This window comes from Lissotriton vulgaris, chromosome 2_1, assembly GCF_964263255.1.
Source record: "Lissotriton vulgaris chromosome 2_1, aLisVul1.2, whole genome shotgun sequence".
In the NCBI taxonomy this organism is placed as follows: Eukaryota; Metazoa; Chordata; class Amphibia; order Caudata; family Salamandridae; genus Lissotriton; species Lissotriton vulgaris.
Genome location: NC_141687.1, coordinates 1,195,006,596 through 1,195,294,953, shown reverse-complemented (window position 1 = coordinate 1,195,294,953; position 288,358 = coordinate 1,195,006,596).

The window sequence follows — 288,358 nt, the reverse complement described above, 5'->3', positions numbered from 1 at the left end:
CCCCCGGTACACTGCTGTTTGCTATGAGAAGGCAGAAGTCTTGCAGCTCCCGCCCTCCAATAGCAAACTTAGTTTGCATTTTGAAAGACAGAGCAGTGAAATCTGTTATCACTTTTAAAATCCTAACAAGATAGCATTTCCACATACAAGTTAGCATATCCCCATGTGTAAAAGCAATGCCGGCTCCCGAACAACGCTGGAAGCCGGACGGACCCTGGGGGCATAGTGGCTCCCCTCACGGTCCCCGACATTTTTTCTAAGACCCGGAGGATACAATTCTCAGGAATATTAGAAACTTCTGTGGGGCAAATTTTTTTATTGAAAAAGTAAAATGTGCGCACCCAGCTCACTGCAGACCCCTGTTGTGCACGCCCTGGATGCACGACTCATAATCCCGCGATTTCTTATTAAAAAAAGTTTGGGTTTTGTTTGGCCTTGGGGGTCCTTATTGGACCCCCTGAACATGCCCACGGGGTCAGAGTGTTTCTACCCTGCCCCCTTTGCATCTTTTGCACACTTCTTTTTCAGTTTTTTTCTGCCTCGATTCTACCGACACACAAGATGCCTGCCAACACTTCCTGGTTTGGAGTGTTGATACAAAGTTGACAGCTAATTAGCATGCAGCTCGTGCTCGTAATGGTACGTGTATAATCCTCGGACAGTACTTCGTCTATAGCTATATCTATGATTTTACTTTTGATTTCCTCAGGAACTACTGCACGGATTTACACCATTTAACAAAAAGCGTCATCTGCGAACCAAACTCTACCCTTTTGCCCAATTTGGTGTAATTCCGTTCAGCAGTTCGGGCTGTAGCCCGTCCTAAAGGTCCCTATGGAAAATTGCATGGGGAAAACACGTTTTGGGACCCCCTTTTTTCTCGGCCCCCACTTGACGAATCACCCCCAAACTTTCAGGAAAGGAGCGGAGCGGAGCAAACCATCTTTTTGAAGAAGTTCGCAAAGATTCATTGACCAGTGCCAAAGTTATTCCAAATAGAATGTTGCGGATTTCCTATGGAAACTAGGTCCTAACTATAACTACCTGCTGGCGACCGCCAGTAGGTGATACATATATATATATATATATATATATATATATACATACATACATGCACAAGGTCCATGAAAAGCCTCTGCACACTTTACATAACGGGTGACTCCATACGCAAGCATGGTCTTGTGTCTTTAAATCCACCAACAAACCTCTCACCACAGAGAAGAGGAGCACTCAGGGGTTTCTGGACACAGGTTTTATTCACCCAACAGACGTGCTTCAGCATTTGCCTTTTTCGATGTTGGTTGACTATTGACATGTTACAAATAGAGAGTTTAAATATATCTCAAAACACTACGATTGGTGGATGCCTGATAAACAGCAAAGAAGGGCTGCTCTCAGTTCATATTTTTTCTGCTAATGTCACTCGTAATGATGTTTTACCTTGAGAAGGTGTCATCTCTCAGTAGATATGAGGTATGTATTGCAGCTTAAATCTGCTGCAGTTAACAAATGCAGTCCAGTCACTTATGCTGGACAGTAACAGCACACAAATTAAAAGTCAGGCTGCCTCCCTCGTTCGCCGCCATCACTCCTTACGATGCAATACACCCGCAGGCAAAGGTTTAGTAACCAATATCCTTCCTTTGGGTAATGTTCCAACACAAGGTTGGCTGGTGTGCATCTCTGATGCTGCGGCGGTTCTGGCAGCATATTTTAATAGAAACATAAGGTCCATGAAAAGCTGTCGGACACTATTACAGAACGGGTACCTTCTCCTACGCGAGCATGGTCTCACGTCTCTAAACCTATAAATCTGAAGCCCAACTGCTACATACACTGCTGAACTCCTTGTAGAGGGTGTCTCTATACGTGGAGTGGCCCCATGTATTTACAACATTCACCAACATCCAAAAGGACAACTGAGCATTCACAGGTGGCTTTCACTTTAGTCAACAGGCATTATCAGACGAGTTTCGACAGAGATTGCCTTTCTCAATGCTATTATTGCATGTAACCTCACCTGCTGGATTTGACCCCATCCCCGGGGTCCAGCTTTTTTAGATTTTTTTTAACTAAAAGGGAGGAGGGCCAAGCAACCCCCCCTCCCGGGCCAATCTCAGCCCCGAGGACCTCATCATCAAGGGTCCTGTGTCTTTTTCTTTTAGATAAATGGATAATGGGAGGGAGGTCACTGAGGCCCCCTTACCCTGAGGCCTGGCTTTTGTTGTTGGTGCCCTGGTACCACCCGGGGCACCCACTTTCTAGTGTTGGGACTGCTGGCTCCCCACCTCTTACGGTAGCTGGCATTGCTTTGTAACAGAGGGAGCAGCTAACATGACATTCCACCAGATACTTCAACAGTGTATTGGAATGATCCTCTGGCCACAATAGGGAGTACTGACATTATTTTCATTATTGGTGTAATAGATGCAGGTTTCCTATTGTGAGGCAGAAGATCTGGCTCCAGCTGGTGACATATGTCAAGAAGAGTTTGCCTATTTAATCTGATTTACAAAAAAAATATTATCTCCCGTTCTTCCATGCTGGCAAGGTCTGGACCTGTAAATAAAAATATTACATGACATTTTTGGAATATGCATGGGTTATAATGTATCAGGAAAATATAAGAAACATTTATTTATTCAAATCAAAACATATACTAGTTTTTGATTTGTGGTTTTTGATCTTTTTAGTCGTCTTTAAAAAAAATTGAAAAACATTCCCTAGATGGAATTTATTTATGAATGAACAATCATTTGTAATTTACATTTTGATGGAAATAAAAACAGTGTACAAATTGAGAAAAGAAATACAACACCGGTCAATTCAATTCAATTCCAATCTTTATTTGATCAAGTTTAAATGATCATAAAAGCACAGATAAATAAAGAAAAACATAATTTCATAAAAAGAAGAGAAAGAATCGTCCCTCTAATTCATCCTAAATTCTCGTATAAAAAAGACAAAACCTAATGTCGTAAAATTATTTCATACATAAAAAGAATACTATACAGCTGAATAAATCACAAGGTAAGTTCACAAAACTTGACTTGGCAAACCACCTTTCCTGTTTCCTATGCAGGCCCATAGGAATGTCGCTACCAAATAACAGATCAACGAATCGGATAATCATTTAAAAAATATAGTGCCACTCTGCACTGTTTAAAATTTATTTATTTTAAAATTGGGATGAGGTATTGATTCCTTTCTTTCTTGTAGAGCCTGCAGAAAAAACTAAGAGCAACTCTGTCTGTGATGAAAGGTTATCACATGGGCATACGCTTAAGTCTGAGTGATTGTATATTTTTTCGGGGTAATAAATATAAAAACCCCTCTTCTAATTTTGGGGGATTTTGGCGATAGGAACCGAGCGCTTGTTTCTCTTTATGGTGCTCCTTTAGTGTGTACTCAGACCTTAATGAAAACTTGTTTGTAACCTTTTGTTTAGAGACCTTTTGGAAAGCCAGTGGATTATGAAACAAGTCAGGGAGGCCAATCTCCTTTAAGGCAGATTCCATGCAACTTAACCATCTGGAGGTTTTCCACTTATCCATGCTTGAACAACTCTTTATTATTTTTGTTTGGGTGAGTGTCACTGTATCTCTCCGCCAGATTGAGTGCCAGAGGAGAATCAAGGCTAGCTGTATAGAGTCTGAAATATAAGATGTAGCCAATTCTGAGAGGAGAATGTAATTTGAAGTTGAGGGAGGGTGTCAGTGTTGATGTACCCCAGACACCCCGCCCGTATGTCGCTGCTGCCTTTACCTTGGCCTGGTAGATGTTTTTCATAGGTAGGATAGGTTTAACGCCCAGTTTCCGGGTGAAGGATTTAACAGCAGCGATGCCTCTATCCATTGGCATCTTCGTTCCTTCTATCAATTTAGACCATGAGAGGTCTTTGTCAAAGAGGACCCCCAGATAGGGGGACGAATCCACCACCTCTATTCTCTTGGCATCCGCATGGAGGTAGGGTGTTTTATCTCTGTTTTTTGCCCCCGCTAGTATTACAAAGGACTTAGTTTGATTTACCTTCAACTTAAGTGAATCCATGAAGGAGACATTTGCATTTATCAAACGTTGTTGACAAAGTCCTGTTCGGTCGATTAACACCGCATCATCTGCGTAGGCCAATATTTGTAGCGATTATGAGTCAAAAAGAGGGACATCTTGGGAGGCCATAGTAAGTGCTTTCTCGACTCCATTAGTGTATAAGGAGAAGAGGAGTGGGGCAAGGGCACAGCCCTGCCTGACCCCTCTTGCAATTTTTAAGGGGCATGTACAGTCTCCGTCCTTGGTATAGCAGACTGTTGCCTCAGCATTTATATACAATTGTCTAATGAAGTCTAGTATTGATTGTTTGACCCCCATCGCCTCCCTTACAGTCCAAAGCTTAGCATGGACCACACAGTCGAATGCGGCCGTCAGATCCATGAAAGCCATATACATATTTTCACCCTTCATTCTAGTGTATTTTTTGATGGTCAGTGCTAAGTTTAAGCACTGGTCCACTGTGCCCCTTCCCTGCTGAAACCCATACTGGGCCTGAATCAAGATGCTATTTTCCTTTGCCCAACCCTCTAACCTGGAGAGGAGGAGGCGTCCCATAATTTTAGATGTTATGTCAATAAGGAGATTGGTCTATAATTCTTTTGATTGTCCCTGTTTTCTTTTTTGTGAATTGGAACAATCACGCCTGTTGACCATGATGGTGGGGGTCCTACCTGAGCTATGATGTTCATTACGTTTGTCAGGAGGGTGCCTTTAGGTCCAGGTTTTCCTGGAAAAAATCAATTGGGACAATGTCTGGGCCTGGGGCCTTTCCCTTGCTACAGGATTCTAATCCGACTTTAACTTCGTTAAGTGAAAATGCAAAGGGGGCATAAGACTTTTGCTCTACAGTCGGGGGGCGGGTTGGGGAATTAGATTTTAAAGCAAAGATGTTTTCAGAATGTGAGACCCACATTTCCTCATCCACATTTGTATCTGTTGTGGGGTCACTATGGGGCATATTAGCAAAAACCTTGTTAAAATTCTCGCTGTTTTAGCGGCAGGAAACTGCCGCTAAAACGGCGATAATGGGCTTGCTAATATGAGTTATAGAATTCCAATAGAAGCCCAGGTTAGATGTGCAGGACATCTAACCTGGGCTTCTATTGGAATTCTATAACACATATTAGCAAGCCCTTTATCGCCGTTTTAGCGGCAGTTTCCTGCCACTAAAATTGAGATAATTTTAACGAGGCTCTTGCTAATATGCACCCATGATTTTAAAATATAGTGCATTTATCAATTCCAAAAATCTTGTCTGTTTCCTGTGCTAGCTGCCTTATCAAGATCTGTCCATAAATCCTCCTTGATGGTCCTTTCTCGATTTTTCTGTGCCAGTGTGTAGGAGGTGGGTAATGTTTTTATGTCTTCTGGAGCTCTGGGCCTGGTTTTCAAAGCTAGGGTTAATGCCTTCCTTTCTTTAGAGCATGGTGAATCAAACCAGCCCCTAACCTTTGCTTTGTTTGACTTTCTTTGTCGTGTAAGGGCTGATTTTACCTTCTCTAAAATATCACCAAAAGCCCGCACCACTCCCCCTGCATCAGCCTCTGGGCCTAGGCAATATAATATATTATCTTGTGTTTTTGTTATGACATCTGAGGACGTCTTTAATCCATCTATATGTGCCCATTTTTATTGAACTCCGTTTTTCCTTGCCACTATTGGGGTTCCGGCTTGCTTGTGATTAAGTGAGTCCCATATAGATACTTTCATCTCCATAGGTACAATAGAGTGATCACTAAAGGTTGAAAAGCAGTTTCCTACCCTGGAAACCCTTAATATGAGAGGGGTCATTAAAAGTATATGATAAATTGTTGACTGCCCGTTTGGGTGGAAAGTTCCCCCTAAGTTTTCAACGCAGGATCAATATCACAGACTATTTCCATATTCAGCTAGGCCAATAATCTGTTTAGGGAATTACCATATTCATTATGAGTGAAATTATATATCGGGTTACCCCCCATGTCCTCTAATGTGCAAACCATGAGTGCATTGTAACAACATGGGTGAATATTAAAATCACCCATCCAAATAATATTTACATTCACATCCTTAAGGTTATGGGTAATGTTTTCTACTGCTTTGAGGAGCTCGCCAACGATTAAATGCATGTTTTGGCCAAATCTATTATTATAGAAATTTACTAGTATCCATATACCTTCCTGTTGTATCTCTAACGTCAGGGTGTGGAAATTTAGATTTGTACAATCATACTTTTTCACATTGATATTTAGATCGTTTTTGATTAGGATAAGAATGCCTCCCTTTGCCCTCCCGGAAATTGATGGTATGGCTTTAGTCTGGAAGGAGTGGTGGCCATTGATATGCACTGGCCTCACAGCCCACGTTTCCTGAAAACATACTATTTCATGCTCTTGCCATACACTTAGCCAATTATTATCACTCAGTTTGGAAACAATACTGGCTACATTCCAGGAAGCTAATTTTAAGGCCACTTTTTGTTTCCCCTGTAATCTTGTTGGTATTTGTTGTGTATCACCAATTGCAGGGGCCGACATGGGGTGGCTTTCATTATTCTCACTGCTCTCTAAATAACTCAATTCCACTGACTGTAGTCAGTTGCAGTCTTCTAAGTCGGAAAGGGAGGCAAATCTATTTTCAAGTCTCAAGTCTGTCAGCCTGGGGATCCCCCACAAGGCCCCCTGTGCCTGTCTCTCCATCTGTTGGGGGCGGGTCCCTGTTGGTTGTCGGGGGTGTGGTCTATAAAAATAACCCAGTAGTAACACTGTAATATTGGAGTTTCTATCCATGGCACTGCCCAAGGTGTCCAAAACCAATCTGACAATAAAAACATTATTAAAGTTTAAAACCAAACAGTCTCCCCACATTTCTTTCCAAGTAGGCCCTACCAAGGTAACTCGACTAGCCATAATTATTTGACTTTGTAGGTTCCCGCCCGGCACCCCTCCCCCTCCAGTTTTTGGACCACCCAATGCATGGCTTTAGACATTAGTTGAGATGTTGATTCTGCCTGAACCTCCCGCAGAGGAGGCACATTCCCAAGACCATCACCAGGGGGACCGCCACTGGGGGCAAATGTAAAGACTGGGTTTCAGCTGTCAATAATCCATGGGCCAATCTTTCATTCTTCTTGTTGGCTCCTGGACTGCCCTTCCCTGGAGATGCTACACTTTGCCCAGTTTTTGCACCATTAAGATTATCCGGTGGTGAATTGGTTTTATCAGCCGCTTTATCCAATTCATTTGTACAGGGTGGGCTTGGTTTTGCAGCTGGGGCTATTTTGCTGGCCTCTGGGGTGACTTGGGTAGTTTGGGTTTCTCCATCTGAAGTTGGCCTGTTCCTTACTAGTAATGCCTCCAAAGCATGAAAGTTGTTTTTAGCCTGTAATTCCAGACCACTTATTTTTCCTTCAATCTGGCTCAATCTCAATGTAATGGGATCTGGCCTTGTGGAGACCAGGGTTTTTAATCCCTGCCACATGGCCTCCTTCGACGCCGGACATGGGGCAGGGGTCGTCGTTTCCAGGTTGCTTAGGTCTCCTGGGTCTGTATCTGGTGCACCCCAACGCCATTTTTGTTTGGCCTTGAGTTCTTCGCAGGTTTCAGTCTCTGTGGGACCCCCTCTTTCTCTTTACAACAGGGTCAGGCGTGGATCCTGTAGGTGTTGACAGTACTGCTGCCCTGGTGGCTCTTTGGTTAATCTGAGTTGGTTCAGGAGCAGGAGATATCGGACCCGTAGATATTTCTAGGTCTGGCTCTGGGTCTAATTCAATAGCTCTGTCTGGGCTCAAAGGTTGACCGGGAGTAGAATGGAGTGCCAAGCCCCCTACAGAGGATCTTTTGTGGGCAAAAGGCTCCAGAGATAGGTGTTGCTCCGCTATATCAATCTTGTGCGCGAGTACAGAGGTTGCCCTAGATAAAAACTGATTGAGTGTCCCAACCATGCTTCCTCCTAGTTGCACACCATTTCCCTTTCCCTCTCACTTACAGTCCCAAACAGCGGGGTCCCAAAATGCAGGTACGAGGGGCCGCAGGCCAGCATGTTGGTTAAATAGCGCTACCGCCCGCTCGTGCCCCTGGGACTTGTGGTCCATCTGGCGACAAACAGCAGAGTGCCAAACAGCAGAGTCCCAAAATGCGGCTACCAACACCAGTCTTTATTTTATTTTTTAATAAGTCAATAATGGTGAATGAAACTAATATTAAAGAGCCAAAATTGTTTAAAATCAAATGTACACAATATAACTGGCATAAAAAGGTAAATGTATCCAGAAAATAGTCCACAAAGTGAATGATAGTCACACACTGGAGGAAATTAGGTTATGGGTCACTTGCTGGTGGTGGTGGAGGTCTTCCCATCCTGGTCTGGAGTAGAGGTTTTGTCAGTGGCAGATGGTCACCCACATACTCTGGGTGTTGGACCTATTATAAATTAAAACAATTCAATTAAATTAAAAATCTGGATGGTACATCAAATGAGTTTGTAGTAAACAATTAAGCAACCTAAACGGCAAAAGTGATTTACTATGATGAATATACATTTCAGCAGTATCATAATAATTTTCAAAAACAGTTTCAATTACAACCAAAACTACTTCTAAAAAGCAGGTAAAATGTTCTGAAATGGGAAAAAATAGGAAGTATGCATAAAATATGAACATATTCAACAGAACACAATAGACAGGAGAAATGCAAAATAAACAATTCCAAGGCCTAGTAGGGTACAAATCTGTATATTAAACACTTAGAAGGATGAGTAGCATTACTCATCATATAAACATTACAAAAAACATTAATTATCAAAACAACTTATATTCAGCATACAACACAGTGTACATTACAATGTTTGAGCCAACATACTGTGATTTGTGAAACAAATACCATCAATTCAATACAATTACAAGAAAGTGACAACATACACAATTAAAAACAAAAAGGCGTTTAAAACATAGCATGAAATAGGGATTGATAAATGCATAACACTTTACCATATGTGAACATAAGAAAGCAAAGAGAGGACCTCAATACCACTGCAATATTATTTCCACAAAACACAAGTAAAGATGAAGTAGTAGTTATAGTTATATCAATCAAATATTAACAACAGTTGCAAAATTGTAAGTTGAATATACCTAGTAAAATATATGCAGTGAAAATTAACAAACATTTAAAATATAAAACACATATATAAGAAATATATTATTGAAAAAACACTTGCACCATAACATCATGTAAATTTAAATGGAGATTAAAATATTTAATATTAAGTGCAAACTACATTCAGACAAACAAAGAAACAAGACAAAAAAGAAAAATAAAAATTTCAAGATAAACACACACATTGACAACACATTAACAATTAGTAAAACGATAGAAACAATTATAATGCTTACATTTCCTAAAAAATGTGAGATAAAAATATTTACATAACAGTTTTCATGGTTGCAAAAGGTGCAAAACGCATAAGCAACAGCTAAACTAAAAGCAAAATCAACATTATGTGTAGTTACACATTTTACCAGTTTCCACTCCACCAGAGATTACTGACAAACCTTCAGGATGTAGGATCTGCAAGACCTTCTCCTCCTAGGGAAAAAGTTGTAAGGAGGGCTGGGAGAACCACAACCAGTCCTCCAGGTGATTCTTGAAGGCCAGGGAACGCACTCTCCTCCGTAGATCATTCCACCTCTTCTCTGTTTCCTCCTGTGTGTCAAGGATGTTTGCTACATTGTGGGCCACATTTGCATTTTTTGAGCTATAGCTGTATTTTGTACTTGGCTCTAAACAATTTTGGCTCTACTCTAATAATTTCATCCACCATGACTACTAATTCTCCTCCAGTAAAATGTGGAATTCTCCTCCCTGTCATTATGAGATGGTAAAATGTAATGAATGTATTAACCCACAAGATAATAAAAAAGAGAAAACGAACAAGAAAAAGAGAGAGCAAAAAAAACACCTGACCACTGAAAAAAGTGCTTGGAACAATGTTGTGCTGCAGTGGAATGGCAAAGGATCATGGTCTGAAATGCAGTGTGTTTTATAGTGTGGTATGCAGGTGAAAACAATTAGCCAAAACACATCAGGTGTGGGATGCTAGCTTCCATCCAAGATTAGGAATAGTACAATGTTGAACAAGTCCTTCAACAGAATCACTCGATCAGCAATCCGCTGCTAGGACAATGCCAGTACAATGGTGAAATCTAAATAGGCTTGGTGCAATCCTGTGACCCTGACGGGGATGGAGTAATGTTAGCAAGCGGAGGAGTCTGCTGCGTCAACAGCATTGAGCCATTTACGCAACGAAAAACACTGCCAATACAGACGGCGGATCATCCAGCCCACATCTAAATACGGCAGGCTGGAATCCGTCAGCTCAATTGAGTACTTGTAAACTCTGCCATAGAGGGATGACAGGAGTCCTGCCAAGATCTAAATCAGGCCCTTAGTTTTAGAATAGCTGGAGGTGCCATGGTTAAGTACTGTGGTGCGTTGACAGGGCTATTTGCTGTATCAGTCCAGAAAGGGCTGATGCTGGTGCCCAAGTTTATTATAGTTATTATTTTCTTGAATGTTGTATGCCATATTCAGTTTACTTAAATGTTATTGTTTATAAATTCCCTACATCTACAAGCAATTTCCTAAAATATGCATTTGAAACAATTTTGTTATTTTGTGCTAAAACATATTTTTGGGATTATTTTAAACTATGCCCCATATCAGTTTTTGATTCCATTTTAAAGAAAGATGGTGCTCTCTCCCTCACTGCTCATTAACCCTCCCTTCCTGGTTCTCCTGTGCTTTTCTCCCACCAGGCTGTCCACAGAAAACTGTCACCAGGTTGCTTTATGTTGTTTCAGGTAACTGTTTCCAAGGTACTTTCCGCTAGAATACTGGGCCTATTCATTGATTATAAGATACTGTTGTTAAAGTATCAAACATTCCCTGCTGGTGTCAGATGGCATGGCAGGTCATAACATGTACAATTATTATTAAATTAGGGAGATAGTGTTTAGGTGTCAAGGGCGATGTGATGTGTAGTCATGTAGTTTTCTGATTTGCTGAGAAAATGAAACATGCTATTGTGCTATCAAGAGCTCACCGCTGTGCTAATTTGTTATGGAAAATGTGTGTATAGTAACCCCTTGATTAAGGGCGGGATAACATTTTGCAGGCAGATTTTGCAGGGAGGCTTTTTGCAAGAGTGTTGAATGCTGTTAAGGACTCTGGCCATTTTACTGCTGAATTGAAACTAGGAAAATGTTCTAATTCTGTAGTTTTCCTGCAATGCTGAATTGCCCTTATGGCGTATGACTTTTGATGCCTTGCAACCTGCGTTTTGAATTGTTCTAACACATTTTAAAATCTTCATGAACTAGAACTTCGTTTTTGAGTGGGCCCCATTATTTTAATGACTGACTATTATTTTGGTTAAACTCTGCTAGAAGGTGGGGCTATCTTGCCTCAAGGACACTGTTACCTCGAGTATATTTGGGGTTAACTTCGCCTCTGATGCATTAACTCGTAGACATTCGGATGAGGGGTTCAGAATTTTAGGATGTCCAGATTTTGGGGATCCCTCGCCCACACTGGTGTGGAGTGGACGGAGTCTTCACACAACTGTAAACATGTCTGCTCTGCTGCAGAGGGAGTAGGATGGATACATTTAATGGGCTGGAAATGGTTTTGCTGGCTGACAGTATGTGGCTTTAAAGGGAAATACACCGTGATCATAAATAAAGGAAACATATCACTTCTCTCCTCTTTTGAGGTGTGGCACATGGCTCATTTCAGCTACACGGCTCCCTGGAAATAAACAGGCTACAACATGAAATCGTGGCTCCTTTCCTTGGTATTTTTGAAAGGAAGCCTCTGGCCAAGGTGTGTAAAGTATGTGTGCAGGCGGGAAAAGGGTGTGTGTCTTTGACTGTTCATTTGTGCATTTGAATACGGGAGGGAAGAAGTCAGATGGGTTCAGGTCAGGCTGGGAGTTTGGATAATAGCTTAACTCCCACACTGGCAGCCTCCTGGAGGGAATTCCTACAGCCATCCCGTGTTTATTCTCCTAACAATCAAAATTGTGAGTTCTTAGAAACTGGGACATTCGCGATGTTAAACGCTATACAAAAACCGGACGAACGTGCAAACAGGCAAGTTATGGTGAAGACCATCGCATTTTATTGGAGACAGATGCATTTGTTTTGCGATCCTACATTTTGCAACAACCAGCAGTGGCGCCATATGATCCCAGTCTTATGATGCAATTGAAAAGCCTGTGGGGCTGCTTGCACAGCATGGGATATAACATAAGAAGCAGATTGTTCCTTACTGGTCTTTTAAAAGAGGTATATTTTTAGCGTTCATAGTTCAGGCATTGGCTGTGTGCCTCTGATCAGCAAATGCTTATTGGCACCTGTGTGGAATCCTGATATTGGCTCAGCCATTTAAAATCTGGGTATTCACTACTGGTGTTTGCTTTTATTGAAAACTCAGTAAGAGAAGCTAAGGAAAGAACAGTAGGTTTCCCCACGGTTTGTTTTGTTGAGGGTTGGGGGGTAGCTTCTTTTGGACGGGAATAGTGGAAAAGAAGCAAATAGATTCCTACCCACATGATCCTGAGCATTCACCCCTTTAGGTTGTCCTTCAACCTCATTATGTGTCTCCCCTTTGTCCATAATTGCAGAGTGGATTATTATTTTTTTTAAATTCTTTTTATTATACAAAAACAAACAAAGAAAAACATCAGGTGATACGTTACAAAATAATAAAGAGCCGTTGATGACATTCCATACCCACCCAATACACTGCAGTTATCTCAGTTGGCGGATCAAGGAGACGTGCGCTCCTTAGTCTCTTCAAGACCCTTTGGGGGGGGTACATATGCCCTCCCTATAGTGATTCCAAGCCTCCCAGATCTTGCCCCACTACCCCGGATATCCCCTGGCAGAATATACTGATCTTTCCCGAAACATGCACCAGTCTAGGTCCTCCTTGCATCTCTCCACCGAGGCAGCTGCCTGGCTCCCCACAACTGGGCGACATTGCGCTTCACTATCATGAGAGCCAATGTTACCCACTGCTTTCTGTACGCATTAAGGTCGGTTGGCTCCCAGATATTCAGTATACACCTACAGGCTTCCAGCCGCAGTTCCGTACCTAGGACCACATGCAACGTGTTATGAACCTTTCCCCAAAACCCCTGCACCCTTGCACAATGCCACAAAATGTGTGTGAATGTCCCCAGCTCCCCGCATCCCCTCCTGCATTACCCGCTCTCCATGTGGACCAAACGGGGCCCATTACATATGACCTGTGCAAGATCTTTAGCTGCACCAATCTGAGGCTCATCAGGATTGCCAAGACCCGCGGGGATGACACCGCTTCCTCACAGTCTTCATCGTCAAGCTCGAGCCCATCCTCCTGCCACTGCCATCTAAGGAGTTCTAACGGGTCAGCCATATTGTTTATGAGCTTTTTAAACAATAACAAAATAGTTTTCTCAAGAAGATGGCCGTCTAGCACTCTATCTTCTAGCGGAGAAGCGTCAGGGAGTGTCGTGTCTCTGGGGATATATGTTAGCAATGCATGTCGTATCTGGAGATACCGGAAATATTCACCATCACCCAGGTGATATTGTAGCTTGAGGGAGTCGAACGACAGAATCGTACCATCCCCCCAAATGTCCTTTATGCATGAGATACCAACTAGATCCCATATGTCAAAGCCCTTCAATTTCCAGAAACTGCCCAGCTTTTCCGAACTCCATAATGGGGTTGCCAGCAAAAGAGTCCCTTCCCACCTAAGGTGCCTGTTGGCCGCATGTCACACCTGAACAGCAGACATTGTAGGGCCTGTGAGGTGGAACCTGCGGGGTCCGGAATACAAAGCTCTGGTGTAGTCTCCCCCTGGCATCTGCCAGCGATCCATAGCGTAGCCGGGGTCATTAGGGGCCCCGTAAATCCCTTGGTTCACAGCTGCAAGCTGAGAGGCTCAATATTATTTCTTAAGATCCGACAGCCCGCACATGCGCATTTGGCTGGAAGAAGTCGGCGTGAAACAGAAGAGGGAGCCCCGGGACGCCGCATATCAGCTAAGTGATTTTACTTTATTCTTACAGTATTTTAAATCAAAATTAGGTATCGGGAGGAGAGCTGGAGGGAGGGGCGGCGCGTATTGGGGCTACGCGAAGCGCGTGGGTGGGCGTAGCTTCCTGTCCACTTCACGAAGCTTCGAGTAGCCCCACTACGCACACTACACCCACCCTTACTCTGGAACCCATAAAGGATTAGGGGAAAATTAGTATAGTGAAATATGAAATTTATTTGAGCGGTTGACATGTAAGTCTGTTATTTGGATTGAAAAGGATAGTGGAGGGATGGAAGAGGGAAGGATTTGCATTTATATAGTGCTTGCTATCCCTGATCGGGTGTTGGAGCGCTTTTTAGCGGGTAGCACGCTACTCCGGAAACTAAACAGGATTAGTGAGGAATTAATATAGGGAAATATGAACTTACTTTGAGTGGTGGACATGTTAATCTCTTATTTGGATCGAAAAGGAATGTGTCACTTTCGTCAGTGTGGTGGTTTTGGTGATATAACTCAAATGAAGGCAGGATATTGGTCAAAGACCAGTGAACCACTCAAATACAAAGCCAGTGAAAATGTCCATAACTCTTGTTTCCAATATCCTGTTTATCCAGGATATATATGTTCCTCTGAACTGGATTGCCTCCAGCCTATGTTTTAATATCATCTTCTCACAAATTCGTCATGATATATCTCATTCACCACCCACGTGCTGCCGTTTTAAGTTCTTACTTAAACTCTTAAAACACTGCACTTTCGGACATCCATAAACTCTTACACCATAAATTCACAAAACTGTCCTTATTCCCCCTCACTTACACCTAGATATACATATATTGGCACTAGGTCTCAGTGGCTACTGATTTGAACCAGTTGTTTTTCTGTTTTGTTTTTAGGTTTTTTTGTTGTTCACTGATTGCTATGTGAATATATAGGCACCCAATTGTTGAAAATGTAACACATAGTGGTACGGTACCGGTATTTAGGATGTATGAAATTCAATAAAGAGAAAATGGTAAAAAACAGAAATAAATGCTACTGAAAAGAAGCTCTCCCCCCCAAGTGCCTTCAAAAGGCACTTAGAAAGAAGTATCCCAAGAGGAATCCCTACTGTTGAGATACACATTTTTTAATGAGTTTAAACATAGCAGTCAATACTAAGTCATCAAACTTGGATTATGCTAATGGTATTTTACTATAAAGGCAATTTAACAATAATGAATGAAATTTAGTGAAAAAAATTTGGTTCTAACCTTATGTCTTGCAGCATGCATGTAGCTCCTTGATTCCGGCTCGTAACTCAACCAACCAAATGTAAATGATACTAGTCTGTGACCTGCAAGTAACACAACGATATCTGTAACAAAATCAGTAACCCACAGAGATATCTACATTATATATAGATCTGTGGCCTGCCTGTTCACTCTGTGCTTAGCAACGATACACAAATCTTACCATGCACATACATTCTGCACAGATAGCTCTCCTCCAAAATTTACAAGTGAGAACAAGCCTTTAAAGATTTCAGAAAGGAACTCCACAGAAGAAGTTGCTTTGACCAAGTCTGGCATGGAAGATGGAATGATTTTAAGAGTCAACCAAAACAGTTCCAATAGCCCAGCCAAAGTAAGAACGTTTGTTTATCTACTCTTTAGCTTAACTGGCTCAGTGCCTCAATTTTGTCCACAAAACAAATACATACTGATCACTTTGAGACAGAATTTCATACCTTCTTTGAACCTTAAACTTTCACCTGTGTGGCATTTCTGCTTGTGTATTCCCGTCATTCAAATCCAATGGTGTCTATCTCCCTAGATATAAGACCAAGCGTAAAGAGATTTGCTCAAGGCACTTCCAATAATTAACATGCAAAAACTGCTTGTCTACACACAGGAGTGTCCCCCAGGGAGAGAATGGATACTGCCGGAGCACCCTGCCATGATCACTCAATTCCAACTGTGACTGGCAGAGTGAGCTACTACCTAGGAAGCCTACCAGGGCAACCTAGAACCAAGGTGCAAGTTAGGGGTTAATGTGCTAGGAGGGCACATTACAGTGCCCCAATATACTTTTGTTGGGACACCTAAAACTTGCTAGTGTTGCCTTTGACTGTGCGCTGGTAGAGTGTCCGAGACACATTTGTTGTGCTACTACTAACCCGCCGACATCGGCAGACGCCCAGAAAGTGGGGGGTCCATGTGCCCATAGCTTCAGAGCTTCTCAATGGAGCTACAAATTATGTCTGAGTTTAATCCATCTGAATATGGATTACCACCTTTCACTGAGACTAGGGAGAAACTAAACCCTCACCAACACTGGGGGTAGCCCGAATGAACCCAGGACCAAAAGAACTGTGAGGTTAGTTGCTATGGTTCCCAAGATACTCTCAAGATACTGACAACCCAAAGGACACACATCCCTAATCCAAAACAAAAGATATCCAGGTTTGATTGTAGGCCAGTGTGTGTGAATCTTCTGACTGCTGTGGTAAATATTTGATTTACCGTCCTAATTTCTATGCAGGTAAGTACTTAATCAATAATAACTCAATCGGAAAGAAAGAGGCAGAGTCCGTGGTGTTAGAGTTCTTTGGGGTTTTATTCCTTAAAAAGGAATGGTTCTAGAACTGGATATCATGTTCCTGCAACCACAGGGGTTCAGGAAGGGATAGAGCAATATTTTATTGACAATACATAGCTTATATACTTAAATCGTACAGTAGAAACCAATACAGTAGGCGTAACAGCTGAGAGAAGCAAGATAACAGCATCCACGTGGTAGTGATACGTAATTAGAAGGCGTGAACTGGGCGTGAACATAGAGGTGTGTGCTAGAAACGTCACAGGTAGGTGTCAGGTAGGTGTCACAAATGGGTGGCACAAAGCAGAAATGTTGCAATGTCAGCAGAAATCTGAGGCCTGGATGCGCGCGCAGCTGCATGACGTGAGATTGACGTGAAACCAGAGGGTGCAGGGGACTTGACATTTACCCTGACGGAAAGAGACAGAAGTCTGGCATGTCAGATCAACTCGTACTCTATCATATCTGATATCTGATGTTTGGGAACCATATTATCTAAACAGAAAGGTCTCTGGGGCAGAAGCTATTCTATACTGACTGTGAGTGCGTGTATAAGCGCCTAAGTGTCTACATGAGAATGCGAGGGGCATGGGCCTACCATGGTAACAGAGGCTATGAATTACTTGCACGGAGACAGCGAGGCCGGGCCCTTTGCTCTGCAGCTGGGGGGATGTTTACTTAAACTAGTAGGCAGGAATGTATTTTCGAGGAGCGGAACAGATAATTCGAAGGTTGAAGTCAGTCTTGGCAGGCAGCAGGCTGAGCTAAGCGCCATGAGCCGCACAGGGAGTAAGGCAGAGGTCACGGGTACAGAGACAGCCTGGGCTGAGGCTTTCGGAGTCGGACAGCAGGAAAAGGCTCGATGGTAGAATTCAGGGCCTACTTTGCCAGAGCTGAAAAACGTGTAAAGTACACCACAAAAAGACGTTGGCATAGCATACTTAGGAACGGAGCATTCAACCCATTCAGGGTGGGTCTGAAAGAGGACATGTTAACGGTGGACGCAAATGTATTTGCGTCTTCATAGCTGGCACAGGAGGGAAGTTACATGCACTTTAAGCTGGTACATGGAGACGGTGGGGTACACGCTAGGGAACACAACTTGACCATAAAATTTATATTTCCTCATTCCCTCCTTGTTCCCTACGGACCCTTCATGATATATCGATCCTCATGAATCGATCAGTCTGTTCTTGTAACATCATTTGCTCTTCTTTCTTCCTCTCACGTTTTGAGAGAAAACTGGAATGTTCAATACATGATGTGGCACACAGTCCACAAATCGCTGGCCCACACTGCAGGCACAGGCAGCAACTGAATACTATGACTAGGCCAATGCCTAGGAAGGATAGGATCTTCCATCCCCAAGCGGTTAACGTTGTCCAGAACCAACCGGACCAAGTCCAGGTGCCTGGATTCTGATGTATCTGATTTGCAATTTTATGAAGACGTGTAATAGCTTGGTATACCGTTGGCGCGTTTTCTGGAATGAAAACACAGCAACTTGACCCGATGACCTTACAAGCTCCGCCTCTATCTGCCAAGATGACGTCAATAACAAGACGATTCTGAAGAACAACAACCCGCATGGCGGACTGCTCCTCTGTTAAGTTACCTAAGGCGGAGGCAGTTTCATTCACTACTGCTTCAAGTGTTCTAGTTAATCTGCGTATTAGTTTACTATTTTGGACGGGGCCTGTGAAGAAAAAGAATCCTTTATTGAAATCTGTGTACTGCTCCCATGCCGTTTCAGTATAGTCGACAATCGGGAGATCTCTTCGGAGCCTATTCTTTACTAGATTTGTATTTCTGTGATAATCAGGAGGGGCTAGAAAAACAGGTGGCAGAAGGAATGCAATTTAACAGGTACCATCCCAATCTGGAGGTAAGCGTATGTATGCGGTATGACCACAAACAAAGTAGGAATGACGGGTAGCTCTAAAGGAAGACTTGCCTTGGTCACTGAATTCGACCACAGTAGTACATTTGCTATGACCTAAGTGTACTGAACCTTTCTTACTGACACATAAATCACCAGTGACTGGTAATACTGACATAGCGGGGAGAACTGGTGCAGCTTCGGATTCAACAGTAAGAATCATAAGGTTAATTGTATAATTACCTAATCCATATACTTCATTTTCTAGATCAGTTCCTATTCTAGTGGGAAGTCCCTTCTTGTCAGGGTAACAGGCATTAAGCAGAACTAAGTTCAAGTTTCCCCAAACCCAGCTCCCTTTGAAAACAGCAATATCGGGGTCTAAGGAATTAATTATTCTAAACCATGCACCACAGGCGCCATTGTGAGTGAACGGGTACGGAAAGAGGGGCAGAACTCCCTTGTATTTCTGGTAGGGAGGGAGTCGGCCACATATCCAGCAGTTGGTAGCGTTGTTGGTCTGATGGGAGTGATGTAACATACTAATGAATGTGTTGTTGCGCAGCGCGAGTCTGTAAGAAAGTTCGGGGGGAGGTAATTCACTAAAAGAATGTTCAGCAGTGACATTGTAATCAGATTGTTCACGCTTGAAAATAGGGTAGTATATAGGAAGCAATATACTAGCAACAATAATCAAAAGACTTAAGAAAAAACATAATCAATAATGTCACTATACAGTGACTGCGGAGTGATTTACAATATGTACGTTTCTTGAGTTGTCTCTCTGTCTCTCTATCTCGATCTAGGGGATACATGTCAGAAACTATTTAACCGATTCACCTAGGGGAGGACTTAAACAATTAAACTGTCTGACTTGCTAGATCGGAGTTTCATGTGGTACTCTTCTTGGGGAGTTTTCTCTTGTTTCGGAACTTTAAAGTCACTAGGTTCGATACAGTCTTTGGAGGGGGTGGACGAGTCTTTTTCTGGCATCAGTTCGTTGCACTTTTTTATATGGCTTGTATGGATCCACCCCTTTCTGCCTTCAACTTTGATGGCGGTCCTCGTTGTAAGAAGGACGGTCTTCGGCTCTTTCCAGCGGGGCTCCAGCGGACTTTTCCTGTCGAAGTTCCTAATTAGGACCGTGTCCCCGGGACGGACATCATGTGGCTTTACATCAGTGTTGTCAGGGAAGGCTGCGGCAACCTGTGAACGACATGATTGGAGTGCAGACATCAAGGAGGCAAGGTAATCTGTCAACATATTACAATCAACATCGGTAATTTTCTTAGGTATGGGCGTCCCCCACATATTCGGTGGTCTGTCAAAGACCACTTCATACGGGGATAGTCCTGATCTCGAGTGGGCAACCATTCTCATGTAGAACAATGCAACTGGCAGGGCGACTATCCAGTCGACCCCTTTCTCTTTACATATTTTACCGAGGCGGGTCTTTAGTGTCTGGTTATGCCTTTCTACAAGGCCAGCGGCTTCGGGATGTCGGACACAATGGAATTTCCACTGATATCCTAGCAGCAGGGAAACCTGTCTCATAAGTTCGGAAGAGAATGGCTGTCCGTTATCTGAGTACACGACACGAGGCAAGCCGTACCGTGGGAAGAATTCTCGAACCAGCTGCCTGGCAGTGGTCGGAGCAGTGTAATCTGGGACTGGATATGCTTCGGTCCAATGGGAAAGTGCACACACAATTACGAGGACATATTTGAATCCTCGACAACGGTCCATCTGGATATAATCCATCTGGAGTACTTCAAAAGGGTGATCGGGAGGATGAAATCCACCTTGCTCTACGGGGACACTTTTTCCTGGATTGAACTGACAACAGATCATGCAAGTACGCACTTTCTGTTTTGCTGCTGCTCGTAAGTGTTTGTTGTACCAGAGATTCTGTAAACTGTCTAACATCGCTTTCTCTCCTAGATGTGCAGGACTATGTGCTGTATTTATTATGACTTGAACCATAGAGTCGGGGAGAAACCATGTAGATTTTCCCTTCATCATCCAACCTTGATCTGTCTGGATCCCTCCTAGTTCGGTCCATTTCTTTATTTCATCTGTAGTAGCATGTGTCTGAATATCGATTACATCTAGTGTGGGATCCCTGACTGTCATACAATGTGTCGGTACTATTGTCTTTGTCACGTCAGTTGTCTGGGTGTGAGTCAGTGCTGTATGTTTTGCTGTCTGGTCTGCCAGGTCGTTACCCTGGGAAACAGAATCTGTAACTTTAGTATGTGCTTTACACTTCATGACGGAAATGCCTGAAGGCAGATGTATTGCTTCTAACAGTGCTTGAATGAGGGGACCGTGTTGAATCTTGGCACCATGAGAGGTCAAGAAACCTCGTTCTTGCCATAACATTCCGAAGTCGTGTACAACTCCGAACGCATAACGGGAATCAGTGTATATATTAACATTTCTGTTCTTGGCTAGTATACAGGCTCGGGTCAGAGCGATGAGCTCCGCCGCTTGAGCGGACAGTGTGTCAATACAATGTGTTTCTTTGACTTCAGTTTCAGTGGTCACTGCATACGCGGCCACTAATTCTCCTGTACTTGTTCTCATACATGAACCATCCACGTAAAGTGTCAGGTCTGGATTTGTCAGTGGGACATCTGTTAAGTCTCGTCGAGGCTTTGTTACTGCATTAATGATCTCTATACAATCATGCGGGGCTGGATCTGTCATAATCGAAGGTAACAATGTTGCGGGGTTTAGAATGCTGCAGCGTCTGATTTCTATGTGTGGCTGGAATAGCGTCAATTCATAACCTGTCAGTCGTGCTATAGTCAAGTGTTGAGTCTGAGTTCTGTTTAAAAGAACCTCTACAGAATCTGGAACTTGTACTGTTAATTGATGTCCTAAAACAATTGAGTCGCTCTGTCTGATTGCTAGTGCTGTTGCTGCTACTGACTTCAAGCACGCAGGGAGTGCCTGGGCTACAGAATCCAATGTACTTGAAAAATAAGCGCAAGGCTTATGTGAACCTGCTTGGTCTTGAGTGAGGACAGACAATGCTGTACCATCACGTTCTGTAACAAAAAGTGTAAAAGGTTTGCTGTAACATGGTGTCGCTAAAACTGGTGCTTGGCATAAAGCTTTCTTTAATTCTTCAAAGGCTTGTGTATGTTCCTGAGTCCAAGGAAGGACAGTCGAAGTCGCTGCCTCCTGTGTCGTTTACTGGATGAGTGGTTTAGCTAGAAATGCATATTGAGGAATCCATTGTCTGCAGTACGAGGTGAGGCCTATAAAGGCCCGCACTTCCTTTTGTGTCTGGGGTTGTGACATATTTACAATTAACTGAATGCGATCAGGAGTGAGCTGTCTCCCCACTTTGGACAGCAAGTGACCCAAGTACACAACTTGCTGAACACAGAATTGTAGCTTCAAAGGAGACACCTTGTGTCCCTTGTCGGCCAGAAAATGTAAAACTGTCAGTGATGCTTGTTCACATTCGGGCTCACTTCGTGCGGTGATCAGCAGATCATCGACGTATTGCAGTAAAGCGGTGTTAACTGGCATTTGAATACAATCTAGTTGTCTTTTCAGTGCTTGACTATAGATGCTGGGGCTTTCTGTGAATCCTTGAGGTGCGCGTGAAAATTTGAAACTTCGTCCATTTAAACTGAATCCGAAAAGGTATTGGCTCTCTGGGTCAATAGGCACACTAAAGAAGGCGTTCTTGAGGTCAATTACAGTAAAGAACGTTGCTTCTGAATCAATAGCAGTCAATAGGGAAGAGATGTCGGGGACCACAGGGTACTGTGGTACAATGCATTTATTCAGTTCTCGTAAATCAATCACCAGCCGATAAACTGGCGGTGCATTGGGATCAGTACGTTTAAGAATCGGAATGATAGGGGAATTACAGATATTGGAGTCGGTCTCTACGACCACTCCCTGGGCAATGAGCTCTTCAATGATTTCCAGTAAAGCCACTACAGCATCGGGTGGTAACTTGTATTGTCTGATTCGGGGTAAAACAACTCCTGGCTTGAGTGTCAACTTTCTGATGTGCCATGACCTCCTTAATACTGTCAGGGTCTTCCCCAGTCTGGACAAAATGATATATTCTATCTAGGTGCTCTTTCATTCCAGAGAAAAACAGTAGGTAATCTGTAGCATGTCGTAAGCGTAGTGATGCTATCATCATTCTATCGTCTTTGCCGGGTACTGGATCATATCTGCAAACTGAAAGCGGTTCTTTGAGTATGTCGAGACGGGGTGATTGGAGCGTAAAAGGGTTCTGCATATCCCTAAGGTGTAATCTGTGTGTTGGTGGCGGGGTCCGGTAACCCCCGGTCGCACCTCCTGAGGCGGAAGCTTGGACATTATCTCTCTGTGGAGTCTGTATGTGTACTTGAACTTGTCTTTTAGTAGGATCAGGTAGAAGCGGTTTTGGTATATCAATTTTAGGTGCGGGAAGTGGTGGAGGTGGAGGAACGATGGGCTGTCGAACGGGGAAACCTGGTTGCGGTAATGGCGGGATATGGTCTGGAGGCGGGTTGCCACCCCCGTCACCGTCAGTAGGCGGGACGCGGACAGGCAGATTGGTGTAAGCGGGTGCTACATCCTCTAGATAGGAATTCAGGAATATGTCTTTAGTGGTACTGTGAGTTACTTTAGTTGGAACCAATGGTGGCGGCAGATCTTTCGGTATTTCTGAAGTTTCTTCAGGCGAACCCTCGGCCACGAGATACATGCCATTTACGAGATTGTTTCGTGCGCGGTCTATTTGTTCTGATTTTACTCGGATCCCTTCAGTAACTAATTCGTTTTCTTGAGCTTTATCTGATTCTTTAAGTCTGTCTTCTCTACGGAGTGCTTTTTCAGCACGCTTATGTGATTCCTTACGCCAAAATTCTATGGCGTCTTTCTGAGATTGTCTGGCTTTCTTTTTCCACAGTGCTTCTTCTACCTTCATGATGCACTCAGCATCCCATGTTCCGGTAACAGGCCATCTGTGTCTCTCGTCTAGATGCTTAGTATAATTGGCCCATAAATCTAGATACAATATGGCATCTAAGCCATGCTTGTGGTACATGAAATTTCCAGGAGTGTCCCTAGGGGGAATAGGAATTTCTTCCTCTAGTATCCCTTTCCTAGTTCCTATCTGCTTTAACTTATTGAAAAACGGCATCTTGTTTACTTAATACTGAATGCTCAATCCTTGCTACTTAATACTGAATACAGCTAGTTACACAAGAACACAATAATGCACATTAAAAACAGTCACACTCATACCACGACATTAATCACATGAAAGACATTTGAGACATATATGACTACCCCCTATACCGGATGTACTGCTAAACAGCACAGATACACTGTCTGAGACAATGCAAGAACTTGAAATAACTGATATACTGCTAAACAGTACAGATACACTGTCTAAAACAGTGCAGACCGAATTTGTGTACCCAAACCCGTCTTGATACGTCCCAGCAATGGTACTCACCGGGAAGCACGGAAACAGAAGGCCTCGGAAAACTCGACTGGACCGGACTGGACTCGACTCGACTCGACACGTGGATACTTCGGAAACTGGTGGGCCTCTTGACACCTCGGACCTTGCTTCTTTCGGCTAGGCTCTGGTCGGGATCCTCCGCACTCCTCACCGCCTCGTCTGGGTGCTGATCGCAGTCTTCGTCACCTCCGTGGGCCAGAGGGAGATACAGGAAATCCTGCCAGTACGCGTAGTTTCCGTCTAACTGATGGCAGGGGACAGAGCTTGCAACGCACCAACCGGCGCGTGGGGTGGGGGAGGGGTCCCTATTCGGGCGCCAGAATAATGTGGTAAATATTTGATTTACCGTCCTAATTTCTATGCAGGTAAGTACTTAATCAATAATAACTCAATCGGAAAGAAAGAGGCAGAGTCCGTGGTGTTAGAGTTCTTTGGGGTTTTATTCCTTAAAAAGGAATGGTTCTAGAACTGGATATCATGTTCCTGCAACCACAGGGGTTCAGGAAGGGATAGAGCAATATTTTATTGACAATACATAGCTTATATACTTAAATCGTACAGTAGAAACCAATACAGTAGGCGTAACAGCTGAGAGAAGCAAGATAACAGCATCCACGTGGTAGTGATACGTAATTAGAAGGCGTGAACTGGGCGTGAACATAGAGGTGTGTGCTAGAAACGTCACAGGTAGGTGTCAGGTAGGTGTCACAAATGGGTGGCACAAAGCAGAAATGTTGCAATGTCAGCAGAAATCTGAGGCCTGGATGCGCGTGCAGCTGCATGACGTGAGATTGACGTGAAACCAGAGGGTGCAGGGGACTTGACATTTACCCTGACGGAAAGAGACAGAAGTCTGGCATGTCAGATCAACTCGTACTCTATCATATCTGATATCTGATGTTTGGGAACCATATTATCTAAACGGAAAGGTCTCTGGGGCAGAAGCTATTCTATACTGACTGTGAGTGCGTGTATAAGCGCCTAAGTGTCTACATGAGAATGCGAGGGGCATGGGCCTACCATGGTAACAGAGGCTATGAATTACTTGCACGGAGACAGTGAGGCCGGGCCCTTTGCTCTGCAGCTGGGGGGATGTTTACTTAAACTAGTAGGCAGGAATGTATTTTCGAGGAGCGGAACAGATAATTCGAAGGTTGAAGTCAGTCTTGGCAGGCAGCAGGCTGAGCTAAGCGCCATGAGCCGCACAGGGAGTAAGGCAGAGGTCACGGGTACAGAGACAGCCTGGGCTGAGGCTTTCGGAGTCGGACAGCAGGAAAAGGCTCGATGGCAGAATTCAGGGCCTACTTTGCCAGAGCTGAAAAACGTGTAAAGTACACCACAAAAAGACGTTGGCATAGCATACTTAGGAACGGAGCATTCAACCCATTCAGGGTAGGTCTGAAAGAGGACATGTTAACGGTGGACGCAAATGTATTTGCGTCTTCATAGCTGGCACAGGAGGGAAGTTACATGCACTTTAAGCTGGTACATGGAGACGGTGGGGTACACGCTAGGGAACACAACTTGACCATAAAATTTATATTTCCTCACTGCAATAAGCAGTCCTGACTGACCCTAACCCTACCCCAGTAACCCATCAGTGTTGGAAATTTTCAATAGTGACTGAGAGATGGGACTACATCATCCATGTGAGCCAGCAGTGAATCATGACACCATGTGCAATGTGACCCTAATAACCCAGGGAGGCATTCTTTTTGATTCTTTGACCTGAGTTAACATCATGCCTGGGACTGTAGATCATTTTACAAAATACAAATGAAAAGAATCCTGAAGGCCCAGTGGATAATAATAAGCAAACCTTGGCTTTGCTGTGATAATCTGCTTCCATGTGACAATGAGCTGCTGTAGTTCAACCACCATCAAAGAGTCATAATGTAAATACTTCTGCACCATAAACTTTCAGCACCAAAGCTATCCGTAGAGCTGAATTCTAATCGGCAACATTGGCTCACCATAGAATATCAGAACTGAAGTGCAGGGCCCTATCCTCAAAATCGTTTTTCTTAAATATTTCTTCAGCAGACGAAGCTAGAGAGATGTCAACTTTTCTTTGTTATTTTCCTTTTGTTTCATTTAAGTCTTTATTTAACGGCTATAAATCTGGCTATGCACTGACAGTTAACTTGTATGCCAAACTCTAATGCATCTTACTATATCCACCTCAAATTTAACAACATCTCTTTTGAAGCAGACTTCGAAAGGCCGACAAAAGAAGGCTGTGGGGTCTGAAGATTCTATATTGTACCAAGAGCACAGCATCCCGTGGGGGTACACTTGCAGTTTCACTATAATATATACAAACATACACAAATTAAATAGCAACCACATTTAAATACTTATTGTAGGAAATATTTCACCTCAAGGAGGATGCCAAGAGAAATTAGAAGTGTCTGGGGAAAGGGTCCTCCAAAGTGTTTTACAGCTATATGATAGACCAAACTGGGCAATGCAGCACAAATGATCATATGAAGTGACATAGCCAGGCGCTCCAGTGCAGTGTGTATTCACACAAGTAGATCCTGGGTGCGCCACATGTGCACACCCAGGGTCTACTGGGGTGGGGCACATCTGAAGGCACAGGATGTTTTGTGATGTCCTTGCAGCCCCATTTATGCTGCCCCAGGCTCACCCCACTGCACGGATGGTCCTTCAAACAACTTGACCAACCTTCTTCTCTCAGCTGGTGGCTTATGAGCAGTAGAAAAGTGGTATCTTTTCACCTATGGATTTTACACTTTATCGTGTCATATTTCATATGTCCATAATGTCTGTATTATTTGTTTATTTCTAAAATGTTTAGTTGCCAGAATGCTGTCAATGTAACTAATGTTAGTATTTTTCAATTTATCAACAATAAATGTATCAAGGGACGAAAATTAAATTTTGCAATTCTTAAATAGCGACTCCATAGGAATCGCTATATAGGAAAGGCAAAATGATATGTTTGAAATTACAGATTCCTATTAGCAATTTCTACAGAGTAGGAATTGCTATTAGGAGATCACAATTAGGAAATCCCATGCCATTCATATCAATGCTCCGGTTTGGCATTTCCTAAATAGCTATTTTGGAAATGCTAAACCAAGGATGCCTATGGCCGTAAGCCCACCTGTAATGCACCCTAAAAATAGTGGTGCACATTTAGAGCACACATATGACCTAGGGGAATGTGTGTGCTCTATTGCAGTTTTAAAAAATATCTTTCTTTTTTTTTGTATATCACATGGTTACCATCGACTTTGACTCAATGGTAATTGCATTTCCTAAATGTTCATTTTGCATTTAGGAATTGCTTTGTACATGTGCTAAGAAATCGCAAATAGGAAATCCCTAGTTGCGATTTCCTAGTTAGGGAATCGGAAAATGTGATGTCAACTGCGTACAAATCGCATTTTGCAATTCCTTAAAGGTCTTTGGACCTTGGAAAAGGCTGGGTTGCATTTTTTAAAGGGCCTAAATTTCAATTAGGCCCATTAAGGAATGCAAAAGGCCTTTTTCCATCTGTCCCCTAAATACTGTCTTATCGTGTTGGCACACAAGAACTTGAGGCCTGATTATGAGTTTGGCGGGGAACCGCCGCACATGGGGTCCGACCGCCGCATTACAAGTATGGCGCCCCCACCGCCTCCAGGTCCACCGCAACCGCATGGAATCTGTGTGGTGTGGTGGTCTGGCCCAGCAATATGCTGGCAGTGCTGCTGTCATTACATAGAGGGATAGACCCAAAAGTACTGGGGCCTTGGTATTCAATGTGACAGGGAAAGTGGTCCCAGTAAGTACATTACAGAAAACGCAAACAATTTGTTAAAAATATTCCAGACGAAAGTAATTACACATTTAGTGAGTGAGAGATGTTATTTATTCACATCCTCACCAAAGCACATATATGCAAAAGCACTTCATTGAATATATACAATGTGCCCGGAGAAAAAGGGAAGAAGTGGGGTAGGTACGTGGTTTTGTGAGGATTAGAGGTGAGTGGACAGTTTCAAAGGTTCAGTGTGGTCACAAAATAAATGGTTGACATCACAGAGGCATATTATTAAGCCACATGAACAGTAGTTGTAGACCTAACCCATATAATAAAACACATATAAATAAAACCCATATAAAGAATAATCTTTTGTTCCTGAGTAGGTGAAAGTACAGAAAGTCGACGTTTCACTGCCAAGCATATTATGAGTTTCCTCACCGGCATAGTTTTCATGGTGGTGAGCCCGCCATGAAAACTGTGTCGTTGAGGAAATTAAGTGGGCCCTACAGGGCTCCCTGTGTCCTCTGGGCCAGGGGAGGGAGGGAGGAAGGAAGGAAGGAAGGAAGGAAGGAAGGAAGGAAGGAAGGAAGGAAGGAAGGAAGGAAGGAAGGAAGGAAGGAAGGAAGGAAGGAAGGAAGGAAGGAAGGAAGGAAGGAAGGAAGGAAGGAAGGAAGGAAGATTTGTACAGCGCGTGGTTACCCAGGGGCATCCCAGCGCTAAGACGCCAAGCAAGCTAAGAGGAAGTTAATGAAAAAGAAAGGTTTTCAGCAATTTTCTGAACTTGAGGTAGTCAGGTTCGGAGCGTATGTGGAGGGGTATACTGTTCCAGAGTCTAGATGCATTGTATGTGAATAGTGGGCCTCTACTACGTACCCGTTTAATCTTAGGAATACAAATTAAACCTTTATTCCCAGACCTGAGGGCTCTGTTAGGTACATAAGGTTGACTCCAGGGACGAATCAAAGGCTGGCCCTTTCCTTACAATGACTTATGGGTGATTCAAAGGGCCTTAAATTTAATTTTTTCCTGGACGGGGAGCCAATGCAGGGTAGTGAGGGCAGGCCTTGCAGAGGAACGTTTGGAAATGTTCAGCAGCATATGGGCCTTTCAGACGGGCATGAGAGCCATCAGTCAATGGATGGACAGTAATTGTTTAAAACTAAACACAGATAAGACCGAGGTAATGGGGTTTGGAGACCTAAAACCATCTTGGTCTCCGATCTGGTGGCCACCGTAAATGGGCAATCCACCCACCCCAGTCTCAAAGGTCAGAAACCTAGGAGTGTTGTTTGACAACAAACTAAGTTTCACCAATCATGCCAATGCAGTAGTCTCCTCTTCCTTTTTTACGCTACGGAAAGTGAAAAAGCTACTACCTTACCTTCCCCTGTCTGCAGGGAAAACCCTGATGTCCTCCTTGGTGTTATCCAAGGTGGACTACTGTAATGGGCTTCTGCTGAATGCTCAGGAGCAGGTCTTCAAAAAGTTACAAATGGTGCAGAACGCCGCTGCACGAATTTTGACCAAAACTCCCAAGTTCGCGCCTATCTCATCCGTCGTTTACCAACTGCACTGGCTCCCAGTAAAAAAAAGAACAAAATTCAAGGCTTTGTGTATTACATACAAGGCACTGAATAGCCAAGGACCCGACTTTTTTAGGGAATCACTGCAGCTGTATGTTCCCAAGAGAGCGTTAAGATCTGCCTCATCCGCATCCCTATGCATTCAACGAGTGAGAACAGTCACTTGGGGAGACAGACGCTTCTTGGTGGCTGCCTCGAAGCTCTGGAACTCCTTACCCCATCATATAAAAAACAGCTCTTCACTGCTGCTTTTCAGAAAGCAAGTGAAGACCTGGTTATTCACTCAATAATGCACAGGAAGTGCCTCTCTGTCTGCCCAGCGCCGAGACACCATTCGTGGTATTTGTTCGCGCTCTAGAAGTTTATAAAATAAATAAATTAAATAAATAAATAAATGTGGAATATGTACCTAGTGTGATGGGGAGATGTGCAATGCTTGAGGACAGTTTGAGATGAGTGGAGAGTTATAATGCTGTCGAAGGGTAGTGATCTTTTGTTCTTAACTGGCCTGACTTTAGGATTCTCCAGAACAGGCAGCACATAACATGTCTGGGTGAATGGATGAAGAGGATACATTCATCGAGATGGCTGACATGAAGGCGAGATCAAGGTCCAGGTCCACCTGCAGGAACAGCCTTTACCAGCTCTATCTTGGAAAATATCTTGGCCTGCCCCTCTCTCTTTACTAATGTTTACTTAATTGCCCAGTGGTGCAAACCTCCACCCCAATGCATTTTCAGAGTTTTGAGCTCCTTCCATAATGCCACTCTACAGAGCGTGTGTGGAGTCAGACCATCTAGTTCCCTGTAGCAAGGCACTAAACAGTTAAATACAAGTTCTGTCTGCTTTTCAGTTAAGGTCCACAAGGTCACACAGTGTAAGGGGAAGAAGGTGGAGCCCAGGGTGTGGGCTGTGCTTATGTGATTCCAGGTTTTATGTTTGTCAGGTACATGTGATTTTGCTTATCCGCTATATGAATGGGACTTCTCTTCGCTCATCATAGTAAGTAAGTAAGTAAGTAAATTCTTTATTGCTTAATTAATAAAAATCTTTGCAATTGTTCATAAAAAGTACTTGGTGAGCACCATTCAAAGTACATCAAAGTTAGATATAAAAATTAGACATTTCATACCATCACTTCACTCATCATGAATATCATTCCATGATAGGACTGACCACACATGATGTCAGGACAGTAAACTGATACTGAGAGGTATAAAATATAAATAACTAACATGTTGTAACCATGTAAGCACAGACTGACCTGTCCTGCTAAATTAGATATGGGATTGTGAAATGTTGTTTTATTATCCACTTTCCAGAAATATGTTTCTGTTACTTAAAGTGTCCCACAGCACACCGTACAAATTCAACAGGTCTATTACTTGTAGGAAAGTTTAAATTGCAATGAAGATAACTTTTACTGTGCACAGGTAGATGTTACTGAAACTTTACTGTCGCAACCCTTGACACAGAGAAGCTTGAGGTGCATGATTTCCTCAGATAAAGATTAATTACTGAGGTAGTTACATCTCCACACATGGGAATAAATTAACTTGCCATATTGTAAAAAAATGCTACTATGGTTACTAGATTTCAAGTGTTTTCTAGCACAAGGGACAGTTTGTGAGATTTGAAATGTGAGGGATTACCATGACTCTGAAAAGAGATGATTAATTTCCCTTCACTAGTTTCTTTTTGGAGAGGCAGTTCTGCTTGTAGACTCACAAAGGAGATAGAATTGTGTATATTCTCTTGAAGGGTTTGCCTGAATTCTAGAGTAACACTGAGGAGCGAGTCCAGGCTTTGCAATAGCTCTTTCCCAGGAAAGATGCCCTCTGCTACCTTTATTCTCCCTGAAGTTCTCAATGCCTAACTTTAAGTAAATCAAAATAGATTTCAGTGCAGTATGGCAAGTATGAGAGCCAGTTCAAGATAGGGTAAAATGGTCCAACCAAAATATAATGCAAGCATTTTCCTGGTAGAAAATCTGTACAGCCCGTTTTTACAGAATTCAAAACCTGAAGAAGAGAAGCACAAAAGGAACGAGATTCTCTTTATCCTGTGGAGAAAAAAGTACACGTGCAGTTGCCTACAACTTCCATGAGGATTCTTCCTCGGGAAAGACCTGGTCCAAGCTTTTAACTGATCAGTCTTTGTTAACTCAGGTAGTGAGGCCGGTGACTATTATTGAAATTAGGCTTTCCCGTTGGTGGAAACGTGTCTGCAGGCGAAAAACAAGATTCCTCCTAAAAAAAACAAATATCTGTAATCAGAGAGAGGTACTTGACAGTGAACAATTTCCAGGAAACTGGTAGTACTGGGGACAAAGGGTGGAATTTAACCAACTGTGTGGGACAATGTCAGTTTTGGACTACTAACTTCAGCAGCAGAACATATTTTATGCAGTCTCTGGTACATGAAAACTAATACATTCCTCCAGCAGAGAATGTCTGCTGTGGCTTGAAAGGATTCCAAGTTCACCGATATGCAAGAAGAAATTTTGCGGTTGACATCACTTGCAGGTCAAAGGAATTCTTCAGGAGCGATAGCCTTTGGTGTTCATTCCCCTTCTTATTTTGCTAACTCTGTTAGAGTGTAAATAAGGGGAAAACAGCCACTCACGGATCCTGGTGCTAGTAACTGGAAGCAAAATGTTATGTTAACAATTTTTTAAGTACGATGGTTGCTTCCGACGGAATGTCGCGTCGCTAGAATTGCCTGACCTAGAAACAGAGGTCACAAAAAGAAAAGAGAGAAGATTGCCGGGAAGAGAAAGGAATATGAATATATAGCCCTATTTTGTCAAAATTCAAACAACATGGACATGGTTAATGCTTAATACAATTCTTCTGCTAAATGCATGCAGTTCAAAATGTGTCTCAACTCTCACATTTGTTGCACTTTTGTGGCACTGCTGGCACTGCAGTCACCATAGAGGCACAGCACACTTCTCACCTTCAAATATGAAGTGCACACCTTTGCATGTAATGCTGAGTGGTTTACAGACAAATCCTGGACTAAGCCTTGTTTACATTACTGCACTGAAGTGATCACCGCTGGTGATGCATTGGGTGGACCTAATGTAATCTTGTCTCATGTATACAACACTAACAATGTTAGTAGCTCGGAATGATATTCATTAAAATAAGTAGCTCTTGGTAGTGAGTAGGTTAGAGACCTCTAATATAGAGTATTACATATCTTTTTATTAATAATGCAATTAACATACGTAAAAGGAAAGCTGTTTCATTAGAGGGACGAATGACCCAAGTTTTTAAATGGAGATTGTACCCCTTTTTAATTAACATTTCTAAGTGTTTTAAGACATGACCGACTTTGTTTCCTTGTTGAATATTGAGTATTACTTTGTACTATCTTTTATAACTTTTATGCTACCTATGTGTAATGCATCTAGCTTTTATCTATGTATACTTTTATGGTTGTTTTAAACACACTGATTAAAGTTTTCAAAATCGAGTATGAAATATATTGCTACCAAAACAATGTAGCCAGAATATTGATACCCAAAAATCATGAGGGTAAGTATATATCGGTAAGTATAGATTTACAATACTTAAATCCAAATATATGTACCTTGAACATTTTAGATTTTTAAGCTACGTAAATGTGGAATATAGTATATCTGTGCTCACGCATTTATACTTCCCCTCACAATATTTTAGTAGTAGACATTTAGCCTGTGATTTTTTGGTAGCACATATTTTTGTGCTTGTTTTATATGACATACGACCAACACACACTGGAATCTATCCTGCACTTGAGATCTAGACAATAAAGTGTGTAGAAAAAAGACCCTTGTGATCTCACAACGAAACTCTCTTCAGTAAAAACTATCACTATTTTTAAGCAGAAGTATTTGTTTTTTAGTGCAGAGAACAATATATTAAAAATTACCGTGAATAAAGGTGAAGGAGCTATGAAGTCAATTTCCTTGCTTACTTCCCCCACTGGAGAGCCAGTTTCATCTACAAAGTTTCCCCATTTTCTCTACTACTGCCATTAACTTCTATTTAGCAATCCAATGTGTTACCCAACCCTCGAGTGAACCTCCGCTGCCTAGAATTCTGTCAAGGGTTTATACCCAGGATGCCCTTTGGGTGACAGATGCGCTATATAAGTATGCCTACATACATACATACCTCTCTTTTGGAAATGAATCCTGCAGCGGTGAACACAGACCTCGAGGTCGGATCTCATCAGCAATCTATCTGCAGTCTTGTTTTCGTTTCTCTCCTTCAAATGCATTGTGAATCCTTGTATTTCTCTATCTCTCTCTCTCTCTCTCGTCAGGCCATCCAATGTTAGTCCAGGAGGGCTGAAACCTTAACAGAATCTCAGGAGAAGTGTAATGTAAATTATTGTCATTTGTCGTATGAAAATGTCACTAATGCGGATGCACAGAAAATGTTGAAAATGCAGAGGCTATAGTGGGCAACTGCTGGTCACTCCAGCTCTAACTTCCAATCAGATTGAACATTAAAGGGCAATGGAAGCAGTTGCACACAACTGAGTTATATTGAGGTCAGCCATTACCTGAAACAGGAATGTGCTAAAATATTCACATGAAAACTTGCCAAACAGCATGAAGAACTGGTTGCAAAACATGTCCTGATGATTGACAGCAGTGTCAAAGAAAGAAAATCCCATTTCTTTCCAGGGTTAGACGCTTTTCTGAAACCCTTAGGTTGATTCATGCATCAAAAAGTGAAGGCGTGTGAATGACTAACAGAGCTGACATCCACATCTCCAAGCCGTTCAGTGGTATTTTATCAATTGCATCCTTTGCTAATTTTGAACAAGACATTAGTATTATGTACGACGTATGTTGACATTTACTCGGGTAAAGCCAAAGAGTTAAGGAGTTTGATACCCAACAGTCAGTGGTCCTACTTTGGAAAGGTCCTCAGTCTTGCCTTGCGTGTACAGCATTTCAAATAGATTCCTCAGACTTCTAAAGATCAACATTTCTTAACCCTTAAATGAATCTTACAGTATACTAACCTCTGTAACATATAACATTGGTAAGGCCCATCAGTGGTAGTCATAGATATGAAAATGTTATTGAGAAAATGTGTATCTCTTTAAGTCACCTCACCTGAACCCTCCGCTACCTTAATACTATCCTCTCCACCGAGTCCATCTTCCAGCCCCATCCACGCCCAAATCCCCTCCACCTCCCAGAGAATCACTCACCACCTTGACACTACTTCCCTCTTTGACTCACCCTTCCCATTAACTCCTTGCCCACCCTCCACTCTGACATCATCCCCACTAAACACCTCTAAGACCATTCACCATACTCCCATACGACCGTCCTCCTCCAACACCGGACCACCTCCCCAGTACCCCTCCCCCCCTTCTAAAACGTCCCATAACGACTAAAAACCCCACGTACATGCCCTGGCCCCTTCCCCCACAAATAGCATCTCTATGTCACCCTCACCCGAACCCTCCCCTGCCACAATCCTGTCCCCTCAACCCACTCTAGCTTCCTTTCACGCCAACTCACAACTCTCCTCCACCCCCCAGAGACTAACACCACACCCCCACAACACTCCCCCCTGTAATGACAATCCCCCCTCTGCAGCACTTCTCTGGAAATATCCCCCCCTTCTCTGCTAACCCACTCCTTCAAATTCCCATATCCCCAAAATACCATCCACTTACAACACCCTATCACCTCCCTAACACCCCCCTCACCTTTTAAACCATCCCCTTATGACCGTTTCCCCCAGGTCCTGACCCCGCCTTCCTCTTACTTCTCACCCACCCACTACGCCTATACTACTTCCCCTTTCACACCTCACATGCTCCCCTCGCCTCCCCCTTCCCCACCACCTCCCTCCAAGCCATTGCATGTCATTCCCATCCCTCCCCTCCAACACCAGGCCGTACTACCCTTCCCTCCCCTGGCCTCCCACACTCCTTATTTAAACACAGACCTACCCACACCACTCCCCCCGGATGAACCGCTCAAACCTAGATGCCAACCTCATCTCTCTAGTCACTCTACCACTAACACCCCCTCCACTCCAACTACCACCACCTCCCTCCTCCTTAACCTCAGCCAGACACTTCGTAACTTGGACGAAAATTTCGTTACCCTAGCTACCGAACGCACCCTAATCCGAAAAGATTTCAACCAATTCCAATCCTACAAACCCATTGCCCGCACCTCCTTCCCCGCCCCCCCTTTATGATAACTCCCGAAAACACTTAGAGCCCAAACATGGGTTCACAACGCCACTCCTCTCCCACTCTCACAGACCCCTTTGAACCTCTAACACCTACTCCGCCCCTGACCTCTCTGCCTCTCCTACCTTAACAACCCCCACTTAAAGAATCTCCCGCCTCTCACTCCAAAATCCCTGTTATTCTGGGGACCAGCAGAATCCCAGACTGCATGCTCGTAAACTGCCATTCAGCTGTCCGACATGTGACAGAAATCTCTGAAACTATTCTTAATGAAGATACAGATATCGCCTTCCTCACTGAAACCTGGCTCAAATACCATTCAACACCCATCATTGACCTTCTGACCCCACCTGGCTACTCTATCCTCAGGAGAGATAGACCTGAAAAAATAGGGGGTGGGCTAGCAATCATCTTTAAAGAAGAACTTCAACTCTCCCTTATTAATAACACTGACTACTCAACGTTTGAATACTTGTGTGTCCAACTCAAAATGAAATGCTCCCCCCAATGCGAATGCATAACATCTATCATCCCCCTGGGGAACCCCTTCCCTTTGCAGAAGAATTCTCTGACCTCCTAACTAAATCTTTACTCTCCAGCTCCAAAAACCTTTTCCTTAGAGATCTCAACCTCCACTGGAACGAACCTATTGACCCGACAATCAACCTCATCAATAATCTCCTTGAGATTACCGACCTCAAGCAACTTTGCCTCTCCCCTACCCACGTCAAAGGAGCTATCCTAGACGCAATTATTTCCAACCCAGATCTTACATCCCTATCCAACATCATCCCCATTGACTGGTCTGACCACCATCTCATTTTGTTCACAATATCCCCCGCAGCGCCCCCTGCCCCCATAAAAATAAATAAAGCTACAATTGTTATTTGAAATTTTAAACAAATCCCTCCTGGTGCACTTGAACATAAACTCCAATCCCAACTTAGTCTCTCCCCCCCTCTTCAAATGCTAATGATCTCACGGAGCATTTCAACAAAACTGTAACAGAGGTGTTAGACCAACTTGCCCTTCTGAAAACTAAGACATTAAAAAATGCCCCCCTCTAAATCATGGTTCACCCTAGACCTTAATAAAGAAAGACGCTCACTGAGACAGGCGGAAAGAACATGGAGACAACACCCCTCCCCATCCCATCTTGCCCTCCTTAGAACTGCGAGATCCTCTTACAAAAAACACATCTTTTCAGAGAAAGCATCATTCTTTCGTCTTCAACTCTCTCGTGCCAAAAATAGACCAAGAGAACTGTTCAACATTATTAGAAACCAAACCAACACTGCACCCCTTAACCCGGTGGCCTCCACTAACAAATGCAAAGAAATTGCCAACTTTTGCTGTGAAAAAATCACAAAAATAGACTGCGCTTTCCTCGATACTCTACCTTTGCTCACCCCTCAACCACCCCTGATTACCACACCTCTTCCCCCTCTCCCCTTGAACACTTCCCCAACACCCTCTCACCCCCACCCTACTCTTACCCCACTGGAACCCATTTCCCTTCCGCTTAAAAATAACGACTCAAAGCTTAATTTCCACCCTGTATCTGAACAGGAGGTCTTCAACATTTTAGCCAAAATCAAACCTTCCTCCCACATCAAAGACCCACTCCCTTCCGCACTCATCCAAGATCTCAAACATGTCATCGTACCCTACTGGACCAACATCATCAACATCTCCCTCTCAACAGGGAGTGTGCCCATCTCCCTTCAACTTTGGCAAATCAACCCCATCCCCAAAAATCCCAAAGTTGACCCCAACGACCCTAATAATCTCCGTCCTATCTCCAACCTCCCCCTCCTCTCCAAAGCCCTGGAAAAATGCGCCCTCCTCCAACAGGACAAACACATTGACACGTTCAACCTGCTTGACCCCCTTCAATCTGGCTTCCGCAAAGGATGCAGCACGGAAACCGCGCTTCTCAATATAGTCGATGATATTCACCTAGCCCTGGACAAGGGCGAGACCTACCTTCTCATCCTTCTCGACCTTTCCGCAGCATTTGATACAGTTTAAAAAGTCACTTCGGCCTCAGTGGCACTGTCCTTAATTGGTTCACCTCCTACTTTCAACATAGAACCCAGCAAATTAAAATACAATACTGCCTCTCTAACCCAACCCCTGTCTCCCTTGGAGTCCCTCAAGGATCCATCCTCTCTCCCGCTCTCTTTAACCTCTTTATGGAACCCCCTACCCGGATACTCAAACAAGAAAAAACCAACTACCACCTATATGCTGATGATACCCAATTGTACTACAAAATAAAATCCCATGTTGATATCCTGCACCTTAACACAGCCTTAACAAAGATCCAAACCTGGTTCCACAACAATCATCTGAAACTCAACCCGAACAAAACTGAGATCATCCTCTTCTCTCCCAAAAACAACCCTCTCCCCATCCAATCGTGGATCACCAACCTTAATGCGCTAAACTGCTCTCTCTCCCTTGCCGATTTGGTTAAATCACTCGGCAGCACCATCAACAATACACTCACACTAAATTCCCATGTCAAGAACTCAGCAAAAAGTGCACTTTTCACTCTCCAACTTCTCAAAAAAGTCAAACTTTTTATCCCAGCTGAAGACCTTAAATTAACTATCCAGTCTCTTGTTCTATCCAAAATTGACTATGGTAATGCCCTTCTCTCTGGCACCCCCAAAATCTACCTAGCCCCCATCAAATCTGTTCTCACCTCGCCGCCAGGCTAACAACAAACTGTCGACGCTTCGACCACATCTCCCCTGCCCTCAAGTCCCTCAAGTGGCTCCCTATTGAAGGCAGATCCTCCCATAAAATTGCCTGTATTACTCACAAAGCCCTTTACCAGAAGACCCCATCCTACCTCTCAACTAAACTTAAAAAAGCTGGCTGTGTCCGAACACTGAGAAGCACCAACACTCTTCTTCTCATACCCCACCTACTCAAAAAAGCTGCTTCGAAATCCCGCTCTTTCTCTGGTAAGGCCCCAACCATTTGGAATGCCCTACCCAAAGACCTTCGTTGCAACCCCTCCTACTCTAGATTCAAAAAAGACCTTAAAAGTCATTTGCTCACTAAATTTTGGGGAAATTAAATCCCGGATCTCCTTTATGACTACCTCTCCCTCTTCCTACTTAGAATTCTCCCCCTTCCCAAATTCACCCCCTTCTTTTTCTCTTGCCACATCACTCTCTCCCCTCCCCCTCTCTTCGCCCCGCAATACCTACTTTGTCCTTTGAACCCTCCTTGACATTCTGTTAAATATACTATTTTCAGTAATCATCCTGGTTCCGGGAACTTTCTTCTCTTTCTCTATCACCGTCTATATGTACCTCTAATCACTATGTTCCATAAATTACCCCCTGTATTTTTTATTGGTTTGAGCACCTGTATAACCCGTTTTGGTTCAACTGCCATGATTGTTTTTATTATGCACTTTCATTGCTGATGTAAAGCGCTCTGATACCCTCGGGTGGAGCTAGCGCTATATAAAACCTTCAAAATAAATAAATAAGTATTGTAAGACCATTGTAGTGAACTCATGATGGAGGAAGTCCTCTTGTTTGACTATGCTGATTCACAGATACTAGTACTGGTTGTGTAGTATCTCTGTACTACACTGAACCACAGATCAATTATCACACTCAAGACCAGGGTCGAAACATTGGTGCATATTTGTCTATACCATCTGGTTAAGTTGGCTGCCAACCAAAGGGCTTTATAAAGTACCCAGTCAAAACAGATGTACGTATGTATTTATGCACACACACTCAGGGTTAGCAGGAGAACATTTGAATGTGCTTGAAGCACCCCATAATGTTACATTGCTTGCGTAGGGAATCTAACTAAAGTGAAACAAGATATCTACTTCAAAAGAAAATATAAGTTGGTTGTATTTGTGTGTGACAAAATTATTTTCTGTTAAGAGTAATACTCTCATGGGCGGATTAGTTTCGTACTTTCTCCCTTCCAGTTGGCTATACACTGCAAGTATTTCCGATGGAACCACTATTTGATTTAAATTTATAAAACACACAAGCAAATAGACATATATACTTAGACGTACACACACCCTCTCTCACAGAAACACCATCTGAACAGCAAGCACGTTCACAACAGATATTTAAAAGGAGGGAGCATCTGTTAATGGTGCTCCATTTAATAATATACTAATAGTGAATATTAATCTATTATTCACTATTAATGCAATTGGAAATTGGCAGAAAACAAGGAATGTAGAGCTCCAATTTTCATAAGGACGAGCCACCACAGTGTTCCTGGCACTGTGATCTTGCCATCTCTGAAACCAGAGGCGGCAAAGGGACTGCCATGGTCACAAGTGGCAAGCCGGGATTCCTGGCAACCACTAATCAGACCCTCCAGTAATTCTTGATTTTATGGCTTGCAACAGGAAATTGGCTAAGGAGCGCAATGAATATTTACCATTATGACCTCAAAAATCGGAGGCCCCCCACACACCTAGGGGCGGGGTGCCTTTAGTGGCATTTTGGGCGTGAGACGGAAGCGTGCCCAGTGTAAGGGGAGAAGGATGGGAGGTGTTTCCTGGAAACGCGATATGCAGAGCAGGCATTTAGGTGGCGTCTCTGAGGTGAGCAGGCGGCCCCTTTGGGGAAAGCGATAAAACCCCTGGCCACGAGGGAGAAGCCCTCTTTCTTCTCTCGTCTTGGGTGCCCAATAGGACACAGCTTGAAGCGAATTGCATTGGGTGCCAGGGTGAGGGGATCTCACAGATAGGAGAGGACCGGGCAGTACGAGGTTAGTATGTAATGTCAGTTTGTGGGTTTAGCAAGTACTTAAAGCACAATTATATACAGTAATAACATACTTTTTTTTAAACTCAGAGGAATAGGGCTGGATGCCGCTTGCTGATGGTGAGAGGGGAGACAGCGCGATGTGGCGGTGGGGGTAAATGCGGAGGTGATCTAATTAAAGCGGGTCAGTGAAGAGGTTTCACAGCGGTAGTGGGAAGCATGAGCAGGGAATAAATAGAGACAGAGGCCGGTGGGGGGGCCGTGGTCAGGGCTAGGTTAGCGCAGCGCCATATCTTGTTGTCTGTTTTTAGCCGATTGCCTGGCACCTCCCGGGGGCGCTACTTTTAGGTGCCGCCGGACCTCTGTGCCGCACTATGGCCACATTGTTTGTCTGGAAGGGCAGGTGTGGATTTGTGGGTGGCGATTTGCGGCTCGTTAGGAGCCCTTCATGTATGAAGGAACCAGCGGCGTTGTGAGGACAAGAGGAAAAGAGCATTTACAATGCAATTGTCTCGGCATTATTAAAGGTAGAGCTATTGGCATTACTCATGACATTTTTTTTCTTTTTTTTATAAACATAAATAAATGGTTTTGTCATTTACAATGGCAATAGGTGAGCATTAGAGAGTAGTAGAGAGTATTCGCGAACACAGATTCACACACACACACACACAGACAGAGCCGCGCACACACACACAGACAGAGCCGCGCACACACACACACACAGAGCCACACACACACACAGACAGAGCCACGCACACACACACAAAGAGAGCCACGCACACACACAGACAGAGCCACGCACACACACAGACAGAGCCACACACACACACAGACAGAGCCATGCACACACATAGACACAGAGAGCCAGGCACACACACACACACAGAGAGCCACGCACACATACACACACAGAGAGCCATGCACACATACAGACAGAGCCACACACACACACAGGCAGAGCCACGCACACACACAGACAGAGCCACGCACACACACAGACAGAGCCACGCACACACACAGACAGAGCCACGCACACACACAGACAGAGCCATGCACACAGAGGCTCAGAAAAACCGGAATGACAAGCAGGGAACAGAGGCACAGAAAAACCGGGGAACAGAGGCAGAGAAAAACCGGGATGACAAGCAGGGAACAGGAGTAAGAAGCAGACTAGAGAGCTTCATGGAAGGAGTAAGACAATGGCAGTGGGCACACCAGGAGAAAAATGCAGACTAGAGAGCTTTGTGGAGGGAGTAAGACTTGGATTAAAACCTGGGATGACGCTGCAAAGTATGGACTCATAACAGTAGTATCTGAGTGGAACAGTGGTGTCACAGCAGGAGCATGCACACTGACAGGCAGGATCTATCCATGTCGAGGCAGAAGAAAACAAAAGCACACATTCGAAAGGACAATCTGAAATTCTGGAGGAAAGGTTATTATTTGTTGAGGAATCAGGTGTTTGTCAGAAAACACTTCTCAGGATAGCAACGGATAGGTGTGACGGAGAGCAAAGAGCAGTTAAAGGACAGAAGCGGTCTAAACCATGGACATTCCAAGACGTCAAGAAACATACAAAGGGTCCAAACCACAGAGAGATTCTGAGGAAGAGAGAAGCAAAAGAGACACAAGGCACAGTGAGAGACTATGTTACAGGGAGAGACATACACGAGATCAAACCACATAAAGGCTCCACAATAGAGAAAGAGAGACACCACAAATGGACACCAGACAGGTATTTATGTAAAAATATATATCTTTATCTAGTTTAGGCAAGATCAAAAATCAATAGGGCAATGCCAACATACATAAGCACTTCTGTGGTAGATGATCAGAAAAAGGGTTCTCTTGTAGCGAGACAAAAACGTTATCTGGTAGGATCTCTATCACTTATAATTCACTTGTCTTTGTAAAAAGAACACATCCCAAAACAAAGGGGAGGGGCCTTAACTCCAAAGCATGAGGCTGTCTCTGTGTTCCCCTATCGCAGCGAGTATGAGGTGCTGCGTGATTTCACGGGGGAGATTCCAACTTCACCTGAGCCCCCACAGTCTGCAATGCCGGTCTATCTCTGCCCGCTCACACCCAACACCCAGCGCTCAACTTAGTCCGCCCGCAGTGCACACAACACGCATGGCGGCAGACGAGGGCTCCCACAAAGGAATCGGAGCCTGTTACCTGAAAGGCGGGCACGTGGCAGTCTGGGCGGCTCACTGGGGACAGGCTCCTTCTTTTCAGTACTCCCCCGGCCTCCGTTGCAGATCCTCTCGCTCCGGTCGAGACCGGGGGGGGTGCGATGAATGCGATAGTCGTTTCCTCCGTCCCTGCGGTGGACGCGGGGGAGGCCCTTAGACCTGGACCAATGGCAGCGCAGCGGGTTGATGACACTGCAATATTTCACGGGCGCTGGGACCAATCACAACGCGGCCCTTCGATGACGTGAAGGGAATTCCGGGCAGCTGGGGCCAATCCCAGCGCGGACCAGTGGTGACGTCGGCGGCTTTAACAAAAATAAACATTAAATATTTTAAACATGCCTATTAAATACTCTTTTGTCTAAAAGAAACAATTATTGCCTTGATCATTGCCGGAGATCCCAGACAGCGGCAGGCTCCGACGAGGGGAGGGGGAGGGAGGAAGGAAGGGCGAGGCACCAGAGGGAAAGAGAAGAGATGGGAAGAGACGGGGAAGGAGGAAGAAACCAGGGGAGGGATCGTGAAAGAGCCCCGTCCTTTTCAGACTGGGGGGCGTGTTTTTTCATGATGACGTCACTGCGAGAAAAAAATGAAAAAATACGCCCCAATCCGAAAAAGACGGGGACTTAAATGGAGTGATGCCCCTCTCCTCCAAAGGCTGGCCAGCATTTATGAGGCCAGCCAATGGAGAAGAGGGGCGGGCTCAACCCCCCTAACTAAAAATCATTAAATCTTCGGACCAAACTGCACAAGCGCAGCCTACGGTCCTCGACCTAAAAAGGAGTTAATGGACCACACAGCGCATCAGCTGTTTTGACGGCTGCAATGGTAGCTTAGCCCATGCTTTTGAAAGCGAGACCGACGAGGGGTTTTAAAAGCAGGGCGGTTGCAGGCGTGGTTGCGTCAGCGGCGCTTTGTCATGCCTTTTATTTTTATTATAAAGTTGCAAAAATGGACCAGTGGGGAATTGGGGATATGTTCATATGCAGGCAGTTTTAACTGCATATATAGATGAGGGCAGCTGATCAGAAATTGGGAGGTAAGGCATTAGGCACAGCGGTGCCAGCATACACATTTAGTGATACTGGTCTCTACCCTGCAACCCCAAAGGATGGCGGTAATTGCAGCGGGCCTCTGGTGATGAGTCCAGCCAGTGTATATTATTATTTTGCTTCCCTCCTACAACCCCAATATTCCTGTGAATGCGCACGGCTGCAAGCATGGCACAAGGGGGCAAATTAATTACATGACGGTATAGGAAGTGTTGCATGTAAGCCTGACATCATTCGAGATGGGGGTTTTGATGGGGAGCATGTTGGGATAGGCATAAGCATGGTAGAGAGCACGTTCTACCGGGACATTTAGCTAGTGAATATGCAGAGTATGTCAGGGTGGTGATTATGTTGCATGACAGTGTCGAAAGAAGATAAATTGGGTGGTAAATATCCCTACTGCCTGGCCAATCAGGCGAATGTAAGTATGACATGTGAAGAAAGGAAGCGCGTGGTCGCACAGCCAGTCACCAGAGTGCGGGCCAGCATTTTAACTCTCTTTTCTTATTTCCATAGTCGGCAGGATGCCACCGAAGCGATCACGGGGGGCAAGGAGTACCTGGCGACAGCGGATGAATTTCGATCCTTGTCAGCGCTGTGGAAGGTTGCAATAAAAGGCGGCACCGATTGGGCGCTGAAGACCTTAGCGCAGGGGGCAGGAACAAGCTTGCAACAGGATGCACTGTTGACTACGTCCAGAATGGTCAGACAGAGTTAGAGCTGCTCACAGGTGGTGGCCTGCCGCAGGCTCCCTCCGCGTTGACTAGACTGGTTGCGGCATATACACACCAAAGCCCAAGCACAACGCAAGCTCCCGCGCCAGTGGTATCGCATCAGGGTGGCGGGTGGCACAGGTGTGGGTCCAGTCAGGAGGGTTTGTGCAATCTCCCTTGGTGGTTGCCGCCACATCGCAAGGCCCAGTCAATAATACAGGCTCACCAGAGGCGGGATCTACCTCAGCAGCGCCGCCCGTAACCCCAGGGGTGGGAGCATCAGGGCAAGACCCCCTGTCACAGAGCCCGGTAATGTATGGTTCAGCATCACTGGCAGTGGCTCCTTCAGCAAGTATCACATGGCATGTGCCAGCGGAAACCAGAGAGAACATTTTTAGGGGCGTATGTAGATGTGTTTGATCTGATCAATGCGGGAGTGGTCCCAGGGAAGAGCAGAACATGCAATGAGGGGTATTTAAACATAAGAAAGTTTGGGTGGATTGGTCAGTTAAGAATTGGGTGACCGCTTTTGCTATTTACGCGGCAATTATGGTTGAGGGGTTCCCAGCGCTGGCAGCCCAGTTAATAGGCTACATCTCATTGATTCATGGGGCAGCATCTGAATTCCAGGGCATAGCCTGGCTGCAATATGACACCAAATTCAGACAGATGAAGGCCGTAAGGCCGGAAGTGGCTTGGGACAAGCGGGAGATCAATATATGGCATGCAGAATTCTATTTGGAGGTGCCAGTCAGCAAGCCTACTCATTCCTTTTGGGAGCAAAGTGGCAGGTGACAAAAAGCAAGCATGCTGGCAGTTCAACAGGAAACGAATGCAGTAGGGGAGCAGCATGCAAGTTCAGACATATATGTTCCTTCTGTGGAATGCAGGGTCACCCAGAGACCAAATGTTATAAAAATGGGGGAAACCTAAGGAACAGCGCACCCCTACTCCAGTTAGTGTCCAGAGCAAGGGCTACCCGGCCCAGTCCTCATAAGGGTTTGCCCACTCCCATACACTTGCATGTTCTGGCCCGCCTTCTCAGCAGATATGACAGGCAGCAAGAGGCTCATTTCTTGTTTCAGGGTTTTACATTTGGCTTTCATATCCCGTCTAGTGCCCCACCTTCCATTGTCCCACCACGCAATCAACGCTCAGTTCTACAAAATCCAGGGGTGGCCATGGAGAAAATCATGAAAGAGGTAGCGTTGGGGAGGGTGGCTGGGCCATTTCAGCAGTTACAGAGGAAGGACTGTGTGTGTTCGCCATTGGGCCTAGTGCCCAAGAAGGAGACGGGTAAACATAGCCTCATTCATAACCTTTCAAGTCCGCCTGGGCTGTCAGTCAATGACAGGTTGGATCCGGAGCTATGTGCAGGTCGGTACACCACTTTTGATACTGCTACTCAGAAACTGCAGAGATTAGGTGAGGGCGCCCTAATGGCAAAATCCGATATTGAGGCGGCCTTTCGACTCTTGCGGATGCCCCCAGAAGACACAAGGTTGCTAGGTTTTACGTTTGAGGAGAATTGCTTTGTGGACTTATGCATGCCAATAGGGTGTTCCATCACGTGTGCGGTGTTTGAAACTTTCAGTTGCTTCCTGGAATGGGCAGTGAAGGACCTGGTGGCTATGCAAGATGTGGTGCATTATTTGGATGATTTCCTGTTGATGGGTCCATATAGCTCGCCGGCTAGTAGGGAGGCTCTGCTGGGCTTCCAGCGGGTGGCAGAGGTATTGGGGTACCCCTTGCCAAAGAAAAAACCGAGGGACCAACCACTTGCTTAACTTTCCTGGGCATTGAGATTGACACTGTGGGAGGAGTGTGCAGACTCCCTATGGAGAAGATAAAGGCTTTTAAATCAACTACAGATGAGTGCTTAGCGGTATGCAATGTCACCTTGCACCAATTGAAGGTCTTGGTGGGGCAGCTCAATTTTGTACTACGGGTGATACCCATGGGCAGGGCTTTTTCTAGCAATATCACCAGGGCAATGTCAGGTTTAAAAGCGAAACACCATCACACTAGGCTGTCTGATGAAGTGAAGGACGACTTGAGTAAATACAAGGAGTTTCTGGCGAGGTTCAATGGATCAGTGATTTGACAGCCACCAGCGCAAACAAGCATAGAGCTTGAGCTTCACACAGATGCAGCTGGTAGTGTGGGCTTTGGGGCAGTTCTAGGCTCAAGGTGGTGTATGAAGCATGGGCCGGAAGAATGGGTCAAGACGGGGTCGACAGGCAACATTACATTCCTAGAACTATTCCCCATCATTGTGGCACTGCATTTGTGGGGCACGCTGCTGGAAAACAAGCGCATTGTATTTTGGTTGGACAATATGTCGGTAGTGATGGTTGTGAACAGGCAAAGGGCAAAATGTCCGTGGGTACTGAGTTTGCTAAAAGAATTGGTACGGGGATGACTCAGTCGCAATGTGTATTTTGTTGTCAAGCATGTCCCTGGAGTGGACAACACAGTAGCTGACGCCTTGTCTCGTTTTAAGTTAACAAAATTCAGAGCACGATGGCCGCAAGCGGATGATCAGATGACGTTCTTCCCGGAAAACCTGTGGAAGATTGGTGCCCCATTGTTCCTGACCTGATAGCAGCTTCTATTGCACCCAAGACTAAGTGTACGTAAGAGAAGACGTGGCAGGTATACGTGACAGTCGTAAAGGATGCAGGGAGTGTAAAGAAATTTTCACCGCAGGGGGTGCTTATATTCATAGTGCACCAGAGAGAGAAGGGACGATCACTATCGCTGGTTAGGCGGCAGTTGTCAGCAATTGCTTTTTTGCGGGGTTTCAAGGGGTGCCAGACCCTATTAAGGACCCTAAAGGTTGGGAATGCATGGTCCCAGGGGTAAAAGTTCCCAGGAGACCCATAGATGCCAGTAGGCTGGCCAGCATCTTGGGGGTGTTGCCGCTGGTCTGCATATCCTCGTTTGAGGTGCATCTTGTTAGTTTAGCTTATTCTTTGGCATTTTTTGGGGCTTTCCGAATATCGGAGCTGGTTCCAGTATCGAAGGCAAATAAAGAAGGGGGAATCAGCATGGCGGATGTGATATTAATGGGTGATGTGCTCCTGGTCAGAGTGAGGAGGTCAAAGACAGATCCGTTAGGCAAAGGTGTTTGGGTCCAGCTAAGGGCAGTGAATGGGGCTGTTTATTGCCCGGTGGCATTGATGGTGAATTTTCTGCCGATGCGGCCAGGGAACGGTGATGGTAGGCTTTTATTGCACACAGATGGAAACACCACTGACAAGATTCTAGTTCACGCGGTTATGAAATGGCTCCTCTGGATTACTGAGGGAGGAGACTGCCCATTTCACGTCGCATTCATTCCGCATTGGGGCAGCTACGACGGCAGCCACTCTAGGTCTATCAGCGGAAACAATCAAGAGGGTGGGCAGGTGGAGGTCGTCTTGTTTCGAACGGTATATGAGACCACAAATTCTTTAAAAGCACGGACTAGGAACAGCGGCTTTTTAATGGTGTCCTCCTTTTTTTTCCCTTTTTATTCTTTTAACTTCGATGCAGTGGTGGCAAGGCATCAGACGCAGATATGCTGGTGTGGACACTCATTTATACGCAGAGCAGGGCAATATTATCGCACATCCAGAGAAGAAACAGCACAAAGGGTGAAAGGAATGGATCATCATTGGATAGGGTTCGAGGGGCAATGGTTGGGGGATCTCACAGGCCAGTTGCAGGGAGTGCTGGATAATGGCATGCCAGTTCCAGATGTGTTGGCGGTGCATTCAGGGGTAATAACATGATCCCTCCGGGAAGGAGGGTAGTGATGGAGGTACTTTTCTCAGCATTTTCAAGTTTAAGGAGGTCCCTACCGGGAACCACCATATTTTGTCATTAGGCATAATCTGATCCCGGCTTCTAAGTCAGATTTGTATTTGGCAGACAGGATGCATCTGTCTAATGCTGGGTTGGAATTGTTTGTTCTAACAATACTGGTAGCCATAGCTGTGGATCTGGAAGATAAAGCAGCCAGTGGGGAAGGGTGATAGCACCAGTAGGCTCCTCGTGCTGTGGTGGGGTCCCGGGCAAGAGGAATGGCGGGGACTCCTTTGTTAGTGGGGACTGTCTAATCCTGGAGCAGGGAGGGCAGTCAATGGGGCTCCAGGCTGGCAGGAGAGGGGGCCGTCCTGCTGGTGGCCCTGGACTCTCCGGCCCTACCCGAGATGCCAGTGCTTGGAGGAAGCAATTGGTGTGAGAGCTGGTACGCAAGCAAGGCGCAAGGCAGTGCCCTGGTGGCCGAGTCTATGGGGTAGACGGCGGGTAATTACCTCCAAAGGGAAGAAGGGGAGATGGGTGTTACTGCCTGCTGGCACAGCACGCATCAGGGGTGGTACTGGAGATACCGAATTGTAAATACAATTGTAACTTGTGGTTGAAGTGAATACTGTGCAACCCTATGTTACCTATGTGTACTGGATTGATTTACTAAATTGAATAAAGTTGGTCTAATGTTGAAAGTGCATCAACAAATAAAGATGACATTATGTGAGAAGTATTAAATACTACGCAGTGAAGACCAACAACTTGTATGGTGCCCTTTGTGGTGGGAAAAGGGGGAAGGGCCAGCAAAGGGGGTGGCAATGAGGCCAGATGTTAAGGGGCAAGTAGCACATAATATGCCCACTAAGGTCTCCCATCAGACAGCAAAAAAATTGTGACTTCTTATTAGCTGTAGGCACACACGTCACTACGTTTTGCAGTACAGCCGTAATAGCTGCTTCCTCCTGCCGAATTATGAATTACAGAAATGAATGTGAGATTATGTCAGTGGGCCCTTCAGGGCATCATGTTCAAAGCTTGCATTCTCTTGGGCACATGGATCTGGAGCAGCGTGTGCCTCACAGAACAAAGCAGTCTGGTTACAGTGCTGCTCGGTTCACAGAAAACAATGTTATTTCAAGACCAGAGGCGCACATTATGCTGTCTTTGCTTACTGTTTATTAAATAAAAGCCAAATAAAAAACAAAATTGCATTACCCAGAAAACCTGGATAAAGAACTGCAAACAATAACATCACAAGTGACGCACTGATAACACGTTGAGTAACTGAATAATTATCTTGACTGAAAGCAGCAATCAATCAATCAATCAATCAGTGACACTTATAAAGCGCGCTACATACCCGTGGGGTCTCAAGGCGCTGGGGGGGGGGAGCCACTACTGCTCGAACAGCTAGGTCTTCAGCTTCTTCCTGAAGGAGAGGTGGTCTTGGGTCAGGCGCAGGTCGGTCGGGAGGGAGTTCCAGGTCTTGGCGGCCAGGTGGGAGAAGGACCTTCCTCCTGTAGTCGCTCTTCGGATGCGGGGGACGGCGGCGAGGGCGTGGTTGGCTGATCGGAGGTGGCGTTTGGGAGCGTAGAAGTTGACTCGGCTGTTGAGGTAGCTCGGGCCTTGGTCGTGTAGGGCTTTGTGTGCGTGGGTGAGGAGGCGGAAGGTGATTCTTTTGTTGACGGGGAGCCAGTGAAGGTCTCGCAGATGTCCGGAGATGTGGCTGGTTTGTGGGATGTCGAGGATGAGTCTGGCTGAGGCGTTCTGGATCCGCTGGAGTCTCTTCTGGAGCTTGGCGGTGGTCCCGGCGTAGAGGGCGTTGCCGTAGTCCAGTCGGCTGGTGACGAGGGCCTGGGTGACGGTCTTCCTGGTCTCGGTGGGGATCCACCAGAAGATCTTCCGTAGCATGCGTAGGATGTTGAAGCATGCCGAGGAGACGTTGTTGACTTGCCTGGTCATGGAGAGGGAGGAGTCCAGGATGAAGCCCAGGTTGCGTGCATGGTCTGTCGGTTTGGGTGCGGTGCCCAGGGCGGGAGGCCACCAGGAGTCGTCCCAGGCGGAGGGAGAGGAGCCCAGGATGAGGACCTCCGTCTTGTCCGAGTTCAGTTTCAGGCGGCTGGTCGTCATCCACTCGGCTACCTCTTTCATCCCTTCGTGCAGGTTGGCTCTGGCGGCGGCGGGGTCGTTGGTCAGGGAGAGGATCAGCTGGGTGTCGTCGGCGTAGGAGATTATGCTGAGGTTGTGTTTGCGTACGATGGCCGCGAGGGGGCTCATGTAGACGTTGAAGAGGGTGGGGCTCAGAGATGATCCTTGGGGGACGCCGCAGATGACTTCGGTGGCCTCTGACTTGTACGGTGGTAGGCGGACTCTCTGTGTTCTTCCGTCGAGGAAGGAGGTGATCCACTCCAGCGCCTTGTCCTGGATTCCGACGTTGCTGAGACGCCGTACTAGGGTGCGGTGGCAGACCGTGTCGAATGCCGCGGAGAGGTCTAGGAGGATGAGGGCCGCTGTTTCTCCATTGTCCATCAGGGCTCGGATGTCGTCGGTGGCGGCGATGAGGGCGGTCTCGGTGCTGTGGTTGGCTCGGAAGCCGGACTGTGAGGGGTCGAGGGATCCGTTCGTCTCGAGGAAAGCGGCCATCTGCTTGTTGACGGTCTTCTCGATGACTTTGGCTGGAAACGGGAGGAGCGAGATGGGGCGGTAATTCTTGAGGTCGGTGGGGTCCGCTGTTGGTTTCTTGAGTAGGGCGCTGAGTTCGGCGTGTTTCCAGCTCTCGGGGAAGATGGTGGTGTCGAGGGATGTGTTGATGATGTCTCGCAGGTGGGGTGCGATGACAGCGTCGGCTTTGTTGAAGACGTGGTGAGGGCAGGGGTCGGTCGGTGATCCGGAGTGGATGGAGTTCATCGTGCGGATGGTGTCTTCGGTGCTGATCGGGGTCCAGGCGTGGAGGGTGGTGGTGGGGGGTGGTTGTTCGGTCATGGTGTGCGTTGGTTGGTTGTTGAAGCTGTTGTGTATGTCCGCGATCTTGTTGTGGAAGTATGAAGCCAGGGAGTTGCAGAGGTCTTGCGATGGGGTGATGTCGTTGTTTCCTGCGCTGGGGTTGGAAAGCTCTTTGACGATGTTGAAGAGTTCCTTGCAGTTGTGTGCGTTGTTGTCCAACCGGTCCTTGAATGCTGTTTTCTTGGCGGCGCGGATCAGCTGGTGGTGTTTCCGGGTGGCAAGTTTGAAGGAGGTCCTGTTGTCCGGTGTCGGTTCCCTTCTCCAGACTTTCTCGAGGGCTCTGCAGTTCTTCTTGGAGCTCTTGAGTTCGTCGGTGAACCATGGGGCTTTCTTGCTGCCGGGTCTGCTGGGCGGGGTCCTCAGTGGGGCGAGTTCGTCCGCGCAGTTGCTGATCCACTTCGTGAGGTTGTCGGCGGCCTGGCTGGGGTTCGCTGAGCTGGCAGGAGGGTGCTGGCTCAGGGAGGTGGCGAGCTGGTCTGCTGTGATCTTGTTCCAGCTTCTGCGGGCGGTCTGTTGCTGGTGGTGGTGGGTCGTTGTTTTCTTGAAGGTGAAGTGGACGCAGCTGTGGTCCGTCCATTGAAGCTCTGTGGTGTGGCTGAAGTTGATGTCCTTGCTGGATGAGAAGACAGCGTCGAGTGTGTGTCCGGCGAGGTGGGTGGGGGTGGACACCAGTTGCTTGAGTCCCAGGTTGGTGAGGTTGTCGAGCAGGGTGCTGGTGTTGCGGTCGTTGTTGTTCTCCAGATGGAAGTTGAGGTCTCCCAGGAGGATGTAGTCAGCGGAGGGGAGGGCATGTGGGCTGACGAAGTCGGCGATGTCCTCGCTGAATTGTGTGCGTGGTCCAGGGGGTCGGTAGATCAGGGTGCCTCTGAGGGTGGTGTTCGGGTTGGTGTGGATCTGGAAATGCAGGTGTTCGGCGGTGGTCAGGGAGTCGTCGGTGCTGGTCGTGAGACGGATGGTGCTCCTGTGGATGATGGCGATGCCTCCTCCCATCTGGTTGGCGTTTCGGTCCCTCCGGACGATCTTGTAGCCCTCTGGGATGGCGATGGCGATGTCGGGAGCTGAAGAGGCGTTCATCCAGGTCTCCGTGAGGAAGGCAACGTCTGGAGCTGTGGTGTCGAGGAGGTTCCAGAGTTCGATGGCATGTCTGTGGACGGAGCGGGTGTTGAGCAGGATGCACTTGAGGTGGGTACTGCTGGTGTTCGGCTTGGTGGGTGCTGGTGCGAGGCAGGTCCGGATGCAGGTGAACTTGCAGGCGTGGCAGCTGAAGGGTCCGTGGGTACGTCGTGGAGAGGCTTGATGGCATTCTGGGAGTCGGCCGGTGTTGAGAGCGGTGAGGGTGGCGGCGGAGTACGTCAGGCGGGTCGGTCGGGGTCTTCGTGGGCCAGGGGTCCTGGCGCTGGTCGCGATCCGGTCGCGGACGGGCGCAGACGGGCTTACCTTTGGCGCGCCTTCGGCGCACAATCGGCGCGCCCGCTGCGCGTGACCGCTGCGCGTCCGCACGGTCGCCATTTAAGGCGAAGTGCGCGGGTGGGCGGAGCAGCTGGGAGGCGGGAGCGGGGAGGGAACAGAAGAGAAAAGGGGCGGGGCCAATGTCGGTGGCGGGAAGCGAGAGCGGAGGGCGGCGAGGTAGGCGGCCAATCAGGAAGGAAACTGGACACGGCACAGGGGATACAAAGAAATTAACAGGCACAAATTTAGGGCAAAACAAATAAAAACAGCAAAATACGCGAGCAGACGGCAGAAACAGACAAGCACAAATTACGGGCAAAACAAATAAAAACAGCAAAATACGCGAGCTGACGGCAGAAACAGACAAGCACAAATTACGGGCAAAACAAATAAAAACAGCAAAATACGCGAGCAGACGGCAGAAACAGACAAGCACAAATTTAGGGCAAAACAACTGGGAAACCAGAGGGGAGCGACCACGGCGTCAGCGAGGCCGGCGGCGAGGCAGAAGGCAGGCAGAGGGGAACACACGCAGCAGCTGGTGGCCGTGCGGCGCGGGGGTGTCCCACAAGTGGGTCACACTCACCTGCGCTGCACGGTCGCCATTTAAGGCCAAGTGCGCGGGTGGGCGGAGCAGCTGGGAGGCGGGAGCGGGGAGGGAACAGAAGAGAAAAGGGGCGGGGCCAATGTCGGTGGCCGGAAGCGAGAGCGGAGGGCGGCGAGGTAGGCGGCCAATCAGGAAGGAAACTGGACACGGCACAGGGGATACAAAGAAATTAACAGGCACAAATTTAGGGCAAAACAAATAAAAACAGCAAAATACGCGAGCAGACGGCAGAAACAGACAAGCACAAATTACGGGCAAAACAAATAAAAACAGCAAAATACGCGAGCAGACGGCAGAAACAGACAAGCACAAATTACGGGCAAAACAAATAAAAACAGCAAAATACGCGAGCAGACGGCAGAAACAGACAAGCACAAATTTAGGGCAAAACAACTGGGAAACCAGAGGGGAGCGACCACGGCGTCAGCGAGGCCGGCGGCGAGGCAGAAGGCAGGCAGAGGGGAACACACGCAGCAGCTGGTGGCCGTGCTCACAGTCAAGATAAGTATTCTTTCACGTTTTCACTGCATATTCATATCTGTAGGAATAATGTTTTAATGTGAATATAGCCTTTTATTGGCTTAATTAGGTTAGTGTCCTATATGCTTTGCACCTCCTGGGGACACTCCTCTTTTCCTGGGTTATTCCCATTTTCTCACCCCTTCTCTTTTAGCCGCTCCCCTGAGCTCCTTTCTTCAGTTAACCCTTTAGGTACCATTTAGAGAGTTTTATGGTATTTCTCTTGAGTATTATTGCAGTTTTCCCAAGTTTAATATTTACATTTATAATTTCTGTTCACTATGTCTGAGGAAGAGGAAACTCAGGTGTTTAATGACAATCTGAAATCATTTATTAAGGATTCTATCCAGCAGGCTGTAGCAGTCACTGTGCGAGTTGTGTCAAAGAATTTAGAGGCTTCTCTCTCAAAACCGCTCTCCTCTGAAGGACAAGAAACATATAGCCACCTCTGATGTCACTAGTAAAGGCATTTTTTTTTTATTCTGGTCCTCCTTCTCTAGAGGTTTCTTGTTCGGAGCTCCCTTCCTCCCGCCTTCATGTTCCCCATCATGATGACAATGATGTCTTGGATTACACTAATAATGATGGGCCTCTGTAGAAACTGCAAAACATTTTTCCTAATGATGGTGGTGTTATTCACTCAAAGTCAAATGATTCAGAGGACCATCTTGGGGAACCCATATTTGACCCCTCCTTCATTCACCACCCCAACTCTATCTGAGCATTTCGCTGACTACGTGACCCATTACCTTTGCCACGCTTTTGATAAATCTTCACGGAATAAGTTTAAATCTGAATGCCCCATCTCTCCCTGCACAGCAACATACTTCCACTCCCTTTATTGAAACCAAACATGTAAATATGTTTTACCAAGTATGGGAAAGACCCAAAGAAAGGGGTGGACAGAGTGTGGTCCATTTGTCAGGATCGCATTCTGGATTTGGTTGGTCCTCTGACCAGAATATTGGATTTTGCCGCAGTAGATCCAGATATCCTATCTAACTCAGCCCAATGAGATAATAGCATTTTGGACAATGCCCATATTTTTCAAGAAAGAAGAAAAACCCTACTTCTCAAGATTGATTCTAAACTGAGTAGCTTGGCCACTAATGATGCAGGTCCTTTGGATAAAGGACTTTTATTTGGAGACTGCTTTATTAAGGAACTTGGGAAAAATGTCGCTACCTTTGCCACTATGGACAAAGCCCAGCTTTCTCTCAAGAAAATGTTTTCTCCTCGAGTTTTTACCAGGGCCGACACAAGTAGCAGGCTCTTTGCCAGCCGCTATGCCACAAGAGGTCAATCTCTCAGTAGATGCTCCAATAACCAACAAACCCAGGTTGACTTCTAGACTGGCTACAAACCCCAGTTTTGCACCCGTTGTGCCAAAGGGTTCCATTCCAGGGAATACAGGAATAAAGGGAAAATTGTTCAGGTAGGACTTTCCGATTCTGACTCAGATTAGTTCTGTGTCTGAATGCATGGTTTTCTCTCACCACAGACCCCTGGGTAATTCAAACCATAGAAGGGTATCAAATAAAACTCTATCAACGTCCTCCACAGCCCCCGCCCTGGGCTCCGCACCCAAACCGACGGACCACGCACGCAACCTGGGCTTCATCCTGGACTCCTCCCTCTCCATGACCAGGCAAGTCAACGCCGTCTCCTCGTCGTGCTTCAACATCCTACGCATGCTACGGAAGATCTTCTGGTGGATCCCCACCGAGACCAGGAAGACCGTCACCCAGGCCCTCGTCACCAGCCGACTGGACTACGGCAACGCCCTCTACGCCGGTACCACCGCCAAGCTCCAGAAGAGACTCCAGCGGATCTAGAACGCCTCAGCCAGACTCATCCTCGACATCCCACGAACCAGCCACATCTCCGGACATCTGAGAGACCTGCACTGGCTCCCCGCCAACAAAAGAATCACCATCCGTCTCCTCAACCACGCACACAAAGCCCTACACGATCAAGGCCCGAGCTACCTCAACAACCGAATCAACTTCTACGCTCCCAAACGCCACCTCCGATCAGCCAACCACGCCCTCGCCGCCGTCCCCCGCATCCGAAGAGCGACAACAGGAGGAAGGTCCTTCTCCTACCTGGCCGCCAAGACCTGGAACTCCCTCCCGACCGACCTGCGCCTGACCCAAGACTACCTCTCCTTCAGGAAGAAGCTCAAGACCTGGCTGTTCGAGCAGTAATGGCACCCCCCCCCCCAAGCGCCTTGAGACCCTACGGGTAAGTAGTGCGCTCTATAAATGTCTTTGATTGATTGATTGATTGATTGATTGATTGATTGATTGATTGACAAGTCCCTCGTCCCCTTCTTTTTTCACAGGTTCAATCTTGCTTAATTCAAGAGAAAATCCTTTCTCTTCTAGCCAAGCAGACCATCGAACAAACTCAATTTGATCACTCAGGCTTTCTCAGCACCGTCTTTCTGGTGCAGAAAAATAACAAAAAGTTTTGCCTTGTGTTAAATCTAAAAAATGTCAACAATGTTGTAGTGTACAATCATTTCAAGATGGAATCTATTCTCCATCTCAGGGATATTTTACTAAAGGATGACTGATTAGTCAGTTTGGATCTTTATGTGTAGATCTAAAATAAGTTGAAGTTAGATAAGTATTTAGAACATAATTATTACATGATCCATAGAGTGGGAATGTCAGGATCCGTCCATGGCCTATTACTGACTATGACATTCTGTCTTTTGCACTATTGTCCTTGACTCTTGTACTATATGTTAGGTGTGGCTTCTTAGCACCCTCTTTGTTTTCCGCCAATGCTTGTTGCTGATTTACTTGGCAAAATGCCCTTCGCGTGTTACCGCTTGCCAGTGCTTGTTTCCTATGGTTCCGTTTTTGGATTTGCTGCCGAGGTCTTTTTTCCCTCGACAGCTCCTGTATCTCGGCTAGGACTATAAAAGGGGCCACGCCCAGTACACCGTGCGGATTATCCTTCCTGATTTCCCGAGGTCGGAGGTCTCCTGTCTTCTCTCCGGTCTTCGCTCCTGCGCTCCTGAGAGGCCTTCGTTGCAGTTCCTGTCTCCGCTGCCTGCTACATGGTAGTAAACTACCACGAAAATCCGCTTGTCTTAGATGCAGGTAGGATTGATCCTTTTTGTTCTGCTGAGTGCTGGCTGGCGATTTCTTTGAGACTCGAGGGGCGTTTCCTCTTCAACATTGAACGCTCGTATTTCCGAGCAGCGACTTTCAATTGACTTGCCTTCTTGGTTTTAACTCCATGTTGTTGGGCTTCATTTATCTGTATATTGGAAAGCAACAATGTTATTTTCATGACGCTAGACAGTTGAATCAAGTTCATTCCGATTTGTGCATTGTGTAAACTGTGATGACAACAGTGTAACCTTTTCTGAGTACTTTTCATGTGCATTATTCAATAATTGTGAATGCGTGTTTTAACCCTGAAACTCTCACCGAATCTAGGGTGTAACTCTCGCTTGTATTTCATGCCAGAAACATCGTGTTTATCTGAATATGAATCTAAATATGAGTATGTGAATATAAATATTTCATATTGGAAAACCTAATCTTAGTTTGGCTTCAATAGCAGGATGATGTTTGTTGTTGCTAATTATTTCTTTTGAGGAGATCCTTGGTATCTGATCGACACTAACCCTTTCTTGGGATCAGGTAAAGGGGTTCATTTAGCCTAGTGTTTCCACTAGAAGAAATAGAAACCATTTAGTACACAGTGTTTTCCTAGGGTTCTAGGGAACTGTTCCTGGGGAATTCAAGAGAACCTAATAATCAAGATCCTGACAGGGAAGCCCTGAAGGCTCAACTGCGAGGGGAATATATGTGAAAAATGCATATCACTTAGCAAAACCTGCAGCACACTCTAGCGAAGCAGGAGGTGAGACTAGAGCAGCCTTAGGCAAACAAAACTTCTGACACCACACAGAAAAGAGCCATACTAGACCTTTACCAATATAATGCGGATGCCTAGGATACAATGGACCAACACACAATTTGTGATTGTAGGCAAAGGCTCTATTTGAGTGAGAAGAATTGGGTAAGCTAATGGTCTGTCTCTTTGAAGAGAGAGTCACTCTCCTCACTGATACTCACCCTAAATAGGCCAGATAACTTGACAGCAGTGACACTGTCTAACATAAACACAATCTTATCAGAATATTTAGCACATCTATATGAAAATTCACAACCCCTGAACATCCTGCAACTTGAGACATAGATGGGAAGTATTGAGCTCCTGACACTGTCTCAGGAAGACAGAGAGGAAGGTGAGTTAGATATTACTAAGAAGGAGGCAGCCACCGAAACCCTGGGTCTGCCAACCAGAAGGGTAACTAGAAGTTAAACAGGTTGCTAGACTGACGGACGCCAAAGGTGAGGCTATTAGTGAAATGAATCCCAAATCTGATACAGATTTAGCAGAGCCTAGTTCATTTAGACCCCTATCTATGCTAAATGTGGATACAAAAATGATCTCTATGATTCCAACTACTAGATTTGGAGCGTTTTTTTCATAAGGATCAGTGCAACATCATGCCAGGCCATAATATGCTAATGACCATATTACACCTGAATCATGATATTGCCTCAATTAGGAAGTCTCCAGAGAATTGTGCTGTGGTGGTGCTGTATATTTAAAAGGAACTTGAGGCTTTAATTGAAGTACCTGTTCATGGTACTCCGCAAAATGGACCTTGGCTCCAATATTGTTAGCCAGGTGAGACTATTATACAGGGTCCCAACAGCTACGGTTAGATCAGGTTGTAGAATCTCTGGTGGCTGGGGCGTGGATGCCCGCTATCACCAATGCTATTCAACCTGGAGCTAGAACCATTGACGATATGGTTGGGAAAGGAGATGCAACCTTAGGGGCTACAATTGGGAAACACAGTTCATGTGATCTCTCTATATTCGGATGATGTTTTGGTGCATGTGATCCTCCTCAGGAAATCCATGCCTAGCCTCCTGCCCACTGAATAGCTTTGCTGAGGGTTCAGGACTATATATTCATAAATGCAAGACTGTCCTATACCCATTAGCAAATATAAGAGAAGTCCCCCAATAGTAATGTATATCAGTACCTGGGAATCTGGGTGTCCCACAGTGATGTATCATATCATGACCACAATTTGAGTAACATCATAATGGCACTTCAAGCCTCTATGGGTTTCTGGAATTCCCTCCTTCTCTCCATCATGGGTAGAGTAGCGCCTGCAAACATGATGCTGGTACCCTGTTGTTAATATGCCCTCAAAGCACAAAGGATCCCATTTTAAAGTTACGTTTTTTTAGATTTGGATAGTTTATTGATTCTGCTGGTCTGGGAGGGGAAATGGTATAGATTTTGCCAGGAGGTGCTAAAAACAGTTAGCACATGTGGAGGGCTGAGCCATTCTGATTTGTAAATGTACTATTGCGGCACAAGTACAGCACGCTCCAAAATGGTGCAGTGACGACACAAACTTGGAAACCAGGCCCCTAAGTGGTATAGTTGAGGAGGGAACTTTGCCCATATGTCTGATGAGGGGTATGTACCAGCTCTCAAATTCCCCCTGTGTGATCTGTTAAGTAAAATGTGATGAAAACATCTTCCTTGAGTGGTTGCAGCCATTCCATCAGTATGTCACTGTCCACCCAGAAAGAGGATGGTTGCATCACATTGGGATATTGTGTGTAGGTATCTTCCTAGACAGTCTAAACAATTCGTGAATGTGTCATGCTAAGGCCTAGCAAGTACAATGTCAAACAAACAGAGCTATGTAGAATAGCTCTAGATTTATTGTTTTTGTAAAAAAAAGACATTTGTGTTAAAAAGGCGAGATAAAAAATATTTGTGTCACAAAATGCAGTACATAAAATATTCAATCATAATATACAGCATACATTAAATCAATATAAAAAATTCATCATGAAAAAGTGCATTATTCAAACAGTGCATAATTTCATATTATCAAGGGTGTGGCGAGATTGGAATTAATTGGGATATTGTAATGCTGGAGATTTTTTATGTTTGAGGAGGCATGGGAAACCTTTGGGGTTGGAGTTGGAGCTGGGTGGTTCTAGTGATTTGCCAAACTGGCATGTTTAGCCAGAGATATGTAGACCAGTTTTCCATCTATGCCAGAGCCCTCCATCACTGCAGAGGTTCTCCTGGAGGGTAAAGAAGAATTATTTGACATGTATACAAAGCACTGGGAGATCATGGACCTCTGTTAATCCTGAAAGCCAGATAGATATAGGATGGGAACCTACCAGCTCCCTTAACAGATGCAGAATGAACTAGGACTTGCACACAAGTGCAGTAAATTGCAAGTAATGCAAGAGTTAAGTTAATACACTTTAATTATCTACACTATGTGTATTTAGCATCTACTATGTTACAGAGAATATATCCTGACAGATCTCTGGCTTTCCATGTTTTTTAATATGACATGGGTACGCAGGACATTGTCCTTGCACTGGCATTGGGTTGGTATCAAATCTGAAACAGGTGACAAGTCTGAGACTTGAAATATCAATTCAAATCGCCTATCATACTTCAACCCAAGCTTGGTAAAATGCCCTTCACATTTGCAACACTGGGTCTTTCCCTGTCCAGACTCTCTATAGCAATTTTTTGGTTGTTAGGCACGACCAAAACGGTGCAGAATTGGAGTAAAGACTTGATAGAATGGGCAGTAGCAGTGGAGATATAGCTAAAGACCATTAGAACTGATGAGAAAACAGAGGATGACCTGGGTGCATTAGAAGATATGACCGGCAAACTATCTGATAAATATGAGAATTAGGATGAGTGAGATAAGAGTAACATATGGCCCTGTCTGATCACACGGGCATGCCTGTGGAACTGCAGGTGAACATCCTCCCCATTGCACTAATATAGAGGGGATATGTGGAGAGGAAGTAGTTACTGCCAATGTTATCTACAGGTCCAGAAAGGAGTGTGTCGTACATGGAGAATGATTGGCAGAGTATGGTTTGTGGTATTGTCCCCTATTTTACTAATGGAACAAGTAAATGTTTTGAAATACAGCTGCTGTTATGTTGTAAAACTAAAACATAAATACAGATGCTAAAGAAGTATATTTACAGTATATATATATATATATAAATATTACCTACTGGCGGTCTCCAGTAGGTAGTTATAGTTAAGACCTAGTTTCCACAGGAAATCCACAACATTCTATTTGGAATAACTTTGGCTCGGTGGACGAATCTTTGTGAATTTCTCCAAGAAAATGGCCTGCTCGGTTCCGCTCCTTCCCTGAAAGTTTGGGGGTGATTCGTCAAGTGGGGGCCGAGAAAAAAGGGGGGTCCCAAAACGTGTTTTCCCCATGCAATTTTCTGTAAGGACCTTTAGCCAGGGCTACAGCCCGAACGGCTGAATGGAATTACACGAAATTTGGCAGAGAGGTAGAGTTCGGTTCTCAGATTGTGCTTTTTGTTAAATGGTGTAAATCCGTTCAGTAGTTTCTGAGAAAATTGCAAGTAAAATCATAGCAATATCTAGAGACGGAGTTCAGCATGCGTACAGAAATCTGTTCAATTACGAGCGCGAGCTGCATGCTAATTGGCTGTCAACTCTCTGTCAACACTTGAAACCAGGAAGTGTTGGTGGCCATCTTGTGCCTTGGTAGAACCGAGTCACAAGAAAACAGTAAAACAAAGTTGAGAAGTAAGGGAAGGGGACAGGCTAGAAAAATTCTGGCCCTCTAGGCTTGCTCAGTACATTGATGTTTAGGCTCTATTTTTTTTTAAATCCCGGCATATGCGTACGGAAATCTGTACAATTTCGAGCACGAGCTGCATGCTGATTGGCTGTCAACTGTCTATCAGCACTCTGAATGAGGAAGTGTTGGCAGCCATCTTATTCGTCGCTAGAGCGGAGTCACAAGAAAACCGTAAAACAAAGTTGAGAAATAAGGAAAGGGGGCGGGGTAGAAACATTCTGAACCTATAGGCTTGCTCAGGGGGTCGTACATGGATGTCTAGGCTATATATATATATATATTTTTTTTTTTTAAAGAAAAATTTCAGCGTACACAAATCCGTACAATTACGAGCATGACCTGCACGCTGATTGGTTGTCAACTGTCTGTCAGCACTCCAAACCAGGAAGTGTTGGCAGCCATCATTTATTTTGAAGTATGTGGGGGGCTCACGGGTCTCCTACATTCTTCGGGGACCGCCACCTTCCTGAGGCAGTAATATTTAAAATAGGGGGGTCTGTGATGGCACGGATTTTCCAGCTCCGGGGACTTCCACTTCTCAGGACTGTTTAATGTTGGGAGGGGGTCGCGCGGCCTCCTTACTGGAACCCTTGATGGCCCTGGGGACCATCATTTTTCAAGGCCGGCTCTTGCAGTGTCTCGGGTGCCTATCCCTGGGACACTGCTGTTTGCTATGGTAGGGCGGGAGCGCCGCGGCTCCTACTTTATCACAGCAAACCGGTTTACTATTTGAAAGAGAGCGCAAGTTAATCTGCTGTCTCTTTCAAGTAGGAAAGCAGATTGCTTTTTGTTAGAGAGAGCAGCATGTAAGCTGTTCTGTCTGAGAAATCAATGCCTGCTCTCGAAGGATGCGGGGAGCCGGCTGGGACCGTGGGGGCATTGGCGTTCTCTCCACAGTCCCCAATGTTATTTTTTGAGTCCCCGGGGATGGGGTCCCTTTGCAGCTCCTTAAACATTTGTTCATATAACTTTTGCAAAATCTTTTTTTGTGTTGGGGAACAGAGTATTACTCCAGTGACTTTGTCATCCATGTATCTTTTTTACTTTTTATTTACAGTATGTTTTTACCTTTCTTCACAATGAGTTCCACAGCGTAGCGTCCGTTGCAGTGTTCTTAGCCTTTTTGTTCTTTTGGTGACTTACCAGTTTGTGTATATATAGAAAGAGAGTTCTCCCAAATACTTTGAGGCCCAGAGGAGGGAGATATACCAAGCGAAAAAGAAGTCAGTACCTCTGTGCGGACCTATATTTCTTTTAACATGGAATATATCCAGACAGTTTTTTAGAAAGATGCCAGCGAGAAACTGAAAAAGTATTCTTCAAGCATGGGGTATTTATTTGATTATTTTTTCATTTTCAGCATTTTTCAACATTTATAAAAAGACATTTATGCAAAGGTACATTACAATATCATTATGAGAAACACATTTTTGCATACAAATTTTAGTAGTGGTCATTCTATCTTACAAGAAAGCGCCCTCTAATAGCAAGTTATCCTAGTAATCATACAACATAGACTCATACATCAGTCATACTGATTCTAGAGAGTAAAAGATACAAATCTAACAAACTGAACACATAAACATAAGAGTACAAGACATTGGACTAACACAGGTGTTGGCTCAGAGGTGTACTTAGAGTGGTACGCATAGGAACCTAGGTGGTATGGTTCTACTGGTTATGATGGAGTTAACCAGATTGTATCCTGGACAGTAGATGGTAGGCCGACGTACGTTTCGGTGAGTGTCACCTTCCTCAGGGCCGAAGACAGCAAACAGACAATTGACTAATATACTATAGTTAAAATAAGAGGGCTTGGTACAAAATTCTGAAAAACAGAGAGTACAAAAAGAAATTTCTTTTACTTATTTTATATATTAATTTTTCTCAGTGGCATCATATATGTACACGGTCTTTGTTTAATTTGAAGTATTCTGAGTGCTCATAGATAGCAATCACATCTGACTGAGACCGAATAAAACCATAGGGATGAAGAGTTCACCATTTGACAAGAAAGAATGAGGGGTGAAAGATGAGGTTGCAAGGCAGGACCCGTGAGTTAAATGCACCCAAGATAAATACCTTAAACATGCAGTGCTTATCGATTAAAATAATGTGCCGATATATAAACAAAGAGAAAGCTTTACCTATAATGAAAGGATCTAAGCGTGTCACTGAAGTGAAACTTGTTGATATCTATAGGCGTTAGCTGAAAATAGAGTTATTTGCATTTGTTAGGAGTTCTGATTATGATTTAGAAATTTAATGCTAAAGTAGTAGATGTTAATTTACCTAAGTGTCCGAGGCGTGCTCATATTAGTTGTCTTTAGGATATGAGCCACCAGGGGGACTTCTGTGTGGTGGTTATATCTGCGTGAGTACATAATTTTGAAAGATATTCAGCATGCTGGTAATTACACAAAACGGGGCTGAGAGTTTAGTGGATAAGGCGTAAGTGCTGCGCAATGATTTTATAAAGAGTACATACTTTGAACGTGAAATGCACAAGTCTATGTAAAGAAATAGCCTAAATAGCGATAAGGCATATTTTTGAAAACAAGATGAGCGTTTTCTAACCTAATTTACGCTGCACTGCAGGGGTAGCTGAAGCTTGTTGTGATATTTCCAAGTTTTTAAGATGGTAGCATGCCAAAGAGTAATGTGGTGGCGTATCAATTAGACGCAGCCACTAATCTTTAAAAAGCCTCACTTGCACGACTGTAAACTGTATTTGTGGCGTATTGGAATAATGCTGCAACTAGTTAGATAGCTGGTAGGGGATTGACTGGGTGGCTACGGGCGATTAGTCTTACCTGATAGTTAGTTTTCCGTACAGCAAAAATAGTACCTCCGGGGTATAGCTCCACGTTAGAAGTGATTATGTTGCAAGAGTCTGCAGCCTCTAAAACGATAGAGGTAAAAGGTTGTTACAATGTCAGGACTGCTACGGAGCAAACTTAAATGCTAACATCGGATTAGGATTCTATATATGCAGATTGGTTTGCAGTTACAATTAGTTAGCTACAAGCATATTAGATGTAGCTAGGTTCTGTGGCGGAAAATCTCGTACGGGAGCACATTAGGTTGACGGCTCACTTTGCTTAATTGCAGCTCGCCGTGCAAGCAGGAAGCGCCGGGAGGCGTTACTTGTCATTGTATTCATGTGCTGTTGTGGGTTCTAGAGAGAGAATGGTAATTAAAATATCGGGGCTACTCGTCAAGAGGTTACGGTATGTGACAATGCTGACACGGGGTTTGCGAGCTATACGCGGAATGCTACACATTGGTTCGCAGTTATCTTTAATTTTCAACAGGCAAGTTAGAGGTGGCTAGAAGCTATGAAAAAAAGTTAAAGAGGGTTGACATCATGTTAAGCGAGTAACTGACACTAGCTAAATAACAGTTGGGCACACGGGTGGGGCGCGTTGAAGAGCGTCTCTTACCATTTTTTCGAGTGCTGATTACGCATCCGGGGGTTCTGGACAGAAGTTCCTGCCTGAGAGGGTTGTGAAAGTTTAGGGCTTTTTAAATACAGTTCAGCAATGACGATCAGGTGGGAAATCATTAACATAAATGTGGGACTAGAGCTTTATGTTAAAGTGAGAAAATAAAGGGTGGACTCTGTTAGAGGCTAAGACCTCTGTGGTAGCCATATTGGAGTAGTTAAAAAGTGTTGTGAAATCCTGGCTGAAACATCTATGTTTAAACAAAACCTATTAAGGTATATTTGCAAATGGGTAGAAATCGCCCCATTTGTGGAAGTTTACAGATAAAGATGACAAGGATTAGAGCTTGCCATGTGGTATGGCATAATTCACAGTGACCTGGTGCTTGGTTATGGAAATCTTATTGGAGAGTTACTATCCATGAAATTTCTTCATTGTGCCCATGGCGGACAGTGTCTAGGTAGTGTATCCAAAAGGTTTCGCGTTTTTTGCGAAAGGTAGATGGGTCTTTGCCTGGAGGTGTGTGAACATGTTCCAAAATTTGCCAGCGTATATCCTTTTCATTATGGTTGTATTGGATGAAGTGGGGAACCATGGGGGCATTGATTTTTTGAGTTCTGATTGCAGATTTGTGTTCCGACAATCTAGTGCGGAATTCTCTCGATGTTTCCCCTACATATCCTATGTCACATGGACATATGATCAGGTATATGATGTTTTTTGTTCTGCAATTGGTCATTTCTTTTAAGGTTCCTTGTTTTTGTCCATAGTACCATTTTTCACCTGGTATGACCTGGTCACACGCATGGCAGTTTCCACATCTGTGATTGCCTTTCGGCAAGGGGTTTCCATCCAAAGTTTTTTGTTTGTCTCTTTCTTTATTCTTCCATCTACTGTGTACCAATTTGTCACGTAGATTTTGGTTTCTTCTAAAGGCAAGAATAGGTTTGTTTAGTCTGCTTTCTTGTTCATTTGTATTTAGTATTTTCCAATTATTGTGAATCACTTTCCTTATTTTATTATTGATAGTGGAGTGATTTAGGACGCAGACAAGTTTCTGATCTTGAGGTTTTGGAGTAGGATTTAGAAGGACATCTCTGTTGTAGTATTTCGCCCTCTTCATGGAGTTGCGTATGAGGCGTTTGGGGTATCCTCTTGCTAGTAATCGTTCTGTCAGCTGGTTGGCATGTTACATGAAGTCTCTCATAGATGTACAATTTCTTTTTATTCGCAAGAACTCCCCAAACGGGATAGAGTCTTTTTGGCAGTTAGTATGGTAGCTGCTATGTTCCAGAATGGTATTTTTAGCTGTGGGCTTGCGATACAGGTCGACTGACAGAGTGCCATCTGTATGGCGAACCCATATGTCCAGGAATTCCACTTGGTTTGGAGAGAAGTTGTGAGTGAATTTCAGGTTTTTATCGGCTAAGTTAAGCCATTCCATAAATTCCTTTAGGAGATCTTCTGTTCCTGACCAGATAAAGAACACGTCATCTATAAATCTGTGCCACCTACTAATGTTCTCAAAAAACGGCGCGATTTCATTATAGATGTTCTTTCGTTCGAACTCCCCCATGTAGATGTTAGCAATACTGGGGGCACAGGAGGCCCCCATACTGACCCCTTTCACTTGATGGTATACTTCTTCTCCAAATTCAAAAAAATTATTTTGTAGGACCATCTTTAAGCATTCCAGAATGAAGGTATCAGGTCTTGTTCCTGGCGTACGTGCTAGTAGGGCTGCAACAGATTCCACTGCTTTATCTTGAGGAATGTTCGTATATAGGGATTCTATATCACAGGTCACCAGCAGTTGGGTAGCATTGTTAAAAGGGGAGTTTTCAAGAACTTTGATCATGTGCCCAGTATCTTTGATGTACGAGGCGTAAGTGGCAGTAAGCGGGCATAAGAAGGTATCTAAGTTTTTTGAGAGGGGTTCCGTACTAGAATTTATAGAGGCTACTATAGGCCTCAAGGGTGGATCCAGGGTGTCTTTGTGTGTTTTTGGGACACCATAGATAGCAGAGACTACAGGATGGATATTGATAAGATAGTCCATTTCCTTTTGACATATGAGCCCCTCTACAAAGGCTTTTGATACTAGCTTTTTGATTTCTTCTGCTAGGTTTGTGAGCGATCGTTTGCTTGCTTTTCTGTAATGTTCTTCTAGCATTTGGTTTATTTTATCTGCATAGTGGCATGCATCCATGATCACAATCCCTCCAGCTTTATCACAAGGTTTTATTATGATGTCTTGATTGTTTTGTAGCGTTTGCAGGGCCAATCTTTCCTCTTTTTCTAAGTTTGTGTGGGGCAGTGGGATAAATCTCAAGATTCTCTCCAGTTCATTCAAGACACTTTTTTCAAATATCGCCACTTCTGGTCCTATCATGTCCAAGGTGGGGGTGAAGGTCGAGGGGGGGTGGCAGCCTGATACATTTTCTTCTTCTTCTCTTGTTTCTTGGTTGTCAAAGTACTTTCTTAACCTAATTTTCCTGAAGAAGGAAAAGATGTCTTGGTGTATTTGAAATCTGTTTGCTACAGTACTAGGAACATATGATAGTCCCTTGCTTAAGATTTTAACTTCTTCTGATGATAATTCATGTGAAGAGAGGTTAAATATTGGTATAGAGATGTTGTTTTGGTTTTTTATTGTTTCCAATATTGTTGCCGTCTCGTTTGGACATATGGCTGAGGATGTGGAGGGTTCGGTTGTTGGTATTGATTTGATTGTTGGTATTGATTCTGGTTCGTTGTCGGGTAACGAGGTCTTCCTCGTCCTCTGCCCCTCACTAAAAAAGGCTGTCGCGGTCCTCGATTTGGTCTTCCTGAAAAATGTCCTCTCTGATTGTGATTGGAGTAGCCATAGTCATAATCCTCTTCTATCATTCCTTCTTGTTCTGAGTCTGAGGAATTGGTGTTGGAGAAGGTTTGAAATCTTACTCTTTTGTTAAATCTAGGGTTATGATAGGTTTGATCATATGATCTGGTTCTTTCAGCTGCGTCTTCTTGTTGCTGATTGTAAAAGTCTTGTTTTAGATAAGGATAGATTTTTTCCTGTGCAAACCAGCGGACATCTTTTCTAAGTTTGTCCATTTTCTTTTTCATGAGGTATGTGTCGAATTCATCTATTTCTTCATTAATTTCTTGTAAAGTTTTTTTGGCTTCTTCTAACGATGGATTTGCTTTTAGTTTCTCTTCTAGTTCATGGATTTCTTTCTGTAATGCTGCTAGCATGTCTTTAACTGTGTTTATAATGAGCAGCATCCAGTCGCGTGAACAGCGATTCGCTATCAGGGACCAACGCTCTAGGAAACTGCGAACTTCCACAAATAGGGCTGGTATGTTTCTGACTCTGAGTCCTATGGGGATAGCTCCTGCTTTTAAATATTCACCCATAAAGAAAGCGTGTGATTCCATTCTCTTGGCTTTCTTTTTTAAGTTCACTAGTTTTAGCCAATCAGTGTTGGTGCTAGGATCCCTGGTGGTATTGGTATTATTACCACCAGTGATTTGGTCCATCATAGTGAGGAAATCTTCATCGGAGAAGCCGAATGTTTTTAGGTTGTCCATAACTTTGGTAGGGAGAAGGGGAGTGTGGCGCCACTAGTATGATTGAAAATAGAGCTAAGCGTGAATAGAGTTGAGAAAGAGTAGTATAGTGCGGTGTCAGTGCTGGATATGGTCTGACTACAGTACAGGGATGTGTGCTATGAGCGACTATAGATCTAATCAGGAAAGAATAAAGACTCTACAGTAAAGACTGTTGAGAAATATATAGAAAGAGAGTTCTCCCAAATACTTTGAGGCCCAGAGGAGGGAGATATACCAAGCGAAAAAGAAGTCAGTACCTCTGTGCGGACCTATATTTCTTTTAACATGGAATATATCCAGACAGTTTTTTAGAAAGATGCCAGCGAGAAACTGAAAAAGTATTCTTCAAGCATGGGGTATTTATTTGATTATTTTTTCATTTTCAGCATTTTTCAACATTTATAAAAAGACATTTATGCAAAGGTACATTACAATATCATTATGAGAAACACATTTTTGCATACAAATTTTAGTAGTGGTCATTCTATCTTACAAGAAAGCGCCCTCTAATAGCAAGTTATCCTAGTAATCATACAACACAGACTCATACATCAGTCATACTGATTCTAGAGAGTAAAAGATACAAATCTAACAAACTGAACACATAAACATAAGAGTACAAGACATTGGACTAACACAGGTGTTGGCTCAGAGGTGTACTTAGAGTGGTACGCATAGGAACCTAGGTGGTATGGTTCTACTGGTTATGATGGAGTTAACCAGATCGTATCCTGGACAGTAGATGGTAGGCCGACGTACGTTTCGGTGAGTGTCACCTTCCTCAGGGCCGAAGACAGCAAACAGACAATTGACTAATATACTATAGTTAAAATAAGAGGGCTTGGTACAAAATTCTGAAAAACAGAGAGTACAAAAAGAAATTTCTTTTACTTATTTTATATATTAATTTTTCTCAGTGGCATCATATATGTACACGGTCTTTGTTTAATTTGAAGTATTCTGAGTGCTCATAGATAGCAATCACACCTGACTGAGACCGAATAAAACCATAGGGATGAAGAGTTCACCATTTGACAAGAAAGAATGAGGGGTGAAAGATGAGGTTGCAAGGCAGGACCCGTGAGTTAAATGCACCCAAGATAAATACCTTAAACATGCAGTGCTTATCGATTAAAATAATGTGCCGATATATAAACAAAGAGAAAGCTTTACCTATAATGAAAGGATCTAAGCGTGTCACTGAAGTCAAACTTGTTGATATCTATAGGCGTTAGCTGAAAATAGAGTTATTTGCATTTGTTAGGAGTTCTGATTATGATTTAGAAATTTAATGCTAAAGTAGTAGATGTTAATTTACCAGTTTGTGTTCAAGATTCGCAGACCTATTTGTGTTGCTTTCCTTTATCTTTTATGCAGCCTTTTTTTGTGTATGTTCTTTTGTATCTAACTTTATTTATTCAGCGCTTCATCCAGTGTTCTAAATATAGGAGTACATCTGTAGACAGGTAGTTTACTCCTTTCCTTTGCCTCCCCCAACCCTAATTGAGAACGTAATGGGGTGAGTCAAACTAAGGCAGTGCTGTTGTCATTGTTTTAAGTTTGTAAAACAGTAAGTAGTATACATAAATAAATAAATAAAGCACTTGACACAGTCCAGACTGACACTGTATTTATTGTATTTAATTTTAGAATATTTTGAAAATAATATACACTCATGTACAAAATATTGTTGCTTTAATTGTAAGATATTTTTAAGATATTTCATATGAATCACCACATATGCTGATATTACAGTGAAGATAAAATTAAGTGTTTATGTTTTTGTACAAGGTCCTACAACATAAGAAATTCAGTATGGAAAATCAACAAAATTTGAAAGACGTTTTCAACATTAGTAACAGTGTCATAGAAGAGCTAAACATAATTTATATAAGTAGGGAGAATGAAGAGGAAGATATAAATGCTGTAGATATCAGCTGTTATTTTCTAAATTAAACTTTAGATGCTGATTTTGTGGAAGCATTCGATGACATGGAGTATGATCATATGAATTTGTGTTATCAAGAAATTGAAGTAAATCATCCCAAGCATAGTCAGCAGAGCTTAGCGTAAAGATCTATGTAGGAGTTTCTAAGTTCCTTAGCATACATTTTAGTTCTCCATGACGACGGTACCAGTACTCATTACTACAACACTGACATGCCATGAGATTAATGAGGTGAGATTCCAGAATATTATCTTTCTTCTGTACTTTATGCATACATTTGTTTGCTGAAACATTTTTCAGATGTACACCTGTTTTCAATATATGGTTTTCTGCATAAGAAGTCCAGACAAATCGCCCTAAAAAAAAGATGGAATAAATATGGAATACATTGTTGAAATCTTGGATTTTCTGCATATAATATTGATGTCCGGTATTCATATACAGGAATCTGCACAGGTCGGTCATCATATCATCCTCTTTTTCGTGTGGGAAGGAACTGAGGGAAAGAACGATCTTCCAAGCTTTTTTCCCATACAGTAATGGGAGTTCCCTTTGCTTCTTTCATTTGGAATAACTCTATAGTATTCCCCATCAATTCTTTAGAATAAAGTGGATGAATACTGTAATGTTCGTAGATTTCTTCAGTTATGGAAACATCCAGTTTTTCAATTTGTCCATATGGGAAGTCAGTATCTTCTACAGTAATTTATTCTTTTCCCTCATACACATTTTTGTAATATTAATTTTTTTATAGCAGATAGAACGTTACCTTTTTCACTTTTTTAATATCCATTAATTCTTGCCATATTTTCTTACTCTTAGTAGGAACGCCATTGACAAGAATAACTAATTGTTCATTCTGTACATTTCATACACCAATTGTCTGTGTCTTAAGTAAATGAAGATTGTATTGAATGTTTTCTGTAGTGCTAGCGCTCTTGGTATCTAGTTGTGAACTGTCTGAGCGAGGAATTGATTGAAAGCACTTCTCAGGACACATAGTGAAGAGAATTTTACATTGAAAGCTGAATTAAAGTTGTGAACCCCGCTGTCTGTAATGTAGATCGAAGGTACTAATCGATAGAAACATTGATGAATGGTATTTTGTACAGTTAACAGAATCTAAGGACAGAGTAGAATTGTATCTGCATTAAGGAAAGGAAGGCTGAATGGCAATGCTGTCCTTTATGTAGAAGGAAAGTTGAATTCAAGTTGTGAACCCAGCTATTCGCAGTGTAGATTGAAGGCAGTTGTTCACAGAAAGATTGAAGAATGCTATTTAGTTACATTTAACAGAATCTGAGGAGACAGTATAATTGTCTCTGCCTTAAGGAAAAAAAGGCTGAATGCAATGCGGACCTTAATGTAGAAGGAAAGCTGAATTGAAGTTGTGAATACAGCTGTCCCCAGTGTAGATTGAAGCCAGTTGTTGACACAAAGATCGATGAATGCTATTTTATCTTAGTTAACAGAGTCTGTGGTGAGGACACAGTATAATTGTCTCTGCATTAAGGAAAGCAAAGCTGAATATAATGCTGTTCTTAATCTAGAAGGAAAGCTGATTTGAAGTTGTGAACCCAGCTGTCTGGAGTGTAGATTGAAGGTAGTTGTTGACAGAAGGATCTGTCAATGCAAGTTGTGAAAGTTAACAGTATCTGAGGACGCTGTATAATTGTGTCTGTCTTAAGGAAAGTAAAGCTCAATACAATGGTGTCCTTAATGTAGAAGGAAAGCGGAATTGAAGCTGTGAACTGAGCTGTCCGTAGTGTAGATTGAAAGCTCTTGTGAGCAGTTATAGATGAATACTATTTGTGACTTTCTTTTACAAAATCGGAAGACATAAAATCCATTAGTCTCTACCTTAAATAAAGCGAGGCTGAATTCAATGTTTTCGGTAGTAGTGGAGCTCTTGCTATGAAGTTTTAATTGTTACTGACCGCAGAATATATTGAAGGTTGTTGTAAGGACAGATATTGAAGATAATTTTAATTCTAAAGCTGAGTTGACGTTGTGAACCCTTCTGTCCACAGTGTAGATTGAAGGCAGTTGTTGACACAAAGGTCGATGAATGTCATTTAATTACAGATAATAGAATCTCAGGATACAGTATAATTGTGTCTGCCTTAAGGAAAGCAAGCAAGAATACAATGCTGTCCTCAATGTAGAAGGAAAGCTGAATTGAAGTTGTGAACCCGGCTGTCCGCAGTGTAGATTGAAGGCAGTTGTTGAGACAAAGATTGAAGAATGCTTTTTAGTCACAGATAACAGAATCTGAAGACACAGTATAATTGTCTCTGCCTTAAGGAAAGGAAGGCTGAATACAATGCTGTCCTTAATGTAGAAGGAAACTGAATTGAAGTTGTGAATGCAGCTGTCCGCAGTGTAGATTGAAGGTAGTTGTTGACAGAAAGATCAGTCAATGCAAGTAGTGAACCTAGCTGTCGGCAGTGTAAATTGAAGGTAGTTGTTGACAGAAAGATCGGTCAATGCAAGGTTTGAACCCAGTTGTCCGCAGTGTAGATTGAAGGTAGTTGTTGACAGAAAGATCGATGAATGCTATTTTGTCAGTTAACAGAATGTGAGGATACAGTACAATTGTCTCTGCCTTAAGGAAAGCAAGGCTGAATACAATGCTGTCCTTAATGTAGAAGGAAAGTAGAATTCAAGTTGTGAACTCGGCTGTCCAGAGTGTAGATCGAAGGTAGTTGTTGACAGAAAGATCGAGGAATGCTATTTTGTCACAGTTAACAGAATGTGAGGATACAGTACAATTGTCTCTGCCTTAAGTAAAGCAAGGCTGGATTCAATGCTGTCATTAATGTAGAAGGAAAGCTGAAGTGAAGTTGTGAACCCTGATGTCTGCAATGTATATTGAGGGTGCTACTCGACACAAACATTGATGAATTTTATTTTGTACAGTTAACAGAATCTGAGGACATAGTACAATTGTCTGTGCCTTAAATACATGGAGACTAATATGCCATACTCTGTTTTAAGAGTTTGCAGCATTCTTAAATGCACAAAGGCAAGCATTAAGTTTGATACCATGCTTATGTCATCAATAATGAGAAGTTTCATTTTCTTCAAGAGTCTTCATAACAAGCTTCTCAAGATATCTTGTGGTATTGTAATTTTGTTGTTATGCTCCATAGGTTGTATAAGTAAATGATGTAATGTAGCATTGGTAATGTTAACATGTGGTTATATTTTTAATATAAGGAAGTTATTACAAATATGCAATAAGGAAATGATGCTGAATATGGAACTATTCTACAAGAAATAAGAATTGGAGAAATGACTGAACATGTCAAAGAAGTTTTACAGAGACGATTAGTTTGAAATGTGTTTCCAAAAGAAAATATTGTTGCTAAGCTTGTAGGTACTTTTAAAATAATTGACAACCCCAGTGAAGAAAAGCAGCAAGTGTGAAAATATCCTACTTTGTTCGGCCGGGGTATTAGCTACAATAAAAGTGTTCGATAAAGGTCCTTGACTTTGAATCAGAAAATGAAATTGAACAATAATTGATAACCCCTCACCAAAAAAAGCCAGTTAGTGTGTTAATTTTCACTGCCTTCAGCCGGAGTCGTAGGTACAACAAAAAGCCTCAATAAAGGGCCATGAGTTTGTATCAGAATATCAAATTCACGAACAATTGATAACCCCAGCCAAGAAAGGCAGCAAGTGTGCAAGGCTCAATAAAGGGCCTGTAGTTTGAATACGAATAGGAAATAGAATAGTTGATAACCATAGGCAAGAAAGGCAGCAAGTAGGTGTGTGTACGTGTAGATAATGTGTTGCTTGAGTGGAACATGAATAATGTAAAAACTAAGAAAGGCTGTAAGTGTGCAAATTAGCCATTGCTATTCATGGGTAGTAGTTTCCAAGAAGGCTCAGTAAAGGGCCTGCACTTTGAACTAGAATAACAAAGAGAAGATTTGATAACCATAGACTATACTGGCTCTTTTTTAATATTGGTAGACTTGTGTTAAGCTTTTTTTCATACATGAATGACAGGAAGTGCACAAATTACCCACTGCCATTCACGAGTAATAGTTACCAAGAAGGCTCAATAAAGGGCCTGCAGTTTGAATTTGTATTGCAAGAAGGATAATTGATAACCCCAGCCAAGAAAGGCAGCAAGAGTTCAAATTTCCTACTGCCTTCAGCCGGGGTAGTTGATAGAATAAAAAGGGCTTGATAATGGGACTGCAGTTTGAATAGGAATATGAAATTGAACAATAGTTCATAACCCCTGCGAAGAAATGCTGCAAGTGTACAAATTTCCCACTGCCTTCTGCCACTGGAGTATCTATATGAAAAAGGCTTGATAAAGGGCCTTGACTTTGAATCAGAATATGAAATTGAACAATAATTGATAATCCCAGTCAAGAAAGGCAGTATTTGTCCAAATTTGCCACTGCCTTCGACTGGGGTAGTAGCTACAACAAAAAGGCTCAATAAAGGATCACGAGTTTGAATCAGAATATGACATTGAAAAAGAATTGATAGCTGCAGCCAAAAAAGGTAGCAAGTTGGTGTGTGTTATGTGTAGATGATGTGTTGATTGAGTGGAAGATAAAAAAGCTGAAAAATTAGAAAGGCTGCAGACGCGCAAGCTATCCACTGCGTTGTCAGGGAAGTGGATTTCCAAGTCATTATATGAATAGGGCATCAGATTTTGCAGTGGGTGCATAAGAAATGGCTACGACATCGAAGGAAGCAATGTAAGTGCATTAAGTTACCATTGTGGGGGGTAGGGCTGAAAAATTACAACACTGGGCCCATTTCAGGGACTCTACTTTGAATTAGAATAATACTTGGCAAAGGCTGCAAGAAAGTTAGGAGGTATGTGTGTTTTAGGTAGTGGATGCAGAATAAGGTGAAAAGGAAGAAAGGTAGCAGATTTGGAAACAACCCACTGCCTTGTAAAAGAAATGGGTGTTTGGTTTTCCACTCCATTACAGACTGTCAGTCGGATTCCGCAGTGGGAGACTGAGAAACGGGTACCTCATCTAAGGAGTTAAGCAAGTGCACAAAGTACACACACTGTGCAGTAGAAAGGACGCAAGAAAGGACGCAAGTGTGCAAATTACCCACTGCCATTCTCGAGTAATAGGTACTAAGAAGGCTGAATAAAGGGCCTGCACTTTGACTTTGTATTAGAAGAAGGATAATTGATAACCACCGCCAAGAAAGGCAGCAAGTAGGTGTCTGTACGTGTAGATGATGTGTTGATTGAGTGTTAGATGAATAATGCGAAAAATAAGAAAGGCTGCAAGTGTGCAAATTACCTAGTGCCATTCACGGGTCGTAGTTACCAGGAAGGCTCAATAAAGGGCCTGTACTTTGAATTAGAATAACAAACAGAAGATTTGATAACCAAGACTATACTGGCTCTTTTTTAATATTGGTAGACTTTTGTTAAGCTTTTTTTGTAGACATGAACGTCAGGAAGTGCGCAAATTACCCACTGCCATTCACGAGTCATACTTACCAAGAAGGCTCAATAAAGGGCCTGCACTTTGAATTTGTATTAAAAGAAGGATAATTGATAACCCCGGCCAAGGAAGGCAGCAATTCCCACTGCCTTCGGCTGTGGTAGTTGAATGAAGAAAAAGGGCTCGATAAGGGGCCTGCACTTTGAATAGGAATATCAAATTGAACAATAGCTCATAACCCCTGTGAAGAAATGCAGTAAGTGCGCATATTTCCCACTTCCTTCTGGCAGTGCAGTATCTACATGAAAAAGGCTCGATAAAGGGCCTGCACTTTGAATACAGATATGAAATAGAAGAATAGTTGATAACCATAGCCAAGAAAGGCAGCAAGTAGGTGTGTGTACGTGTAGATGATGTGTTGATTGAGTGGTAGATGAATAATGTAAAATACTATGAAAGGCTGAAATTGTCCAAATTACCCACTGCCATTCACGGGTAGTAGTTAGCAAGAAGGCTCAATAAAGGGCCTGTACTTTGAATTACAATAACAAACAGAAGATTTGATAACCATAGACTATACTGGCTCTTTTTTAATATTGTTAGACTTTTAAGCTTTTGTTTATACATGAACGGCAGGAAGTGCGCAAATTACCCACTGCCATTCATGGGTAGTAGTTACCAAGAAGGCTCAATAAAGGGCCCGTACTTTGAATTTCAATAACGAACAGAAGATTTGATAACCATAGACTACACTGGCTCTTTTTCAATATTGTTTGACTTTTAAGCTTTTGTTTATACATGAACGGCAGGAAGTGCGCAAATTACCCAGTGCCATTCACCAGTAATAGTTACCAAGAAGGCTCAATAAAGGGCCTGCACTTTGAATTTGTATTACAATAAGGACAATAGACGACCCCAGCCAAGAAAGGCAGCAAGTGTGCAAATTTCCCACTGCTTTCGGCCGGGTTAGTAGGTACAACAAAAAGGCTCGATAAAGGGTCACGAGTTTGAATCAGAATATCAAATTCAAGAATAATTGATAACCCCAGCCAAGAAAGGCAGGAAGTGTCCAAATTTACCACTGCCTTCGGCCACGGTAGTAGGTACAACAAAAAGGCTCAATAAAGAGCCACGAGTTTGAATCAGAATATGAAATTGAAGAGCAATTTATAACCCCAGCCAAAAAAGGCAGCAAGTGTGCACATTTTCAACTGCCTTCGGACAGGGTAGTTTTTACAACAAAAAAGCTTGATAAATGTCTAATAACTAATGTTGAGGACAGCGCTGCTCCTGTTTCCTATTTTTGATGAGGTTGATATAGTGTTTGCATAACACAAAAGTTCATCACAATAAATGCATAGAAATTTAAGTTTACGAAACTCAAGATCAATATGTGATTATGGACTGTTTGCTAAAGATAGTGTTGCAGTTGTTGCTTGCAGCAGCAAGTGGTTGTCCTGCAATCTCTGTGTTGCAGCTCAAGCAAAGTTGTTGGGGTGCAAGTAGTTTATGTGTTTGGTACTATATTTGATGTGCCAAAGGAGTATATTTTGGATTGACCACACCTTGACAGAGTTGTTTGGTAAATTTTACAGGTTACTAATGGTTGTGTGTTTCAGTTAGTATGTGTTTGGACTTCGCTTGAATCTTTAAGGGACGCATTAGGGATTCCATAATACAGAAATACTTTGTACTTAGTGACATCCAATTCTATTTCATGAAGAATGGTTAAATTCTACACCCACCTCTAGGACTAGTGGGAGGGTAGAATTTCAAAGTGTTTGACAGGATACACTACATGTTTCTATGTAGCTAAAGAAAAGTTAGCTTGGTTATGTATGGGCATCCTCTCACACAAAACTCAGCACTCCGCATTCAGGATTGTAAAGGCTTACCATAGGAGTGACTGATGAGTTTACATAAGAGAAAACAAGTATGATTGTTTTACATTAGAGATATACAGACCTGAAATACTATGCATGTACATTCAGGAAATCTTTTTTGAAGGTTTGGAAGAAAGCAGTGAAAGGGTGTTTAGAAGCAATATGGAAAGGGGCGACCACTCGGTCCCCCCGAACGTATGGCAGAGTACCACGATCCCCCCGGGAAGCCATCTTGGGCGGGAGGCGAGTCTCGGCTGGTATGCCCGAAGCGGCGTAGCCGGGGCGCGCCTTTTCCCGCCCTAGAGTGGGTTGGCCTAGACACTGACGCGGCTGGCCACGCCCTAGGGGCAGGCAGGGGCGGGTTTACGCCCGCCCTGAAGACGGATAAAAGGAGAAGCAAGATCCGAAGGCATCCTCTTGTTCCTGTGCTCTGAAGCTGCACCTCCTCGCTGCACGTGAGCTCGAGACGGAACGAAGAGCCAATTTTGAGCGTTGTAATCGTTCTTGTTTGTTTTGCAGATACTCTGTCGGAGAATGCCGAAGAAGGCGGGAAAGCGCATGACTACTGAACAGATGCTGCGTGTTCTCATGAAGGAGATGACCGAACTAAAGAGTCGAGTGGATAAGAACGAGGAAGGGGGACCAAAACGTCCTTTGGCGGGAGCAGCCCCGGGAGGGAAAAACAAGAGGCCCAGAAGGGGAGCAGCGGGAGAAGACATCCCCGGTCCCAGTGCCCCGCTCGAGGCACCAACTCCCGTGCCGAAGGAAGGGAATCCGATTCCCGTTGTGGTCACCCCCGTTTCCGAGGAAGATATGCCGCCCGAGCTGGCAGCACAATTGGCAGCGTGGTTGGGAAAAGGTAACGAGGGCGCCACGGCTGTCGACGCACAGGAGCTAATGAAGCAACTGCGTGAGTCACGGGAAGCAGCGAAGGTGTCCACGCCGGCTGCAGCAGTAGAGAAGCCGCAGGGGACGGGTTCAGTAGCAGAGACAACGTCCGGTGCAGGTAAGCGGCCATTGCCGATTGCGAGGGATGAGTCAGCACCCTCTCGTAGGGAAAAATTGGGTCAGCATGTTCCTTTGGCTATTAAGGAAAAGATATGGGCAGGGGAGTATGTAAATATATTCTCGTTGCTTACTGATCACTATGAGATGGAGCATGTAAAGGGCCAGAAGGAGCTCATGCATCCGAGTGTTTGGCGCGCAAAAATGGCCGCCTTTAAGGTAAATGAAAACATTGGCAATTGGGGCCAAGCGTGGGGGGTTTTTACATCGATCTTGGGGGAGCGAAGGCCCGATCTGTTACCCGAATTGCCGATTTATCAATCACGAATCATGGGGTACTCGGTATCACACGAGGGTAATCATTGGTTTTGCTATGATAACCTGTTTAGAAAGGCTAAAGAACACGATAAAAACTTAACATGGGATTGTTATGATTCTGTGTCACGGTCCAAAATGAAGGAGACTGGTATGTTAAAATTGCCATTAGTGGGGAGTATCGTTGGCGAATCTTCCCGCCAGTATGCGGGGACGCCCTTTCGGTCAGGTGCGGGTACAGACAATTACTCGAAGCCTGCCGGTAACACAGGAAAAAGGGGGGTTTGTTGGAACTTCAACAGGGGTAAATGTACTAGGCCCCAGGGATCATGCAAATTTAGACATGAATGTAGTAGGTGTGGGCAAACATCCCATCCTGAGTCCACGTGCAGAGCCAAAACGGGTGATAACGGGGGTAGAGGAGGCGCCAAACAGGTCTAACATAGTCCGAGGGGCGCCTTTACCTACCCCGATTGATACCTTGGCAATGATTCCTTGGCTCAGTGAATACCCGGATCGTGCTTCTGCTGGGGTGTTGCGGAACGGGTTTTCTTATGGTTTCCGCATCCCAGTGGGGGACTTTCAGGGTGTAGGGAAATGTAAAAATCAGCTGTCGGTCTTCCAGCATACGTCTGTGGTACAGGATAAGATCAGGAAAGAGGTTACTCGAGGTCGAGTCGCCGGTCCGTTTAGTGTACCGCCGGTTCCTAACTTTGTTTGTTCCCCTCTAGGTGTGGTCCCAAAGAAGGACCCGGGTGAGTTTCGGCTGATACATAATTTATCAGCCCCACGTGGTCTTTCCGTAAACAAAGCGATAGACCCGGAAGTGTGTTCGGTGCGGTACGCATCCTTCGATGAGGCCGTAGCCATTTTGAATCGCCTGGGGCCTGGGGCGCTGATGGCAAAATCTGATATCGAGTCAGCGTTCCGGTTGCTCCCGGTACATCCAGACGATCAGCGTCTCCTAGGTTTCATGTTTCAGGGTCATTATTACATGGATAGGTGTATGCCGATGGGGTGCTCTATATCTTGTGCCTATTTCGAGAAATTCAGTAGTTTTCTACAATGGGTCTTCACAAGGAAGACGGGTTTCCAACATGTGATGCATTACCTTGATGATTTTTTGTTCCTGGGGGCAGCCGGGGATCCGGAATGTGGGCAGGCTTTGGCGCAATTTTGTGTCTTGATGAATCAGTTTGGCGTGCCATTGGCACCAGGTAAGACTGTGGGGCCTTCCACTTGCCTCGAGTTTCTGGGGATCGAGTTAAACTCCGCAGAAGGTTGTTTTCGTTTACCAGCTGATAAAGTGTCAAAGTTCAGGACATCCCTGCAAATGTGTATAAGTGGACCTAAGGTTAAGCTGCATCAATTACAGCAGTTAGTTGGCCAGTTGAATTTTGCCCTGAGGGTTATACCAATGGCCCGCCCCTTTTCCCGTTCGATCGCTCAAGCCATGGTCGGCCTGAAGGAGTGCCATCATCGCACAAGGCTCTCGGCAGAGGTCCGCCAGGACATGCGCATTTGGTTGGCATTTCTGGCGGATTTCAATGGTCGAGTCGTCTGGAACAAACCAGCCGTGTCCTCTGAGGAGCTGGGGCTGTGGACAGATTCGGCAGGGAGCATAGGTTTCGGTGCCATATTCGGCACGAGATGGTCTGCACAAAAGTGGCCGACATGGTGGCATGACAGTGGACTGACAAGTAACATTGCTTTCCTGGAACTTTTCCCCATTTTAGTGGCCCTGAGAACTTGGCCCGAAGGGTTCAGAGATCACTCGGTGGTATTTTGGTCTGACAATATGACCGTGGTCGAGTGTATCAATAGTCAGGCAGCACGATGCAAATGGATTTTGAGACTGCTCAAAGAAATTGTTTTACTTTGTATGCAATTGAATGTGCTATTCAGAGCAAGACATGTCCCAGGGGTAATGAACCAGGCGGCTGATGCACTGTCTCGTTTTCGTATACAGGCTTTCTGGGGTTTCCTTCCCACAGCGGACCCAGAGCCAGCACCCTTTCCCGAAGCTCTCTGGTCTCTCGGTGCCCCGAACTTCGTAACCTCGTGGGAGAGAGTTTAGCACCCAGGACGAGGAAGGCATATGAAGGGGCGTTCCGGTCCTATTTGGCCTTTTTGGGGACTGATAGGGAGGAGCTTTGGGGCCAGGAAGAGTGGGTGGTGGATTTTCTGATGTCCTTACATCGGGTCGGGAAATCGGTGGCCACGGCTCAGAGGCATCGGGCTGCCATTTCCTTTGTTGCTAGGGCTCACGGGATCCAGGATCCGACAGCGTCTTTCGTTGTACAGAAAGCGCTACGGGGGTGGCAACGCCTTGAGGGTCGCAGAGTAGATGAGAGGCGCCCGATAGGTTTGGATAGGCTGGCCCAGTTATTATCCAGTCTCCCTGCTACGTGTTCATCTCAGTTTGAGACGGTGTTATTCCGAGCCGCTTTTACGCCGGCATGCCATGGGGCTATGCGGGTAAGCGAATTAGTGGCGAGGAACAAGCAGGATGTGACAGGAGGATTGTGCCAGGAGCACGTCCAGATCAGAGGGGAGACGATGACGGTCTCATTTGTCAGGTCTAAGACCGATCAGAGTGGGATGGGTGACTGCGTAATCATACACAGGATTCCCGGGTCCTCCATGTGCCCGGTAAGGTGTCTAGAAGATTATTTGGCACGAAGGGTGGCATCATGGGGGGGGACCTTGTTGAGACACGCTGACGCCACCCCACTGACAAAGTTTCAGTTTCAGCGGGTGCTTGCGATGTCGATTGCCGCTGCGGGCTTGAACCCGGGCGAGTTTGGGACCCATTCCTTTCGGATAGGGGCTGCTACAGAAGCAACAGCCAGGGGTCTGGATGTTGAACAAGTTAAACGGGTGGGGCGTTGGTCCTCCAATTGTTATAAGAGGTATGTGCGGTTGCACATGTTGTGAAGCTGTAGCAATGTACTCACGCTTCTTGTTTTTGTTTGGTTTTCAGTTGCGCAAACCTACGAGGTGGGGCGGACTTTGCAGGCGACCCTACACCGGGCCAGCGGTCAGACATCACCGGCTGTGAAAAAGGAGGTGTGGGTTGTGGGCCACTCATACGTGAGGCGTGCCGCAGACGTATTCAAAGCAGGTGATATGATTCACGTAGCTGGGGAATACGGGTACAGTGTGTCCTTCTACGGAAGAGGCGGGCTCTGTATTGACCAGTTTCAATCATTTTTTGAGGGTTTGCTAGGGCGGACGAGGTCACCGCCGTCTGTAGTGATAGTACATCTTGGGGGTAATGATTTGGTCACCACTGGTAGACGACTTCTTCTTGAGGCGATGCTTTCCACTGTAAGTTGGTTAGCGAGGAGAGTTCCAGGGTGCACAATTGCATGGTCCCATATGATCCCACGAAAAGTGTGGCGGGGGCTATTTCGGTTCCTGCTCTAAATCATTCTGTTAGGAAGCTTAATAACAAAGTGAGTAGGTTGTTCCGTTCCAAGACACTGCATGCTATTTCCCATGGGTGTATTAATGATGACAGTATGTATTTGGGGGATGGAGTGCATTTGTCTCGGGTGGGGAATGAGTTACTCATAGGAGATTTCTTAGCATGGCTAAAAACGTTACACCATGACCTTTAGGTAGGAGTGTTGTGGGGGGTCCGGATAGCCGGTCAACTATCCGGCCTGTGGCGGTAAGGTCATGATCGGTGAGCACTAATTGGAAGATCCCTATGAGTGGGCGTCACCCAGCACGGATGGGAGCGCTCGGGGGAGGTGGCCATTGGCCCCTCAACGGGGAGGCGGTCCCTTCTAAGGATGGGTCGCCGAAAGAAGAGGAAAGGCGGTCAAGGCCCCTTCCTGGGTAGGAGGGGTTACAGCCCCCTCCTGGGGAATTTCCCGGGGCCAGGACGTCTGCGACGGCAGATATGGTAAGTTGTGTGGGGTTTGGGGGGAGGTCTACGCTACCTTCTAGATACCTCACACGAGTCCTCGTACGACCTCTAAGTGGCGACGAGTTTTATTGGGGCCCCCGTCAAGTCAAGGGAAATTGGTAATTGCACTTGAGGTACGCCTCTGGGCCGCCTTTCACAAGTGAGGGCGATATTTCTGGGTTAGGGATCTTGACACCGGTTACGACCTTGCCGTTGGCCCTTAAACGTTAGGATGTACAATTTCAAAATTTCAAGTAAATGTTTTGCAGGATGTTAGTTCGGCTAGGAGAACCTTTGTATTAGAGACTCTGTTAAGGTTAGCCAAACATCGCAATGTGGTAATGAAATTGTACATAATATGAAACTGTTTATTTAATGTTTTAATTTTGTTTCATATTTTAATAAATACGGCCGGGGGGGTTACTCCCTCCCGTCTTCCAAAGACTTCAGAACTGTTTCCGGTTTCCCATCCTTGGGGATTGTGTTGAGAGGGGGTGGCGGGTATCTCAGCCATATGGAAAGGGGCGACCACTCGGTCCCCCCGAACGTATGGCAGAGTACCACGATCCCCCCGGGAAGCCATCTTGGGCGGGAGGCGAGTCTCGGCTGGTATGCCCGAACGGCGTAGCCGGGGCGCGCCTTTTCCCGCCCTAGAGTGGGTTGGCCTAGACACTGACGCGGCTGGCCACGCCCTAGGGGCAGGCAGGGGCGGGTTTACGCCCGCCCTGAAGACGGATAAAAGGAGAAGCAAGATCCGAAGGCATCCTCTTGTTCCTGTGCTCTGAAGCTGCACCTCCTCGCTGCACGTGAGCTCGAGACGGAACGAAGAGCCAATTTTGACCCACCCACCAGCCCCTGATGACAGCAAGTGTTTTTTTTTTTTTGATTAAAGTTGATAGATAACTCTGATTTTCGTTTACAGGTCGCGGTATTATCGTGATGATTTTGAGTATGTAATAAAGAATGTCGATTTGTGTTTTGCAAATAAAGAAATTCTGCTTTAGTGTTTATTGGTAAGCATGCTTTTAATAAAAGTATAGTTGCTACTGTATTTTAGTTTAGTCATTTAGTTAGCATTGTCGTATTTATTTTGGTCGGGCGGTAAGGTCATGATCGGTGAGCACTAATTGGAAGATCCCTATGAGTGGGCGTCACCCAGCACGGATGGGAGCGCTCGGGGGAGGTGGCCATTGGCCCCTCAACGGGGAGGCGGTCCCTTCTAAGGATGGGTCGCCGAAAGAAGAGGAAAGGCGGTCAAGGCCCCTTCCTGGGTAGGAGGGGTTACAGCCCCCTCCTGGGGAATTTCCCGGGGCCAGGACGTCTGCGACGGCAGATATGGTAAGTTGTGTGGGGTTTGGGGGAGGTCTACGCTACCTTCTAGATACCTCACACGAGTCCTCGTACGACCTCTAAGTGGCGACGAGTTTTATTGGGGCCCCCGTCAAGTCAAGGGAAATTGGTAATTGCACTTGAGGTACGCCTCTGGGCCGCCTTTCACAAGTGAGGGCGATATTTCTGGGTTAGGGATCTTGACACCGGTTACGACCTTGCCGTTGGCCCTTAAACGTTAGGATGTACAATTTCAAAATTTCAAGTAAATGTTTTGCAGGATGTTAGTTCGGCTAGGAGAACCTTTGTATTAGAGACTCTGTTAAGGTTAGCCAAACATCGCAATGTGGTAATGAAATTGTACATAATATGAAACTGTTTATTTAATGTTTTAATTTTGTTTCATATTTTAATAAATACGGCCGGGGGGGTTACTCCCTCCCGTCTTCCAAAGACTTCAGAACTGTTTCCGGTTTCCCATCCTTGGGGATTGTGTTGAGAGGGGGTGGCGGGTATCTCAGCCATACTGTCCAGCATAAAAAGTGCATAAGTATTTGAACACTCCTGCAGTCTAGTCTTGTGTCCAAATTATCTTAAAAAGTAATGTTGAGACACACTTGTTTTCACTGTTACGATTTGCACAATGCTTTTAGAGTTGGAGCAGACTTCATCTAACATTCCTACTTAATTTTCTTTTTGAAATTGAGTAATTATTTTGTTTATCTTCCTCTTTGAAGGTGAAGAAGCAACACCGCTCCTCTACACATTATTGTTGACTAAAAAGTAGTGGTAATTCCACTGTCACCAAGGTAGATATCTGACAATATAATGAATTATATTTTTATACCACTATTCCATAGTCCTAATCCAAAAGGTGTGTTTAGACTCAACAAAATTAACACATTTTTCACATATACCGGCAGTAAAAGGCAAGTATGATTTTCATTTTCTTTTATGAATTGAAGGTAGTCATCTGTTGTATTCGAAACATTGGGCCTGTTGAGAAGAAAGTGAAAAGTATGTTGTAATTATTATTGCATTGTTTAAAGGTGAATAGCTTTTTGAAAAAAAAACGTTATATGTATTTACATGGTAAACATAGATCCAGGGTCAGAATGGCCTTTTGAGTCTATGCAAACCCAGTAACTTCCATGTTTTATGCGTTTTTAACAACTCTTCTCAAATTTTTTGTCATAGTGAAGAATTTTGGAAATTTCTTCCCGACAATGGCAGACATGAGTTGGGAAAAAAGGTGTTGGAGGAAAAGTGAAATTGTGAACATTCAGATTTTCGCATGAGCAAATCTACGCATGCAAATTTGCTCATGTTAAAATGTAGTTCACAAATATTTTCTAGGAGTGCTATTTCTTGTCCTACTTGTGTACATTTTTGGGAATTCACAAAAGCTGTATAGCTGCACTTAATGCTAGGACATATTCCATGGGTGCACTTTTGAGACTTTCTTGAATAATTGGGCGCCTAATTTGGTCTGGCATTAATCGTGACCTTTTGCATTTATTACATCTCTCTCTCTCTCTCTCTCTGTCTCTCTGTTCCCTCCACTCTCATCCACTCTGCTCTTTCTCCTGACTCTCTCTCTCTCTCTCTCTCTCTCTCTCTCTCTCTCTCTCTCTCTCTCTCTGTCTTTGTATCGGATGGCTTCATTGTGAGTCACAGCATTATGCTGTTTCACAAGGAGCATATCAGCACACAAAGTAGTTTTGTTCAGTGCCAGTAACTACTGTGGAAGTATGTGCTTTTTAAAACCAAAAATATTTTGTGCTTTTGCCAAAGTTTGTTATAATAGTGAGGGCTCAGCAGCTTACATGCCAATAACGTTTTACAAACACGATGCCAAAATGGGTCACACAATGACAAAAGTAAAAAGGTGACCATCAATTTCAGACCTACTGTGATTGCCAATGCTTGTTGAGTTTTGATTCCCATAATCTTATTGAAAGTAGTTACAGAGATTTTCCATAATGAATATTTTTGGGAAATACTAGCATGGATTAACACAATTTTAAATGATGCTGCAAACAACTGGTAACAGAAATTTGATAGTAGTTTTGCAAAATGTTTTTTTCCTGCTTTCTCTTTTTTATGAACATTTTATTTTGAAAGCAAAGTATTATCAAACTTGCTTTTAAGCTTCTGCAATTATTTGCATCAAATCGCAGAGCATTTTGGGAGCAGTATACATAGCCTCATAGTGCTAAATTTTGGAAGTGTGTGTACACTATTTTTTACTACAGAAACTGTCAGTAGTGCAGTCTGAGTTTACCACATTTATTTGGAACAGTCACTCTAACTAATAATATTGACTGCATCAATGTTGTACAATTTTGAAGGTCTTTAAGATATGAACACAAATTTTAACTCGGCAGCAGACACTTCTGATAAGCATACGTGGGTCAGGCGTGTTTCAGAGCTGCACGCTTTTGTATACTGGAGCCACTGACAGTTGTGCACTCAGAGGTTACAACATTTACTTAGAGTGTGCGCTCGAGTAATAAAGGCATTCAATTAATGAACCATAAATACAGGTTTGAACAGCATTAACATATGAGCAAACATATTACGTTAACTGCAGACAGTGCCCTTCTCCGACCCATTACGTGGTACTGCTACTGGCAGCCATAGGGTTTGTGCTGCTGGGAGTTGGGCCTACTTGTGCCAAGGACAAAATACACATGAAAACGTGTTGCCCTTGACCTCAAACAATATGTGCTGTGCGTCGGGCTATAGGAATTGCACATGCCTGACGGTGCATAGTCAGCTTTCCAATATAGTGCACGCAACTCAGAAAAGATTCTTACCATAAAGTTTTCTGTATAAGTTGCTGAAGCTTTTTGGTTGCAGACACCACAATACTTTTCAATAGACTGTAAATGTAAAAAAAGATGTTAATTAAGGAATCATAATAACAATGCTAACCATTGAAAAAGTAGTTTGCAAATTATTGTACATGTTGCAAGTTTTTAAAATGAAAGTAATGGGGCTGTCACAACTATTCAAAAGAATAGTAATTGTTTGTATTATGATTGGGGTAAAAACAATCATAGGTTTCAGAGCAACCGTGTTAGAACCATAGTAGTGGGGAGACAAAATGATATGCAAATAGCAATATCGTTCCGACGGGCACTAAATATTAGTTTGGTAGATATTCATGAATGTTATCCTTGAAAACCCTCTTTGGTATTTAAGAGTATTTTAAAGAAGTTGCATCAAGCAAAAAAACGGTCGCAAACGGGCAGATTCTCAGAATCTTTCCATTTGTGACCGGTATTTTTGCATTTGGGATGCATCATCCCAAATGCAAAAATCGCAATTAAGGAATCTCTAAATTGAGATTCCTTAAATTGCGATTGCATTTAAGCAGCCATTGCTCGTGCAGGGCATTATGCTGGGCCGTGACGTCAGGCAGAGGAGGGGCAGGTTGGGGGGTTGTAAAATGCGGGATATGGACATGTCAGGTAAGTACCAAAAAAAAAAAAAAAAAATTAGTTATCCGCGCTGCATTGCCAAATGTGATGCAGCGTGGGCAACGAAATTCGTTTTTTTTTTTCGGTACTTACCTGACATCGTCCATATCCCGCATTTTACAACCCTCCACCCTGCCCCAACTCTGCCTGACATCACCGCCCGGGGTAACGCCCTGCACGAGCCATGGCTGCTGACGTCACCGCCCGGCGTAACGTCCTGCACGAGACGTGGCTGCCAATTACATTTGTTTAGACTTACAAGTATTCAAAAACGAATACAGGCTTGGGAGTGTCACATGATGCAGTAAAAAATATTAAAACTTGTGGGAGAATTAGGAGGGAGCAAATACGATGAATCAGAAAGCATATATTCCAGAAAAATAAAGCAAAGCAGAGCTGGGAGAGCCACGTGATGGATTAAAAAAAATATTAGTATTATGAACACACAATGTATAAGAATACAGGCTAAAGCACGTGACAGGTAAAAAATACAAAACCGAAATTTATGTACGCAGAATTTATAAAAATACAGGTCTGGAGGACTTTGTAACACAAAAAGAAACATTTATACTATGTACATACAAAATCATTGACGGGTAGGAGGGGCACGTGATCCAGAAAAGAATACCATCATGAACATACAATAAAAAGAACACATTGTAAAGCATGTGGCACACAAAATAGGATACAGAAATTCATGGAAGCTCAATTTATAAAAAAAGGCGTGGGAGTGCTCCGTAAGACAGAAGGAAATATTAGGATCAACAAAGGAAGATCTATAAGAATGGAGGCCTGGGATCAGGGCTGGGCTGGGAACCAAAACCAGCCCTGGAAAAGTGCTCGGCCGCCCCCGGGAGGGGTTTTGGGGGTGCGATCAAGCTCTTTGCCAGGGCCGATTTTCGGCTGATTTTGTTACAGGGCCGATTTTGCAGCTAAGCTGCAAAAACGGCCCTGTAACAAATCGGCCCCCAGGGGCCCAAAACCGGCCCCCACCCTTGCGGCAGACTGGGGGATTGCCTGTGGCCGCAATGGCAAGTCCAGGCCTGCCTGGGACGGCCTTGTGACGCAGAAAAAAATATATCATCATGGATGCACAATTAATAACGGTAGAGGCCTAAGCACGTGGCGTAGTACAGAAATACGACACAGAAATTTATGTACGCAGAATTTATAAAAATACAGGTCTGGAGGAGTTTGTGACGAAGAAAGAAACATTTATACTATGTACATACAAAATCATTGAGGGATAGGAGGGGCACGTGATGCAGAAAAGAATACCATCATGAACATACAATAAAAAAAAAACATTGTAAAGCACGTGACACACTTCAAAAATAGGATACAGAAATTCATGGCAGCTCAATTTATAAAAAAAGGCGTGGGAGTGCTCCGTAAGACAGAAGGAAATATTAGGATCAACAAAGGAAGATCAATGAGAATGGAGGCCTGGGACCAAACCGGCCCTGACAAAGTGCTCGGCCGCCTCCCCACCCCCTTCCATGGGAGGGGTGGGGTTGGGGGTGCGATCGAGCTCTTTGATGGGGCCTGTTTTCGAAAAACGGCCCTGTAACAAAATCGGCCCCCAGAGGCCCAAAACTGGCCCCCACCCTTGTGGCGCACCGGGAGATTGCCTTTGACCGCAATGGCCAGTCTGGCCTGCCTGGGACAGCCTCGTGACGCAGAAAAAAAAATATCATCATGGACGCACAAATAATAACGATAGAGGCCTAAGCACGTGGCATAGTACAGAAATACGACACAGAAATTTATGGACGCATACTTTATAAAATTAGAGGTATATAGGACCTTGTGACGCAGATAGAAACTTTTATACTATGTGCATACAATTAAAAGCCATTGAGGGGTAGGAGAGCCATATGATGGAGAAAAAATAGCATCATGCATATGCAATTTACAGTGAAGTCTGATGTTGTGCCAGCTTCTCTTACCTTTGCTTCTGTTGTCTTTTGTCGTGTCTTCAAAGGCTGCGGTTTCGCTGGGTCTGGGGTGTTTTGGGTGCGGGCGCTGCCACCTCCGGGCCTATGGTATTGTGGCTGGGCAGCAGCAGTAGTGATACCACGTCCAGTGTCAGGAGTCCTCCTCCGCTCGAGCTCTGAGTTTGTAGTGAAATCTATGACGACACTCTGTCTGTCACTGCAGCACAAGCAAGCAAAGAGAGTGTGCTGACGTCAGTGTTCGGATTATATGGGAACCGCGGGGGCTGAGCTAACCAAGCCCAGGACCATCATTGGTAGCGTTTTCGCTGTCTATAAGAATGATGGCCTTGGGGGCCATCCCATTGGCTAATGTATTGGTTTCCAGGCTTAGTGATAGCAAGCATGCTAGGTGGTGGCATGTGGGGAGTGTGGGCGGGCGTGCACTGCACATGTGCAAGTGTGAGTGTGTGCACAAACAATTAACAAAAGAGAAAGATGGGGCGGTGTTATCATGTGCGCAGAGGCAGGCCCAGAATGGGATCTCCAATGAGTGACCACTTCTAATCATTCTCCTTAGAGCGCCCTGAGCTCTGATTTGTCAGTGAGACGTGATTGCAATATACTTTGTACTGTTAATCATACTCAGCGTGTACCCGCGCAAACAGTACGAATATGGCTTGACGTTACGCGTCGCATCAAAGCTTCCGTGTGATGTCATGTACGGCGCCCTGTACCTGAAAGGCGCCTATGTTTCTACATGGTTAAAAACATATATTTATGTATTTAACCACTTGGCTGCTAGGCGTTTTCCCGTCCTGCGCTGAGTTTTATTCTTTTATATTGTTTCATGACGAGCTGGCCTTGTCATCCGCGCACGGCAGGTAAGCGCCATGACGAGGCCAGCTCGTCATTAGCCTCGAAGGGGTTAATGTGCATACTAAGGGAAGATATTATTTGGGATAACTAAGAACAATTTTTTTTACAGTTTTAACAATCATACATTACTTTTAAAAACAATTACACAAATCGCGGTAGAACATCATGCGTACTGGTATCGAAACAGCTGCGTAAGCGCATCATAAGCGTACACAAAGTCATGTGACTTTAAAAGGAGAGATTTGATTGGTTCATAACTTTTACTATTGCAACTGTTGAAAAATCCGTACCATTATAATCATTCCACTTTGACTTTCTAAGAAGAACCATTTCTTCTGCGAATTTTTTCAAATTGAAGGAAGATCATCATAATAAGAGCAATGGACTCATCTTCCAGCAGTTCTTCAGAGGGAGGTTTCATTCCTGAAGAACCTCCAAAGAAGAGGAAAGAAGCTCTAATTTGGCAATTTTTTACTTTTCCAGAAGGGCAAAAAAAGGTTAATGCTCCAAAAGTAACCTGTAAAATTTGCCAAACAACTCTTTCAAGGGGTGATCCATCTAAAAAGTACTCCTTTGGCACAGCAAATATGGTGCGACATGTGAAGAACTTGCACCCCAATAACTTTGCTTGAGCTGCAACACGGAGATTGCAGGAGAACCCACCTGCTTCTGCACCAAGCACATCAACTACTGCAGCAGAATTTTCAGCAAGCAGTCCACATCCACAAATTGATCCTGATTTTGCTGATGTTAAAATTGTATGCATTCGTTGCGATAGACTTTTGTGTTATAGGGAACAGTCTATTGATCTGATGAAACGCAGGATGCAGGAGCATCGCTGTCCAAGACATTCGTTTTTTTTTCATTCTTTTGTTCCTGTTTGATACTTTTTGGGTTCCAGTTCAATTTTTTGGGGTTTAAAAAAAAACTTGTTGACAAAACACAAAAAATATTGAAAAGTAAAAACAGAAAAAAAACAGTTCTTTTTAGAACTACCTTCAATGGTCAAAGAAAGAGCTATATTTCTATGTTAGTGTGTATTAGTCTGTCAGAATGAATGTGTAGTTCATAAATGAATGAATTAATATATTACTAGTGTATGGAGAATGTGAAAGTGCAGAACTATAAGGAAGTGCATAAATCTATAAGGTGTTTACCTATAGTATACTGTAGTATGTCGAAGCACTTGAATGTAACATATACACATAAATATGTTACAAGTCTATGCTTCAATTTCCACTGCTGGTGAAACTGCCTGGGTGAATTTGTATGTGTTAGGGGTGGATTTACAATCCCCTTGGGCCTCTTTTACACAGCCGTTGCATCACTTTTGTGACACAGCGGTGGTGCAAAAGATGTGCCAAGGTGTGTTGTATTAAGAATGTCATGCATCTGGAGGGTACATTACATTGTAAAGCCCTGCACCAGAAGGAGGCTTTACTGTGCAGGAGGGGGTGCAGCTCCTAAAAGTGACTGGGTGAAATGTATAACATTTCATTCAGTCACTTTTGAGCTTACGCTGCGTCAAAACCTTGCATATGCTTGAAGCAGGTGTAAGGATTGATACAGATTGTGAGCATACGGCCCCAAGAGCAATGCTGGAGTTGTGTTATGCTTGCAACCGAAGTCAAGCAATAATTAATCCAAACAACTATTTAGCAATTTAGTTTTGTTAGTATTTTATAATAAGAATATGAAATATAATCTAAAAATAAAATAAATATAAATATTTATATTAAGAATATAAGAAATTAGTATAAAAAGAAAGGCATAATAATGAATACATTTATAAATTATTATTTACAGAACCTTTGAAATTCACTGAAAAAACCATAAGTTTCAGGCATGTTATAGTTAGGAATTAGCATTTAAAAAACCTTAGAAATTCACTATAAAAACCATAGGTTTCAGCCATGTTATAGTTAAGAATTAGCATTTAAAAAACTTTAGAAATGCACTGAAAAAAACATAGGTTTCACCCATGTTATAGTTAGCTGGACATTTCTCTCATACAAAACCATTGAAATTCCTCTGTTATAGTTAGTTCAGTTAACTATATTTTGCGCGCCCGCAATGCACTACTGATGATGTCACATATTACATCACTCATGACATGGTCAGTGACATTACTCATGACATCACTGATGACATCTCAAATGACATCACTGATGACTTCACTGATGGCATCATCCAGCGAATGTGTGTCTTTCTGAAAAATAAATATTTTTCATATATGTATATCTAAAAGTTGATGGAAGAATAAATGGGTAAATAAGTGTCTAAATGGATGTTTTTTTTCTAAAACGGATTGTATAACTGACTGATTAATTGTATCTTAGTGAATACATGGGTTAGTGAGTAATGTTTAAATATGTAAATATCTGTACCAGTCTCACACATTTTTTGAATAAGTGGCTGCATAGGTTGGTGAGTAGCTACACGAGTAGCTACTCACCAACCTCAAAAACCTGCAAATTCACTTAAAAAACCATAGGTTTCAGGCCTTAAATAGTTATATAGTTAGGAATTAGCATTTAAAAAACCATTGAAATTGCTCCTATATAGTTGTACTAACTACAGTGTGAGCACCCGCAATCTACTGCTGATGATGTCACATATTACATCATTCATGACATAGTCGGTGACATCACTGATGACATCACTGATGACATCTCAAATGACATCACTGATCACATCACTGATCACATTACTGATGATATCATTCATGTGATAATAAGATGCACCGCCTCACACTCCAATATAACCTTTGATACACCCAGTGTTAAATACAGACTACCATTCTTGAAACCATTGACACACCAGTACCAGTTACTACATACGCACTCATTGATTCCTAGGTCTACACATACATTCACTCATTCACACATAGAATCATTCATACATGCAGTCACTCGTCAATACAGCACTATCATATGCACTCATACACCTATACAGACACTCACACACTGCCACTCATCCACGGAGTTACTCATACACCTAGTCAGTCATGCAAAGAATCAATCACACTTCCATTTCCTCAACTATACAGTTATACACACAACACCTTACTTATTCAAACATATACTAACACATACTTACTCTCTTATACAATCACTGATACAAGTACACAATGATCCACACAGCCACTCGCGCATTCACTGGCTCTCATGTATAGTCATTTATATATGCCAACTCTCACATGCACTGTGTTTTACATATGTACTTACTTGGACATGTAGCACTGAGATATCCATTCACTCACCAACACACCCATGCACACAGTTAACCGCCCATATAGCTGTTTCCACATGCACTCTTGAACTCATACACCTAGTAAATCAACTGCTCACACATCTATGCACAGAGTCACACACCTCCCAGCCACCCACACACACACTCAGTCTCCCATTCAAATACTTGGGACACTAATCAATAACCCATATAACCACTCATATAGCTACTGATCAACACATGCAGCAGCTTACACAACAACAGACATACTGATGCACACATTCAGACAGTTTAGTCACTAACCCATGCATTTAGTAAGACACATTTAATCACTCACTCAAACAGTCAGTTATGCACCTACTAAATCCTTCATCCAGACACTTATACATTCACTCATTCTACAATATGTAAAACATATTTAAACTTTACAGAAACACAGTCACTGGATGATGTCATCAGTGATGTGATCAGCGATGTCAAATGAGATGTCTTCAGTGATGTAATTTGAGATGTCATCAGTGATGTCATCAGTGATGTCACTGACCATGTCATGAGTGATGTAATATGTGACATCTAACTATATAAGGCCTGAAACCTATGGTTTTTTCAGTGAATATATATATATATATATATATATATATATATATATATATATATATATATATATATATGTATATATATATATATATATATATATATATATATTTATATATTTTTATATATATATTCACTGAAAAACATAGGTTTCAGCCATGTTATCAAGATCATTGACACAAAATGGCCCATGGTTAAAATTAAGAACAAATTTGTGTGAGCCATCTTGTCATGTAAAGTGTGCAAAATTGCCAATCGCCATACATTTTTAATCACCTCTGGAATATTTAGACTTTAGTGCAGCTCTTAAAAAGTGAACCACACAAAACAATGTACGGGTGTTAGGCGGAAGCTGTAGATACAGTAAAGCTACACGGGCATGCGTAAATCTCATTTCTTTCTTTTTTTTCTTTATAAAACTTTATTTCGGTCATTTTGACCATAAAAGCATTTGAACAAAATCTAATATTTCATTTATATTAAAACAAATAAAAAATGTACAGTCATCTTATGGCAATGTATACAGAATACATAATGTAACCTGAGGAAATCTATATTGCAATCAATCCTCAGACCACAATCTGTATTTAGGTACATATGCAGTGCATAAATTCAATTTACAGTATCTGGATTTTTTTTGCTCTATTTTTCAGATCAACTAATTAAACGTAAATATCTATGTTTGTATAAAGTGCTTATATCAGTTAATAAGGAGATTATTCACCTTATCACTGGGGTCATTTAAGTGATTGTGCAATATATAATAAACAATTTACAATGCCTTATTTGATTAATAAAAAGATTATATATTAAAAATCGGCTTCAATCAAGGAGAAGGCTAAAAAAAATTGTTGTAGACACTTAGACAGCAATTTTACTTCTTAGTGGTCCTGACCGCCAAAGTAATGTACACCATGAATATCATACATTGGTAAAATAATATAACATTCACATACAATTCATATAAAAGTCCTTCAGTTGAAAAGAAGTGTACACAAATTTAATTGATATCATTGGGGGACATTTTTAAGAAAACTCTACGGGTACACCACATCTAGAATAAAAAGCCTGCCACCGAAAATGCAATTGGGAGACTAGCATCTTATTACAATAACTTAAAAGCCTCTGAACATTTACTAGTACCCAAATTTCTGCATATCTGGATCAGCCATCGTTTTCTTGCTTTCTTATAGCCAGTGCAGAAAAAAAACATGTGGTAATCAGATTCTTCGGCGCCATTGCAGGCCGGGCAACCCAATGTTTGTTGGGCCGCCCGTTTATTTGTAAAAGCACACAGTGGCAATACCCCGTGCCTAAATTTTAATAGAGTTTCCTTGTGGCAGCCGAATTGATGTCATTAAGCTCTAGTGTGCACTGCTCTTTAATTTCCATGCAGGCTACAGTAAGTTTTCCAATGTGTGGTTCTCCTGTAGTTGGGCTAGTTTATACTCCCAGTAGCAAACCTTTAACTCTTTCCTTGACACTGTGAGACATGTCGTTTCTGGATTTTCCCACAGTTTACCATGACCCATGAGTGTGAGGGTGATCCTGACACCGGTGAGCCATGGTAGTCTCCCCGCCCGAGGTAGATTCATTCTTAGTTCTTCGCTGTACTCAAACAATTCTGGAGTAACCCACAAGCGTCTCCAGAATAAAAGGGGTCTCAGAGAAACTTCTTCCTCAATTGACCTGACCCCCAGAGCTAATCTTAGCGGTATGAGTGGGGTACTGTGGGAACAGCCAAACAATGGTCTAACAAAGGAGTTTTCCACTTGTGATAGGCTATCAATGCGACAGTGGCACCACATTTCTGCTCCATTTAGAGCAGCACCTCTTGCTTGTACCTTATATATTTCTAATACTGGGCTGTCAAGTTCCTGCTCACCTGAACATCCAGATAGTTCTGCTGGAAATCTGAAGACAGTTCGTACCCACCCTTAAGCCTCTGATCTTACTGCACTGATTATACACAGTGTGCAAAAAAAAGAAGCTCAAGGGAAGGGGAAAGTGGATAAAATAGTAAAAGAGAGATAAACACTGCTCCTCTTGTAGCGTCTTTTGGAGATGAGCTTAACTGGCTGTTGTACATATCCAAAGACATAAACAACATTAAGTATTATTATACCTTATCTCTTGTACAAGTATGTATCATTCCTATTCTAAACCTAACACAAGCGTAGTATGATCATGCATGTACCTCTCTGTTCCTAGTCTTTCTGTTCACCAGGTAGGATTTTCTTGAGAAGGAAGCGATGTCCTACTTAAAGAAAGAATCACCATTAACTCTTATATCTCGTGCATAAACCAATTACACAATATATATAGGATAGGAACCATGTGACTTGACTCACTTCTCAAAAATCCAGTATAGCACAATAATGTTCCAGAATACTTTAGTAATAATGTGCTGTGTCCATAAACTCTCTACTTCTTTTAAGAATAGTTGAAACAATCACCACCTTTAACATAAACATAAAGCGTGAGCATTTAAGCCTCTTCAGGTAATGAGGGCTAAAACATGTCTAGATTGTCTTTAGAAACTGGAGAATATAATGATGTCTCAAATTGGGGTATGATCATTTCTGTCCAAAGAAGGAAGTCTCTCATAAACAAAGTCTCAGCAAAGAAAGAAATACAATGCCCCGAATATTCCTGGATGCACCAAAAAGATTGTCTGTGCTTTGTAACCTTGAAATGTCTTCCGAAATATTCCTTTCCAAAAGAATGGTAATGCACTTACTTGACCAGCTGTGGAACTAATTGTGCGCTAACCTTTGTCTATTTTTTTGTGTTGCAGGCCGTTCTGGTTTACTGGGGACCGGAAGCCAGAAAGTGCCGGAAATGCGGGGAAGGAAGCCGGAGCCGGACCAGGAGCCGAAGGGAAGATGCAGCCCCGAAGAGGAGAGGAGCTCGGGAAGAGGGATCGAGCAACTGGAGGACAGAACAAGCACAGGAACCAAGATGCGGGATCTCCAGGTGAGCGGCAATGGTACGACGAGCACAAGCAACTGCTAGCGCTCCGAGATGTCTTTTATAGGCAACGGTGGGTGGGGTTCACACGCGCTGCACGTTTGAAGGGTTTCCGCTGTAAAATGTGCAGCTACTTGGGTCGTTCCTGGCTCCCTTTTGGTAGATCTGGCTTATTATTGAGCCTCTCCAGGATGTTGGTATACTAGCCGTTCCTCTTATTGCGTGAAATACTGGTGTCAGAATGTTGCACCAGAAGGCTGGGTCTTGCTTGTATAGGATCGGCGGTATCCCGTTGGGACCGGGGGCCCCCTCGAGTTTGCCTTTCAGGATTAGTTTCCTTAACCTGTCTGGTTTGACCTGGGGTGAATTTTCTTCTCGGAGCGCGGTTGGGTCCAGTATGGATGATTGACCTCTAGCCTCGGTTGGGTTTTGGTCCTTGATTGGTTTAGGCCTGCGGGCTTGGTTCTCTTTGTAGGAAAATGTGCCCAGATTGTCGGGGCTTTGAAACCCTGCGTCTGACCTCTCTCCCCCTGTTGGCTTGACCGCTGCTGACCAAGCCTTCCATCATTAGAAAAACAAAAGTAAAAAGAACCAATGAAAAGTTTTATTAACAAGTCACATGACCTGTTATGCTTACGTTACGCGCTGCGCGCCGCGCTCTGGATCGCTTCCGGGAAGCTGCGCCTCGCGCACCGGAGCACTTCCGGGTGCGCTAACGCGGCGCGTCATATGACGCATTACGCGACAATGCAGGTCCAGAATATAGTCAAAATGTCTCCACCAACCAGCGGTCGGAACACAACCCCTTTCAGTAGTCCAAAAAGTTCTGTTAAATGACAACAGAAGGGACAGGCAACAAGAATCATCAGTCAAAGAGGGGAGGGCAAGTTCTTCTCTACCGGATCACGTTGGGGCTCCACCGGAAGTGATCGAATTGGTAGTCTACAGTGTTTCTGGATGTTTCAGACTGACGCTGGCGTCAGCATGAGAGCACCACCATCTCGTGGCTACGTCGTGGCCATTCCGCGAGCAATCATGGCAGTCGCTCCCCACCGGAAGTTTACGGGAGTCGGGGGTCCCGGTGACTGTTGTAGAATCTTCAAGGCTGAGGGGACTCTTTTGGGAATGGGGCCCATGCCCTAGCAGTCAAGCGTCCGAGTTCCACGGTTGCCCAGAGCCATCCTTAAAACACGAAAATGTTTTTACCTACCACGTACTTGACATTTTAAAGCTTTTGATATTTGCTATTAAAAAACCATTGAAATTCACTAAAAAAACCATAGGTTATAGACCATATAGTTAGGAATTAGCATTTACAAAACCTTATTTTACTCACACAAAACCATTGAAATTCGCATATATAGTTAGTTGCACTAACTATATATCACCCACCCGCAATCCACTGCAGATGATGTCACATATTACATCATTCATGACATGGTCAGTGACATCACTGATGACATCACTGATGACATCTCAAATGACATCACTGAAGACATCACTGATGACATCTCAAATGACATCACTGATGACATCACTGATGACATCTCATTTGACATTACTGATCACATCACTGATGATATAATTTATGTGATAATACAATGAACCTCTTCAGACTCTAATATAACCTTAGATACAATCAGTGTAAACAGACACTCACAGACTGTCACTCATCCATGAATTTACTCACACACCTAGTCAGTCATGCAAAGAATCAATCACACCTCCATTTCCTTAACTATACAGTTATACACACCTTACTTATTCAAACATATACTAACACATATTTACTCTCTTATACAATCCCTGATACATGTTCACAATGATCCATACAGCCACTCACACATTCACTGGCTCTTATGCACAGTTATTTATATATGTCAACACTCACATGTACTGTGTTTGACATATGTACTTACTTTGACATGTAGCACTGAGAAATCCATTCACTCACCAATATACTCATGCACACAGTCAACCGCCCATACAGCTGTTTCCACATGCACTTTTGAACCCATACATCTAGTGAATCAACTGCTCACACATCTATGCACAGAGTCACACACCTCACAGCCACCCACACACACACTCAGTCTCCCATACAAATACTTGGGCAACCAATCAATAAAACAAATAGTTACTTATATAGCTACTGATCAACACAAGCAGCAGTTTACAGAACAACAGACATAATGATGCACAAATTAAGACAGTTTAGTCACTAACCCATGCACTCAGTGAGACACATTTAATCACTCACTCATACAGTCAGTCATGGACCTACTGAATCCTTCATCCAGACACTTATACATCCACTCATTCTTCAATATGTAAGACATATTTTAACTTTACAGAAACATACAGTCACTGGATGTTGTCATCAGTGATGTCATCAGTGATGTCATTTGAGATGTCATCAGTGATGTCATCAGTGATGTCACTGACCATGTCATGAATGATGTAATATGTGACATCATCTGCAGTGGATTGCGGGTGCGCGATATATAGTTAGTGCAACTAACTATATATGCGAATTTCAATGGTTTTGTGTGAGTAAAATAAGGTTTTGTAAATGCTAATTCCTAACTATATATGGTCTATAACCCATGTTTTTTTCAGTGAATATATATATATATATTCACTGAAAAAACATAGGTTATAGACCATATATAGTTAGGAATTAGCATTTACAAAACCTTATTTTACTCACACAAAACCATTGAAATTCGCATATATAGTTAGTTGCACTAACTATATATCGCGCACCCGCAATCCACTGTTGATCATGTCACATATTACATCATTCATGACATGGTCAGTGACATCACTGATGACATCACTGATGACATCTCAAATGACATCACTGATGACATCACTGATAACATCACTGATGACATCTCAAATGACATCACTGATGACATCACTGATGACATCTCATTTGACATTACTGATCACATCACTGATGACATCATTCATGTTATTATACGATAGACCTCTTCAGACTCTACTATAACCTTAGATACACTCAGTGTAAACAGACACTCACAGACTGTCACTCATCCATGGAGTTACTCACACACCTAGTCAGTCATGCAAAGAATCAATCACACCTCCATTTCCTCAACTATACAGTTATACACACCTTACTTGTTCAAACATATACTAACACATATTTACTCTCTTATACAATCCCTGATACAAGTTCACAATGATCCATACAGCCACTCACGCATTCACTGGCTCTTATGCACAGTTATTTATATATGTCAACTCTCACATGTACTGTGCTTTACATATGTACTTACTTTGACATGTAGCACTGAGATATCCATTCACTCACCAATACACTCATGCACTCAGTCAACCGCCCATACAGCTGTTTCCACATGCACTTTTGAACCCATACATCTAGTGAATCAACTGCTCACACATCTATGCACAGAGTCATACACCTCCCAGCCACCCACACACACACTCAGTCTCCCATACAAATACTTGGGAAACCAATTAATCACCCATATAGTTACTCATATAGCTACTGATCAACACATGCAGCAGTTTACAGAACAACAGACATAATGATGCACAAATTAAGACAGTTTAGTCACTAACCCATGCACTCAGTGAGACACATTTAATCACTCACTCATACAGTCAGTCATGCACCTACTAAATCCTTCATCCAGAGACTGATACATCCACTCATTCTTCAATATGTAAGACACATTTTAACTTTACAGAAACATACAGTCACTGGATGTTGTCATCAGTGATTTCATCAGTGATGTCATTTGAGATGTCATCAGTGATGTCACTGACCATATCATGAATGATGTAATATGTGACATGATCAACAGTGGATTGCGGGTGCGCGATATATAGTTAGTGCAACTAACTATATATGCAAATTTCAATGGTTTTGTGTGAGTAAAATAAGGTTTTGTAAATGCTAATTTCTAACTACATATGGTCTATAACCTATGGTTTTTTCAGTGAATTTCAATGGTTTTTTAATAGCAAATATCAAAAGCTGTAAAATGTATTCTTCTTTTAAAGGAAAAATATATTTTATATGTATTTAATATAATTTTTTTATGTATATAGATTTTTTGAGGGAACGAATTTATCAACTATCATGCTGAAGAAGAGTGTGGGGAAAAAAAACAAAGAGGAGGACTAAGAGGAAAGAACAATCAGTTCAAAAATACAATTGCTTTAAAGCATGAAGTGCTTTTCCACACATTTACATTTAAATAACCCATAGTAGAACTTACAAAATATCTACAGAGGAGACGGTGTACATTGAATTTTAGACTCTTTATTGGTACCTACATGTTGGTACTTACATCACCCACACAACACAACAGCTCTATTCAGAGCTACCCTACCTCAAAGCACTCTAAAATATTATTTTACTATTTCCCTTGGTTTTCCCCTTGTTATGCTTTCCGGAACGCTACCCGGTGCTCGGACCGGGTGCTAACCGTGCCAAAATTTGAAAAAAAAGTAGTTTTTTTTACATATATGGGCCTCCTCAGCCACCCTCAGAAAACCTAGGGGGTCAGGATATGTCAACCATGCCCCATTATATCCATTCCCAAAATTGTTTATCCTCCATCTTGTGACTAAATTCGTCCAAAACACAAGATGGTGGACTCCCGTTGCTAGGGGGTCAGGAGGGGTCTACCTTGCCCCCTTTCATTCATTTCCCCCTTCGTTTATTTCCACCTCTTGTCTCTCGATCCTACCGAGAGACAAGATGGCGGCCGCTCTGGACTGTTTAGAATGTTGACAGTCACCGGAGAGCCAATCCGCTTCTCCTTGCCAAGTTCCGTTACGCATGTGGTACGCGAACCGGGGCGCTAACCGGGACGCTGTCACAGATATGCATATTTTTTTGAACGTTAATTTCCCAAAATTCACTGGAGCACATATCTTGAGACCTAGCAAAGGCACAATTTTACCAAGTTTCAGAGAAATCCATTCAGCGGTTCGAGCGAAAAGTGAGTCCAACCGCCCTATGGAAAACTCAATGTTAAAAACACGTTTTGGGACCCCCTTTTTTCTCGGCCCCTGCTTGACAAAACCCCCCCAAACTTTCTGGGGACACTCAGAAACAAAATGTGCCATTTTCCTGAAAATTTCAGCCAATTCCGTCCATCAACGCCAAAGTTATTCAACATAGAATTTTCAGAAATCCCTATTCAAAAAAATCCTAACTATATATACCTACTGGCGACCACCAGTAGGTAATAAATAAATATATATATATATATATATATATCATTTTCCACAAAAACACAGCGGCAGCCGTGTATATGCACTCCCTCCAGCGTTTCATAAATCCACAAAGACCAGTGCGTGTGCTGCAAATCGATTTATTCATTCATAGCGTTCCAGCATGTAGTCACGGCAAACATGGAACCAACACCCAACGCGTTTCGGCGAGTAACCTCTCGCCTTGCTCACACCTCTCGCCATGACCCGTGAGCAAGGCGAGAGGTTACTCGCCGAAACGCGTTGGGTGTTGGTTCCATGTTTGCCGTGACTACATGCTGGAACGCTATGAATGAATAAATCGATTTGCAGCACACGCACTGGTCTTTGTGGATTTATGAAACGCTGGAGGGAGTGCATATACACGGCTGCCGCTGTGTTTTTGTTGAAAATGATTTAGACAGGGCGACCTCCGCCCCTGGAATGCACCACAGTTGAGAAGTCCCGGTGTAAAGGGAGGAAGTGGACTGCTTTATATATATATATATATATAAGATATATATATATTTAATATATATATATATATATATATATATATATATATATATATATTCACTGAAAAAACCATAGGTTATAGACCATATATAGTTAGGGATTAGCATTTAAAAAACCTTATTTTATTTGCACAAAACCATTGAAATTCCATATATAGTTAGTTGCACTAACTATATATCGCGGACCCGCAATCCACTGCTAATGATGTCACATATTACATCATTCATGACATGGTCAGTGACATCACTGATGACATCACTGATGACATCTCAAATGACATCACTGATGACATCACTGATGACATCACTGATGACAACACCCAGTGACTGTATGTTTCTGTAAAGTTAAAATATGTCTTACATATTGAAGAATGAGTGGATGTATAAGTGTCTGGATGAAGGATTTAGTAGGTGCATGACTGACTGTATGAGAGAATGATTAAATGTGTCTCACTGAGTGTATGGGTTAGTGATTAAAGTGTCTTAATTTGGCAATCATTATTTATGTTGTTCTGTAAACTGCTGCATGTTTAAATCAGTAGCTATATCAGTAACTATATGGGTTATTGAATGGTTGCCCAAGTATTTGTATGGGAGACTGAGTATGTGTGTGGGTGGCTGGGAGGTGTATAACTCTGTGCATAGATGTGTGAGCAGTTGATTCCCTAGGTGTATGGGTTCAAAAGTGCATGTAGAAACAGCTGTATGGACAGTTGACTGTGTGCATGAGTATATTGGTGAGTGAATGGATATCTCAGTGCTACATGTCAAAGTAAGTACATATGTAAAACACACTCCATGTGAGAGTTGACATATATAAATAACTGAACATAAGAGCCAGTGAATGTGTACGTGGCTGTATGAATCATTGTGAACTTGTATCAAGGATTGTATAAGAGAGTAAATATGTGTTACTATATGTTTGAATAAGTAAGGTGTGTATAACTGTATAGTTGAGGAAATGGAGATGTGATTGATTCTTTGCATGACTGACTAGGTGTGCGAGTAACTCCATGGATGTGTGACAGTCTGTGAGTGCCTGTTTACACTGAGTGTATCTAAGGTTATATTAGAGTCTGAAGATGTATTATCACATAAATGATATCATCAGTGATGTAATCAGTAATGTCAAATGAGATGTCAGTGATGTCATCAGTGATGTCATTTGAGATGTCATCAGTGATGTCATCAGTGATGTCATTTGAGATGTCATCAGTGATGTCATCAGTGATGTCACTGACAATGTCATGAATGATGTAATATGTGACATCATTAGCAGTGGATTGCGGGTCCGCGATATATAGTTAGTGCAACTAACTATATATGGAATTTCAATGGTTTTGTGCAAATAAAATAAGGTTTTTTAAATGCTAATCCCTAACTATATATGGTCTATAACCTATGTTTTTTTCAGTGAATTTTCAAGGTTTTGTAAATGCAAATTCCTAACTATATATGGTCTATAACCTATGGTTTTTTCTGTGAATTTCATTGGTTTTTTAAAAGCTAATATCTATAGCTGTAAAATATATTCTTTATTAAGTGACGTATCACGTAGCCCGTGAGACGCCTCATGATGCATCGCATAACCGTGACGTATCGTCTCTGCAGCGCAAACCAAACCCAAAACGTAAGCGCGCCAGAACACGCTTAAAGATATATATATATATTTTTAACCTTAATTAGACAAAATCCACACGTGCACATATCACAAACGTTCAAAAAACACAATATGTCGGACTCCCGTTACGCTGCCGGTTAGCTGCCCGGTTAACGTACCAGGAAGCACCTTTACCGCGAAAAATCGAATTTTTTTTTTCTTTTGCCCCGCAGGGAATTTTAATAGCCCCCTCATCAATTCCAGGGGTTCAGGAGGGGTCTGCCTTACCCCTTTCATTCATTTACACCTTTTTTTTTTCCACCTCTTGTCTCTCGATCCTACCGAGAGACAAGATGGCGGCCGCTCCGGACTGTTTACAATGTTGACAGCCAATCAGCTACTCCTCAGACTCCTGTTACACTGCCGGTTAGCTTCCTGGTTAGCTGCCCGGTTAGCTGCCCGGTTCGCGTACCAAGACGCGTCTCTACGGCGAAAAAATCGGATTTTTTTTTTTTTTTTGGCCCCGCGTGGCTTTATAATATCCCCCTCATCAATCCTATGGGGTCAGAAGGGGTCTACCTTGCCCTCTTTCCTTCATTTCCCCCTTTGTTTTGGTCTCCTCTTGTCTCTCGATCCTACCGAGAGACAAGATGGCGGCCGCTCCGGACTGTTTACAATGTTGACAGCCAATCAGCTACTCCTCAGACTCCCGTTACACTGCCGGTTAGCTTCCCGGTTAGCTGCCCGGTTAGCTGCCCGGTTTGCGTACCAAGACGCGTCTCTACGGTGAAAAAATCGGATTTTTTTTTTTTGGGGCCCCGCGTGGCTCTATAATATCCCCCTCATCAATCCTAGGGGGTCAGAAGGGGTCTACCTTGCCCCCTTTCCTTCATTTCCCCCTTTGTTTTGGCCCCCTCTTGTCTCTCGATCCTACCGAGAGACAAGATGGCGGCCGCTCCGGACTGTTTAGAATGTTGACAGACACCGGAGAGCCAATCAGCTTCGCTTCGCAAAGTTCCGATACGCGAAAAGTTCGCTAACCGGAGCGCTACCCGGAGCGCTGTTACAGATATATATCTTGTTTTAAACGTTAATTTCTCAAAATCCACTGAAGCACATATATTGAGACCTAGCAAAGGCACATCGGGCTAACAGTCCCTACAATTTTGCCAAGTTTCGTGGAAATCCATTCAGCCGTTCGGGCTAAAAGTGAGGCCAACCGCCCTATGGAAATTAACATGGAAAAAACGCGTTTTGGGACCCCCCTTTTTTCTCGGCCCCCCCTTGACGAACCCCCCCCAAATTTCCAGGAGCTGCTCAGAAACAAAATGTGCCATTTTCCTGAAAATTTTAGCCAATTCCGTACACAAATGCCAAAGTTATTAGGCATAGAATTTTCAAAAGTTCCATAGAGAAAAAATCCTAACTATATATACCTACTGGCTATCGCCAGTAGGTAATATATATATATATATATATATATATATATATATATATATATATATATATATATATATATATATATATATATATATATATATATATATATATATATATATATATATATATATATATATATATATATATATATATATATATATATATATATATATATATATATATATATATATATACATATATATACATATATATATATATATAACATTTCTAAGGCAAAATGAAACCTCTCATTTTGTTCCTTTTCAAATTAAATGTATTAAGTGTTGCCACTTTATTCCAATCAAGATGACTTCAGGTGTGCCATACTTTTGTCATAAGTAAGACTGTTAGCGTTCTAGTTGTTCTTTAGAACACTCTGGGACATTCTGTCACTGGGCTATAGTTGGGCTACGTCTGGCTGATATTTGGGCTACATTTGTTTTTTTTGTCTCTGGTGGCCATCTTTGGGCTACATTGGGCTACATTGGGCTACATTTGGGCTCTAACATATATATAGCCCAATGTAGCCCAATATATATTTTTCAAAGTTAATTTTCGTAAAAACCACTGGAGCATATATCTTGAGACATAGCAAAGGCACATCGGGCTACCAGTCCCTACAATTTTGCCAAGTTTTGTGGAAATCCATTCAGCCGTTCGAGCTAAAAGTGAGTCTAACCGCCCTATGGAAAACTCAATGTTAAAAACACGTTTTGGGACCCCCCTTTTTTCTCGGCCCCCGCTTGACGCTGATTGGCTCTCCGGCGTCTGTCAACATTCTAAACAGTCCGGTGCGGCCGCTATCTTGTCTCTCGGTAGGATCAAGAGACAAGAAGAGGAGAAAAACGAAGGGCGAATTTAATGAAAGGGGGCAAGGTAGACCCTTCTTGACCCCCTAGGAATGATGTTGGGGTTATTAAAGGGTCCCGTTGGGCAAATAAAAGCGGAAGAAGCGCTTTCCGGTTCGCGAATCGGGACGCGAAACAGGAATTCGCCATGTTGTGTTTCGTTTTAATTAAATTACAAAATGGAGGAAAAACATTGTGAGAAATGGGTATAAGGGGGTACGGGAGACGTATCCTGACCCCCTATGTTTTCTGAGGGTGGCTGAGGATGCTCATATATGTTGATATTTGTCTTCCAGCGGCTGCGCGTGAGCGTTTTTTTTTTTTTGCTGCGTGACTTCTGTTAACGTTTGATTTGAAAGAAATCAGGAAGTGTTGACCGCCATTTTGACACTGCGAGTAAATATATTGTTAAAAATAATTGTTATAAATAATCCGTATTGATAAATATTGTCTGCGCCATCTTGCTTTTTTTCCAATGCCACACTTTTGTCGTGCACGGCAGCCATTTTAGATGCCTTGACCAGACCCACTCTCTGCACGACGCCGATCGTGATGTCTGTTAACGTTCGATTCGAAGGAAATCAGGAAGTGTTGACCACCATTTTGACACTGCGAGTAAATATATTGTTAAAAATAATTGTTATAAATTAATTCGTATTGATAAAAAATGTCTGCGCCATCTTGCTTTTTTTCCAATGCCACACTTTTGTCGTGCACGGCAGCCATTTTAGATGCCTTGACCAGACCCACTCTCTGAACGCCGCCGATCCTCAGCATGGCTCACCACCCTTGCAAGCATCTCCCCCACGCACTGGTCACCCCCGCTCTCTGTCTTATGCATGGGCCATAAACCTCCCCCCATCTGTGCTGCTCTTCCCTGAGAATCACACCCTGTGCCTGCCCGACACCACCCTTTCACCCTATTCACTACCGCACCCTCTGACACTCCTCTTCCTCTGTGTCCGATTGTCCAGGCCGGTCCCAGGCTATCACCTAGCCCTGCGGATGTAGTTTATGGCCCCAACTGTAAAGAATCACCTCTCTTCAAAGGAGTTACAGTAGATCAAGGCCCCCACCTCATGAGATCCGTCACACCACACGCATTCCTACTATCTGATAACGATCCTGTATTGTGATTGGGGAGGGGATTCTCACTGTAAGGGTGTGTGGGACCGAGCCTGAAGCGGAAGATTTCAGGGATGCCATTTTGTACATCAAAGTCTTCACAATTATGTGTCACATTAAAAATATATAGCACTCCAACAAAGTAGTAGGATTATAACACTTTAATAACTTATAAATATATACATCGCAACAAAAACAGTAAACACCTTAAAAATGTTTTATTAAAACAGAAGCAGCAATGGTCAGTAGTGGTCTGTTGTGCGAATAGTACCAAGGCAGCACAACCTGCTGAGTTCTGGATGGCACCCAGGTGAAGAACCATCCCTTCTTTAAACCCCATGGTGACCAACTATAATTTATTCTCTATTTCGTTCCCTTGCCATAACAAAATAAAAGTCTTGGGTTATTTATGGAAGGGAAGACTTTTTGTTTCTTCCAATTCTTTTTTTTAAAACAAAGGTTTAAGGAAAGGCAACCCTTAATGTTCATGTTTTCCACAGAAATTTGCCTTTGAAAACTAGAGGCAATAAATAAGGCCGAAATCTGTATTTTGTTTTTGGATACACAAGTTATTTGTGTCTGTGTATTCATTTTTATGCATGACTTTATATGAAATGGTTAAAATAACTTATGATGCAACTTAACAGGAAAGATATCAAACATTCCAATGAATGCTATGTCCCAGGTTTTACATAAAGTAGTGTTTACCTAGACTGGTGCTGTGTAGGACACTCTGAATGGAAATTAGCAGAACTATAACCATCTACTTCCAATAATATAACTTTTATACCCAAATTACGCAAATATTTAGCTAATCTGCTAAAGGGGGGAGTCGCCATTTCTTTTGATAATTTATTCACCCATCCGTAGCCTCTCTAATCTCCATTACAATGTGTTTGTTGCTGTCGCTAGCTGATGAAAAAACTAAAGTGACAACTTCCTCATCCTTAATTTGTCTTTCTTTGTTCCTTAAGATGTCATCTGTGTCAACCTCTTCCGAGAATGCTGATGCGTTAGGGATTTCCTTGTGTTTCTTAATAGCATTGGTGTCTGCACACTTCCTTGTCAATTCTTTGAACATGACAGCTGCTTCATAGACAGATGATATCTTTGTTAAGTCATTAGTGTTAAGTGTGTCTGAAACTACAGTGCTCTTCTGTTTTACTTTCCTCAGACACTACAGAGTTTTGTGTGTTGTTCTTCTGAGTGACAATTATTCCAGAGGTTTCAGGTTCACTTGTTTTGTCCTGCAGTGAGTTAGCAGCTTCAGAGACTTCATGTTTATTTTTTATTTTTTTTTTAAATATATTTTTATTGCAGGAATTAGCAAATTGTTACATATTCGACCAGCGTTATAGATCAAACAAAATCATTGGAACGCAACCCTCTGTCCCCCAGCAATATGTGTCCTTACACAGCCATTCAGCCCACAACCAAATGGTCGGGCGGCGAAATCCAATGGGGGTACAGAAGGAAGTTTAAGCTGGTCCGGATGATCCACTGTCCGTCATCTGCTTTTCTAAACAAGCCTACAAAACCAAAAGAAAACCCCTCCCTCAAAACACTATAAACCAAATTAACCCCCGCCCAACCCCGCCATCAGTGCACGGCAATGACCGCAATAGGATGTGTGAGAGGACCCATGAGGACAGTAACAGATTTGTAAAGTGCAAGCGCCTATCAGGACTCGGGGCGATCTGCTTCCTCGCTGTCGGAGTCGCTGGGGGCGCAATAATCCCTGAGAGCCTGCACTAATGTCTCCCACTCCAGCGCTGCTTCCTGTGCCTTCTCGTTATGCTGTCTCCTGGCTAACTAGTATCTCAGCGTGCTTTCTCCCGCTGCCCACTTCAAAAGTTCGCCGTGCCATCGGCCCCCCGTCGGACCAGCCCGTGCCTTCCAGTTCCTGGTCACCTCTCGTTTAGCAAGGAGAAGCCCCAAATCAATGAATTTACTACTAATTTTGTTTTTGGGGGTATGTGGAAACCAGTGTAGGAGTCCCACCGCCGCGTCAACCGATAAGGACCTCCCTGTCACCTCTTCCAGGGTCTTCCCCACTTCCATCCAGTAGGAGGACAATCCTGGGCAAGACCACAACATGTGGAGGAGGTCTGCCTCCGGCGCTTGGCATCTGGGGCAGTCCGCTGACCCCGTAGCAAAATACTGTCGGATTTTCGCCGGGGTCAGATACGCTCTAATGAGTACGTAATAGTGGACCAATTGAAAGCGGGCGTGGCGCGTGCCCTTCCAGGCTCGCCGCACAAGCTGGAACCAGGTCGTCTCCGGGATCTCTTTACCTATGTCCTCCTCCCAACGGGTTCTTAAGGTAGTGAGGGGGGCCAGCCCCTCAGTGATCAGTCTGCCGTAAAGGCAAGTCACCGCCTTCACCGTTCCCGCAGACATCATGACGTATTGGCACACCGGAGATGTAGGGGGTTCCTCCTGCCGGTGCTTCCAGTGCGCTTGGATCGCTCAGACCAGGGCCGAGTGCAACAGAAAGTCGCCATGAGGAACTTCGAAGCGATCAATGAGCTCCTGAAAGGGCAAAAGCGTCCCGTCCTCGTAGAGGTCACCCACCAATTGTAGGCCCGCGTCCTCCCAGTCCGCTAACCGCGACCAATCACCGCCATGGGGCAAGGCCGTCAGCATACCCAAAGGTATTTCGGGCGCATACGGTATTCGCAATTGGCCCCGGGCGTGGACTCGGTTCCAACACAGGCGAATGGTCTTCTCCTCCAGCGACAAGTCCTGTAAGGCCAAACGCTGTCGCAGCGCTATGAAGGAGAGAACATGCCTGGCTATCCCCCTGCCTCTCCTATCCACCGGACCTCGGAATTCCCTGGCGATCTCCTGGGTGAGGGTCTGTAGTTGCGCCGCCAAGTAGTACTTTTCAAAGTCCGGCACCGCAAGCCCACCCTCGGCTTTCGGCCTCATCAGGGTCTTGAGGGCCACTCGTCTGCGGCCCGAGCCCCAGAGGAATCCGACCACCATTGACCGTAATAGTCTGAATGTGGCCGGCGGGACCCAGATCGGTAGCGCCCGGAAATAATAAAGCAACCGGGGGAGCGCCACCATTTTGAGCAAAGCGATCCGTCCTGCCACCGAGAGCGGTAGCGTAGCCCAGAAGTCCATACTACCCCTTAACGCTCGAGTGCTGCGAGCAATGTTCCCATCCAGGAGGTCAGATGGTTCATGGTAAATGTACACCCCCAGGTACTTAAAGCAATCAGGTTCCCACCTAATCTCCCTGCTGATAACAGGACTAGGTGTGCCTCTGCGAACCGGGAAAAGACAGGTCTTGGCCCAGTTCACACGAAGGCCCGAGACCTCCCCAAACGCCGTGAGCGCCGTCGCGGCCCCATGCAGGGCAGCAATCGGGTCCTCAAGGAAGAGCAACAGGTCATCGGCGTACAGCGAAATGTAGTGTGGGCCCGAAGGTGTCCATAAGCCATTATAGTGGGCTTCCGACCGGAGTAGCAGCGCCAGAGGCTCCACCGCCAACGCAAAGAGAAGCGGGGATAACGAACAATCGTGTCTCGTGCCTCTCTCCACCGGGTATTGTGAGGAAATCAGCGGGCCTGCTCGAACCCTGGCCGATGCCGAGGCATATAGAACCGTGGTCCATCTGATGAAACCCTCGCCGAGGCCGAACCGCAGTAACACTGTGCGCAGGTAGTCCCATTCCAGGCTGTCAAAAGCCTTCTTCAAGTCTACCGATAGGACCGCTGGGCACGGGGCGTCCACGAGCGGTTCTCCCAGCAAGCGGAACAACCTACGGATGTTCATGGTCGTGTTTCGCTTAGGGATGAATCCAGCCTGGTCTTCATGCACTAGAGAGCACATGTGACCTAGCAACCTCGAAGCCAAGATGCTGCTCAGTATTTTATAGTCGACCGTCAGCATTGATAAAGGACGGTAGGACGCCGGGTCGGACGAGTCCCTTCCTGGCTTGAGGAGGGGAACCACTAAGGCCTCGTGCATCGATTCGGGGAGCCGACCAAGCCTCTTCGCCTCTCTATACACTATCAATAACCTTGGTGCTAGGAGATCGGCATAAGCGGCATAAAAATCAACAGGAAGGCCGTCCAGGCCCGGAGTCTTGTTCCTCGCCATCTTTTTAATGGCGTTGCGGATCTCCCCCAGTTCTATGTCGGACCCCAGCGCCTTCGCCACGTCAGGCTCCACTGTCGGGAGCTCTAGGGGTCGTAGATAATCCTCGAGCAGGTCAGGGTCTCTGGCAGACCGACTGCGGTACAGGCGTTTGTAATAGTGCAGATAACAGCTCAGAATCTCAGGCTGAGTGTATACTTCAGTCCCATCTACCATGCGCATGGATGTCGTCAGTGAGGCCTGGCGCGTTGGATTAGCCAGCCATGCCAGCAATGCACTCGACCTATCCCCCTCTGCGAGGGACCGAACCGTATAGGCCTTGTAGTCGAAACAGCGCAGCCGTTCGACCTCTGCCGCTACCGCCTCCTTCGCCTCCACCGTGCGTTCCTGGAGTTCAGGGCGCCCGGGGCGGCGGAGTTCCATCTCACGGAGTTTCCGATCAGCCGTATCTAAGTCGTCAAGGATAACTCGCCTCATGCCCACCTTCTTGGAAATGCAGTAACCCCTCACCACCACCTTAAAAGCGTCCCATTCCAGCGCTCTCGAGCTCGCAGTGCCCCTGTTGGACGCAAAGTATTCTGAGATCTTATCTCCTAGGTCCGCTTTGAATACACCGTCCTCAAGGATCTCGGGACGCAACTTCCAGGTAGGCACCGCAGGTACCCCAGGAAACCAGCGAAGGACCAGTAAGAGGGGATTGTGATCTGAGATGGTCCTGGTCAAATATTCAGAACGGACCGCCGCTGAAACCAGTTCAGTCGAGCCAAGAAACCCGTCCAGTCTAACGTGCAACTCGTGCAGGCCCGAGAAGTAGGAATAGTCTCTAGTGTCGGGGTGTTGCGCCCTCCAAATATCCGTCAAGCCCCAGTGCGTCTGCCAGTCCCTACACCCTTTAGCTACACGACGGACCGAAGAGTCAGGGAGAGGCGGGTGCGAGCCGTCGGTCTCCACATCCACTACCGAATTGAAATCCCCACCGAGCAGGAGGGGTCCGGAGAAAAAGTGGGCCAACGAGCCCGATAACCTGGAAAGGAAGGCAATCTGGTCCACATTGGGTGCGTAAACACAGCAAACGTTTAGGTCCCTCCCCCCAAGAGTGCCCGAAATGGCCACATACCGCCCCTCCGGATCCACCACTGACTTCGTGACCTGGAAGGGAACCCCAGCTCTAATCCAAATTAGCGCCCCCCTGGCATACGCGGAGTACGAAGTGCAAAAGACCTGGCCTCTCCACCTACGCTGTAGCGCCGCCCCTTCCGCCTTGTTCAGATGGGTCTCTTGCAGCAGCGCCATTTGTACCCCTCTACGCACTAAATAAGCGTGGACTTTGTGGCGCCTAGACATGGTGTGAAGCCCCCGCACGTTCCAAGTAATACATTTCACATTAGCAACATCAGCCATTGTCCCATATTGTTCCCACAATGTCCCCCCATCCGGGTCCCAACAAAGAAAGAGCAACAATCAACCCAGCACTGATGGCGGCTATTTTCCCCAACCAAAACTCAACAACCCCAATTCGACCCAACCCCCTGCCCACCCTCCCCAGAACAGGACCCAAATAGCACCATCTAGTTCCCATCCAAACCATACCCTCAGAAACCCCCCTGTCCCCGACTAATCCTGCGGTCGCCACCGTAGGAAGGCCTTAAGGGCCAGGTGCGGGCTGGGCGTTGGCAGTGGGCCCTCAATGCTCAGGCTACCGGGACTAAAGCAAGCCCAAAACAGTACCAGGAACCCTCAGGGCTCGAGCGTGGCACCCCTCCCCCCTTCCCCGGGGGCCATGATCAATCGTCAGCTCCCGCCACCCCCGCTTCGGGCCCCCACCCAAATGGATGTAGCTCACCCCGTCAACCCTGTCCATCGAGAAGGTCCTCAACCGATTTCGGTGTGATCACCGGCGTGTGGACGCTATCAGTCACCGATTCCTCCGAGTCCGTTGGCACCCCCTCGTCACCAGGGTCCACTTCCTCGTCGATGGTGCCGTCCCGTGAGCCAGATAGCGCGGACAACACCTCCAGCACCCCCCTCCGCTCCGTCGATGTCTCCGCAGTTGAGGGTCCGCCTGATCGGCCACGGCGACTCCGAATCCTCTTAGACCGCCGTCGCTGTCCCGGCTCCACCTCTAGCTGCGATGAGGAGCCAAAGCCATCTTTCCCGGCTCTATAGAGTTCAAGCCAAGTACAGACATCCTCCGGGGTGTCAAAGAATTGAGTCTTGTCATCGACAATTATGCGGAGCCTTGCAGGAAATAGGAGCGAGTATTGGATGCCCTCGCTCCCGAGCTCGCGCTTGACCGCCAAGAATGAGAACCGCCTGCGTTGGGTCTCATGGGTGTAATCTGGGAAGATGTTCACCTGGCTGTTCGCCACCTTGAATGGGCCATTTTTCCTGGCGGCATTGAGGACAAGGTCCCTGTCCCGAAAGTGCAATAACCGTGCCACCACCGGTCGCGGGGCACGGCCCTGTTGTGGAGGCCTCGCTGGGACTCTATGCGCTCGCTCCAGGGTGTAGAAGGAGGATAAGCCCTCTGGGGCCACCGTGTCTCGGAGCCAGGCTTCCAAGTAGGCCACCATGTCACCATCCTCGATCTTCTCCGGCAGGCCCACCACACGAATGTTGTTGCGTCTGTTACGGCCTTCCGCATCTTCCGCCCGCTGCTCCAGGGCAGAAATCCGGGAGAGGGCATCCTTCATTGTCGCGGCCAGGGTTCTCTGCGCCGGCTCCAAGGTTTTCACCGAGCCCTCCACTTCCTTGACCCTGTCCGAAAGTTTGCCGTGATCCGCTCTGAGGAGGCCCAGGCTCGTCGCCACTTGGGCAATGTCCTGCTGGAGGGCCGAGCGTGTGGTCGCAATCGCCTCTAAGACACGATCAAATTGTTGTTGCAATGGCGCACCACCAGAACTCTCCTGGTCTCCCCGTTCCTCCTTGTCCGGGGTCTCCGAGTCTGAGGTGGGTGGGGTAGTCCCCTTGGCTCCCCTTGGTTTCCCCATGTCACCGTAATCACACAGTGATGACCCAGGCAGAGGCGCCACCGAGTGCGGGCGTCGGCTATGTCTCTCTCGGTTGATGGTCTTCGGGTCGAGGGCCGGTGATCCTCGCCTCCAGGGCCCGTTGGAACTCCACAGCTTTGGTCCGCGCCACCACCACGTCGTCGGAGGGCACTGAGGCGGAGGCGGAGACAATCGGTGCCAAGTCAGGCAGGCCCGTCTGGCTGATGAGGACCCGGATCGAGGGTCGCCAACACCACCGGAGACTTTGTGGCGCCAAGGGGCTGTGCCTCCCATGAGAGTGGGTCGATCGGGGAGATGCGGCCAAGTGCGACCTAAGGGGTCGGCGGCACGTCCCGGGCCTCCAAGCGTCTATGTGCCGAAATCCCCTATAGTGAGGGCATCCGATCATCTAGGCGCGATCCCCGTTGCCAAAGTCCAATCGGATCGATACCCAGACCCTCAGATCGAAGGGAGATGAAAAGGTGGAGGGTACGTTATAGCTAGAGCTGCTTCGCCAGCCTAATGGTCCCGTCCAAGGGGACAAAGAGGTCCGGGCGCCATGTTGGGTTGCACTCCGCGGATCCACAAACTTCGATTTTCCGTTGGATCACCCCCTGTTCAAGTTGCGCCAGGTGCCCAGGCAGGTCCCAGCCGGTCCGACCAACAGTTTGCGGGGGTGAGGGTGCCCCACGGCCTCCGATTCACAGGATAATCCCAGGCTCAGTCCCGGAGCCGAGCTCTCAGGCGACCATCGCCATCGGCGCCCAAGCCACGCCCCCGAGACTTCATGTTTATTTGCTATGTCCTGCTGTGCGTCAACTGCTTCAGAGACGTCAGCCTCATTTGTTATGTTTGACTATATCCTGGACCTGTCCGGCCGCGCCCAAAATGGCGCCGGTATAAATGGGACTCGTAACTCCTTGTTGTGTACTGGTTGCCCAACCTTGATATCACGAGATACGTATGCAGTTTTGAAGCACATGGCGAGCAGGGACGAGAATTGATTGAAGATTTTGACATCCCTATTGATATTAAGTTCTGATGTGTTATTGATTACTGTACTATTGAAAGTTCGAATTAACGTCACTCATGGTACTTGCCCGCAAATGTATATCTAGATAATTTTATTGTAACTGGCCCTGTCGTACTTTAATTATAAAATGTACGTCCACCGATTCCGTAAATGGTAGACACCATAGTTCTTGCAATCTAATGGGTCGCCGTTACGTTCTTCTACAGTGTAAATGTGCCCTCATCATATACGATTCCAGTTTGCTCCGTGGCCAGCCCACGTGGTTATAGGCCTGTATTTGTATACTGACATTTTCACAATAAAGGGTTTTTTTTAAAAACATGGTTGTAGTACCTACATTGGTAAAGTTTTGAATAATAGCCACTGTTTTCGAATCAGTAAAAGGCAAGTGAAATAAAGCAGTCCAATTACATGACTGTTAAAAGGTATAATACGCAGGAACGCAGTAAAGAAAAATGGTCAAGGGCTGTTGTGTTTTCTACTCCTGCAACATAAAGTGATCGATAAGAATCTGATATTCATGCCTATCAGCGACTAAGACAGCAGGCCGAGCCTCTTTTGCTCAACGGCTCCCTCATGGGACGAAGAAACGCCCTTTTTCTCAAAAAAGGAATATTTTACTTGCAGGAGAGTTGTAAATTTCCCGGGAAAATACATTAGCCTGGAACATTGTAAGTGATAAACTGTAAATGCATCTGGGTCCTTTGCTATAGTTGGGCTACATCTGGCTGATATTTGGGCTACATTTGGGCTCTTTTGTCTCTGGTGGCCATCTTGGGAGACTGCATATCAGAATTTTTTTAATGAAATATAAGAGGATTTGAGAAGTCACTCAAAATGTGCCCTAATTTTTCTTTCTTCAGCACTAATCATAATTTCTATGGCAAAATGAACCCCCTCATTTTGTTCCTTTGCAAATTAAATGTTTTAAGTGTTAACACTTTATTCCAATCAAGATGACTTCAGGTGTGCCATACTTTTGTCATAAGTAAGACTGTTAGCGCTCTAGTTGTTCTTTAGAACACTCTGGGACATTCTGTCACTGGGCTACAGTTGGGCTACATCTGGCTGATATTTGGGCTATATTTGTTTTTTTTTGTCTCGTGGACATCTTTGGGCTACATTGGGCTACATTTGGGCTCTAACATATATATAGCCCAATGTAGCCCAATATATATTTTTCAAAGTTAATTTTCGTAAAAACCACTGGAGTATATATCTTGAGACATAGCAAAGGCACATCGGGCTACCAGTCCCTACAATTTTGCCAAGTTTTGTGGAAATCCATTCAGCCGTTTGAGCTAAAAGTGAGTCCAACCGCCCTATGGAAAACTCAATGTTAAAAACACGTTTTGGGACCCCCCTTTTTTCTCGGCCCCCGCTTGACGAAACCCCCCCAGACTTTTAGTGGACGCTCAGAAACAAAATGTGCCATTTTCCTGAAAATTTCAGCCAATTCCATCCATCAACGCCAAAGTTATTCAACATAGAAATTTCAGAAAACCCTATTCAAAAAAATCCTAACTATACATACCTACTGGCGACCGCCAGTAGGTAATATATATATATATATATATATATCCTTAGCTCCAAACACCAGCCGGTTGCACACGTGAGCGGGTGCACGCCAAACGGGGGTGTGCCCGTTGTATTAATCACAGCTTCAGACATCCACGGACCATCTGTCCGTAAAGAAAGCAGCACACGCAGGGGGTAGTTCCACGCTTAGATTTTATTCGGGAACTTCACAGCATACAACGCGTTTCGCCAGAGGGCTTCGTCAAGATATGCAAAGAGCGGAGGCACTCAACTCATTTAAATAAAATGTCTTACATCCGCATTATGAGTAGAGAACAAAGAAGGCCTATACAATTGTTGTAAAAGGGATCCGCCATCTTAAGATGGTATGTGTTAAATACAAGTTCAACTTGGTCTCAAGTTAAACATGTGTAAATCTATGTGCAATACACAAACATAATTACATGTCCCACAGTAAATAATGCATAAGAGCAATGCTCGTAATCCAGCCCGTGATGGGCAACGATAGTCCAACTTTCACCCTCACACATATGGCGCCCTGTATGGGCAAGCCGCCGAACAGATCTAATATACTAGATGATGAGGTGCAAACATATGTAAACACTATGCAATATAATAACCATGGCGAATCATGATCGTGGCAACATAGGCCCATTGTTAAATACTCAAGGTACATCTTAGTGCTACAATTGCAATAACTCATGCTATAGTGTTATGAGCGCACCCTTTGTTCAAAGTTGCATAAATGCCAACCCAAATAGCGCCCTGGATGGGCAAGAATAAAACACCTGTTCGGAGGTACTCAAAATTACGTGGGATGTGAAAAAACATGCTATCTGTACTAAAGTTACAGTCAAAAATGTCTTAAATACCAGATATCCTAACATAATATACAGACAATGGAAGATACCAATCAAGAATACAGTGCATTAAACCAACATAAAAAGTCCATCATTATCAGAAGTGCATATAATTAACCCAAATGAACCAAAAGTTCTTCATGCATATTGAGGCCATTAGGGTGTTTGCTCTGCAAGTCTATTATGAATCTGGACTCTAGCCTTCTAAGCTTAAGAAGGCGATCACCTCCCCTGATATTAGCCGGAACACTATCGAGACAAGTGTAAGATAACAGATCCCTGTTACTATTATGCTTCTTTTCGAAGTGCCTTGCTACGGGGTAGCTGACATCTTTTTTGGCAATAGCACGCATGTGCTCTAATATTCTCAATTTGACGGCATTGGTGGTGCTACCGATGTAATTTAAGCCACAAGGGCAGGTAAGACAGTAAATAACATATGCTGTGGAGCATGTCAGGAATTTAGTAATCTTTTTTGGTGTAGAGAGACCTGGTATCTTAAAAGTAAGCGTCCGCTTACTATATTTACAGGCCTTACACCGGCCACAAGGGTAGAAACCATTCAATACAGGAAGTTTAGGGATATTGTCAGGAGCAGTGTAATGACTTGAGACCAAATGGTCCCTAAGAGATCTGGCCTTTCTAAAGGTGACTAACGGATTGCTGGGCAAATCCGCTTTGATGATGTTATCGGACATTAAAATGTTCCAGTTCTTTTTAAGTATCTTTTTGACCTGCCCTGCATTCCGTGAAAAGGTGGTGATAAGGCGGAATACCCCGTTGTTGGATTTTGCAGTCTTCTTGGGTTCTAACAGTACTTTTCTCTGCATCTTAGTCGCTCTATCATAAGCACCAGCTAGAACCCCATCACTGTAACCCCTTATCCTGAATCTTTGAAGACTAGCCTCCGCTGCCTTCTTAAAATCATCCTCATTGGAATTGTTGCGCCTTAGCCTCAAAAGTTCTCCATAGGGAATACTTTCTACTAATTGGCGAGGATGACTGCTAGTGGCAAAAAGGGTGGAGTTCCCTGCCGTCTCTTTCCTGAATAATTTAGTTTGCACTGTTCCTTTGTCATCTATGTATACAGTGAGATCAAGGTAGTTTACTGTGGTCCTGCTGATATGACCTGAAAATGTTAAATTCATGTCATTGTTATTGAGTAGGTCAATAAAAACACTAGCAGTTTCTACAGGGCTTTCTAAGATGATAAAAAGATCGTCTATATAACAATGCCACCCTATAATGCGGTTGTCCCACTCATGATTAGTGATGCTCCAGGGAGCCTGCTTCTCCCACCAACCTACAAAGAGGTTGGCAAAACTAGGAGCAGAGCAAGCTCCCATGGCGACTCTGGAAATCTGCTTATACAGTTGTTTACTGAAAAGAAAAATGTTATTATTCAGACTAAAGTTCATAAAGTCCATCAACATCTTATTATGTTCATAGAAACGTACAGGGCGTCAGTCCAGAAAACTAGCCATCGATCTCAAACCATCGTCATGTACTATACAAGTGTATAGACTGGCGATGTCTAGCACCATCATGCAGTAGGTATCTTTACAAACGATTTTGTCCATAAGTGTCAGAAAATGTTTAGTATCTCTTAGATACGAGGGCAATGACATGACCAAAGGTGAGAGAAACGAGTCCACGTAAATGGAGAGGTTTTCTGTGAGGCTACCATTGGAAGCAACGATGGGCCTTCCCGGTGGATTAAGTATGTCTTTGTGTACCTTGATAAAAGGTGGGGATCACAGGACTGAGACAGCGCAAAAATAGATATTCATCTGTGCTGAGCATGTTTTTATTGTACCACTTGGATATCATATCGTGGTACTCACCCACGCTTTGATTGTAGTCTTTGTCACCCACAGTAATATAAGTTTTGGTGTCTCCCAAAAGCCGGGTGGCCTCACTTTCATATTGGGCAGCTGTAAGAAGCACAATGTTTCCCCCTTTGTCTGAGGGTTTACATATCAGACCAGAATCCTTGCACAAAGTTTGTAGAGCAATTTGCTGTTGCTTAGTGAAATTATCATTGGACGATGTGTATTGTTTCACTTTACGTAGTCTGGATAGATCCCTCAAGACCGCATCCGAGAAGATGTCAATAGCGTCAGTGCCCATAATGGGCATGAAAGTAGATGCCGGTTTGAATCCACTGCACCCACCTTTTTGTTGGATGTCTAGGGTGGCCAATGTTTGTGTGTTGGTTACTTCACCATCGTGGCCCAAGTTGATTTCTTGATTGAGGCTTTCCATTGCTCGGAGACCCCCTAAATCACGGCATCTCAATACCTCGGTTGCACATTCACTACCAGACTCAGCGTTCTCAATGTGCGGTTTCAATTTGAAAAATTTGTGGAGTTTTAATTTTCTAGTGAACTTGAAGATATCAATTCTGGTCTGCGCAAATTCAAAGTTCCTCTGTGGGCAAAAAGATAAGCCCAATTTAAATATAGAGTTCTCTTCTACAGTGAGTACTTTGTCAGTTAAATTGATGATGGTCAAATTATCCTTATTTACAGTGTGTTCTTGGTTCAACCTTAGTTCTTTTTCTTGGAATAGTTCTTCATGCTGCGTGTTACGGGTGGGGAACCTAGTGGATATATATGATGATGATATATATACCAATCTGTATTGAAGATTGAGTGGATATCTAACTGTCTGGATGGAGGATTTAGTAGCTGTCTAACTGTCTGTTTAATTGAATAATTAAAAGTGTCTCACTTAATACATGGATTAGTAACTAAACTATGTGAATGTGTGCATCACTGTCTCTGTTGTTGCATAACATGCTGCATCAGTTGGTCTCTAACTACTTGAGTGTGTATATTAGTTATTGATTAGTTGGGTGAGTATTTGTACGGGATGCTGAGTTTGTGTGTGGTTGGATGGGGTGTGTGTAACTCTATGCATAGATATGTGAATGGTTGATTGATTAGGTTATAGGTTTAAGAGTGCATGTGGAAACAGTTGTTTGGGTGACTGAGTGTATTTATTTGTGTGTTGGTGAGCGAATATATGGTTTGGTTGTACATCTTTAACAAAGTAAAAAAAAAAAAAGGCATTGTATATAAATAAGTATATGTAAGAGTCAGTGATTGTGAGATTAAGTATATGAATGAGTGCATAATTGTAATGGTGATTTTTTAACATATTAACTATGAGTTACTATATGTTTGAATAAATGAGGTGTTGTTGGATAATTGTGTAAGTGAGTAAATGTAAGTGTGATTCATTTTTTTTATGAGTAAGTAGGATGACTGCATAACCGACTAAGATGACTGCTGATGTGTCAGTGTCTATATATGTGTATAAGTGCATTTTGATAGTGTTCTATTAATTAGCGACTGCATGTCTAAATGATTCTGTTGTTGAATGGGTAGTTGTGTGTGTAGACATAGGAATCAGTGAGTGGGTATGTATTCACTGGTATTGGTGTGTCAATGGTTTCAAATATGGTACTCGGTATTTTACAGTGAGTGATGAAAGGTTATACTAGTGTATGATGAGGTGTATCAGATTGTCACATGGATGATGTCATCAGTGTTGTCATCAGTGATGTCATTTGCGATGTTATCAGTGATGTCACTGACTATGTCATGCAATATGTGACATCATCAGCAGTGCATTGCGGGCGCGCGAGTTATAGTTAGCAGAACTAACTATAACGGAGGAATTTCTATGGTTTTGTATGAGTGAAATGGCCAGCTAACTATAACACCGAAGAAAACTATGTTTTTTTCTGTGAATTTCTTAGGTTTTTTAAATGCTAATTTTAAATTATAACGTCTCTGAAACCTATGGCTTTTTCAGTAAATTTCAAAGGTTTTTGAAATGCTAATTTGTAAGTGTAATAGTAGTTATACCTATTTTTTGTGATGATTTTCTACAGTTTTTTAACTGCTTATTTACAAATATTTTATTCATTAAATAACATTATATATTTTTCTGAAAATTGCAAAACAAAATTGTAAAAAAAATTCAAACGGAAATATTGATTCTTTTTTTGTTTTCATGTTTTATTTTAATATATTTATATTTTCTTCTTAAAAAAAATTTCCCACATTTTTTTCGGAGTCGCGCACTCAAAGCGTACACATCACGGTGGGTGCACGGATTCTAACAGCCATTTTAGAAAAGTTGTGAAGGATCCGCGTACGGTGTGCGACGGCTGCATGTTTTTCAGTTAGATCATATACATTTCACATTACATGATGTGCACGATTGGTATGCGAGCAGTCCGTGACTCCTGCTCCAGTGCATTCACGACACATGTGCATTACGGTACGAGACGCTTGCGTGGTGGCTGGTCCCGTGTGACATCATATACGTGCTGGGGCGCGCTGGGTGTGAGACTCCCACAAAAATAAATGATGTTCCAAAATGAAATGTATGTGTCTTTAATATACATATTAGGGCAAGAGATTATCTAAGATATTCATAAAAATAATATATTTGTACTTATAATAAACTTATATTATTTTTAAATATATTCAGGTGCGTGCGTCGTGAGCGCAGAGAACCAGGTCAACAGAGCTGCTGTAGAGCCTGAAAAACCAGGTCAGCAGAGCCGTTGTAGAGTCAGAGAACCAGGTCAGCAGAGCTGCTCTAGAGCCTTGAAGCAGGTCAGCAGAGCTGCTTTAGAACCAGATACCCAGGTCAGCAGAGCTGCTCTAGAGCCAGAGACCAAGGTAGGAGAGCTATTCTAGTGGCTGAGAACCAGGTCAGCAGAGCTGCTGTAGAGCCAGAGAAACCAGATCAGCAGAGCTGCTTTAACACCTTGGCTGCTAGTAGTTTTCCCCTCCTGTGCTGCTCCTACTAGAATTCCATTGTTCATGACAAAGTCAGCTCATCATAAGCACAGCTCCACTGTGCCTCATGACGAGCTGAGCTCGTCATGAGCAGCGAAGGGGTTAAAGGGAGAGAACTAGGTCAGCAGGGCTGCTCTAGAGGCAGAGAACCAGGTTAGCAGAACTGCGTTAGAGCCGCCAGAGAACCAGGTCAGCAGAACTCTTTAGAGGGAGAGAACCAGGTCAGCAGAGCTGCTTTAGAGCCAGAGAACCAGGTCAGCAGAGCTGCTCTAGAGCCAGAGAACCAGGTCAGCAGAGCCACTTTAGAGCCATAGAACCAGGTCAGCAGAGCTGCTTTAGAGCCAGAGAACCAGGTCCGCAGAGCTGCTTAGAGCATAAGAACCAGGTCAGCAGAGCTGCTCAAGAGCCAGAGAACCAGGTCATCAGACCTGCTTTAGAGCCATAGAACAGGGTCAGCAGAGCTGCTTTAGAGCCAGAGAAGCAGGTCAGCAGAGCTGCTGTAGAGCCAGAGAACCAGGTCAGCAGAGCTGCTTTAGAGCCAGAGAACCAGGTCAGCAGAGCTGCTCTAGCTGACTTTGACTGACTGACACTGATTGACTGACAATGACTGACACTGACTGACACTGATTGATTGACACTGACTGACACTGATTGACTGACACTGATTGACTGACACTGACTGACTGACACTGATTGACTGACACTGACTGACTGACTGACTGACACTGATTGACTGACACTGACTGACTGACATTGACTGACACTGATTGACTGACACTGACTGACACTGATTGACTGACACTGACTGACTGACACTGGCTGACACTGACTGACTACTCTTTACTACTCACTCTCTACTACTCTCTACTACTCTCTCTACTACTCACTCTCTACTACTCGCTCTCAACTACTCTATATTACTCACTCTCTACTACTCTACTACTCTCTACTACTCACTACTACTCTCTACTACTCACTCTCTTCTACTCACTCTCTACTACTCTCTACTAATCACTCTCTACTACTCTCTCTCTACTACTCAGTCTCTACTACTTTCCACTATTCACTCTCTACTACTCACTCTCTACTACTCACTCTACTACTCTCTACTACTCACGCTCTACTACTCTCTCTACTACTCTTTACTACTCACTCTCTACTCTCTACTCTCTATTACTCATCCTCTACTCTCTATGTCTCTGTCTCTACCTCTACCTCTACCTCTGCACCTCTACCTCTGCACCTCTACCTCTACACCTCTACCTCCACACCTCTACCTCTCTCTACACTCACACATATGCACATATATATACATATATATGCATATGCATTTATATATGTATGTGTATAGATATATATATAAACATATACATAATCTGTATATCTATAAATACAAATGTAAATGCATATATACATATACATAGATGCATACATATGCATGTTATGTACATGTAAGTTTTAAAAACACTAATAAAAGCAAAGCTAAAAAGCCACCTAATTACAAACAGAATTGCTTTAACTTAAACGAGGGCGAGACCTATTGGATTTTCAATGCGTGTTTACTTTGGTTCCATCAAGAAGACATTCAGATGTGTCACACATTTGCCTTAAATCCTGAATGCTAGCACTCTAGTTGCTCATTAGATCACTGTAGTAAAGTTACTGCTCACCAGGGAAGTCTGCTGCTGGTATTCAAAGTGCATGTTTCAGTCTGCATTTCAGATTTTTTAATGAAATAGAAGAGGATTTGAGAAGTCAAAGTGTGTCCTAATTTTTCTTTCTGCAGCACTAATCATATTTCTATGGCAAAATGAATCCCCTCATTTTGTTCTTTTGCAAATTAAATGTTTTAAGTGTTACCACTTTATTCCAGTCAAGATGGCTACAGGTGTGCCATACTTTTGTCATAAGTAAGACTGTTAGCGCTCTAGCTGTTTTTTAGTACACTCTGGGTCATTGGGGTATACTTGGGCTATATCTGGGTGATATTTGTGTTACATTTGGGCTCTTTTGTCTCTGGCGGACAACTTATTTGTTAAGAAGTTTCCTAATTTCCTCATTTACTACCGTCTCTCCAAGGAAATACTTTCAGTTTTTTACATTGACTCCATCAAGAAGGCAATCAGATGCGTCACACATTTGCCATAAATTCAGACTGTTAGCACTCTAGTTGCTTATTAGATCACTGTAGTAAAGCTACTGCTCACCAGGGAAGTCTGCTGCTGGTATTGAATGTGCATGTTTCAGTCTACATGACAGAATCTTTTAATGAAATAGAAGAGGACTTGAGAAGTCACTCAAAATGTGCCCTAATTTTTCTTTCTGCAGCACTAATCATACTTTATATGGCAAAATGAACCCCCTCATTTTGTTCTTTTTTAAAATAAATGTTTTAGGAGTTACCACTTTATTCCAATCAAGATGGCTTCAGGTGTGCCATACGTTTGTCATAAGTGGGACTGTTAGCGCTCTAGTTGTTCTTCAGAACACTCTGGGAAGCTGCAGTAGAACACAAAGGAATCAACTGACAGTCTATGCCCTTATTGGATGCTCATGTTTTACCGAGAATGTGAGACTTCATTCTCATATGACTGAGAAAGATAATGTGAAATTACAGAAAATATGCTCTCAGTTTAGCTTATAGATCACCTTCCAAACCTCTGTGAGAAAAAACTTGAGAAAATAGTTTTCTCTCAAACATGATTCATGATATCCCCGCAGAAGGCTTTTTACATGGTAAAATCACCTTAGAAAACATCACAATTCCAAAAATGAGTATGGTACCATCAACAAATGATTTATAATGTAACTAAAGTCTTAAAACCTTCTATTAATTGTCCTCCCTCGCACTTGGCCATATATGGCGACCGTGCGACGCAGGTGAGTGTGACCTAGTTCTAGGACACCCCCTGCGCCGCACGGCCACCAGCTGCTGCGTGTGCCCCCAGCCTGCCTGCCCCGCTGCCCCGGCTGCCGCCGCGTGACCACGCCCCCTGCCATCGAGCGGCGTGGTCTGTGCTCGCCTGACCTACAGGCTCCTGTGCCCCGCTTTATTGCCTGTACCCCCGTTTGCATTGTAATTTCTGTCTTTTACTGTACTCTTGTTGTCATTTTGTGCCTGTTTGCCGGTTTCGTCGCCCCCGTCTCTTCCCTCCCCGCTTCCCGCCACCGCCGCTAACCCCGCCCCTTTTTTCCTTCTGTACCCGCCCCGCTCTCGCCTCCCAGCTACTCCGCCCTCCCTCGCACTTCGCCATATATGGCGACCGTGCAAACGCGCAGCGGTCACGCGCAGCGGGCGCGCCGATTGTGCGCCGAAGGCGCGGCAAAGGTAAGCCCTTCTACGCCCGTCCACGCCTGGACCGCGCCCAGCGCCCGAACCCCTGGCCCCCGCAGATCCCAGCCCATCCGCCGGACGTACGACGCCGCCACCCTCAACGCCCTCAACGACGGCCGAATCTCAGGATGCTACTGAGCCACCCCGAGACGCACCCATGGACCCTTCTGCTGCACCGCCTGCAAGTTCACCTGCATCCGGACCTGCCTCGCACCAGCACCCGCCAAGCCAACCAACAGCAACACCCACCTCAAGCGCATCCTGCTCAACACCCGCTCCGTCCACAGACACGCCATCGAACTCTGGAACCTCCTCGACACCACAGCCCCTGACGTTGCCTTCCTCACGGAGACCTGGATGAACGCTTCTTCAGTGCCCAACATCGCCATCGCTATCCCAGAGGGCTACAAGATCACCCGGAGGGACCGCACCGCCAACCAGATGGGAGGAGGCATCGCCATCATCCACAGGGACACCATCCGCATCACGACCAACACCGACAACATCCTGACGACCGCCGAACACCTACACTTCCAGATCCACACCGACCCAAAGACCACCCTCAGAGGCACCATGATCTACCGACCCCCGGGACCACTCACACAATTCAGCGAGGACATCGCCGACTTTGTCAGCCCGCATGCCCTCCCCTCCGCTGACTACATCCTCCTGGGGGACCTCAACTTCCATCTGGAGAACAACAACGACCACAACACCACCACCCTGCTCGACAACCTCGCCAACCTGGGACTCAAGCAGCTGGTGACCACCCCCACCCACCTCGCCGGACACACACTCGACGCCGTCTTCTCATCCAGCAAAGACATCGCCTTCACCCACGCCACTGGACTCCACTGGACGGACCACAGCTGCGTCCACTTCACCTTCAAAAGAACGACGATCCACCACCACCAGCAACAGGCTGCCCGCAGAAGCTGGAGCAAGATCACAGCCGACCAGCTCGCCGCTTCCCTGAGCCAGAACCCTCCCGCTAGCTCAGCGAACCCCAGCCAGGCCGCCGACAACCTCACGAAGTGGATCAGCAACTGCGCGGACGAACTCGCCCCACTGAGGACCCCGCCCAGCAGACCCGGCAGCAAGAAGGCCCCATGGTTCACCGACGAACTCAAGAGCTCCAAGAAGAACTGTCGAGCCCTCGAGAAAGCCTGGAGAAGGGAGCCAACACCGGACAACATGACCACCCTCAAGCTCGCCACCCGGAAGCACCACCAACTGATCCGCGCCACCAAGAAAACTGCATTCAAGGACCGCCTGGACAACAACGCACACAACAGCAAGGAACTCTTCAACATCGTGAAAGAGCTCCCCAACCCCAACGCCGGAAACAACGACATCACCCCATCGCAAGAACTCTGCAACTCCCTCGCCTCCTACTTCCACAACAAGATCGCGGACATACACAACAGCTTCAGCACCCAACCGACGAGCGCCACGACCGACATGACCGAACCAACGCCCCCCACCACCACCCTCCGCACCTGGACCCCGATCAGCACCGAAGACACCGTCCGCATGATGAACTCCATCCACTCCGGATCTCCGACTGACCCCTGCCCTCACCACATCTTCAACAAGGCCGACGCTGTCATCGCACCCCACCTACGGGACATCATCAACACCTCCTTCACCACCGCCACCTTCCCCGAGAGATGGAAGCACGCCGAACTCAGCGCTCTACTCAAGAAACCAACAGCGGACCCCACCGAACTCAAGAATTACCGCCCCATCTCGCTGCTCCTGTTTCCGGCCAAAGTCATCGAGAAGATCCTCAACAAGCAGCTGGCCGCCTTCCTTGAGACAAATGAATCCCTCGACCCCTCGCAGTCTGGCTTCCGGGCCAACCACAGCACCGAGACCGCCCTCATCGCTGCCACCGATGACATTCGAGCCCTGATGGACAACGGAGAAACAGCGGCCCTCATCCTCCTAGACCTCTCCGCGGCCTTCAACACCGTCTGCCACCGCACCCTAGTGCAGCGCCTCAGCAACATCGGAATCCAGGAGAAGGCACTGGAATGGATCATCTCCTTCCTCGACGGAAGAACACAGAGAGTCCGTCTACCACCGTACAAGTCAGAGGCCACCGAAGTCATCTGCGGCGTACCCCACGGATCCTCGCTGAGCCCAACCCTCTTCAACGTCTACATGAGCCCCCTCGCGGCCATCGCACGTCAACACAACCTGAACATCATCTCCTACGCCGACGACACCCACCTGATCCTCTCCCTGACCAACGACCCCGCCGCCGCCAGAACCAACCTTCACAAAGGGATGAAAGAGGTAGCCGAGTGGATGTCGACCAGCCGCCTAAAGCTGAACTCGGACAAGACGGAACTCCTCATCCTGGGATCCTCGCCCTCCGCCTGGGACGACTCCTGGTGGCCCCCCGCCCTGGGCACCGCACCCAAACCGATAGACCACGCACGCAACCTGGGCTTCATCCTGGACTCCTCCCTCTCCATGACCAGGCAAGTCAACGCCGTCTCCTCGTCAGGCTTCAACATCCTACGCATGCTACGGAAGATCTTCCGGTGGATCCCCACCGAGACCAGGAAGTCGGTCACCCAGGCCCTCGTCACAAGCCGACTGGACTACGGCAACACCCTCTACGCCGGTACCACCGCCAAGCTCCAGAAGAGACTTCAACGAATCCAGAACGCCTCAGCTAGACTCATCCTCGACGTCCCACGCCACAGCCACATTTCCCGACACCTGAGAGACCTGCACTGGCTCCCGGTCAACAAGAGAATCACCTTCCGTCTCCTCACCCACACACACAAAGCCCTTCACGATCAAGGCCCGAGCTACCTCAACAATCGTATCAACTTCTACGCTCCCAAACGACACCTCCGATTAGCCAGCCACGCCCTCGCCACCATCCCCCGCATCCGAAGAGCGACGACAGGAGAAAGGTCCTTCTCCCACCTCGCCGCCAAGACCTGGAACTCCCTCCCGACCGACCTGCGACTGACCCAAGACTACCTCGCCGTTGAAGAAGCTCAAGACCTGGCTGTTCGAGCAGTAGCAGCACCCCCCCCCCCCTAGCGCCTTGAGACCCTCTGGGTAAGTAGAGCGCTCTATAAATGTCTATGATTGATTGATGATTGAATGCTATTTAATGAGGTGCTACCATGTATATTGGTCCCAAGATGGCTGCCAACACTTCTTGGATGACGTGCTGACAGCCAATCAGATCTCACAATGAGATGTGTGGTTAGGCTCCGCCCAAATATATATGTATTTTTTCCTTTAATATCTAAAAAACTACTGAACAGTTTTACACCATTTAACAAAACGGGATGACTCTGAACCAAGGTGTAATTCCGTTCAGCAGTTTGGGCTGTAGCTGCAATTAAAGGTTCCTATGAAAAATTGCATGGGGAAAACATGTTTTGGGACACCCCTTTTTTCTCGGCCCGCTTGAAGAATCACCCCGAGACTTTCAGGATAGGAGCAGACTGGACTCCCCCCCCCCCCCCCCCCACCACCAGTTTTTAAATTTCGCGAAGATTCGTCAACCGGCGCCAAAGTTATTCCAAATAGAACTACAACACCCAGGAGGCCAAGTGTACGGCCACGCCCCCTTGAGGGTAGGTGTTTTGCATTTATTTCAAACTGCAGCGATTCTTCTCCTTGCACATCACGCCACAGAAGATGGGATTGGGTTACTCCCGATTTTATGAACTAGCGGTATCCTGGCACGTCTGCCACCAGCATGCTGTGAATAAACCCTGTGTTTTATGAATTTCCAGTGTGGCCTTCTTCAATGGGGTTTCTGGTTTCAATGGATTTATAGCAGCCGCTCCCGGTAGTAAAGAAGGCCCCTCATTCAAACACGAGTCTGTGTCGGCTCCAATCGGTGTTCTGACAGCAAGAATGGAATAGAGTGAGCACTATTCCAGTGTGTGCTCACTCCAACCCGTTTTAAAGCAAGAAAGCAAAGTGGCATGCGGATGGTCTTCACCTCTACCCACATCGGATGTAATTTTCAATTATTTTTAAGGAATCGCGCACCCACTTGGGAATGAGAATTGTCGCACTACAACACCCAGGAGGCAGAGTGTACGGCCACGCCCCCTTGAGGGCAGGTGTTTTGCATTTATTTCGAACTGCAGCGATTCCTCTCCTTGCACATCACGCCACAGAAGAAGGGATTGGGTTACTCCCGAAACGCGTCTGGCAAACTTTTATGAACTAGCGGTGTCCTGGCACTTCTGGCACCAGCATGCTGTGAATAAACCCTGTGTTTTGTGAATTTCCAGTGTGGCCTTCTTCAATGGGGTTTCTGGTTTCGATGGATATATATATTTCTCCAAGAAAATGGCCTGCTCCGCTCTGCTCTTTCCCTGAAAGTTTGGGGGTGATTTGTAAAACGTGGGCCGAGAAAAAAGGGGGGGTCCCAAAACGTGATTTCCCCATGCAATTTTCCATAGGAACTCCAGCCAGGGCTACAGCCCGAACGGCTGAACGGAATTGCACCAAATTTGGCAAAAATAAAGTAGAAAAACAAGCGTGTAGAACGCAAAAAGGGGTCAGGGTGTTTCTAAGCCTGCTCAGGGGGTCCCACAAGGACCCCCAAGGCCAACATGTTTTTATATTTTTTTTAAATTGCGGGGTACGCGTACGTATGCGTACCTTTCTGAGTACGAGCTGCATGCTCATTGGCTGTCAACACTCTAAACCAGGAAGTGTTGGCAACCATCTTGTGCTCGGTTGACTGAGGCACAAGAAAGCAGAAACATAAACATGTTGAACGCAAAAAGGGGGCAGGGTAGAGACCCTCTGACCCCCTAGGCCTGCTCAGCGGGTCCCACAAGGACCCCCAAGGCCCAAATTATTATTTTTTTTCCAAAAAATCAGTCTGCTTTTTTTCAAATTACCCCCCGGGAGACTGAATCCCGGGAGCATAGTGAAAAAGAAGTGTGGGGACCCCCCACACTGACCCGGGGACCGCCACCCCCGGGGCAAAGTAATTATTTTACACCTATCTGAAACGCAGCCCCCTGGCGCATACTGGAGGCTCCTGGTGGGCTAGTTGGACCAAAGGGACCCCCAATATGCAAGGGGAATTATTTCCCCTCTGGAAAAGTGCCAGCGGGCAGCATTGCAGAGAGGTGTAAAAAGGGGCGTGGCCTCATTACACCTCTCTGCAACGCAGCCCCCTGGCGCATGCTGGAGGTTCCAGGTGGGCTAGCTGGCCCCCATGGACCCCCCATTATGCAAGGGGAATTAGTTCCCCCTCTTCAAACGTGCTAGGGGGCTGCATTGCATAGAGGTGTAAAAAGGGGTGTGGCCTCATTACACCTCTCTGCAACACAGCCCCCTGGCGCATACTGGAGATTCCTGGTGGGCTAGTTGGCCCCCAGGGACCCTCAGTATGTCATTAGAATTAGTTCCCCCTCTGCAAACATGCCCGGGGCTGCTTTGTAGAGAGGTGTAAAAAGGGCAATGGCCTCATTACACCTCTCTGCAACGCAGCCTCCTGGTGCATACTGGAGGTTCCTGGTGGGCTAGTTGGCCCCCAGGGACCCCCAGTATGCAAGGGGGCTTAATCCCTCATCTTAGAACACTCTACAGGGCGCGTTTGCACAGTGGTAAAGGTAGTGGGTGGGGCTTGAGGTGATGTGAGTGCAAACATGCCCTGAGGCGCGTTTTAAGGGGCCGATTAGGATGGCGGACGGACTTGCGTCCGTCCGCCACCCTTGAGGAGGAGGTACCGTCCGCAGGGGCTGCGGCGTTCCCTCCGTCCTGATTAGGATGTGACCGCCAGGGTGGCGGTCACATCCTCTATATTTAACATTGCGGCGGGTGCAGCTTCAAGCTGCACCCGCCGCAATGTTAAAAAAGCATGTGTTACATTTACATGCACAAAGCGGCAGGGACCGCACGGTGCCTGCCGCTTTGTGCACTCAAATGCAGGGGGGTACCATAGGTACCCCCCATGTGCACCCCCCACCCCCCATTCACCCAGGGGGCCCGCAACGGGCCCCCAAAGTGAATGTCCGTATGCTTTTCCATGGCGGAAAAGCCGCCGTGGAAAAGCAGTTTTACACGAACATCATAATATGGCGGACGGTGTCTCATAGACACCGCCTGCCATGTTATAGCGGCGGACGGAATTCCAGACCCACCAGCCATCCTAATTTGGCGGTGGGTCTTTGGTGACTCCGCAGAGGATTTTCCGCCTCCTCCGGGCCGGAGGTGGCTTCCGCCGGCCCGGAGGAGGCGGAAAATCCTCCATCCTAATCGGCCCCTTTGTTGGGGAATTAATTCCTGTTCAATTCAGAGGTCCCCTAGGGGGCAACTAGTCCAACAGGTATCTCCAGTAAGCGCCACGTAGCTGTGTTTCAGTGTTGTGAAAAGGGGGCATGCCCTTTGAACACCTCTCTGCAACACAGCTGCCTGGCGCATACTGGAGGTACCTAGTGGGCTAGTTGGCTCACAGGGGACCTCAGGATTGAAGAGGAATTAATTCTCCAATCTAAAACGCGCCACAGGGCGTGTTTGCACACATGTTACCTCAGGCCCCGCCCCCTTCCTTCACTATTGAGCAAAATATTCCTGTAAATTCTGCCGCACTAAGAATTCCAATTTACTCACCTGTTATCACAAGAAACGTCAGTGCTGCATCTTTGAGCGCACCACTGATCCTGAAAAGTAATTCTAACCATACTTACAGTAACTTGAATTTCCTTCCATAGGCTAACATTGACTAGTTTCACTTGGAATTTTTTCCAAGTGTGGAGTTTTGGATCTTAAAACAATTCCTCTAAAATCAGCCAAACTGCAAATTCCGATTTACTCACCTGTTATCAGGAGAGACCTCAATGCCGCATTTTTCAGCTCACTATTATTCCTGAAAAGTAAATTTAACTGTACTTACCAGTAACTTGAATTTCCTTCCATAGGATATCATTGCCTGATAAATAAAATATATATATATTACAATTTCAATCTTCTAAAAAAATATATTTTTTAAATTATATAAAAAATACATGATGTAATTTAAAAAATAAAATATCTAAAAATAAGTAATTTAAAATAATATAGTAAATCAGAATAAAAATATAGCAATTAATACATTTAAAAATTATCATTTACAAAACCTTTGAAATTCACTGAAAAAACCATAGGTTTCAGCCACGTTATAGTTAGGAATTAGCATTTAAAAAACCTTAAAAATTCACTGAAAAAAACATAGGTTTCAGCCACTTATATAGTTAGGAATTAGCCTTTAAAAAAACCTTAAAAATTCACTAAAAATCCATAGGTTTCACACATGTTATAGTTAGCTGGACATTTCACTCATACAAAACCATTGAAATTCCCTCGTTATAGTTAGTTCAGCTAACTATAACACAATGCACTGCTGATGACGTCACATATAATATTACTCATGACATGGTCAGTGACATCACTCACTCATGACATCACTGAAGACATCTCAAATGGCATCACTGATGACATCACTATTAACATCATCCTGTGAAAGAGTGGCAGACCTCCTCTCACCCTAATATAACCTTTGATACACACATTCAAAAATAGAAACAAAAATTTTCAAAAAATGGGGATACCAATTCCAACATCTACATACACATCCACTCATTCACCAACAGTTCTATATAGTCACTCACACATGTACTCACTCATCATATGCACTCATACACCTCTGCATCCTGTTACACACCAACACTCATCCATAGAGTTACTCACACATGCAAATAAACTATCAAAAATCAATTTATTTGCATATACAGCTATACACACACCACTACACTTACAGAAACGTACACATACTTACTTACTCTCTTAAACAATCTTTCTCTCTAAACAACTTTCTTACTCTCTTAAACAATCACTTATAGAAACATATACTTATTTATACAGGAACTCTTCCAATCTCTCACTCTCACATATAATCACTTATAGACATCAATACTCACATATAGTAGATTAAAACCTATGTAGTTACTCAGAAAGACACTATTGAGACAGTTATTCACTTACTAACACACCCATACACACACTCATCCACCCATATAGTCCTCACACATGCTGTCTTCAAAACACACACAAACAGTGAGTCATTCATTGATGCATCTATGCACTAAGTAATACCCTCCACCGAACCATACAGACACTCATACTGATACTCAAAAAAACAACTATTAACCCATACACTCATGTAGCTACTTACTAACCCATGCAGTCACTTATAGACAAAGTGAGACACTGATACAGATATTTAAATATTTAAACATTACTCGCTAATACATGTATTCACTAAGATACACTTAATAAGAAAGTTATACAATTAATTTTACAAAAAAAACATCCATTTAGACACTAATTTACCCATTTATTCTTCCATTGACCTTTAGATATACATATATAAAAAATATTTATTTTTCAGAAAGACACAAGTTCACTGGATGATGTCATCAGTGATGTCATCAGTTATTTCATTTGAGATGTCATGGGTGAGTGATGTCACTGACCATGTCATGAGTGATGTAATATGTGACATCATCAGCAGTGCATTGCGGGCGCACGAGTTATAGTTAGCTGAACTAACTATAACGGGGGAATTTCAATGGTTTTATATGAGTGAAATGTCCAGCTAACTATAAAATGTGTGAAACCTATGGTTTTTTAGTGAATATATATATTACCTACTGGCGGTCACCAGTAGGTAGTTATAGTTAGGATTTTTTTCAATGCAAAATCTCAAAATTCTATTTGGAATAACTTTGGCGCACGTTGACGAATCTGTCTGAAAATTTCCTCGAATTTGCCTTGCGGAGTTCAGGTCCTTCCTTGAAAGTTTGGGGGGGATTCGTCAAGCGGGGGCCGAGATGAAAGGGGGGTCCCAAAACGTGTTTTCCCCATGTTAATTTCCATAGGGCGGTCGAACTCACTTTTAGCCTGAACGGCTGAATGGATTTCCACCAAACTTGGCAAAATTGTAGGGACTGGTAGCCCGATGTGCCTTTGCTATGTCTCAAGATATGTGCTCCAGTGGATTTTGAGTAATTTAGGTTAAAAAAATATATATATCTATGGCAGCGCCCCGGTACGCGTACCGGGCGCGACACTCGACTTGCGCACGGAAAGCTGATTGGCTCTCGGGTGTCTGTAAACATTCCAAACAGTCCGGAGCGGCTGCCATCTTGTGTCTCGGTAGGATCGAGAAACAAGAGGTGGCAAAAACAAAGGGGGAATTGATCATAAGGGGGCAGAGTAGACCCCCCCTGACCCCCTAGGTTTGATGTGGGGGAGATAAAAGGGCCCCGCGGGGCCAAAAAAAGAAAAATATATTTTTTTCAATTTTCGCGGGGGGAGCGCCCCGGTACACGCACTGGGGAGCGGACCGGGGAGCGTACCATGGGAAAAAAGAATGACAGTTTAAAAAAAAAGTAGCTGTTTTAAAGAAATGTTCTTTTTGTTTTTTTTTATTGAAGTACCTACATGTAGGTACCAATGCAGAGACTTAAATTTAATGTACACCGTCTCCTCTGTAGATATCTTGCATGTTGTTACAGAAGTTATTGTGTAATATGGAATCCATAACATAGTCTGTCAGGAAAGCAGAAACAGATCCTTTAAGCACTCCCTGAGAAGTGCTAGGGGATCATGGGTAGTCTATCCTGCTCCCTTATTATGAAAAAGAGATGTGAAATACACATAGGAGATAATATAGTGGGAGAAAGGTAGTAACTATGAGTAAACTTACTATGTAACACAAAAAAGTTGCACATTATTCTATAAGTCTAATTTTATAATATAATTATGTTGGTAATACTTCATGAATTACATATAAAAATGAATATTGTCTCAAACAATTTAAAATGTTTAAATATAAATGTATTCTTCTGATTCTTTTTCATAATTTAATAAAACTTGTAACATAATATTGTCCGGTATTTCCTCACAATTATAAGTACATGATTCCATTTGTTCCAAACATTCTATTAACTGTTGGTCCAAAGAGTCATCCATGAAATCAACTTTATCTTTTTGCTCTTCTGGATTTTTCACCTTTACTTCGATAGAAGTAACATTTGCTTGTTTTTCTCCTTCCATTTTCTTTCTGAAAATTGCATAAAAATTAACTAGATTAGTAGAGTTAGGGTACTGTTGGGTTTAAGTTCAGACAGGTACTTCTGAGTTTTTAACAGTGAAGTAATGTTTGGGCAGTGTATGGTTTCAGGCAGGAAGTAGAACCATTAAAAAGTGCATATGATGAAGTCTAAGTAAATTCATAATTATACCAGAGAAGCCTAACTCAATCTATAACTATTACACAGGGATAGTATATAACTATCAGAAAACGTTTTCCCAAGTTAACTTAAAGTGCACTACATAGTTCCCCTTTCAAATTAACAACTTACCTTTTTCAAAGTAGTTGAAGTTTTCTGTCAAAATTCAATCAAAATGTACCTCAGGTAGTATTAGTCAAAATGGCTGTTTCCCTGTCATTTTTCCTATATATTCATGTACTTAACCAATCAAATGTCAGCACATAAAAGTACAAAATGTAAGTAATATTTTAATTGGTTGTAAATGCCAACACTTTCATATGTGTTTTTGTCATGTAATTTACCTCAGGATATTTAGACAGGGCTACAGCCCAAATGGCTCAATGGAATACCATCAAATGTGGGATAATGGTAGGGACTGGTATGTAGTAGGGTCTATGCTATATTTGGTGAAAGTCTGTCCAGTGGTTTTTATGTAATTTCGTTTAGCACATTTTTTTTGGTGAGCGCTCACCGGTGCGCGCCCCGGTACGCGTACCGGTAAGCGCTACGGGAGTCCGCCATTTTGTGTTTCAGTTGAATTGAGACACAAGATGGAGTACAAACAAAGTTGCGAATGGGTAAAAAGGGGCACAGTAGACACCCCCTGACCCTCTAGGTTTTCTGAGGGGAGTTTAGGAGGCAGCACTGATGTGGCACTAGAGGATCTCTAGTGTCATCCCTTACCGGGCACACAAATATTTGTCTTCCCACACAAAGAAGACTTTCAATCCAGTGTTTCAATTGTTCATGAAATTTATTTTATATTAGTAGAAGAATTTATCATCATCATTTCATGTTGTTCGTTCAATATGATTCTCATGTTTGTAAATCAGACATTGTCATAATAAGGAATCCAATGCATTTCGGGCATTATATAACATGCCCTTCATCAGGGAAATAGACACTGTAAAACAAGGAATAATAAAATCATATCATCAAAAAGATTCTGTGTGAGTCTTATTAACATCAATCATGACATAAACAATTCAAGGTCTGCTTGATATGTGCTTATAAGTCAATATGAACTGTGTGTGAATCACATGCTGTGGTTAGTATTAGTGAAAAAACAGAAAGAATCTTCTCAAAGAAAAATACTCTAACTCACATGGCTGGGTCTCTAACAATACTTGTAGTTCTGCAAATCAAAAATGAAGCAGTGTTACAAAAACAGCCTCAAATGGTGGGGCAGTTCATAAGGCAAAAACATACTAACAACCAGGCTGGTGGTCTATAAAGTCCCTCACAACTAACCTTGCTCAAGAATAGGCGCGCGATTACGTCCTTCTCTCCTCGTACTCCGCGATGGCTCAATGAAATGCCGATCGCGTTCACCTATTTAACCTGGATTCTGGTCATGTGACGAGTCACATGGCATGGCCATAGAAGAAAGACTCATTATCGAGGGTAGCGAACCAGAGTATGCTGTCTTAAGTAATACCCGAGTCACTGATCTAAATGTTGGTTATCATGATGGGTGGCCTGGAGAGCCGGTTGCGAAAAAATTCTAGAAAATGTTGAAAAGGATATGTATAAGCTAACGAGATTAAAAAAATTAGGTTAAAAAATGGAAAATGGTTAGAAAGAAATACCGGGAATCGAACTAATCACTACTGGGATGTTAGATGAGCTGTTCTATGGTTAGTGCTATTGTAGAAAGTGAAGAAATGGAAAAGAATATAAGAAGTGTAAGTGTCAGATGTGTATATGAACTCACATAGTATACACAAGGAACAGTCAGGGGAGCAATTAATTATAGGTAACATGCAAATTCAATTCTTTCATTTAACCCCAATGGTTTCTGGCAGGATACATTTTGTATCCAATAGTTCTCTCTCTGCAGAAGGTATTTGGAATTGTCTCTGCCTTCTACTTTCTGGACCGTTTCAAGGATGATGAATTTGATCTGGGAGATGTTATGATGTTCTTCAACAAAATGGGAGGATAATGCAGATTTCATATTTTTCAAACGAATGTTGGACTTGTGTTCAGTTAGACGTACTTTGATTCGACGTTCCGTCTTACCAACATACATTTTGCCACAAGGACATCTGATTCCATAGATGACATTACTCGATTCACAGGTGGCATTTACCTTTAGTTTGATGGGGTAACCTTTTGAAGGATGACAGAATGTGTTACCACGGATTACGTTGTTGCAACTTCCACAGTTAAGGCAAGGTTTCGTACCAGAGAATTTCGTTACAGGTGTTGAGGTTGTACATATTTTGTGTTGAAGAATTTCTCCAAGATTCTTTGATCTTGTGTAAGCAAAGATGGGAGGTTGATTAAACGACTGTTTGAAATCGGGTTCAAGATTCAGTATGGACCAATGTTTTAAAATGGTTTGTTTGTATTTCCTGCTGGATGTAGAATATCTAGATACCACCACTGTACGTGTTTGTTCAGATTTAGTTTTGATGGTTAGAAGTTTCTCTCTATCCAATGTTTCAACCTTTTTCTTTGATTCCTCTAGTAGAGATTCAGGGTAACCTCTATCCAAGAATTTCTTTTTGACTTCTCTTAGTTTGACACCTAATGCATTTTCATCTGAAGGGCCATACATGGCAAAAAAAAAATTGTAAAATTTCGCAGGGGGAGTGCTTGGTGCGCGCACCGGGGAGTGTACCGGGGAGTGTTCTCTGGTGAAAAATAGTGAAAAAAGTTAGAGAAAGATAATCATTTTGAGTGATCAGAGGTAGTGTAGCTCTGAAAAGAGCTTTTGGATTCTGTGGCTGATTTAGGTACCTACAAGTAGGTTCCAATGCACAGTCTTAAATTCAGGAGGAATATTCTATTCCCCTCATCTGAGAAGTGCACACCATCTCCTCTGTAGATACCTTGCATGTTGAAACGCAAGTTATTGTTGTATATTGAACCCATTCCAATATCTCTCATGTAAGCAGAAACAGATTTATTCACATGTTTCCGTGCTTTCTCAAATTGTGGACAAAATTGGTTGGACCAGTTCCATTTCTGTCTTTGGCAAAAATTGGAATATACCAAGGCAGTTTGTGGAAAAAGTGTCATCAATTGATCAAAGGTGTCATTTAAAAGCATTTCCAGACCAACCCCAGTCAAAGTGCCCAAGTCATTTCCACCACAGTGCAGGGTTTGGCAGATGCAAAAAGGTTTTCACCAATGGTATCAATTGGTGACATCTCAATCCTCTCTGGCAAATCCACTTGATTTCCACATTTGATAAATCAAGGTTGTGAAAATTTCCGCTAGCTGCATACCTTTGAGCCCAGTGGAAGTAGCTATGTCCAATAATCCACACAGAATACATGATGAGAGAAGGTTCTGGTGCCGTCCGATGAAGTGTGGGAATGAAATGGCAGTTGGAATAGTAGGAGTTTACAAAAAAATAATTGTGGAGTTTCACTGCTCTTGAATCACAAACAATGATTGGTGGATTCAGATAGTTGAAAAGTAAAAGTTAGGGTGCATGGTTGTGTTTTGTGAAAGAAGCAATTTGAAGGGTTAAGAAAAAGTCAATTAAGAAACATTTCATCGGATAAGCTGGTGTATTGAGAGGTCAAACATCCTTGCTTAGTTCATTTGTAACATTGTAGAATAAACTTTTGAACCTGAGAGTTCAGTAAGGAGGGAGTTGCTATGGTAACAGATAGAAAGGGCTGAGGGGGGAAGGGTGTTGGTTTGAAAATAGTGAGGGAAGGGTTTTGATTGGTTGATATGGCTGAGATACCCGCCACCCCCTCTCAACACAATCCCCAAGGATGGGAAACGGAAACAGTTCTGAAGTCTTTGGAAGACGGGAGGGAGTAACCCCCCCGGCCGTATTTATTAAAATATGAAACAAAATTAAAACATTAAATAAACAGTTTCATATTATGTACAATTTCATTACCACATTGCGATGTTTGGCTAACCTTAACAGATTCTCTAATACAAAGGTTCTCCTAGCCGAACTAACATCCTACAAAACATTTACTTGAAATTTTGAAATTGTACATCCTAACGTTTAAGGGCCAACGGCAAGGTCGTAACCGGTGTCAAGATCCCTAACCCAGAAATATCGCCCTCACTTGTGAGGGGCGGCCCAGAGGCGTACCTCAAGTGCAATTACCAATTTCCCTTGACTTGACGGGGGCCCCAATAAAACTCGACGCCACTTAGAGGTCGTACGAGGACTCGTGTGAGGTATCTAGAAGGTAGCGTAGACCCCCCCCCAAACCCCACACAACTTACCATATCTGCCGTCGCAGACGTCCTGGCCCCGGGAAATTCCCCAGGAGGGGGCTGTAACCCCTCCTACCCAGGAAGGGGCCTTGACCGCCTTTCCTCTTCTTTCGGCGACCCATCCTTAGAAGGGACCGCCTCCCCGTTGAGGGGCCAATGGCCACCTCCCCCGAGCGCTCCCATCCGTGCTGGGTGACGCCCACTCATAGGGATCTTCCAATTAGTGCTCACCGATCATGACCTTACCGCCCGACCAAAATAAATACGACAATGCTAACTAAATGACTAACTAAAAATACAGTAGCAACTACACTTTTATTAAAAGCATGCTTACCAATGAACACTAAAGCAGAATTTCTTTATTTACAAAACGTAACACAAATCGACATTCTTTATTACATACTCAAAATCATCACGATAATACCACAACCTGTAAACGAAAATCAGAGTTATCCATCAACTTTATTCAAAACCACTTGCTGTCATCAGGGGCTGGTGGGTGGGTCAAAATTGGCTCTTCGTTCCGTCTCGAGCTCACGTGTAGCGAGGAGGTGCAGCTTCAGAGCACAGGAACAAGAGGATGCCTTCGGATCTTGCTTCTCCTTTTATCCGTCTTCAGGGCGGGCGTAAACCCGCCCCTGCCTGCCCCTAGGGCGTGGCCAGCCGCGTCAGTGTCTAGGCCAACCCACTCTAGGGCGGGAAAAGGCGCGCCCCGGCTACGCCGCTTCGGGCATACCAGCCGAGACCCGCCTCCCGCCCAAGATGGCTTCCCGGGGGGATCGTGGTACTCCGCCATACGTTCGGGGGGACCGAGTGGTCGCCCCTTTCCATATGGCTGAGATACCCGCCACCCCCTCTCAACACAATCCCCAAGGATGGGAAACGGAAACAGTTCTGAAGTCTTTGGAAGACGGGAGGGAGTAACCCCCCAGGCCGTATTTATTAAAATATGAAACAAAATTAAAACATTAAATAAACAGTTTCATATTATGTACAATTTCATTACCACATTGCGATGTTTGGCTAACCTTAACAGATTCTCTAATACAAAGGTTCTCCTAGCCGAACTAACATCCTACAAAACATTTACTTGAAATTTTGAAATTGTACATCCTAACGTTTAAGGGCCAACGGCAAGGTCGTAACCGGTGTCAAGATCCCTAACCCAGAAATATCGCCCTCACTTGTGAGGGGCGGCCCAGAGGCGTACCTCAAGTGCAATTACCAATTTCCCTTGACTTGACGGGGGCCCCAATAAAACTCGACGCCACTTAGAGGTCGTACGAGGACTCGTGTGAGGTATCTAGAAGGTAGCGTAGACCCCCCCCCAAACCCCACACAACTTACCATATCTGCCGTCGCAGACGTCCTGGCCCCAGGAAATTCCCCAGGAGGGGGCTGTAACCCCTCCTACCCAGGAAGGGGCCTTGACCGCCTTTCCTCTTCTTTCGGCGACCCATCCTTAGAAGGGACCGCCTCCCCGTTGAGGGGCCAATGGCCACCTCCCCCGAGCGCTCCCATCCGTGCTGGGTGACGCCCACTCATAGGGATCTTCCAATTAGTGCTCACCGATCATGACCTTACCGCCACAGGCCGGATAGTTGACCGGCTATCCGGACCCCCCACAACACTCCTACCTAAAGGTCATGGTGTAACGTTTTTAGCCATGCTAAGAAGTCTCCTATGAGTAACTCATTCCCCACCCGAGACAAATGCACTCCATCCCCCAAATACATACTGTCATCATTAATACACCCATGTGAAATAGCATGCAATGTCTTGGAACGGAACAACCTACTCACTTTGTTATTAAGCTTCCTCACAGAATGATTTAAAGCAGGAACCGAAATAGCCCCCCGCCACACTTTTCGTGGGATCATATGGGACCACGCAATTGTGCACCCTGGAACTCTCCTTGCTAACCAACTTACAGTGGAAAGCATCGCCTCAAGAAGAAGTCGTCTACCAGTGGTGACCAAATCATTACCCCCAAGATGTACTATCACTACAGACGGCGGTGACCTCGTCCGCCCTAGCAAACCCTCAAAAAATGATTGAAACTGGTCAATACAGAGACCGCCTCTTCCGTAGAAGGACACACTGTACCCGTATTCCCCAGCTACGTGAATCATATCACCTGCCTTGAATACGTCTGCGGCACGTCTCACGTATGAGTGGCCCACAACCCACACCTTCTTTTTCACAGCCGGTGATGTCTGACCGCTGGCCCGGTGTAGGGTCGACTGCAAAGTCCGCCCCGCCTCGTAGGCTTGCGCAACTGAAAACCAAACAAAAACAAGAAGCGTGAGTACATTGCTACAGCTTCACAACATGTGCAACCGCACATACCTTTTATAACAATTGGAGGACCAACGCCCCACCCGTTTAACTTGTTCAACATCCAGACCCCTGGCTGTAGCTTCTGTAGCAGCCCCTATCCGAAAGGAATGGGTCCCAAACTCGCCCGGGTTCAAGCCCGCAGCGGCAATCGACATCGCAAGCACCCGCTGAAACTGAAACTTTGTCAGTGGGGTGGCGTCAGCGTGTCTCAACAAGGTCCCCCCCCATGATGCCACCCTTCGTGCTAAATAATCTTCTAGACACCTTACCGGGCACATGGAGGACCCGGGAATCCTGCGTATGATTATGCAGTCACCCATCCCACTTTGATCGGTCTTGGACCTGACAAATGAGACCGTCATCGTCTCCCCTCTAATCTGGACGTGCTCCTGGCACAATCCTCCTGTCACATCCTGTTTGTTCCTCGCCACTAATTCGCTTACCCGCATAGCCCCATGGAATGCCAGCGTAAAAGCGGCTCGGAATAGCACTGTCTCAAACTGAGATGAACACGTAGCAGGGAGTCTGGATAATAACTGGGCCAGCCTATCCAAACCTATCGGGCGCCTCTCATCTACTCTGCGGCCCTCAAGGCGTTGCCACCCCCGTAGCGCTTTCTGTACAACGAAAGACGCTGTCGGGTCATGGATCCCGTGAGCCCTAGCAACAAAGGAAATGGCAGCCCGATGCCTCTGAGCCGTGGCCACCGATTTCCCGACCCGATGTAAGGACATCAGAAAATCCACCACCCACTCTTCCTGGCCCCAAAGCTCCTCTCTATCAGTCCCCAAAAAGGCCAAATAGGACCGGAACGCCCCTTCATATGCCTTCCTCGTCCTGGGTGCTAAACTCTCTCCCACGAGGTTACGAAGTTCGGGGCACCGAGAGACCAGAGAGCTTCGGGAAAGGGTGCCGGCTCCGGGTCCGCTGTGGGAAGGAAACCCCAGAAAGCCTGCATACGAAAACGAGACAGTGCATCAGCCGCCTGGTTCATTACCCCTGGGACATGTCTTGCTCTGAATAGCACATTCAATTGCATACACAGTAAAACAATTTCCTTGAGCAGTCTCAAAATCCATTTGCATCGTGCTGCCTGACTATTGATACACTCGACCACGGTCATATTGTCAGACCAAAATACCACAGAGTGATCTTCGAACCCTTCGGGCCAAGTTCTCAGGGCCACTAAAATGGGGAAAAGTTCCAGGAAAGCAATGTTACTTGTCAGTCCACTGTCATGCCACCATGTCGGCCACTTTTGTGCAGACCATCTTGTGCCGAAGATGGCACCGAAACCTATGCTCCCTGCCGAATCTGTCCACAGCCCCAGCTCCTCAGAGGACACGGCTGGTTTGTTCCAGACGACTCGACCATTGAAATCCGCCAAAAATGCCAACCAAATGCGCATGTCCTGGCGGACCTCTGCCGAGAGCCTTGTGCGATGATGGCACTCCTTCAGGCCGACCATGGCTTGAGCGATCGAACGGGAAAAGGGGCGGGCCATTGGTATAACCCTCAGGGCAAAATTCAACTGGCCAACTAACTGCTGTAATTGATGCAGCTTAACCTTAGGTCCACTTATACACATTTGCAGGGATGTCCTGAACTTTGACACTTTGTCAGCTGGTAAACGAAAACAACCTTCTGCGGAGTCTAACTCGATCCCCAGAAACTCGAGGCAAGTGGAAGGCCCCACAGTCTTACCTGGTGCCAATGGCACGCCAAACTGATCCATCAAGACACAAAACTGTGCCAAAGCCTGCCCACATTCCGGGTCCCCGGCTGCCCCCAGGAACAAAAAATCATCAAGGTAATGCATCACATTTTGGAAACCCGTCTTCCTTGTGAAGACCCATTGTAGAAAACTACTGAATTTTTCGAAATAGGCACAAGATATAGAGCACCCCATCGGCATACACCTATCCATGTAATAATGACCCTGAAACATGAAACCTAGGAGACGCTGATCGTCTGGATGTACCGGGAGCAACCGGAACGCTGACTCGATATCAGATTTTGCCATCAGCGCCCCGGGCCCCAGGCGATTCAAAATGGCTACGGCCTCATCGAAGGATGCGTACCGCACCGAACACACTTCCGGGTCTATCGCTTCGTTTACGGAAAGACCACGTGGGGCTGATAAATTATGTATCAGCCGAAACTCACCCGGGTCCTTCTTTGGGACCACACCTAAAGGGGAACAAACAAAATTAGGAACCGGTGGTACACTAAACGGACCGGCGACTCGACCTCGAGTAACCTCCTTCCTGATCTTATCCTGTACCACAGTCGTATGCTGAAAGACCGATAGCTGATTTTTACATTTCGTTGCACCTTGAAAGTCCCCCACTGGGATGCGGAAACCAAAAGAAAACCCGTTCCGCAATACCCCAGCAGAAGTACGATCCGGGTATTCACTGAGCCAAGGAATCATTGCCAAGGTATCAATCGGGGTAGGTAAAGGCGCCCCTCGGACTATATTAGACCTGTTTGGCGCCTCCTCTACCCCCGTTATCACCCGTTTTGGCTCTGCACGTGGACTCAGGATGGGATGATTGCCCACACCCACTACATTCGTGTCTAAATTTGCACGATCCCTGGGGCCTAGTACATTTACCCCTGTTGAAGTTCCAACAAACCCCCCTTTTTCCTGTGTTGCCGGCAGGTTTCGAGTAATTGTCGGTACCCGCACCTGACCGAAAGGGCGTCCCCGCATACTGGCGGGAAGATTCGCCAACGATACTCCCCACTAATGGCAATTTTAACATACCAGTCTCCTTCATTTTGGACCATGACACAGAATCATAACAATCCCATGTTAAGTTTTTATCATGTTCTTTAGCTTTTCTAAACAGGTTATCATAGCAGAACCAATGATTACCCTCGTGTGATACCGAGTACCCCATGATTCGTGACTGATAAATCGGCAATTCGGGTAACAGATCGGGCCTTCGCTCCCCCAAGATCGATGTAAAAACCCCCCACGCTTGGCCCCAATTGCCAATGTTTTCATTTACCTTAAAGGCGGCCATTTTTGCGCGCCAAACACTCGGATGCATGAGCTCCTTCTGGCCTTTGACATGCTCCATCTCATAGTGATCAGTAAGCAACGAGAAGATGTTTACGTACTCCCCTGCCCATATCTTCTCCTTAATAGCCAAAGGAACATGCTGACCCAATTTTTCCCTACGAGAGGGTGCCGACTCATCCCTCGCAATCGGCAATGGCCGCTTACCTGCACCGGACGTTGTCTCTGCTACTGAACCCGTCCCCTGTGGCTTCTCTACTGCTGCAGCCGGCGTGGACACCTTCGCTGCTTCCCGTGACTCACGCAGTTGCTTCATTAGCTCCTGCGCGTCGACAGCCGTGGCGCCCTTGCTACCTTTTCCCAACCACGCTGCCAATTGTGCTGCCAGCTCGGGCGGCATATCTTCCCCGGACACGGGGGTGACCACAACGGGAATCGGATTCCCTTCCTCCGGCACGGGAGTTGGTGCCTCGAGCGGGGCACTGGGACCCGGGATGTCTTCTCCCGCTGCTCCCCTCCTGGGCCTCTTGTTTTTCCCTCCCGGGGCTGCTCCCGCCAAAGGACGTTTTGGTCCCCCTTCCTCGTTCTTATCCATTCGCCTCTTTAGTTCGGTCATCTCCTTCATGAGAACACGCAGCATCTGTTCAGTAGTCATGCGCTTTCCCGCCTTCTTCGGCATTCTCCAACAGAGTATCTGAAAAACAAACAAGAACGATTACAACGCTCAAAATTGGCTCTTCGTTCCGTCTCGAGCTCACGTGTAGCGAGGAGGTGCAGCTTCAGAGCACAGGAACAAGAGGATGCCTTCGGATCTTGCTTCTCCTTTTATCCGTCTTCAGGGCGGGCGTAAACCCGCCCCTGCCTGCCCCTAGGGTGTGGCCAGCCGCGTCAGTGTCTAGGCCAACCCACTCTAGGGCGGGAAAAGGCGCGCCCCGGCTACGCCGCTTCGGGCATACCAGCCGAGACCCGCCTCCCGCCCAAGATGGCTTCCCGGGGGGATCGTGGTACTCCGCCATACGTTCGGGGGGACCGAGTGGTCGCCCCTTTCCAAATGAGGCATATCTGTGTAGAATTAGAGATTTTCTGTGCCATTCATGGTTGCAATGTCTGGAGTGCATACCTTTTGCTCTGCTAAAGAAAAATTGGTGTGTGTGTCTGACATTGTTCTCTATCTCCCAAAGCATTTGTAAAGGTAAGAAATGCTTCATTTAATTTAGATAGAGACGTGCATGCTCTATGGAGAAGATTTGGAAGCAGACTGTTTTTTTAATGTTGTTCTGTGTCATGTTTTTTGATAATGCTTGGTTAAAACATTTTAATGCATAGAGGAATTGTATTTTGGGAAATAGTGAATTTTCAGTAGTGAAATTGAATGCTTGTACATAGGACCTGTGCTGTGTTTCTAAAATGTTATTTATAAAACGATTTAGGGGTAAATGCATGCTTTTTATATTTTTGAGAATGACTTATTAGTTGTTGCCTCTATAAATAAATATATTTGAACCTTTTACAATGATGTCACCTGCACTACCTCAGATTAGGATGCAGATTGAGCTTCTTTCTGGTTGGTTTGTGTCATGTTTTTGGATGATGCTTGGTAAATAGGTTTTGCAGCATAGGGGAATTGCATTATGTAAAATTGAGAAGTTTCTCTAGTGACATGGAATGCTTGTACATAGGACCTGTGCTGTGTTTCTAAAATGTTATTTTAAAAGCGATTTTGGTGTAATTGAATGCCTTTTACATTTTTGAGAAGGAATTATTAGTGTTTGCCTCATTAAACAAATATATTTCAACTTTTTACAATGATGTCACCTGCACTACCTCAGATTAGGATGCAGATTGAGTTTCTTTCTGGTTGGTTTGTGTCATGTTTTTGGATTATGCTTGGTAAATAGGTTTTGCAGCATAGGGGAATTGCATTATGTTAAATTGAGAGGTTTCTCTAGTGACATGGAATGCTTGTACATAGGACCTGCACTGTGTTTCTAAAATGTCATTCAAAAAACGATGTTGGGGGCAAATCAATGGTATTTACATTTGGGCCTTATTTATGATTGCTTTGTGCCGCCGGTGTGTCACTTTTAACATGGGAAAAAAGTGACGCACCGGTGGCGCAAGGCCTTCATAAATAAGGCCCTGAGTTTCTTTGCTGTTAGTTTGTGTCTTGCTTTTTGATAACGCTTGCTATCAACATTTGCAAAATAGAGGATTTGTATTTTGTGAAACAGTGAGGTTTCAGTAGTGAAATTGAATACTTGTACATAGGACCTGTGCTGTGTTTCTAAAATGTTATTCCAAAAACGATTTTGGGGAAAATCAATGGTATTTACATTTGGGCCTTATTTATGATTGCCTTGTGCCGCCCGTGCGTCACTTATAACATTGGAAAAAAGTGACGCATTGGTGGCACAAGGCCTTCATAAATAAAGCCCTGAGTTTCTTTGCTGTTGGTTTGTGTCTTGCTTTTTGATAATGCTTGCTATCAACATTTGCAAGATAGAGGATTTGTATTTTGTGAAACAGTGAGGTTTCAGTAGTGAAATTGAATGCTTGTACATAGGACCTGCGCTGTGTTTCTAAAATGTTATTCAAAAAATGATTTTAGTGGCAAATTAATGGTATTTACATTTGGGCCTTATTTATGATTGCCTTGTGCCGCTGGTGCGTCACTTTTAACATGGGAAAAAAGTGACGCACCGGTGGTGCAAGGCTTTCATAAATAAGGCCCTGAGTTTCTTTGCTGTTGGTTTGTGTCTTGCTTTTTTATAATGCTTGCTATCAACATTTGCAAGATAGAAGATTTGTATTTTGTGAAACAGTGAGGTTTCAGTAGTGAAATTGAATGCTTGTACATAGGACCTGCGCTGTGTTTCTAAAATGTTATTCAAAAAACGATTTTGTGGGCAAATCAATGGTATTTAGATTTGGGCCTTATTTATGATAGCTTTGTGCCGCCGTTGCGTCACTTTCAACATGGGAAAAAAGTGATGCACCGGTGGCACAAGGCCTTCATAAATAAGGCCCTGAGTTTCCTTGCTGTTGGTTTGTGTCTTGCTTTTTGATAATGCTTGCTATCAATATTTGCAAGATAGAGGATTTGTATTTTGTGAAACAGTGAGGTTTCAGTAGTGAAATTGAATGCTTGTACATAGGACCTGCGCTGTGTTTCTAAAATGTTATTCAAAAAACGATTTTGGGGGCAAATCAATGGTATTTACATTTAGGCTTTATTTATGATTGCTTTGTGCCGCCGGTGCGTCACTTTTAACATGGGAAAAAATTGATGCACCGGTGGTGCAAGGCCTTCATGAATAAGGCCCTGAGTTTCTTTGCTGTTGGTTTGTGTCTTGCTTTTTGATAATGCTTGCTATCAACATTTGCAAGATAGAAGATTTTTCAAACACAGCACAGGTCTTATGTACAAGCATTCCAGGTCACTAGTGAAACTTCTCAATTTTACATACTACAATTCCTCTATGCAGCAAAATCCTTTTACCAAGCATTATCAAAAAACATGACACAAACCAACAAGAAAGAAGCTCAATCTGTTTCTTAATCTGAGGTAATGCAGATTACATCATTGTAAAAGGTTCAAATATATTTATTCAATGAGGAAGACACTATTAATTCCTTATGAAAAATATAAAAGCCATTCAATTACCCCAAAGTCGTTTTTAAAATTACATTTTAGAAACACAGCACAGGTCCTGTTAGACCTGGCACCTTGGCGTGAGTCTCCCTTCCACTTTTTGCTGATGTGCCTCCGATGTTTTGCTGGTTTTCCGATACTCAGGGCACTGCGCCACGGCTGATCCGTGCCGCAGTGCAAGTGCTCCCTACTGTAAATTGTACATACGATTGGTATCCATGATTGGTGCATTGGATTTACTGTTAGTCCCTAGTAAAGCGCACGAGAGAGTGCCGGGGCTTGTAGATGCCAATACTGCTGGTGGGCCTGCAGCGCTGGTTGCGCCACCCACCGAAGCAGCCGTAAAGATGTGTCTGGGAACTGCGACCGCAGAACCCGCGTGCGGTCTCGTACTGTCACGCTAGCTGGGCAAGTGTCCCCACTTGCCAGCACCGCCCCTTCCCTTGACTACATATTAGTCACCCCTATGGTAGGCCTGCGGGCAGGGTGCGTTGTAGGTGCAAGGTAGGACAAGCCCTGATGTGCATGGCATGTCCTAGTAGTGACTTACAACAAAGACCGTATTTCACTACTGAAGGCTACCTGCTCCATTAGGCCAGACTGAGCTGCGAGGGTTATTACACCCTATAATCCCCGCAGACACCTTAGCACCACTGAAAAAACGCCAACACAAAATCAAGAAGGCCTCATGGTTCAACGAGGACCTCAAGAAATCCAAGAAACTATGCCGCTCCCTTGAAAAGGCCTGGAAAAAAGACTCATCCACCAGCAACAAGGACGCCTTCAAAAACGCCATCCGTACTCACCACCAACTGATCCGAAAAGCCAAAAAAACAGCATTCAAGGATCGACTCGACAACAACGCCCACAACAGCAAGGAACTTTTCAACATCGTCAAGGAATTTTCCAACCCCCCGGCCAACTCCAACGACATCACCCCCTCTCAAACTCTCTGCGACTCCCTAGCCTCTTTTTTCCACAACAAGATTGCTGACATCCACAACAGCTTTGACAACCAACCCGGAAGCCAACCCACCCTACCATCAGCTGACTATCTTCCCCCCGTTAACACCCTCAACGCCTGGAACCCAATCACCACTGAGGACACCATCCGCCTGATGAATTCCATCCACTCTGGATCCCCCACAGACCCATGCCCTCACCACATCTTCAACAAAGCAGACTCCGTCATAGCACCGCACCTCCGAGACGTCATCAACTGCTCCTTCAACTCCGCTACCTTCCCAGAAGACTGGAAACACGCTGAACTCACCGCCCTTCTGAAAAAACCAACAGCAGACCCCACCGAACTCAAAAACTACCGCCCCATCTCACTTCTTCCATTCCCGGCCAAAGTCATCGAGAAAGCTGTCAACAACCAGCTCGCCGCCTTCCTCGAGGCCAACAAATCCCTCGACTCCTCACAATCTGGCTTCCGAGCAAAGCACAGCACTGAGACCGCCCTCATCGCAGCAACAGACGACATTCGAACTCTACTGGACAATGGAGACACAGTCGCCCTCATCCTCCTCGACCTCTCTGCAGCCTTCGACACAGTCTGCCACAGCACCCTTTTACAGCGCCTCAGAAACATCGGAATCCAAGGAAAGGCACTGGAATGGATCACCTCGTTCCTCTCCGGAAGAACCCAGAGAGTCCGCCTCCCACCATTCAAGTCCGAGGCCTCTGAAATCATCTGCGGCGTACCACAAGGATCCTCACTCAGCCCCACCCTCTTCAACGTATACATGAGCCCCCTCGCGACCATCGCCCGCCAACACAACCTCAACATCATCTCCTACGCGGATGACACTCAACTGATCCTTTCTCTCACCAAGGACCCCAGCACCGCCAAAACTAACCTACACGAAGGAATGAAAGAAGTCGCCGAATGGATGAAACAAAGCCGTCTGAAACTGAACTCAGACAAAACAGAAGTCCTCATCTTAGGTAAATCCCCCTCTGCATGGGACGACTCCTGGTGGCCGGAAGCCCTCGGAAAAGCACCCATCCCGACAGACCACGCACGGAACCTTGGCGTCATCCTGGACTCTTCACTTTCAATGAACAGACAAGTCAGCGCCGTATCCTCATCCTGCTTCAACATCCTTCGCATGCTCGGAAAAACATTTCGCTGGATCCCCACCGAAACAAGGAAAACAGTCACCCATGCTCTGGTCACGAGCCGACTGGACTACGGAAACACCCTCTACGCAGGTACCACTGCCAAACTACAGAAGAAACTACAACGAATCCAAAACGCCTCAGCCAGGCTCATATTAGACATCCCACGCAACGAACACATCTCTGGCCACCTTAAAGACCTCCACTGGCTACCCGTCAATAAGAGGATTACTTTCCGACTGCTTACCCACGCACACAAATCACTCTACGACATCGGACCAGATTGCCTCAACTCTCGACTGTCCTTCTACACCCCCTCCCGCCATCTTCGATCTTCCAGCCAAGCATTCGCCACTGTCCCTCGCATCAACAAAACCACCATGGGAGGCAGATCCTTCTCATACCTGGCTGCCAAAACATGGAACTCACTCCCCGCTTACCTTCGCCTCACCCAGAATCACCTAGCGTTCAGAAAACAATTTAAAACGTGGATATTTGACAAATAATCCCCCTCCCCTCCCCAAGCGCCTTGAAACCCTCTGGGTATGTAGTGCGCTATATAAATTTTATGACTTGACTTGACTTGACTTGTTTAGTATGCCTGAACTCAGGATAAGGAGATATTTCTTGTAGTCAAGTTTATTTCAGTACCCTGGGTTTGCAAATGCTACTTTTAGAAAGTTAGCATTTGCTTGCTTAACCATTTCAGCCGCCTCTGCTGGTGTGTATCTGACTGTCTGGGATGTGTGAGTAACAGGGCTGGAGGGATGACAGGTGGTGAATGCGCAGATTACACCTTAGTGGAAGGTAGGAGTGCCTCTTGACTCGAGCTGTCACTGTGCTCGACCTCCACAATGCTGGCTCCACCCTCCTGGGGAGCGGCGGATGACTCTGCCGGCACCTGGCCCAGGACGGGCGAAGCTCCCATCAACAAGGTACTCTGGCCACTCCTGTCCGGACAATGCTGGCTCCACCTCCTGTGGGGCGTCTGATGCGCCTGCCCCTCACACTGAAAGCAGAAGCCGGAGTACACCCGCGGGGGTACTCCAGAACTGAAAGTGGCTATGCAAAGGCCCCCCTGGCCTGCGAGAACAAAAGAATTGGCCTATAAAAGACGGAGCCCTGCTCCTTGAAAATTAGATCCGGTTTGGGCCACAGAAAGACTCTGCCCTACGAGAAGGACCGTGAGAGACAAGGAAGGGTGCTGACTCTTGCCTGTGTCTGGTGCCTTGCTGCTGAAGGAGAGGAAGACAATAAGACTACGAAAAGACTATTGTGCTACTTGTGCCAAACTCTGCAAAGAAGATCTCCAAGGGCTTGCAACTGAACTTGCCCCCTGACCAGCGTCCCAGGACCAGTGGACGCTACCCCCTTGGAAAGCGACTGCGGGGGCTGACCATCGCCGCAGCACTGACGGAGGAATCTCCTCTAAGGCATCAACCTCCTCCCGACCACCGTGACCGGGGCCCAAAGCAACAGCAGAAGCAAAGTGAGGACCAGCCGCCGCTGGCCCAAACACCGTGACCGCAACTGCACCGGGAGCCCGAGAGCAAAGCAAAGGAGGACCCGTCCGGTCCGAGCTATCGAGGGGACTGCATAGGGAGCAGTCACTCACCTGCAAGAACGGACAGTTGCCCTACGAGAATCCGCAAGGTCGGTAAGCCTGCCCGACAGCCCAGCTGTGAGCCCACAGCTACACCGACATTTGGCTGGGTACGTCCTGCACTTGGGGACCGTACTGCCACTTGTCACAACCGCACAGCCGCCACCTCCAGGGTCGGAGCGGACGACGAGGAAAGGACCCTGCCGCCACAGAACACCGCTGCCCCGGACGACCAGTGACCTGCTCGGCCGAAGAGCCGCAACGATCAGCGACCCCGGGAAGGCAACGCGACGTGGGACAGATCCCTTGGAAGCCGCCGGCTCCACAAGAACTTTGAATAACACCGGTCTACGGACCTCAAGAGAACTTCCATAAGAACTGTGGTAACCCGAATTACGTAACTTGCAACCGTCTTCATAAAGTTATTGACTGTATTCACAAGCCTGCTTAAAATCTATATAAAGAGATATATTTTTTACAAGAATACAGTCTGGTCTCGTTGTGTGGTGGGTTGGTTGTAAAGGTGTACTGTTGCAAGTGTTTAACCCAATGTGCCCCAAAGATTAGCCTACGACTGCTTAAGCCACACTACCTAGAGGGTAAGCAGAGGTTGTCTGGAAGGTAACCCTCAGCCCTGACGAGGAAGAGAGAGTCCCTGCTTGTCGCTAGTGTTGCACTGCGCCAACTAGAGCCTCCCCCTTCCTACATTGGACACAGCGGTGAGGATTTCGAATTTACACTTGCGATAGTTATACCTGAGCTTCTGACCACTACACAAGGATTACGGTGCAGTTACTAAACCACAGACTTTGCTTTTTGAAAGAAGATTCCGCGTGTCGAAACCATGCCGGGCACAAAGAGCCTGGATGGAGCGGAGTCCACGACCTCTGAGGTGTTGGAGGTGGAGTGGGACGCCGCAAAGCTGGATAAGTACACCAGAGTTGAACTGAAGTTTTTCTGTAGGAAACTCAAAGTTCCGCACGCTGGCTGCAAAAACAAGCCGGAGCTCTACAAGGCCCTGAAAGCCTGGGTGGAGTCCAGAAAGACCCCGGAGGAGCAGGACATCCTCGCCGAGCAGAATGCAACGCCGGAGCAGAATGCACCTGGGGATCTGATCAATCTCGAGAGGCAAGACAGCGAGCACAGCTTTGGTAAAGGCCTGTCGCCAGAGGAGCTGGCGGACAGGAAGGAAACCCGGAATCACGAAAGAAAGTTGGCAGAATTGAAGATCCAGCTGGAGCTGGAAACCAAAAGAATGGCGCTGGAAGAGCGAAAGCACCAGATGGATTATGAAATCAAGATGAGGGAGATAAGTCTCAAGGAGAGAGACTTGGATCGGCCTCCCTCTGGTGGCAGCACATCGCCAGTGCAGGTAGAGTCAAGAGTGCACATCCCGAAGGACGCAGTTAAGGAGTTCTTTAAGGGGGATGACATAGGACAGTGGTTTAGGGCATACGAGGTAGCCATGTCCTCCCACCGGGTCCCTGACAAGGATTGGGGAGCGGGGTTGAGGGGAAGGTTCCTTAGCGAAGGGAGAGATACCTTGCTAGATTTGCCCGTTGAGAATCAGAGATCCTATGCCCACATGAAAGAAGCTTTATTAAACAGGTACGGGCTTACCCCTGAAATGTATAGACAGAAGTTTAGGGGATGTACTAAGCGGCCTGGGAATACGTATGTGGAGTATGTGACTTACTTTTGCAGAGCACTGGATGGTTGGGTGAAAGGTAACAAAGTTAATGATTTTCAAGGTCTCTTTGATTTAATTGCATGGGAGCACTTGGCTGATCACTGTTTTCCTGAGTTACGCCAACACCTGATCGATAGCAAGCTGTCCAACCCGAGGAAGCTTGCTGAGGAGGCGGACCGCTGGCTCAGCACCAGGGTCCACAAGGGTCCCGTGGGAGATTCCGCCAAGAGTGGGCAGGGTCCCCAGCAGAAGAGTGGGGGGGACAAAGGGGGAAAACAGAAAGGGTTCCAAAAAGGCCCCCAAAGTAGTTCCCAAGGGAATCCGCAGCAGGGTTCTCAGCCTCCCCCACCCCCGAAGCAGAATGGGGCCCCGACAGGTAAACCTGTTCCAAAGGGGCCCTTCAATTGTTTCAAATGTGGCGAGCCTGGGCACATATCCAGTGACCCCAAGTGTCGCCTATTTGGAAAACCTGCACCCACTGGTGCTCCGCCCCGACAAGTGACTAGCGTTCACCTGGGAGAAGAAATGATGGTCCCGGGGGGTGGAGATCCCGTTCACATGACCCTGGTCTCGTTAGGGGACAGCGAGATGATCCCTACGAACTACCTGCCCTCTAACACTAAGAAATATGGGCAGGTGGTGATCATCAATGGCAAGGAAGCTGAGGCTCTTAGAGACACAGGAGCCAGTGTGACTGCAGTGAGGCAGCACCTGGTGTCTCAAGAGCAGGTTGTACCCCATGCCTACTGTAGGGTTATCAATGCTGATAATTCTGAGAGCCAGTGTCCGATGGCTCAAGTTCCCTTCGAGTGGGGGGGGGTCTCTGGTACTCTGCAGGTCTGTGTAAGAAAAACCATGCCTGTTGACTGTTTGCTAGGGAGCGACTTGGAGCACTCCCCTTGGGAAAAGGTGGAGAAAGCGACTCACCTGCGGATGGTGGGTCTGCCTGACTGGGCGTGCGTGACCACCCGGTCAATGGCAGCCAGTAAGGGTGATCGAGAGGTCCTGGGGCCTGATGGAGAGGCCCAGGAACCGGCTTTAGGGAGAAGGCGCAGGGGGCGTGGGAAACCGGCCCCTGAAGTTCCTACGGTCCAGGAGGAGGCAGACCTTGAGGGGGATGCCCTGGAGCCTACTGGGGAACAGATCGCCGAACTGGGGGACCTGCCTGAGCTGACCCATTGGCAGCAAGAAGGAGGACCCTCCAGGGAGGAATTCTGCAGGGAGCAGAAAGAATGCCCTTCTCTCGTGGGTATGCGGCAACAGGCTGCAGACCAGGCCAATGGTGTTCAGGCCAAAACACATTACGTGTACTGGGAGAACGACCTCCTGTATTCGGAGCCTAAGGCTGCTGAACCTGGGTCAGCCCGTGTGCTGGTGGTACCCCAGAAGTTCAGAGCCTTCCTACTGGGTCTGGCTCACGATGTGCCTTTAGCAGGACATCTAGGGATGGACAAGACCTATGACAGGCTTGTCACCCACTTCTACTGGCCCCAAATGCATAAAAGCTCAGACGCTTATTGCAGAACCTGTCCGACTTGCCAGGCAAGTGGGAAGACGGGAGGGAAGAACAAGGCTCCCCTCCAACCCTTCCCTGTGGTCGGTACGCCATTCCAGCGAGTGGGTATTGACATCGTTGGGCCTCTGGACCCCAAGACAGCCATGGGCAACAGGTTCATCCTGGTCCTGGTGGACCATGCCACCCGGTACCCTGAAGCCATCCCTCTGAGGACAGTGACGGCTCCCGTGGTGGGGCGTGCACTGATGGGAATTTTCTCACGAGTAGGATTCCCTCTAGAGGTGGTGAGCGACAGGGGGACCAATTTCATATTGAAATATATGAAGTCCCTTTGGCAGGAGTGTGGCGTAACGTACAAGTTCACCACACCCTACCATCCCCAAGGTAACGGGTTGGTTGAAAGATTCAACCGAACCCTCAAAGGCATGATCATGGGCCTGGAAGGTCCGATGAGGCGTAAGTGGGACGTCCTCTTACCATGCCTGCTGTTTGCATATCGCGAGGTACCACAGAAGTCCCTAGGGTTCATCCCCTTTGAACTGCTGTACGGTCACCCCGTGAGAGGACCACTGAGTTTGGTAAAGGAAGGCTGGGAGCAATCTCCCAGGAAACCTCCCCAGAATGTATATAGCTACATGCTGGCCTTCAGAAACCAGACCAGACGCTTCAGACAACTTGCCGAGGCAAATCTGGAAGCGAGCCAGGAAGAAATGAAGCGGTGGTACGATCAGAATGCCACTCTGGTCGAGCTTCAGCCTGGACAGGAGGTGTATGTCTTGGCCCCAGTGGAGCCCTGTGCCCTTCAAGATAAGTGGACAGGACCATTTGAGGTTGTGGAGCGCAAGAGCCCCGTGACATACTTGGTGGACATGAAGACGCCCAGGAACCCTTTGCGGGTCCTACATGTCAACCGCCTCAAGCCCCACTTGCGAAGGTCCGAAGTGGGCATGTTGTTGGCAACCGATGACGGAATGGAGGAGGAGTCAGAGCCTCTTCCTGACCTCTTGGTAGCCTGTGAGAAGGATGGGTCTGTGGATGGAGTTAACCTCTCACCCTCCCTGACCGCCGAACAACAGGAGGACTGCCGCCAGTTGCTGGGGCAGTTTCCAGACCTGTTCTCCCTGGTTCCGAGTGTCACAGATTGGTGCGTCCATGATGTGGACACTGGAGACAGCTTACCGGTGAAGCATAAGGCTTACCGGGTAACTGACAGGGTCCGGGCCTGCATCAAGGAGGAGGTCTCCAAGATGCTTGCCCTCGGGGTGGTTGAGTCTTCCAGCAGTCCTTGGTCCAGCCCCGTGGTCTTGGTTCCGAAGGCTGCTGCGCCGGGAGCCACACCCGAACTACGGTTCTGTGTGGACTACAGAGGACTCAATTCAGTCACGAAGACTGACGCGCACCCCATCCCCAGAGCTGACTAGCTCATTGATCGGCTAGGGGCTGCCCGGTTTCTCAGCACGTTTGATTTGACGTCTGGGTACTGGCAGATCGCCTTGACCGATGGGGCAAAGGAGAGGTCGGCATTCTCTACACCAGATGGGCATTTCCAGTTCCGGGTTATGCCATTTGGAATGAAGAATGCCCCTGCCACCTTTCAGAGATTGGTCAACCAGGTGTTGGCTGGACTGGACGAGTTCAGTGCCGCCTACCTGGATGACATTGCGGTGTTCAGCGGCACCTGGCCCGAACACCTGCGACACCTCTGGGAAGTGTTGATGGCCCTGCGCAGAGCAGGCCTCACAATCAAGGCAAGCAAGTGCCAGATTGGGCAGGGTTCAGTGGTGTACTTGGGACACCAAGTTGGGAGTGGCAAGGTAGCCCCCTTGCAGCCCAAAATCGAAACCATCCTAGCTTGGGAACCCCCCAAGACCCAGACTGCAGTGAGAGCCTTCCTGGGGCTCACTGGGTATTACAGGAGGTTTGTCAAGGGCTATGGCACGATCGTGACCCCCTTGACAGAGCTGACTTCGAAGAAGCAGCCCAGGAATGTGATTTGGACTGACACCTGTCAGAAGGCTTTCGACACCCTGAAGACTGCCATGTGCACGGCGCCCGTGCTCCTGGCCCCAGATTTCTCCAAGGAGTTCATTGTGCAAACAGACGCTTCAGAGCATGGTGTAGGGGCTGTTCTTTCACAGATGACTGAGGAGGGCTTTGACCAACCCGTAGCCTTCATAAGTCGGAGGTTACTTCCACGGGAAAGTAGGTGGAGTGCAATAGAGCGTGAAGCATTTGCTGTGGTCTGGGCGCTGAAGAAGCTAAGACCCTACTTGTTTGGGTCTCACTTCCGAGTTCAGACGGACCACAGGCCCCTCAGATGGTTGATGCAAATGAGGGGTGAGAACCCGAAACTGTTGAGGTGGTCCATTTCTCTACAGAGTATGGACTTTACGGTGGAACACCGCCCTGGCACCGATCACGCCAACGCTGACGGTCTGTCCAGATTTTTCCGCCTTAGTGATGTGGAACTCCCTGGGGAAAGGTAGTTCCCCCCACATTTCAGCTGGAGGGGACACATGTTAGACCTGGCACCTTGGCGTGAGTCTCCCTTCCACTTTTTGCTGATGTGCCTCCGATGTTTTGCTGGTTTTCCGATACTCAGGGCACTGCGCCACGGCTGATCCGTGCCGCAGTGCAAGTGCTCCCTACTGTAAATTGTACATACGATTGGTATCCATGATTGGTGCATTGGATTTACTGTTAGTCCCTAGTAAAGCGCACGAGAGAGTGCCGGGGCTTGTAGATGCCAATACTGCTGGTGGGCCTGCAGCGCTGGTTGCGCCACCCACCGAAGCAGCCGTAAAGATGTGTCTGGGAACTGCGACCGCAGAACCCGCGTGCGGTCTCGTACTGTCACGCTAGCTGGGCAAGTGTCCCCACTTGCCAGCACCGCCCCTTCCCTTGACTACATATTAGTCACCCCTATGGTAGGCCTGCGGGCAGGGTGCGTTGTAGGTGCAAGGTAGGACAAGCCCTGATGTGCATGGCATGTCCTAGTAGTGACTTACAACGAAGACCGTATTTCACTACTGAAGGCTACCTGCTCCATTAGGCCAGACTGAGCTGCGAGGGTTATTACACCCTATAATCCCCGCAGGCTCAAGGAGCATGGTAGTGAGTCATGTTTAGTATGCCTGAACTCAGGATAAGGAGATATTTCTTGTAGTCAAGTTTATTTCAGTACCCTGGGTTTGCAAATGCTACTTTTAGAAAGTTAGCATTTGCTTGCTTAACCATTTCAGCCGCCTCTGCTGGTGTGTATCTGACTGTCTGGGATGTGTGAGTGACAGGGCTGGAGGGATGACAGGTGGTGAATGCGCAGATTACACCTTAGTGGGAGGTAGGAGTGCCTCTTGACTCGAGCTGTCACTGTGCTCGACCTCCACAATGCTGGCTCCACCCTCCTGGGGAGCGGCGGATGACTCTGCCGGCACCTGGCCCAGGACGGGCGAAGCTCCCATCAACAAGGTACTCTGGCCACTCCTGTCCGGACAATGCTGGCTCCACCTCCTGTGGGGCGTCTGATGCGCCTGCCCCTCACACTGAAAGCAGAAGCCGGAGTACACCCGCGGGGGTACTCCAGAACTGAAAGTGGCTATGCAAAGGCCCCCCTGGCCTGCGAGAACAAAAGAATTGGCCTATAAAAGACGGAGCCCTGCTCCTTGAAAATTAGATCCGGTTTGGGCCACAGAAAGACTCTGCCCTACGAGAAGGACCGTGAGAGACAAGGAAGGGTGCTGACTCTTGCCTGTGTCTGGTGCCTTGCTGCTGAAGGAGAGGAAGCCAATAAGACTACGAAAAGACTATTGTGCTACTTGTGCCAAACTCTGCAAAGAGATCTCCAAGGGCTTGCAACTGAACTTGCCCCCTGACCAGCGTCCCAGGACCAGTGGACGCTACCCCCTTGGAAAGCGACTGCGGGGGCTGACCATCGCCGAAGCACTGACGGAGGAATCTCCTCTAAGGCATCAACCTCCTCCCGACCACCGTGACCGGGGCCCAAAGCAACAGCAGAAGCAAAGTGAGGACCAGCCGCCGCTGGCCCAAACACCGTGACCGCAACTGCACCGGGAGCCCGAGAGCAAAGTAAAGGAGGACCCGTCCGGTCCGAGCTATCGAGGGGACTGCATAGCGAGCAGTCACTCACCTGCAAGGACGGACAGTTGCCCTACGAGAATCCGCAAGGTCGGTAAGCCTGCCCGACAGCCCAGCTGTGAGCCCACAGCTACACCGACATTTGGCTGGGTACGTCCTGCACTTGGGGACCGTACTGCCTCTTGTCACAACCGCACAGCCGCCACCTCCAGGGTCGGAGCGGACGACGAGGAAAGGACCCTGCCGCCACAGAACACCGCTGCCCCGGACGACCAGTGACCTGCTCGGCCGAAGAGCCGCAACGATCAGCGACCCCGGGAAGGCAACGCGACGTGGGACAGATCCCTTGGAAGCCGCCGGCTCCACAAGAACTTTGAATAACACCGGTCTACGGACCTCAAGAGAACTTCCATAAGAACTGTGGTAACCCGAATTACGTAACTTGCAACCGTCTTCATAAAGTTATTGACTGTATTCACAAGCCTGCTTAAAATCTATATAAAGAGATATATTTTTTACAAGAATACAGTCTGGTCTCGTTGTGTGGTGGGTTGGTTGTAAAGGTGTACTGTTGCAAGTGTTTAACCCAATGTGCCCCAAAGATTAGCCTACGACTGCTTAAGCCACACTACCTAGAGGGTAAGCAGAGGTTGTCTGGAAGGTAACCCTCAGCCCTGACGAGGAAGAGAGAGTCCCTGCTTGTCGCTAGGGTTGCACTGCGCCAACTAGAGCCTCCCCCTTCCTACAGGTCCTATGTACAAGCATTCAATTTCACTACTGAAAATTCACTATTTCACAAAAGACAATTTCTCTATGCAACAAAATGTTTAAATCAAGCATTATCCAAAATTATGACTAATCTGAGGAAACATAGATGACATGATTGTGAAATGTGCTAATATATTTTTTGAATCATGCAGTTACTATCTAATCAACCTTTTTCTTTGTAATATTCTAGCCTTGAGTTACTCCCTATTACACCTTTTGTCTGTTTTATACTGTCTCTCTTTCTCTTTCTGACTTTTTTTCTCTCTTCCTGTTACACCCTCTGTCTGACCTACTTCTTGTAACATCCTGTCTCTGATTTACTTCCTCTTATACCCTCTCTCAAACTTATTCTCTGTCTCTTCCTTTACAGGCTTTCTCTGTTTTAGTCTCTTTTACAACCTTTTCTCTTCTAACACCCTCTCTCTGTGTTACTTCCTGTTACACCCTGTCTCTGTTTTACACCCTGTTACATCCTTTTTCTGACTTACTCCCTTTTTTTACTTACTCCCTCTCCCTATTACATCCTTTTTCTGTCTTTCAAAATATTATACACTCTCTTTGTCTTAGTCCTTTTGTATGTTTTACTCCCTCTTTTTGTTTCTTTGTCTGAGTCTCCCAGTGTTTTTGTGTCACTCCCTCTTGCTGTTTTTCTTTGTCTTACTCCTAGTTATATAGTTGCTGTGGTATAAACTTAGATATTATGCAAATTAGTGTTTATATCGTTTGCTTATTGTCATTGCTTTGTTGTTTGCTAATAGTGATCTATAATGTGTTATTTTGTTCTTTACCACAGATTGAAATCAACATTTGAAAAGTAAGCAAATATACCGTCAAGGCAAAGGAGAAGAAAAAATACCATACGGAATACAACAAAATCAGCAACAGAATTAAAGGAATCCTCTACAACAAGTACTTAAAAAAACACCAAAAAAGCTCCTGGTAAGACAAGTAAGTCTTTTTTTCGCAACATATGTAGAACAAAAACAAATGTTAATGGTAATGTGAAGATCCAGAAGGAGAGAGCAAATTTGAAAAGGAAGGAGAGGCCCTCAAAAAATGTCTCTACTGGAGCAGGAGAGAAGAGTATGGATAGCAATGGAAGGCAAAATGTATTTAGGGACATTCGTAGACGAATGTTTCGCAATAGGGTAGTTTTAAATTTGCTAAAAAATGAAAAGAAAGGTAAACAGAGAGCTGCTTTTTACAAGAAAAAGAAAAGTGTTGAGAAGATTGTTGATCAGGCTTTTGAAGTTAAGAAAAAATTATTTATTTTAGTAATTAATAGAATTAGGATACTTAACAAGGCAATTGATGTTTTCAAATCGAACAGTAGATGGAAAAGAATAATTAATCGGACTAATTTTTGTGAAGTATTTTCTGGAGAATGGATGCATAGTTCAAGTTCTGAGCCATTTTTTAATGAGGAGAGTTACTTTCAGGAAAATGATTTGGTGCATGCAGTTGACACCAGTGGTCAAGCATATGAGGTGAAAGATGGTTGTCCAATGGAAAAAGAGAAACTTGTGTCTAGAGATGCAGAAGAGGTGTTAGCAGATGAAGTTTTAGGGAGACATACTAAGGGTCCAGTGTATACATGGAAGTGCAGTAGTATTTGTAGTGTGCGACAGGATTCTATCGATTTGCTTCGACATTTCTTACGTACATATAGTAAGAAAATTGTAAAACAGAAAGTGAAGATCTTGCAAGAGTTAGATCCTTGCAGAGTGAGAGAAAACACAGGTTTGCATGGGCATTCACTGGCTTGTCTTTCTAGAAAAGTATGTTAGAGTGTTTTTCACCATTTTAGGATGTTAGCAGTGCATCATATTGAGGTGAGGAAATTAGTGAGAAGGTTGTATTATGCAAAAGTCCAGCACTTAAGCTTAAACAGTTAAACAGTGCTCTTTTGCATGGATCTGAAGTAGATGTGAAGACTATTTGTGAAGAAATTGAATTTTGTTATTTTGGGAACAAAGAGGACAGTGTAGAAATGGACATAGTAATGGATGGTAATGTGGAAGACAATGTACAGATTTCAAGTATAGAAAGGTTTCAGGAGGAAATTACCAAGTTTAAGGTGAAATCAAGTGAAAGGCCGAATTTAACTTGTGTGTGTTGTCGACGGACTCATTATAAGATTCAGACTAGGTTAGTTGATTTATATGCAAAATGTGAATTGGAAAATAATAGTGAATGGAAGGATTTTGTAAGTTATTTGTTGGTGGAGAATTCTTTCGATTTGAGTTTTGATCAACGTATTTGTACTTATTATTTGAAAAAATTAAATGAAAATAGAATGCCTGCTAGAGCTGTTCATAATAATCTTCAGTTGATATATATTCCTACTGAATTGATGGATTTAAATACTTATGAATCAATTTTGATTCAATGTGACCATCCTTTTCAAGCTATTGTTCGCATGGAGCCTAAGATAGGGAAATTACCTCCTACAGATTTACAAAGAGGATTAAAGGGAAGAGTTGTTTATTTGCCTCTAGATGTCAAGAAAAATATTGATACAATTGGTGTAGAAAGAGTAGAAGAGGATCCTCTGGTTATTCTAGTTAATGGGGTTCTGACAAAGAGTAAGAAAATCTGGCAAGATTTAGTGGATGTCAGGAAAGTCAAAAAGGCAACGTTGTATTTGGTCAAAAACAATGAGTACTACAAAGATGTAAGTGTTGGAGCAGAGGAAACAGCTACAGAAGAAGACAGTGATTGTTCAGTTGGCCCATTTGAAAAAGTTGATGTGTCTAGAAGTGAAGAAATATATGAACATTATACTGTTGATCCTTTGCATTCCAAAGAAGTAATGGGGAATGCAATTGATTTGTTTCAAATGAAAGCAGCAAAAGGAAGTCCTATTAGTGTATGGGAAGAAAGTTTGGAAGCTCGTTGTTTTACACAGTTATTTCCAGCAGGTCGAGGTGGACGATATGACGATCGACCACTTCAAATTCCTGCAGCTGAATTCCAGACTTTAAGATTATATGCTGAAGATTCAAGGTTTTGTCAATGCATTCCGTATTTGTTTCATCTACTGTATGAAAGTGATTTGTCTGGGCTTTCTTATACAGTTAATCATATACTGAAAAGTGAAGCTCATCTGCAAAATGTTTCGGCGAGGGACTTTATGGAGAAAGTCAATCTGCAAGACAGTATTTTGGAATCTCAGCTAATCAATCTCATGGCATGTCAGCGTGGAACAAACGAGTATTGGTTCCGTCGTCATGGGGAATTGAAATGTATGCTAAGAAACGTAGGAACTCCTACATGGTTCCTCACTCTTAGCTGTGCTGAGTATGCATGGAACGACCTACTTCAATTTCTACGAGAGGCAAATGGAAACATACAAAATATAGAATTGAAAACACCTGGAGAACTGTGTTCTTTGGATCCAGTGAATGTTTTAAGAGATTGCTCACGTCTGGACAATATGAAAAACATCCTGTGGCTAGCATACATTAAAAATACCCTAAGCTCCCTGGGCCGTCCTGACTTATTTTGCAAACCAGAATGTATTGTTAAAGCTGACATTGAATGGTTTAAACTGACTTTCATTAAATACAGAGAATCTGAGCGGGAGTGCGGAGAGCTTGTGAAACCTACAGTGAGGGAACATTATATCTCCAAGTCAACAATAGCTATCGAACCGCATCTTACGGTAGTATCAATCCCGTTTCACCTCTGGTTACTAACTAAATTAAGATTTAACCAGATTCATTTTCTGTTAAACGATTCTAAGGTGTGGGCTAAGCCCGAGGATTTGCCTGTTTGTAACTGTGATAGCTATTCATTACAGGATACTTTACATTTTATGTTTTTCTGCAACTTTTACTCTCTGCCTAGGAAAAAATATATCGTTCCGCTGCTTAAAAACAAGGGGTTTGTCCAAGCCAAACCAGCTCTCTTTTATTTAAAACAGCTAGACTCCCCTCTAATAATGTTTGGTGTTGCAAATTTTCTGGGGGCTGCTTCTCGCATCAAAAACTGCACCAGGATTAGACAACTTAACAGCACTGGCGATAACTTAGGAAATCTCTGAAATACCCATTTATCTTTTAAAAAAAATGTAAATATTTTAATTGTCCATTTTTAATTGTGTTATTAATTGATCGTAAATGTATTTCCCTAAATATGTACTTGCGTCTACTGTGTGCTTTTTATGATTTTTTACTAATCGAAATAAAGTGGTTTTGAACTTTGACTTTGAACTTTGAATGTTTGCAGATATTTTAATCATAGATTTGAAGCTATGATGTCTTTTATTACCAACAAAAAAAATCCTCCCCTTGGAGAGGTTTTCTTTTGGAGGAAGGAATATCAAGCGAGAGGTGCTCCTCACATACATATGTTGTTATGGATTAAAGATGCACCCAAATTTAGAACCGATTTGGACGACACAGTGATGAGTTTCATTGAAGAATATTCAACATGTGCTGTTCCAAAAACTACTAAAGAAAACAGTTTAAGGCAACAAGTTTTACGTTTTGAATCTCCTCGTTGTGGAAAGTACTGTCGTCGAAAATTTAAAAACAAGAAGAAATTCTACACGAAATGTCGTTTCGCGTTTCCACGACCAGTGATTTCTAAAGGAAGAGTAAATAATTTGATGTCTTCTCTGCGACATACTGTGACAAGGAAATCACCAAAAAATACATACAATTGAAAAAGAAACGAAGAGTCCAAGTACATCAACGACTACAACCCAGTGATTTTATCCTTGTGGAATGCTAACATGGATATTCAGTTCGTTGCTGACAACTCTATTGCTGTGGCTCGATATGTGACGCCTTACATCACAAAAAAAGAAAAGACTGAACTGAAGGAAATGTGGGAAGACATTTCACATGAAAAGAGTATAAGTAAAAAATGATACAGTTTCAGTCTGAAGATGTTGTCGCATCGAGAAATTGGAGCATATGAATGTTCTGATCGGTTATCATCAGCAAGTCTCTATGCCAAATCAAGAACAATCATTTGGGTGAGTCTAGGTCTTGCTGCAACAAGAAACCGAGTTTTGAAATCTGTACAAGAAATTGAATATTTGGCGGAGAAAGAACAAAACAGTACATATATTTTGAAGACAAACATGTTGGATACATACTATCCAAATAGAAGTACTCACCTTGAGAACACTTGTTTTTATGAAGTTCTGCAAAACTACAGTTATAAGAGGAACACCACAGAAGATATCAATAATGGAAAATATGCTGTCATTGAGTATGACAGATGTCTAGTGAAGCAGAGAAAAGGCCATTTGATTAATCATCGCAAATTGAGTTGCAAATCTCCAGACAAAAGAGAATTTTACTATTTAGCTCTTTTGCAACTCTTTAAGCCATGGCATACAGAAGAGGAACTACTTGGAGATTTTCTCTGGTATGAAGACTCTTTTAATGCAACCAAGGATACCATAGAATGTCCTGTTTTTCCAAATTATCTGCAAATGTTGAACGAAGAAATAGAGCAAGAAACCACAATTGCTGAAGAGATTGCTAGAGACAGTTCTCAAGACAGTCAGAGTTCTACTTCATTGAGTCAGGATCCACTAGGAGGACCAATTTTCCAAAATGAAGCTGCAACTGCCATGGATGAGGTGGAAAGAGCTATGGAACAAGTTCAAGAGGATGTAGTTAACTTAGATGATTTGGTAAAGCAACTAAACGTTGAGCAGAAGGGGGAAGATGGCGGCGTCAGGCTAGACGCCGGTAGCAGCTCCAAACAGGACAGTGTGAGCATGCCGTGAATAGCCTGGAAACTGACACTCTTAACAAGGAAAGAGTCGATACTGGACAGAAGAAATATATCAATGCCCTGTTAAGAAAAACTCAGAATGCAACAGGAACCGCTAAAAACTTTACCTGTCGAAGACCTGCCCTCCGCAGAGACACCACGGCTCACGCTTGCACTCCTTGCCTCCGTAGTCGGGTTTGCTGCACTCAGGCTGCTGATCGGTAATCACCGATCTACACGTGTACTGAGCTCTTTCTGCTGGCTCTGTCAGGCGAGCCCGTCTGTGGCAGCAAACTTTGCAAACTCCGCAACGAGCTCCGCAACAAGCTCCGGAGAGTCCGTGATCGAGACGGATCAACTGAAGGGACAGAAGCTGTCACCGGATAGAAGCGGGATTACCCCACATCCACTGATGGCCCCGAAAAATGCAGCAGCAGTAGCCTCGGCAGCAGCGAAGACAAGAGCTGCACGCCAGGCGCTGTTAGAACAAGAAAAAATTAAACAACAGCGTGGTGCTACCGGAGGGGTTACTCAAGGGCAAGGAGTGCCAGCGGAGACAACAGCAACGATCCCAGAGAAAACTGTGGATAAAACACCGGCCAGGAGAGGGGTCTCCTCTAGTAAAACCAGTAAAACACCATTAATGTCCCAATCAACTAAGAATGCCTCCGTAAATATCACAACAGTGGCAACAATGTTCCGGGCCACTAACCAAAGAACGATGATTAAAGATACACAACCAAATACTGAAAATATGGGAAAACAGCAAGTCGCTCCCCCCATTGAGGGTGGTAATATATCAGCAGATACTGGGGGTAATGGAAATGACAATGCAGTATCAGAGGAAATGGCTGTAGCAAAACCCGCAGCTCCAGTAATAATGCCAGACGACAACGAGCTACTGAATCTGATGGGAGCACAGGAGGCACAAGAGGTGCAAACAGAGCTAAATCGAGTGGCCGCCTCTGCAACCAATGGGGTATTTGAGAGAATCAATCTAATCGCAGGGCAGGTAAGCCACCTTATCCCTACTGTTTCTGCATCTGCTTCTGCACCACATAGTTCTGGGATCAATAGTCAGACAGACACAGATAAACCTAATGACCAGCAGGAGAATATAACCCCCTCAAATGACATTGAAAATAGCTCGAGCAAGGAGTTGCCTGGCCAGACCCCTTCTATGAACCCCCAAAACAATAACATGGAATTGCACATCGATTCCACACCAGTGAATGAAACAACTGATATACAACTAAAATCACCCTCAGGCGCAACCAACATAGCACAAACTGGGGCCAGTATAGGACTGGAGGCAGTGGGAGGGAAAATATCAAAATCCATGGAGAAATCTAAACCAGACCTGGAAGTACCACAAATCAGCTCTACTGTAGACTTGCACCCTGTTGATGCTATAGAGGTATTAGAGATTGATAAAGATATAACTGACTTCTACTCTTTCTCTGAAAATATTAGCTGGTCAGGGGACACCGATGAAATAGATGAAGTTGAGGACCTAGAGAATGAGTCAGACTCTAACCTAAGTTCAGATTTCGAACCTAACCCACCAAAAGAACAACGCGACAAAAAAAGAACAATACTTAAAAAGAAAAAATCTGGACACCATGGTGCCAATGAGCTATCGTGGGATTATACCCCAACAGTTCTTGCCTTGAACCAAAGCCACACTCCTGGCCCAGAATCCCAAAGGTCAATGCTAGATCAAAATGTGAATAAAGAAACTCTGGAAGCCTCGGGAACTACTCTAACTCAAGTAATGGAGACAGTGCTACAGGCTATAGCATCACACCGGGAAGAAACTTCTAAGGACAGTCGCAAAGCTCGGGCTGGATTGCAAAAGGTTCAAGGGGTGGTTCGTAAACTATCCAAAACAATGGGTGCATTTACTGGAAGGTTAAATGATATAGAGGACCGCATTGTGGTTAATGAGACAGAGGCCGCAGCTACAAATGAGCGCCTTGAAGCTACCGAAGCGCAGTTTCATGACAAAAGATGGAAGCTCGAGGATTATGAGAATAGACTCCGCAGAAACAACCTACGAGTACTTGGAATTCCGGAAAAAACGGAAGGCGAAGACTGCCGCACCTTTATAATACAATTATTCCGTGATACCCTGCCGGAGTTAAATACATGGGATTGGGGATACGAGGTGCAGAGAGCACATAGGGTCCCAATATCCTTAAAACCCACGGCACCTACAGGAAAATATCCTCGTGCAATTCTGGTATATTTTGGGAACTTCCTACTTCGCCAGGCCATTGCGGAGAAAGTTACTCCTGACAAACACCGCAAAAAAGACTCAATATCATACTTCGTGCACCCTGACTTTTGCCACTGGACTGTTGAGAGGAGGTGGCGACTCAGGCAACTTATCAAACCCTTTCAAGAGAAGAAAGCAACGGTATATTTGAACAATCCTGCAAAGCTAAAAGTGATATATATGGGACAAACAAAATTTTTTACATCTGAAGTTAAGGCCAAAGAATATCTAGAGAGTTTATGAAAGAATAATCAAAGGCACTTGAGAATAGTTTTGATAGGTAACTGATTTAGACTAGAGATGGAATTATATTTAGTCTATTGATCTCTATATGGGCTAATATACAGCAGGTTATGAATATGTACTTGAATATAAGTTGCGATATTTGAAAATAGGAAAATAGGAAAATAAGAAATTGAATAGACACTATCTTATCTGTAATTTTCAGATATGGATTCTTAGTGTCGTAATCTGACAATGGCCGAGTTAGCGCTTAGCTGTGCTACACGTTTTTCCCGCTTAAATTGGCTATACTTGAAAACACCATTTTGTATGTTACGTCGGCCATCTTAGATCATAAGCGGCCTCGTGGCTAGCGTGTCCTTTAGTCCGTTGTCCGTGCTACTGACCACTCGAGTTTGCCCAGCAACAGGCTATTTTTAGTACTGGTCAACCCGTACATGCGCAGTCCCCACTGACCAGTCACCCCTTAGGAATGTGCCGCCAAACTGACCAGCGGGGTTGTAACCCTCCAATGAGCTGGCTGTGTTCCAAAAGATGACCCTATATGTGCATAACGCTCTGTAACTTTGTGCCGCCTATCTTTTTATTACCTGCAAACTGTATAAAAGAATGAGTCACACCGATGTTCGGTGTGATACTTCTTGCATTACCGAAGGGTGCTGTAGGAATGTACCACCACCCCATGGGGTCTTAATAAACTTGTTCTTTGAATTTTTCAGTTTCCGTGCCAACAGTTCTTGAATGTAAGTGGGTTATCTTCGGAGCATGTAGGCCTTGGGAACCCGATACTACAAATTGGCGACCACGAAGGGACTCATCGGCGACTCGGATGCCCGAAGGAGAGGTCGTGACGAAGGTTTGGAAACTCGCCATGGACGCGTACGCTGCCACCGAGTGACCCGAGTCTTGGCACCCGCGGTGTTTCTTCCTTTCCTTCTGATCTGACCTTCCAGGTGGCGCCGGTCTCCGACTGAGATCTTGATCGTCTGCGTTGCTGGATAAAGTGCCGTTTGGCTGATTCGATTAAAAGACCTTGGCAGTTGGAATCTGGACCTTTGAGATTTTGGGTAAGATTTGTGATTGGTAAGGTAGTCTGCGGACGCTTACTGAAATTCTATGATTTGTGATCGGTAAGGTAGTCCTCGGATGCTTGCCGAAGTTCTATGACTTATGACTTTGATATGAGTTAGCTAACATTTGTGAATTTGTGAACTTTGAATTTATATGTGTAGTGCACTTCACATAGGCAGGCATGTAGAGATGTTTCTCTAAATTTTGTTTTTTTCCTTTGAGCGGCACGTTTGTGTGAAGTACTGTAAGTGCCATTTTATACGGTATCGCGCTTTCGTGATACTTTTTGAACATGCCTGTATCAAGCACACTCCGAGGGATGTGCTGTCTTGGAAATGGTACCACAATTAGGTTAGCGGAAGCACAGCCGGCTCCCCCAGAAGGTACACCAAATCGGGAAATGTATATCAAATTTGGCCTTCCCCCTATAATGTACAGTAAATTATGGAATAAGTATACTAAATCGGATCCTGAATTGCAATGGCCTCTACATGGGTCGTTCGATTTGCGTAAAGTACAGTTTGTGGAGCAATGTTTGTTTCAACGAAGGTCTAGACAAAATATGTTTGATTGTGTACGAATGTGGGAGAAAGCGGGCGCGAGCGAATGAAACGTGAAGTTGCCTTGGCGGACAAAGAGCAGCGCAAGGCTGCTCGTGATAAGGCTTTACAGCTTGAGGAAAAGGAGGCTCAGGAGAAGAAAGAGAGGGAGGAACGGGAACGTAAATTGCAAACAACTGGTCAATTCCCTATTCGTCGACCGCTTTATCCTGTCCTTAATAATGAAATTGATGATTTTTCATTGCTAGATCGGTCGCCGCCTCCGTACGTTTCGCCTACGGCTCCAGCTGCAGATTCGGAGGATGATGGACAGGATAAGCCGGGAAAGAAGGGTGTATCTGGTCTCAGGTTTTCTGCGGAGAGATCCGCACATTTACGTAGTTGGGCTCGTAAAGTGAATACGAATTTTGTTTCTCAGTCTGAAGTTGTTACGGAAAGGGGTAATTGGACAAATCAAGAATTACTGTATTTTCTGGCTAATTTGGCGGATGAAGTTGTTAACGCATATCGTCAATTTTCAGATACATTAGAATCTAAGGCTGTGTCAGTTCACCGTGAGAATTTGGATAAAGGTTTATTTGATCTTGCAGATGTCGATGCCTTTTACAAGCAACTGATCCAGCTGCGAGATGAGACTACCAGGTTGCGGGACGAGCAGAAAAAGAATAAGGAGTCCGGGCCGGAGTCTAATGGGCAGTCTAAGGAGTGTTCTCTCCGGGGTTCAGATAAGAGTTCTGCATTGCATGTTATGCCTATGCGTGAAGCCGCACCTTTGTATGTTCCACCAAAAGGGGAAGGTACAGATGATGATAAATTGTCAAAGGATGCGAAGGGATATTTTGTATATAACTGGGTGTATACGCCTTGGAATAGAGCAGATGTTATGGCATTGAAAAATTCTTTACCTGATCTTCGTAAAAATCCGGCGTCATTCTATGAAGGGGTGGAAGGGGCTATTTCGTCTTGTGTGATGACTCTTGTTGATATAGATCTGTTTTTTGGGTTAATTCTTCCGTCTGACATGTGGAGACAGATTCGAAAAAATAATGATGAAACGATACTTGGGGGAACATGGAAAGAAATAACTGCAGCTGATTTAGATAGGGAACCGGCATGTAAGCCTTGCCAGTTGATTTTGGACCTCCCAGCGGCTATTTTGAATAAATTAAAAACGCTCATACCTTCTAAAAAGATCGATTGGACTATGTTGGCTTCGTGCAAGCAAAAGCCAGATGAAACAGTTTCAGATTTCTCTACACGCTTCGAAGAGGCGTTTCATGATTACAGTGGTCAATCTTTAACGGAGGATACAGGTCGGCATTTGTTTGTTGATAAGTATGTAGCTAATCTCCTACCGGAGATTGCAAAGCGATTGAAATCGAGTGAGAGTTCCTGGGCCACGGCGACCCCTGCGTCTTTGTTAACTATGGCTCAGTATTATGAGCGGCAGGAGTTGGAGGCTAAAGAAAGTATTGATAAAAAAGTGAAAGAATTGAAAACGAAGGTGATGTTGGCACAGGTTCGTGGAACACAGGGTAGAGGGTATGATAGAGGTAGACGAGGTGGAGGCACTACGTCGTATGGTCATACGGATATAGCGGAGGATCAATGTGCGTACTGCAAAGAGTTTGGGCATTGGGCTGACGATTGTCCGGTACTTCGTGAACAACGTAGTCAGCGTGGTCGTGGAGGTGGTAGGTCGAGAGGAAGTTATACGGGAGCAAGAGGTGGTGGAGGTGATCGTGGAAGGGCTGAGGAGAGGGGCCGTGGCCAGGATGAACGAAATGCTTTTGATAGACGAAACCAATACCAGATATCGGAGGGTGAGAATGTGGAGCACCAGGATTATGTGCATGCATAGGACTGCGTAGGATGGGGTGCGGAATCAATTGAAGTGCCGGTAGATCAGAAGGGTCCATATGTAACAGCGGGCATTTTGGGGTCTACTGATCAATTTCTAGTCGACACAGTAGCTACTCGTAGCGCTTTGTCAAAAAACTTGGTTCCGAGGGCTCCCCTGTCTGGCGAAATGATAACATGTGTAGGGTTCGATGGCACACCCTCTCCTAGCCCATTGTCAAAGCCCCTTGCACTTTGTCTTGACACATTTTTTAGTTTTGGTCAATTTTTGCTATCGCCCCATACACCAGATAATATCCTGGGCATTGATTTGCTTAAATATTTTCGAGCAACGATACGGTGCGCTCCTGAGGGAGTGCGGGTCATCCTGAATGACAATTATCCTGACTCAGATAGGTTTTGTACTATACTAGACATTCCAGCTGGGGCCTCTCTCCCGCACACGTTATTGGCGACCTCAGACACGGATGTCGGAGAGATGCGTATTCCACCTATTCATATTACTGTTAAGGAGGGGGCCTCTCTGCCACGGGTACCACAGTATAAGATTTCGAGGGAAGGTGAAATTGCCCTGACAAATATTGTCCAAGATTTGATAACTGCAGGAGTGGTGGAGGAGGTTCCTTATAATGTTTGTAACAGCCCTATTCTTCCGATTCTTAAGAGAGATACTGACGACAAAGTCTACCGGTTTATTATTGACTTGAGAGAGATTAACAAAATTGTCATTCCCCAATACCCGGTGGTGTCCGACATTACGACCTTGCTTACATTGGTGCCACCAACGGCCACGACCTTTAGTGTAATTGACTTGAAAAATGCATTCTTTTCCATCCCTGTCCATCCTGATAGCAGATATTTGTTTGGCTTCACGTTAAATAATAAATCGTATAGATTTTGTCGTGTTCCTCAAGGTTACACTGAGAGCCCTAGTATCTACAGCCAGGCTCTGAAAAGACAGCTTGATTCCTTTGAGTTACAGTCCGGGGTTGTCCTTATCCAATATGTGGATGACCTTCTGCTTGCTGCAGACTCTTACGCACAATGTGAGGAGAGTACAATTGCGTTGCTTTCTTTTCTGGCACAGAATAATCACAAGGTTTCTAAGAAAAAGCTTCAATACTGTAGACCCAAGGTGACCTACCTAGGTCATCTTTTGTCTAAGGAGGGGCGTGCATTAACATCAGACCGAATTCAGGCGATTTTAGACACACCAGTCCCCCGCACACAGAGAGATGTACGCGCCTTCATAGGGTTAACGTCCTTTTGTAGGCAGTGGATCATGGGCTTTTCGCACATTATAAAACCCTTGCTAGCGTTACTGTCCAAAGCTACACCAATGCCCCTTGAATGGACAGATGAATGTCAAAATGCTTTTGAACAGTTGAGACAGGCCCTTTGCTCTGCCCCTGTATTAGGCACACCAGATTACACGAAGATTTTCACATTGTACGTGCACGAGAAAGATGGGTGCGCGTTGTCAGTGTTAGTGCAAGCACACGGGGATAATGATGAAATGAAATGAATGAGACTTATATAGCGCACGACTTACCCTGGGGCATCTCAGCGCTTGCTTAGGGAACCCGTCCTGGTATTCCCCTGTGAGATACCCTGGCAGGGTATCCACAAGGTGAAAGCCAGGCATCCCACCGCGAGGGGCCGTTGTGGAGATTAAGCAAGCTATTGCCCAGAGTCAGAGAGTGTGAACCCGTGAGTCGAGAAGGCACCGGAGCGAGAATTAACGAGTCCGTGGAATTTTTGAGCCCAAGACCCGCCGAGGCGGGGAATTGAACCCTGGTCCCGGGCCGAACTCAGGCTCCAGGTCTGCCGCCTCTAACCCCTGAGCCACACTTCTCCACTAAGCAGAGGCCATGTGCGTATTTCTCTGCCCTTCTTGATCCTGTAGCACGAGGGTTGCCTGGGTGTTTTCGAGCAGTGGCAGCAACAGCAGTAGCCATAAGGCAGAGTGAGGGAATAGTGTTATCGCACAAATTGTTGGTGCTAGTTCCCCACGCAGTAGATGCCCTGTTAAATCAAACAAAGACTCAATATCTTACGAGTGCACGGTTAACAGGATATGAGCTTACACTTTTGGCGCCACATATCACACTGAAAAGATGCGCTACCCTGAATCCTGCCACTTTATTGCCCTATCCGGTCGAGGAGGGTCAGGAAGACAAACAACACGACTGTGTTTTTCTGACCGAGGAACAGACAAAGGGTCGTGTCAACTTACAGGATATGCCACTTCCAGATGTGGATGGGGAAATGTGGGTTGATGGATCGTGTTTGAAGCTGCCAGATGGCACGACTTCCGCAGCCTATGCGATCACGACACTTAAGACAGTGGTGGAAACAGCTAGAATACCACAGAAATCGGCTCAAGCAGCGGAGCTGATAGCCTTGACAAGAGCCTGCGAATTGAGTGCTGGCCTATGTGTGAACATATACACAGACAGCCGGTACGCCTTCGGAGTAGCACATGACTTCGGGCTACTCTGGAGAGAACGCAGGTTTTTGACTTCACACGGAGTACACATTATGCACGGAGAACTAGTGCGTGATCTCCTAAATGCGTTGCTTTGTCCAAAGAAAGTAGCGATAATAAAATGTAGTGCCCATAAAAAGATCACTGATAAAGTGGGTCAGGGAAATGCCTTTGCGGACAGCATAGCGAGACAAACGGCTATGTCCCGAACTGACTCCCCCATGTACGTGACACAATCACAGGCTGAGCGATGGAGCGATGCTAGAGCAGATATCTTAGATATTCAGAAATCAGCTACTGAATCAGAACTTGCGGCATGGGCAGCAGATGGGGTGCTAGATGATGAAGGGTGTTGGAGAAGCAAGGACATGGAGAGATGGAAGTTGCCTGCGGCTTACTTGCAAGCGATGGTCCAGATGACACATGGGTTGGCGCATGTGGGAGCTCTTGCAATCACTCGACTATTAACACAAGTTTGGGAACATCCCGAGATTGCTAATACCGCCAAGAGAGTAGTGCAGACCTGCCTGGTTTGTTTGCAGCACAATCCTGCAAAGGGGACCCATACTCCGAAAGGAGGGTTCGTTCCACCTTCTGCACCATTCGAGGTACTCCAAATGGATTATATCCAGCTTGAGCGTTGCAACAACCTGAAGTATGTCTTAGTGGTGGTATGTGCTTTTAGCAAATGGGTAGAGGCTTTCCCCACGAAAGACAATACAGCTCTGACAACAGCTAAGGTGTTGCTTAAGGAGTTTTTCCCTCGATTCGGAGTTTGCAAATTTTTGTGGAGCGATAATGGGCCTCATTTTGTTGGGAAAATTGTGGAGTATGTGCTGAAGGGGCTAGGGATTCAGCAGAAGTTTCACGCTGTGTTCCACCCTCAGTCGGCGGGTCTTGTTGAGCGGTACAATGCCACGTTGAAACTTAAACTGGCCAAGATTGTGGCATCCACATCGTTGAAGTGGCCGGATGCTTTGCCGCTAGCATTACTCTACAATACAGCTCTGACAACAGCTAAGGTGTTTTGCACACGACACATACTTGTTGTTGTCGCCTTCACCCTAGAAGCGGTGAGGTGGTTTATTTGAGAATAATATGTTATTTCTATGCTATCAGCTTTGCCTGGTACACTTGGTACAACTGTCTGCACACTGAGAGCTGCACACTCTAAAATTAACCTAACACAAGGTTGCTGGGAGGCTTGATCCTCGCACCACATTAGACATAACACAAATAATGTTGATGCCAACATTTTGGGCTCTACGCGGGTTTAAGATAGAGTTACACGGAATGAACGTACACACTTGGTGCTGCGCATGAAGAGAGCTGGTAGCTGTTGATGTGATCTGCTCCTACTGACATTGAGAGGTATGGGGCCGCCCTGCTAAAGCCCGAATGAGACCTTCTTAGATATAAAATAATATGCTAGATAGGGTGCGCGAAATATAGGTGATATAGATTTCTATAGAAATTGCATTATAACATGCTAGCACCTTTTGCTTACTATGGATTAGTGACTATGCTGCTGACTCTGATTTTTATAATCTGCATTTTGGTATTATACAAGATACTGCGTTTGAGAACTTTGCATTGAATAATAAATATTTCAAACTTGCACTTGTGTTCTTTGACTCTCAGTTTTGGTTTGAAATGATTATATAACGAAAGAGTGTTCATGTGTTCCACGACTCCTGAGGTATTCTAAAGATCATGTTCTGGTTTGTCTAAGACATGGATCATTCCATAATGATCCATGAGACACTGTAGCTAGCTAGGTAAGGGGATTTCTGACACTGAGATGAGTTTTTGGATCATCCTAACTCACTGAGGTTCTAGATCTCTATGCACAGTTCTGTGGGAGAACGGAAACCCTGCTACATGGCGCCCAACGGTTTGGTTGGCCTTATTTCATGACACTCGAGTAGTATATCATTCAAACCTTAACACCTTCATTCCCGTTTCCGGTAAACGGTGGTGTCGGAAAAACCTACCTATTTTTGAAATGGGTCTTTTCAAGCTTGAATTCTTCTGAAAACGGTTTCTTTGAATTACTACCCAGTTGTGCTACACACTGTTCTTGGTCTCTTTTAACTTCCTGTGCTAACATGGCCGTGGACATAGCGCAGCATAGCCGCGTCGCGGTTCGCGACCACTTGCGGGGTTATAATGTACCTGCGGAAGGCTTAGCTGTGGTTCTAGTGGTGAGTGCGGAACATGCGTACCCGTACGAATTGTTTTATTCCTGGGTAACATTTCCGGCTGTGGACGCTAATTCGGGTGTCTTCCATTCATACACTGCCACGGATGTACCGGCGGCTTATGCTCCGTACAGGGCACTGGAAGTACCTATCGACGCTTGGCAGCACGGAGTTTGGTTTGGTGGCGCCCTACCCCATTCTTTAACGGCTCCGAGGTTAGGTCCTTTGTCCATTCCGGGCACAAATTGGCCCGCTTTGAGTGGATTTACTCCTCATCCTAATCGCGCCACTTGTAACGTGGGTGACCTGCGGCATCTTCATGAGGTCGCGGTTGGAGTGATTAGAGTGCTTGTTCATTACATTGGTCGTAATATTCATGGCGCAGCCCCCGCAGGTGCGCAGCTTCGGGCGGAACAGGCTGGTTTGAAAATCAGTCCTGTCTTGGTGAATTCCGTTATGGGCAGAAAGCCAGAGAATAAGGATGATTTTCCTTACTGGCTTGCCGAGAAATTCGACCAGCTGGAGGCTGTGTTTCCTAATACGACTCCGGGTGAAAAACACCGGATTCTTACGCTTAGTTTACCGAAAGATTTAGCCCCTGAACTTGCTGACTGTGAAACATGGGGTAAGACTTTTGCAGCGGTTTACTCGAGGTGCTATGGCACCCCGTCTGTGTCAAACCTTTCTGAGGTCCTTAAACGTGTTCAGGATGATCACGGACCGGAGTCGGCGGTTGAATTCGGTATGCGCCTGAGCGGCTCGTTTGAGACGGTTTGCGGTCTTATCCTTGCAAATGTCAAGGGGGATGCAGTGAACTTTCAGGTGGCCAATGCTCTGGCGTTAATTCCCGAGGCCGAGAAACCCCGTCAGCTGGCAAGAATTATTGTGGCGGCTTATAAAATGGTTGGCCGCACTTCTAAGGGTTTGAAAGCTTTTTCTGAAAAAGAGAGGAAGCAGCCCCAGGGACAGTCTTCGGAAACGGGTGGACAACCCAAGTCCAAAAAACAAAATTGGCCTAAAAAGCAGAAGCAGGGTAAGCAACAACAACAGCAGACACAGGTTTCTGGTCCTGCACCTTCGCAGCCTGCGCAGTCAGATCGAGTTTATGATTTGCGCGATCGCGCGATGATTAAAACGCCAGAGAGATATCAGGCTTCTGACCAACGCTCTCCTCGTTCCTTTCAGGACTCATCGGCTCCGTCAACCGGTGGTGGAGGGGGCGGCAGGGGCAGGGGTGGCCAGCAAGGACGTGGCCAGCCCCGCACGCGAAGTGAAGGGGATCAGCGGGACGACTCTACGCCAAAGAGACCGCAGTTTGCCAAGAAGAAAGTCGCAGCCTTAACGGCGCATCGATATGCCCCAGATAGTGAGAACGCGGCTTCGGAATCTGACGTGGGCTCTGACCTTGCTGGACAGCGCCGCGGAGATTACCATAGTGAGAGAGGCCCTCCGTCCACTGTTGAAGGTGACAGCGACTGAGACTTTTATTGTGATTGAAACAGCAGATACGCATGTTGCTCCCCCTGAAAGACTTTTTGAAATTGTCCTGTTAATTGAAGGTGACATGCAGCGAACTGTAAAAGGGGTATTTTGGGAGAATCTTTCGGATACGTATGACATTTTGCTTTCGGAGGCTGACTGGCCCCCACCTTTTGTTCTCGCAGCTCCGCGAGGGGAGGAGGTAATCCTCCCCAGTTTCGCGCACACTGTACCGAGAGTGGAAGCGCTGCATTTTGCAGAAGAGTGGGCTCTGGCGCTTGCGCCGGCTGTGTACCGAAATCAGTGTGGCTGGGATAAATTGTCCCCTAGCCATGAGATTCCTTTACGGTCACAGCCGCAGCCACAACCCCAGTATCCCATACGGCGTGAAGCTAAAGCTTCGGTCGCGGCTATCCTTGAACAATTGGAATATCAAGGTGTAATTGAAACGTGTGTGTCACCAATGAATAATCCCCTTTTTACTGTTAACAAGCCGGACGGCTCGTATCGTCTAGTTTTGGATTACCGGCATTTGAACTCGCATTGCCGTAACTGTGCAGTACAGAATACTCACGGCTCTGCCCTAGTAAATAGTCTTGAGCGTAAACGGTTCAAAACCACGCTTGACATTTCCAATGGTTTTTATGCACATAGATTAGATGGTCTAAGTTCCCAATGGACCAGTTTTACGTGCGGCGGCGTACAAAAAATGTTTAAACGACTCCCAATGGGATATAAAAATAGTCCTGGAGTGTTTTCCGCCCGCATAGTCTCTCTTTTGGAGAGTTTCGATCCAGTTGCATGTTCGTATGTGGATGACATTTATCTCACAGACGACGAACTTTGGGTGCATCTGTGTCGAGTAAACAGCATAATTTGTAACTTTGCAGACATGGGTTACAAGTTTAACTTTGCAAAATCACACATTGCGGAGTACACAGTGTTGTTTCTAGGTTATGAACTTAACCATGAAGGAAAGGGATTGGCTCCTCACTTCCTGGAGAAGTGTGCGCAGTTGCGCTCTCCGACAACGCTGAAAAAATTACAGTCTTTACTGGGTTTTTTAAATTTCGGGAGGACATACATTCCGGAATATGCCCAGCGTATCAAGCCTTTATATGCCTTGGTACAACCATCTTTTTCCAAATCATGCTGGCTGCCTGAGCATTCAGCCATTCTGCAGTCTTTGCAGGCTGATTTGCTCACTTCTGACTACTTACAGACCCGTGATAACCGGACCAACCTGGTGATAAGAATTATCCCTGGGACGGTGGGTTTCACGTACCTGACTTTTAATGAGGGGGATACTGTACCTATTGCTTACAAGTCACACTTGTACACTTCGGCTGAACTGCGTTTTTCCACTGTGGAGAAAGTTTTAACGGCTGTGCAGATGGCAATTCTTAAAGAACGTGCCCTGTCACAGGGAAAGCGCATGTTGGTTGTTACCCCGTGTCCTGCCTTGGAGGCGGTCACGAAAGCCAGTGTACCGAATTCTAAAGCTTTGCACCCTCGGTGGATTCAGTGGGCTACATCCTTGACATCTCAGGATGTCACGTTTATTTTTGACGCCGCTTTACGGTCGCAGGAGTATTTACAGTATGAATTTGTTCATCCTGCTCCTTTAGCAATGCGGCCGCTGGAGGATTTCCATTGTATCATTTACACAGATGGTTCGGCGCAGGTTGCGCATGGCTCTAAACATGCCTACGTTTCCGCTTGCGCCATTGTGGTCGGTGCCATGGTGAACAATGAGTTCAAGTCCAGTGTCGTGCACACGCAGACGCTTGGGGACTGCACCGCACAATTAGCAGAGCTGCGTGCTCTGATGCTTGCATTGGAGTACGCTGATCCTTGTGTGACGACTTTAATCGTAAGTGATTCTTACTATTGTGTCCAGTCTTACAATGAGAACTTGTTCTTTTGGATTCAGAATGATTTTCATGATTCCAAGGGTAGCACAATAAAACATAAAATGATCTGGGTCCGAGTGGCAGAACTTAAAGAGAAACTGCCGCTCGTGTTTGTGATTCATACTCTCGGCCACCAGCGCGTGGGGGTCCACGCTGTTGGCAACTCGCTTGCTGATGAAGCAGCGAAGTCAGCGGTATCAAAATACTTAGTTGCAGCAGTCACGAGGTCCAAAAGCAAAATAGATGATGACATCTTGGCAGCTGTTGCTGCCACGGAGAAGGGAGGTAAATATCCTGCGGGGTTCCCTTCGAAGTACACATACCACTTAAGTCCCGATAAGGTTCCTTATGTGAAAATTCCTGAAGTTGGAGAGCGTCTAGTTCCCAACTCGGATCGCAGAGCTTCTCTGATTACAGCGGCTCATGAAGGTGTGGCGTCTGCGCATGCGGGCGTCTCAGCCACTGTATCTCAGCTACAACAGAGGTTCTGGTGGCGGGGACTGTACAAACAGACGCGCGATTATGTCCTTATGTGTGACATTTGTCAGCAGATTAAGCCTTCTACTGCTGCGCGTCCGCCTCAGACACAGTTGTACATCTCTAATAAACCACTTGGTTGTGTTTATTTGGATCACTGCGGTCCTTTTTCTTCTGATACTGCGTATAAATACATCTTAGTAGCAGTTGACTCATGCACACGCTTTGTATGGGTATGGCCGCATCGAAGCGCTGATTCGCGAACTGTCATTAAGGATTTGCGTGTCTTTGTGGGAATCTTTGCTTGTGGTGCTTTCCATTCGGACCAGGGTCCGGCTTTCGCCTCTAAGGCGTATAAGGATGCTATGGTTTCGTTGGGAGTACAGGTGAAGTTTTCAAGTCCCTACAGGCCTGAGGGCAATTCTGTAGTAGAAAGAATGAACCGCGACTTAAAGCAATCTTTGACAGCCCGTGTTATAGGCACTGGTAGAAACTGGCTGACCCACCTCTATGGCGTGCAGCGTGGGCTTAATAATCTCCCTAGAAGGTCTCTGGGTGGGCGGACCCCATACGAAATGCTCTTTGGTATCAAGATGTACGTCCCTGACCTTGATGGTGCAGACTGCCAGGCCCAGGCCGCGGCCTTTGACGTAGATGAACATTGCAATGTTTTACAGGATCTACAAAAGACCAGAGACAGTCTTGCAAAGGAACACTTGCCCTCCACGTCGGATGATGCGTTGCAGATCCCGGTAGTTGGCTGGCTACCCCAAGTTGGAGAACTGGTTCGAGAGAAGATCGATAACAAGAAAGAGTTTGGTCCCTCATATCGAGCGCCGGTTCGAGTCCTTGGAGTGAAGGGCACAAGAACAGTCATTTTACCACCACTTCCAGGTCGTAAAGAAAACAGATTTATTTCTATTGACAATGTCAAGACACACAGGGTGGCCGATTCTTCATAGCATGACACCGGCTGTATCCTGTCCTTCCATGGTGAGGCACTCTGTGCTGGCTATAACATCTGGTGCAGATCAGGAGGTGTCCCTCGAGATGCCTGCCATATCCAGTCCTTTATTAAATACTATTCCTGTTACTAACATTGATGAAGTGACATATGCAGATCCTGCTGATTTATCTATGTCCGATTTACATGCTCGTTTGGCTAACCAGTCCAGATTCTCTTTTGACTCTGATTCGGAACTTTCAAAGAAACCATCGACTATTGCAAAATATGCCACGTTGTTTAAAAAACATTTTTTAATTCCACCTTGGACATACATTTGGCTGATACTATTTTCATTTTATCTTTTTATGTCAATTGGTTTTGTGTTTTATTTTTTCCGCCTGATCGATGGCCATTATGTGAAAGAAAGAACAGGAATTCGGTACCTTAATGGAACATTGGCCCCTCTTTCCTCCTCACATTCAGCACACAGACTAAAGAGAGACTTACATTCAGTAGAGATTACTGCTTGGCCTGTCCTTGACGGGATTGTGTGGGATGCGGTTAGGTTTCAGATACATGGCCCCACAGAAGTTATTAATGTTCCTAATGTGCTTAGAGTAAACATGGGAGATGTGATTAAGCAAAATATTCGTTCTGATGATTGGGATCTTCAGGCCGTAGAAGCATTGTTCTCTGATTTGAAATATTATGCGGCCTTTGATGATGAGGATTTGTATTTAGATTCTGTCAATTATGGTGATTTTTTTTGTTACCAACATTATGGAAATCATTTCTTGCACAAGACAAGTTCCAGGAGGGTTCCTGTGAATTACACTCAGTGGGAACATTGCCCTACTCCTTTACAGGGGAGCTCAAGTACATTTCTGGGAAAATACTCTTACTTTACAGATTTTAATCAATCAAATCCTGAGTCGTTTTATTTTAAAGTGAACCAGAAATTCATGCCCAAAGTTAGACTAACTGATACAAAATTGCTGTATTCAAAGTCCTTTCTAGAAAGGTTATCTGTGGATGGCTATGAGTTATGGAAGGATGCTATTGACCTTAAATCGGTTTGGGGTACCAAAGATTGGCAGGTACAAGGCACTGAGGCTTTGCATCGTGCATGTCTCATCCCGAATCACATGTTGTTTTTAAATTCTACTATTTCCCAAACAACATGTTTTGGATTGGCTACATCTAAAAAATTAAATACCCCTACTATCCCTGATTTGGAAGAATATTCAGGTTGGAGTAATTTCACTACATTATCCATCAGTGGGATACAAGCACTTTTGCAGAATTCCTCCTTTAATATTTCCAGTTTTGATCCAGATGGGTGGCTTTTGTGGCAAAGAAGCTCTGATTCTTGCCAACGTCGTTTTTTGGGTTTGTCTGAAGGTTTTACACACATCAGGCCAGATCCCAGGTTTGAAACAGATCACACTGTTACAACATATTCAGTAGGCAAATTGTGTCAGAACTGGTTACAACATTCCACTTTAGCTGCAGTTAAACTGCATCTGTCCCAGTTGAATGAGAATATAGAGCTAAATGATTTTATAAAAGGCCCGACTAGGGGTAGGTCTAAACGCTTTATTTATGCTGTTTACAATGAAATTTGGAAATTTTCACAAGTTGAAGCAGCTAAACGCCTGAGGGCTATTGATCAAGCAAATTTGGAAAAAGTGCTTGCAGTGGTCGATAACAGTATTAACATGCTTTCTTCCAGAATTTACACATTGGATAATATTGTTTCTTCTGTTGTTGATATTGTACATGATGAAGTGTCCACGTTATACCATGGTCAAAATCAATTGCGTTCTGTAATGCAGTTTGCCTGGACTCTACAGACAATTAAGGCTGGTCGAGTTCCCTGGACCTCATTGAACGTTTCATCCCTTTTCGGCCCTTTTAATCTTACTGAAAAACAGCGCATGCTTTCAATTCGTGATGCTTCATTTTCTATGTTACATATTGAGAAGCTAGAATCCTTGCCTTTTTCTGTTGCTGAAACCACAACTGCCACGTGGCTTATTCATGGTTTAATTACATTACCATTTCCTTTATATAAATTTACTAACTGTATGCAGTATATTGCTATAGGACGATATGAACCACTAGGCAATGCATTCCTACATGAGGCATGGTCATTACCATACACATACAGATGTCTGAAGGATGGGAAAGAAGTGAATCTTAATGGTGAGGAATGCACACAGTCACCTGACCATTCATTAATATGCAGACACATTCAGTTACACGGTTCTTGTAATCAGGACCGCCCAAATTTAGCATGTGTTTTAAAAGGCACGCCAGTTCCAGCAGTGGTTCCCACATTCACATTATTAGCTAATGGTAGTTATTTGCTTTTAAACAACGAATTATGTTGTGGTTTATTAATTGGTGTGGCTTATGTGGTAACTGTATCAGAGCGTGTGGTGTGCTGCAAGAATGTTCTATACCCACCCACGCATGGGTCTTTAGATGTCTCCATCTGGCCACGGATTCCAACCTTGGAAGCAAAATTCAATGGTTTAAGCAGAATAAGGGCCCTTTTGTCTCAAAAACAAGTGACCCTGAGTTCGGCCCGGGAAACTTATGTCCTTCACATAGCCAACACCCGCACAGAGGTGCAGGCGCTTTTAAATACTGATTTGCCGTTTCATTTCTGCGAGCTGGTACACCAGATTTTTAATGCTTCTTCAATGACTGGGCTTGCACATTTTTTCAAGTTAGTAAGCAGTGGCCTCGTGACTACGTTTGAAAAAGTTTTTGGTATCATTCCCACGTTTTTCCACACTATCTTTTCGAGTTTGTTTGGTGGACTACCTGTGTTGCTGGCTGTAGCCGCAGGCATTCTGTTGGTGTTTTTCTTCATAAAACATGGATGCCCATCCTGCGCAAGACGCCGTTCAACGCCTCCTGACACTGTGCCGTAATCGGATGCTCAATTACTATGGAACATTGCCGCTTGCAGCATTAAGCACGGCCTATAGATTGTCATTTCGGTTCACCGACTTCACGTGTGTCCAACCTGTGTTTCACTGCCTGAGCTGCGAGTTCGATTGGGCCATTGATTTGTGCCTATGCTTGAGGACTGCTCCTGACGTCGATTTTGATCAACTAATGCGTCCCGTGGTGGCTCATGAGCTGATCTGTTCTGGCGAAAGAGTTATGGCCTTGGCAGCGATAAATGGAGTTTTGGGCCAATGGGAGATCTCTGCAGCGGCGGATGCCTTTCTGACACACAGCGATCTGGTGAACCCACCGAGTTGTCCTCTGGCGTTACAGGAGGATCCGATGCTGGAGGAGCACGTATGTTCTTTCCCATTGCTGAATTGGATTGCTGAACTATTTTCGGATGATGGCAGTGATTTCATACTGGAGGCTGTTGCAACTTTCTTTGCATATACTTTCCATTCATGACATGCCTGGGAGGAGTGCTTTGTTGTGAAATATGACTTTCCCCTCGCTGAATTGGAGAGATGGAGTGTGTTCAGCTGATGGAGAATTCAATCACGTGATGTCGCTGAGGATAACGTCATTGTGGCACATGACTTTGGATATCGGATAAGTGCCTTGTTTTTTCTCTTACAGACATTTGGATTGATGCGGCCTGGTCCTACTTTCATATTTTTGAGACCTGGCGAATAACTTTTGGTTCGAAAGTTTTGTTTTTATTTTTAGACTTGAGGCCACTGTAGGCATTCATACATATTCATTCATACATATTTTTTAGCTTATTCTAGCTCAAGATTATTGAACTTTGCTTTCAATCGTGTATCTGATTTAGTATTGCCTTTTCCCTTATGTTTGACGGTGCTCGGACCAATGGGGGGGTGTCATATGGATACTTCGTTACATATATTGCGTTAAGTTAGCATGAGTGCATTACATGTTTAAACAGCCTTTTTTCCCTCGGCTTCAGTTTTGCACACGACACATACTTGTTGTTGTCGCCTTCACCCTAGAAGCGGTGAGGTGGTTTATTTGAGAATAATATGTTATTTCTATGCTATCAGCTTTGCCTGGTACACTTGGTACAACTGTCTGCACACTGAGAGCTGCACACTCTAAAATTAACCTAACACAAGGTTGCTGGGAGGCTTGATCCTCGCACCACATTAGACATAACACAAATAATGTTGATGCCAACATTTTGGGCTCTACGCGGGTTTAAGATAGAGTTACACGGAATGAACGTACACACTTGGTGCTGCGCATGAAGAGAGCTGGTAGCTGTTGATGTGATCTGCTCCTACTGACATTGAGAGGTATGGGGACGCCCTGCTAAAGCCCGAATGAGACCTTCTTAGATATAAAATAATATGCTAGATAGGGTGCGCGAAATATAGGTGATATAGATTTCTATAGAAATTGCATTATAACATGCTAGCACCTTTTGCTTACTATGGATTAGTGACTATGCTGCTGACTCTGATTTTTATAATCTGCATTTTGGTATTATACAAGATACTGCGTTTGAGAACTTTGCATTGAATAATAAATATTTCAAACTTGCACTTGTGTTCTTTGACTCTCAGTTTTGGTTTGAAATGATTATATAACGAAAGAGTGTTCATGTGTTCCACGACTCCTGAGGTATTCTAAAGATCATGTTCTGGTTTGTCTAAGACATGGATCATTCCATAATGATCCATGAGACACTGTAGCTAGCTAGGTAAGGGGATTTCTGACACTGAGATGAGTTTTTGGATCATCCTAACTCACTGAGGTTCTAGATCTCTATGCACAGTTCTGTGGGAGAACGGAAACCCTGCTACAATCACAGGCTGAGCGATGGAGCGATGCTAGAGCAGATATCTTAGATATTCAGAAATCAGCTACTGAATCAGAACTTGCGGCATGGGCAGCAGATGGGGTGCTAGATGATGAAGGGTGTTGGAGAAGCAAGGACATGGAGAGATGGAAGTTGCCTGCGGCTTACTTGCAAGCGATGGTCCAGATGACACATGGGTTGGCGCATGTGGGAGCTCTTGCAATCACTCGACTATTAACACGAGTTTGGGAACATCCCGAGATTGCTAATACCGCCAAGAGAGTAGTGCAGACCTGCCTGGTTTGTTTGCAGCACAATCCTGCAAAGGGGACCCATACTCCGAAAGGAGGGTTCGTTCCACCTTCTGCACCATTCGAGGTACTCCAAATGGATTATATCCAGCTTGAGCGTTGCAACAACCTGAAGTATGTCTTAGTGGTGGTATGTGCTTTTAGCAAATGGGTAGAGGCTTTCCCCAAGAAAGACAATACAGCTCTGACAACAGCTAAGGTGTTGCTTAAGGAGTTTTTCCCTCGATTCGGAGTTTGCAAATTTTTGTGGAGCGATAATGGGCCTCATTTTGTTGGGAAAATTGTGGAGTATGTGCTGAAGGGGCTAGGGATTCAGCAGAAGTTTCACGCTGTGTTCCACCCTCAGTCGGCGGGTCTTGTTGAGCGGTACAATGCCACGTTGAAACTTAAACTGGCCAAGATTGTGGCATCCACATCGTTGAAGTGGCCGGATGCTTTGCCGCTAGCATTACTCTCTCTCAGATCAGTGCCCCACTCGTGAACTGGCCTCACACCGTATGAGGTGGTGTTTGGAAGGCCTATGAATATTTGGGGGGTGCCCAAGCCGCGATTAATACATGATGTGCCTTGTATAATGATGAACGATTATTTGGCACGATTAACAAATGATTTGCTTTCTATTCATCAACAGGTTCGAGAAGCGCTCCCTGACAACTCTACTGGAGAGGGCCATGATCTTCGCCCTGGTGATCATGTTATGATCAGATCGTTTGAGAGGGCGAGCAGCTTGGAACCGAGGTGGCGGGGCCCTGAGCAGGTCCTTCTGGCGACCCGGACAGCAGTACGAGTGACCAATAGGAAGCGGTGGGTACACTCAACTCACTGCCGTCGTGTCTCTCCTGATCTGGTGAATCCTGCTGTGCTAACAGACTACAAGGAAATTTTGGAGAAAGAAAAGAGCCCAGCTGTGACATCGGCCGAAGTTGAGGGAGCCTTCCCGGACCACACTGTTTCTGGACGAGAGCGCTATAATCTGCGGCCACGATAAAGAAGAAAATTTTGGGTTTTTTCGAGACTGGTTGGTTACCGCTCTGGGGTTTGTGAAAAGGAAACCGGGAATCTCAAGGGGGGGGATCAGTTCTGCCAAGAGTAGCGACACCCGTCTTGACCCCGGAGAAGAAAACAACGGCTACCTCGGAGCTCAGCACCGTATTTTTCTTTTTTAGGTATATACATATGTATATTTGAGACTTTGTGAACAATTTGAACTATTTGAGACATTAAGACCTTCTTGAACAATGGTGTCTTCTGTATCAAGAGATAAAAGAATACTTGGTGCCATCCTTTTCGTTTTGACAATTGTGGTAATAGCTGTGATAGCCTGGGTAGTTGAACTTGTGGTGCCTGTACGTGAACATTTACTGCCGACTACCCCGGCTCCATCTGAACATTTTCACTTTACATTGCCCTATCATGAAGAACGGCACCGACAGACTTATTTGAACAATAGCTTTATTCAGATACTGCATCATACGCATAACATGACAAATACGTCTAATTGCTGGGTGTGTGGGATGTTGCCTGGGCACCAGAAGAAAGGGGGCACTCCACTCATTCCTCTCCCGTTTTCACATAATGGATCCTGTAATGCCTGGTACACTCTCCTCTTCACTCTGAGATGGCCGACAAAAGGGGGGGTGCTTTTCCGTTTGAATAAAATTTGTTATCACGACAGGGATGGGTTTCCACGGACTGAGGGTACTCGATTTGAATGGGAGGAGTACCGCCCGGATAATGTGTCTGCCCCGCGTGTGTACAGCAATCAACGGAATATCAATGTATCAAGCTCACATGTTATCAATGTCATTGCTACTAAAGCTGATTTGTGTATACGCAATAAAGGGTCAATTCCGGTGGGGAAAAGTGAATGCAACACCACACTTACCTTTGATAGTCCGAATGGCATATCATTTGTAGCATCTCGCAATACTTATTTCATTTGTGGAACGAAAGGTTATCATCAGCTTCCATTGGGATGGTTAGGCACTTGTTATGTATCTTTTGTGCTACCCCCTGTATTCATCGCCCCACCAATGTACCATAATGATTATATTTTGTACCACGACTTTGTTTTGAATCGTGTCAAACGGACTGTTGTTCTGGACGATATCGACCAAACTGACACTGCTTTACAGCAATATGTGGACTTTAATTTGGGACTGTTCTCCTTTGTGGGGGCCGCACTGAATAGTCGGAAAATACGACGATTGACCCGTGTTGTTGAAGCTGTAGCCAATGACACTGCCATTGCACTTGGAAACATTACGGAAGAACTCCAGATTTCTAGAATTGTTACACTACAAAATAGAATGGTGTTAGATGTAGTTCTAGCTGACCGTGGGGGGGCATGTAGAATTATCGGAAGTAGCTGCTGTGTTTACGTACCTGACAATTCACCATCCGATTATGATGCTATCTCTAAGCTGCATAAGATAGCTGCTGAAATACACCCGGACAATGGAACGTGGACTCTTTCAGGGTGGTTTTGGTCGATGCTTACTGCCTGGGGTTGGAAACTGTTAACGATTCTATGTATCATTGTAGGGATACTGTTCTCTGTATGCTTATGTATTCAATGTGGCCCAGCTTTATGTTCTATGTGCTTATCAGCTTGTATAGCATCAAGACGAGCTCTTGTTCATGACAAAATGATGCTTCATAAAGAAGTAGCCCAAATAATGCTAATCGATATAGAAGATGAGCACCCTGATTATGTCCACTATGAGGTAGCTTCAGCTAAACGCTAAAAGGGTTGTCTGTCGTAATTTGACAATGGCCGAGTTAGCGCTTAGCTGTGCTACACGTTTTTCCCGCTTAAATTGGCTATACTTGAAAACACCATTTTGTATGTTACGGCGGCCATCTTAGATCATAAGCGGCCTCGTGGCTAGCGTGCCCTTTAGTCCGTTGTCCGTGCTACTGACCACTCGAGTTTGCCCAGCAACAGGCTATTTTTAGTACTGGTCAACCCGTACATGTGCAGTCCCCACTGACCAGTCACCCCTTAGGAATGTGCCGCCAAACTGACCAGCGGGGTTGTAACCCTCCAATGAGTTGGCTGTGTTCCAAAAGATGACCTTATATGTGCATAACGCTCTGTAACTTTGTGCCGCCTATCTTTTTATTACCTGCAAACTGTATAAAAGAACGAGTCACACCGATGTTCGGTGTGATACTTCTTGCATTACCGAAGGGTGCTGTAGGAATGTACCACCACCCCATGGGGTCTTAATAAACTTGTTCTTTGAATTTTTCAGTTTCCGTGCCAACAGTTCTTGAAGGTAAGTGGGTTATCTTCGGAGCATTGTGGTAAATATTTTACCGTATACGAGTTTGCCAGATAATTTCGGACAATTAAAGAAAATAGCTCAATCAAATGAGAGGCAGAGTCCGTGGTGTCTGAGTCATAAGGGCTTTAATCATAAATGATGACTCGAGTCATGGAAATCTATTCCATCAATACAAGGGTTCGGGTATGCAATGATGGCAGGAAAGATGTCAACGATTTATTCACAGTACATGACATATATAGGAAAATGACACAATTGCATTGAATACAGTAGGCGTGACAAGTGAAATGTATATGATAAGAACACATGTGCGTAGCAAAAAGGCGTGAACAGGGGTGTGCACATAGGCGTGTACTAGAAACGTCACAGAAAAGTGTCACAAGTGGGTGGATGCTTAGAGAAATCTTGCAGAGTCAGCTGAAACTTGTGGCCTGAATGCGCGCGCAGCTAATATGACGTGTGATTGACGTGCAACGGGAGGAAGCTAAGGGTCTGACCTTTAGCACTGGTAGAGGAGACAGAAGTCTGGCATGTCAGATCGACCTGTCCCTATAACATATCTGATATCTAGTATTTGGAGGATGTTTAATCTAGAGTAAAAGGTCTCTTGGGCAGAGGCTATTCTATACTGAATGTTAGTGCGTGCATAGGTGTCTGCGTGTCTACGTGCGGGGCCACGGGCCTACTCTGGTAACGGGAACTGTAAATTACGTGCACGGAGACAGGGAGACTTGCTCTTTGCTCTGTAGCCAGAGATATGTTTACCTAAATCACTAGACAGGAATGTGTTTTCGAGGAGCTGAGCTGGCTACGCTGATAACTTGAAGGTAAAATACTGGTTTTGGCAGGCAGACCAGGCGGAGCCGGGCACCGCTCGCTTGGCAGGAAGTAAGGCAGAGGTCAGGGATGCATCTTCATGCTGCAGCTTTCAGAGGCAGAGACAGACGTGGCTTGAAGACAGAAATCAGGGCCTAGCTCGGCAGAGCCAGGAAAAACGTGAAAGTGCACCATGTAAAGACGGTGGCACGGCATACTTAGGAACTGAATTATCGATCCATTCATGGTGCATCTGATAGAGGACATGTTAACGTTGGACGCAAATGTATTTGCGTCTTCAGATTCGGTTGTGGAGGGAAATTACATGTACTTGAAACTCGTACATGGAGCCGTTGGGGTACACGTTCGGGGACACAATTGACCATAAAAATTTCAATTACCTCATTCCCTCCTTGTCCCCTACGGACCCTTCATGATATGTCGATGTTCATGAGACCATCAATCTGTTCATATAACATCATCTGCTCTTCCTTCTTTCTTCGAGAATGGGAACGTGAACTTGGATGGGGAACACAAGCTGTGGCGCACAAGCCGCAAATCGCTGGCCCACATTGTAAGCATAGACAACAACTGAATACTATGGCCAATATGATTCCTAGGAATGACAGTAGCTTCTATCCCCAGGCTGTGATTACACTCCAGAGCCAACCGGACCAAGTCCATGAGCCTGGATTCTGGTGTATCAGATGGGCAATTTCGTGAAGTCTGGTGATAGCTTTATAGACTGATGGCGCGTTATTTGCAATAAACACGCAGCAACTGGATCCGATGACTCTACAAGCCCCGCCCCTATCGGCCAGGATGACGTCAAGGACAAGGCGGTTCTGAAGAACGACAAGTCTCATAGCAGACCGCTCCTCTGTTAAGTTGCCCAAAGCAGAAGTAGTCTCATTCACTACGGCTTCAAGTATTCTAGTTAATTTGCGTATCAGTTTACTATTGGAGACAGTGCCTAGATAGGGAAAGAATCCTTTATTGAAATCTGTATATTGTTCCCATGTAGTGTCAGTCTGATCAACTATTAGGAGGTCTCTCTTGTGTCTAACAATATTAAGGCGGGAATTCCTGTGATAGTCAGATGGGGCTAAGAATACTGGTGGCAATAGAAATGCAATGAAACAGGTACCATCCCAGTTTGGAGGTAAACGGACATAAGCTGTCTGACCACAAATGAAATAGGAATGTCGGGAAGCTTTGAATGTAGACTTGCCTTTATCACTAAATTCGACTACAGTAGTGCAGTCACTGTGACCTAGATGTACTGAACCATTCTTTCTGACACATAATACACCTTTCGCTGGTAGAACTGATATGGATGGCAAGTCTGGACTGGTTTCTGACTGAACATTTAGAATCATGAGATTAAGTGTAAAATTGCCTAATCCATACACTTCATTTTCTAGATCTGTCCCTGTCCTTTGTGGAAGACCCTCCTTGTTTGGGAAACATGCTTTGTTCATGACTGTGTTCAGATTTCCCCATATCCAATTGTCTTGGGAAACTCTAGATTCAGTGTCTACAGAGGATATTAACCTAAACCATGCACCACAGGAACCATTATGTGTAAACGGGTAAGGAAAGAGAGGCAGAGCTCCCTTGTAGTTATGATAGGGAGGGAGTCGGCCACATATCCAACAATTAGTAGCATTGTTGATCCGGTGAGAATGGTGTAACATACGAATAAATGTATTGTTGCGCAGCGCAAGTCGATAAGACAATTCGTGTGGAGGAAGAGCACTAAACGTGTGCTCAACAGTGTCATTAGAAAAAGAATGTGCAAGAGGAAAATACATGTATAACATCCAACTCAAAGCAATTATCGTAAGACTCAGAAAAAACATAATATGTAATGTGCAGACGCATCTGCTTCGGAGACTTTTACAATATTTTCGTTTCTTGGTCTCCTGTTTATCTCTCTCTCTATTTGGGTCTAACTTATACATTGTCAGAACTGCCTAACCGCTTCACCCAGGAGGGGACTTAAACAATTAAACTGTCTGACTTACTAGACCTCAATTTCTGTCTGTACTCCTCTTGGGGAGTTTTCTCAAGGAGGGGGAGTTTGGTATCAGTCACTGGTACGTGGGAGTTCTGGGATTCAGTCTTTGGCGGAAGTCCATGAAAGCGTTTCACATGACTTGAGTGAACCCACCCCTTCCGCCCCTCCAATTTTACAGCAGTCCTGGTTGTTAACAAAACAATCTTCGGCTCCTTCCAGCGGGGCTCCAAAGGGCTCGATCTGTCAAAATTCCGGACGACTACAACATCACCCGGGACCAGTTCATGTGGCTTCACCTCGGTGTTGTCTGGGAAGGCTGCCGCGACCTGTGAACGACATGATTGTAGTGCAGACATCAAGGAAGCAAGGTAATCTGTCAGCATAGTACTATCAACATCAGTAATCTTTCGCGGCAGAGGCGTCCCCCACATATTAGGAGGTCTACCGAAGACCACCTCATACGGGGATAGCCCTGTCCTGGAATGGACTACCATTCTCATATAAAAAAGAGCAACTGGCAAAGCTACTATCCAATCTACTCCCTTCTCTTTACACACTTTAGCAAGGTGAGTTTTCAGAGTCTGATTGTGCCGCTCCACGAGACCTGCTGCCTCCGGATGCCGGACACAGTGAAACTTCCACTGGTACCCCAATAGAAGCGAAACCTGCTTCATAAGTTCGGATGAGAATGGCTGACCGTTATCTGAATATACGACACGGGGCAAACCGTATCGAGGGAAAAACTCACGAACCAACTGCTTGGCAGTGGTTGGGGCAGTGTAATCAGGGACGGGATATGCTTCTGTCCATCGGGATAGGGCACATACAACTACGAGGACATACTTGAATCCTCGGCATCTTTCCATCTGAATATAATCCATCTGGAGGACTTCAAAAGGGTAGTCGGGAGGATGAAATCCACCTTGCTCTACGGGAACACCTTTCCCTGGATTGAACTGACAACAGATCATGCAGGTACGCACTTTCTGTTTGGCTGCTGCACGTAAATGCTTGTTGAACCAAAGGTTCTGTAAACTGTCTAACATGGCTTTTTCTCCTAAATGTGCTGGACTATGTGCTGTATTGATGATAACCTGAACCATAGATTCGGGGAGAAACCATGTGGTCTTTCCCTTCGTCATCCATCCTTGGTCTGTCTGGACCCCTCCTTGTTCAGCCCATTTCTTTATTTCATCTGGAGTGGCATGTGTCTGTATGTCGATGACATCTTGTGTGGGGTCCCTGACTGTCATACAATGTGTCAGTGAGGTTACATCAGTCTTTGTCATGTCAGTCGTTTGAGTATGAGTCAGTGCTGTATGTTTCGCTATTCGATCTGCAAAGTCGTTGCCCTGGGAAATCTTGTCTGTGACTTTCGTATGTGCCTTACACTTCATGATAGCTATAGCAGTAGGCAAATGTATTGCTTCTAACAGGGCTTGAATGAGGGGGCCATGCTGAATCTTGGCTCCGGGAGAGGTCAAGAAACCTCTTTCTTGCCAGAGAACACCGAAGTCGTGAACGACTCCGAATGCATAACTTGAATCTGTGTATATGTTTACTTTCAAGTCCTTGGCTCGTATGCAGGCTTGAGTCAGAGCAATGAGCTCTGCTGCTTGGGCTGACAGGGTGTCAATGCAATGTGTTTCTATGACTTCTGTTTCAGTGGTCACTGCATATGCGGCCACTAACTCTCCAGTACTTGTTCTCAAACATGAACCATCCACATAAAGTGTCAGGTCTGGATTAGGTAATGCAACATCTGTCAGGTCTTGTCTGGGTTTCCTAACTGCGTCAACTACATCTACGCAGTCATGTGTAGTAGGATCTAATGTGCTCGATGGTAAAAGTGTAGCAGGATTCAGTGTATTACAACGTCTGATTTCTATGTGTGGTTGGAATAACGTCAATTCATAACCTGTCAATCGTGCTACAGTCAAGTGTTGAGTCTGTGTTCTGTTTAGGAGAACCTCTACAGAATGTGGAACTTGTACTGTCAATTGATGTCCTAATACAATGGAGTCACTTTGTCTGATTGCTAGAGCTGTTGCTGCAACTGACTTTAAGCACGCAGGCAAGGCCTGTGCTACTGAATCTAATGTACTCGAAAAATAAGCACACGGTTTGTGTTTGTCTGCTTGTAACTGAGTGAGAACCGACAACGCTGTGCCATCGCGTTCTGTGACAAAAAGTGTAAAAGGTTTGCTGTAACATGGTGTCGCTAAAACTGGTGCTTGACATAAGGCTTTCTTTAACTCATCAAAAGCTTGTGTATGTTCCTGAGTCCAAGGGAGGACAGTCGAAGACGCTGCCTCCTGGGTTGTCAACTGTATGAGTGGTTTCGCTAGAAATGCATATTGTGGAATCCATTGTCTGCAATAGGAAGTGAGTCCAATAAAGGCTCGTACTTCTTTCTGTGTCTTGGGTTGCGAAAGATGTGCAATTAACTGAATTCGTTCAGGTGTCAGCTGCCTACCCCACTTGGACAGCAAGTGCCCAAGGTACACCACTTGCTGGGCACAGAATTGTAGCTTCGAAGGAGACACCTTGTGTCCCTTGTCCGCCAAGAAAAGCAAAACTGTCAATGATGCTTGTTCACATTCTGGTTCACTACGGGCGGTGATCAATAGATCATCGACGTATTGGAGTAGGGCAGTGTTGGCAGGCATGTGAATACTGTCAAGTTGTCATTTTAATGCTTGGCTATAGATGCTAGGGCTTTCTGTGAATCCTTGAGGTGCGCGTGCAAATTTGAAGCTTCGGCCATTTAAACAGAATCCGAAAAGGTATTGGCTTTCCGGATTAATGGGGACACTAAAGAAGGCGTTCTTGAGGTCAATTACAGTAAAGAACGTCGCTTCAGAATCAATAGCTGTTAATAAGGATGAAATATCTGGGACCACAGGATACTGTGGTATAATGCATTTATTCAATTCTCGCAAATCGATGACTAATCGATAAACAGGAGGTGCATTGGGGTCAGTACGTTTAAGAATTGGAATGATAGGGGAATTACAAACATTTGAGTCGGTTTCTACAACCACTTCTTGTGCAATGAGCTCGTCAATGATTTTCAGTAAAGCCACTACAGCATCTGGTGGTAACTTGTATTGTCGGATTCGTGGTAGTACTACTCCTGGCTTGAGTGTGACACGATATGGAGTAATGTGCATGCACCCTACATCAGTGGGGCCTTGTGCCCATAAATGTGCAGGAACATTCTGTAACCTGGGGTCAAAATCTCTCAATACATAATGGCCTTTGAAATCACGAAGGAACAATCTTACTCCTTCTGGAGAACAACAAATTACAGCTCCTAGAGCTTTCAGGGTCTTTATACCAAGCAAGTTTTCTGGACATGATTTCGTGAGTAATAAGTCTGTAGTACGAGACAATGGACCAACTGCTAGGGGAACAGGTTTCGATACTTCATTGACTATAGGCTTTCCTGAAAATCCAAGGGAAACATTCTGTGAGCCTGAGAGGGGTGCCCCTGGAACCTCTTCATGACTGATGGTTGTTCTGCTTGCCCCGGTGTCAATCAAAAATTTTCTATCCTTCCCTAATACCTGACTGTGTACATAAGGACCTTCTTGATCTACAGGAACCTCGATAAGGGGCAAACCAACCTCCCTCTCTAGGCTGTTTCATGTGTATTGCTGGTAATCGGGATAGTCAGATTGTGCATATTGGTACATCTGCTGTGTAACATGTTGCGTTGCGGCAATGGGTTGAAGCTGTGGAACCGCTACGGTCTGTTGTGGAATCTGCATAGGCTGAACATTCTGTGGAACGTGTTGTTGGACCTGGTCCTGTCTAGGAGGACGCGGTCTCTCTTTCGTTTTTCCTGTGGCTATGTTGTGTTTTAAAACTGCACAATCATTTACATAGTGACCTGGCTGTTTACAATAGTTGCATATCCCTTTAACAGGAGCTGCTGAATTTGAATTATTGGATTGTGTCGTACCCCTTTTATGACCATCAGCTGGAACTGACTGAGCAACTAGTACTTTCATTTTCGTGTCTTTCATACGTCTCTGTTCGTGATCATGTTCTTCCCTAATTCTGTTCTGGTGGTACTGTAACATTTGTAACATTTGGGAAGGCGTATTAGCTTGCCATGTGCTCTCGACTTCAGTACACGGTTCTTAACCTGGGGCAGGGAATTCTCGACTAATTTTGACACAAAAAGGTGTGGGTATGACTCGCTACTTGTTTTCAGGCCACTATTAAGACTAAAACATTTCTCGAATCGGGAATAAAAATCACTAGTGTCTTCATCGTGTTTCTGTTTACATGCTGAGATTGCATCCCAATCCTCCTTTTTAGTTGCCAACAACCTTGGCAAGACCTGTACTAACAATCCTGGTAATGCTTTAGTTTTATCCCCAAGACCTAAACCTGGGGTTCGACCAGTTTCTTCGGTTTCTAATTCAGCCCAATTAATCTTTTTGTCTCCCACCTCCCATTCTTTTTCCTTGAGTTTCTCGTAAATACCGGCAGGCAATAACACTTTCAATATCTTCATAATGTCGGGATAGGTGTAATCTCCCATGAGTAACATGTCTTTTATTTCACGGTGAAAACCTGCAGGGTCTTTATCATGACTGGGCACTATTTTCTTCATTTCTAACAATTCCATTTTAGTTATGGGCGTGTATACAAACACGCGTTCAAGGGTATCATCGGCTTTCCTGACTGGATGTATTTCTCGTAAAGGATTCTGTTTGTCTAGGTGATTTGGTTGCCTGACTGGGGGTGGAACGTTGAAGGACTGGGTTCTTTAAGACCCAGCGGTGCCAGGGCACAACACCTGAAACCTTCGTGGGTAACCTGCTCCGGCGTACGAATGACAGAGACACGGGACACTTCCTTCGGCGTCAAAGATTCAAGGTTTATTTGCTGCAGGGAACACAGAAATCACGACAAGTACAACTCGTGCAACTTGGGGAGACTGCTTCAAATTGGTTCTGTGGATCGCTCCTTTTATACAGTTTTTACCCATAGGACAACATGGTACACAAAGGTTTACAACCCGGTTCCCACCATTATCCCCCAGAGGGGTCGCTTTGGTCACTTTGATACACATAAGGTCCGGAACATAAGTGCGGAAACATTTGGCGGTTCCCAACTGTAAAAACCCATCTTCCCAACATTAGTGCGTTCCAATCGGCAGTAAAACAGATCGAAATAGGAACAAAGACAGGTGCAGAGGAAGACGGAGACAGTGGAGAGATCGGAAAGGGTGTAAAAGGGGAGGTATCGGGAAACACGAGATACAGGCATCAAAGGGACGTGCCTAATGAGATGCACGGCTGAGACAATAAACCGGCATGGCGAGATGAGCCTCGAGCGGGGCCATCTGCCTTACAGTATCATCCCCCTCGTCATAAAGACACTTACAAAGAACATGTGTCTTCCGCAAATATCTTGGGAGTCCCAGGGTCGCGAAGCGGACAGCGTCCGTTCGCTGGCTACTTGAGGGCAAGAGACAAAATGGATGCCGTATCTAAGATGGAACCCGTGGGTACAGATGAAAAACCCACATAACAAACGAACGGTTTAAGTTAGCACAGCGAAACTGCGCACACTTACTAAACTCGTCATTTGCGGTTCATAGATACCAGACTCGACCATATTCGTGCGAGTCGAAAACACCACTTACAATTGTCACGGAACCTCAGACGCTCCTTTTGCCCTCATGTAGGCAAGCACTAGTCGGAATCATATTCGATATTCATCAGACCATCGAGATGTTGCTGTAGCATAGCTCTGTCCAACCGAGTCCCCTTGGTAACAGGTGGCTGTCTCATACACGTTGTAGCACAGAGGCCACATAAGGCAGGACCGCACTGCACACAAAGGCAACACGTGAACAGGAACACCACAACGACTCCGATGATCATCAGAATCTTCCAACCCCAAGTCGACATCAGGCCCCAAAACCACCCAAGTAGCGTCCAATCCCCTACATCCACGTGTATGGATTCGGAGATCTTATGCAACTTCGAGATGGCTTGATAGACAGTCGGAGCGTTATCAGGAATGAAAATGCAGCAGCTCGAATGGATCACCTTACATACCCCACCTCGATCTGCTAAGATGACATCTAAAACCATACTGTTTTGTAACGTCATAAGCCTATCCGCCTGAAGTTCAGTGGTGATATTACCAAGGGCACTGGCAGTAATATTAGCTGTCGATTCTACCACTCGAGTCAACTGTCTCAGGTTCCTACTATTAACCATAGGTCCCCAAAACGGGAGGAAACCCTTGAAAAAGTCTCCTGCCTCTTGACCGGCAGTGTCCTCTTCGCTAATTATGCCTCGCACAACTCTAGTCTTATGATAATCGGCATCTACAGTGAACGTCGGAGGCAACAGATTTGCAATGAAACATGAGCCCATGAAGTCAGCGGGCAACCATGCGTATGCACGATCATGGCAGATAAAGTATGTACCCTTGGCAGCCAGAAACACAGGGGACGAGACCATCGGCAGAATGTAATTTTCAGTGCAAGCACTCGCTCCAAGTCGGGCTTGCGATCTTCGACCACGACCTATGAGACAAAAATTACCAATGTGGGGTACGACCCATATCGGAGGCGAGCTTTTAAGCTGCTTTTCACTGGTGAACACACTATATTCGCCTCTACTTAGGACCCTATAGGCTTGTACCTCTTCTTCGGGAATAAGCGAGGGATCATAGATATCGCTATCTAGGTCCTCTATTGCTATCGACAAAGGTTTTTGATACGAGGTAGGACCAGAGTAGGGGGAACGTGGTTCTCGAATGGGGTGGAAACCCAGTGCGCTTCGAAACATTGTCTGAAATGCTCGAGCAGACCCTTGGGAACTATACGGTAACACCAGATATGGAATTCCCTTATCCGTAGTATGTGGCATCAACCCACACACCCAACAATTAGTAGTGTTAACCACTAACTGATGCTGATGAAGGAGCTGAATAAAGGAATTATTGCGGAATTCTGCACGTCTAGCCTGTTCGTGTTCAGGTAAGATATGAAAGGAATGAGGAGAAGCAGTGGAGGTAAGTTTAGGGTCAGGGATAGGAGTAGGTGTAGCAGAAGGTAAGAAGTAAAACATCGTATAATACACCCCACCCGCCAATAATGCAGAAGCAGTCAAAAACAATACGAATATTTGGAATATAAAACATTTGGTACGACTGATTTGCTGCAGCTTGAATCTATGAGCCTGAGCTCCTTCCAAATCCATCAGCTTCGAAAATGCCATTCCCTATGACCGTCCGCAACGTTTCTTGACGCACTTCGTTCTGTGTAGCAATAGTCAATCCCTAGGAGTTCCCAGGAACCGACGGTCTTTAACCTAGCGTCAAGACCTACTATCCAGAAGGAAGTACGCGCGCGGCCCTACGGCCTTTAATGCACAATATATATGTATGCAAAAACAATGTCTCTCAGCTGTGGAAGCAAAAAGTATAAGGAATAAAGCTCAATGTGTATATATAGGAATAATTGCAATAATATGAATGTTCAAAACTGATCACGGAAAACGGGATAATGCAGTTGTCAATACAGCAAAGCAGGATCTTTTATTAGTCTTTAGTGCTAGATCGCAAAAAGTATCGGGTTTTCCCAGGACGTGTCTGTTCGTCAAACAAAGGATCCGTTGAAGAGACAGCGTCCTGTTGATCAGCTGAATGTTCTGGTCTTGAGTCCTTTGCTGACAATTGTTCAACAGTGTCTCTCTGCTGCACTGAGGATTCTCCGACAGGTTGTCCGTCGCTGAAAGGTACAAACGCCGGCAATCCTTCGGTTTCAGTTGATGCAATGCCTTTCCTCACCCACGAGTCTGCTGGCAACGGGATGGGGACTTTCTTCGTGTGGGTGGTGTGCACCCAATTCTTCCGCCCCTCAAGACGAACTGCAGTTCTCGTGGCAAGGAGGACCTGGTAGGGTCCGGTGAACCTCGGGTCCAAGTTGTTCTTGCGCGAAAAGTTCCGCGTCACCACCCAATCTCCGGGCTGGAGCTGGTGGCCTGGACCCTCCGTCCGCGTCGGCAATGCTTCGTGAACCTGTTGGTGAATTAACCTCAGTTTAGCAGTCAAGTCATGAAGATAATCGATCAACATTGGATATTCAAGATCACAGAAAATACCTGGCCTAGGAACCCCCCAAACATTCGCAGGACGACCGAACACTATTTCATAGGGACTAAGCCCTACTCGGGAGTGTACAGTCGCCCTAGTTGACAGTAATGCTAAAGGTAAAGCGTCAGGCCACGAAAGACCAGTCGTAGCCTGAATCTTCGCTAGCTTTAGTTTAAGGGTGCCGTTATACCCTTCAACCAAACCAGCTGACTGGGGATGATTGGCGCTGTGGAATTTCTGATTAATTCCAAGGCCCTTACACACACTCTTCATCACACTACCCACAAACTCACTTCCGTTATCTGACCACACGACTCTAGGCATTCCATACCGAGGAAAATATTCCTTCAGTAGGATTTTCGCAGTAGACAAAGCAGTATTGTCTTTGAGAGGATAAGCCTCGATCCATTGGGAGAATGTGCAAACCACAACTAAAACGTATTTCAGGTTATTGCATCGCTCCATATGGATGAAGTCCACTTGGATCACCTGAAAGGGACATGAAGGGGGAGCAAAACTGCCAGGAGGAGTTGGGGTTCCTTTGCCAGGATTGTACATCATGCACACCATACAATTCTTCACCAGACGTTCAGCACATTTTGTGATACCATCATTCTTCCATACAGGAGACAACAACTTACAAATACCTTTCGTGCTAATATGTGCTAACCCATGCGCCATTGTCACAACGGCCAGCACATACGCATCCGGTAACATCCATCTTTTCTGATCAGACAAATCAATCCAACAACCATTCACATCCAACTTTCCCGTACTTTCTTTCCACTTCGTCTTTTCAGCCTCGGTGGCCTCATTCTGAATTGCCTTTACACTCTCGATAGTGTCCTCACACATACTCGATTCTGTAGGCCACCTAACCGAACTCGTCACATACATTCGAGTGCTAAGGTTCCGGGCAGTCTCCTTAGCAGTCTCATCCGCAAACGCATTACCATGACCAACATCATCCGTCACCTTACGATGCGCACTACATTTAACAATCGCAACTTGCTTAGGCAACGTCAGTGCATCCAAAAGATCATTCACAAGCTGGCCATGGTGAATCTTCGTACCATGCGACGTCAAGAAACCTCTCTCTCTCCACAATCGTCCAAAACTATGTGCGACGCCAAATGCATATTGGCTGTCGGTAAACACATTCACACGTTTCCCTTTTGCTAACACACACGCTCTAGTGAGAGCGATCAGCTCTGCAGCTTGGGCAGAATTCTGATTCAACCTTGCAGTCTCAACAACAGTATTCAACGCTACAACAGCATAAGCAGTAGTCACATCGCCATTCGGCAACTTAAAACATGACCCATCCACATACAGTGTACCATCCGGATCTTCCAATGGGGTGTTTTTAAGGTCCACTCGACCTTTTGTTTCTTCTTCTGTCCTCAAGTAACAATCATGCTCTGCTACTTCATCTGACTCTGTGCTAATTGGTAACAAAGTTGCCGGGTTCAGAACATTACAACGTTTTATTTGAATGTGGCTTGCCAACAGCGTCAACTCGTACCCAGACAACCTTGCACTCGTCAAGTGCTGAGTTTTCGTCCGATTCAAAAGAGTATCGACTGCATGCGGAACCATCACCGTAAGCATATTATCCATGACCAATCCTGCTGATTGTCGGATGGAGACCGCGGCTGCCGCTGTTGCTCTCAAACAACTCGGCAATGCTCTAGCTACCGGGTCCAAGGTTGAGGAAAAATATGCACATGGACGCTGCTTACCACCAAAAGGTTGCGTTAAGACACTCAACGCACAACCTTCTCTCTCGTGAACATATAATGTAAACGGCTTGCTATAGTCAGGAGTACCTAACACAGGAGCCGAACATAATGAATCACGCAGTTCAGAAAAACTTTTCTGACATTCTTCCGTCCATGGTAAAGGAGTCGAAACATCCTTGCACGTAAGAGCCACTAATGGTTTCGCTAGCAATGAAAAATTAGGAATCCATTGCCTGCAGTACGACGTGATACCTAGAAAGGCACGCACATCTCTTTGGGTTTTTGGCACAGCCATGCGCGCAATTGCTGCAATCCTCTCTGGGGTCAACCTCCTTCCCTCCTTTGACAATAAGTGACCTAGATAGGTTACTTCTTGACAACAATATTCGAGTTTAGAAGGGGACACCTTATGATTCAACTCACAGAGATGTTGCAGCAACGACACCGTAGCAATTTTGCAAATGTCCTGAGTATCCGCAGCCACCAATAGGTCGTCGACGTATTGGATTAAGGCCTCACCGAATAGCAAACCTAAACGCATCCAGTTGACCCTTCAAGGCTTGACTGTAAATCGATGGACTTTCACAGTAGCCCTGAGGAGCGCGCTTAAACCGGAAGCTGCGTCCACCGAGAGAGAAACCGAAAAGGTCTCTGCTCTCCTCGGCAATCGGGATGCTGAAAAACGCATTTTTCAAGTCAATCACCGAAAACCACGATGCAGAAGCTGGAATCAGAGTCAGTAGCGCCGTGATGTCAGGCACAACAGGGAATTGAGGAACCACAATTGTATTCACCTCCCGTAAATCGATAACAAAGCGATAAACAGGCGGTTTTGAAGGATCAGTACGTTTAAGAATGGGCAGTACAGGGCTGTTGCACACGTTTCCCCGAGTCTCTTCAATAACGTCTTTCTCGATCAGATCATAAATGATCGCTAACAGTGCTCGTTCACCATCAAGAGAGATACGGTACTGGGGAATACGTGGCAATCGCACATTAGATTTCAACTGAACAACATAAGGGGAGATGTCAAGCAGGCCCACGTCATTTGGACCCGTTGCCCACAAAGACGCAGGAAGAGAACTCAATTCCGGTGGGAGCTTGTCGAGAGACAAGTACATGGGAGAGACAACCCTCTCTCCCAACGTAAGCTTTACACCCGCAGGAGAACAATACAAAGTTGCATACAAACGTTTAAGCAAATCCAGGCCCAAAAGATTTTCACCACAACCCGTAGTCAAAATTAACGGAGCTCGGAGCTCACGTGGCCCAATTGTAAGGGGCAAAGGGCGCGAAACTGGATTGCTAACAGGGGCGCCAGAGAATCCAACGGAAACATTTGTTAAGCCAGACAAAGGTGCGCCAGGGAGTTTCGAATGCTTAATGGAACTTTTCGCCGCACCAGTGTCCAACAGAAAAGGCTCAACGACGCCCGATGTAGCAACTGCGACGTAAGGCCCTCTCTGATCAACCGGAACTGATACCACTCCCTCTTCTTGTCTTTGGCTGTCCTAGTAATTACTGTCGTCAGTTCCCTGATCGACGTAGTAATCGTCTACATTGTACTGCGCAGATCGTCCTTGCGACGATCCACGTTGATCAAAACAATTATCCGAATTCGATGAGTTATCTGAACGATCGTTCTGAGCACCACGACCTCTACCACGTGGTGCCTGCTGCGAACCACCTCGACCTCCTCTGGATGAGTTACCACTATTACGTTAGTTTAGAACAGGACAATTGAATTTAATGTGACCCTCTTGTCTACAATAAGCACATTGATTGTACCCTAACGAGGATCTTTGGGAAGAGGAGTCATTACGAGTTTGTGATCGGTTCGATTGCGGCTGCGATCTATTTTGTTGCGAATTATTCTGATTCGAACGTGGAGGATACGCTTGCTGAAGCAGCACTTTAGTTTTAAGCTCTTTCGTCTTTTTATCAGCACGGTCGCTCTCCTCTTTCTCTCTATTCTCATAATATTGTGCCGTAGCCAATATCTGAGCTGAAGTAGAAACGGCCCATGCACTTTCCGAATTCTTTAATTTATTGCTCAAATCGGGCAGTAAGTTTGAAACAAATTTATCCACAAACAACCTTTGACCACCCTCAGTGCTCATATCCTGACCACTATGGTCGATAAATGCCTCCTCGAACCTCGTAAAGAAGTCGGAAACACTCTCATCCTTCTTTTGCTTACAAGCTGACAATTTGTCCCAATTTACCCTCATAGCTGGCATAAGAGTTTTCATTAATGTGATAATTCTTTGAGGAAGATCAACAATCAGCTGGTCGGGTTTAGCAGCAGCCGTTTGTCCGGCATCTGCCGCTACAATGGCAGCCCAAGCACCACCTAATTCATTCGGATGGTTTTCATGACGAATCTTAGCTCATACCGGTTGCGGTACGACATTGCCGAACAACATATCGATATCGGCAAGATTCATTACCGTAGCATCTACGAGCTGCGATAATTCTTTGTAATACCCTGTAGGATTCTTGCGTGGGTCAGGCAAAGATTGTTTCACCTGTAACACTTCCGAGCGTTTCCATGGGAGATGTATCCATACTCTCTGGAAATGCGCCAATACCGGGGGTTGAGCATTTGGATCAGCTGGTATCCAAACCGGTGGAACTTCTCGCATAGGAAATTGACCAGACTCGTCTGGCTGTCTTTCAATATCCTCAACAAACAAGGCTTGAGGTATAGGAGTGGGACGAAAAGATAGCAACCGTTCAACGGCTCGTCGAACGTTGGTATCCACTATCAGTCCAGCCGAAAACTGAAGCTGTAAATCAGACAACGCGGTCAGCACCTCGTCAGGTGCGTCGGCCGATATCTGATCACGAAGGACCTTGCACATTTCCTCGAACACAAATCTCTGGGTTGGTATATTGAACTGACAAAACGTGTCGAGTACAACACGTGGTGGATTTCTAAGGGGGTGCGTCATCCAACCCATCGCCATGTTATATAGCGAAGCACGTTCCCTATTACCTGGAAGCTGACTACGTCTCTGAGGACCATCTAAACCAGCGGACCCAAGAACAGGTCCGAGCGAATGAAAGAAGCTAGCCGCAAGAGGAGAATTACGACTACGAGTAGAGGGAGAAGTATAGGACACAGGACTAACAAGTGAAGGAGTAGAAACAGAAACAACAGCAGGGGTTAACAGAGCAGGAGCAGTAGCGGGAGCAGGAGTATGTGGAAGCGGAGGAGCAGTAGGGATAGCAACAGACGAAGGAGCAGGAACAGTCGGAAGAACGGGTACAGGTTGAGGAACAGGCAAAGGAAGAATAGGTGCAGGAACAGGTACAGGGGGAATCACAGGAGCTGCGGTACCCTGTACGTACGGAGGTGGCGATTTCATAAGATAGGACTTAAAGGATCCTCAACTGCCTCATCCTTCTTTTCCGACTCCGTAGGCAAAGCAGGATAGCACTTATCTATAGTCATACGCTGTAATCTGTCAAACACTTCCTTTTCCCTAACCTCCTTATCATGCTGGAACTGCTCTGCTTTCTTTACAATGGTACCAGCGCTATCTCTCTGATTTCGCTTAGTCTGTCTGATTTCTTTCTGTCGGCTTCTTTACGCCACAACCGAAAGGCATCAAACATGGCCGGCCTTGACTTTTTCGCGAACAATTTAACCTCTAGATTATCTAAGATCGGGGCCTCAAAGCTACCATGTGGTGGCCAGCGAAGGTCACCGTCCTTCTTCGTGTATTTGATCCAGTAATCATTAAAAGTAATTGGGCCTAGCCCATGTTTACTGTACAGTTCATAAGTGGGAGTTCCAACCGGAGGTATCGGACACGAGTCCTCCAGTCGGAAATCCGTACCACAAGGTCTGAAACAACTAAACAAAGTACTGCGACCAGGCATCTTGCACACTAGCCGAGTTTCACAAACTTCAAGGGTTACGGGATTTACCAAGTCCCAGCAAAGAACAAAACCCTCGGTTTTTGGCGGCTGCAGTCGTCAAACAACACAACAAAGTACCAAGAACTACAAATGCAATGGAACCATGCAACCACTAAGTAACCACAACCAAGAACTCTGGGAGCGACCCACAAATACTTAACTCAAAGATCGATGGCGTCTCCAGGAAGGCCCGTCAATCGTCTCGCTCTACCAAGGTCTACGCCAGGCGCCAAAACAGGTCTACAGTCAGGGCAGCAGTCCGTCGCAGCCGTCAGGAGGCGGGAATCTTCGCGGGAAAAGTCTTCGGGCCACTTGTTTCGACAACAGGATCGATGAAGCGGAGTGCACCTTCCCTCGGAGATTTCACACGAAGTTCCTCACGATCGTCGGGCTTGGACCGGTACCACTGATGCAGCCCCACGTTGGGCGCCAACTGAAGGACTGGGTTCTTTAAGACCCAGCGGTGCCAGGGCACAACACCTGAAACCTTCGTGGGTAACCTGCTCCGGCGTACGAATGACAGAGACACGGGACACTTCCTTCGGCGTCAAAGATTCAAGGTTTATTTGCTGCAGGGAACACAGAAATCACGACAAGTACAACTCGTGCAACTTGGGGAGACTGCTTCAAATTGGTTCTGTGGATCGCTCCTTTTATACAGTTTTTACCCATAGGACAACATGGTACACAAAGGTTTACAACCCGGTTCCCACCATTATCCCCCAGAGGGGTCGCTTTGGTCACTTTGATACACATAAGGTCCGGAACATAAGTGCGGAAACATTTGGCGGTTCCCAACTGTAAAAACCCATCTTCCCAACATTAGTGCGTTCCAATCGGCAGTAAAACAGATTGAAATAGGAACAAAGACAGGTGCAGAGGAAGACGGAGACAGTGGGGAGATCGGAAAGGGTGTAAAAGGGGAGGTATCGGGAAACACGAGATACAGGCATCAAAGGGACGTGCCTAATGAGATGCACGGCTGAGACAATAAACCGGCATGGCGAGATGAGCCTCGAGCGGGGCCATCTGCCTTACAGTATCATCCCCCTCGTCATAAAGACACTTACAAAGAACATGTGTCTTCCGCAAATATCTTGGGAGTCCCAGGGTCGCGAAGCGGACAGCGTCCGTTCGCTGGCTACTTGAGGGCAAGAGACAAAATGGATGCCGTATCTAAGATGGAACCCGTGGGTACAGATGAAAAACCCACATAACAAACGAACGGTTTAAGTTAGCACAGCGAAACTGCGCACACTTACTAAACTCATCATTTGCGGTTCATAGAGACCAGACTCGACCATATTCGTGCGAGTCGAAAACACCACTTACAATTGTCACGGAACCTCAACGGAAACAAGATGTGGAGTCAAGAAAGTTCTATACTTGTGACGTTGGTCTAAAATTATTTCAATTAAATCGGTACCTAGGCCTCTCCATCTTCTCAGGAGTAAGTCTTGCAATAAACTATATAATGAACCTGGATCAGATGCTTGGTTTTCGTACTGTATAATGAGATGTTGGGTCATGTATATACCAGCTAGTCGCTGTTCTTCTGGAGTAAGACTTAAAAATGTTTGCACTACTGAATCGTCTTTGTATATGCTGTCATCCCCGGCCCACTGTACCGCGGACCGGGCTAGTTCCTGATCACGTAAGGTATTGAGTTCGTGATAACCTACCCTTTCTTTCAGTACTTTATCAGTAATTTGGAATATATGCTCAAGGGAACAACGTTCTGGTATCGGACAAAGGTAACGTTTCTTGTTTTCTAATCGAATGGGTCTGTCGAAGGGCCTATCAAGAGGGTACTGTCTAGGTAGTTTCTCTCTACCTACATATGCCATCATGTCTCCCCCCAGCCTGTTGCGAGGTTTCTGCTGGAGTCTCTGGTTCTTCCTCATCTGAGGTTTCTTTATCTTCTGACCCAGAATGCCTTTCAGATTCTCGACGGACATGTATTGCTACTATTTCCTTACGGATCTTTCTAATCATAGCATGTATACTTCTCTCTCTATCATGTTTACCCTCTGCAATATTCTGACTCCATCTGGTCAATCTATCCATCTCTCCTTGTGGAAAGCTGGTCTGATATTGTTCCCTTATCAAACAATTAACCAAAAATCGCATTATTAAACCTTGTGTCTCGACTTTCTGATGTGACATGGCTTCACCAACACACTCCGACCTTTCTCCTGTCCTAATAATACGATATATATTGTCCAGATGTTCTGGCATTTCTGGTAATAACACCAAGTAATCTGTAACACGTCTTAAACGTAGGGATGCTAACAACATGGGTCCTGCTTTTCCAGGCACTGTATCATATCTGCAGTCTGTAAGCCGTTCTTTAAGCTTTTCGGCTGGGGCTGCTTTAGGTGTACGCTGCATTGCTAATTCTCTCATTGTCATTCGTTGTAACTGTGGCGGGGTGCGATAACCTCCTGTAGCACCTCCCGAGGCGGAGGCTTGAGCATAACCTGGCTGTAGGGTCGGTATCTGTAACGGAGTTGGGCCCTGGGCAGCGCCAGACCCAAAGGGATTAAGCAGATGAATACCAGGGGGAACAATAGGGGAAGTGACAACGGGTGCGGGAAGCGGTGCGGGAGGGGTCTGCTGTTGCGGACCTGGGGGCAGACGATCAGCGGGTGGTACAGGTGCAGGTGGTGTGGGTACATGGATGGGATTGGTGTATGCGGGAGATACGTCGTCTAAATAGGAAGAAAGGAAAATGTCTGCTGCAGTCTTATGACGTAATTTAGTCGGAACCAATGGAGGGGGCAGATCTTTCGGTGTTTCCGGGGTCGCCTTGGGCAGGCCCTCGGCCAGGACTGGATACAGTCCTGTCATAATTGCGTTACTCTGTCTTTCGTGTTGTTCTATTCTGACTCGCTGTCCTTCTTCTAGTAGTTCTTTTTCTTTGGCTTTTTCGGAATCCTCCCTACTTTTCTCTGTTTTTCTGAGTGCTTTCTCTGTCCGTTTATGTGATTCTTTACGCCATAATTCGATGGCATCTTTCTGTGATTGTCTGGCTTTCTTTTTCCATAACGCTTCCTCTACTCTCATGATGCACTCGGCATCCCATGTCCCTGTAACGGGCCATTTTTGATTCTCCGCTAAGTCTTTTGTATAATCCACCCACAAGTCTAGATATAATATGGCATCTAAGCCGTGCTTGTGGTACATAAAATGTCCAGGAGTGTCCCTGGGTGGGATGGGAACTGCTTCTTCGAGAATCCCTTTCCTAGTTCCTATTTGTCGTAATTTCGAAAATAAAGGCATAACTACCTCGGTCTAGACACTATACACAATAAACACAGTAGGGAAATGCAAACAATCACTCATACCACGACATTAAAACACATTGAAACATTTTGAAACGAACAACAATAACTGGATAACTGAATACTAGATGCACTGCTAAACAGTACAGATACACTGCTAAAACAGTGCAGACCGGATCTGTGTACCCAAACCCGTCTTGACCGGACACAAATTAATGCACCCGTCTTGATGCGTCCCCAGCAACGGTACTCACCAGGAAGCACGGAACGGAAGGCCTCGGAAACTCGACTGGACTGGACCGCTACGACGTCACTGCTGCTGCTGCGCACTACGCATGCGCCTCGACACTACTGGTGGGCCTCTCGATACCTCGGACACTGCTCTCTCGGCTGGGCTCTGGTCGGGATCCTCCGCACTCCTCACCGCCTCGTCTGGATGTCGACCGCAGTCTCCGTCACCTCCGTAGGCCTGAGGGAGATACAGGAAAACCTGCAGATGCGCATGGGGTCTGTCACAGCTGTAGTCGGGGGCAAAGCCTGCGACGCATCACCGGCGCGTGGGGTGGGGGAGGGGTCCCTATTCGGGCGCCAAATTATGTGGTAAATATTTTACCATATACGAGTTTGCCAGATAATTTCGGACAATTAAAGAAAATAGCTCAATCAAATGAGAGGCAGAGTCCGTGGTGTCTGAGTCATAAGGGCTTTAATCATAAATGATGACTCGAGTCATGGAAATCTATTCCATCAATACAAGGGTTCGGGTATGCAATGATGGCAGGAAAGATGTCAACGATTTATTCACAGTACATGACATATATAGGAAAATGACACAATAGCATTGAATACAGTAGGCGTGGCAAGTGAAATGTATATGATAAGAACACATGTGCGTAGCAAAAAGGCGTGAACAGGGGTGTGCACATAGGCGTGTACTAGAAACGTCACAGAAAAGTGTCACAAGTGGGTGGATGCTTAGAGAAATCTTGCAGAGTCAGCTGAAACTTGTGGCCTGAATGCGCGCGCAGCTAATATGATGTGTGATTGACGTGCAACGGGAGGAAGCTAAGGGTCTGACCTTTAGCACTGGTAGAGGAGACAGAAGTCTGGCATGTCAGATCGACCTGTCCCTATAACATATCTGATATCTAGTATTTGGAGGATGTTTAATCTAGAGTAAAAGGTCTCTTGGGCAGAGGCTATTCTATACTGAATGTTAGTGCGTGTATAGGTGTCTGCGTGTCTACGTGCGGGGCCACGGGCCTACTCTGGTAACGGGAACTGTAAATTACGTGCACGGAGACAGGGAGACTTGCTCTTTGCTCTGTAGCCGGAGATATGTTTACCTAAATCACTAGACAGGAATTTGTTTTCGAGGAGCTGAGCTGGCTACGCTGATAACTTGAAGGTAAAATACTGTTTTTGGCAGGCAGACCAGGCGGAGCCGGGCACCGCTCGCTTGGCAGGAAGTAAGGCAGAGGTCAGGGATGCATCTTCATGCTGCAGCTTTCAGAGGCAGAGACAGACGTGGCTTGAAGACAGAAATCAGGGCCTAGCTCGGCAGAGCCAGGAAAAACGTTAAAGTGCACCATGTAAAGACGGTGGCACGGCATACTTAGGAACTGAATTATCGATTCATTCATGGTGCATCTGATAGAGGACATGTTAACATTGGACGCAAATGTATTTGCGTCTTCAGATTCGGTTGTGGAGGGAAATTACATGTACTTGAAACTCGTACATGGAGCCGTTGGGGTACACGTTAGGGGACACAATTGACCATAAAAATTTCAATTACCTCAGCATGTAGGCCTTGGGAACCCGATACTACATTAGTATCCCTCCATTTCTATATATTCATTATCTTTTCCTTTTCTTTCTTTTCACAATAGGGTAACTGTCACTACTATATCTTATAATTGTCATTACTGCACTTTTAAATGCATGCGGCACTAGTCCTGTTTGGAGTGAGCTAAGTCCATCATTGTAGACTCCAATGGAGTCTCAACACCCATTCTGGGAGGACAAGGGTTGGCGAGGGAGGAGAGGAGAAAGGAGGGGAGGGGGTGGGATACAGGGTGCACTCGGGGCACTCGTTGTGGGGAAGGGTGAGCAAAAAAATAAAAAAATGAGCAAATTGATACTTAAGAGGGAACGCAGGCTAATGAATAGGGAACCAAAAATAGTACAACCAAATGGGTAGGTTAAATATAGGATGTTGGAATGTGGCAGGCTTGAACGACAAAGGCAAGAGAGCCCAATTCTGTCAAATAATTGCCCATAGTACTTGTGATGTCATCTGTTTACAAGAAACTCATATTCCAATTGGGGAGATTAAACAGTTAAAAATACCCGGTTACCAAATATTAATTACAACAATGCAAACCACAAGAACTAGGGGGGTCATAATTTTAGGAAGAACCAGACTAGGCAGCCCGATACGTAAAAAAGCTGATAATCATGGACGATGGGCCATTGTCCAATTAGAATTGGGTATCACAATCTGTTCAATCTATGGCCCTAATCTTGACGACCCCACACTGTTTGTTGAAATTGAAATGGAATTAGCATCATGGCCAAGTACCCTGATTCTCTGTGGCGATTTTAATCTGACATTTAATCAAAATCTGTCCATACAGAATCAATACAAGTATTAGGGTCGGAAGCCCAGAGTGTTCAGAGCAGTATTGAATTTAATTCCGACTCACAACCTCCAAGATATATGGCTGCTTAAAAAGGGTAAAGATCCCGGATATACCTTTTTTTCTTACCCACATCGGAAATATGTCCGCATTGACTACTTCTTTGCAACTCCAGATATTGCTCTGAACACCCGGATAGTTAAAGACCCAAAAACAATTTCCGATCATAATGCTATATACATTACAATGGAAGCACCGGGATATAATCGACCCCACACTCAATGGACATTTGATAGGAAATTATTAGTTAATCAGGAATACATAACTCACATAGACCAATGGACAAAAGAATTTTTTGACGTGAACCAATATAGTGCTTCACGTTTTAGTGTTTGGGACAGCTATAAGGCGGCATTAAGATGGGAAACTGCTACATTTGTTGCCACCCGAAGGAAAGAACGAATGAAAACTCATAATCAACTAATAAATGATTTAACACACCTAGAATATAAACATGCTAATCAAATACAACAGGGTGAACATGCAGAGGATACCCTAAGAAAAATTTTTGTGCTCAAGGCAGAGCTAAATAATGAGTTAGCTGTTAAAGCCGCTGAAATTTTCCAAGCCCATCGAAATAAAACCTATGAGGCAGGGGAAAACGTTGGGAAACATCTTGCCCTAAAAACACGACAGACTCAATCCTATAAAACAATAAAAAACATTAAATATGGTGGTCAAGAATTTACTACTCAAAAAGAAATCGTTAATTGCTTTAAAGAATATTATCAAAAGCTATATCAAAACGAGGATGTACATACGGCTCAAGAGACTAATGATTTTATAATTAATTGGCTTAGTGAAAATAATATGTTACAAACTGTTCATGATGACGTAAGGGAAGAACTAGATAAAGAGGTTACTAAAATAGAGGTTGAGTTGGCAATAGCAGAACTAGCGGCAGGAAAGGCAGCCGGGCCTGACAAGATACCCCTAGACTTATATAAAATAATAGGGAAGACTATAATCCCATTTCTACATGACTTATTCTTAGGTATCCAGTGGCATGGAAAATCTCCAGAATCTTGGCGACAAACAAACATAGCAGTTTTTGGGAAAAAGGACAAACCACCGGAATTAACCACATCATATAGACCTATATCGCTGATCAATTCAGATTCTAAAACCTATGCAAAAATTTTCGCTAACAGACTTGGCAGACACATTGAACAATTAGTGTCTCCCTGGCAACACGGGTTTATACCAGGTAAAAGCACCACCGATCACATTCGCCGGGTAATAACACTCTTTGATATCATGAAGATAGAACAAGGTCAAATGTCTTTGATTTTATTAGACGCCGAAAAGGCTTTTGACCGGGTCTCATGGCAGTATCTATGGGAGCTTTTAGCCCTTAACAATATCGGCCCGGGGTTTATAAAATCAGTGAAAGCCTTATACGTAGAACCTAAAGCCAAAGTCCTGACGGGAGGTAGTGCGTCTGAAAATATAAACATTCAGCGAGGGACCCGACAGGGGTGTCCGTGCTCACCGCTTTTATTTGCATTACATATCAATCCCTTATTTGTTAAGTTATTAACATCACCAAGGATAACTCCAGTAAAAACCCGAATATATAATACTAAAATACTGGCCTACGCCGATGATGTAGCAATTCTAACAACTAATCCTACTGAGGCTATAGATGAAATAGGAATAGTCACCAGAATATTTGGGCAGTATTCAGGGTATTCATTAAATCAAGATAAAACGATGGTTGTCTGTACCGACAACATGCCCTATATAAGTCAATACAGAGTCAGAAATGCAAAATCTTTAGGGGTCAATATCTCACCTAATACTAATGAAATAATCACACTTAATTACGACCCGGTAATCACAAAAATAAAAAAAGATCTTGTCAGAGTTAATAACCTTCAATTATCCATTATTGGTAGAGCAAACTATATTAAAATGACAATATTTCCAAAACTACTATACCTATTTCGAGCAATCCCTTTCCTTATTGACAACACCTATATAAAGAAAGTAGACCAAGTAATAACATCATTTATATGGAATTATGGGAAGACAAGACGGGCCATAAACAAATTAGTGTTACCAACATCCCGAGGCGGATTAGCAGTCCCAAACTTAACCTATTACATGTGGGCCGCTATCTTGCAACAGATGTCGTTCTTAACCTCTCCCAAAATAACAGATCAAACAAGATCTCCTCACGATATTCCCTCTATTTACGAACTCACATTAGGAGATACAGCGCGAGGACTACTGTTGAGACAAATCGAGCCATCATATTATAAAAAGATTAAATTTAAAATATTGACAGACGCTTATAAAATATGGACTAGAGTTTCTAGAGTGCTGGCCATACCTAAATATACCAAATATACACCTCTATGGCATAGCTTCGTAATCCCGCAATATCTTAATGATAATATTGCTAAACGCTGGGAAAAGTTAAGCATTGTTACAATTGGGGATTTTCTAAATTCAGATGGTAGAATTACCTTTGATGAGTTATCCCTTAAATATCAGATTTACCCTGCAGACTATTTTAAATTTATTCAAATCTCCACATCACTTAGACAATACGCCACAAATTTAAACTCACATACGTTATCACTACTAGACTTGATGCAAAAAATATCGATTAGAATCAGCGATATTTACGGGATCCTCATAAACAACCACCCAGATGACCTAGGGAAAATAGAGGAAAGTTGGGCTAATAAATTAAATAATTCCAATGTGGATATAGATATGATACTGCAGTTATCCTCTAAAATCATACTTGCAAGTAATCTAAAAGCTCAAATATATAAAACGGTATGTAACTTATACTATACACCACATAAATTGTTCTCATGGGGTATGGCTAGTCACGACAAATGTCCTAGATGCGTGCTCGGCCCCGCAAATCTAATACATATGTTTTATGACTGCCCGAAACTAGAACAACTAAAAGAAAGTATAGTTAAATACTGGACTGAAATCTTTGGCCGGGAGATCCAAATATCATCAACCTTGTTTGTATTGGGTTTTGATAGCTCTCTAGAGCTTAATAACTCAGAAATATATACAATCTATCTAAATACAGCTATATATAGAATTATGTTAACAGCCTGCTGGAAGAATACCGAGGCCCCTACATTTCAGGGTTGGATAAATAAATTACTGGCAATATATAAACTAGAAACAGCAATATATAAAACCAGAGGGAAAAAATCCAGAGCTAAAGGGGAATTGATCTGGGCCCCCGTAGCTAGTTGGTATAATCAGCAAATGGCCTGATTTTTAAAACATTGGAATTATGTAGAAGCATGGAGCAGGATAATGAGGGTATATTTTTTGTTGATTTGTCATTTGCAATATATTATTATATCTGTCACATTGAACAAAAAATAATTTGTACTATTAATTGTAATTTTTGTATTATGTATAGCCCTTTTTGCGTTCCTTGATAATCTGTGAAAAATCCTCATTATACTAGAACATTATACTAGAATATTGATACTATATATGTTTATTTTTATGTACTGCTATGTGTCTAAAGTTTGCTCAATAAAATTTAAAAAAAAAAAAAAAAAACTAAACGTTGAGCAGAAAATGATATATGACGAAGTCACAGAACAGATAGAACATGGATTCAGACATGAGAAAAAAGAGTGCTCATGTACATCATTTAAGCCTGTCCAACTGTACGTAAGTGGAGAAGCGGGAAAAGGAAAAAGTTTTCTGATTAAAGCCATTGCAACTTATTTGCTGAAAAGGACTGAATCAAGGCTGTCTTGTGTTGTAACCGCTCAAACTGGACTGGCAGCACATAACATTAAAGGGATTACTCTACATCGTTTACTGATGCTGCCAGTTGAGCATGATAATGAATTGCATTACAACAAGCTATCTGGAGATGCATGTTCTGAAGTTTGCAGAGTCCTGAAGAAAATGAAACTTCTTATCATTGATGAAGTAAGCATGGTCTCAAATCTAATGCTTGCTTTTGTGCATTTGAGAATGCAAGAAATTCTTAGAACAGAGTATGATGTGTTATTTGAAGGAAAACACATTATTGTTTTTGGAGATCTACTGCAGTTGACTCCAGTAAAAGGACAACCAGTGTTTAAAATGCTCACGCATGAAGATACCAGGAAGTCGCTTGGAAGCATTGGAAATGTTAATATATGATTAAATTTTAAATATGCAGAACTGCTTCAAAATATGCGACAGGCAAAGGATGAAGATTATAAAAATATTCTACAAGATGTAAGAATCGGAAAAGTAAGTGAGCTTGGGAAAGAAGCTTTACATGCTCGATTAATTTCAAATTTGTATCCAAATGAAAACATTCTTCCAGAGAATACTTTAAAAAAAATTACTGACAAGAAATCTGGGATATGTTTGATGCCAACTCTGCAAGAATGTTCCATCTTCAACAACAAAATATTAAAGTTAGAAAATGAAGAGATTGTGAAACTGGAAGCAATAGATAAAATAGAGCATATGGGTGCAACAATTGTTTTGTCAGAAAATTTGAAAACAAAATTGGATTCATTAGAGAAGAGTTGGAAAGGGGCGACCACTCGGTCCCCCCGAACGTATGGCGGAGTACCACGATCCCCCCGGGAAGCCATCTTGGGCGGGAGGCGAGTCTCGGCTGGTATGCCCGAAGCGGCGTAGCCGGGGCGCGCCTTTTCCCGCCCTAGAGTGGGTTGGCCTAGACACTGACGCGGCTGGCCACGCCCTAGGGGCAGGCAGGGGCGGGTTTACGCCCGCCCTGAAGACGGATAAAAGGAGAAGCAAGATCCGAAGGCATCCTCTTGTTCCTGTGCTCTGAAGCTGCACCTCCTCGCTACACGTGAGCTCGAGACGGAACGAAGAGCCAATTTTGAGCGTTGTAATCGTTCTTGTTTGTTTTTCAGATACTCTGTTGGAGAATGCCGAAGAAGGCGGGAAAGCGCATGACTACTGAACAGATGCTGCGCGTTCTCATGAAGGAGATGACCGAACTAAAGAGGCGAATGGATAAGAACGAGGAAGGGGGACCAAAACGTCCTTTGGCGGGAGCAGCCCCGGGAGGGAAAAACAAGAGGCCCAGGAGGGGAGCAGCGGGAGAAGACATCCCGGGTCCCAGTGCCCCGCTCGAGGCACCAACTCCCGTGCCGGAGGAAGGGAATCCGATTCCCGTTGTGGTCACCCCCGTGTCCGGGGAAGATATGCCGCCCGAGCTGGCAGCACAATTGGCAGCGTGGTTGGGAAAAGGTAGCGAGGGCGCCACGGCTGTCGACGCGCAGGAGCTAATGAAGCAACTGCGTGAGTCACGGGAAGCAGCGAAGGTGTCCACGCCGGCTGCAGCAGTAGAGAAGCCACAGGGGACGGGTTCAGTAGCAGAGACAACGTCCGGTGCAGGTAAGCGGCCATTGCCGATTGCGAGGGATGAGTCGGCACCCTCTCGTAGGGAAAAATTGGGTCAGCATGTTCCTTTGGCTATTAAGGAGAAGATATGGGCAGGGGAGTACGTAAACATCTTCTCGTTGCTTACTGATCACTATGAGATGGAGCATGTCAAAGGCCAGAAGGAGCTCATGCATCCGAGTGTTTGGCGCGCAAAAATGGCCGCCTTTAAGGTAAATGAAAACATTGGCAATTGGGGCCAAGCGTGGGGGGTTTTTACATCGATCTTGGGGGAGCGAAGGCCCGATATGTTACCCGAATTGCCGATTTATCAGTCACGAATCATGGGGTACTCGGTATCACACGAGGGTAATCATTGGTTCTGCTATGATAACCTGTTTAGAAAAGCTAAAGAACATGATAAAAACTTAACATGGGATTGTTATGATTCTGTGTCATGGTCCAAAATGAAGGAGACTGGTATGTTAAAATTGCCATTAGTGGGGAGTATCGTTGGCGAATCTTCCCGCCAGTATGCGGGGACGCCCTTTCGGTCAGGTGCAGGTACCGACAATTACTCGAAGCCTGCCGGCAACACAGGAAAAAGGGGGGTTTTGTTGGAACTTCAACAGGGGTAAATGTACTAGGCCCCAGGGATCGTGCAAATTTAGACACGAATGTAGTGGGTGTGGGCAATCATCCCATCCTGAGTCCACGTGCAGAGCCAAAACGGGTGATAACGGGGGTAGAGGAGGCGCCAAACAGGTCTAACATAGTCCGAGGGGCGCCTTTACCTACCCAGATTGATACCTTGGCAATGATTCCTTGGCTCAGTGAATACCCGGATCGTACTTCTGCTGGGGTGTTGCGGAACGGGTTTTCTTATGGTTTCCGCATCCCAGTGGGGGACTTTCAAGGTGCAACGAAATGTAAAAATCAGCTATCGGTCTTTCAGCATACGACTGTGGTACAGGATAAGATCAGGAAGGAGGTTACTCGAGGTCGAGTCGCCGGTCCGTTTAGTGTACCACCGGTTCCTAATTTTGTTTGTTCCCCTTTAGGTGTGGTCCCAAAGAAGGACCCGGGTGAGTTTCGGCTGATACATAATTTATCAGCCCCACGTGGTCTTTCCGTAAACGAAGCGATAGACCCGGAAGTGTGTTCGGTGCGGTACGCATCCTTCGATGAGGCCGTAGCCATTTTGAATCGCCTGGGGCCCGGGGCGCTGATGGCAAAATCTGATATCGAGTCAGCGTTCCGGTTGCTCCCGGTACATCCAGACGATCAGCGTCTCTTAGGTTTCATGTTTCAGGGTCATTATTACATGGATAGGTGTATGCCGATGGGGTGCTCTATATCTTGTGCCTATTTCGAAAAATTCAGTAGTTTTCTACAATGGGTCTTCACAAGGAAGACGGGTTTCCAAAATGTGATGCATTACCTTGATGATTTTTTGTTCCTGGGGGCAGCCGGGGACCCGGAATGTGGGCAGGCTTTGGCACAGTTTTGTGTCTTGATGAATCAGTTTGGCGTGCCATTGGCACCAGGTAAGACTGTGGGGCCTTCCACTTGCCTCGAGTTTCTGGGGATCGAGTTAGACTCCGCAGAAGGTTGTTTTCGTTTACCAGCTGACAAAGTGTCAAAGTTCAGGACATCCCTGCAAATGTGTATAAGTGGACCTAAGGTTAAGCTGCATCAATTACAGCAGTTAGTTGGCCAGTTGAATTTTGCCCTGAGGGTTATACCAATGGCCCGCCCCTTTTCCCGTTCGATCGCTCAAGCCATGGTCGGCCTGAAGGAGTGCCATCATCGCACAAGGCTCTCGGCAGAGGTCCGCCAGGACATGCGCATTTGGTTGGCATTTTTGGCGGATTTCAATGGTCGAGTCGTCTGGAACAAACCAGCCGTGTCCTCTGAGGAGCTGGGGCTGTGGACAGATTCGGCAGGGAGCATAGGTTTCGGTGCCATCTTCGGCACAAGATGGTCTGCACAAAAGTGGCCGACATGGTGGCATGACAGTGGACTGACAAGTAACATTGCTTTCCTGGAACTTTTCCCCATTTTAGTGGCCCTGAGAACTTGGCCCGAAGGGTTCGAAGATCACTCTGTGGTATTTTGGTCTGACAATATGACCGTGGTCGAGTGTATCAATAGTCAGGCAGCACGATGCAAATGGATTTTGAGACTGCTCAAGGAAATTGTTTTACTGTGTATGCAATTGAATGTGCTATTCAGAGCAAGACATGTCCCAGGGGTAATGAACCAGGCGGCTGATGCACTGGCTCGTTTTCGTATGCAGGCTTTCTGGGGTTTCCTTCCCACAGCGGACCCGGAGCCGGCACCCTTTCCCGAAGCTCTCTGGTCTCTCGGTGCCCCGAACTTCGTAACCTCGTGGGAGAGAGTTTAGCACCCAGGACGAGGAAGGCATATGAAGGGGCGTTCCGGTCCTATTTGGCCTTTTTGGGGACTGATAGAGAGGAGCTTTGGGTCCAGGAAGAGTGGGTGGTGGATTTTCTGATGTCCTTACATCGGGTCGGGAAATCGGTGGCCACGGCTCAGAGGCATCGGGCTGCCATTTCCTTTGTTGCTAGGGCTCACGGGATCCATGACCCGACAGCGTCTTTCGTTGTACAGAAAGCGCTACGGGGGTGGCAACGCCTTGAGGGCCGCAGAGTAGATGAGAGGCGCCCGATAGGTTTGGATAGGCTGGCCCAGTTATTATCCAGACTCCCTGCTACGTGTTCATCTCAGTTTGAGACAGTGCTATTCCGAGCCGCTTTTACGCTGGCATTCCATGGGGCTATGCGGGTAAGCGAATTAGTGGCGAGGAACAAACAGGATGTGACAGGAGGATTGTGCCGGGAGCACGTCCAGATCAGAGGGGAGACGATGACGGTCTCATTTGTCAGGTCCAAGACCGATCAAAGTGGGATGGGTGACTGCATAATCATACGCAGGATTCCCGGGTCCTCCATGTGCCCGGTAAGGTGTCTAGAAGATTATTTAGCACGAAGGGTGGCATCATGGGGGGGGACCTTGTTGAGACACGCTGACGCCACCCCACTGACAAAGTTTCAGTTTCAGCGGGTGCTTGCGATGTCGATTGCCGCTGCGGGCTTGAACCCGGGCGAGTTTGGGACCCATTCCTTTCGGATAGGGGCTGCTACAGAAGCTACAGCCAGGGGTCTGGATGTTGAACAAGTTAAACGGGTGGGGCGTTGGTCCTCCAATTGTTATAAGAGGTATGTGCGGTTGCACATGTTGTGAAGCTGTAGCAATGTACTCACGCTTCTTGTTTTTGTTTGGTTTTCAGTTGCGCAAGCCTACGAGGCGGGGCGGACTTGGCAGTCGACCCTACACCGGGCCAGCGGTCAGACATCACCGGCTGTGAAAAAGGAGGTGTGGGTTGTGGGCCACTCATACGTGAGACGTGCCGCAGACGTATTCAAGGCAGGTGATATGATTCACGTAGCTGGGGAATACGGGTACAGTGTGTCCTTCTACGGAAGAGGCGGTCTCTGTATTGACCAGTTTCAATCATTTTTTGAGGGTTTGCTAGGGCGGACGAGGTCACCGCCGTCTGTAGTGATAGTACATCTTGGGGGTAATGATTTGGTCACCACTGGTAGACGACTTCTTCTTGAGGCGATGCTTTCCACTGTAAGTTGGTTAGCAAGGAGAGTTCCAGGGTGCACAATTGCGTGGTCCCATATGATCCCACGAAAAGTGTGGCGGGGGGCTATTTCGGTTCCTGCTTTAAATCATTCTGTGAGGAAGCTTAATAACAAAGTGAGTAGGTTGTTCCGTTCCAAGACATTGCATGCTATTTCACATGGGTGTATTAATGATGACAGTATGTATTTGGGGGATGGAGTGCATTTGTCTCGGGTGGGGAATGAGTTACTCATAGGAAACTTCTTAGCATGGCTAAAGACGTTACACCATGACCTTTAGGTAGGAGTGTTGTGGGGGATCCGGATAGCCGGTCAACTATCCGGCCTGTGGCGGTAAGGTCATGATCGGTGAGCACTAATTGGAAGATCCCTATGAGTGGGCGTCACCCAGCACGGATGGGAGCGCTTGGGGGAGGTGGCCATTGGCCCCTCAATGGGGAGGCGGTCCCTTCTAAGGATGGGTCGCCGAAAGAAGAGGAAAGGCGGTCAAGGCCCCTTCCTGGGTAGGAGGGGTTACAGCCCCCTCCTGGGGAATTTCCCGGGGCCAGGACGTCTGCGACGGCAGATATGGTAAGTTGTGTGGGGTTTGGGGGGGGTCTACGCTACCTTCTAGATACCTCACACGAGTCCTCGTACGACCTCTAAGTGGCGTCGAGTTTTATTGGGGCCCCCGTCAAGTCAAGGGAAATTGGTAATTGCACTTGAGGTACGCCTCTGGGCCGCCCCTCACAAGTGAGGGCGATATTTCTGGGTTAGGGATCTTGACACCGGTTACGACCTTGCCGTTGCCCCTTAAACGTTAGGATGTACAATTTCAAAATTTCAAGTAAATGTTTTGTAGGATGTTAGTTCGGCTAGGAGAACCTTTGTATTAGAGAATCTGTTAAGGTTAGCCAAACATCGCAATGTGGTAATGAAATTGTACATAATATGAAACTGTTTATTTAATGTTTTAATTTTGTTTCATATTTTAATAAATACGGCCGGGGGGGTTACTCCCTCCCGTCTTCCAAAGACTTCAGAACTGTTTCCGTTTCCCATCCTTGGGGATTGTGTTGAGAGGGGGTGGCGGGTATCTCAGCCATATGGAAAGGGGCGACCACTCGGTCCCCCCGAACGTATGGCGGAGTACCACGATCCCCCCGGGAAGCCATCTTGGGCGGGAGGCGAGTCTCGGCTGGTATGCCCGAAGCGGCGTAGCCGGGGCGCGCCTTTTCCCGCCCTAGAGTGGGTTGGCCTAGACACTGACGCGGCTGGCCACGCCCTAGGGGCAGGCAGGGGCGGGTTTACGCCCGCCCTGAAGACGGATAAAAGGAGAAGCAAGATCCGAAGGCATCCTCTTGTTCCTGTGCTCTGAAGCTGCACCTCCTCGCTACACGTGAGCTCGAGACGGAACGAAGAGCCAATTTTGACCCACCCACCAGCCCCTGATGACAGCAAGTGGTTTTGAATAAAGTTGATGGATAACTCTGATTTTCGTTTACAGGTTGTGGTATTATCGTGATGATTTTGAGTATGTAATAAAGAATGTCAATTTGTGATACGTTTTGCAAATAAAGAAATTCTGCTTTAGTGTTCATTGGTAAGCATGCTTTTAATAAAAGTGTAGTTGCTACTGTATTTTTAGTTTAGTCATTTAGTTAGCATTGTCGTATTTATTTTGGTCGGGCGGTAAGGTCATGATCGGTGAGCACTAATTGGAAGATCCCTATGAGTGGGCGTCACCCAGCATGGATGGGAGCGCTCGGGGGAGGTGGCCATTGGCCCCTCAACGGGGAGGCGGTCCCTTCTAAGGATGGGTCGCCGAAAGAAGAGGAAAGGCGGTCAAGGCCCCTTCCTGGGTAGGAGGGGTTACAGCCCCCTCCTGGGGAATTTCCCGGGGCCAGGACGTCTGCGACGGCAGATATGGTAAGTTGTGTGGGGTTTGGGGGGGGGTCTACGCTACCTTCTAGATACCTCACACGAGTCCTCGTACGACCTCTAAGTGGCGTCGAGTTTTATTGGGGCCCCCGTCAAGTCAAGGGAAATTGGTAATTGCACTTGAGGTACGCCTCTGGGCCGCCCCTCACAAGTGAGGGCGATATTTCTGGGTTAGGGATCTTGACACCGGTTACGACCTTGCCGTTGGCCCTTAAACGTTAGGATGTACAATTTCAAAATTTCAAGTAAATGTTTTGTAGGATGTTAGTTCGGCTAGGAGAACCTTTGTATTAGAGAATCTGTTAAGGTTAGCCAAACATCGCAATGTGGTAATGAAATTGTACATAATATGAAACTGTTTATTTAATGTTTTAATTTTGTTTCATATTTTAATAAATACGGCCGGGGGGGTTACTCCCTCCCGTCTTCCAAAGACTTCAGAACTGTTTCCGTTTCCCATCCTTGGGGATTGTGTTGAGAGGGGGTGGCGGGTATCTCAGCCATAATATCTAAAACAACTGGTTTTGAAAATACTCTGAATGTGTGTTTAAATTGTCGTATCATTTTGAGAAGGAATTTAAATGTTGAAAGAGGTCTGGTAAATGAAGCAATGGGTCATGTTGTTGATTTTGTGAATTATAGAAATAGAGATGGAATTGAATTTTTAAAAATAAAATTTGATGGCATTGAGCAAGTACAACAAATCAGTCGTTGTTCTGCTAGATTTTTGCTTGTAAAAGACTTATATATTCGCCGAAAACACTTTCCTGTTTGTTTGGCATATGAGGTGACAATTCATAAATCTCAAGGTTTAAGTGTAGATAGTGCTTTGGTGAACATTGGAAGTTCTGTGTTTAAAGAGGGTATGGCATATGTGGCATTATCACGAGTTAGAACTTTATCAGGATTGTACTTGATTGAGTGTGATGTGACAAAGATTTGTGCAGATCTAGATTGTGTTAAAGAATACAATAGGTTAAGAAGAGAGTATGCTCCACATTTGCCTCAATATCCTCTGTTTGAAAAACGTGTGGTAGGCCGAAAAAGAAGAAATGAAAATAATTGCAGTGAGGTAGTAGCAAAAAGACAAAAAGTAGACGAAACTGTAATTGTAAGCAGAAAGAAAAAGCATTCTGTTCAAGATGGTGTTGGATTTCAATTTGAAAACAGTTCTGGTGTCAACTGCTATGTTAATGTAGTGGTTAATGTTGGTTTTTTTCTTAAAACTTTACAAGAACAGATTGTTGAAAATCGGGATCAAAGATTCTGCGGTTTATTGAATTCTGTGTTTCAGAAATGTAGCAGTGATAGAGCAAAAATAGAAAGTGTAACAGAAATTTGAAATATTTTAGACATGTGTTCTGGTCAGGATAAATTTTCACAGAACATTCAGCAGGATTGTCAGGAATTTTTAATGTATATGTTTGGTGTTTTGGAAGATGAAGGTGTTGATGTAGAAAATCTTTTTAGCCTTTCTTATCAATGGCAGCATGATTGCCACAATTGTAGTTTATCAAGTACTACTAGAATAGACACTGAAAGATTTATATATTTTACTTTACCAGACTGCAAATCAGTGTCATTTAATAATCTAGTTAAAGCAGCTGATCATAATATGGTGTGTACCCAATGTAAGTGTCCAATGCTGTCCACATTATTTATACAAACTTATGGTCAGTATGTCATTTTAGTTTTCCAACGATGTAGACCTGATGGAATTAAATTGACAACTTGTATCAAAAATGATGTGGCTTCTCAGTTATCAATTTCAGGAAGAACATTTAGTACTGTAGCTATTATTTATCATGACGGTCCTTCGACAACATCAGATTATTATACAGGCTACTTAAAATGTCAAAAAGGTTGGAGTTACTGCAATGATTCGCATTTGACTGATAAACAACATTTGCCTTTTGACTTAAAAAATTCTTACCTAGTGTTTTTAGAACCAACGTTTTAGTAAAGGTAATTGGCCTTTGAAGACAGGAGCAGTTAATAAAAGGTAGTTAGTTAGTCTAATGTTTAAAATTATTTATCTCATATAGGAACTGTAAGTGGATCTCATAGTAAGTGATATCAGTTTTATAGGAAATGTTGAACATGAGTGATCAAAAAAGAGAATATGAATTTTTAAACATTGTGAAAATGTCATATGAGCTTTTCTTTGAAAACTTCGGGTAAACGGTAATTTCAGAGTTTAATTAGAGAAAATTCAAAATATACTCATATATCTGACACTATTTGGCCATAAGGAAAGTTGAAGGTATGAGTAATAAGTCATAACTTAACACAAGGAGGAAAATGAAAACGTTGAGAATTATTTCAGATGTTCTTAGATCTTTTTTCATAGAGAGTCGATGAAATTGAAGTTTTAGAGAACAGCAGAGTATTTTCCTACGAAAAGGACCTTCACTATCTACTATTTAGCCTCAAGGAAAAGTAAGTGAATCAAAGATTAGTGTGCAAATATGATTTGTAAGTTTATATGGGTTTTTTTAAACACAATCTTTTAGGTGATGAGTTTGAACTCACTGTTTTGAGTGAAATTCAATATATTCTGAGAACAGCAAAAATAAACAATGTAACATATTGTATAAGTCATTCTATAGTTTGCATTGTGTAATTTATATTGTATTCCCATTCTCACACTCATTTTTCTTTTTCCACCCTTATTCAGCTCTCTTTACTCACTTACACTGCCTTTCTTTCACTTTGTTTCATCGCTGTTCCATTACTCCACTTCTTTCACAACTCCTCAATCCAATTTCAACTGTCTGCATTTCCTCTCTCCCTTGCACCACTTTTCAGCTTTCTGATATTCTCTCAGTACCACTGCTTTAGCTCTCTTCCCCCCTCTTTCCTTCTTTTGCTCCTTTACTCTTTTTCCTTTCTTCACTCATTGTACTACACTTTACTCAGTCCTTCTCTTTGTCTTTCTGTGTACTTACTTCCTCACTCATTTTTCCTCTATTGTTCTATATTAACTTCATTCCTTTCATCCCTTCACTCTGTGACTCCCCTTCACTCCCTCTCAGTCATCTTCAATTCCTCTTTCTTGTAAATAGATCCTCATTTAGACTCCTTTCCCTTTCACTCATTTTCCTTTTACTTACTTCTCTTTTCTGATTTCGTTTTGGTATGTCACATTCTTTTAGTATCTTACTTACCTTCAGTAATTTGTTCTCCTATTTCTTTTTCCCTCTTTTTTGTCTTTCTACATTACTTTATTTACGTTTCTGAATCCTTCACTCTTGCTTTATTTCTTAGTACACTTTTTTGAATTTTTTACCTCTTGACCTGTTTCTTCTATTTTAAAATATATATTTTACTAATTATAACTTTTTTTTTCTTTTGTCTTTCACAGATATAAAGTGTAATTTAAACATGCAAGTAAGTTTTCAATAATTATATGGTAAGTGTGAATAAAAAATGTAGTTTGTCATCACCCTTTGCTTTAACCTCACTACTTTTCTCACACCCTACCTCACCCCTGTTTCCTTAATCTGCTTCCCTCACTTATTCGTATACTCCATGTTTATTTCCCTTTTCCTTACTTTCCTAACACATTCAACTTCTTTCAGTCTTCCTGCTCAACCACACTCCCTCACTTTCCTTTCTTTTTTGGTTCACTCAGTCCCTTTCTATCCTTCCTTCCTTTACTCTCTCTGATCTTTCTCTCTGTCACTCCACGTATCTTACCCTTATTCACTTTTATCCACTCTCTTTCACTTCTCTTTACTTACACTCACTGCTCTTTTCTTTCCCTCTGTTATGGCTGTTCCTTTTCTCTGGCTCCGCCACTACCCGTCATTCCCCATCCTTTACTTTCCTTCCTTTTACTTTCATCACCCATTCACATTCTCCCAGAACCTCTGCTTTAGTCTTCTTCCTCTTTCTTCTCTTCTTTTGCTCCCTTATTCATTTTCCTTTTCTCAGTTACTTCCACTTATACCTTTTCTCTGTTTTACTATCTATTACACAGTCCCTCTGTGTTCTTCCTTCTAGCTCTCTTTCTCTTTACACCACTATCTCTGTCCCCTTTGCTCATGCTCACTCCTTCATTATTTATTTTTTCTTTTTTTTTTGTTGGTACGCTCCCGGGACGCGCACCGGGACGCGCACCGGGGCGCGCACCGGGAGCGCTCCAGGATGAAACATTTAAAAAAATGAATATACTTTTAAAAAAAAGGTATTATATTAATATACATATATATTCACTAAAAAAGTTAGGAATTAGCAGTTAAAAAATTCACAGAAAAAACCATAGGTTTCACACCAGTTATAGTTAGGGATTAGCATTTACAAAACTTTGAAATTCACTGAAAAAACCATAGGTTTCACACCAGTTATAGTTAGGAATTAGCATTTAAAAAACCTATTAAATTCACTGAAAAAACCATAGGTTTCACACCAGTTATAGTTAGCTGGAAATTTTACTGACATAAAACCATTGAAATTCCATATTATAGTTAGTTGTACTCACTATAACTTGCGCGTGTAATGCACTGCTGATGACGTCACATATTACATCACTCATGACATAATCAGTGACATCACTCATGACATCACTGATGACACCAGCCTTGTGACAGAGTGACAGACCTCCTTTCACTGTAAAGTAACCCTTGAAACACATATTCAAAAATAAAAACTAACATTTTCAAAAAAGTGGAGATACCCATACCAGTTACAACAACCAATTCAGTAGTTCCACCATTTATATACACATCCACTAATTCACCAACAGTTCTATATAGTCACTCATACATATACTCACTCATCATATGTAGTGATACACCTATACATCCTGTAACACATCTTCAGTCTTCCAAAAGTTGCTCACACACATACTCACACATGCAAATAAACTATTGAACATCCATTTATTTGCATATACAGCTATACACACACTACCACCTTACTTCTAAGGAAACTTACACAAACTTACTCTCTTAAACAATCACTTATAGAAACACATACTTACTTAAACAGGAACTCTTACAATCTCTCACTCTCACATATACTCACTTATATACATCAATACTCACATATACTAGATTAAAACATATGTAGTTACTGATAGAGACACTAGTGAGACAGTCATTCACTCACTAACACACACATACACACACTCATCCACCCATACAGTCCTGCACATATGCTGTCTTCAAAACACATACAAACAGTGAGTCAGTCATTGATGCATCTATGTGCTAAGTAACACCCCCACCAAACCATTCAGACACTCATACTGATACTAAAAAAAACATCTAATAACCCATATACACACATGTAGCTACTCACCAACCCATGCAGCCACTTATACACAAAGTGAAACACTGATACAAACATTTAAATATTTAAACAACACTCGCTAATATATGTATTCACTAAGATACACTTAATAAGCCAGCTAACCAATCAATTTTTTTTTTAAAACATCCATTAAGACACTTATTTAAACATTTATTCTTCCATCGACCTTTACATATACATATAAAACATATTTATTTTTCATAAAGACACACATTCATTGGATGGTGTCATCAGTGATGTCACTGACCATGTCATGAGTGATGTAATATGTCATCAGCAGTGCATTGCAGGCGCGCAAGTTATAGTGAGTCCAACTGACTATAACGTGGGAATTTCAATGGTTTTATGTCAGTAAAATTTCCAGCTAACTATAACTGGTGTGAAACCTATGGTTTTTTCAGTGAATTTAATAGGTTTTTTAAATGCTAATTCCTAACTATAACTGATGTGAAACCTTTGGTTTTTTCCAGTGAATTTCATAGGTTTTTTTAAAAGCTAATTCCTAACTATATATAAGGCCCCAAACCGATGTTTTCTTCAGTGAGCTTTCAAAATGTTGTTAATAGCAAATGTCTATAGCTATGAAATGTAATATTTTTATAAATGAATGAATCCTATATTATATTTGTATTTAAAACAATTTTTTAAATGTATATTTTTTTTTGTTTTTTTAAATTTTTTTTGCCCTGGAGCGCTCCCGGGGCGCGCCCCGGTGAGCGCCCCGGAAAGCGTAGTCTTTTGAAGCGCCCTAGGGCGCACTCCGGAGAGCGTCTCGTTAGCGCTTTTGCCGTGAACGAAAACATCATTGTGACGTATCGCGTAGCCGCGTCCACGTGATACGCACAGCGTAAGTGCTCCCGGAAGCATTCGAGCGAATACGATCGCGCAACGTAAACATCCGACGCGCTTACGCGACCTGTGGCGTGCCCGGGGGTGCGTCGTGTTAGCGCGTCGGGTCATGTAAATGAAAATAACACTTTTAATTGGTGCAGAACAGTTTTGGTTTCATAATGATGAAATCCCTAGTCTTGTGACCTGAAAATAACACTTCTCATTGGTTCAGGAATTTTTTTTTTCCAAATTATGAAAGACCCCACCTTTTTTCCTTATTCTGACTTTGTCCTTTGACTGAGGAAGACCTGTTTTGCAATCTTTGAAGTATATTTTGTACTTTGAAATGGCTACAGTAGCAGCATCAGCTGGAGTATCTCCACCACCACCACCACCACCACCACCAAGAGGACCACCTAAACATCACATTGGTGGTCAGGAGGAAGAGGAGGAGGGGACGAGGAGGAGGTGGCTGGAAGAACACAATACCCCATACCAACCCAAGCCACACATTGTATGGGAGTTTTTTTCCATCCCTGAGGGGAAAAAAGAAAGTGAATGCGGCAAAGGTGACTTGCCTTATTTGCGACACAGAACTCTCAAGGGGTAACCCAAATAAAAAATATTCATTTGGGAACAATACCATGATAAGGCATATGCAGCGCAAGCATCCTAACAACTATGTGTTAGGGTCTGGGGCTAGTCCTCTCTCAGTGACTGACATCACATGACCTGTGGGCAGTGGGATAAATGTTTGTCCTACATTTACCTCATTGCTTGAGATTGCCATTGTATGGATTCTGGTATCCTGGTCTCCTGGTTGCTGGTTGCTGTTATTGGAAGATTCTGCTGTCCTGGATTCTTTTTCCCTTCTTCCTCACGGGCTCGTGAGAGGAGTTTTATTGTCCCCTGTCTTGGCTGTCCTACCCCCTCTGTAGTTAGTTAGTTAATTGTCCCGGGGTTTGCTTTTCCCTTTTCCTCCCTCGTTATTTCCCCAGCATTTGTACTTGGTCTTAGGTGTTCGGGGGCTCCCATTTGCTGCATTCGCTTTTGTTTAGTGCCCTTGTTTTGAGGTTTGCCGATAGAACGCAAGGGGTAAACGAAGCGTTCAGCTTCGTTTCAGCGCGACTTCACTTAGACGCCTCTTTGCTTCATTTTAGGCGGAAGTGATGTTTCGGGTCATTCCGCGAAGGGCTTGTAAACAAACGCTGGGGTTCTCGGTATTCCCTAGCGTCTCCTACCAGTCCCTTTCCCTTTGCCTCCTATACCAAAAACGAAGGGTTTTTTTCTGGCATATGATAAAGCCTGTCATAAGACCTTTTTCCCCTCATGGTGCACTGTTAAATACGAAGGACACTGTCATTATGTACTCCTGATTGGCTATTTGATACAAGAGACTTTATCTTGCATTGCCCAATTACTTTACACTTGTGCCCAATGCCTTCACGAAGCAGAGCCTGCGCTATCCACTAGTAAGAGGGGTTGTGTATGTTGTGGCAGGACATGGTCACTGGTGTTGGGATATAGCAGTGTGAAACATATACATATGAAGGGTGTGTCTTTTTTCTGTTTCACATAGGTGCAGAAGCGTGAAGGAGGGAGCTGTGTCCAAACGTTATATAAGGGTGGAAGACTTGGTGTCTCCTCAAAATACCACCCTCTTTTCAGGTTCATTGGCGCACTCATAGTGGTTGTCTTGTGAGTGGCCAGTGGGCAGGGGAAGGGGACTGGTGCATGCTACGTTCCTGCAGTGCTCGGCCTGGGTGGAATCCAACACTACGCTGCCTCAGAAATGAGAGAACTGGCCAGCAACCCTCCCCAATCTACACCCAGCACCTCCAAACGAAAACAACCCACTCCATCGGGACCAGAGACGAGGGAGACGATCCCTTGCATTAAACCATGGTTTGGAGAATTTAGGGTCACCTGTATTTTTTGTGGTAAGACCATCTCCTATGGTAAGCAGAGCCTAAAGCTCATCCTCCTTGCTGGTGACAACCACAATTGCCCCAAAAAAACCCTAATTTTTTCCTGTTTTTTTTGGCTCCTGTTGAGCCATTTTCAATTCCCTGTTTTTTGTTTCTCCCCATAAAAATAACCAAAAAAAATACAAAATAGTTCATAAAAGCCAAAAAAAGTACAAAATGTTCAAAAAACATAAAAAAATATAAAACAACAAAAAGAAAAAAAAACTGTTCTTTTTAGAACTACCTCCAACTTCTAAAAAAAAGGCTTCATTTTTTAAAAACTCTTTCATTCATTTTTCCCCATAGAACGCTCCCCGGTCCGCTCCCCGGTGCGCGTACCGGGCGCTCCCCACGCGCAAATCAAAAAAAAAAATGTTTCAACCGGGGGCCCTTTTATAGCCCCCACATCAAACCTAGGTGGTCAAGGGGGGTCTACTCTGCCCCCTTATTGTCATTTCCCCATTTGTTTTTCCCACCTCTTGTGTCTCGATCCTACCGAGACACAAGATGACGGCCGCTCCGGACTGTTTCGAATGTTTACAGACACCCGAGAGCCAATCAGCTTTCCGTGCCCACCTCACGTGGCGCGACCGGAGCACTTTTTGGGACCCCCCTTTTATCTCGGCCCCCGCTTCACGAATCCCCCCAAACTTTCAAGGAAGGATCGGAGCTCCGCGAGGCAAATTTGAGGAAATTTTCAGGCAGATTCGTCAACCAGCGCCAAAGTTATTCACAATGGAATTTTGAGATTTTGCATTGAAAAAAATCCTAACTATAACTACCTACTGGCGACCGCCAGTAGGATATATATATACACCAAGGAGGGGTGGAGGGACGTTGACAGACCCCTGCGTGCAGCCTCATCTCCCACCTGCACCACCCGGACTTTGCTCCAGCCGACTTTCCAGCTTCCCCTACACCGCCAGCCCAGTAGCACTCACATGGTGCACTCTGGGAGTTGGAGTCCGACAAACTTTTTTCGGAAGCCATCAGGCGAGCTGAACCTGCTTGGGGGGAGGAGCCTTCGGACCTATAATTGAAGGGGTGCAGCTGTGGGACTATTCAGAGAAGCTGACCACGCAACGCAGGGCGCTGAGGAAGGCTACTCGCCGAAATGCATACGCCTGATTGCTGCGTTGCTTTGTTTGCCAATTTAACCTGCTTTCTCCTTGGAAATCCCCTTTGGCCTCTGTCCGTTCTTTCTTGGAAGGGAGTTATTTCATGTATATGTTCCAGCCAGAGGAACATTCCAGATGGCCCCGCTGCAGAAGAGACCTGGACGTTAACTGGCACGCTGGGCTCAGCTAGGTTATGTTCCGGGGGACCGGATAATCCAGTGTCCGCCTTCCAGCACAGCACAAGCACGGGCGGAGTGAGGTATTTGACCTCCGACAGGACGCTATGCTACATGGCTGTCCCTGCCCTTTTGCTTACCTGAACTGCGAGGCAGCAGCGGACCGAGGGGACCCAAGGAGGGGTGGAGGGACGTTGACAGACCCCTGCGTGCAGCCTCATCTCCCACCTGCACCACCCGGACTTTGCTCCAGCCGACTTTCCAGCTTCCCCTACACCGCCAGCCCAGTAGCACTCACATGGTGCACTCTGGGAGTTGGAGTCCGACAAACTTTTTTCGGAAGCCATCAGGCGAGCTGAACCTGCTTGGGGGGAGGAGCCTTCGGACCTATAATTGAAGGGGTGCAGCTGTGGGACTATTCAGAGAAGCTGACCACGCAACGCAGGGCGCTGAGGAAGGCTACTCGCCGAAATGCATACGCCTGATTGCTGCGTTGCTTTGTTTGCCAATTTAACCTGCTTTCTCCTTGGAAATCCCCTTTGGCCTCTGTCCGTTCTTTCGTGGAAGGGAGTTATTTCATGTATATGTTCCAGCCAGAGGAACATTCCAGATGGCCCCGCTGCAGAAGAGACCTGGACGTTAACTGGCACGCTGGGCTCAGCTAGGTTATGTTCCGGGGGACCGGATAATCCAGTGTCCGCCTTCCAGCACAGCACAAGCACGGGCGGAGTGAGGTATTTGACCTCCGACAGGACGCTATGCTACATGGCTGTCCCTGCCCTTTTGCTTACCTGAACTGCGAGGCAGCAGCGGACCGAGGGGACCCAAGGAGGGGTGGAGGGACGTTGACAGACCCCTGCGTGCAGCCTCATCTCCCACCTGCACCACCCGGACTTTGCTCCAGCCGACTTTCCAGCTTCCCCTACACCGCCAGCCCAGTAGCACTCACATGGTGCACTCTGGGAGTTGGAGTCCGACAAACTTTTTTCGGAAGCCATCAGGCGAGCTGAACCTGCTTGGGGGGAGGAGCCTTCGGACCTATAATTGAAGGGGTGCAGCTGTGGGACTATTCAGAGAAGCTGACCACGCAACGCAGGGCGCTGAGGAAGGCTACTCGCCGAAATGCATACGCCTGATTGCTGCGTTGCTTTGTTTGCCAATTTAACCTGCTTTCTCCTTGGAAATCCCCTTTGGCCTCTGTCCGTTCTTTCGTGGAAGGGAGTTATTTCATATATATATATATATATATATATATATATATATATATATATAGCTAGACAAGACCTTAGATTTCCAGGTGTTTTTTCAAGAAAATGAAAGCTTGTAACCTCTTTTCAGATGGCATCTTAGAAATGGAGAAAAACGAAACTATTCTACATCTGAATAAACCTATCTTTCGAAAAAGCATTGACTAGGTCATTACCTTTCAAAATCATGCGTGCTTACACGTTGATAGCTACATACAAGAGCATGTTTTTTGTAACCTGAAAGCATACCCCTGGTACTGACAGATTTGAATAACGTGAAAAAAATCTTTATTCTACATTCTCCATTTAATGGCAGAGGTCTTCTCTGAAAAGGAAGACAATTCAAGCAGCACAACATTTAAGATGGAGAATACCAGGTGTAGCTATACTTCCTAGTTGGGCAGGATGTAACCTTCGGCCTTTCAATACAAGGGCTTTTTCAGTAAGTCAAGTGTGGAGAAGTGTGGCTCAATGATTAGAGCGGCAGACCCTGATGCAGAGGTCTAGCACGGGACCAGGGTTCAATTCCCCGCCTCGGCGGGTCTTGGGCTCAAAATTCCACGGACCTGATCATTCTCGCCTCGGTGCCTATTCCAATCATAGAGTCCCACTCTGCAACTCTGGGCAATAGCTTGCTTAATCTCCACAACGGCCCCCACAACGCTAAGGATGCCTGGCCTCCACCTTGGGGGTGCCCAGAAGTGGACGCCTCACAGGGAAAGCCAGGATGGGTTCAACAGCGGTATTGGTACAATCGCCTTGAGACCCTTGCGGGTGAGTAGTGCGCTATACAAGTATCAATTTACATATAATCAATATTAAGTGTGGCTATTCACCTGATAGGATATCCAGGCTCTTGCAGGTCCAGAATGAGTATTCGAAATGCCAGGTCTTGAGGGTATTCAGAATTCTGGAAGTGAAGTGATAGTCTGTAGTTACGTGGGCAGGCTGTCCCAGGTCTTTGCTGCAATGTGAGAGAAGGAGCGCCCTCCACTTCTGTTTCAGTAGATGAGGGCAGTATGAACAACTGAGAGGGAGGAGGAGCTCAGTCTATCGATGGTTGGTGGAATCTTAGGTGGTTGTTAACGTAGGTGGCTCCTTGATTGTATAGAGCCTTGTGTGCATCGATCAGCAGATTGAATAGGCATCTCTTCTGTACTTGGAGCCAATAGAGTTGCCTGAGGTGGGGTGTGATTTGGATTTTCGGGAAAGGGCAAGAATGAGGCTATAATGCTCTGTTTGGTCTGAAGTCTCTGTAGAATGTGTACGCCCATTCCTACATAGTGGGCTTTGCCAAAGCCCTGTCGGCTGGTGTTGAGGGCCATCTCGTGTGTAGGGGTAGCCACTTAAAGATCTTATGAAGCATGTGAAGAGTGAGGAAGCAGGTGGAGGAGATGGCATTGATTTCTGATTTCATGGCGAGCTTGTTGTCAATGATGATTCTGAGGCTTCTGGCATGGTTATAGGGAGTGGGTGCAGGTTCTAGGTCTGAAGGCCACTAGGAGTCATTCCATGTGTTGCTGCTGTTGCCAAAAATCAGTACTTCCATCTTGTCTGTGTTCAGCTGCAGGCAGTTGATCTTTATCAAGTCAGTGACTCTTTTAATTTATCTGTGAAAGTTGGTTTTGGGGGTGGTGGGGTTGTTGTTGAGTGAGAGGATGAGTTGGGTGCCGTCTGTGTAGCAAATTAGGTTGAGATTGTGGGATCTGATGAAGTTGGCCAGTGGGGCCATATCTGTATTGAAGAGCATGGGGCTAAGGAATGAGCCCTGGGGTACACCGCAGGTGATCTCTTTGGGTTTAGAGGTGAAAGGTGGGAGGTGGATCCTCTGGGTTCTTCTGATTAAGAAGGAAGGGATTCATCTGAGCGTGTCCCCTTCAATGCTGATGTGGTGGAGCCTTTCAATCAGCGTGTGGTGGGATACAGTGTTGAAGGCTGCCAAGAGGTTGAGGAGAATTAGAGCTGCTGTTTCTCCTCCATCAAGGAGGGTTTAAATGTCTTCGGTGGCTGTGATCAGGGCAGTTTGTGCTGTGATTTCTGTGAAATCTGGATTGGGAGGTGTCAAGTAACTGGTTCTGATCCAGGTGTGTCATGAAATGCTTGTTGATGATCTTTTTCAGTACCTTCACTGGGAATAGCAGCAGGTATATTGACCAGTAGGTATAGAGTTCAATGGGGTCAGTGGAGTGTTGTTTGAATAGTCGTCTGACTTTGGCATGTTTTCAGGTGTCATGAAATGTTGTGTTGGTGATAGTGGTGTTAAGCAGGGTGATGAGTCCCTGCCAATCTTTTGGTTTCCAAGGTTGAAGATGTGAACGGGCCTGAGTCTGTGGGAGCTTTTGAGTGGATGGATTTCATGGCGGAGGTGGTGTCCTGGGTAGAGAGGACATTCCACGTAGTCAGTCTGTGGTTTTTGTTGTTTGCTGTGGTGGCATATCTGTCGAGGAAGACGGTAGGAGTGGGTGGAGATTCGAAGTTTCTGTATATGGTCGTGATCTTGTTGTGGATGAGGTCAGCGAGGTTGTTGCACTGCTCTTGTGAGGGTGTGATGTTGTTTGCGCTGGAGGTCGGGTTGGGGAACTCTTTAACAACGTTGAAAAGTTACTTGGTGTTGTAGCCATTTGCTGTTGCGCTCCTGTCCTTTTCATACAACAGAAGTCCACAGTGCTACAACCCCAATGTATTCAGCAGCCAGTTGGGTACAAGTTTTTAGCTACGGCACCTACAGACTCTTGTAACAATATTTTATCTTGAAAACATGATATTGTTGTAAAAACGCATAGAAACATGAATAGTTTGAAATCTTAAAGCCCAACATGGAACTCATCTGTTTTATTAAGAACAAGTATTTACCAGGGCCTCTTGAGCCTTGTATAATCTTACTAAGAATTTTACACAGAAGTATAAAACCATGTATAAGAGAGAAACAACAACCAAGAGATAGATCTTAAGATATCCTCATACCATTTAAATAAATCCTTCAATGAATACTTTGAATTGAAAACATTTGACCCCCCAAGGAGAATTTATTTTCCAATTCTTTCTTACAGGGTTGATGGAAGATACAAAGGTATGTAACTAAGGATGGTGTGCATCAAATTTAACTTCAGTGGCTGTCAGTGAGAAAAACAAAGTCTTAATTCTGTATATGAAGAATCTGCATAGCAGACAAATTTACCAAAATCTAAAACCATTGCACATCCCAAAGTGTTCTATTACTATCTATAGGATGAAGAAGGTACTTCTTACTGCTTGAAATAAACAAAATATTATCCTACAATTTGTTCAGTATAACTAACTTTGTGGCATGTTTCCCACTACACGTTACTAATTTAGAGTAACATAGTGATTAATCTACTGCAAATTCGTTTTTGCACTATTATAATGCCTCAGGGTCTGATTCACAAAGGTAAACTTACACTTTTGTGTAAGTTTACATTTGTTTTGAAATTCACAAACTCCAATTTAATAGTAAGATTACAACTCTGGAGGTTCTGCAGTTAAGGCAGAGAACTCAGCTTGTAAAGATAAAAATGTAAGATATTATCAACATCTAGTTTACTAGTTTAAAGGACCTAGTGAACAATTATGCTGCAGAATGTATGTTTAAAAATGATTTAAAAAACTGTTGTACAACAGCTTAGTATTTTCAGGAAGTAAAATTAAAGGGAGGTTACAACCAAGGCGCTGCAGAAAAAAGGTACTGACAGATGACTGCAAAACACTGCCCTAAGGGTATTAAAGACACAATTATTTTGACATCTATCAATACTTTCAGTGTTTTGCCCCGATTGCATGTGAAAGTATCAACGGCAGAAATATTGTGCCACAAGAATACCATAACTAAAATATCAACAAACAGAAGAAATCATACGCACCACAGGAAATGAGATTTATAATATTTATTCACTTCCTCACAAACAGTGCATGAAACAACAGGACCAGTCGATGTGTTTCAGCATTTGCCTTCCACTGGACTATAGAGGTTCTACAGTCTAGATTGTCCATTTAAAGTGCCCTTAACCTAAGTCCATCGTCACTTTTCCCTTTAAAAAAACAACAAGACTGCATACTATTTTACATAAAAATGTTGAGTATCATCCACTATTTTTTTGCAACCATTACATCAATACAAATGAAGAAAGAAGGTCACTGAGACTTTCAGAACGTAAATGGCGACAACACCTCTCTTCACCCCATCTAACCCGTCTGGGACAATCCAGGAAAGCGTATAATAAAAGCATTATTAAATCAAAAAAATTATTCTTCAGGAAAGAATTGGATAACGCAGTAAATAGACCTAGGAAACTGTTCGATCTACTTAAAGATCAATCAAATAAAGTGGCCAAAATGGCAGCAGTCATTTCCAAAACAAGCTTAAATAGCGAAGACTTCTCAATCTTCTTTACAGACAAGGAAAAATCATTGAAGAGGGAACTCAAAAAAGGTGCTGAAGACATTGAAATGGAGAAAGGTATGGGGGATAAGGTGCTGGATGAACAAGAATTAGTCAAACCTAAAAACAATGCCAGATGGTCAGGTTTTATACCAGTCAGTGAATTAGACATTTCAAAGATCATGGCGACCACGAAACCAAACAATCACTATAACGATCCACTACCGGCAAAGTGCTGGTCTTGCATAAATCACCTGCTAATCCCGTCATGGACTAAGGTCATTAATGCCTCACCGTCACAAGGTAAAATACCGGCCTGCTTAAAAACAGGGCAAGTAATTCCACTCCTAAAAAAACCGACTGAGAACCCTTTAGAACCGAACAATTTTAGACCGGTAACCAATATTCCCATGTTGGCCAAAATTCTGGAAAATGTGTCCAACAACAACTGAGTCTACACATCTCTGATTTCAAGCTTTTAAACGATTGTCAATCCGGTTTCCGTCCAAACCACAGTACAGAAACTGCAATTCTAACCAGAGTAGATGACCCGTTACTGGCTCTCGACCAGAATGAAACATGCCTATTAATCTTGTTGGACCTGTCGTCAGCTTTCGACACGTGAATCATGCTGATATACTTGATCGACTGAAAAACAGAATGGGATTTGAGGGTACAGTGCTAGCCAGGTTCACCTCCTTTCTGGAGAATAGATAGCAAAAAGTAATTGTCAACCCACCCTCTCAAGCGCAACGAACAATACTATAGGAGTTCCACAAGGTTCAACGCTTTCTCCAGCACTTTTCAATCTATACGTAGAACCTCTTACGGAACTTCTACAAAAAGCTAACATTGCTTTTCACATGTATGCTGACGACACTCAGCTGTACATCAGGGTCCCGTCGAATGATTATATAAAGTCAATGGACGTAGCTCTAACGAGAACACTTCTTTGGCTAATCCCCTACCCATTTAAATAATAAATAAATATAGGATTGCCCAAGCCTTGGGGGATAGGTTCCCTGAGCCAAAAACAGCCCAGCAGGGGGGCCAAGTGGCCTCCTCTCCCTTTTTCACATTTAAAAAAAAATGGCTAGGCACCGGGCGATGGTGTCCCCGGGCCTGATATGGGGCAATGGAAGTCAGGGGAATAAGATTTTTTTTTCTCTCGTGATAGTGGTCGCGACCCTATCGCGGCTCTCAACGCGGCCCCCAGTGTAACTCCGTAGTGGATTCACAGATCCATTTTAAATAAATAACTAAATAGTATATAATTCAGTAATCAGTGTTGCATTTTTGAACTTTTTTTGTAGAGCTAGTGAGATTGAAGTTAATAATCATATTAAAATTGATAAAGTTAGAAATAATATATAAAAAATAAAATTAGAAGTTAAACTTGAAAAAAGTAATGTGTTGTAGTACATTGAATTTGTGCTTTTGTTTTGCGAATTCGCGACGGGTTCCTGAATCCGAAAAATATTTAAAAAGTGTATGTATATTAAAAAATAAATACGTTTCGCTGTTAGGCTATCGGGTGGCTCTAACAAGAGGCATTGTTTTCATTATGACTTTGTTGGAGCTACATTTAAGTGAGGATGTACAGCTTAAGGTTGTTGAGAAACACTCTGTTCCCTTCATCTGTGAAGGGAAGATGTCATGTATATCAAAACGTAGAGTGTTGTTATAGAGGGAGCCCATCTTATCGTCTCTGAGGAAAGCAGAAATAGCTTTATTGACATTCTTCCTAGCCTTCTCAATCTGTGTACAGAATTGATTTGACCACTTCCATGTCTGTCTTCGGCATATATTAGAGTATACAAAGACAGTTTGAGGGGAAAGAAATATCAATTGTGCAAAGGTATCCTTCATTAGGATTTCCAGCCCTACCCCAGTCAATGTGCCTAGGTCATTGCCACCACAGTGCACGATCATGAGGTCAGAGGGTTGGAGAGGCAAAAAGATTTCAACCAAAGTCAGCAATTGGTGCCACTTTAATCCTCTCTGTGCAAACCATTTAATATCCACATTTTGCAAACCTAGGTCTTTGTCAATACTTCTGTATCCGGCATACCTTTTGCCCCAGAAAACATAGTTGTGTCCTACAATCCATACTGTCGCCATTTTGAAGGGGTGAGAGGAAGGAATCAAAAGACATCTGTAGCTGAGGAAGTCAGTTGGTAGAATGAAAGGTATCTTAAATTAGTGCAGAAGGTGCTGTTTTAGAAAAAGCAAATAACTGATTGGCTGGTCATAAACATTGTGTTCTTAAAAAAATAGGATGCATGTTACTTTCCTGAAGCATCATACTTCTGATTGGTTATTGAAAAATGTTTGAAAGGTACAGTAGATAGGATATGGTAATATTTTGCAAAAGTCAGCCACACCTCCTATTTGTAAGCCAGTGTGCTGAAGTTGAAAATATGGTGAACTTGCGACCTACTGGTACAGTTGAATGTTGCAGAAAGTGTTACTGTGGTAACTAGGATTAAGCAGAATGGGGAAGGGTTGAAACTTAACTGTGATTTTAAAATATGAAATGCTAACGTATATATAAGTGATATGCTACTAAAGGAAGTTTTCCCAAATCAGTACTATGTTTAGAAGTAGTATGATGTTAAAAAACTAATACTAATATTATTGGAAATAGGTATTTGAACTCCTGTAAGGGTTTGTGGTTCCATCGTGATGCTGCTATGCGGCACTGCAATGGATTCTCGATGTCAGTGAATTACAGAACCAGTTTTGGCACTTTTAGAAGAGACTAATAAAGGGCTAATATTTCTAACCAATAGAAATGGGTTTTCAGAATTTGAAATAATGAAGGAAGCATTTTGATATGTTACTCACATGTACTTGTGTGCAGAAAGAGAGGGAAAGTTTGCCGTTACTGGTTTTACATTGTTGATAGTGGGGCATCACAATTATTGTGTGAAAAAGAAAATCTTTTATGAGTTTCTGATATTTCATTTTCTGTAGTTCTATTTGTGAGGTGAGATACAAATTTGTAAGGTGTGTTATGTATTGCGTAGTATTGTTTCAGTCTTTGTAGTGATATTTTTGACTTTGAAAAAGCCTTATTTATAAAGTTGGCAAAGTATTAGAGAAGTGTGATGTTTGTGTATGTTACCAAATGTACAAAGTTTATTGCAGTTTGTTTTATTGTATTGAAATGAAGATTGAAATAGGATGTGCATAGTAATATGTGTGCTTATTGAGTCTCTAATGAAAGTAGTACAGAAAACTGATGTTTAATTCATATTGACAGATGTATTAAACTATATCCCAGTCTATATAACTCTATACCCATGTTCCCTTCATTATGATCAGAAAGGAATACATACACTTTCTTCTCCATACATTTAGAGAGTATGCAGTCTTAAATACAGATATTCAGCTATAGGCATGGGCGGAAAATCCGTTCCGCTCGCGGATTTTGCGGATTTTCAGTAAATTCGCAATCCGCGAACTCTTGCAAATTTACCGAAACTCCGCAAATTCACACGCAGCGGATTTATTTTCTTGGTGATACAATATTGCGGCGTGCGGCGTTCACTTACTGTCATTCAGCATTTGCCGAGTTGTTTTTCTCGATATTTTGCGAGTGCTGCACCATTTTGGATCTTGCTGCGGGATCCCGTGGGAGTTTGGCGACGCATCACGAGAGTTCGCAATTGTGAACATGTAGGTGCGGCGGGCAGCAACAATCTCGCACTCACGAAATTACAAACTTTGCAATTCTGCACAAGAAATCCACTAGCAAGCAGGATAGACCTTCTGAAAATGATGATTTGTATCAGAATAACTCCTCAAGTTGACATTTGCCTGCACTTTTTTGGATCTGAGGCCTTTTGACTTTCTTTGGATCACTTTTTGATTAGAAATCAACTTTCACAAGTAAGTTTGTTTGGGGCATTACAGTTGCTGTTCTGCAGAAAAACGAGTTTTGCAAAACTGAAAGCACTCAGCAGGTGAAAAAGTTCACTCATCATTAGTAACCATTCCCTGTAGTACTTCCTGAGAGGCCCCTCCAGAGTTCAGTTGCCTATGTTTGTTTGGGGCATTACAGTTGCTGTTCTGCAGAAAAACAAGTTTTGCAAAACTGAAAGCACTCAGCAGGTGCAAAAGTTCAAACTCATCATTAGTAACCATTCCCTGTAGTGCTTCCTGACTGGGGCCCCTCCAGAGTTCAGTTGCTAGTTGCAACAATTCTATGACCCTGCTCTGACCCTCACAGCAGGCTCATAGAATAGCTACAAGTAGGCCACAAAGGTCCTGGAAAAAAATTGCACTGCAACAGAAAGCAAATTACAGATAAGGAAGCAGGTGCCAGACTGGAATTTTAAAACAGTGACACATTAATAAATCAACCCCAAATTAATTCATGTCAGTTGAAGCAGGGCAGGTGTGCTTGCTTTCCCCCCCATAATCTACAGTGATGAACCAGAGGGTGGCATTGATGTACCAGAGGGTGGCATGGGTGAAACAGAGGGTGGCAGTGGTGAAACAGAGGGTGCTGGGAACCTGTGATGATGAACCAGACGTAGAAACAACATAGTCGCGACCGTTGCAAGCCGACAAGTAAGTTCGCAATTGCGAACTGGTACAAAACCCTCGCGAACTGGCAGAAACCCTTGCGAACACAAAATAAATCAGCAAATTCGCGAGAATTCGCGGATTTTGCGGATTGCGAGTTCGCAAATACGCAAATTCACGAACGCCAGATTCGCAAAATTCGCCCATGCTTATTCAGCTATTTGTATGTTTCTGTTATGCATGATGCCACTAGCAAAAGGCACAGAAACATGCATGCTTTCAGAAACATGGCGATACTTACAACAGTTCTCTTGCTTGTTTCTGCACTTCTTTTTTTATTTGGTATAAAGAGAATAGCAATGTCATTGTAAGTAATTTCTTGATGGTTATTATGAATATTGACATGTAATTAATTTCAAATTGTTAATTGATGTAACAAACTATTGAAACTGTTCTTTGTTTTTTTAGAAATGCATTTTATTTGGATCACAAATTGAAGATGACAAGAAAATATGAAAAGAGAAGAGAACAAAGAAAACAGTACTACTTAAAGAAAAGTAAAACAGTGCATTAGAAAAAGAGAAAAATGTTGCTCAGGATAAAATCTCTTCTGGCAAGAGTACTAAACAGTTTCTTAAAACAGTTGTAGAGAGAAGAAGAATTGTAATGGTTAAAAAAACTTTCATTTTGGGAAAAACAACTCATATTATAAGAAGGAAAAAACTATTAAAAGAGATATGTGTAAGAAAATCAGAAGTAGAGTAATTCAAAATGTATTAAAAGATTGTAAACAGTATAAAAGAAGATCAGCAGTGTATAAAAAGAAGCAGCACATTGAATGTGTAGTAGATACTGCTTTTGAATTGAAACGAAAATTATGTATAGTAACACTGAAGAGAATGAGAACATTGGATAAAACAATGGTGTTTATGAAAGAGAAAAGCAAAAGAAAAACGTGCTAATAGAAGTAACTTTTGTAAAATGTTTGCGGGTTATTAGAAGTACACTTCAAGTTCTGAGCCTTTCTTTAATGAAGAAAGCTATTTTCAAAAGAACAGATTAGTACATCAGTTGATACTAGTGGTGGTTGCTATGAGTTGAAAGATGGTTGTCCCATTCCAAAAGAAAAAATAATTGTTACGAATGTGGAAGAAGTAATAGCTGAAGAAGTTCAAGGGAGGTGTATACAAGCTCCTGGAAATAAGTGGGATTGTAGCAGTATATGCAGTAATGCAACAGGAATCTATTGACATATTACACATTTATTTACGACAATATGCAAAAAAAGTTTGAAACAGAAGATTAAGATGTTGCAAGAACTAGATCCATGTGAAATAAGAAAATATACTAACTTGAAGGGTCATTCTCTGGCTTGTCTTTCAAGAAAAGTGTGCCAAAGTACTTTTTATCATTTAAGAATGTTAGCGGTTCACCACTCTGAAATGCAGAAGTTAGTAAGGAGACACTACTATGTAAAAACTCCTGCATTATGTTTAAGTGAAATGAACAAAGCTCTTTTGCACAGTTAAGTATCAGATGTACAAAATGTTTGTGATGATGTACAGTTTCATTTTTTTGGTTCACAGGAGGCGAGTAGAGAAAGTGAGAGTTCGATAAATGTAGGAATTGAAGAATATGGGAAAGATATTTGTATTGATGAGTTTGCTAAAGAAATTACAAAGTTTAAGACAGTTTTGTCTAACATACCAAATTATGTTTGTATTTCTTTTCAACGTGCACACTATTAAAGTCAAACTAGGAATGTTGAATTATATTTAAAAAGTGAAAAAGAAAACAATGATAAGTGGCAGCAATGTGGTGCTTATTTGTTGGTAGAAAGTCAGTTTGAGTTGGCTACTGATCAAGGATTTGTAAATATTGTTACAATAAATTAGAAGACTACAAAAACCAGCTTGAGCAGTACATAACAACTTAGGGGCGATTCTGATCTCACTTGGACGGCCTACAAATCAGATTTGGCTTTAACGTATTCGATTCGTAGCCCTTTTTCCCGACCGATTCGTACACTGGTATGAACGAGCAAGTACGATGCGAAGTTTGCGTACGCGACGAGCGAATCGTCTCCCAACACGAGCCAGTCCGTACGACTTGTATGCAGACGCTTCCTACAGTTCTATTGACTCCGTTTCAGAGCGAGCAAGTACAATGCACTATTCGGACGGCCTTCACGATTCGGTATGTCCGGGTCAAAAAAGCTGCCTGAATCATTCTTTTGAAGCCTGTAGCAGGCCCAACATCACCTGGAGCCCTCTGATTCAGATTCGTGGGGGTACCCATGGCTCTCCCCTTCCCATGCATGCACAGTGTGGTGGGCATCACGGGGTGCCCACCACAGGGTGTATGCTTTTCCCCACTCATCCCTTTTTGCTGTGGGAACCTGTGCACAGGTCCAGTATACAGGCTCCCATAGAGTTCAATGGGAGTCCGAGCACATCAAGTCCGTAAGCATTAGAATGCATCATACTTGCGTGTTTAGACACCAGTTACACGAATCACACTTAAAGCTCTACGGATCCGAGTCGTACGGAGGGCTTTCCTTGTGAGATCAGAATCGGGCCCTTAGAGTTGGAACATATTCCTCAGGAAGTGGCAGATTTGAATGCATATGAGTCTATTCTTATTCAATCTGTACACCCATTTAAGGCCATAGTTCATATGGAGCCTAAAACAAGTAAGCTGCCACCAACAGATTTACAAAGAGGTCTGAAAGGAAAAGTTGTGTATTTACCTTTAGATTTTAACAAAAACATTGAAACTCTTGGTGAAGACAGGGAGGAAAATAAGCCAGTAGTTCTTCTAGTAAATGATGTACCAACAAAGGGTAAAAAAATCTGGCAACAGTTTGTAGATGTTAGTAAACTTCAGAAAGCTACCTAATGTAAATTTTGATGAAGAAGTAATATACTGAGAAGATGAATCGCTAATGTCAACTGGCCAAATAGAAAAAGTGGACAAGTCTAGGACTGAAGAGATTTATGAACATTATAGTATACATCCTATACATTTGAAAAGATGATAGGAAACAGTATTGCATGAGTGAGCTGTATGGATTCCAGCTTCAGAATATCGCTCAACAAGATTGTACTCTGAAGATCCAAAACTTCGACAGTGCATTCCATTTATATTTTATCTTCTGTTTGAAAGTGATTTGTATGCACTTTCAAATGCAGTGAGCTATATACTAAAAACTGGAGTTCATCTTCAGCATGTTTCTGCAAAAGAATTAATGGACAAAGTTCAACAAAAAGCTGAAAATTTAGAATCTCAGTTAATTAATTTGATGGTGTGTCAACGTGGTACCAATGAATATTAGTTTTGTCGTCATGGTGAACTTAAATGTATGTTTAGAAACGTAGGTACACCCACAGGGTTTGTAATACTTAGCTGTGCTGAATTTGGGTGGGTAGATTACTTGAATTTCTACAAGAAGCAAATTCAAATGTTAAAACCATTGAATTGAGGACACTTGGAGAACTCTGTTCCTTGGATATTGTAAATGTCTGCAGGTATTTTAACCATAGGTTTGAAAGGATGATTTAATTTATCTGCAATAAAAACATTTCACTTCCATGAGAAGTTACTTATTTCTTTTGGTGAAAAGAGAACCAAGCCAGAGGTGCTCTTCAAATGCACATGCTATTATGGATAAAGAATCCACAAAAATTTGGAACTGATACTGATGAAACTCTTTTATCTTTCATCAAACTGTATCTTACATGTGCCATTCCAAGAGATGGAGGAGAAAAAACCTTGAGACAACAAATTTTATGGTTTCAAAATCATCGATGTGGGAAATACTGCAGACAAAAATGCAAGTGTAAAGGGAAATCTTTTACAAAACGTTGTTTTGGATTCCCACATCCTATCATTTTAAAAGGAAGAGTAGATCGTTTTGTCTCAGCAATAAGGCATACAATAACTCGGAAATCTCCCAAGAATACATACAACTTAAAAAGAACAGAAGCTTCAAAGTACATTAATGACTACAATCCAGTTATTTTGAAAATGAGGAATGCAAACATGGATGTTCAATGTGTTGCTTTTATGTTACATCATTTATAACCAAATCTGAAAAGACAGAGATGAAAGAAATGTGGGAAGAAATTTCAGCAGAGAAGAGTCTTAGCAAGAAATTGTACAGCTTTGGCTTGGAAAAGCTTTCCCATTGATAAATTAGATCCTATGAATGTTCCGATTGCTTGAGCTCTACTGGTTTATATTCAAAGTCAAGTTGAATCATTTGGGAAGTCTAGGTCTTGCCTCCACATGAAAAAGAGTATTGAAATCTTTCCAAGAAATCAAATACTTTGCACAGAATGTTCCAGAAAGTATGGATATTGTTAAAACTAATATGTTCGATACATACTATCCCAAAAGGTGTCCACATCTTGAAAACATGTCTGTATTGAATCCTTCAACATTACAGCTTTAAAAGGAAAGTTACAGAAAGTATAAAAGAAGAGAAATATGCAGCAATTGGATATAATGGGTGTTTAGTATAACATGCCAAAGGAAATATTATTAACCACTGAACACACCATAGCGAAAGTCCAGATGGGAGAGAATTGTTCTATTTAGCACTTCTGCAACTGTTCAAGCCTTGACCTAGTGAAACAGAATTACTTGGAGATTTTGACTACTAATAAGATTATTTTAATGCAACTAAAGAGAGCGTTCAATGCACAATTTTCCCAACTTATCTGCAAATGTTAAATGATTGCGATTGAACAAGAAACTACTATTACAGCTGAAATAGATAGAGAGAGTTCACAAGGCAGGAAAAGTCTGCATCTAATACTGCAGGCTTAGAAAATACTTTACATGCATGTATAAACTGTCAGTTAATTTTGCAGCATAATTTGAATGTAGAAGAAGGATTGGTAAATAGAGCAAGGGCAAAAGTTGTTGATTTTATAAAATTTCAGAAGAGAGATGGAGTTGAATTTTTGATTATAAAATGTGAATATATTAATGAAGTAAGACAGATTGGGCATTGTGTTGTACATTTTTTGATTGTAAAAGATTTGTACATTCTCGGGCAACAGTTTCCCCTGTCTTTAGCATATGCAGTAACTGTTCATAAATTTCAAGGTTTAAGTATAGACAGAGCTTTTGTAAATATTGGAAGTATGGTGTTCAAAGAGGGAATGGCATACATTGCATTGTCTCGAGTAAGAACATTGTCTGGTTTATATTTGATAGATTTTGATGAGAAAAAGGTTAGTGCTGATGCAAATTATGTAAGAGAGTACAATCGTTTAGGAGGACTTTATACTCCCGATTTAGGTGAATATCCTATATATGAGACACGTACAGTGTGTCCAAAATGGAAATATGTCAAAGAGGCAACTGAGGTTCAAAAAAGGAAAGCAACTGGAGAATAAGTTAAAAGTATAAAGAAAAAAAAGAAAAGGTGTTGATGATATTGTAGGATACCAGTTAGAAAACAGTTCAGGTATCAACTGTTACGCTAACGTGATATGGCTGAGATACCCGCCACCCCCTCTCAACACAATCCCCAAGAATGGGAATACGGAAACGTTTCTGAACTTTTGGAAGGCGGGAGGGAGTTACCCTCCCGGCCGTATTTATTAAAATATGAAACAAAATTAAAACATTAAAATAACAGTTTCATATCATGTACAATTTCATTTCCATATTACGATGTTTTGGCTGACCTTAACATATTTCTAATACAAAGGTTCTCCTAGCCGATACTAACATCCTACAAATACATTCTTAAATTGAAATTGTACATCCTAACGTTAAGGGCCAACGGCAAGGTCGTAACCGGTGTCAGATCCCTAAACCAGAACTACCCCCTCACTTGTGAGGGGCGGCCACACAGAGGACTGTACCTCATGTGCACATACCAATTTCCCTTGTCTTGATGGGGGCCCCAATTAACTCGACGCCATTTGCTGGTCGTTCGAGGACTCGTGTGAGGTGTCTAGAAGGTAGCGTGGACCCCCCTCCCCACCCCACACAACTTACCACATCTGCCGTCGCAGATGTCCTGGCCCCGGGAAATTCCCAGGAGGGGCCCGTAGCCCCTCCTATCCAGGGAGGGGCCTTGACCGCCTTCCCTTTCCTTTCGGCGTCCCATCCTTAGAAGGGACCGCCTCCCCGTTGAGGGGCCAATGGCCACCTCCCCCCGGGCGCTCCCATCCGTAATGGGTGACGCCCCCCCCCATAGGGATCTTCCAATTACTGCTCACCGATCATGACCTTACCGCCCGACCGAAAATAAATACGACATTAAACTAAAAAGGACTACTCACTAAAAGACAAAAGATGCTCAATATATGAACTGTCGAAACATCACTGATCAACACTGGTGCAAATACTTTATTCGATAAAAAATACTGTAAGAAATTATCCACTTTATTGCATAATGAATCACAACTTTTAATCAAAGTAACCTGTAAGAAAATTGAGTTACCACTTTATTGCATAATGAATCACAACTTTTAATCCAAGTAACCTGTAAGAAAATTGAGTTACCACATCAAAACTTTTACTTCAAACCACTTGCTGTCCTCAGGGGCTGGTGGGTGGGTCAAAATTGGCTCTTCGATCCGTCTCGAGCTCACGTGCAGCGGGGAGGTGCAGCTTCAGAGCACAAGAACAAGAGGATGCTAACTTGGCTTGTCGCTCCTTTTATCCCTCTTCGGGCGGGCGTAAACCCGCCTCCGCCCGCCTCCGGGGGCGTGGCTGGCGGCTTCGGTGTCTAGGACAACCCACTCTAGGGCGGGAAAAAGCGCGCCCCGGCTACGCCGCTTCGGGCATACCAGCCGGGACTCGCCTCCCGCCCAAGATGGCTTCCCGGGGGATCGGGGTACTCCACCATACGTTCGGGGGGACCGATTGGTCGCCCCTTTCCATATGGCTGAGATACCCGCCACCCCCTCTCAACACAATCCCCAAGAATGGGAATACGGAAACGTTTCTGAACTTTTGGAAGGCGGGAGGGAGTTACCCTCCCGGCCGTATTTATTAAAATATGAAACAAAATTAAAACATTAAAATAACAGTTTCATATCATGTACAATTTCATTTCCATATTACGATGTTTTGGCTGACCTTAACATATTTCTAATACAAAGGTTCTCCTAGCCGATACTAACATCCTACAAATACATTCTTAAATTGAAATTGTACATCCTAACGTTAAGGGCCAACGGCAAGGTCGTAACCAGTGTCAGATCCCTAAACCAGAACTACCCCCTCACTTGTGAGGGGCGGCCACACAGAGGACTGTACCTCATGTGCACATACCAATTTCCCTTGTCTTGATGGGGGCCCCAATTAACTCGACGCCATTTGCTGGTCGTTCGAGGACTCGTGTGAGGTGTCTAGAAGGTAGCGTGGACCCCCCTCCCCACCCCACACAACTTACCACATCTGCCGTCGCAGATGTCCTGGCCCCGGGAAATTCCCAGGAGGGGCCCGTAGCCCCTCCTATCCAGGGAGGGGCCTTGACCGCCTTCCCTTTCCTTTCGACGTCCCATCCTTAGAAGGGACCGCCTCCCCGTTGAGGGGCCAATGGCCACCTCCCCCCTGGCGCTCCCATCCGTAATGGGTGACGCCCCCCCCATAGGGATCTTCCAATTACTGCTCACCGATCATGACCTTACCGCCACAGGCCGGATAGTTGACCGGCTATCCGGACCCCCCACAAAACTCCTACCTAAAGGTCATGCTGTAAACTCTTTAGCCAGGCTACGAGGTCCCCTATGAGTAAAGAATTCCCCACCCCGGACAAATGGACCCCATCCTCCAGATACATACTGTCCCCCCTGATACAACCATGAGGAATCGAATGCAATGCACTTGTACGAAACAGTCTAGCCAACTTGTTATTTACCTTCTTCACCGAATGATTTATCGCAGACACAGAATTCGCCCCCCGCCACACTTTTCGTGGAATCATATGGAACCATGCAATTGTGCACCCTGGAACCCTTCTCGCCAACCAACTTACTGTGGATAGTATCGCCTCGAGAAGTAGTCGTCTACCAGTGGTCACCAAATCATTGCCCCCAAGATGCACTATGATTATAGATGGCGGTGACCTTGTCCGCCCTAACAAACCCTCGACAAAAGGTTGAAACTGGTCAATACAGAGCCCGCCCCTTCCGTAGAAGGTCACCATGTACCCGTATTCCCCAGCCATGTGAATCATGTCACCTGCTTTGAATACGTCCGCGGCACGCCTCACGTATGAGTGGCCCACGACCCACACCACTTTTCCCGCAGCCGGTGATCTTTGACCGCTGGTTCCCAGGTGTCGGGTCGACTGCACAGTCCGCCCCGCCTCCTAAGCTTGCGAAACTGTAAACCAAACAAAAACAAGAAGCGTGAGTACATGATTACAGCTTCACAACATGTGCAACCGCACATACCTTTTGTAACAGTTCGAGGACCAACGCCCCAATTGTTTCACTTTTTCCACACTCAGACCCCTGGCTGTAGCCTCTGTAGCAGCCCCTATCCGGAAGGAATGGGTCCCAAAATCGCCCGGGTTCAAGCCCGCGGCCGAGATTGCCATTGCTAGCACCCGCTGGAACTGAAACCTCGTCAGTGGGGTGGCATCAGTGTGCCTCAACAGGGCCCCCCCCCACGATGCCGCCCTCTGCGCCAAATATTCCTCAACGCTTTCGACGGGGCACATGGGAGATCCGGACTCCGATGGACTACTATACTGTCCCCGATCGCACCCTGATCGGTCTTGGACCTGGGAAACGAGACCATCATCGTATCCCCCTTAACTAGAACGTGCTCTCGGCACAGTCCCCCCCGTATCCTGCTTGTTCCTCGCCACCAGTTCGCTTACCCGCATAGCCCCATGGAATGCTAATGCAAAAGCGGCCCTGAATAACACTGTTTCAGACTGGGATGAACAAGTCGCAGGGAGAACGGAAAATAACAGAGCCAACCTCTCCAGACCTATCGGGTGCCTTTCATCTACTCTGCGACCCTCAAGGCGTTGCCACCCACGCTGCGCTTTCTGTACTACGAAAGATGCAGTAGGGTCCTGGATCCCATGAGCCCGCGCCATGAAGGAAATGGCGGCCCGATGCCTCTGGGCCGTGGCTACCGATTTGCCTACCTAATGTAACGACAGCAAAAACTTTACAATATATTCTTCCTGGCCCCAAAGCTCCCCCCTAGCCGAACCCAAAAAGGACTGATAAGAACGGAACGCCCCTTCATATGCCTTCCTCGTCCTGGGTGCTAAACTCTCTCCCACGAGGTTTTGTAGTTCGGGGCACCGAGAGACCAGAGAGCTTCGGGGAATGGTGCCGACACCGGGTCCGCTGTGGGCAGAAAACCCCAGAAGGCCTGCATACGGAAACGAGAAAGCGCATCAGCCGCCTGATTCAGTACTCCTGGCACATGTCTTGCCCTAAAGAGTACGTTCAATTGCATACATAGTAACACAATTTCCTTAAGCAATCTCAGAATCCATTTGCATCGTGCTGCCTGACTATTGATACACTCAACCACGGTCATGTTATCCGACCAGAACACCACAGAGTGATCCCGGAACCCCTCAGGCCATGTTTGTAGGGCCACCAGAATAGGGAACAGTTCGAGAAACGCAATGTTGCTCGTCAGCCCACACTCGTGCCACCATGACGGCCATTTTTGGGCCGACCAGTGATTACCGAATATGGCGCCAAAGCCTATACTCCCCGCCGAATCTGTCCACAGCCCCAACTCCTCGGAGGACACCGCCGGCTTGTTCCAGACCACCCGACCATTGAAATCCGCCAGAAATGCCAACCAAATGCGCATGTCCTGGCGAATCTCGGCCGAGAGCCTCGCGCAATGGTGCCCTTCTTTAAGACCGACCATGGCTTGAGCAATCGAGCGGGAGAAAGGGCGGGCCATTGACATTACTCTAAGGGCAAAATTCAACTGACCCACAGTTTGCTGCAATTGATGCAAGTTCACCTTGGTTTCCCGAATACATGCCTCAAGGGAGGCCCTGAATCTCCCCACCTTTTCTTTGGGCAGCCGGAAGCAACCTCCCAGTGAATCGAGCTCTATTCCGAGAAACTCAAGCGAAGTTGATGGCCCCACCGTCTTACCTGGTGCCAATGGCACACCAAACTGATTCATCAGACCACAAAATTCATTTAAAGCTTGTGCACATTCTGGATCCCCAGCTGCCCCCAGGAACAGAAAATCGTCAAGATAATGCATAACATGTTGAAACCCCGTCATTCTTGTGAATACCCATTGCTGAAAACAACTGAATTTCTCAAAATAAGCACAAGAAATGGAGCATCCCATTGGCATACATTTATCCATGTAATAGCGACCCTGAAACATAAAACCGAGGAGACGCTGATCGTCTGGGTGTACCGGGAGCAACCGGAACGCTGACTCGATGTCTGATTTGGCCATCAGCGCTCCGGGCCCCAGGCGATTCAACATGGCGACGGCCTCATCGAAAGATGCGTACCGCACCGAACACACCTCCGGGTCTATCGCATCCTTCACCGAAAGACCTCTCGGGGCGGACAAGTTATGTATTAATCGAAACTCACCCGGGTCCTTCTTGGGGACCACTCCCAAGGGGGAACAAACAAAATTAGCAACTGGTGGCGTGTCGAATGGTCCGGCAACCCGACCCCGGGTCAACTCTTTCACAATCTTCGCCTGTACCACCGCCGTATTCTGCCGGACCGACAGTTGGTTCCTACACTGTGCCTTACCCTGAAAATTCCCCACTGGGATGCGGAAACCATACGAAAACCCATCTCGCAACACCCCAGCGGAGACATGATCCGGGTATTCATTGAGCCAAGGAATCATTGCCATGGTATCAACCGAGGTAGGTAAAGGCGCCCCTCGGACTATTTCAGACCTGTTTGGCGCTTCCCCTACCTCCGTTATCACCCGTTTTGGCTCTGCACATGGTCTCAGGATGCGAGGATTGCCCACACCCCCCACAGTCGTGCCTAAACTTGCATGACCCCTGGGGCCTCGTACACTTTCCTCTGTTAAAATTCCAGCAGATGCCCTTTTTGCCTGTATTGCCACTCGATCTCGAGTGATGCTCATTACTTGAACCTGCCCGAAAGGGCGCCCCAGATGAATGGCGGGAAAACTCTCCCCCGCTTCCCCCCACCAATGGTGCCTTTAACATGCCTGATTTCTCCATCTTTTGCCAAGAAATGGAGTCGTAACAATCCCACGTCAGAGATGTGTCGAACTCCTTGGCCTTCCGAAAAACATTATCATAACAAAACCACTGATTGCCCTCATATGACTGAGAATACTCCATAATGCGTGTCTGGTACACGGGTAACTCGGCCAACATTTCAGGCCTTCGTTCCCCCATAATTGAAGTGAAAATGCCAAATGCTCTGCCCCAATTACCTATGTTCTCATCGACCTTAAAAGCGGCCATCTTGGCGCGCCAAACACTCGGGTGCAAAAACTCTTTTTGACCCTTCACATGCTCGATCTCATAATGATCAGTTAGCAAAGAAAACATGTTCACATATTTCTCAGCCCATATCCTCTCCTTGATTTCAATCGGAATATGCTGAGCCACTTTCTCCCTTCTCGAGGGTACAGACCCCTCCCCCGCTATCGGCAGTCGCTGCTTACCTGAACTAGAGGCTGTAACTGTAGTCGCTGCCGAACTCGTGCCCGCCACGGTTTCACCCACCGGAGCCTGCGGGGGAACAAAAGGACATGGTGCCTTTGCGGCCTCTCTTGACTGCCGCAACTGCCTCATTACTGCCCTGGCGTCATCCGCCGTGGTGCCTTCGCTATCTTTCCCCAACCACGCTGCCAGCTGTGCAGCCAACTCGGGAGGCATATCCTCCCCGTTCACAGGGGTGACTACAACAGGGATTAGTTGCCCCTCCTTCGGGATCGGGATCGGGGCTTCAGTCGGTGCATCGGGGAGCGCCGGCGGCGCCTCGGGAACCGGGGTCTCTCCCCCAGTCGCCCCCCTCTTGGACCTTCTACCTCTCCCGCTCGGGACTACTCCCGGCAATGCTGGTCCGACGACTCGCTTTGGGCCTCCTACACCGTTCATTGCCGCCATCTGTTTCTTCATCTCGGCCATGTCTTTCACGAGCATGCGGAGCATCTGATCGGTACCGACCCGCTTTCCGACCTTCTTGCCCGGCATTCTCGAACGATGATTCTCTGAAAGAACAAAGACAAAATTACAACACTCAAAATTGGCTCTTCGTTCCGTCTCGAGCTCACGTGCAGCGGGGAGGTGCAGCTTCAGAGCACAGGAACAAGAGGATGCTACCTTGGCTTGTTGCTCCTTTTATCCCTCTTCGGGCGGGCGTAAACCCGCCTCCGCCCGCCTCCGGGGGCATGGCTGGCGGCTTCGGTGTCTAGGACAACCCACTCTAGGGCGGGGAAAAAGCGCGCCCCGGCTACGCCGCTTCGGGCATAAAAGCTGGGACTCGCCTCCCGCCCAAGATGGCTTCCCGGGGGGATCGGGGTACTCCACCATACGTTCGGGGGGACCGATTGGTCGCCCCTTTCCATTCTGAATGCTGTGTTTCATTTACAACATCTTTATATCGAAATCATGGTAAAAGCGTGAAAAAAGATCCTGCTCATTTTTACATCATGTTTTTCAACAGTTAATACGTTACAGAAGTAAAACGTTTACTGCTTCTGGCATTCAACATCTTTAAGATATATGTACTCATTCATTGACATTTACTCTCAACATACAGCAAGATACACAATAATTTCTAATGCTTATGCTTGGGGTATTAGAACATGAAGGAATATACACCGAAAACGTATTTGTACTAAGTGGAACCATAACTGTGAAGAGTGTTAATTTACTTCTATCACTAAAATACAAACAGAATGATTCCTATACTTGACAATACCAGACCTGAATCAGTACATTTTAACAAATTGATAGAAAAACAGAAAATCACAATATGAGATGCTCACAATGTAGACCAGAGATGTTGTCTACAGTACATAAAGAAATATTTGAATATTTCTCATTTTAATGTTACAATGATGAGGAGCAAATGGAAGAAAATTGGAAATTAAAATTGCCCTTTTGTAAAAATTTGGGTCTGTGATACGAAGTAGAAATTGTTTGGAATCTTCTTTTAAAAGTAAATGGTGGTAGAAAAGCAGATTCTCTGAATCTAATAAAGATCTAATACGCCTTATAAATGAGGCCCAAAAGTAAAGTTTTAAATCAGGAAAATTGAGACCGCCTGATCCTATTTGATTTTTTAACATCTTTAGCGATCTCCTAGCTCTCTTATAACCCCAAATAAAGTTACAGAAAACGCTGTCTAATTGTTTGAAAAAAGCCTATTTTGTGCCAAAGGTATTGATCTGAATAGATATAAGTATTTGGGTATGATTTTCATTTTTATTAAATTTATTCTGCCAATTAGGTTCAGTGGAAGTCGGTGCCACTTTTTTAGATTCGAGGTGGTGATTTTCATTAGTTTATTATAATTGATCTTGTTTATCTCTTTGATATTTGAGGTGATTTGTACTCCTAGATATGTCGCAGTCTTACAGATTTCAGGCATTATTTGGGGGGGAGCAAAATTAGCAATTATTTGCGTTTTGTGAGTGTTTAATTTATAACCAGATACATTGCTGAATTTGGATGCTTCTAGATTTATTGTTTTCAGAGAATCGATAATCTCAGTAGAATAAATGGCTATGTCATCCGCGTATGCGGTTATTTTTAAGCTCTGCCTATTGGTTTTGAAGGGTATTATTTCTGGTTGATTATCCAATGCCTTTAAAAACGGTTCTAATGATAAAGCAAATAATAATGGGGATAAGGGGCACCCTTGACGTGTGCCTCTCCGGATTGTGAAATAATTTGACGTGAGGCCGCAATAACTAATATATGCGGATGGATTATCATAAAGTGCCTGGATCCCATTTAAAAAGTTTCCGCCAAAGCCCATATATCCCATTGTTTGCCATAAATAATCCCACCCCACCCGATCAAATGCTTTTTCAGCGTCGAGCATTATCATTGCTAAGGAAGTGGACTCTACTTCTGCTATGTCAAAAGCAGTTATTGCCGTGTTTACGTGAGCTGATGTGTCCCTCCCCATCACAAATCCGTGTTGTTGTGTGCTTACTATTTTAGGCAAGAGCGGTGCTAGTCTTCTTGCTAAACATTTTGCGAATATCTTAGCATCGGCGTTGATTAAGGATATAGGCCTGTATGAGCCCATCTCCTCTTTGGGTTTACCTTTTTTGTGAAAGAAAATAATTTTCGCCTTATTCCAAGAGCGCGGCGCGGACCCTGTTCTACTTATATGGTTGATTACTTCTAAGAAGAGGGGTATTAGCTCTTCCATACATGATTTATACAATTCCAAAGGGATTGTGTCTTCCCCAGCAGCTTTACCTGATGGTAATGATTTTATAGCTTCTCTTAGTTCTTCTCTGGTTATTTCTGAAGCCAAATTTTCTGCTTCACAGGTTGTTATTTTATTCGTTAAATTCTCTTTTAAGTAGTTGTCTATTGTATCGCCATTGGGAGTGCTTTCCGGAGTGTATAAAATTTCGTAGTATTTAGCAAACTGCTTTATTATATTGTCTGTCTGATTGTATCTCTTATTGTCAACTCCTATAATTTGTGAAATAGTGGATTCTGCTCTATCCTCTGCTACCTTAAATGCTAAAAGTTTGCCAATTTTGTCACCCCCTTCATATTGTGCAAATTTATATTTATGAATCTGTGCACTTCTCTTTTTTATCAAAGTTTCTTTGGTCTTACATTTTAGCCGGCTAAGATTAGTATTAATAGCCAGAGTTGGAAGATTTCCTCTTAGAGCCTCCACTAGTTTTGCCTCTTCTACAGCAATATCCGATGTTAGGGTTAAGTTATGTTTGCGTCTTTCTTGATTTTGTTTTAGGACATACGTCTGTACGAACCCTCTAATACTAGCTTTGCATGTGTCCCAGACTGTTAGACAAGAAGCAGTATTTCTATTAACAATCAAAAATTCTATAATATGTTGTTTCAGTTGTGACGTGAAAGTCGTATTCGATAATAAATTCTTTGGAAACGTAAAGGCTCTAGGAGGATTGCGTTTTTGAAAGGTAGTTAATTCCACCATAATGGGGTTATGGTCAGATATGATGCGTGGGTATATGATCATTGTTGTGATAGAGCTCATCAAAGAGTCTGAAATTAAGGCCAAATCTATACGTGAGCATAGCTTGTGAGGGGCAGAGTAGTATGTATATCCTGGGGCATTAGAATATAATGAGCTCCAAACGTCTCTAACATTATGTAGTTTGCACAGATTTAAGATAGATGTTCTGGTTCTGGGCTTTCGGATACGGTTGCCAGGACGTGTTGCGTCCGTCTGACAATTCATGATACAGTTAAAATCGCCCATTATTATAATTTCTCCTTCCCAGCCTAATAAAGCTATATTTAATTCTTCATATATTCTAGGATCTTCTCTGTTTGGTCCATATACAACACAAACCACAAGCTTCATATTGTTATGACATAGTTGGGTGATTGCCCACCGCCCGTGTTTGTCAGATAGCGTCTTGATTATCTCTACCTTAAATCTTTTGTCTTTTAATATTGCCACCCCTCTGATATGTGAGGCAGCGGCTGAATATGTTATCAACTCGAAGCCCAATTGGTTCAATAGCTTCTTATCACTATCTATTACATGGGTTTCTGACAAAAATACTAGCTGGGGGTTATATAAATGTAATTCTTCAGCGACTAAATGCCTTTTGCGCTTGTTGTTTAGCCCTGAGACGTTCCATGCTAAACATCTAATACTTTGCATCTTTAAAGTAATAAGAATAAACAATAGTGCCTATTAACAGCATAGTTTGACATTCTCTCACATATAAAAGAAAGTATTTTACAAACTTAAATCTCTTCTTAAGTCTTTCTACCAGGTTGAAAATTATTTTTTTTCCACCTTTCTCCCCAGCCCTCCCTCCACCCGTCCACCCTACACACAACCCCCCCAAACTGCGAAGACCTACCCTCCCCCTCCCCCCCCTTACCTACTTCTGCCGTTGATAAGGCAGCACTTGCGGTGTAGACCTAGGACCGCCCCCCCCCTCCATCCTTAGTAAATTTACATCTGCTAGTAGTATTGGATCAAACTCCCCTCTTTTTTTTTTTTTTGTTATATGCTACCTCCTTTCATTTTCACTTTGTGATTAATTACTCAAATTAACGCTTAACACTAGTTAAGAATGCCTGCGCTTCCTGTACTTCATAAAAGAAGTTTGTATGTCCTTTCAAGGTAACTTTAAGTCGAGCTGGTTCCTGCAAGTATGCTGAGCCACCCAGTTTATTGATTGGGTCAATTAATTTGCGCATTTCCCATCTCTTATCCATCGTAGCTTTACTTAAGTCTGAGCACACAAAGATGGTAAAATTATCAATAGTTATTGGAGTATTGGGTTTAGCTTTTTGCCACACCGCTTGTCTTAGCAGAAAGTTGCCAAAGTAGATCAAAAACGGGCGCGGAAATTTACTGTTGAGGCGTTTTTGACCAAGTGGAAGCCGATGTGCTCGTTGGATTTGGGAGTCCCAATCCCAATCAGAGAGTTCAGGAAATGTTCGGGGCATCAGTTTCACCAAGAAGGCCCTAGGGTCGGACCCCTCTGCCCCTTCCGGAATACCAAACAGTTTAAGATTTGATCTTCTTAAACGATTTTCCAAATCATCCACTTTCCCCTGTAGCTGGGTTAGTACTGAGTCATGTCGCTCCACAGTGGCATCAACCTTTTGCGTTCTTTCTTCAACCAATACTGTGCGCTGTTGTAGCTCTGTTATCTCCTGTGTGACTCCCTTTAGTATAGAGGCTATGTCAGTTATTGAGGTTTGCAGTCTTATATTATCATTTTTTAGCTGCTGATAGTGTGCCTCCGACTCTGCCCTCTGATCTGCCCTCTGATTCACAAGAAGATTTAAGATGGCGTCTAGCTGAGGGTGGTCGGTATTACCCAGCTTGGGCTCTTCCCTTGATTTATCCTGTTTAATTTCAGCATTAGTCTGGTTTGATTCGGAGTCCGAGCCCAGGTCCACTGTAACTGCTGAGTCCAATAAGGATGCACCTGCCAGGACTTCAATCCCCCCTTTGATTTGTTCGTTAGCCTGTTCGTTAGCGATAAGATTCGGAGTTTGCGTCATTGAATTAGACCCATTTTCCAGAGGCTGCTGTATCCCATTGTCAAACTCTGTGGGGCTGCCCCCTGAGAGCCTTAAGGTCAAATTCTTAACTAGTCCTTTAGCCTCCATCCACTTTCTTAAAGGGCTTTTGTCAATAGTAGTTTTTCTTGTGCTTAAGGGTATTACTCCTGCTACCATGTTGGTCAGAGTTCTACCTTTTTTTTTAAAGATCGTCTTAGCCTTGCCTCTACGTTTCCGTGAAGGTTGTTTATTCGAGGTCTTGTTCGTAGGTTTGTCTAATTCCTCCTCTGTGTCATAATCACAATCCTCAGAAGAGGGATGATCATCATTAAGTTCCGGAGCTTGCTCTGACATGTGATTACCCATGGGTTCAGTGGCAGGGTGGTTAAGCTCATCCATTGTATTTTTGCCGTTATCTGCGGTATTATCCATCCCTGCCAATAATGTTGATTTAGCAGTGTTTGGTAACTCAGTTGCCGTTTCTAACTCAATAGTTAACTCGGGGCTCTTCAGCTCTATTATATCATGAGACTTGTTGCCTTCGGTTCTAGTAGAAGTGTTATCATTGTTATCGTTATTATCGATTTTATTGAGTGAGTCTCCTTCCCCCCTTACATTTGTCCCGACTTTAGCACTTCCATTAGTGTCTGTATTTTTTTTTACCATTGTGCTTTTTTTTGGAATTGTTCCACAGTTAGGTAAAGGAGGGTGCAGGACCGTCTTACCTGCCATCTTCTTATCGCTCCCCTTGACAGTAGCAGTTTTTTCCGTTTTTTCAGGATTGCCTTTTGCTCCATGAGCTGATGGTATTTTCATTGCCATTTCTGCTTCCTTTTCGTTCGGCTCCATTCTCGCTGTCGTTTTCTCCACGCCCCCCTGCGTTCTAGTTACTGGAATCCCTGCTGTCTGATGGGTTGAAGCTAGAGCAGGAATGGAGGCCGGGGTCAGGGCTGCCGTTAAATCTTCTACTGAAGGCAAAGAAACAGATACTGGTATATGTACAGTGGTCGCCGCTGCTGCCGCCGCGGCTGTTATTGAATTTTTTGTATTTCGCGTTGTTCGTGGAGGATGTTTAGGTGACATGCCTTCAGTAGCTGCAGTTATAATTGTAGACTGAAACCTTGTTTTAGCCAGACCAAACACAATGATCCCAGAGCGAGTGAGCCAGACCTTCACAGCTCTCCAAATCTCCGTGGTTTGCCACAACATTCGTCAACCTTCAGCTGTGACAAGAGATAATTGTGGCACTTGAAACAATGTTGCAGTAATATATTCCTGCGTTTTTCTGTGCGTAGCACTAAAGCTGAGGCTGCCGGTCTGCGTCGCCCTGCCCAGCTGATGTTACTGATAACCGCTGATAACCGCTGAAAAAGTGCTCTCTCCATTACACCGGTGACGCTGCAGAGGGCAACAGGGATGGTTAGAGTCTATTAGTCCGAAAAAGCAGGCTCTGTGCCAAATCCGGTGCTTCACGTCAGCCAGCTAGCACGGGTGAGTTTAGTCTGCACATTGTGTTTGCTTTTGCCGCTCCGCTTGTCTCACCCTTTCCCAGTTGTACCGCTCCGTGTAATCCGTGCAGATTTTCACGGCGCATCACCGCTCATCACCGCTCAGCTGCTGCGTTTCCCTGGGTCCAGCTATCAGGGTCGGGAGGGTTTAGACGGAACCGTTAGCATAGCCAAAATTGCCTAGAGGAGGAGAGAGCTCCTAGTCCGCCGCAAGCAGAGTCCTCACTCCGCCATCATAGACTGCACGGGATCTAGTAAAGATATGGAAAGATATACTAACCCACTGTAAAAGCAACATATATCATACCCAACTAACCTTATGGGACAATCCTGGACTACCCAGCATATTTAGTGACGGGGAATCCCGAAGATGGCAATCGAAAGGAATCGAGGTACTAGGGGACTTATATACCTCTCAAGGCATAATGGATTTTCGCACCTTAAAACAAATATATGGATTACCCGACACACATGAGTTTAAATATAGGCAAATATACGACTTTCTAGTACGGAAGAACAGAATTAAAGTTTTATCGAGCGGGGGTATCTGGGATATCTTAAACTCAAAAAAGGAGAAATCAATAATCAGTTTGGCATACAAGTTATTGATAGATTTAAGATCGAATGATAACGAAATAATAGCTAATAAATGGAATGTAAAACTGGGAACCAATATAACAGGAAAACTAATAACCAACTCGTACACTAACATTCATCATAATGTAAGATCCTCTAGTCTACGTCTACAGCAATACAGAACTATATATATGCTATACTATACACCAGAAAAGATCTCTAAATGGGCCTTAAATATTAATCTGGGAGAAAAAAACAAGTGTCCAAAATGTGACGAATACGCAGCAGATCTAATACATATGCTGTTCACTTGCCCGAAACTTGAGAAGTTCTTGGAAGAAGTGGGAAACATCTTAGCTATAAAAAATGTCATCAGCACACCAATAACAGCCCCTATGGTATTATTAGGTATACACACCACAGATCAATCACAACCCGTATTATTACCCATACTATTATCTATTCTATTATCCTGTGCTAAATTAACTCTAGCTAGAGCTTGGGTCAGCCCTAACTCACCTAGCGCTTTGGAATGGTGGTATTTGGTTAATGAAATCAGCACCATGGAATGTACGTTGGCAGAACTTAGAGGTGTCAAATCGCTGCAGAAATATGAGAAAATTTGGGGAAAACAAGAATTGAATTGATTTGACATTAAGTCTTGATTTATGTACAGTAATGATATGTGATAAAATGAGAGCAGATCATGTATGTATATGACGAACTTGTTTAATTTGAAATAATATTTGAATGGTTTTGTAACTTTATACCAGGTGACAATGATAATAAAAATATTAAAAAAAAAAAAAAGGAAATTAAAATTGCCAATTTTAAAGCAAGTCAAATATCTATTTTTGGAAGAACTCTTACAACAGTGGGTATTATTTTCCATCATGGTCTTAATATAACATCTGGTCAATATACTGTTTATTTAAAGTGTTAGAAAGGATGAATGCTTCGCAGTGATGCCAACTTGGAATTCAAACCTAGCCTCGTGAAATACGAAATTCTTATTTGGTATTTCTGCAGTCAAAGTTTTGAGTACATCATTCGGCCTATTGGGGAAGATGTCAACAGCACTGCACTGCAAACTAATAATATTTATAATTAGTGGTTTGATTATTATTTGTGCTAATTAATATTAGATTTGGAAAATTGTGTTTAAAATCAAATAGTTTATATATTTGTTGTCTACATTGTATCAGATGTAAATGAAAGTGCACATTTGGGAAATCTATTTGAGAGAAAAAATAGAGTTTATGTATATGAAGGAAGTAATTAACAAAGTCTAAATAGGAAAACGCAGAGGTACACATATTGATAATGTTAATCTAAATTAATTTTTTTCTACAATCGATTTGATTGTTTTTTTCTTCGCTGTTCAATGATAATACTACATTTAAATCCCTGTGTATGGTAAAGTTAAGTGGAATCTGAAAACAGCAAAAAAGGAAAACAGAATGTTATGTAATTCTAAATGTATGTTTTGTTATCAAAAAGAATATATTATCATTTCTGTAATATAGTATCATTAAATAACAGTTTTCCTTTTCTTCTTTATAGTGTTGCTCCTGTTGAAGTTTAAATACAGTTTTAATGCTGTTTAGGATAATACTACTCTAAAATAGTTTTACTGAGTAATGTATCTAAGGCCCACATGCATCAAGCTAATTTTCGATCTCAACCGTTGCGAATCTCTAATAAAGACCGTTTACGATCGCAAAACAGCTTGTTCCTATGCATGAAATAAAATCGCGGAATATCACTATTTTTTGCTAAATTAGCGATTACCTAAACACTGAATCTGTAATAGCAATTTCGTATTAGGTAATCGCTAATAAGAAATTGTAAAATCCAATGCAGCAATAATTCGCAAATACAGAATCAGTCGAAATTCGCAATTTGCATTTCTTAAATAAGAACAAATCATATCAGGTGCTAAAAATTTCGCAAAAAATCAGGAGTTAATCATCAGCAAACTACTTAAACAGTCCCAGAATGCATCAGAATGTTTCACAATAACAGCGCTCTCTGTTATGGTGAGGAGGGTGAGGCTAAGAGCAGCAGCTCAGAGAAGGAGGATACAGGAGAGAATTTTAAGAGTGCGCGTCACTTTGCTAGGGCAGATGGTGGAAGAGATTTATTATAAATATAGGCTGAATTCTGCCACAATCTTAGATCTCATTGCTGAGTTAGACCCAATACTGCAGCGTCAAACTAGCAGGACACATGCCATCCTCACCCATGTGCTGGTCCTATGTTCTGTGGATCTCCTAGCTTCAGGGACCTTCCAGGGAGTAATTGCTGCAGTTTGAGATGTCTCTCAAAATGCCCTATTGATCTTTTTTTAAACTCTTTCCTAAATGCCATCTTGCAGAGGATACACCACCACATTAGGATCCCCACAACACCACAGGAATTGCTGCAAACTAAATTAGATTTTTATCAGGTTGCACAATTTCTACATGTCATTGGTTGCGTGTACCCATATGTCCCCCCTCAGAGAATGAGTATATCTGCCGAAACCAGAAATCTTACCATTCACTGAACATTCAAGTAATCTGCAATTCAAAAACAATAATCACAGACATAGTGGATATTTACCCTGGCAGTGCACATAATAATAATAATAATAATCTACATTTGTAAAGCGCGAACAATCACCCGAAAGGGTCTCTAGGCGCTGGGGGCCGTCGGGAAGATTAAGCAAGCTATTGCCCAGAGTCACATGGTGCTGGGCTAATCTGCTGCCGGTGCCGGGGATCGAACTGTGATCCGCAGATTCCGGAGTCAGTCGCCCTGGCCGCGGCGCCACACCTCTTCCACATGACTCCTATATCTTCCAGCATAGTGGCAAAAACAGATGTCTACTTGCGGGTGAATTTGGAGAAGGATATTTGCTGAGTAAACAGATGTACTACTGTCTTGTACACCTGTCCGCCATGGTGACACATTGCAGTGACTAATGTATATATATTTTTCACATCCTGTAGATGATAGCGCATACGCTGTGAGGTCTTTCATCCTCACTCCTTATCTGAATCCTTCTACACAAAGGGGGCAGTGATACAATGAGGCACACATTTCTACATGCAATGTGATTGAGAGGACATTTGGTGTACTTAAACCAAGGTTTTGCGTCCTCCTCAAAACCGGTGGTGCTTTACAGTATAGGCCGGAGACTTGCTGTAAAATTGTTGCCACATGTGCAATGTTGCACAACCTAGCCACTAATAGGGGCATTCCCCTGGAAGACTCTGAGAGCGAGCCAGAACTAGACATTCAGCCAAGACAACCAACCCAAGAGGCATGCGGTCCAAATTCAGCAGAGGGGAGATGGAGATGGGCAGAAATTATGCAGTATTACTTTTAAGGGGGGTAATCAGAAGACAACACAGTATTTGCTCAAAGGTTTATTGTGAGAATTGTGTGGCTGTGTTCATGCACACATACAGAGTGCAGACAAGTGCAGTGTGGGTACAAACAATTACATGTCATTGCTTTGGCACTGAAACTTCAGTGTGAACTAGTTACAAGATTCTGGTTACCGCACTAGAATTGTACCGGTCCAAATGTCCAATTGTTCCTGCCACACACTCCTGTGGCCCTTTTAGTAGGCTCAGCTACATACGTCATTGAGCCTTCTGTGCCTGCGCCTCCTGGTATGTGCCACAGGTTCCAGTAGGCTGCTGAGATTGGAGGCCTCCTCACTGTCCACAAGCGTGCATGTGGGTTTCCACTAGCTGCCGCAGTCTAAAGTTGTTCCACTGCATTGGTGACCTGCATGAGGCCCCTGGCAACATCCGTGGGCTCATCTCCACCTTCATGCTGACAGCAAACCTGGAAGGCTGAGCTGTAGTAGTACTCAGCCTATTTATTGCCCTGGTGTAACTGTGCATGCACCCCATTGAATTGTGATGCCTCCTGCCATGTGAGACATGCTCAGCTTGGATGACCCTGCACATATCTTGTATGGCTGTTGAAACACTGTCTAGTTTTTCGATGTTAGCCCTGTGCCCTTCAACTACCGTAGTTGTTAGCTCTCTCAGGCAGTCACGTATTTCCCCTATGTGTGTTGCCATTGTCCCCACTTGGCCCTGCATGATCCTCATATTCCTTCCTTGCAGGCACTGGACCCTCAGCATCTTGGACTCAAGCCCACTGCAGGAAGGTGCACCATTGTCCCCTGCAGACGTCAGGATTGCCCTGGGCCTTCACCTGCGGGACTACATGGAACAGCGCCACATTGTTACCTCTGGTGGTGGTGGTGGTGTATGGGCAGGCTGCTGTGTGGGAGCTCCTGTTTGACTGTCCTCATCACTCTCCAAATCAGGCTGTGGTTGGACTATTCACCTGCGTCAAGTGGGAGCAGGTATGGGTGAGGATGCTGGCAGTTCTGGTCCCTCATCAGGCTGTTCCATTGGTCCCTCTGACTCGTGGTCGTCAGCCATATCACTGTCCTGTGCTGCATCTGTGATTTTAAATGGTGCAAGTTCAGTTACTTTTTATTTGCTCGTTTGTAACATAGAGCATGGAAAAGTCTAAAAAATTAACTTATATAATGTACAAAGTCAACTGCAGTCACTTCCTTGCTATACTATGCTGCAGTAAAGCTGTTTGTGTCCCTCCATGCCTTGCCCTTACATTTGTCTGTATACAACTCCCACAATGCATTTGAGTGTTGCAAGTAAAACGTGGACTGGACTCAGGTGTGCTACACTACGCAGAGTATGCATTTGGGGCTGTTTTAGTTACATTTGACATTGAAATAAGTTTAGCTGTGGTCTTACCTTGGGAGGTACCTGTATGTTCAGAGGTGCCAATCTGTGTAATCCCGACGACTGCCTCTGGCTGCAGAGTGGATTCTATCATTTCCTACAGTGGGGTGTTTGTTCGTTTGGTAGGTGGTCCCCCTCCAGTTTGTTTTACAGTGACTAGCCTTTCAGCCACCCTCTCTTTAGCTCGGATGCCCAGGTCGTACCATCTTTTGCGCAGGTCAGGGATTACACTCTGTGTTACCCCCACAGCATTGACTATAGCTTGTATTCCCAGCCAAATCTTCCTTTTGACAGACTTAGCAACCTGCAGGGATAGTTTCCCAAATAGACGGTCATGGTACAACACCACTTTGTCAGTGAGGATTTCAAGTTCCTTTTCGCTAAATTTGATCTTTCTCTTCCTGCCTTCTCCTTTATTTTTCTCATTTTCTGTGGCCATGCTGTTGTTTTCTCACAGCTTCTGCTTCAAACACAGTTTCTTCAAGCTGAGCTCCACCAGTCTTCCTCCTTCTCAGACTCTCCCTGTGTACAGGTGTGTGCCTTCAGTGAATCACTTCTTGGGTGGGATGTCATCTCAATGGAGCAATATGGGTAAATCGCAATTAGAGATTCTGTATTTGCGAATTTGCTATTACAGATTCGATAAACAGGAAATCGTTATTGATGGTAGCGAATTTTACCAAATCACAAATGTTTACCAATTTTATTGATGCATTGAATTTTGCGATTCCGTAACAGCGATTTCTTATAAATCGCTATTAAGGAATCGCTACTTCAGTTTTTTATGCATGTGGGCCTAAATTACTTGAAAGGTAAGAATACATCATATAATATGCATGATAACACAGATTTATTTTAAATGTAATTTAATTCTATTTGTTTCTAATATAAATATTGTTCATCATTTTGACTATTTGAAAAATATCATCATATTTCTGAGGAGCAGTATCACACTTACTTTTTACAAAAGTGCATAGATCAATAAAAGTGTTTTTGTTGCAAGTTATTTACTTATCCCTATACAGCACAGGTGTGTATTGAACTCTCTATCCAAGGACTTCTCAGAGGCATACATAGATAACAGATGTCTGCTTCTATGAATCAATACTCTAGTAAAACTGATAAGATGTGTGTACTTCTATGATAAACTAGATAGTTTTGAAGTTACAATCATCAGATGCACAGCACATGTCAGAATATATGTAGAAGTCTACACATACTAGAATGTGTCTGTTTTACACCTCATGTTTTCAAAAAAAGTGTACAAGATGTATACACTAGTTTCTCCTTCTTATACAGGACAAGTGGGTGTTGAAATAGTTTTTTATTATTTTTGAAAATTTGACAGTTTTGAAGTGTGATGTATTTTCTCATTTGAAGAAGTATTTTAAGACATATTATAGAGCTAATAGGACTAGGTTTTAATAGATAGAATCTACTGTATACAGGTCAATTCATGCACTCATCCAGTCATTTAAACACCCGCCTTGTACTAATTCATTCACTTCAGGTACTATGCATACATCCATTCAATCACTACTCTTGCACTTTTTGTTTTCTATTTTACTGTATCATACACATTTTTTAGCTAATTTTAAAAAGAGAAGTCATCGGGTGGATGTAATGGAATATCTAGTGACCGGTTGAAATTGTTTTACTAAAGGATTCAGGATTATTTTACTGAGAATATTTATATATACTGATGCATTTTAGATTGTATTGGGAATGTTTGCACCATTATGAAACGTTTATGGCCCTTGGACAAAATATAGTATTTATAACTACACTTGCACTGTACCAATCCCCCAGGCAATAACCATACACTTAACCATTCGCTCACGCACTACCCATGCACTACTCTATTCACCCAGACACTACCTATGCACTCATGGAATTACCCAGGAAGTACCCATGCACTCATGGCACCAAATATACACTATCCATGCACTCATGGAATGACCCAAGAACTACCCATATACTCATTGATTCACCCAGGTACTATGCAAGCACTCATGTAATCACCCATGCAAGTCCCCTGTACTGAACTATTCACTAGGCACTACCCAGACAGTCATACATTTACTCAAGCACTGTGCATGGACTTATACAGTCATCAAGACAGTTGCAATGGATTCATCTAATCACCTAAGCACTACTTATGTAGTCACTGAATGAGGCACACACTACCCTTCCACTAATCCATTCACTCTGGCACTACGCATGCTGTCACCCAATCAATCAGGCACTTCCCATGCACTCATGCAATCACTCAGGCACTACTCTTGTACTCAACCATTCACTCAGGCACTACCCATGCACTCGTCAAATGACCCAACCAATAACCTTGCACTCATCCTTCCACTCAGGCACTACCCCTGCACTTATGCAAACACTCAGACACTGCTCTTGCACTCAGCCATTAACGTTGGCACTACCCATGCACTCATTTATTCTATCAGGCACCTGAACATGCCACAAGAACAAAGGACTTGGATTTGTTTACTTTTAGGGCTAGGTTCCCCATGAAGCTGGTATACTCGACTTTGAGTCTTTGCAGTCCATAGCCAGTTCATGCCAGCAAGACAGCATCATTGGCGTAGAGGAGTGAAGGAGCAACAGAAGAATTGACAAAGGGGACATCTCTTGTTGATCCCACCAAGGCCAACTCTATGGCGTTAGTGTAGAATGCAAATAAAAAGGGGGCGAGAATGCAACCCTGCCGCAGACCACGAGTAATACTAAAGCCTCTTGTGCACTCACTCACCCTCTCTGCCATATCGAACGCAAGCAGTAGCGTCAGTATACATCTCACAGATAAAATTGATAAGCGCAGTATCAGCTCCCATTGCCTCCATAATTCACCACAACTTAACATGAACAACACAATCGGAGGAAGCTGACAGGTCCATAAAGGCCATGTATCAATAAACACTTGTATTAGAAAAAACATTACATCATCAATCTTTTAAATTGAACCCCTAAGTGTGCTCTACCTTAAAAACCTATTATGTCAATGCAGATAAGAATGCAAACATTGTGAATGTATCTTGTAATCCCTCCTTAGTCCTTCTACTCACAGTGATATCTAGGCTTGTTGTTATTCTGTTAGTAATTTTTAACACTTATTTCAGAGCTTGACCACTAGCAACAGCCATATCTAGCGGGCGCAAACTTATGATACAGGTCCCCCGTAAACAAAAATGTGTAAATCTTCTTCCATATTTAAACCATATGGGGATTTTGATTCGAGATTTATGATATACATGCTTTCTAGTCTAGTAGGGCTTTTACCTGTCCCCTCCTCTGATGTTGTAAGGTATTGCGTCTATCACATAATAAAACATTTGAGTAACATCACTTTAATGGATTTCGACACTGTGCCTTGTCACTGGAAAGGTTAGATCCTTCTTTTTATGGCAAGCATTTGTTTGTTGACTTACAACACTGTCCTGCCTACGTATCTCAAATTGCAGCTATACATTAACACATATACAACACATTCGCTTTTACAGTTGAAGTTACCTGTGATTGAAATAGGTATGTGGATAAAAAGAGAGAAATATTCCCTGATGTTAATGCCTATTGTGCAAGCTCTACATGAAGACTGGTTCTAACCAGATTATCTCTAATAAAAACTGGCTCTACAGTAGGTTAGTTGGGGTTTGGAATCTGAACAGATTATATGCCAATTCTTTTTAACTGCTAGTTGTTTGTATTTGTTACTGTATGTCATTATTAAAATTACCTTGCTGTCTGTCTCTGGTGTTTTGCATTGGCCAAATAAAATACGTTCCCTAGATACTTTGCTAATTGTTTCCAGTACAGTGGTGATTTTTGGTGTGCCGTATCCTCTTTCTGTGAATCTCTGTATCATGTCCTTCTGACTGGACATGATGTGTTGGGGAAGACTGCAAATTCTTTTGGCGTGCATTAATTTGCCATAGGGGATACTAGCTTAACAATGTCTTGTATGAATTGCCGGCTGTGTTTTTTCTATGGAGTTTAGTTTTTAATGTGCCTGCAGTGACAAATACCTCCAGGTACGGAAAATATATATTATTTTGGCTGATTTCCTTGATGAAATTAAGATTAAGTTTGTTGACATTGATGTGTGATATAAAGTCTTTGGCACTTTGTTCTGACCCTCTCCAAAGGATGAAGAGGTCATCAATGTAGCGTAACCAGACCATCACATTTTCGTCACACTCTCTGGAGTGATCTACTCTGAGCACCTGCTTCTCCCACCAGCCCATGTGTAAACACATGCAGCTGGGGGAGAAGCAGGTGGCCATCGTGGACCACTGGGTTTGCTCATACATACAATTATCAGATAGGAAAAAGTTGTTACAAAAACATTCTTGAATCATCCTGATCAATATTTTTGTGTGTTGGTGTAGTGCCAGTGGTCTGCTGCTCAAGTAATGTTCAACTGCTCTTACTCAGTCACTATGATAGATAATCATGTCCCATTGCATATCATAAATTACTTTAAGGAATTCACCAGTATCTTTAATGGAGGAAGATAATGTTGGACATAAGGCTGCAAGAAGTAGTCAAAATACTTAGATATGTTTTCATATAGACCACCTGTAGCTGAAATAATCGGTCGTCCCGATAGTTTCATGGGGTCCTCATGGATTTTTGGAATGATATACATGGCTGGTATCTTCGGATGATCATTACATAGAAAGCTATATTTTTCTTGAGTAAGGAGTCCATCGTTTTTGCCACTCAAATAGTAGTTTTTTTGTTTGAATTTTCACTTGGGCCCATTGTTCCTTTGACGCCCTGGCGTAACATGTACTATCCTGTAACTGTAGTTCGATTTCTTCCTTATAAGCATTTAATGTTCACAAAACAATGTTACCCCCCTTTGTACGTATTGGGAATAACAATAAGATGTTGTTTTTTGAGTTTGTTACCCATTTATTTCTTTATGTTCTTTGGCTTGCTTTTCACCCATTTGCTTTATGTCCTTGACTAAAAAAATCACTAAATACATCAATGTGGTAGGGTAATTAGTAGAAATGTTTATGTTGTTATAGATATATATATATATTACCTATAACTAGAAGGTAGTTATAGTTAGGACCTAGTTTCCATAGGAAACCCGGAACATTCTATTTGGAATAACTTTGGGGCTCGTCGACGAATACAATCGAAATTCTCCAAGAAAATGGCCTGCTCCGCTCCGCAGTGCATTGCGGGCGCGCAAGTTATAGTTAGCTGAACTAACTATAATGGGGGAATTTCAATGGTTTTGTATGAGTGAAATGTCCAGCTAACTATAACATTTGTGAAACCTAGGGTTTTTTCAGTGAATTTCTAAGGTTTTTTAAATGCTAATTCCTAACTATAACGTGACTGAAACTTATGGCTTTTTCAGTGAATATATATATATATATATATATATATATATATATATATATATATATATATATATATATATATATATATATATATATATATATATATATATATATATATATATATATATATATATATATATATATATATATTCAATATATATATATATATATATATATATATATCACCGCTTCAATATTACTACTGTGATCTGTCCCCTTCTTCTTCTCTTCGCGCCAGGATACTATACTATTTAGTAGCAGAGCGCGTTACAAAAGCCTCTATAATAATATCAGTACTACTGGATTTCTCCCCTCCCTTGTTTGGAGTGTCCATTTGTTGGTGAATAAAACCTAACGAAACTCCCCCGTGAGTGCCTTTTTTCCGGGAGGGCAGAAGTCCTGTAGTACGAATATTGGAGCGGTGATTTATTTTGTGGGTGCACCCCCACGTTGGAAAGCACCCGCCTGTGAGTGCATTGCCTTGGTGCTCAGGAGCGACGATATATATATATATATATATCTATTTAACTAACTCTGTTAAGTCTAGATATACCCAATGAAGAGATCATATTGAATTGGAAACAGTGCAAGAACAACTAGGCGCAGGTCTGAGTGGTCTGAAATCTAAATCCCGGTTCTTGCCACATCTCCCACCAGGCAACAAAATTGACATCTTCAGTGAGAATGTTATTCATGATCTGTACAAAATCAAACATAAAAAAATATAAAGACAATTTGAATGCAATGGAGAGACAGGCTTTGAAAAATCTAATGGTAGATGATCAGATAGTTTTGAAAATAGCAGACGAAGGTGGAAACGTAGTGGTACTGGAAAGAACAGAATATGAGAGGGAAGCTCACAGACAACTAAACAATACTGAATACTATGTCAAATTAAAGGACAATCCCACAGATTCCTACAAAAGAGAACTAGACATACATCTTAGCAAATGGAAAGATATGAATTTACTAAATGATGATGAAGTGAAATATCTAAAAACTGGATTGGGACTATGCAGCCACCTCACAATTGTACCAGGAGGGCGCGGCTGGCGGTTCTACACAACCAAATAAAACACAGGCTCAGGCTCGGACACAGGAGAAAGATTATGCAGCAAGTTTGATCTTCTGTTTTCAACCCTAAAGCAGATCCAGGGGGAGGCTTGGCGGGAGAGTCAAAGAGCTAAGCATGCAAATAAGAAGATACAAGGGACTTTACGCAAGGTTGATAAAATGTATGAGGAAATGTCTGGGAGACTGGTGGAAGTCGAGGAGAGGACAGGTAAAGTCGAGGATGAAGTTGTAAAGTTGCAAAAGTATCGGGACGAGCAAGAAAAGATCTCATCGGATGTTCTGTGGAAGCTCGAAGATTTTGAGAACAGACAGAGGCGCAACAATATAAGATTGCTTGGTATTGAGGAAGGGAAGGAGGGGACGGATGTACGTGCTTTTGTTGTAGAATTGCTGAAAGGAGCTTTTCCGGAGATGGATAAGTGGGATTGGGACAAGGAGGTGCAGCGGGCACACCGGTTCCCTTTGACGCACAGGAAAAACACAGGCTCTAAATCAAGGGCTATATTAGTGTATGTAGGAAACTTTTTGCTAAGAGAAGAAGTAATCAGAAAGGCAAAGCCAGTGGCCAAACGCTCATATAAAGACATAATCTTTTTTGCACGCCCAGATTTCTGCCACACTACTGTGGAGAGAAGGTGGCGCATGAGGCAGTTAATAACACCCTTCCAAAATCTGGGATGTGAGGTTTACCTGATGTTCCCCTGCCGACTCAAAGTTGGCTTCAATGGCCAGTTTAGGGTCTTTTTTTCTGAAATAGTGGTACAGGAATACTTGACCTACTTAAAAGAAGGGAAGGCACAAAGAGAAGGGAAAGCCCAAAGTGACAGGGTTGCAGCTATAAGGCAAACCGCTCATGTGACACAGAAAAAAGTAACAACATAAAAGTAGTCAGAGTAAGTGAGGGAGGGAGCAGCATGAATATTTCTAGCAATACAAGATTAAGAAAAGGACACTGATATTCTGGGAGAGTGGGAGGGGAGAGGCTTCCTGTGGGGACTCGGCTGTCAGACACAGGTCACTATTGACTTGTTTGCCAGTAGGGGGGGGAGGGCAGGGGTCAGGGGGGAGGGGGGTACAGGGCACGGCACAGCAGAAGAAGGGAGAATCATTCACAGACGTAGAGGTGACAGAAAGAGTAGATAAGATAAGAGATTTGGGGCTGAAAGGAAGGAAAAGTTTACTTGGTGGGGGGCACAGATCTGAGAAAACAGGAAATAATGAAAAAATAGATAAACTGTGTAAATATATGAGTATATATGGCTGCAAAACAACGAAGTTGTTATGTGGACTAGATTTGTAACATGGAACGTGTGTGGTCTAAACGATGCTCAGAAAAAGTCAAAGGCCTCAGTGTTATTAAGGCAAATGAATGTTGATTTTATTTTTTTACAGGAAACACATGTTATGACCTCGCAAGAATTTTATTTGAAACAATTGGGTTTCCTGGTATTAGTAAGCTCAAAGCAAAGCGTTAAAAAAAGGGGAATAGCTTTTCTATCCAGGAATAAAAATGTACTTCTGAGAAAAAAATCACAAGATCAATGGGGGAGATGGGCAATGGTTGAGTGTATGATAGATGGGGAGTGGACTACGCTGATTACGGTATATGGGTCGACCGAGGATGATCCGGAGATCTTCCAATTTTTGGATGTGGAATTAGCTACCTGGGCACCCAGAATTATATTGGCAGGGGATTTGAATATCAATGGCGCTGACGGCCTGGGCTTGGGTTCATTTGGAAAATACTCAGGTAGAAAGAGGCGGGTATGCCAAGCCCTATAGGGATTAGTTGTAAACAACGCACTGTCTGATGTTTGGGGGAAAAGAAGGGCAGGAAATAAGGGTTTTACATATTATTCTGCCCCACATAAAACTTGTGTTAGGTTGGATTATTTTTTTATTTCAAATACACTCTTATCGGAATCAAGGATAGAAAGACTCCTACGGATTTTAAGTGATCATAATCCCCTAATTCTTACAATAACAAAGTCAGTAAACATCAAAGAGTAAAGAGTCTGGACTTTTGAAAGAGGGTTATTGCAGGAAGATGAATATGTGGATCACATGAAAATATGGATTAAAGAATTCTTCGAGAATAATAGGGATAGCTCTACTGCAGGGGTAGTATGGGATGCTTTCAAAGCGGGGGTTCAGGGGGAAACCCTGAGCTTTAATTCCTATAAGCGTAAACTGGAGCATATGAGGAATATGGAATTGGCAAATGCAGTACTTATAGCCGAAGAAAAATTAGAGGAGTGTATTAGGAGTGGAATCTCATTAGATAGTGCAATGCTGGAACTCCTTAAAGCGAAAGGGGATGCTGAGGGAGACATCGCCAGAAAGGCTGCAAAATTATATGTAGCAAAAAGACAGAAATGTCACGAATTCAGTGAAACAGTGGGTAGAACTTTGGCTGTACGAACAAGGCAGCAAGAAGCGCTAGGTACTGTGAGGGAGATCAGGGATACCTCCGGTAGGATTTATACAGAATCAGAGAAAATAAGGGAAGTATTTAGAAACTTTTATGAGAAATTATATGATGAACCGATAAGGGGGGATGTCAGTAGAATTAGAGACTATCTACAGGGAATCCCGGTGGTCACGTTTACGGATGAGGAGGCAGAAAGCTTGGAAGAGGCTGTCCAGGGGGAAGAAATAAAAAACGCCATCTTGAACCTCCCCTCTGGAAAAGCTGCAGGCCCAGATCAGATTCCTATAGAATTCTACAAAATATTCTGGGATATCTTAGAAGTTGATATAATCAAGACACTGCAACAGGCGCAGACAGGTGAATCTGTACCCGGGTCATGGGGGGGGCTAAAATAGTGATAATTTAAAAAAAAGGGAAGCCTCCGGAAGAACCTGGGTCATATAGGCCCATCACATTGATGAATACAGATACTAAACTTTTCTCTAAAGTACTAGCAACAAGATACGCTAAGATAATTGATAGGGTGGTGAGCAAGAATCAGCATGGTTTTATACCTGGAAGGGGCACCACCCATCATACGCGCAAGGTAATAACTCTACTCAATGCTGCAGCGGTCTCAGGAGACCCGATGGCGATCATGTTACTAGATGTGGAAAAAGCATTTGATCGGGTCTCCTGGGACTATCTGTGGCATACCATGGAAAGAGCTGGGGTTAAAAAAAGATTTATCAAAGCACTCCAGGCATTATACGTAAACCCAGTGGCCTCTGTGCGAGTGAATGCGGGGAATACAACTCAATTTCTGATAAGGAGAGGAACGAGGCAAGGTTGTCCTTGCTCCCCTTTGCTATTTGTCAGGGCCTGCTCCACAGGATCCGATCGATGAACAAAGGGGTCCACCTCCTGATGTTACCAACACCCCGAATGAGTACACAGGGGGTTCGAACCATCAGGCGAGGGATAAATAATGAAAAGAGACCGGGGACGGCAAGGGGTCAGCAGGGACAAGGGATCTGAAATGACAGAACATAAGTATTATAACACCAACCAAACGATAAGGCTACTCTCAATACTACTCTCTCAAACTTCTGAATACCTTGAGGGGCTGTACACATTCCGCCAACAAGATTAAATGATATATCGGTTCAGCTTCCTGAAAGGAAACACAATGGTTAACATAACATATATCACACAGGTTTAAGATCTAGAAACAGTAAACCCTTTGTGAATACACACCGTATTATGTGGAGAATGAACCTTATTAATTGACCCCCCCGGGTACAATGACTTGTTCCTCTAAATTAGTCTTTGAGATAATTCACAAGTCTATCGTCCGGTTTAATCTTAAAAGAGTTTGTGGTATTATATCCCACGTTGTCACTCGATCAAGCACTGCTCTGTCCCTTAAAATCACATAGAATATCTTTTAGCCAAATATGATGCAATACGTTGGTGTACACTTCTGCATAACCAAAAGTCTTTAAACCATATAACGGCAACGTGTGGTTGCGACCACCACCACGCTCCGCTATGTGAATCTGATCAGATAAACAAAACGTCTAGCCGGCAGTAGGTAGCGGATCACCACTCTACTCCGGACATTGCAGGAAATGAAGATTATTCTAACCGGCAGTAGGTAGTAAGAGTCACTACCCTACTCCGGTATGCAGGACAAGAATAAGCAATTCAAATTAGGCTCTCCGCGGTAACTTGCAGCAGCCGCGGCCAAGCTCCGGGAACAGAAAACCCAGAGGAGCCGGGTTTGAAATTGACACGCGCTAGGCGGTGCGTTACTATGAAAAGGAAACAAGGCTTCAATCGCTATAATGCCGGCAAGCGCCCGTGACCAGGGCTCCCGGCGGATCCTGTGTAACAGTACCTTAACGCTGAGAGAAGCTTGATCAGCGCTCTCGCTTCTCAACGCGGCAGCAGCTCGATGGACGCCGTCTTCTCCCAGTAACACGGAAAACACAAAGAAAGGACACAAAATTACGAGCAACTCTCTTCCTGTGAACACTACCCTTATACTTCCCCCTACAAGGATCATGGGAGATGTAGTTTTCTAATGATTGGGTAGGCGCGGTGTTGCAGGAACCTGACAGTATGCCCTCTCTCCTAGCGCCTCCTAGGCCCAGGCTTGGCAGGATACCTTTGATGAAATGATCTGACAGCAACAGGAGCATGCACATTCGTAGATGGCTCCCAAGAGTCGTACTCAGCCGAGTAACCCTTCCAGGCCACCAAGTACCACAATGTGCCTCTGCGACGTTTAGAGTCTTTTATGCAGCGTACTACATACTCCAGTCCATCGTCGCACAGCACTGGAGGAGGAGCCCTCCGTCGAGCAGACAAGGCCGGTTTCAACAAACTACAGTGAAATACCGGGTGGATTCGAAGCGAGGCTGGAAGTTTCAATCTAAACGCCACAGGGTTCACCTGTTTCAAAACAACGTACGGACCAATATATTTAGGATGGAACACCGAACGGAGTTTGAACCTGATGTTTTTGGTGGACAACCACACCCTGTCCCCCACCTGGTAAACAGGACCCACACCTCGATGCTTATCTGCCCATTTCTTGTACTCTTGTTTGGCTTGAACCAAATGTCTGGACACTTTCTTTTGGACCGCATGCAAACGTTGGACCGAACCCAACACCGAAGGTTGATTACCCACTTCTTCAGGAATGGTGATAGGCAAGGCCCGGGCATTGAATCCGTAGTTGGCATAGAAAGGGGACACCCCCAACGAACTATGCCACGCATTATTATAGGCAAATTCAGCTAGCCACAACAGGGACACCCAGGAATCATGAGCCTCAGTAGCATAGCATCGTAGATATTTTTTCAATGTCTGATTGAGCCTTTCAGTCTGACCATCAGTCTGGGGATGGAAACTGGTTGACAAAGAGGCTTTGATCTTCAACGCCAAACACCACGACTTCCAAAAGCTCGCGATGAACTGAGGTCCCCTGTCTGAAATGATGACTTCAGGAATCCCATGGAAACGGAAGACATTAGACAAAAGCAGCTGTGCTGTTTGACCCGCCGTGGGGAGGTTCCTGCATGGTATAAAATGTCCCATTTTCGTAAGGCTGTCTACCACCACCAGCACAGCTGTATGTCCATGATCAGAAGGCAACCCTGTGATAAAGCCCATACTGATACTCTGCCATGGTTTCTTCGGAGTGGGTAATGGCATAAGTTTCCCCTTGCTCTGACTCTGCAATGTCTTTGCCCGTGCACACTCCTCACACTGACCCACCCAAAGTGTTACGTCTCTGGACAAGGTATCCCACCAGAACTGTCTTTGAACCAAGAGCACTGATTTCTTTATGCCTTGATGACCTGACATTGGCGAAGAGTGACACCACTCAAAAGCCTTTTTCCTGCTTTCCATGGTAGGCAAAAATAGTTTGTTTTCTACGAAGGGCAGACCACGGACGAGGGATCGTCTGGTGTCTTTGCTACTCCATGACCTCCAGGCAGCCTCGGTCTTTTTTCCATTGATCGTCTCTAGGAAGACATCCGCATTGAGCACGCAGATTACTTTACTAGGTTCAATGATGGCATCCATTGGAGGATCGGCCTTTACCTCCAAGGTATCACCCAAGCGTGACAAAGTTTCCGCCTTCTTGTTTTCAGCACCTGGACGGAAGGTTATCAGAAAATTGTATTCGGCAAAAAACAGCATCCACCGCATCTGTCTCTGTGACAGATGTCTAGCCGTTCGCATGTATTGCAGATTACGGTGCTCCGAGAACACAGTCACTGGATGTATGGCCCCCCATAGATACTGTCGCCATTCCTGGAAAGCCTTTTTAATAGCAAGTAGTTCTTTTTCTGCTATAGTGTAGTTTTTCTCGGCTTGGCTCAGTTTTTTGGAGAGATACGCTACCGGGTGGAGTTGACCTGTTTGTACATGTCTCTGAGACAAAATAGCCTATGTGGAGAATGAACCTTATTAATTGACCCCCCCGGGTACAATGACTTGTTCCTCTAAATTAGTCTTTGAGATAATTCACAAGTCTATCGTCCGGTTTAATCTTAAAAGAGTTTGTGGTATTATATCCCACGTTGTCACTCGATCAAGCACTGCTCTGTCCCTTAAAATCACATAGAATATCTTTTAGCCAAATATGATGCAATACGTTGGTGTACACTTCTGCATAACCAAAAGTCTTTAAACCATATAACGGCAACATGTGGTTGCGACCACCACCACGCTCCGCTATGTGAATCTGATCAGATAAACAAAACGTCTAGCCGGCAGTAGGTAGCGGATCACCACTCTACTCCGGACATTGCAGGAAATGAAGATTATTCTAACCGGCAGTAGGTAGTAAGAGTCACTACCCTACTCCGGTATGCAGGACAAGAATAAGCAATTCAAATTAGGCTCTCCGCGGTAACTTGCAGCAGCCGCCGCCAAGCTCCGGGAACAGAAAACCCAGAGGAGCCGGGTTTGAAATTTACACGCGCTATGCGGTGCGTTACTATGAAAAGGAAACAAGGCTTCAATCGCTATAATGCCGGCAAGCGCCCGTGACCAGGGCTCCCGGCGGATCCTGTGTAACAGTACCTTAACGCTGAGAGAAGCTTGATCAGCGCTCTCGCTTCTCAACGCGGCAGCAGCTCGATGGACGCCGTCTTCTCCCAGTAACACGGAAAACACAAAGAAAGGACACAAAATTACGAGCAACTCTCTTCCTGTGAACACTACCCTTATACTTCCCCCTACAAGGATCATGGGAGATGTCATTTTCTAATGATTGGGTAGGCGCGGTGTTGCAGGAACCTGACACTATTTGCTATGTATATGGACCCACTGATCCGGAGAATAGAGACTTGCGATTTAATAAAATCACAACCTACACGAATTGGTCACTGTAAAATATTAGCATACGCTGATGACGTGGCAGTAATTACACCTACTCCAACGGAGGCTATTGCCCAAGTGGAAATAGAGGCTTCAAGGTTTGGGGAAATCTCGGGATATAAACTTAATATCACTAAGACCCAGATAATTAAAAACCACTATACTACGTGTGCAGATAGTCGAGGTATTCAAGCAGGAACATATCTGGGGGTGACCATATCGGCTGATTTAGATGGTTTAGTGGAAAAGAATATGATCCCCGTAATTAATAAAGTACAGAAGGACCTGGATAGATTAGATAATTTACATCTATCAATTGTGGGGCGGACAAACGTAGTAAAAATGTTGGTCTTACCTAAGTTTCTTTATTTTTTTAGAGCGATACCTTTATTATTTGAGGCCAAGTTGTTTAAGAAGATTGAAGATCTGATTAACAGATTTATATGGGCAAAGGGGAAAACCAGGAGAGCACTTAGATTCATGACACTTCCACGGGAAAGGGGTGGGTGGGCACTGCCAGATATAAAGTTCTATTACTGGGCAGCAGTCCTGCAAAATATGGTTGGCTTGGTGGGGGGGGGGGGGCAGAATATGAAGGATGGAATGAGTTGGGAACGCTGGCAATTTATGGCTTAATACTGGAACCAGAAGCGGAGAATGTGTTCTTAAGATATACTGAACCCAGCTACTTCAAAAGGACACAGTTTAAAACGCTCCTGGCGGCTCATACTGTCTGGAAAGCTTTCACTAAAAGATTTGGGCTGGGGAGATACAACTCATACACTAGACTAAAAGGAAACCTGAATCTACCGGAGGAAGTAGCTGCTGGTCCTATACTTGCAGAATGGGAAAGTAAAGGAGTCAGAAGGATAGGAGATATCCTGGGACAGCAAGGGGTTTATCAGTTTTCAGAACTTCAGGCCAAGTATACACTAGATAAAAGACAATTCTTTAAGTACTTACAAATAAGAAGTTTTTTACATAACAAACAAGGTGGCCCGTCAGGTTTTAGCAAAAATTCAATCATGGAAGTGATTCAAGCAGGCGAGGATTGTACTATAAAGAGATTCTATGCCGAACTATTGATCTCAAAGGAGGAGTATACCGAAAAATGGGCAAATAAATGGAAATGTAGTTTGGATATTAGCGAGGAAAGTTTCTACCTTTCTCTAGAAATGGGGTATACACTGCTGTGTTCAGCGCCTCTTCAGGCACAACACTATAAAACTATATATCATCTCTACCACACGCCAGCAAAGATAGCTCAATGGGGTGGCAAAGTAGGAACTACCTGTTTTAGATGCGGAAACTTAGATGCATACTTAATACATGTATTTGCAACATGTCCTCATCTGCAGCTGCTCAAAAGAGACACTGAGGGCTTTATAAGTCGAGTATTAGGAACAGACATTCCCTTAACTCCCTCAATAATTCTTCTGGGTGTAAAGGAGGAGGTGGGGCATCAGCAGGGTGGGGGGGGAATTTTTCTTATTTTTAGCTATGGCAGTTATGAGACTCTGCATTGCATCTGCATGGTTGGACCCTTTGCCACCGACATTTCATCAGTGGTTGGCTAAATTACTAACAATATAAAACCTGGAGATTGAGATCTATGCAAGGAAGGGGAAAAAGGGAAGGAAAATTGGTAAACAGATCTGGGATCCTATTACTCATTGGAAAGAAGGGAATAGGGATTGAAAGGCTTGAATTATATATGAGAGCTATGTATATGGTGAATATGTATTGGACTGCTTAATTTATGTTTATGTTTCGATCTTTCGTTTAGTTGGTCAGATATTTTACAACTTTGTCTGGACTTTAAAACTATCTCACCTATTAGGTTTTTTGAGAAAGAAATTGTAACAAATCGAAACCTTATATTATTTTGATTCTGTTTTGTAATATCTGTGATACATGCAAAATATTGCCGTGCCCTGTATTTAAAAGTGGGAAAAAATTGCTTAATAAAAAGATTTTAAAAAAAATATATATATATCTAAAAACAGATCATCCCGTAATGGCTACGATATACTTTCTGCCCAAAGTCCATAAACACCAAACCAAACCACCTGGGAGACCGATCGTCTCGGCAAAAGGGTCCCTATATGAACCAATGGCAAATTATATAAACTATTTTCTGATGCCCTTTGTTCTCAACTTGACATCATATTTAAAGGACACGAGGGACCTCTTGAGACATTTGACTGATTTACCATGACAGGATTCCTATTATTTAATAACGATGGATGTCGTTGCACTATACACAAACATCAAAAATAATATAGGTATCAAAGCCTGTGCATACTTCCTTCAGAAATGTAACATCAAATATACAAGACACAATGAAATGGTGTCAAACATGATCGAACTGTGCCTCGCCCATAACATTTTCCTTTTTGGTGATGAAATATATAACCAGACAAGCGGAACTGCTAATGGTTTTTCTTCAAGCCCCAGTTACGCGTGCCTAGCGATGGGGTGGTGGGAGCAACACCTCGCTTGGCACGCGGACAATGACATATACACAGACAAAAACATTGTCTGGCTATGATATATAGACGTTCTGCTGATCATATGGGACGGAGAAGAACAAGATTTCAAAGACTTATTTTTCCATTTTGAATACTACAGAAGCTGGCTTCAAATTTACTTACACAATGAGCAAAGAACGTGTAACCTTTCTGGAAACAGAGATATATATCAATGAGGGAAAAATCCAAACCACACTACACCTCAAAATAACCGCAAACAATTCAGTCTTGCATGCAAATAGCTTCCATCAAAACTCACAAATTCGTAGTATCCCCTACGGGGAATTCTTAAGAATTCGGAGAATCCTTTCAGAGGATAATGAGTGGCAGAAACACAGCCAGAAAACAGCAAAAAAAATTGAGTGTAGAGGATACCAAAAAACAGTCATTGAAAAAGGCCTGGAAAAATCTAAAGAAAAAACAAGGGATGAAATCCTAAAAGAAAAAATACCTCCGCCTGAAGAAAGAAAAATAAGATTCATTGCAATTTACTCACAAGAATCAGGGGAAATAACAAAAATACCGAGAAAAAACTGGAAACTTTTAAAAATGGACCCCGCGGTGGCAGAAATTGTAGGAACTCATCCCGAAATAACTTACAGGCGAGCAGGTAACTTAAAGGACAAATTGGTACAAAGCCATTATTGGAAAAATCAAAGCAAGAAGAAACACTGGCTCAAGACATCTGGCTTTGTAAAGTGCTCAAGCTGCAAGGCATGTCAAATCGCAAAAAATACCAAAACCTTCACAGGCTACAATCAAAGGAAATGGAATATACAACAGCTAATAAATTGTAAGACAACATATGTGGTATATATCATCGAATGCCCCTGCCCTCTGAAGTATGTAGGCAGTACTATAAAAGAAACAAAACTTCGAATTTTTGAACATGTAAGCGCTACTACAAATAATGACAGGAGTAACGCGGTAGCAAAGCACATGGAAGAAAAACACAACAGTGACTGGAAGGCCCTGAAATTCTACGGAATTGAAAGTATCAACAAGCATGCAAAAGGTGGTAATCGTGAAACAAGACTACGACAATGCGAGTCACGATGGATTCTAGCATTGAGAACATTTATTCCATCTGGCTTGAAACAAGACGAGGAGATGTATGTACATCTCCCATAGTCAGCACATGTAAACAACTTCGCGATCACAAATCAATTTTACTTATATTCTGTAATCATCTGTTTTGATTTCACAGGGAATCAAAACTCTACAAAGATAGACTTCCTGCATAAACTCATTACCTTGCTAGAATCTAAGAAAGGGATTTTTGATGAAATAATGACATTTTGAAAAAAGACTCTTAATTAAACTGCGAATTATTGAAACTGAAACTATCACCTCTAACTTAGTAAGTTTGTAGGTCCACTGGAGGGCTCAATTAGAAAATTCAATTGTGAACCATTAATAGGGTTGAAGATTCATTTAAAAACTCTGTTTATTTTAATTTGAATGGCCTTTAGTAAGAGGTGTTTGAAATATGAAAAATGAGTTAAATGATGAGAAATGTAAATGAGTTGGGTTTTACAAGCAATGTTTCAAATGTAAAGAAAAACGTGCCGAAATACAATCAGTCCCTTGAACTACATCAACCATAATCCTACCTGTGAGGAAGCAGGAAGTCATGTGATTACTATTTTTAATCTTGTATATATGTAGAAACAAAAGAGATGGCCTCCGACCGTGAACAAGGTGGCAGCCGCCACCGAAACGCGTTGGTGATGCAATGTTTCTCTGAGATAAAGAAATAAAATCTAAACATTGAGAAAGTACCCGGGAGTGCGAGTCCTTTCTTCCTCGAAGAGCAGAAGAATATATATATATATATATATTCACTGAAAAAACCATAGGTTATAGACCATATATAGTTAGGGATTAGCATTTAAAAAACCTTATTTTATTTGCACAAAACCATTGAAATTCCATATATAGTTAGTTGCACTAACTATATATCGCGGACCCGCAATCCACTGCTAATGATGTTACATATTACATCATTCATGACATGGTCAGTGACATCACTGATGACATCACTGATGACATCTCAAATGACATCACTGATGACATCACTGATATATAGTTAGGATTTTTTCTCTATGGAACTTTTGAAAATTCTATGTCTAATAACTTTGGCGTTTGTGGACAGAATCGGCTGAAATTTTCAGGAAAATGGCACATTGTGTTTTCTGATCAGCCCCTGGGGGGGTTTCGTCAAGGGGGGGCCGAGAAAAAAGGGGGGTCCCAAAACGCGTTTTTCCCATTCATTTTTCCATAGGGCGTTTGGCCTCACTTTTAGCTCGAACGGCTGAAAGGATTTACACGAAACTTGGCAAAATTGTAGGGACTGTTAGCCCAATGTGCCTTTGCTGGGTATCAATATATGTGCTCCAGTGGATTTTGAGAAATTAATGTTTTAAAAAACAGATATATCTGTGACAGCGTCCCGGATAGTGCTCCAGTGCGCGTACTTTTCGCGTAACGGAGCTTTGCGAAACGAAGCTGATTGGCTCTCCGGTGTCTGTCAACATTCTAATCAGTCCGTAGCGGCCGCCATGTTGTCTCTCGGTAGGATCGAGAGACAAGAGGAGGCCAGAACGAAGGGGCAAATGCCCATAAGGGGGCATAGTAGATCCTCCCTGACCCCCTAGGTTTGATGTGGAGGCTTTAAAAGGGCCCGGCCGGGCAAAAAAAAAAAAAAATGTTTTTTTCGTGGGGTGCGCCCTGTACGCGTACCGGAAAGCGGTCTGGGGAGCGTACTATAAGGAAACAAGAATGATTGACTTTTAACTTATTGTATGTTTATTGATTGTTCGTTTTGTTGGTTTTTTTTTATTTTTTTTATTTACGTAGCAACATGTAGGTACCAATGCAGAGTCTACAAATTAATAAACGCCATCTCCTTTGTAGATATCTTGCCTGTTGTTAAAGAAGTTATTGTGGTATATGGAATTCATA